The 288358-nt window shown below is 49.4% G+C and overlaps 1 protein-coding gene and 1 non-coding gene across 6 annotated transcripts; both read left to right on the top strand.

Annotated features, from left to right (window-relative positions):
- The first annotated feature begins 60452 nt into the window (after nucleotides 1-60452).
- TRNAK-CUU lies at nucleotides 60453-60525 on the top strand. Its single transcript has one exon. It is a non-coding gene; the product is annotated as a tRNA-Lys (tRNA).
- A 235-nt stretch (nucleotides 60526-60760) lies between these two features.
- On the top strand, nucleotides 60761-268554 carry NCOA2 (nuclear receptor coactivator 2). 5 transcript variants are annotated; one of them, XM_038766425.1, is made up of 23 exons: nucleotides 60761-60841; nucleotides 120764-120820; nucleotides 178457-178561; nucleotides 180169-180341; nucleotides 206981-207078; nucleotides 209611-209788; nucleotides 210796-210999; nucleotides 212783-212884; nucleotides 212978-213118; nucleotides 223569-223716; nucleotides 225660-226866; nucleotides 235677-235905; nucleotides 238073-238261; nucleotides 244269-244487; nucleotides 245275-245404; nucleotides 247649-247814; nucleotides 252389-252670; nucleotides 255744-255821; nucleotides 256776-257037; nucleotides 259924-260101; nucleotides 263235-263430; nucleotides 265393-265482; nucleotides 267322-268554. In XM_038766425.1, exons 3-23 carry the CDS (start codon nucleotides 178476-178478, stop codon nucleotides 267331-267333), a joined length of 4368 nt encoding a protein of 1455 aa, XP_038622353.1. In that variant the 5' UTR covers nucleotides 60761-60841; nucleotides 120764-120820; nucleotides 178457-178475; the 3' UTR covers nucleotides 267334-268554. The 5 variants fall into 5 exon arrangements, with proteins under 5 accessions (XP_038622353.1, XP_038622355.1, XP_038622354.1 ...); XM_038766427.1 differs by lacking the exon at nucleotides 60761-60841 and adding an exon at nucleotides 101230-101269; XM_038766426.1 differs by lacking the exon at nucleotides 60761-60841 and adding an exon at nucleotides 111868-111945.
- The last annotated feature ends 19804 nt before the right edge of the window (nucleotides 268555-288358 follow it).

The following is a 288358-nucleotide window of genomic DNA, read 5'->3' as shown; positions in this document are numbered from 1 at the left end:
GCTTACTATGTGCAGAGCACTGTACTAAGCGCTTAGAGCACTGTACTAAGCGCTTCACCTTGTAACCTCCCCAGCGCTCAGAACAGTGCTTTGCACATAGTAAGTGCTTAATAAATGCCATTATTATTATTATTACCTTGTATCTACCCCAGCGCTTAGAACAGTGCACATAGTAAGCGCTTAATAAATGCCGTCATTATTATTATTACTGAGCGCTTTCTGTTTTGTGCAGAGCCCGGGGCTAAGAGAAGAGGAAGGAGAAGAAAAAAACAGACAAATTCCCTGCCCGCAGCAAGTTTGCCATCTAGAAGGGGAATGTTGGTAAGTGGTTTTCTGAACCCCTCCCAACTTTGCCTGTCTGAGGAATGGGGGCGTCCCCCCCAAACCGCATCCCAAATCCACGTCCTTGGGGCTGTGACCTCCCCCCATCCCAAAGCCCCCTCCCTCTGGATGCTGACATCATCATCATCAATCGTATTTATTGAGCGCTTACTCCAGCCTGCCCTACGGGTTGGTGACACCCCCTCCTCTTCCACGATCACCTGGGTAAAAAATAATAATTTTCCTATTTGTAAAGCGCTCACTACGTGCCCAGAACCGGTGTGGATCCAAGCTAATCAGGCCGGACACAGTCCCCATCTCACGGTGGGGCTCACGGTCATAATCCCCGTTTTACAGATGAGGGAACTGAGGCACAGAGAAGTGACTTGCCCAAGGTCAATCAATCGATCAATCATATTTATTGAGCACTTACTATGCGCAGAGCACTGTACTAAGCGCTTGGGAAGTACAAATTGGCAACATAGAGAGACAGTCCCTACCCAACAGTGGGCTCACAGTCTAAAAGGGGGAGACAGAGAACAAAACCAAACATACTAACAAAATAAAATAAATAGAATAGATATGTACAAGTAAAATAAATAAATAAATAAATAGAGTAATAAATATGTACAAACATATATACATATATACAGGTCACACAGCAGACGCCGCTGGCTGGTCCAGCACTCCAGGCCAGGCTCCGGCCCTCTCCGGTCCTCAGTTTCCTCCCATGTGAAAGGGAGATAAAGACACCCTCCTCTACCTCACGGGGATGGGGCAGGGGAAAATGAGGTCGTTGCTACAAAGGCACTTGGGGATAATAAAAGCGCGGTACAAATGCGATGCGACGTCAATGTTAATAAGGAAAAACAGCAGCTAGAACAGGGAGGTGGGTGGGAGGACGGGAGAGACGAATTCAATGCCAGGAAACCGTTCCCCAAAAGGCACCATTCATTAATAAAAATAATAATAATAATAATAATAATAATGGCATTTATTACTCTATTCATTTATTTTACTTGTACATATCTGTTCTATTTATTTTATTTTGTTAATATGTTTTGTTCTCTGTCTCCCCCTTCTAGACTGTGAGCCCACTGTCGGGTAGGGACCGTCTCTATATGTTGCCAACTTGGACTTCCCAAGCGCTTAGTACAGTGCTCTGCACATAGTAAGTGCTCAATAAATACGATTGATGATGATGATGATTTATTAAGCGCTTACTATTCATTCAATCATTCATTCAGCCGTATTTATTGAGCGCTTACTCTGTGCAGAGCACTGGACTAAGCGCTTGGGAAGTCCAAGTTGGCAACATATAGATACTGTCCCTACCCAACAGTGGGCTCAGCGGAAAGAGCCCGGGCTTTGGAGTCGGAGGTCGTGGGTTCAAATTCCGGCTCCGCCACTTGTCAGCTCGGTGACGTTGGGCAAGTCACTTCACTTCTCTGGGCCTCAGTTCCCTCATCTGTAAAATGGGGATGAAGACTGTGAGCCCCTCGTGGGACAACCTGATTACCTTGTACCTACCCCAGCGCTTAGAACAGTGCTTTGCACATAGTAAGCGCTTAACAAATACCACCATTATTATTATTAGTACTTTGCCCATGGTTTAATTAAGTGTCTAGACCCCAAGGAAGGAGGCATCAATACATATTACAACTCTGAATCGTCTCTGCTTACTCTACTGGAGTTGTGTTATTTGTTATCAGTAATAATAATGGTATTTGTTAAGCGCTTACTACATACCAAGCACTGTTCCAGGTGCTGAGGGGGGATACTATGTGCAAAGCACTGTTCTAAGCACTGGGGAGGTTACGAGGTGATCAGGTTGTCCCACGGAGGGCTCGCACGCTTAATCCCTGTTTGACAGATGAAGTAACTGAGGCCCAGAGAAGTGAAGTGACTTGCCCAGAGTCACACAGCTGACAAGTGGCAGAGCAGGGATTTGAACCCACGACCTCTCACTCCAAAGCCCGGGCTCTTTCCACTGAGCCACGCTGCTTCTCTATTTATTCATTTATTTATTCAATCATATTTATTGAGCGCTTACTGTGTGCAGAGCACTGGACTAAGCACTTGGAAAGTACAAGTCGGCAACAGATAGAGACAATCCCTACCCAACAACGGGCTCACAGTCTAGAAGGGGGGAGGCAGACAATTAAATAAAACTAGTAGACAGGCATCAATAGCATCATTCATTCATTCATTCAGTCATTCATTCAATCCGAATTTATTGAGCGCTTACTGTGTGCAGAGCACTGGACTAAGCGCTTGGAAAGTACAAGTCGGCAACATCTAGAGACGGTCCCTACCCGAAAATGGGCTCACAGTCTAGAAGGGGGAGACAGACAATTAAACAAAACTAGTAGACAGGCATCAGTAGCATCATTCATTCATTCATTCATTCAATCGTATTTATTGAGCCCTTACTGTGTGCAGAGCACTGGACTAAGCGCTCGGCAAGTACAAGTTGGTAACATATAGAGACGGTCCCTACCCAATAGCGGGCTCACAGTCTAGAAGGGGGAGACAGACAACAAAACAACACATGTGAACGAAATAAAATAGACTAGTAAATATGTACAAGGAAAATAGAGTAAACAATATAAATCAATAAAATTGTAAATATATGCACATCATTAATAAAATAAAATCAAGCGCTTAGTACAGTGCTCTGCACACAGTAAGCGCTCAATAAATAATCAGTCAATCAGTCGTATTTATTGAGCGCTTACTGTGTGCAGAGCACTGTACTAAGCGCTTGGGCAACATATAGAGGCCCTACTGAGAGCTCACCTCCTCCAGGAGGCCTTCCCAGGCTGAGCCCCTTCCTTCCTCTCCCCCTCGTCCCCCTCTCCATCCCCCCCATCTTACCTCCTTCCCTTCCCCACAGCACCTGTATATATGTTTGCACATATTTATTACTCTATTTTACTTGTACCTATCCTATTTATTTTATTTTGTTAGTATTCTTGGCTTTGTTCTCCGTCTCCCCCTTTTAGACTGTGAGCCCGCTGTTGGGTAGGGACCGTCTCTAGATGTTGCCAACTTGTACTTCCCAAGCGCTTAGTCCAGCGCTCTGCACACAGTAAGCGCTCAATAAATACGATTGATGATGATGATATAGAGACAGTCCCTACCCAACTGTGGGCTACGATTGAATGAATGAATAAAATAGAGTAATAAATCTGTACAAACATATCTACAGGTGCTGTGGGGAGGGGATGGAGGTAGGGAGGAGGAGAGGAAGGAGGGGGCTCAGTGTGGGAAGGCCTCCTGGAGGAGGTGAGCGCTCAGTAGGGATTTGAAGGGCGGAAGTGGATGTGTGGATGTTGGGAGGGAGGGCATTCCAGGCCAGGGGGAGGACGGGGGAAAATGAGGCACAGAGAGGAGGTGAGCGGCGGCAGAGGAGCGGAGGGTGCGGGCTGGGGTGGAGAAGGAGAGAAGGGAGGTGAGGGAAGAGGGGGCCAGGGGATGGACAGCTTCTTTTAGACTGTGAGCCCACTGTTGGGTAGGGACCGTCTCTATATGTTGCCAACTTGTACTTCCCAAGCGCTCAGTCCAGTGCTCTGCACACAGTAAGCGCTCAATAAATACGATTGATTGATTGACTGAACCCAAAGCACCAGAAAGCAAAGGACTCTGGGGAAGAGCCAGGGAAAAGGCTTGGAGGCAAGTGTAAGAGCCCTGCCAGATCTACACAGTGCTCTGCACATACTAAGCGGTCAATAAATACGATTGATGATGATATTAATGTCTGCCTCCCCTCGCCCCTCTAATAATAACAGTGATGGAATTTGTTAAGCGCTTACTAGGTGCCAGGCACTCTCTGCTAAGCGCTGGGGTGGATACAAGGTGATCAGGTTGTCCCACGTGGGGCTCACAGCGTTGATTCCCGCTTAGAGAAGCAGCGTGGCTCAGTGGAAAGAGAACGGGCTTTGGAGTCGGAGGTCGTGGGTTCAAGTCCCGACTCCGCCACTTGTCAGCCGTGTGACTTTGGGCGAGTCACTTCACTTCTCTGGGCCTCAGTTCCCTCATCTGTAAAACGGGGATGAAGACTGTGAGCCCCACGTGGGGCCACCTGATCACCTTGTAAACTCCCATGCGCTTAGAACAGTGCTTTGCACATAGTAAGCGCTTAATAAATGCCATTATTATTATTATTATTTACAGATGAGGTGACTGAGGCCCAGAGAAGTTAAGTGACAAGCCCAAAGTCACACAGCTGACAAGTGGCGGAGCCGGGATTAGAACCCACAACCACTGACTCCCAAGCCCGGGCTCTTTCCACTGAGCCACGCGGCTTCTCTTCCCTCATGGGTTCTAATCCCGGCTCGGCCACATGTCTGTTGTGTGAGCTTGGGCATGTCACTTCACTTCTCTGGGCCTCAGTTATCTCATCTGGGAAATGGGGATGAAGAGTGTCAGCCCCGGGGTGGAACAGGGACTGTGTCCAACCTGACTAACTTGTATCCACCCCAGCGCTTAGAACAGTGCTTGGTACATAGCAATGTGACTTGGGGCAAGTCACTTATTCTCTGTGCCTCAGTTCCCTCATTTGGAAAATGGGGGTGAAGATTGAACCACGCTTGGGCCTCAGTTACCTCATCTGTAAAATGGGGATTAGGACTGTGAGCCCCACGTGGGACAACCTGATCACTCTGTATCCTCCCCAGCACTTAGAACAGTGCTTTGCACATAGTAAGCGCTTAACAAATGCCAATTATTATTATTAGTATTATTAAACTCTCAGGAGAGTAGCCTCCCCAGTGCTTAGAACAGTGCTTTGCACATAGTAAGTGCTTAATAAATGCCATCATCATTTATTTATTATTTATTACCAAATACCATCGTTATTAGCAGCGTGGCTCAGTGGAAAGAGCCCGGGCTTTGGAGTCAGAGGTCATGGGTTCAAATCCCAGCTCTGCCGATTGTCAGCTGTGTGACTTTGGGCAAGTCACTTCACTGCTCTGGGCCTCAGTTTCCTCATCTTTAAAATGGGGATGAAGACTGTGAGCCCCCCCGTGGGACAACCTGGTCGCCTTGTAACCTCCCCAGCGCTTAGAACAGTGCTTGGCACATAGTAAGTGCTTAATAAATGCCATCATCATTTATTTATTATTTATTACCAAATACCATCGTTATTAGCAGCGTGGCTCAGTGGAAAGAGCCTGGGCTTCGGAGTCAGAGGTCATGGGTTCAAATCCCAGTTCTGCCGATTGTCAGCTGTGTGACTTTGGGCGAGTCACTTCACTGCTCTGGGCCTCAGTTTCCTCATCTTTAAAATGGGGATGAAGACTGTGAGCCCCCCCGTGGGACAACCTGGTCGCCTTGTAACCTCCCCAGCGCTTAGAACAGTGCTTGGCACATAGTAAGCGCTTAATAAATGCTACTATTATTATTATTGTTGTTATTGGAAGCATGAGCCCAATGTTGGGTAGGGTCTGCCTCTATATGTTGCCAATTTGTACTTCCCAAGCGCTTAGTACAGTGCTCTGCACATAGTAAGCGCTCAATAAATACGATTGATGATGAGGATTTTCTTTTCCCAACGAGGAATGTTTGGAGGCCTCCAGTGCAGTGCAGCGCGGTGGCCAGCAGGGGGCGGAAACACCCAGCCTCAATGAATAATCCCGGTTCCCTCCCATGAAATTCCTGGTTGGATTTAGCTTTTTTCCCCCCAGCTTGGGCGTCCTAAATTTGGATTTGTCCCTGTCTCACCTTTAAGCCGAAAGGAAGATGTGAGACAAACCCATAGATTCCACCAGCAAAAGAGAAATTGGAACCAGGACTTATTTTATTAATAATAATAATGGCATTTATTAAGCGCTTACTGTGTGCAAAGCACTGTTCTAAGCGCTGGGGAGGTTACAAGGTGATCAGGGTGTCCCACCTGGGGCCCACAATCTTACTCCCCATTTTACAGATGAGGAAACTGAGGCACAGAGAAGTGAAGTTCTCTGTCTCTTCCTCTGGTTTTGTTCTCTGTCTCCCCCTTTTAGACTGTGAGCCCACTGTTGGGTAGGGACTGTCTCTATATGTTGCCAATTTGTACTTCCCAAGCGCTTAGTACAGTGCTCTGCACACAGTAAGCGCTCAATAAATACGATTGATGATGATGATGAAGTGACTTGCCCAAAGTCACACAGCTGACAAGTGGCGGGGCCGGGATTAGAACCCACGGCCTCTGACTCCCAAGCCCGGGCTCTTACCACTGAGCCAGGCTGCTTCTTCATTAATAATAATAATAGTATTTGTTAATAATAATGGCATGTGGTAAGCGCTATGTGCTAAGCACCGGTCGAAGCGCTGGGGAGGATACAAGGTGATCAGGTTGTCCCATGTGGGGCTCACAGTCTTCATCCCCATTTTACAGATGAGGGAACTGAGGCACAGAGAAGTGAAGTGACTTGCCCAAAGTCACAGCTGACAAGTGGCAGAGCCAGGATTTGCTGACTCCAAAGCCCGGGCTCTTTCCACTGAGCCACGCTACTTCTCTATGAAACATATATATATTTAATCTCTTTTTTTTAACCTTTTTTAATCTTCCCTTTTATGAAATATATACACACATAATTATATTATTATTATATATTTTATATGTGTAATATAATATACAATAATTATATATTATATATACACACACATATAATAATAATAATGGTATTTGCTAAGCATTTACTATGTGCCAAGCACTGTTCTAAGCACTAGAGTAGATACAAGGCAATCATGTTGTCCCAGTCTTAATCCCCATTTTACAGATGAGGTAACTGAGGCACAGAGAAGTTAAGTGACTTGCCCAAAGTCACACACCTGACAAGTGGTGGAGCCGGGATTTGAACCTATGACCTTTGACTCCCAAGCCCGGGCTCTTTCCACTAAGCCACGCTGCTTCCACATATATATATATATATATATATATATATATATATATATATATATATGTGGAATATATCTATATCTATATATATATATATTTAGGAACTGGACATATATTTGTCTCACTGTAAATTATTTACAGTATTTGCAATTATTGATTTCATTCATTCGTATTTATTGAGCTGGGTGAAAAGATATGTACAAGTAAAATAAATAAATAGAGTAATAACTACGTACAATTCATTCAATCGTATTTATTGAGCGCTAACTGTGTGCAGCACTGTACTAAGCGCTGCATTGTACAGCACTGCACTGTACTAAGCGCTTGACAAGTACAAATCGGCAACATAGAGAGACGGTCCCTACTCAACAATGGGCTCACAGTCTAGAAAGACAACAAAACAAAACATATGAAAATTGTGAGCCCTCCGTGGGACAACCTGATCACCATGTAACCTCCCCAGCTCTTAGAACAGTGCTTTGCACATAGTAAGTGCTTAATAAATGCCATCATTATTATTATTATTCATTCATTCATTCAATCGTATTTATTGAGTGCTTACTGTGTGCAGAGCAATCAATCAATCAATCAATCGTATTTATTGAGGGCTTACTGTGTGCAGAGCACTGTACTAAGCGCTTGGGAAGTACAAGTTGGCAACATATAGAGACGGCCCCTACCCAACAGTGGGCTCACAGTCTAGAAGGGGGAGACAGACAACAAAACAAAACATGTTAACAAAATAAATAGAATCGTAAATATGTACAAGTAAAATAGAGTAATAAATCTGTACAAACATATATACAGGTGCTGTGGGGAGGGGAAGGAGGTAGGGCGGAGGGGATGGGGGGCGAGAGGAAGGAGGGGGCTCGGTGTGGGAAGGCCTCCTGGAGGAGGTGAGCTCTCAGTAGGGCTTTGAAGGGAGGAAGAGAGCTAGCTTGGCGGATGTGTGGAGGGAACGGGGGCATTCCGGGCCATGGGGAGGACGGGGGCCGGGGGTCGAAGGCGGGATAGGCGAGAACGAGGCCCAGTGAGGAGGTGAGCAGCGGAGGGTGCAATGGGTGGGGTTCTCATTCCAGTTCCACCACATACCTGCTGTGTGACCCTGGTCGAGTCACTTCACTTCCCTATGCCTCAGTTCTCTCATCTGTAAAATAAGGATGAAGACTGTGAACCCCACGTGGACTGTGTCCAACCTGATGAGCTGGTATCTACCCCAGCGCTTAACAAATCACCATTATAAAAAACAAAACGAAACAGGAGAAGCATTAGCACTGGGTTGGAAAAAAGCCTTGCCATCGAGTCTCTTTGTTGCCACACATAGTCTTCTGTGGGACTGGAAATAAAATTTATTCTCCCCTCCCACCCCTCTATCTAGGAGAGCCATCCAGCTTCCTGATAAAACCATCTTGGCAGAAACCCTGAAACTCATCTCCGTCACCCGAATCAATTCTTTGTGGGCTGCGCTGAGTGGTTTTTTTTTTCCCCCTTTCTTCTCCTTTAAATTATTTTTTTCGCAAATTCAGCGGGAACAGGTTGTGCCGTTTTCCGAGTCTCAATCAATCGTATTTATTGAGCGCTTACTGTGCGCAGAGCACGGTACTAAGCGCTTGGGACGTACAAGTTGGCAACACATAGAGACGGTCCCTACCCAACAGTGGGCTCACAGTCTAGAAGGGGGAGACAGAGAACAAAACCAAACATAATAATATAATATAATATAATATAATAATATAATATATAATATAATATAATATAATATAATATAATAAAACGTTCTATACAGAGCAGCTGGACATCATTAATAATAATGATGGCATTTGTTAAGCGCTTACTATGTGCAAAGCACTCCAGAGACTAATTAGCCAAGTTCCTTCTGCCTCCTCAGCTACCCCACGTCGAGGGTTGGAGAAGGAGAGTTGGCAGTTCAGCAAGTGATGCCAACTCAGTCATTCGCCTGTCTGCCCATGACTCTCCGGTAAGACATTCATTCGTTCGTTTATTCATTCATTCAACCATATTTATGGAGCGCTTACTGTATGCAGAGCACTGGGCTAAGCGCTTCGGAGAGTCCCCTTCTAGACTGTGAGCCCACATATTTATTACTCTATTTATTTCATTTATACGTATTTATTCTATTAATTCTATTTTGCTAATATGTTTTGTTTTATTCTCTCTCTCCCCCTTCTAGACTGTGAGCCCACTGTTGGGTAGGGATCGTCTCTATATGTTCCCGACTTGGACTTCCCAAGCGCTTAGTACAGTGCTCTGCACACAGTAAGCGCTCAATCAATACGATTGAATGAATGAATGAATGAAAACTGGCCCTGCAAGGATCGATCCATCGATGATGTTTATTGACCGCTTACTGTGCGCAGAGCACTATACTAAGCGCTTGGAGTATGACATGATCTACAGACACCTTCCCAACAAGTTTACAGTCTAGAGGATGGTTATAGTCTAGAAGAAACCTGGACCTTTTCTTAACTCCAAGCTTATTTTTGGAGGGGTGGGTCGTAGTTGTTAAGCGCTTACTAGGTGCCAGACACTATACTAAGCGCTGGGATAGATTCCTTATTATTATTATTATTATTATTGTATTAAGTGCTTGCTGGGTGCTAAGCACTGTTCTAAGCTCTGAAGTAGATGTAAGGTTATCCGGTTGGACGCGGTCCCTGTCCCACATGGGGCTCCCAGTCTTAATCCCCACTTGACAGATCAATCAATCGTAATTATTGAGCACTTACTGTGTGCAGAGCACTGTACTAAGCGCTCGGGAAGTACAAGTTGGCAACATATAGAGACAGTCCCTACCCAACAGTGGGCTCACAGTCTAAAAGATGAGGGAACGGAGGCCCAGAGGAGTGAAGGGACTTGCCCAAGGTCACACAACAGACATGGCATTGTCTTGTGTCTCCGGGAGGCCAAAGGGAAGAGGATATTTTCCAAAGGAGTGGATGGAAGGGGAGGGAGAGAGGTGGGAATGAGTCAGGGGGCCGAAGCGGTTCAATTCCCAGCTCTGCCATTTCATTCATTCATTCAATCGTATTTATTGAGCGCTGACTATGTGCAGAGCACTGTACTAAGCCATTTGACTGCTGTGTGATCTTGGGCAAGTCACTTGACTTCTCTGGGCCTCAGTTACCTCAGCTGTCAAATGGGGATTAAGACTCTGAGCCCCACATGGGGCATGGACTGTGTCCATCCTGATTAGCTTCTACAGCGCTTAATACAGTGCCTGGAACATAGTAAGCACTTGGCAAACAGCGTTTAAAAAATAAAGCCGTCAGAGGAGTCAGGGGAATGGGGACTCCTTTTCTGGAGTCGGTCCCAACCAACCAACCACTGGTGTGTACTGAACGCCTACTGAGAGCAGAACAGTGAACTGAGCACTTGGGAGACTACAATTTAAGCAAAGCAGTCCCGGGAGGACTCCCTGGAGGAGTTTACCATTTAATTGCAGAGGGGGTGGGAGGAGACAGACAGACAGGCTAGCAGCAGGGAGAACAAGGAGCCAACAGTTTAGGCTGTCTACACCAGGGTGAAGTATCAGAACGGAGCGAAATAAATAGCTCAACAGTTCAGAATTCCCCTTGATCCCTTGCTGATTTCCAATTTTTAAACCTTTTCTGCATTAATGAACACCTTTCACATGAAAAGTATAAATAAATAATGAAACGCTTTATACCTCTCATAAGAACTTATCATTTGTTTAATAACAAATCCGGGTGTTCTTTCATTTTGCTCTAGGAATTTTTCGGCATTAGGTTTCGTAAAGAATTAATGCCTGCCGTTTTCTCTCACTGTGCGCTACTCAATTATACTATTAGATCTCTATTCAGCCCTGGATTAAAATAACCCAAAATGTATTACACTAGGACCCACTAAAGCTAGAGATGTGCATAATATTTGCTTAATTGAACCTTTCTGGATTGCCTCGTTCTAAATTTAACCCTCCATTATGCAATGTTATTTACTTGATTTATTTAGTTTGGTTAACATGTTTTATACATTTTCCCTGTTGGGAAGATGGAAAGAAGCTGGCTTTTGGCACGATTGAGGAATTGCACATTGAGGAGTCTATTTTCTTTGAGGTTTCACGGAAAAAAAAAAGGTTCCATCCATCCCTTTTGCAGAGGAGTATGGTCTCGGAGCAAATAAAAGAGGCTTCTTCTCCGGCAAGGGGAATTTGAGTTCCTTTCCTGGCTCTCCCTCTGACTGACTCCCTGAGAGTCTCCTTTGTCTCAGCCTCTCCACGTATGAAATGTAGAATAATAACAATAGCGGTATTTGTTAAGCGCTTTCCACGTGCTGTACTAAGCACTGAGGTGGGCTCAAGATCATCAGGTCCCACGTGGGGCTCACAGTCTAGGTAGGAGGGAGAACGGGTTTGAATCTCCTTTTTGCAGATGAGGCAACCGAGGCCCGGAGAAGGAAAGTGATTTGCCCAAGGTCACACAGCAGGTAAGCGGTGGGGCCGGGATTAGAACCCAGATCCTCCAACTCCCAGGCTCGTGCTCTTTTCACTAGGCCATGCTCCTTCTCCTTAGGAGGGTACTACACTACACTACACTACAAGGCCCTGCTGAGAGCTCACCTCCTCCAGGAGGCCTTCCCAGACTGAGCCCCTTCCTTCCTCTCCCCCTCGTCCCCCTCTCCATCCCCCCATCTTACCTCCTTCCCTTCCCCACAGCACCTGTATAGATGTATATATGGTTGTACATATTTATCACTCTATTTATTTATTTATTTATTTTACTTGTACATTTCTATCCTATTTATTTTATTTTGTTGGTATGTTTGGTTCTGTTCTCTGTCTCCCCCTTTTATACTGTGAGCCCACTGTTGGGTAGGGACTGTCTCTGTGTGTTGCCAATTTGTACTTCCCAAGCGCTTAGTACAGTGCTCTGCACATAGTAAGCGCTCAATAAATACGATTGATTGATTGATTGATTGATTGATTGATTGATACTACACCTATACCATCCTACGGATGCGACTCTGGGCTTTATTTCAAGGCTTCCGGAGAAGATTTGCCTAGGTTTCGATTCTAAAATGGTCAGTCGGGACAGACCACCCCAGTCGACTTCTGTTTCTTCCCAGTTGGCCCCGCTCCACGGTACTGAGCTTAAACTGGGCACCATTATGTCTTTCAGGTGTTTTTTCTGCTCTCCTTCTTTATAGTACCCAGCAGTTGCTTAGGTATTCTGTTGTTGTCCATTCACCTCACCTCCTCTCCTGCTTTGGTCAACAGAAGACGATCCATTCTTCTCAACTGCCTCAATCAAAGTAGGAGCAACGCCACAGATGTGACTTTGATCCTGGAGAAATGTCTGAGGTCTGTGACCCAGGAGCAGCGGTAATGTTATTCATTCATTCATTAAATCGCATTTATTGAGCGCTTACTGTGTGCAGAGCACTGTACTAAGCGCTTGGGAAGTACAAGTTGGCAACATATAGAGACGGTCCCTACCCAACAACGGGCTCACAGTCTAGAAGGGGGAGACAGAGAACAAAACAAAACATGTTAACAAAATAAAATAAATAGAATAAATGTGTACAAATAAAATAGAGTAATAAATCCGTACAAAGATATATACATATATACAGGTGCTGCGGGGAGGGGAAGGAGGTAAGGCGGGGGGGATGGGGAGGGGGAGGAGGGGGAGAGGAAGGAGGGGGCTCAGTCATGTTATGTATTGGGAAGAAATGTAGTCAAAAGAACCCAGGTCTTGGGTTCTAATCCCGGCTCTGCCGGTTGTTTCCTGTGTGACTTTAGACAAGTCACGTAACTTCTCTGGGCCTCAGTCCCTTCACCTGCAAAATGGGATTCAGTACCTGTTCCTCCTCACACTTTGTGAGCCCCACATGGGACCTGATTATCCTGTATCTACCCCAACGTTTAGTGCAGTGCTGGGCACATAGTAAGCAATTAACAAATACCATTGTCATTATTAGTAGCAGCCAATACCACAATTAGTATTATTTGCAGTTGGCATTGCCTGCTGTGTTTTCCTGCAGCTATATTGTGCCTTTTCTCCCCGCTTTCAAGCCCCAGCGCTTAGTACAGTGCTTGGCATGTAGCAAGCGCTTAACAAACACTGCAATTATTACAATCGAGCGTCCACTGTGTGCGGAGCTGTGGGAGGATACAGTAGAGTTAGTGGACCCGATTTCTGGCCTCAAGGAGCTTATCCTCTAGCAGGAGGAGAGAGAGGTGAAAAGAAATTGCAAACAGGAAGAAGGCGAAGGGGCAATTTATTTGGAGATAGTGATGATTATGAGTAATGCAGGGATTCCCAGCTAGTTCGGGATTCAGGATTTGGAGAGGATTAAATCAGCTGAAATCTCAAATGCTCAGATGCACTTGAGTCCCTTGAAAATAGATGCTCTTTGCAGGCAAGTTATTAGTGTTTTCATTATTGTTGTTCCTGACGAGGCCACTACCCCAGATTTTAACATCCGGGCCAATTAGGGCACCGACCTTATCCTTGTTTATGTGTTTTTGGGTTTTTTTTTCATCACTAACAGTTCAATATTTTGCTCTTGGCTTTCACGGACCAGTGTCCGCTCCTTTTTATGTTTTGCCCCTCATCGGCGACGCTGGGGTCTGAAAGGATCCGTGTCCACTCAGGAATATTTTGGATATGCTATAGAAACCGTGTTTAAAATTAGATGGCAAAGTCAGATGACATCCTGCCAACATTCCGCAGCAGTTTTTCCTTGCCTGTTTGTCTGTGCCGTGTTGTCCCCTGTAATGAGTGAGTTGCAGTAATTGTAGCTGGAAAAATCATCAGGCAAGCAAAAGAGCTCAGGACCTGCCTCAGTTTGCAATCTGTAAAGTTCCTGTCGTTTTTTTGGCTGGGTTTCAGCTTCAGAGGGAATCCGGCAGCATTTTGACGAACTGTATTTTATTTCCCCCCACCCCTAATAAAAATGTTTGGGTTTTCCAGAGCGAACTGTATCATCAGTTTGCTCCCTGCTGGCTTGCTAACTTGCTGTTGGCTTGGCTTCAATAATATCCGAATTCGAGCCAGGGGAGCCCGACGGGGAGGAGGGCCGGCCTGGCCGCGAAAGACCGGGATCCCTGGCTCAAATCTACATCTTTGGCCCCGCAGAACCGGCTGGTCCTTCGGCGATAAATCAATCAATCAATCAATCAATCGTATTTATTGAGCGCTTACTATGTGCAGAGCACTGGACTAAGCGCTTGGGAAGTACAAATTGGCAACACATAGAGACAGTCCCTACCCAACAGTGGGCTCACAGTCTAAAAGGGGGAGACAGAGAACAGAACCAAACATACCAACAAAATAAAATAAATAGGATAGAAATGTACAAGTAAGATAAATAAATAAATAGAGTAATAAACGGGCCAACTCCCAGAATCTTCCGCTCCCCACCCCCCTCCACTTTATTTTTTTAATGGTATTTGTTAAGCACTTATTATGTGCCGGGCATATTCTAAGTGCTGGGGTAGACACAAGGTAATCCTGTTGGACAGAGTCCCTGTCCCACACTGGGCTCACAGCCATTTTACAGATGAGGTAACTGAGGCCAAGAGAAGTGAGGTGACTAGCCTTAAGTCACCCAACAGACAAGTGGCGGAGCTGGGATTAGAACCCAGGTCCAAGGGCTGTGTTTTAGCCATGCTGCTCATCCCCTGACTGCCCGGTATTCTGGAATAGGGAGTGGCCAAGTGCCCGGGACAGAATCCGCATCTTTGGCCCTGTGAAACCGACCGGTCCGTTGGCATTTAAAGATGTCAAGTGGGCCTGTTCCCCTGACCGCCCAGCATTCTGGGATTCAGAGAGGCACGTTCTCCAAATTCCATTAATTATGTCCCACTCATTAGGTGACCACTTAAAATCCCTCTCAGCTTCTCATAGCCTGGGGCATCCTAGCCCTAAATCTTCCACTCAAGCCGGACTCCCCTGGACTGGACGCTCCAGCTAGAAAAAAGTCCTTCCAGAAAGGTTGTGCACTTGAGTAATAGAACACAATCTCATATCGGATTTTCCTGTTAAATCTTCAGTCACAGCTCTTTAATTGTAACATTATCCTACGTGGAGAAGCTACAGGAAAAAAAAAAAAGAAAAAAAAGCATACCTACTCTAACTGCTGATTTTATTTTTCCTGCCCGTCCCTTGACTAGAAATTATACCCTATAGTATGGTTTGTTCACTCTTACTTGTAATTCCACATTTTTTTCCAGCTCTCTGGATAGACAAGACCCAAGTTAAACACACAAAATAAACAAAGATTATCTTTAGTCACAGTATCACCAGACAAAGACTCTTCTGAAGGAGGCTGTCTCCTCACCCCGCCACTGCTATTTTTGTCCTCCTCCTCCACCTTCTCCTCCTCCACCCCCCCCTTCCGTGTTCTCCTCCTCCTCTTCCACCTCATTTTCCTCCATCTTCTCCTCTTCTTCTTTCTTCTCCTCTTCATCCTCCTCCTCCTCTTCCTCCTCTTCTTCCTCCGCCTCTTCCTCTTCCTTTTCCTCCTTCTCCTCCTCTTCCTCCTTCTCCTCCTCTTCCTCCTTCTCCTCCTCTTCTTCCTCCTCCTCCCACCTTCTCCTCCTCCACCCCATCCTCTTCCATGCTCTCCTCCTCCTCCTCTTCCACCTCATTTTCCTCCATCTTCTCCTCCTCCTCCTCCTCCTCCTCCTTCTCTTCCATCTTCTCCTCTTCTTCTTTCTTCTCCTCTTCATCCTCCTCCTCTTCCTCCTCCTCTTCCTCCTCCTCTTCCTCCTCCTCTTCCTCTTCCTCCTCCTCTTCCTCCTCCTTTTCCTCCTTCTCCTCCTCTTCCTCCTTCTCCTCCTCTTCTTCCTCCTCCTCCCATCTTCTCCTCCTCCATCCCATCCTCTTCCATGTTCTCCTCCTCCTCCTCTTCCACCTCGTTTTCCTCCATCTTCCATCTTCTCCTCTTCTTCTTTCTTCTCCTCTTCATCCTCCTCCTCTTCCTCCTCCTTTTCCTCCTTCTCCTCCTCTTCTTCCTCCTCCTCCCACCTTCTCCTCCTCCACCCCCTCCTCTTCCACCTCATTCTCCTCCATCTTCTCCTCCTCCTCCATCTTCTCTTCTTCCTCCTCCTTCTCCTCTTCTTCCTCCTCCTCTTCTTCCTTCTCCTCCTCTTCTTCTTCCTCCTCCTCCTCCTCCTCTTCCCCCACTTCCCAGAGCTCTCAGAGCTCTGCTCTAAACTCGGGTGTTATCCTGGGGTGGCCTTCCAGGGACCGGGCAGTGCCCAGCCCATTATATAGACAGTGGCCCCTTCTTGCCTGTGACTGCAGAGTTGGGTGACCACAAGTCCCATGTGTCCAACCTGATTAGCTTGTATTTATTGTATTTAACAAGCACTTACTATGTGTCAAGCGCTGTTCGAAGCGCTGGGAAAGATGCAGTTTAATCAGGTGGGACAGAGACCCTGTCCCCCATGGGGCTCCCAGCCTAGATAGTCTAGTCATTCATTCATTCAATCAATCATATTTATTGAGCGCATACTGCGTGCAGAGCATTGTACTAAGCGCTTAGGAAGTGCAAGCTGGCAACATATAGAGTCGGTCCCTACCCAACGGGCTCACAGTCTAGTCGTGCTCTGCATACGGGAAGCCCCTGATTAATAACATTGATTGGTCTATCTCTGTCAATCAATTTGTTAAGCGCTTACTATGTGTCGAGCACTGTCCTAAACGCCGGGCTAGATATAAGCTAATCAGATTGGACACCTGTATATATGTATATATGTTTGTACATATTTATTACTCTATTTATTTATTTATTTATTTTACTTGTATATATCTATTCTACTTATTTTATCTTGTTAGTATGTTTGGTTTTGTTCTCTGTCTCCCCCTTTTAGACTGTGAGCCCACTGTTGGGTAGGGACTGTCTCTATATGTTGCCAATTTGTACTTCCCAAGCGCTTAGTACAGTGCTCTGCAGATACTAAGCGCTCAATAAATATGATTGATGATGATGATGACCCAGCCCCTGTCCCAACATGGGGCTCACAGTTTTTAAACCCTATTTTCCGAATGAGGTAACTGAGGCATAGAGAAGTGAAGTGACTTGCCCAAGGTCACACAGCAGACAAGCGGTAGAGCTGGGATGAGAAGCCGGGTCTTTCTGACTCCCAGGGCCAAGCTCTAACCACTAGGCCATGCTCTCTCCCCCTCAGTGCCCCATAGTAAGCGCTCAATAACTGCTACTGATCGGTGAATTCTCTACTGGAAGTGGGGACAAACCTGGAAGGGAATCTGGGCTCCCTGAGGCATTGCCGTCGTCTCTATAGGAGTAATTAGGATTATTACAGTTGGCTTTAAAAATCCCACCTTAGACTCTAGACTGCAAGCTCGTTGTGGACAGGGAACGTGTCTGCTGAGTCTGCTATGTTGCACCCTCCCAGAGCTTAGTACAGTGCTCTGCACACAGTAAGTGCTCAATAAATACAACTGCCTTTGCTTTAATTCCTAATGATGAAATAGGATGTATCCTTCAAATCACGAAAGCAAGGATTCAGGCCACAGGATGGCTTACTTCATTTCAGTATTCATTCATTCAATCGTATTTATTAAGTGTTTACTGTGTGCAAAGCACTGTAATAATAATAATAATAATGGCATTTATTAAGCGCTTACTATGTGCAAAGCACTATTCTAAGCGCTGGGGAGGTTACAAGGTGATCAGGTTGTCCCACGTGGGGCTCACAGTCATCACCCCCATTTTACAGATGAGGCAACTGAGGCTCAGAGAAGTTAAGTGACTTGCCCAAGGTCACACAGCAGACCAGTGGTGTAGCTGGGATTCGAACCCATGACCTCTGACTCCAAAGCCCGTGCTCTTTCCGCTGAGCCACGCTGCTTCTAAGCCACTGTACTAAGCGCTTGGAAAGTACAATTCAGATTGATCTTCTTAGCAACTTGTAATAATTGATTTTGCTATTCCTCACTCTTCCTATATGTACTATTTTCCTTTTAAGCTTTTATTTCTGAAGTTTTCTTTGCTTTCATTGGTTTCTCTTTCTCTTGCTTGACCAAAATGGGTGTCCCTTAACTACTGCCTGTGATGGAAAATTGGGTTTTCCGGCTACACTTCCTGATTGTACAACCGACCTATTAGCGCTGGATGGCTTTTTCTCAGAAAACCTGAACATTCGCTACAATCCCCTAAATAAAATCATGTATTTTTGGTTGACCGGCTTATCTGTGGCCTCTCCCATGACGCTTCTGGGAGGGGTGTTTGCTCATCTGCAGACTCTCCCCTTATATCGCTGCTGCTGCTGCAGTGTGTTTATGCTTGTGTTTGGGTTAGCAGTGTGTTTCAATCAATCAATCAATCAATCGTATTTATTGAGCGCTTACTATGTGCAGAGCACTGTACTAAGCGCTTGGGAAGTACAAATTGGCAACACATAGAGACAGTCCCTACCCAACAGTGGGCTCACAGTCTAAAAGGGGGAGACAGAGAACAGAACCAAACATACCAACAAAATAAAATAAATAGGATAGAAGTGTACAAGTAAAATAAATAAATAAATAGAGTAATAAATATGTACAACCATATATACATATATACAGCACTGTGACTTATCCTCCGAATTTCCCATGTCAAGCGGGTGCCTTTGCTTTAATTCCTAATGATGAAACAGGGTGTATTCTTCAAATCACAAAAGCGATAATTCAGTCCACAGGATGGCTGACTTCATTACGGTATCAGATAACCATTTTTCATTTTCAGATTTATTAGAAGGAAATCGAAGAGAGCCCAAGACTGCGTAACATTTTTCTTTATTTTATTTTTTTCATCCCTCCCTGCCCTCTTCTTTTTGAAGGCTCCCTTCCCGAGTTCCAACAGTAGTCATTTGAAAGCCTTTCTAAGCAAGGATCTGTTAGTTTTGCCCTGCTTTGCCAAAGGGTTTTGCGTGTTCTTTTTGTTGAAAATGGGATTATGGAGTGAGTCTGCAGTATCCCTTATCCATATAATCTGATAGCAGGAAATACTAAAATAAACTAAAAACTCAATTTGTGAGCTGTCTTACAGAGGAAATTGAGATGTTACTAAGTAAAATACAGATCACAGGCTCACAATGGGAGACAGCAGCAGTAGAGAGAGCCTTTGTACAAATCTCTGTGACATTTTCCCCCAGTGATATTGAATGTAATTACCATAGTATGTATCTTAATATATGTAAATTGTTGAGATGGCAAGAAAACCCATATACACATTACAGTTTACCATTTCAACCATATGGACACACACACACACACACACACACACACACAGCTCCTAAAAGAAGCTTAAAATAAAATGAATTGCTGTTATTTTAAATTAGGTGTTTCAATCCAAAGGAAAAAAACCTATAATTTTCTGAATTTAAAAGTGTATGAGGTACGCTCTTCTAAAAATTTGCATTATAGTTTAAATTCTAATTTTTATTTTTATTTTTGCAGGGGTGGCGTTGGATTCAGACAGGACATTGTACCTTTAAAGGAGAAAGTTGCAGAGAGCGAGAGAGACCTAGAGGAGGAGAGGATGAGGGAGAGAAAAAGAGGGAGAGAGGGAAATGCTTCCAGATGACCGAAGAATAGAGCAGCGTGGCTTAGTGGAAAGAGCAAGAGGGCTTGGGAGTCAGAGGATGTGGGTTCTAATCCCGCCTCCACCACTTGTCTGCTGTGTGGCCTTGGGTAAGTCACTTCACTTCTCTGTGCCTCAGCTATCTCATCTGTAAAATGGGGATTAAAAGTGTGAGCCCCACATAGGACAACCTGATTACCCTGTATCTACCCCAGTGCTTAGAACAGTGCTTAGCACATAGTAAGCACTTAACAAATACCGTAATTATTATTATTATTGTGAAATCTTTTAAACAAACAGAATTATTAATGTCAAGCAGCTACAGCTAATTCATTTCATATACAATTGATGGGAAACAACAAATGACAGATGACACTTTTAGACTGTGAGCCCACTGTTGGGTAGGGACTGTCTCTATATGTTGCCAATTTGTACTTCCCAAGCGCTTAGTACAGTGCTCTGCACATAGTAAGCGCTCAATAAATACGATTGATGATGACACTTAGAACTTGTGTGAGGCAGATCAAATTAGAAAACCTGACAATCCAGTAGGAACAGAAATAGCCTCAAGTTGCAAAAATCGACCGAAGGGACAATCGACCACCAGTTGCCCTGCTTTGGGAAAAATATTACTGCTCCAAGATCTTTTACTGGGTGCTTCTTTTCGTTACAATAAAAGGCATCCAAGGAATTCCCGACCCCAACCTGGGCGAAAGCTCTGTGCGAAATCTCAGCACAACCTTGAACAACTTCAGACTGGACAGAAAAGAAGATGACGGCAGATTCGGTAAGATGGTCGCGCTAATAGGAAATAGAAAAACGAATAAAAACGGTCTATAGTGGAGCATAAAGTTAATACTAAACCACGGTAGAGTTTTTGCTGGACACATCTGCTCGAGTATCACAGATTTACAACAGGTTAAAAATTAAACCCACAGGGCAGGAATGTTCGGAGAAAATATTCAGATGATATTCTGCAAAAGGATATTCCACTCGTGGGCTCTTGTACTCCACTGAACAGTTTAAAGATAAGAAAATTGATCAGTTATTACTGTCAAGATAGAGTGTGGGGCTTACAAACCTGTTTAATTGTTTGGCTAATTAAAAGTGCTTCCAACTGCCCTCCAGAAGGTAGAATTCTTGTTGAACTCCAGAAGTATCTATAAAGGCACAGGGAAGTAACAGAACTGATAGAAAATTGAATTTAAGAAGGATAATATTTCAATAGCGCAGGGAAAATACCGTGAATTTTAAGACAAAAATTAAAAGAGGAACTCGTTAGATGAGCAGTGCAAGGAATAGGAGAACATTGATCGGACTGACCAGTGAAGAAGATAGGGAAGCTGTCCCAATGGATAAATTTGTTAAAAGTGCGGATCGCTGAAATTATATTTGGATCCCAAACATTTGTATATCCCAAATGCTTCATAGAGTGCACTACATTTAGAAGATTCTCAATAAATGCCACTACTACTACTATTCCTATTATTACCATTACTACTGAAATAAGTAAAGTACATTAAAGAGAACATCTTTGGGTTCCTAGAAGAGAAGTAAGTTTTGACTCAATATGCATTCTTCTCAGGTATATTTTCAGGGACCTACCAGAAAATACATTGGTGGGGCATTCATTTATAAGAGTGTCACTGAGCTGTGTTCAGCTCCTGAAATTACTATGGGCATGAAACTAGTCTGCCGACTCTTCTGTATTGTACTCTCCCCAGCGCTTAGTAGAGTACTGTGCACACAGTAAGTGCTGCTCAATAAATATGACTGATTGACTGACTGATTGATCGCTAACAGAGTTCAACCAATCCTGAAAGATGTGATAGCTATGAAGTGATGTATTGATCTGGACACGGCACTAGAGGAAAACAAAAAGAGATGGAGAGATTTAAATTCACGAATTAGGCATTAAATTGAATCAAAGCGAATGTAATTCTAGATTAAAGAAAGTTTCATATTTAGAGGGAAAAAAATGATCCGCAGATGGTGTAGAAATAGATCAAAACAGAATGCAGGCAGTTACAAACATGACTTTTTCATGAGGTTACAGAAGACATTGGGCATGTTCAATTTTGTTGGAATGTATGTTCCAAATCTGGCACAATTTAAGGACTAAAGGAAAAATATGCAGAGGGTTGGGAAGAATCACTTCAGAGAAGCAGTGTGCCCAGTGGAAAAGGCCCTGTCCTGGGCATCAGAGGACCTGGATTCTAATCCCTGTTCAGCCATTTACCTGCTGTGTAATTTTGGGCAAATCATTTACTTCTCTGTGCCTCAGTTCCCTCATCTCCAAAATGGGGGTTCAATCCCTGTCCTCCCTCCTACTTCATCTGTGAGCCCCATGTGGGATCTGATTAGCCAGCTCTGAGTACAGTGCTGGGAATATAGTAAGCACATAACAAACACCACACTCATTATTAGGAAGAATCTGTCAACACTGAAACTGTGGGCTAAAATTATCCCCACACTAAGATATTTTGATCCTACTATTGAAACCAAAGCCTCAAGCTAGTAATACAGCCAATTTGATGGCCTAAACATTTAGGCCTGGAACACTGACTGAGGAACATTGTATTCAAGTAGAATAGGGAAGCGGCGAGGCTTAGTGGCTTGAGTCCAGGCCTGGGAATCAGAAGGACCTGGGTTCTAATCCCGGCTCCGCCACTTGTCTGCCGTGTGACCTTCCTCAAGTCACTTCACTTCTCTGCGCCTCAGTTACCTCATGAGGATTGAGACTGTGAGCCCCACGTGGGACAGGGACTGTGTCCAACCTGATTTCCTTGTATCCACCCCAGCATTTAGTACAGTGCCTGGCACATAGTCAGCACTTAACAAATGCCATTATTATTATTATTCTCTGTGCCTCAGTTAGCTCACCTGTAAAATGGGGACTAAGACCACAAGCCCCAAGTGGGACATGGACTGTGTCCAACCTAATTAGCTTGTATTTATCCCCAGCCCTGGTTTCCAGTACTCTACCAGTCTCGGCTATGGGAGGGAGAGTCAAACAGAGGCAGATCCACTCCATTCCTAGCTTGGGCAGTGGATAGCGAGTGGCAAGCCATCTGCCAAAAGTCAAAACTCAACCATACTGGGCAGCAGGGGCAGGGAGAGAGTCGAGGGTGGAGACTCAAGTTTGCTGCACGGAAGGCGGCAATGGTAAACAGCTTCCATATTTTTACCAAAAAAACTCTATGGATGCACTGCCAGAACTATTCCGGATGGAGAGCGGAGCGTTCTGGGAGAGATGTGTCCGTGGTGTCACTTTGGGTCGGAAATGACTCGACGGCATAAGGCAAGGGGAATAAATTATAGGTAGGGGATAAATTCAGACACAGTAGAGGCACAAGGCACGTTTCCTGCCCTCAACAAGCTTAAACTCTAATGAGGGAAACAGACCTAGAAGTATCGGTAAACAATGGGATTATTGTCTGGGGCACAAGAGGGTCTTTCAGAAACAGGTCATAAACCACGCTCAACAGTTTTTAAAAAAGACTTGCATCCAAACGCGTCCACGACCACAGAAGCTGAGTATGTTTGGTTTTGTTCTCTGTCTCCCCCTTTTAGACTGTGAGCCCACTGTTGGGTAGGGACTGTCTCTATATGTTGCCAACTTGTACTTCCCAAGGGCTTAGTACAGTGCTGTGCACACAGTAAGCGCCCAATAAATACGATTGATGATGATGATGATGATTTTTCACCCTTAGTAATAAGATAGGAAGTTTCGTTCAGCTCCAGGGAGGTCATTAGTTATTGCAGACACACCCTATAAAACATTTAAGTGAAAACGTCGACTCGGAGTCCGGAGTGGATACTGAACCCTTAAAAGTGAAGGCCTCCCCTAGGTTCATGTCATTCAGTGGTATTTATTGAGCGCTTACTGTTGGCGGAGCACTATGCTAAGTGCTTGGGAGAGTGCGATACAACAATAAACAGATGCATTCCCTTCCCACAACAAGCTTACAGTCTGGGGGCGTGGGGAGGGGAGAAAGACATTAATATAAATAAATAAATTACAGATACATTCCATGTAAACACTCGGTTTGAAGAGATGTGGAGGAGGAAAATGTCTCCAGACAGACAGTATGACATCTACGTGGGTGAAAGAGGATGTTTTAGATAAAATGGGGTAGACCCTACCTTACCGGTTACTGATAACCATCAGGCTAACTTTTCTTCACCACTGCAGAAACACAAGTTTTGACCCAGTGGCGGAAACGGAGGTGAAATGAGACAGGGAGACAGTTTCCAAATCTATGTAGGGCAAGTCAATGGCCTCCTCCCTCCAACCACCAAAAGATCTTCAACCCACACCCATATAGGTGTGGCCATTTTCTGATCCTTTCTCATCTGAACAGAATGGGGAAGATTTTTGCTGTTGTATTCGGGGGCCAGGCTGAATAAATGGGAATGGTTGACTGTGTGGTTGGATTTTTTTTTAATGGTATTTGTTAAGTGTTTACTATGTGCCAGGCACTCTACTAAGCGCTGAGATAGATACACGCGAATCAGGCTGGACACGTTCCCTGTCTCACATGGGGCTCACGGTCTTAATCCTCCATTTTACAGATTCGGTAACTGAGGCATGGAGAAGTGAGGTGACTTGTCCAAGGTCACACAGCTGGCAAGGGGCAGAAGCAGGATTCTAACCCAGGTCCTCTGATTCCCAGGCCTGAGCTCTAGGCCTTACTGCTTCTAATTAATTAATGACAATTATCAGGTCTAAGCAGCAGTTTTGTGCCTTACTTATAGATATTACCCTGTTGAATCAGGGGACAGAACTCTGCTAAAGTCTTATTGAAGGCCACCTCCTTCAAGAGGCCTTCCCTGACTAAGCACTCATTTCCTCTTCTCCCACTCCCTTCTGCGTCACCCTGATTTGCTCCCTTTATTCTCCCCTCCCTCAGCCCCACAGCACTTACATCCATATCCATCATTTATTCATTTATATTCATGTCTGTCTCCCCCCCTAGACTGTAAGCTCATTATGGGCAGGGAATGTGTCCATTATATTGTTATACTCTCCCAAGTGTTTAGTACAGGGCTCTGCACTGTACTCAATAAATATGATTGATTTATAATCATAACAATAATAATGGTATTTGTTAAGTGCTTACCAAATGCTTACCTGTATATATGTATGTATGTTTGTAACATATTTATTACTCTATTTATTTATTTATTTTACTTGTACATATCTATTCTATTTATTTTATTTTGTCAGTATGTTTGGTTTTGTTCTCTGTCTCCCCCTTTTAGACTGTGAGCCCACTGTTGGGTAGGGACTGTCTCTATATGTTGCCAACTTGGACTTCCCAAGCGCTTAGTACAGTGCTCTGCACACAGTAAGCGCTCAATAAATACGATTGATTGATTGATTGATTGCCAAGTGCTTCTCTCAGTGCGGGGGTAGATACAAAGGTGATCAGGTTGTCCCATGTGGGGCTCAGACTCTCAATCCCCATTTTACAGATAAGGTCACTGAGGCACAGAGAAGTGAAGTGACTTGCCCAAGGTCATGCAGCAGACAAGCGGTAGAGCCGGGATTAGAACCCACAACTTCTGACTCCCAAGCCCAGGCTCTTGACACTAGGCCATGCTGCTTCCCTTATTGATCCGTTTCTAATTTAGGTTGCCTCGGTCCAGAGAATCAATAAAAGCTTATGACCATTAAGTGCAAAATGGAATCAGCACTCCATCATGAGCCCAGGTTTTCAGTTGGATTACAAAAAAAATCTTTAGCATGCCAAAAAATCCGAATTTAGTCTCTCCAGTGTGGGCTCTTTCTGCTGTTCTCCTGATTCATTTGTTTCAAGCTCCTTTGTCAGTGATAATGCATCCATTCCAAATTGTGATAATGCTGTAACTTCCTTTTCAACAAACCCTTTATTTCATCTTTTATGTAGACTGAGATTATTTGCACATTTATCAGGGAAGTCTACATTTTTGGTGAAGTGTCTCGCAAATTTGGTTTCTGCTGGAAATAAGCTTGACTGGGAGATAAGATAAAATAGAAATGGGCTCGCATGGGAGATAATAAAAAAATACCCTCGCTATCAACACATTGGCACTTTCACTTCATTTCCTGGATTCCCGAGCCTTTCAGTCAATTAGTAAGACGTTGTGGAATAAGAAATGCAAAGTGTTAAAGTATTAGTCTATTAAGAATTCTACCTTCCCAACAACCTGGATGTCTGTCTTTCCTGCTTCCGTCATCGTGTTAGCTTGTCTTCCGGCTTTTGGCAGGGGAGAGGAAACAAAGAGACTCTTCCGTCAAATGAATGAAATGACGTGCTGCTGATGGGGTTTAGTTTTTTTTATCTTTTAAGGATATTTGTTAAGCCCTTACTATGTGCCAGGCATAGTTCTGAGCTCTGGTGATACATACAAGATAATCCAGTTGGACAGAGTTCACGTCCCACGTGGGGCTCACAGTCTTCACCCCCATTTTAGAGATGAGGGAACTGAGACGCAGAGAAATGAAGTGACTCGCCCAAGGTCACCCAGCAGACAAGTGGAGGAGCCTGTGTAAGATCATTAGAAGGGGCTTTCAAAGTAAGTGTAGTTTGTGAAGGAGGAGTGTTTGTGGAGAAGTCATTAGGTTCTTGTGATTAAATTCTGCTTGGGAGGCTGGGGGAGCCTACAGGCTTTCTCCATTTCCTGTTCTGGGTCTTTGGTGAGTCCGAAAGGTTCCTTGACATTTTATTGTTTATGCTTTTTCTGGATGCTTAGTTTTGGCTGTTTTGCTCTGCTTTCCTTTTTCCCGTTTACTGCTCTGGATGGCAGGGAGATGATTCTCACCCAGTTACTGAGTGGAGAAGACCATCTCCCGCTAATATCTTTCTATTCAGAGGCCTTTATTGCTCTCTGTTCCTATTTGCTCACTAAAGCCGAACAGGCCCTTTCAGTCTGCCAGGTTTTGCCTACTTTGAATTCCCGATAAAATAAAGTAGGTTATAGTTGGACCTCCTTCACACTGTCAGGGACTTGCTTCTTTCATTTTAAGTCGGGGATTTGAAACTTAACCTCCACATAATTGGGGTTCATTTAACACAGTTCCCCCCTTGTCTCGGGACGCACCCTGCGTATAATGTCTGTCGCACGACTTGGGGCTGGCGTTGGATGAAGAAGATTCTCCCTTCTTCTTCACCCAACAGCGTGGATTTCTTCCCTTCACTCCACAGATGGTGGAGAGGGAGGGGAGCGGGAGAGAGTGTAGCGTGTCAGTCATCATCATCATCATCATCAATCGTATTTATTGAGCGCTTACTATGTGCAGAGCACTGTACTAAGCGCTTGGGAAGTACAAATTGGCGACAGTCCCTACCCAACAGTGGGCTCACAGTAGCACGACGCCGTTTGGTTGTGAAAGCAAATTGTAAGCTCCTTGAGGGCAGGGATGGTGTCCTCTTAACCTCTCGCCCACGTCCTGCCTGTGGCCTGGAATGCCCTCCCTCCTCTAGTAATGATAATAGTGGCATTTATTAAGCGCTTACTATGTGCAAAGCACTGCTCTAAGCGCTGGGGAGGTTACAAACTGATCCGGTTGTCCCACGGGGGGCTCACAGTCTTAATCCCCGTTTTACAGATGAGGGAACTGAGGCCCAGAGAAGTGAAGTGACCTGCCCAAAGTCACACAGCTGACAATTGGCGGAGCCGGGATTTGAACCCATGACCTCTGACTCCAAAGCCCGGGCTCTTTCCACTGAGCCACGCTGCTTCTCATCCAGCAGACGACCACTCTCCCCCGCTTCAAAGCCTTAATGAGGGTACATCTCCTCCAAGAGGCCTTCCCAGATCAAGCCCCGCTTTTCCTCAATTCCCATTCCCTTCCATGTCACCCTAACTCGCTCCCTTTGCTCTTCCCCTGTCCCAGCCCCACAGCATTTATGTTACCATCTGTCATTTTCTATATTTGTAACAACGTCTGTCTCTCCGACTCAGGACCCTGAGCTCGTTGTGGGCAGGAAATGTGTCAGTTTATTGTAGTATTGTACTTTCCCAAGCGCTTAGTCCAGTGCTCCGCGCTCAGTAAGCGCTCAATAAATACGATTGAATTAATGAATGAATGACTGCAAGGAAGAAGCAGCGTGGCTCAGTGGAAAGAGCCCGGGCTTTGGAGTCAGAGGTCATGGGTTCAAATCCCGGCTCCACCACTTGTCAGCTGTGTGACTTTGGGCAAATCACTTCACTTCTCTGGACCTCAGTTCCCTCATCTGTAAAATGGGGATTAAGACTGTGAACCCTCCGTGGGACAACCCTGATCACCTTGTAACCTCCCCAGCGCTTCGAACAGTGCTTTGCATATAGTAAGCGCTTAATAAATGCCATCATTATTATTATTATTATTATTATTATTATTATTATTATTAAAACCTGGCGGCTTTTCTGACTGCAGACACGTTGATGTTCTTCTGACCCTCTTCTAGGTCACAGCCCCTAAAACTGGAAAGGAGAAACAAAGATAGTTTCAAACACTCTGACACCCAACGATGTGTCTCTCTGTCCCCAGATGCCTGAGCACGTCGACGTGGTCTTTCAGCCGGGTTTTCGGTCGACAGGGCCGTGCGCTGAGCTAAGCCAATTCGAATCGATTTGGCCAGGAAAATCTCATGTAACTACCGAATGCTTTGCTAAAATCTGGATGCAGAAAATCTAATGCATCCTCCTCATCAGATAATCCTGTAGCTCTATCAAAAAGCAATCAATTCTTTTTGACGTGATTTTTTTTTAATGTATTACAAAGGCAGCTTATTGCCGAGTTCTGCAACCCTTTTGACATTTGGACTTTGGCTAGATCTTAAATCTTTATCTCATCTCTCGACTCATTGTGGGCAGGAAACGTGGCTACCAACTCTGTTGTGCAGTCATCATCATCATCATCAATCGTATTTATTTAGCGCTTACTATGTGCAGAGCACTGTACTAAGCGCTTGGGAAGTACAAATTGGCAACATATAGAGACAGTCCCTACCCAACAGTGGGCTCACAGTCTAAAAGGGGGTGACAGAGAACAAAACCAAACATACTAACAAAATAAAATAAATAGAACAGATATGTACAAGTAAAATAAATAAATAAATAGAGTAATAAATATCATCAAATAGTAAGTGCTCAATAAGTACCATTTATTGATTGAAGATAAACTTTTCAGGCATATTTCTTAGCTCTGGGGTTATGATATTAATTGTAAGTAGCCTCTCTCCAAAAGTCCTCCTCCCAAGCGCTTAGTACAGTGCTCTGCACACCGTGGGCACTCGATAAAAACCATGGATTGATTGATTGATTGCCCCCTCCTACCTCACCTTGCTGCTCTCCTAGTAAAACCCAGCCCAAACACTTTGATCCTCTAATGCCTATTTACTCACTGTTTTTCCATCTCATCTATCTCGTCGCCGACCTCTCGCCCATTTCCTCCCTGGAACGCCCTCCCTCTTCATATCCGACTCTTGATGACTCTTCCCCCCATTCGAAGCCTTAAAGAAGGCACATCTCCTCCGAGAGGCCTTCCCTGACTAAACCCTCTTTTCCTCTTCTCCCATTCCCTTCTGCATCACCCTTGCACTTGGATTTACTCCCTCAATTCACCCCTCCCTCGGTCCCACAGTACTTATGTCCATATCTGTAATTTATTTATTTCTATTCATCTCCATCCCCGCATCTAGATCAGTAAGCTCACTGTGGGCAGGAAACACGTCTACGAACTCTGTTATATTGTCCCTAGTGCAGTGCTCTACACACGGTAAGCGTTCAGTAAATGTGATTGATTTGATGGATTGGAGCGTGGCTTAGTGGAAAGAGCACGGGCTTGGGAGTCAAAGGTCGTGAGTTCTAATCCCGATACTGCTACTTGTCAGCTGTGTGACTTGGGCAAGTCATCATCATCATCATCAATCGTATTTATTGAGCGCTTACTATGTGCAGAGCACTGTACTAAGCGCTTGGGAAGTACAAATTGGCAACATATAGAGACAGTCCCTACCCAACAGTGGGCTCACAGTCTAAAAGAGGGAGACAAGGGGGTGAGTAAGTCACTTAACTTCTCTGTGCCTCAGTTACCTCATCTGTAAAATGGGAATCAAGACTGTGAGCCCCAAGTGGGACAACCTGATAACCTGTATCCCCCCACCAAGCACTTAGAACAGAGCTTGGCACATAGTAAGCGCTTAACAAGTGCCGTTATTATTATTATTATTATTATTCTTTGTTTTGAGTAGTGTTGGGGACAGCTTTCTGGTCGGGAAAGAGGACTCTGGGGAAACTCTTCATAGGGGGAGGAAAGGGGCAGGGGGCTGGGAAAAAGGATGTTTTGATCCCCCAGATCCTAAGGTAAAATTGGGTCGAGTGAATGGGTACCCATTTCTGCTACAGCACGGCAGTCGATCAATCGATTGAGAAATCTCATGGCCTAGTGGATAGAGTACGGGCCTGGGGGTCAGAAGGATCTGGGTTCTAATCCCGGCTCTGCCCAAAGTCTGCTGTGCGACCCTGGGTAAGCCACTTCACTTCTCTGAGCCTCAGTTACCTCATCTGTTAAAGTGGCAATTAAGACTGTGAGCCCCATGTGGGACAGGGACCGAGTCCAATCTGATCATCAATCGTATTTATTGAGCGCTTACTATGTGCAGAGCACTGTACTAAGCGCTTAATAATAATGGCATTTGTTAAGCGCTTACTACGTGCAAAGCACTGTTCTAAGTGCTGGGGGGGATACAATGTGATCAAGTTGTCCCACGTAGGGCTCACAGTCTTAATCCCCATTTTTACAGATGAGGTAACTGAGGCTCAGAGAAGTTAACTGACTTGCCCAAGGTCACACAGCAGACTTGTGGTGGAGCTGGGATTCTAACCCACAACCTCTGACTCCAAAGCCCGGGCTTTTTCCACTGAGCCATGATGACCTTCTCTCTACCCCAGAACTTAGTACAGCTCCTGGCACATCGTAGTCAGCGCTTAACAAATCACATAGAAATGGTATTTATTGAGCGCTTACTGTGTACAGAGCACTGCACTAAGCACACGGGAGAGTACAATACAGCAGAGTTGGTAGCCACATTCCCCGCCCACAAGAACATAGTAAGCGCTTGACAAATACCTTTAAAAAATAAAAAAACCCAAGCTACTCAGACTGTGAACCTCAGGTGGATGGACATGATTGATGTCTGATCTGATTAACTTACCCAGCATTTAGAACAGTGCTGGACACATAATAATAATAATAATAATAATGGCATTTATTAAGCACTTACTATGTGCAAAGCACTGTTTTAAGCGCTGAGGAGGTTACAAGGTGATCAGGTTGTCCCGTGGGGGGCTCACAGTCTTCATCCCCATTTTACAGATGAGGTCACTGAGGCACAGAGTAGTTAAGTGACTTGCCCAAAGTCACACAGCTGACAACTGGCAGAGCCAGGATTTGAACCCATGACCTCTGACTCCAAAACCCAGGCTCTTTCCACTGAGCCACGCTGCTTCTCAGTATAAGCACATAGTAAGTGCTTAACAAATATTAGCGTTGTGGATAAAGCACGGGCCTGGGCGTTAGAAGGTCATGGGTTCTAATCCCATCTCAGCCACTTGTCTTCACAAGTCCACTTCTCTGTACCTCAATTACCTCATCTGCAAAATGGGGATGAAGATTGTGAGCCCCGTGTGGAACGTGGACCGAATCCAACACGATTACCTTGCATCTACCCCAGTGCTTAGAACAGTGCTTGGCATATAGTAAGAGCTTCAAAAATACCATAAAAAAGCAAAGCACTCGATTTCCAAGAATCACCTTCAGTGAAGGGCAGCGGAGTTTATTTGCAGCACTTTCTAGGAGGTAATCGACTGCTGCGTGACCTTGGGCAAGTCACTTTGCTCCTCTGGGTCTCAGTTTCTTCATCTGTAAACTGGAGATTTGATACCTGTTCAGCGTCTTACTTAGACTGTGAACTCTAAGTGGGACGGGGGCTTTTTCTCAACTGTACACTTATTAAGTAGTTAGCAAATACCACCACTCTTCTTCTCCTCCTCCCTCTCCTCCTCCTCCTCTTCTCCTCCTCTTCCTCCTCCTTCCTTCTTCTCCTCCTCCTTCTCTTTAGCGTCATTAGAATCAGTTCCTCCATGCACGCTCTCAATTCAGTTTAGGGCTTACCTTCATTCCAACATAATAAATCACCACCATCATTATTACTAGTTACTCTGGGAATGTGTCTAATGCTGCATTGTCCTCTCCTAAGTGCTTAGTACAGTGCTCTGCACACAGAAATACAATCGACTGACCGACCGACTGATTTTTTTTGTACCTGTGTCCGTGTTTCTTGATTTATTTTTTAAAAGACGCCTTTTCTCCCTCTCCATTTGCCGGGATTTCTGGTTTGCCCCTTCTACGTCAGGGGTTCTCTCGTGTCCCTCGGTTTATCCGACATACTTTCCTCTTCTGAGCTTGCTTCCCTATAAATACTGCTTACTAAGCTCGGCCGACTGACGCCCTATAAAATATTTTGTGAGCTCATTCATGAAAGATGCTGAGTCCAAATGGATCCTTATGTAATTAGGTGTTATTCTAATAATGAATACCTCTGTCGTGTAACGATATTAGGGACGGGTTCTGGATTCATGTGAGTTATTTAATTGGGGGTCACGGAGCATAAGGCCGATGAAGAAACCTAGAAATGGTAATAATAATAGTAATAACAATAATAGTGGTATTTGGTATTTTACTTGTACATATCTATTTTACTTATACATATCTATTCTATTTATTTTATTTTGTTAATATGTTTGGTTTTGTTCTCTGTCTCCCCCTTCTAGACTGTGAGCCCACTGTTGGATAGGGACTGTCTTTATATGTTGCCAACTTGTACGTCCCAAGCGCTTAGTACAGTGCTCTGCACACAGTAAGCGCTCAATAAATACGATTGATTGATTGATTGACTGGTATTTAAGCGCTTACTATGGGCCCAGTACTATATTAAACCCTTGGGTAGATATATGACCATACAGTCCCACATGGGGCTTACCAGCCATCTACCCATCTGTGGTATTTATTGAGCACTTACTGTGTGCAGAGAACTGTACTAAGCGCTTGGGAGAGGACAATATAACAGAGATGGCAGATTCATTCCCTGCCCACAAGGAGCTTACAGTTTAGAGGATGTAAGAATGTATATTGCGGTGTCAGCTGAAAACGGTAATGGATTCAAGTCCATTATTAGTGGTAGAATTTGCACTATTAAGGGACGTGACTTTGCTTTCTCTATAAAATCCTACAGAATGACCCAGGAAATACTATTTTAGTCACCAATATTCAAAGCTTGAAGTGTATGACCTGCAAATGCAGGATACTCATTTTAGACCCTTTTAGACTGTGAGCCCAATGTTGGGTAGGGACTGTCTCTACATGTTGCCAATTTGTACTTCCCAAGCGCTTAGTACAGTGCTCTGCACATAGTAAGCACTCAATAAATATGATTGATTGATTGATACTCGTAACTACAAGGGAATCGTGGACCTAGGCTCTTCTCCCAAGCGCTTAGTACAGTGCTCTGCACACAGTAAGCGCTCAATAAATATGATTGAATGAATGAATTATTTTACACTCTACTCTCTCGAACGCTTAGTACAGTGCACTGCACATAGTGAGCACTTAATAAAACCAATCGATTGATTGCTTCCTGGTAGGAAGGCGCCGTGTTGGTGAAATACGGTATTTGTCACTGATATGAATGCCTGCACAATCCCAACAGATAAATCTGCAGCATGGAAACAGATACATGGAAGCAGCGTGGTATACTGGATAGAGCACGGGCCCGGGAGTAGGAGGTCATGGGTTCTAATCCCGGCTCCATCACTTGTCAGCCGTGAGGTCTTGGCAAATCACTTCACTTCTCTGGGCCTCAGTTTCCTCATCTGCAAAATGGGGATTGATAATGATAATAATAATAATGATGGCATTTGTTAAGCGCTTACTATGTGCGAAGCACTGTCCTAAGCACTGGGGGGATTAAGACGGTGAGCCCCATGAGGGACAGGGCCTGTGTCCAAACCGATTCGCTTGCATCCACCCCGGCGCTTAGTACAGCGCCTGGCACGTAGTAAACGCTTAACAAATACCACAGTTATTATTATTGTTATTATCTGCACATTTGTATTTCAAGAATGCTGATTAAAAATAATGAAATGGTTACCATTTAGAAGTGTACATGCCATGTCATGGAGGAGAGTGATATTGCCAATGGTATCCACTCTTTTTCACCAGACAGGCCAAGTACAGGTTATCCTCTTAGAAAGTGCTGCAAATAAACTCTGCTCTTCAGTGAAGATGATTCTCGGAAATTGAGTGTTTCACTGTTTTTGTGGGTTTTTTTAAGCGCTTACTGTGTGTCAAGCACTGTTCTAAACGCTGGGGTAGACATAATTTAATCAAGCTACATATAGCTCCTGTCCAACATGGGGTTTGGAGACTGGGTAGGTGGAAAAATGGGTATTTTTATTTTAATGGTATTTGTTAAGTGCTTACTATAGGCACTGGTCTAAGCGCTGGGGTAGATGCAAGCTAATCAGGTTGGACTCAGTCCACGTCCCATTTGGGGTTCACAGTCTTCACCCCCATTTTACTGTTGAGGTAGCAGAGGCACATAGAAGAGAAGTGACTTATAATAATAATAATGATGGCATTTATTAAGCGCTTACTATGTGCAAAGCACTGTTCTAAGCGCTGGGGGGATACAAGGTCATGAGGTTGTCCCACGTGGGGCTCACAGTCTTCATCCCCATTTTACAGATGAGGCAACTGAGGCCCAGAGAAGTGAAGTGACTTGCCCAAAGTCACACAGCCGACAAGTGGCGGAGCCGGGACTTGAACCCATGACCTCCGACTCCAAAGCCCGGGCTCTTTTCCACTGAGCCACGCTGCTTCTCAAGGTCACACAGCAAACAGATGGCGGAGTCGAGATTAGAATCCAGGTCCTTCTGACACTCAGGCCCGTGCGCGATCCACTACGCTACGCTGCTTTTGAATCCGCATTTTGCAGTTGAGGTATCTGAGGCCCAGAGAAGTGAAGCAGTTTGCCCAAGGTCACACAGCAGACATGTGTCAGAGCCAGGATTATGATGGCATTTGTTAAGAGTTTACTATGTGCCAAGGCACAGCATTCATTCATTCAATCATATTTATTGAGCGCTTACCGTGTGCAGAGCACTGTACTGATCAGCAGATAAGTGGGGGAGCCAGGATTAGAACCCAGGTCCTCTTTCCACTAGGCCACGCTGCTTTTACTTCTAAATATCTTGCTTTACAGAGGCTACACCTCCAAACGAAAAGATTTCTGGCTGTTTTAAGGGACAAGAAAACATTCCTAGAGAAGCGACGTGGCCTAGTGAATAAAGTCTGGGGTTCAGAAGGACCTGGGTTCTAATCCCTGGCTCCTGTGCTTGTCTGCTGTGGGACCTTGTGCAAGTGACTTTCCTTCTCTGTGCCTCAGGAATCTCATCTGTCAAATGAGGATTAAGACCGTGATTAACTTGAATCTCCCCTACAGCTTAGAACAGTGCTTGACACATAGTAAGTGCTTAGCAAATGTCATCTTTATTATCATCGTTATTAGTATTATTACTTCAGCACCACCATCACCTTGGGGTACAGCTGAAAAAAAAATCTCAGCAGTTTATCAGGGAAGTGGAAAACCGACGCTCAGACGCTCATAAGCACCCCGGTAATTAATGACGGGTGTTTGGCAAGCCCATAAAAGTTTTCAATAGAAAGGGGCACCTTCCCTTTCAAAGACCTAGAGATTCTACCGGCGCAAGAGCTCTGACCCGCAAGGAAATATTTATCAAGTGGTGTCTGTTTCCAAAGGCCTATTACGTTAACTTCATAAGGAGCAGAGGGCGTATTAATCTTCAGAAGCCTAATCTAGCACATCTCGGCAGCCGAATATTAGTTGTGAGGAGACAACTTTTACCTTCTGGCTTCCTTCAAATGTTAACATCCTCTTTCTAGGGATTTCTATCCCGCTTAGTCTCCTGACATTTAAAAAAAAAATCCTTTCCTTCTCAAGAGTTGTTCATTGCCTCCAGTTTTTCAAACACTGAGACAAGTAGCATTTTGCCTTTTTGGGAAACAGGGTCACCCTAGAGGTCTTTAAATTGGCCCGAAGTCTCTGGGAAACGGGGTGCAAATGACGCGCTTGACTTTGTTTGAACGCGTCCCCTAAATCAATCACCGGTTATTTATTGAGTGCTAGGCGCAGAGCGCTGTACTGAGCACTTGGGAGAGACACGTTCCCTGCCCGCGTCGAGCTTCCAAGGTCACACAGCAGACAAGCGGTGGAGCCGGGATGAGGACCCAGGTCCTTCTGGTTCCCAGGCCCGGGCTCTACCCACTAGGCCACGTTACTGCTTTGAGGGCTACTCGGTGACAATATGAGCTCCCAGTATTTGCAGGGAGAGGAGGCTAGTCTTTGCAAGGTCATCTGCTAAGTGGGGATTAAGACGTGAGCCCCACGTGGGACGTGGATTTGTGTCCAACCTGATTAGCTTCTGTCTACTCCGATGCTTAGTACATTGCCTGGCCCATAACAAGCGCCTAATGGATGCCATGAAAAAAAAAAAGCATTGATCGATTGATTGATCCATTGGTTGAAGATTGAAGCTAGGGACCAGAGAAGTGCCTCTGGGTTCAGGGGACTTTGGGGAGCTGAAGAGGAGGAGGAGGAGGAGGAGGATGAGAAGGAGGATGAAGAGGAGAAGGAGGAGGAGGAAGAGGAGGAGGAGGAGAAGGAGGAGGAGGAGAAGGAGGGGGAGGAGGAGGAGGAAGAGTAGGAGGAAGAGGAGATGGAGGACGAGGAGGAGAAGGAAGGGGAGGAGGAGGAAGAAGAGATGGAAGACAAGGAGGAGAAGGAGGAGGAGGAAAAGGAGGAGGAGATGGAGGGGGAGGAGGAAGAGGGAGAGGAAGAGAAGGAGGGGGAGGAGGAGGAGGAGGAAGATTAGGAGGAGGAGGAGAAGGAGGAGAAGGAGAGTGAGGAGAAGGAGGGGGAGGAGGAGGAGGAAGAGGAGGAGAAGGAGGAGGAGATGGAGGATGCGGAGGAGAAGGAGGGGGAGGAGGAGGAAGAGGCAGAAGACGAGGAGGAGAAGGAGGAAGAGGAGATGGAGGACGAGGAGGAGAAGGAAGGGGAGGAGGAGGAAGAAGAGGTGGAAGACAAGGAGGAGAAGGAGGAGGAGGAAAAGGAGGAGGAGATGGAGGGGGAGGAGGAAGAGGGAGAGGAAGAGAAGGAGGGGGAGGAGGAGGAGGAAGATTAGGAGGAGGAGGAGAAGGAGGAGAAGGAGAGTGAGGAGAAGGAGGGGGAGGAGGAGGAGGAAGAGGAGGAGAAGGAGGAGGAGATGGAGGATGCGGAGGAGAAGGAGGGGGAGGAGGAGGAAGAGGCAGAAGACGAGGAGGAGAAGGAGGATGAGGAGGAGAAGGAGGGGGAAGAGGAGGAGGAGGAAAAGGAGGAGGAGATGGAGGGCGAGGAGGAGGAGGAAGAAGCAGAAGATGAGAAGGAGAAGGAGGATGAGGAGGAGGATGTAGAGGAAGAGAGGGAGGGGGAGGAGGAGGAAAAGGAGGAAGAGGATGATGACATGGACCCAGAAATTGTGAGGGCAATTTTCCCACAGGCTGGACAGTTTAAAAAAACAAAAGAAAATTGGGTGTCTAATTAAATCTTCCACCCCATTCTGGGACTAAGCGACGCCCACGTGACCCTCTAATAATGTTGATGATGATGATGCTTCTTAAGTGCTTACTATGTGTGAAAGTTCTGTTCTAAGCGCTAGGGTAGCTAAAAGGTAAAGGCCACCTGCCTCGTCACGACCCAGGACACTGGGATGCCAGCAGGGTAAAAGTTCCTCTGACTCCCCTTTCAGGTTGCAACTGTGTGCGCTTCATTTTTGGAGTCAGAGGCCATGAGTTCAAATCCCGGCTCCGCCAATTGTCAGCTGTGTGACTTTGGGCAAGTCACTTAACTTCTCTGGGCCTCAGTTACCTCATCTGTAAAATGGGGATTAAGATTGTGAACCCCACATGGGACAACCACAGTCCTTCTAGACTGTGAGCCCACTGTTGGGTAGGGACCGTCTCTATATATTGCCAACTTGTACTTCCCAAGCGCTTAGTACAGTGCTCTGCACACAATAAGCGCTCAATAAATACGATTGAATGAATGAATGAATGAACATCCTGATCGCTTTGTAACCCCCCAGTGCTTAGAACAGTGCTTGGCACATAGTAAGCGCTTAATAAATATCATTATTATTATTTTTGGATTTTTCAGGTTCTTTTTTTTCGTTCAGCTCTGTTCCAAACTGGGACAAGGCGAGTGTGGCTTCCAAGTCCCCTGGAGCTCTCGCCCATGAAGCTGCTCATTTTGGGTGATGAATCCGGGGAGTTTTCGCCCGACCCTAATTTGGCGGGCTCGGATGGTTCGGTTGGAGGGTTTTGGGGGAGTTATCTTCTTTTCCCTCTGTGCCCTTGAACCCCCTCGACCCCCTATTCCAACCACGGGGTCTTTCGGTCCCGATTGCGGCAGGCAGAGGGGTCGGGGGTCCCAAGGCTTGGCAAACATCGTGGGGTAGGGCGGTGCTGGAAGTTGGGGTCACCTTTCTACAAAAATGTTCAGCACGTGCCACCCACCCCCGCAAGTCTCCAGCGGTTGCCCATCCACCTCGGTATCAAATAGAAACTCCTCACCATTGTCTTTAAAGAGAAGCAGAGTGGCTCAGTGGAAAGAGCCCGAGCTTTGGAGTCAGAGGTCATGGGTTCAAATCCCGGCTCCGCCAATTGTCAGCCGTGTGACTTTGGGCAAGTCACTTAACTTCTCTGGGCCTCAGTTACCTCATCTGGAAAATGGGGATTAAGACTGTGAGCCCCCCCGGGGGACAACCTGATCACCTTGTAACCACCCTAGCGCTTAGAACAGTGCTTTGCACATAGTAAGCACTTAATAAATGCCATTATTATTATTATTATTATTATTATTATTATTATTAAAGAGCCCGGGCTTTGGAGTCAGAGGTTCAAATCCCGGCTCCGCCAATTGTCAGCTGTGTGGCTTTGGGCAAGTCACTTAACTTCTCTGAGCCTCAGTTCCCTCATCTGTAAAATGGGGATGAAGACTGTGAGCTCCAAGTGGGACAGCCTGATCACCTTGTATTCCCCCCAGTGCTTAGAACAGTGCTTTGCACATAGTAAGCACTTAACAAATATCATTACTATTATTATTTAAAGCCTCAATCAGCTTGCCCCCTCCTTCCTCACCTTGCTTCTCTCCTATAAGTCAGCCCACGCACTTTGCTCCTCTAATGATGCCGTCCTTCTCACTGGGCCTCCATCTCTCCTGCCTCGCCTCCCAAATCCTGGCCCAGAACTCCCTCCCTCCCTCCTCAAATCCCCCAGACAACCGCCAACCTCCCGCTTCAAAGCCTTACTGAAGGCTCATCTCCTCCAAGAGGCCTTCCCAGACTAAGCCCCGCTTTTGCTCTCCCTCCCACCCCCAGAGCACTTATGTACAGATCCATCATTTTATTTCTTTGTATCGATGTCTGTCTGCCCCCGGCCCAGACCGTGAGCTGGTTGCGGGCAGGGACTGGTACCGTTTATCGTTGTATCGTGCTTTCCCAAGCGCTTAGTCGAGTGCTCTGCGCACGTAAGGGCTCGATAAATAGGATTGAATGAGTGAATGAGTGTGTGTCAGGAGCCCAGGAGTTCCCCACATTTGGCCCGAAGAACCCCTCTAGGCTGATCGGAGGCCCAGGCGAGGCCTGTCCCCTGCACGGGCAGGTGTGGGCTGCATTGGACGGTGCAGGCTGCACGTGTGGGCTGCATTGGACGGTGCAGGCTGCACGCGTGGGCTGGGTGGGACAGCTGGGAGGGAAATTTGGGGGGGGGAGTGTGAGGTTGGGCCGGGGACACAGACAGACAAGGTTGTGGCTCAGTGGAAAGAGCCCGGGCTTTGGAGTCAGAAGTCACGGGTCCGAATCCCGCTCTGCCACATGTCTGCTGTGGGACCTTGGGCAAATCACTTAATTTCTCTAAGCCTCAGTTATCTCATCTGTAAAATGGGGATTAAGACTGTGAGCCCCAAGTGGGACAACTTGATCACCTTGTATTCCCCCCCCCTGCCAGCGCTTAGAACAGTGCTCTGCACATAGTAAGTGCTTAAATGCCATCATTATTATTGTTAAGGTCCCTTGTGCCTTTCCCCCCCTGGTGATGGGCAGACTGCTGCAGGTGGGACGGGAGGAGCAGGGCCAGGAGCAGGAGGAGAAAGAGGATGAGGAAGATGAGAAAGAAGAGGAGAAAAAGGAGAGGAGGAGGAGAAAAGAGGAGGAGAAAGAAAGAGGAAGAGAAAGAAAGAGGAGGAGAAAAAAAGAAGAGGAGGAGGAGAAAGAGAAAGAAGAAGAGGAGGAGGAGAAAGGAGAAGGACGAGGAGGAGGAGAAAAAGAGGGAAGAGGAGAGAGAGGAGGAGAAGAGGAGGAGAAAGAGGAGGGGAAAGAAAGAAGAGGAGGAGAAAAAGAAAGGAGGAGAAAGAAGAGGAGGAAGACGAGAAGGAAGAAGAGGAGGAGAAAGAAGAGGAGGAGGAGGAGGAGAAAGAAGAGAAGGAGGAGGAGAAAGAAGAGGAGGAGGAGGAGAAAGAAGAGGAGGAGGACGAGGAAGAGAAAGAAGAGGAGGAGGAAGAGAAAGAAGAGGAGGAGGAAGAGAAAGAAGAGGAGGAGGAAGAGACAGAAGAGGAGAAGGAGAAAGAAGAGGAGGAGAAAGAAGAGGAGGAGAAGGAGAAAGAAGAGGAGGAGAAGGAGAAAGAAGAGGAGGAGAAGGAGAAAGAAGAGGAGGAGAAGGAGAAAGAAGAGGAGGAGAAGGAGAAAGAAGAGGAGGAGAAAGAGAAAGAAGAGGAGGAGAAAGAGAAAGAAGAGGAGGAGGAAGAGAAAGAAGAGGAGGAGGAAGAGAAAGAAGAGGAGAAGGAGAAAGAAGAGGAGGAGAAAGAAGAGGAGGAGAAGGAGAAAGAAGAGGAGGAGAAGGAGAAAGAAGAGGAGGAGAAGGAGAAAGAAGAGGAGGAGAAAGAGAAAGAAGAGGAGGAGAAAGAGAAAGAAGAGGAGGAGGAGGAGAGAGAGAAAGAAGAGGAGGAGAAAAAGGGAGACGAGAAGAAAGAAAAAGAGGAGGAGAAAGAGGAGAGGGAGGAGGAGGAGGAGAAAGAGGAGGGGAAAGAGAAAGAAGAGGAGGAGAAAGAGAGAGGAGGAGAAGAGAAAGAGGGAGTCTGTGGGTGTGTGAGCGTGTGTGTGAGGGTGGATGGCGGGGCGGCCGGCGGGGCGGGGCGGGGGCGGAGGCGGGGGCTGGGGCTGGGGCTGGGGCTAGGCCGGGAACATGGCGGTGGCGGAGGAGAAGGAGAAGGAGGAGAAGGAGCGGGAGAAGGCGAAAGAGGAGCGGGAGAAGGAGGAGGAGGAGGGCGGCCCCGGCACTGCCCCTGCCCCGGCCCGGGCCCCGCTCCGGGCCCCTGCCCCCGGCCCCGGCCCCAAGGTCAGCGCCAGCGCCAGCGCCAGCGCCGCCCGCCCCCAGCGCACCCCCACCGACGCCGCCGCCGGCCGCTGACCCACCCACCCACCCACCGATAGACAGACAGACAGACCCACAGACCGACCCCCCCCTCCCCCCCCGGACCCCGGACGGACGGTAAGTGCCCCCCGCTGCCCCGGGAGCTGGGGGGGCGGGGCGGGGGGATGGGGGCCGGGGGTGGGATGTCCCCTGGGACGGACAGGGGGCGGAGAAGGGGACACACAAGGTGGGGCCGGGCCGGGCCGGGGGCGGGCGCGGGGGCTCCCCCCAATGCCCGGGGGGGGGGGGGCCGGTTGGCCGGCCGGGGGGGGCCCCCCCCCTTGCCGGGGCCCGGGCCTCCCTCCCCGCCTCCCCACCCGGGGAAACTTTCCCCAGCGGGCCCCGCCCGCCCGCGCACGCGCGCGCGCTCCCTCCACCTCCTCCTGCCCTGACGCCCCGCCCCTCTCAGCCCCTCCCCGCGCCCCCGGGGCTGACGGACGGGCCTGCCGGCCAATGGGAGGCGGGGAGCCGGGCCGTCCGGCCAATGGCGCGGGCGCCGGGGGAAGGGGGCGGGGCTCCTCCCTCAGCCGTCAACGGGAGGCCGGGGGGGCGTCATGGAGACGCCTTCTGTCCCGTCCGCGGCTGAGGGGCCGCCCCGCCCCCCGCCCCCTCCTCCTCCTCCTCCTCCTCCTCCTCCTCCTCCTGCCGTGCGGGGGAGGGGAGGCTCCCGAGCCTGGGGCGCCCAAGCGGGTGGTGGGGGACACGCGCGGGGGCCCCGTGCCTCAGTTTCCCCGCCACCACCTCCCCTCCCTCAGAGAATCGCCGCGACCACCCCGTGCCTCAGTTTCCCCGCCACCACCTCCCCTCCCTCAGAGAATCGCCGCGACCACGTCCCCTCCCTCAGAGAATCGCCGCGACCACGTCCCCTCCCTCAGAGAATCGCCGCGACCACCCCGTGCCTCAGTTTCCCCCCACCACGTCCCCTCCCTCAGAGAATCGCTGCGACCTCTCCACACACCGCCCCGTGCCTCAGCTTCCCCCCACCTCCCTTCCCTCAGAGAATCGCTGCGACCACCCCGTGCCTCAGTTTCCCCCTACCACGTCCCTTCCCTCAGAGAATCGCTGCGACCACCCCGTGCCTCAGTTTCCCCCTACCACGTCCCCTCCCTCAGACAATCGCTGCGACCTCTCCACACACCGCCCCGTGCCTCAGTTTCCCCCACCACCACCTCCCTTCCCTCAGAATCACTGCGACCACCCCATGCCTCAGTTTCCCCCTACCACGTCACCTTCCTCAGAGAATCGCTGCGACCTCTCCACACACCGTTTCGTGCCTCAGTTTCCCCCCACCTCCCTTCCCTCAGAGAATCACTGCGACCACCCCGTGCCTCAGTTTCCCTGCCACCACATCCCCTCCCTCGGGGAATTGCTGTGACCTCCCCACACACCGCCCCGTGCCTCAGTTCCCCCCCACCTCCCCTCCTTCAGAGAATCGCTGCGACCACCCCGTGCCTCAGGTTCCCCTCTACCACGTCCCCTCCTTCAGAGAATCGCTGCGACGCCCCCCCACACCGCCCCGTGCCTCAGTTTCCCCACCACTACATCCCCTCCCTCAGAGAATCGCTGCGACCTCCCCCCCACACCACCCCGTGCCTCAGTTTCCCCCCCCACACCATGTAGGGGGCAGGGGGCCTTGCTACTAAAAGCGTCCAGACCGGCGTCAGATTTCAGCTGTTTTAGGCCCGTGAAGCACTAATACTATTATGGCCCTCCCTTGGTCTCCGTTTCAGTGAGACTCACAGTTTCCCAAACGGGCCCTCAAGTTGGACATTTGGGAAGGGTGCACATAATACACACACACACACAAATATATCTATATATCTCTCTCTATATATAGTATATGTGTCTGCAAAAAAAATAAAAAGTTGCGGTTTATGGTATGCATTTTTGTTGGCTCCTCCTTGGGTAAACAGAAAGTAGCTACGGAGCAAAGCATCCCTGTGTGAAACATAAAGCTTTGGTATTTAAGGGGCTGAGCTGGTCGAAGGATACTTGTCCAAAGAGGGGGAGGTGGTGGGTCCGAGCCCAAAGCAGCCAGCCCACCCCCCAAAAGATCCGGAAAACTCGAAGCCCTCGAGTGATTTCCTCCGCCGAGAGCGCCGCAGAAATGCCAAAAGGGCCTCCTCGGCGGACGGGAGGAGAAATCATCGTTTTTGAGGGCCGTGGCTTCGTTCGGCGACTTGGGGTGGCTTCGGTCGGCGACTTGGGGCGATTCCTCCCTCCCTTCAAGGCCCTACTGAGAGCTCACCTCCTCCAGGAGGCCTTCCCAGACTGAGCCCCTTCCTTCCTCTCCCCCTCGTCTCCATCCCCTCCATCTTACCTCCTTCCCTTCCCCGCAGCACCTGTCTATATGTTTGTACATATTTATTACTCTATTTATTTTACTTGTACATGTCTATTTATTTTGTTAGTATGTTTGGTTTTGTTCTCTGTCTCCCCCTTTTAGACTGTGAGCCCGCTGTTGGGTAGGGACTGTCTCTGTATGTTGCCAATTTGGACTTCCGAAGCGCTTAGTACAGTGCTCTGCACATAGTAAGCGCTCAATAAATACGATTGATGATGATTGATGATGATGAGCCCCTTCCTTCCTCTCCCCCTCGTCCCCCTCTCCGTCCCCTCCATCTTACCTCCTTCCCTTCCCCGCAGCACCTGTATATATGTATATATGTTTGTACATATTTATTACTCTATTTATTTTACTTGTACATGTCTGTTTATTTTGTTAGTATGTTTGGTTTTGTTCTCCGTCTCCCCCTTTTAGACTGTGAGCCCGCTGTTGGGTAGGGACTGTCTCTATATGTTGCCAATTTGGACTTCCCAAGCGCTTAGTCCAGTGCTCTGCACATCGTAAGCGCTCAATAAATACGATTGATGATGATGATGATGATGATTCCGGGCGTGGGTTTGGGCGAGAGGGCCTAGTCTCTGAGGGGAAGAGCCCGGGTTGGCCCGGCTCAGGGATAGCCGTCGGTCATCCGGAGAGGCGGGAATCAAGTCATCCTGCCCGGGAGATGGCCTCCCGGCCGTGGCCGTCGGCGACAGGAGCGTCCTTGGAGCCCGCATTCGGGCCGGCACCGGCCGGGGGTCCGGCGGGGAAGAGGGGCCCGTCGGTTTTGCGTTCGGTGGCCGGTACCTCCTTCCGAAACAGAGTTCTGGCTTTTCCTCCCGGGAACCCAGGCCCGCGCGACTCCCACCGCCCTTTGGGCCTTTGGATTTGGACTAGATTCAAACGAGGGCACGGTGAGATCGAAAGGCAACGCCGGCGAACGTCTGGAAGTTTCGGGCCGATTGGCGTTTTTGAATCCGGAGACCGGACTGATTTTTTCCCCCCCACCGGTGTTGTGTGGGCAGAGCCGGCTTTCGGTACGGTGAGAGTTGGCATCTCTGCCGATACGGCAGCGTGAAGCGGGGACAGGGAAGCCGAGAAGTTCAGACTACTTGGAAGTAGGGAAAGCCGTGTGTAGGGCACGGAGTCGAAACCCCTCACCGCCGCTATCGGCTGATTTACAGATGGCCGCTCTGACGCGTGCCCTCGTTCTCTTATTTATTTATTTTCCAAATACCTTCCAGAGCCGTGCGTTATCTCGCTCCGTTCTCTGCAACAATCCTTGAAAGTGTTCTCATTCCTGGTGGCAGATAGTGGCCGGTCCCTTAATGCGTGGCTGGCCCTGGGAGGCGGGAGAGAGGGGGTGGGGAAGAAAATCTGGAGCATATGGAGATGTCCGGAAAAAGATGTGCCTCATCAGCTGTCTCATCCCATTGTGCGCTCGGATAGGATCTCAGCCTTTATTCCTCCCGGGAATTTCAGCCTTCGCGGAGCACCTCTCGGACTTCGGTGTCGGGATCCCGGAGCCGGGGGTATCCGGCAGCTCGGGAATCAGGCGTTTTGTATTTTCCCCTCCTTCTCCATTTTGGAGCCGAAAAGTCCTTCCTGGAGTAGATTCCGTCCACAGGACTTTTCGCTTCGCCTTGGCGGAGCGTAGTCTCGGCAGACGTAAACATAAATGGTCAAATAATGACTTAGGCTCCGGCGGGAGAGGGGGAGGAAGGGATAATTCACATGTGTTTCATCCGTAGTTTGATTTTATTAAGGCCGTCCCCAAGCCTCGGCCAAGCGGGGGATTTTGTCAGCCGTGTTTCCATTACACACCCTGTATTTAAGGATTCAGTAGCTTCGCCGTTTCAAATCACATCAGGTCGAAATGTGACACCTAAATTGACAGCTTGGGCTCTTTATTGTTTTGGGGATGCCTTGGGTTTTCCCAAGTACAGTGCTCTGCACATAGTAAGCGCTCAATAAATACGATTGATTGATTAAACCACGCTCTTCGGTTAGAAGGTAGCAAAGGGCAAAGAAAATGAGTTTGAAGAAAGACAAAAAAAGACAAAAAAAGCCCAACCACCTCAAAAAGTGCCGTCTCTGTGTGGGGAGCTGTTGCGTTTAGACCAAGATTGGGAGGCGGCGGAAATTTATCGAAAATAACTATTGAGTTATTAATGTTGTCATAGTGATTTAGCCGCGCTCGCTGATTTCGTTAGGGTTTCCAGGCAGGTTTTGATGGGTGCTTTTGGGGCTGGTGATCGTAGCCGTCACCTGCTCTTTGTCATTCTAGAAAGCGGAGACTTGAAATTTTGGTGGTGTTTTGGCCGGGAAAACGGGTCTTGGGTTGGAATATTAGCTTTAAATTCAAGCAACTTTTATAGGCGTGTAACGTTTTGCAAAATCAACAGACGTTTCCTACTGATGTTACACCAGGGTCTTTTCCCCTAGTGGTGTAATGATAAGGCTGTATTTACATACCAATTATGGAAGCCATTTAAGGGAAAGGAGAAAAATCATGTTCTCCCCCCCATCCCGCCACCCCCCTCCCTCCCTCCTTCCCTCTAATCGCTGGCTCATCCGTTTCCCCCATTGCCCCGGTTTGGATTGTCCCGGATGACAGAAAACATCTTTCTGACTTTTCTCAGAATAGCAAGACAACCTTTTATTTGGAGGGATCGATTTAGGTTTCGTTTTCAAGGCTTTGGGAAAGACCTTTAAAGGGGCGGAGGCGGGATATTGAAAGGAACCTATTCTGGCAAAGCCATAAGATGATGACAGCGGGGTGACTAGTGTAAATGCCCAGTTTCCATAATGTGCAGGGTGGGGAAAACAATGTGATAAACACCGATTGCCCGCAGCAGTTAGGACGACACACCTCTCTTTTCGAGAAGCATCGTGGCCTAATGGTTAGAACCCGGGCCTGGGAGCCCAACGGACCTGGGTTCTCCTCCCCTGCTCATCTGCTGTGTGACCCTGGGCAAGTCACTTCACTGCCCTGGGCCTCAGTTCTCTCATCTGTAGAATGGGGATTAAGACTGGAAGAAGGACTGTGTCCAACCTCGTACCTACCCCAGCGCTTAGAACAGTGCCAGGTGCATAGTAGGGGCTTAACAAGTACCATTAAAAAACTAAACAAAAAAAATACAGTGCCATGGGTCCGACTTGGGACAGAGCCACAGGCAGTTTAAAAATCAATCAATCGATCGATCGTATTTACTGAGCATTTACTGGGTACAGACTGTGAGCCCACTGTGGGGTAGGGACTGTCTCTATATGTTGCCAACTTGTACTTCCCAAGCGCTTAGTACAGTGCTCTGCACACAGTAAGCGCTCAATAAATATGATTGATTGATTGATTATATGTATATATGTTTGTACATATTTGTTACTCTATTTATTTATTTATTTATTTATTTTACTTGTACATATCCCTTTTATACTGTGAGCCCACTGTTGGGTAGGGACTGTCTCTATGTGTTGCCAATTTGTATTTCCCAAGCGCTTAGTACAGTGCTCTGCACATAGTAAGCGCTCAATAAATACGATTGATGATGATGATGATGATGATTGATTGATTACAGAGCACTGTATTAAGTGCTCGGGAAAGTGGAGTAGAATTAGCAGATACAGTCGCTGCCCTCAAAGAGCTTAGAGTGTACTGTGTGCAGAGCGCTTGGAAGAGGACAAGAGAGGTAGTAATCAACCACTGGTATTCATTGAACGCTTGCCGTGTGCAGGGCACTGTACTAAGCTCTTGGGAGAGTCCGGCACTACAAAGTTGGTGGACACATTCCCTGCCCCTGACGAGTCTGGAGGGGCGGACACAGACATTAAAATAAAGATTGCGGGGCTGAGGGTGGGGTTGACAAAAGGGTGGAAGTCCGGGGGTGACGGAGAAGGGAGTACTAGTAGGGGAAATGAGGGATTAGTCAAGGAAGACCTCTCGGAGGAGGCGGGATTGGAGCAGAAACACCTGCTCCTGAAAGGCCGGAATCTCCGCGTTCTGGGTGACTGGCTGTTTCTTCTATTTTTTCATAGTTTATCCAGGCAGGGGCTGGAAGACGATCGATGATTGGTGCCAACCGGGCAGGCGTGGCACGGGGAGAATGCCAGGTGGATGGCTCCTGCCCCAGGAGGCGGGTGAGGGGGCCCCTGAGACCACCACCTCCTTTTACCCCTTCTCCCGCCCGCCGGGACTCTCAAAACGTCCCCTTGGCCTCCCGGAACCTGAAACGTTCCCCATCCGTCAGCCAGCTGTGTCCGCCCGTCAGTGGGGTTTATTTTGGGGGCAGCAGTGAGGCCTAGTGGCTAGAGCCCGGGGCTGGGAGTCGGAGGGCCTGGGTTCTAATCCCGGCCCCGCCCCTTGTCCGCTGAGGAATTTGGGGCAAGTCACGTCACTTCAATGTCCGTCTCCCGCCCCCCCACCAGACTGTAAGGTCGTTCCGTTCTGCTAATTCTGTCTTATCGTATTTACTGAGCGCTGACTGCGCACAGAACACGGTACCAGTTGCTTGGGAGAGAACAATATGCTTAAGCGCTTAGTACAGTGCTCTGCACACAGTAAGCGCTCAATAAATACGATTGATGATGAACAATAACGATAAACAGGCACAGACTCTCCCAAACACTCAGTACAGTGCCCTGCGCATGGTCCGCGCCGAAGAAACCCCAATCGATTGATTCTCCGGGGCTCAGTTCCCTCGCCTGCAAAATGGGGATTCACGACCTTGGGCTCCCTCCTGCCGAGACTGGGAATCCCACGTGGACCCGAGAATCTTCCATGTTATCCAGCGCTTAGTACAGCGGGTGGCACTTAGATACCCTCAAGCCGTTTCCGTTTCATAGCACTCCTTGGTCCTCTTTCCGTAGGGTTTTCTCGATAAAAAAATACAAAAGAGTTTACCGTTGCTTTCTTCGGCACAGTAAAGACCGAAATCCCTGCCGTTGTCCTCGATCGAGGTTTTGATCGCTTAATCGTCCGTCTTTGGCTCTCTTCCCCGCCGCCGCTGCCCGGCGTGGGTCAGACCTTTCCGTTACGGGTGACCCTGACGAGGGAGAGAATCTCTCACCGGCAGATCTCCTAAACTCCGTCGGCGATCATAAACTCTCCCGCCACGCTAAGGCGTTGATTCGTAAGCCCATCCTCTAGACTGTAAGCTCACCGTGGGCAGGGAACGTGTCCGTTTGTCGTTGCATTGTACTTTCCCAAGCGCCTCGTACGGTCCGCTGCGCGTAGTAAGCGCTCAGTAAATACGACTGGCAGAATGATTGAATTCATAGGAGAAATTCATTCATGCCATTCCTGATCACCTTGTATTCTCCCCAGTGGTGCTTTGCACGTAGTAAGCGCTTAACAAATGCCATCGTCGTTATTATTAAGTCCCACTGATGGATTTGAAGAGGGGAGGGAGGACCGAGCAGAACTGTTTATGTTGCATCGAAGTTCGGAGTGTGGCCTAGTGGGTAGAGCCTGGGCCTCGGAGTCAGAAGGAACTGGGTTCTAATCCCGGCTCCGCCACTTGTATGCTGTGTGACCTCCCTCACTTCTCCGGGCTTCAGTTTCCTCACCTGTAAAATGGGGATTAGGATTGTGAGCCCTATGTGGGACAGGGACTGTGTCCAACCTGACTAGCTTGTATCGACCGCAGCGCTTAGTACAGTCCCTGGCACTCAGTTAGTGCTGAACAAATACCGCGATTATTGTTATTAACGAGGAAGGCTCTACCCTGGTCCGAGGTCCTGTCTCGGGATGAGCCTCGCCTCCTCTCGCTTTCCTCCTCCCCAAGAGCATCCTCCGTCTTCTCTCCAGCCTTGGGCTTCTCCCCTTCGGCCGCTCTTCTCTCTGGGATGTAGTGAACCCCTCCCGCTCCGTGATCCCTCAGTTCTGTTACAGGCCTGGCAGAGACCTCGGAAAAGCTCTCTGATAATGATATCCGATATTTGCTGAGAAGCAGCACGGCATGGGGGATAGAGCCCAGGCCCAGGAGACAGAAGATCGCAGGTTCATTCATTCATTCAGTCGTACTTATTGAGCGCTTACTGTACTAGGCGCTTGGAAGGTACAGTTCGGCAACAGATAGAGACAGTCCCTACCCACCAACGGGCTCGCAGTCTAGAAGGGGGAGACAGACAACAAAACAATAACATCCATAACATCAAAACAGATAAAATAGAATTATAGATATATACACATCTGATCATAGAGACAAATGTATATACAGCTTGTACATAATAATAATGGCATTTATTAAGCGCTTACTATGTGCAAAGCACTGTTCTAAGCGCTGGGATACATATTTATTACTCTATTTTACTTGTACATATCTATTCTATTTATTTTATTTTGTTAGTATGTTTGGTTTTGTTCTCTGTCTCCCCCTTCTAGACTGTGAGCCCGTTGTTGGGTAGGGACTGTCTCTATATGTTGCCAACTTGGACTTCCCAAGCGCTTAGTACAGTGCTGTGCACACAGTAAGCGCTCAATAAATACGATTGAAGATGATGATGATCCCGGTTCTGTCCCTGCTCTGCTGTGTGACCTTGAGTAAGTCACGTCACTTCTCTGCCACTGTGGGCAGGGAGTGTGTCCGTCTTTTGTCTGAGGCCCGGAGAAGCAGCGTGGCTCAGTGGAAAGAGCCCGGGCTTTGGAGTCAGAGGTCATGGGTTCAAATCCCGGATCCACCACTTATCAGCTGTGTGACTTTGGGCAAGTCACTTAACTTCTCTGGGCCTCGGCTACCTCATCTGTAAAATGGGGATGAAGACTGTGAGCCCCCCTTGGGACAACCTGATCACCTTGTTAACCTCCCCAGTGCTTAGAACAGTGCTTTGCACATAGTAAGTGTTTAACAAATGCTATCATTATTGTTATTATTATTTTGTACTCCCCCAAGTGCTTAGTACAGCGCTCCGTGTACAGAAAGTGCTCAATAAATACAATTGAATGAATGACAGGGATGGCGTCCAACGCGATTGTCTTGTTTCTACCCCAGCGCTTAGTACAGTAAGTAAGCGCTTAACAAATACCGCAGTTATCATTATTAATCTCTTTACTAGTAGGGCCCAAGCACTGTGCTAGGCCCTGGGGGAAGAAGCAAGATAATCAGATTAGACCCTAGTCCCTGCTTGGGGCACTGCAAGAGGCACAGCAGGTATTTTAGCCCCATCTGACAGAGGGGGCAACTGAGGCCCAGAGAGTGGAAGTGACTTGCCCAAGGTCTCTCTCAGCAGGCCAGTGGCCGAGCTGGGGTTAAAACCTGGGACTTTTAACTGCCCAACCTGCGCTCTTTCCACTAGGCCCCACTGTCTCCCCTGGGTGTATTATTAATAATAATAATAATAATAATGGCATTTTTTAGGCGCTTACTATGTGCAAAGCACTGTTCTAAGCGCTGGGGAGGTTACAGGGTGATCAGGGTGTCCCACGTGGGGCTCACAGTCTTCATCCCCATTTTCCAGACGAGGTCACCGAGGCACAGAGAAGTGAAGTGACTTGCCCAAAGTCACCCAGCTGACAATTGGCGGAGCCGGGATTTGAACCCATGACCTCTGACTCCAAAGCCCGGGCTCTTTCCACTGAACCACGCTGCTTCTCCTAGGCATTACTACCTTCCGGTCTCCTCCGTCCACACCCTTAATGACCCCTTCCAAAACCTCAGGCCGATTATTGCGGGGCGATCACCCCGAACAGAAACCACCCGCTGCATCAGTCGTATTTATCGAGCGCTTACCGGGAGCAGAGCACTGTACTGAACGCTCGGGGAGAGTACAGGAGAACAGAGCGTGTAGACGCATTCCCTGCCCACAATCGAATGCTTTGCACATAGTACTTGTACATATTTATTCTATTTATTTTATTTTGTTAATATGTTTTGTTGTCTGTCTCCCCCTTCTAAACTATGAGCCCGCTGTTGGGTAGGGACCGTCTCTATATGTTGCCAACTTGTACTTCCCGAGCGCTTAGTACAGTGTTCTGCACACAGTAAGCGCTCAATAAATACGATTGAATGAATGAATGACTCAAGGGTCTGTGAATTTGCTGGGAACCAACTCTCTAATTCCCAGAGGCACCTCTGGAGTCCTTTTATTGGGAGGCTGGGGGCTGGGTGTAATAATAATAATAATAATAATAATAATAATAATAATAATAATAATAATAATGGCATTTATTAAGCGCTTACTATGTGCAAAGCACTGTTCTAAGCGCTGGGGAGGTTGCAAGGTGATCAGGGTGTCCCACGGGGGGCTCACAGTCTTCATCCCCATTTGACAGATGAGGTCACTGAGGCCCAGAGAAGTGAAGTGACTTGCCCAAAGTGGCGGAGCCGGGATTTGAACCCATGACCTCTGACTCCAAAGCCCGGGCTCTTTCCACCGAGCCACGCTGCTTCCGTGTTGCTCGTCCTCTGGTGCAATGGTCACCGGGGCAAGTTACACACTCCTCCCGTCTGTTCCGCAACTTCCCTTTCCTAGTTCCTTGGGCTGCCGCTGAAGGTAGCGGGGACGGAGCCAGTGAGAGATGTTGGGAGTGAGAATAATAATAATAATAATAATAATAATAATGATAATAACAATAATAATAATAATAATAATAATAATAATGGCATTTGTTAAGCACTTACAATGTGCAAAGCACTGTTCTAAGCGCTGCAGGGGGATACGAGGTGATCAGGTTGTCCCACGTGGGGCCCACAGTCGTAATCCCCATTTTACAGATGAGGGAACTGTGAGGCTCAGAGAAGTGAAGTGACTTGCCCAAGGTCACCCAGCAGACTTGTAGAGGAGCCGGGATTCGAACCCATGACCTCTGACTCCAAAGCCCGTGCTGTTTCCACTGAGCCATGTTGCTTCTGTGTAATTATAGTAATAGTAATAATAATTACATAATAAAAATATAATATAATAATAACAATAATAATAATAATAACGGCATTTGTTAAGCGCAGCATGGCTCAGCGGAAAGAGCCCGGGCTTTGGAGTCAGAGGTTGTCAGTTCGAATCCCGGCTCCGCCACAAGTCTGCTGTGTGACCTTGGGCAAGTCACTTCACTTCTCTGAGCCTCGCAGTTCCCTCATCTGTAAAAATGGGGATTAAGACTGTGAGCCCCCCTTGGGACAACTACTTTATCACATTGTGTCCGTCCACCACAGTCGGGGATCCTGAGGGTGAGGCTCCTGGTGGGGAAAAGTGAGATTCCGGGGTGCTGCTTTGGGGAGTTGCCCATTCATTTATTCATTTAGTCGTATTTATTGAGCTCTTACTGTGTGCAGAGCACTGGACTAAGCGCTTTGGAGAGAGGACGATACCACAACAGACAGATACATTCCCTGCCCACAACGAGCTTACAGTCTCCACTTTTGTAATATTAACGATTGTGGTATCCGTCAAGCGCTTACTGTGTGCAGAGCACTGTACTAAGCGCTTCGGAGAGGACGATACCACAACAGACAGATACATTCCCTGCCCACAACAAGCTTACGGTCTCCGTTTACGGAATATTAACGATTGTGGTGTCTGTCAAGCGCTTACTGGGTGCCAGGTGCTGTACTAAACACGATGATGGATACAAGCATTGTGGCTCAGAGGAAAGAGCCTGGGCTTGGGAGCCAGAGGTCGTGGGTTCTAATCCCGTCTCCACCACTTGTCAGCTGTGTGACTTTGGGCAAGTCACTTCACGTCTCTGGGCCTCAGTGACCTCATCTGTAAAATGGGGATTAAGACTGTGAGCCCCACCTGGGACAACCTGATAGCCTTGTTTCTCCCCCAGCTCTTAGAACAGTGCTTGGCACATAGTAGGCGCTTAACAAATACCAACATTTTCCAGCGCTTAGAACAGAGCTTGGCACATAGCGCTTAACAAATACCAAAATTATTACAAGCAGATCGGGTTGGACACGGTCCTGTCCCACATGGGGCTGACAGTCTCAATCCCCATTGTACAGATGAGGGAACTGAGGTGCAGAGAAGTGAAGTGACTTGCCCAAGGTCACACAGCAGACATGTAGCCGTGCCGGGATTAGAACCCACAACCTTCTGACACCCAGGTCTGGGCTCTATCAGCCGAGCGGTGCTGCTTCTCCAGTTCAACAGGGAGCCTGGATTACTGGAAAGAGCCCGGGCTTGGGAGTCAGAGGTCGTGGGTTCTAATCCCAGTTCCGCCCCTTGTCTGCTATGTGACTTTGGGCAAGTCATTTAACTTCTCTGTGCCTCAGTTGCCTCATCTGTAAAATGGGGATTACGACTGTGAGCCCCATGTGGGGCAACCTGATTACCTTGTATCTCCCCTAGTGCTTAGAACAGTGCTTGGCACATAGTAAGTAATAATAATAATAATGATGGCATTTGTTAAGCGCTTACTATGGGCAAAGCACTGTTCTAAGTGCTGGGGGGGGATACAGTGTGATAAAGTAGTTATCCCAAGGGGGGGCTCACAGTCTTAATCCCCATTTTTACAGATGAGGGAACTGTGCGGCTCAGAGAAGTGACGTGACTTGCCCAAGGTCACACAGCAGACTTGTGGCGGAGCCGGGATTCGAACTGACGACCTCTGACTCCAAAGCCCGGGCTCTTTCCGCTGAGCCACGCTGCGCTTAACAAATGCCGTCATTATTATTATAATTATTATAATAATAATAATTATTATTATTTTTATATTTATTCCCTGCCCTCAGCGAGCTTCCAGGCTGGAGGGGGTAGGGATTGACATCCGGGGAGAGGGAAGTCCAGGGAGAGGGAAGCCCGGCATTGAACGCTTGAAGCAAAGGGAGCTGGAAAAATGAGCCATGGAGTGTCCTTATCAGAAGGAAGATTAGATAAAGGGTAGGCGGATTCCTCGAATCCGTCCCTTCATTCCCATCTTCGGGAATGTGTCAAGGCAGTCCGTTGGATTTATTTATTTTTCTGGAACATTGTTCCAGAACCGCTTGGAAGGACAGTCCAGTTAATAGATGCGATCCTTGCCCTCGAGGGGCTTAGAGTCCAGTCGGAGACGGCAGGCACTGAAACATACTACAGGTAATAATTATAATAATAATAATGGTATTATGGAGAATAATAATGGTATAATGGAGAAGCAGCGTGGCTCACTGGAAAGAGCCCGGGCTTTGGAGTCACAGGTCATGGGTTCGAATCCCAGCTCCGCCAACTGTCAGCTGTGTGACTTCTCTGCGCCTCAGTTCCCTCATCTGTAAAATGGGGATTATGACTGTGAGCCCCCAGTGAGACAACCTGACCACCCTGTAACCTCCCCAGCGCTTAGAACAGTGCTTTGCACATAGTAAGCGCTTAATAAATGCTATCATTATTATCATCATCATCATCAATCGTATTTATTGAGCGCTTACTATGTGCAGAGCACTGGACTAAGCACTTGGGAAGTACAAATTGGCAACATCTAGAGACAGTCCCTACCCAACAGTGGGCTCACAGTCTAAAAGGGGGAGACAGAGAACAAAACCAAACATACTAACAAAATAAAATAAATAGAATAGATATGTACAAGTAAAATAAATAAATAAATAAATATTATTATTATTATTAGTTAAGCACATGCTATGTGTCAAACCCTGATCTAAGCACTGGGGTAGATACAAAGTAGTCAGGTTGGACAGAACAGAACTGGGCTTCGTGGGAAGAGTCAGTCGTATTTATTCATTCATTCATTGTCATATTTATTGAGTGCTTACCGTGTGCAGAGCACTGTACTAAGCGCTTGGGAAGTACAAGTCGGCAACGTTGAGCGTTTACTGTGTGCCGAGCACTGTACTAAGCCCTAGGGAGAGTACAATAGGACAATAAACAGGTATTCCCTGCCCACTGAGCTTGCAGCCCCGAGGGGGAGAAATTAATAGAAATAAATAAATATTTATAGATAAATATATATAATAGAAATATTAATAGAAATAGATGAATGACAGGTATGGACATAAAAGCCGTGGGGCTGGGGGGGTGAAAAATAATAATAATTATGGTATTTGTTAATAATAATGTTGGTATTTGTTAAGCCAAGCACTATGTGCCAAGCACTGTTCTCGCATGCTATGTGCCTGGCACTGTACTAAGTGCTGGGGGTGGACACGGTTCCTATCCCACATGGGGCTCACAGTCTCTCAATCCCCATTTTACAGATGAGGTAACTGAGGCCCAGAGAAGCAAAGCGACTTTCCCGAGGTTACGCAGCCGACAAGTGGCGGAGCCAGGATGAAAACTCACGACCTTCTGATTCCCCAACCCGCGCGCCATCCCCTAGGCCGTGCGGCTTCCCATGCTGGAAAAACGGGGATTGAGACCGTGAGCCCCACGTGGGGCAGGGACTGTGTCTAACCCGATTTACTTGTATCCACCCCAGCGCTTAGTACAGTACTTCTCACATAGTAAGCGCTTAATGCCGTAACTGTGAATAAAGGGAGCAAATCGTCATCATCAATCATATTTATTGAGCACTTACTGTGTGTGGAGCACTGTACTAAGCTCTTGGGAAGTACAAGTTGGCAACATATAGAGACAGTCCCTACCCAACAGTGGGCTCACAGTCTATTACTCTATTTATTTATTTATTTATTTATTTTACTTGTACATATCTATTCTATTTATTTTATTTTGTTAGTATGTTTGGTTTTGTTCTCTGTCTCCCCCTTTTAGACTGTGAGCCCACTGTTGGTTAGGGACTGTCTCTATATGTTGCCAACTTGTACTTCCCAAGCGCTTAGTACAGTGCTCTGCACATAGTAAGCGCTCAATAAATGCGATTGATGATGATGATGATAAAAAGAGGAGACAGAGAACAAAAACCAAACATACTAACAAAATAAAATAAATAGAATAGATATGTACAAGTAAAATAAATAGAGTAATAAATATGTACAAACATATATACATATATACAGGTGCAGTGGGGAAGGGAAGGAGGTAAGATGTGGGGGATGGAGAGGAGGACGAGGGGGAGAGGAAGGAAGGGGCTCAGTCTGGGAAGGCCTCCTGGAGGAGGTGAGCTCTCAGTAGGGCCTTGAAATCGGGGCGACGCAGAAGGGAGAGGGAGCGGGGGAAAAGAGGGCTTCATCGGGGAAGGCCTCTTGGAGGAGATGCAGTCAGTATAGTGCTTTGAAGGTGGAGAGGTGGTCGTCGGGATGGATTTTTAGAGAAAGGCGTAAGCAACTTGAGCATTCTCCCCCTTTGAGGTCAGGGGTTCAAATCCCGGCTCCGCCAATTGTCAGCTGTGTGACTTTGGGCGAGTCACTTCACTTCTCTGGGCCTCAGTTCCCTCATCGGTAAAATGGGGATGAAACCTGTGAGCCTCCCGTGGGACAACCTGATCACTCTGTAACCTCCCCAGCACTTCGAACAGTGCTTTGCGCATAGTAAGTGCCTAATAAATGCCATTATTATTATTAGCGTGGGCCTGTACTAATTTTCTCAGGGGTTTTAGGAAGTCTGGTTAGCGCTCCTTTTTGACTGGTTCAGGTTGCTCTGTAAATGCAGTCTTTTTCTGGGAAAAAAGGAAAACCAAAAAAGCCCCGCGGCTCAGCGAACGCACACCACTCTCGAGGGCGTCAAGGACTCCCTCCCTCCGAAATCAGGCCGGCCTAACCGGGAGTCGGAGCGCTTCCCTGGAGCTCTGTTGTTCCAGGTGGTCGTGTTTCCAAGAAGCAGCCCTCCGCTTCCTCTCCGAGAGAAGCCCTCGTTCCGTTTGATGGGGTGGGAGCGAAGCTGCGGGGCCTAGGGAATGGGGAACGGGGCCTGGGAAGACAGAAGGACGTGGGTTCTCATCCCGGCTCCGCCACTTGTCTGCTGGGTGGCCTTGGGCAAAACGCTTCACTTCTCTGTGCCTCAGTTACCTCATCTGTGAAACGAGGATTGAGACCGTCAGCCCCATGTGAAGCAGGGGCTACGTCCCACCCGATTTGCTTGTATCTATCCCAGTGCTTGCGTGGCTCAGTGGAAAGAGCCCGGGCTTGGGAGTCAGAGGTCACGGGTTCTAATGCCGGCTCTGTCGCGTGTCTGCCCTGTGACCTTGGGAGAGTCACTTCTCTGGGCCTCGGTTCCCTCATCTGTAAAATGGGGATTAAGACTGTGAGCCCCACGTGGGACAACCTGATCACCTTATATCCCTCCCAGCGCTTAGAACAGGGCTTTGCACATAGCTTAACAAATGCCATCATTACTACTATTATTGTTGTTACAGTGCCTGGCATATAGGAAGCGTTTAACAAATACCATTATTATTTATTATTAGTAGTAGTAGTAGTACTCCTCCCCCTCCCCATCCCCCCGCCTTACCTCCTTCCCCTCCCCACAGCACCTGTATAAATGTTTGTACGTATTTATTACTCTATTTTATTTGTACATAAATTTTATTTTGTTAATATGTTTTGTTTTGTTTTCTGTCTCCCCCTTCTAGACTGTGAGCCCGCTGTTGGGTAGGGACCGTCTCTATAATGTTGCCAACTTGTACTTCTCAAGCGCTTAGTACAGTGCTCTGCACACAGTTAGCGCTCAATAAATACGATTGAATGAATGAGTAGTAGTAGCAGTAGTATTATCATGGCGAGAGAGACGTCTGTATTTTCCAAAGTGTCACAGGGGTTTTCTGAATTTCCTAAGGCTCCAACTCGCCCTGCTTCCTGATCAGGGGAAGTCACCAATCAATCTGATTGATTCTCCTACTCCCTGTGGCCCAAGTGACTACAAAACACGACAGCAAGCTCCTTGTGGGCAGTCAATCAGTAGGATTTATTGAGCGCTTACTGTGTGCAGGACATTGCACCAAACGCTCCGGGAGAGTACACTAGAAAGGGCAGAAACGCAAGCTCCTTGTGGGCAGTCAATCAATAGTATTTATTGAGCACTTACTGTGTGCAGAACATTGCACCAAACGCTCCGGGAGAGTACACTAGAAAGGGCAGAAATGCAAGCTCTTTATGGGCAGTCAATCAATAGTATTTATTGAGCACTTATTGTGTGCAGACCACTGCTCTAAACGTTTGGGAGAGTTCGCTAGAAAAGGCAGAAACACGCCTGGCCCTCAGGCAGCTTTTAATCTGGAGACGGACACCGAAATAAATTGCCGGCCACCGGTAAAGATTCGGATGGAAGTGCTGTGGCAAGTTCTTGGGACGGTAGAGGGAAGCGGTGTGGCTGAGAAGCAGCATGGCTCAGTGGAAAGAGCCCGGGCTTTGGAGTCACGGGTCATGGGTTCGAGTCCTGGCTCTGCCAACTGTCAGCTGTGTGACTTTGGGCAAGTCACTTAAGTTCTCTGTGCCTCAGTTACCTCACCTGGAAAATGGGGATTGAAACTGTGAGCTCCCCTGTGGGACAACCTGATCACCTTGTAACCTCCCCAGTGCTTAGAATAGTGCCTTGCACATAGTAAGCGCTTAACAAATACCATTATTATTATTATTATTATTAAGCGAACATCAGGTGGAAAGTCCTTAATGAAAGGGGGTACAACCCTCTTGGCTGGGGGGAGAGGGGATGACTCTCTCTTGTTAACAGAGTAAACATTTCTGTCCAGAAAGTGAAGTGGGTAATTCCCGTCAGGGACGAGGGTTTGGGCAAGGGGAGACTGCCCCAAATGCTATCATTATTATTATTATTATTCTCTGGTCCTCAGTTCCCTCATCTGTAAAATGGGGATTAAGACTGGGAGCCCCACGTGGGACAACCTGATCACCTTGTATCCCCTCAGTGCTTAGAATAGTGCCTTGCACATAGTAAGCGCTTAATAAATGCTATCATTATTATTATTCTTCTGTGGGCCTCAGTTCCCTCATCTGTAAAATGGGGATTAAGACTGGGAGCCCCACGTGGGACGACCTGATCACCTTGTATCCTCCCCAGCGCTTAGAAGAGTGCCTTGCACATAGTAAGCGCTTAACAAATGCAATCATTATTATTATTATTCTCTGGGCCTCAGTTCCCTCGTCTGTAAAATGGGGATTAAGACTGGGAGCCCCACGTGGGACAACCTGATCACCTTGTATCCCCTCAGCGCTTAGAACAGTGCCTTGCACATAGTAAGTGCTTAATAAATGCTATCATTATTATTATTATTCTCTTGAGCCCCTTCCTTCCTCTCCCCCTCATCCCCCTCTCCATCCCCCTCATCTTACCTCCTTCCCTTCCCCACAGCACCTGTATAGATGTATCTATGTTTGTACATATTTATTACTCTATTTATTTTACTTGTACATATCTATTCTATTTATTTTATTTTGTTAGTATGTTTGGTTTTGTTCTCTGTCTCCCCCTTTTAGACTGTGAGCCCACTTCTGGGTAGGGACTGTCTCTATATGTTGCCAACTTGTACTTCCCAAGTGCTTAGTACAGTGCTCTGCACACAGTAAGCGCTCGATAAATACGATTTATTGATCGTGTTGTCTTCTGGAATTTCAGAAAATTGGGGTTTCAGGCGTCGGCTAATTCAGATGGAGGCTCCCTGCAGGCAGGGTGGTGACCTTTACTTTCATTGCGTTCTTCTCCCAAGTGACTAGAAACAGCACCCTGCCTGAGAAGCACCGTGGCCTAGTGGCTAGAGCCTGAGAGTCAGAAGGTCATGGATTCCAATCCCTGCCCCGCCACTTGTCTGCTGTGTGACCTTGGGCAAGTCGCTTCGCTTCTCTGGCCCTCAGTTCCCTCATCCGTCAAATGGGGATTAAGACCGGGAATGAGCTCAAATGGAAGAGCACTCGCTTGGCACGTGAGAGGTAGCGGGATCGATGCCCGCCTTCTCCAAGGTTTTTGCCCGGCTAGCTCAGTCGGTAGAGCATGAGACTCTTAATCTCAGGGTCGTGGGTTCGAGCCCCACGTTGGGCGCAAATTTTTAAGCGCTTAGTGCAGTGCTCTGCGCATAGTAAGCGCTCAATAAATACGATTGATGATGACAGAGGGCGTGTCCCACCCGATTTGCTTGTGTCCACCCCAGCTGTTAGCAAAGGGCCTGGCACGTAGGAAGCGCTTTAATGCCACCATTATTATTATTGTTATAGTAATGCCCGGCCCCGGTTTGCCAAAAAGGGCTCCTAACCGTCCCTCTGTGTGTGATTTTCCAGGAGGCCTGCGATGTATCTTGGTCCTGGGGCTCGCCCACTCCGGATCAGCAGGACTGATTGGGCTGCCTCGCTGAAGCTCGGTGAGTGACCGGTCCATCCGTCCGCGTGCCCGTCCCCTCCGCCCGCCGTGCTCCCGGCCCACCCCCTCACCCCTCCGCGGCGCGCCGTCTTACCCTCCAGCCATCCCAGGGAAGAACAGAAAGAGGAACATCCCAGGCGTAGACTATCTCGGGGCGCAATGAGTCGAGGGGACCCCCTGGTTGTTACTGTCTTGGATCCGGTGGTGTTGGGTGGGATTCAGCTTGGGGGTGAGGGTGGGGTAGAAGTATTTTCTCCCCCTCAGCGCCCGCTGGACCCGTCTACCTCCCGGAAAACCAGTCAGGAACCTTCCTCTTGACTGGAAACTACTTTTTTTTATTAATGGTATCTGTTAAGCGCTTACTATATGCCGGGCACCGTACTAAGTGCTGAGGTAGAGACAAGCTAAGCAGGTTGGACACAGTCCCTGTCCCGTGCGAGGCTCACAGTCTTAATTCCCATTTTACGGATGAGGAAACTGGGGCAGAACAAGTGACTTGTCCAAGGTCACACTGCAGATGTGCCGGAGGTCCTTCTGACGCCCGGGCCCGAGTTCTATCCCTTAGGCAACTCTGCTTCCCTTGTTGTCGGGGGACGTGTCTACCAACTCTGTTGCGTTGGTCTCCCAAGCACATAGTACAGTGCTCTGAACACAGGAAGTGCTCAATTAATAATATATCAATCAATCAATCAATCGTATTTATTGAGCACTTACTGTGTGCAGAGCACTGTACTAAGCGCTTGGGAAGTACAAGTTGGCAACATATAGAGACAGTCCCTACCCAACAGTGGGCTCACAGTCTAAAAGGGGGACTATATATAATATATAATATATATTAATATAATATATAATTCTATTTATTGTGACGGTATTGACACCTGTCTACTTGTTTTGTTTTGCCGTCTGTCTCCCCCTTCTAGACTGTGAGCCCGTTATTGGGTAGGGACGGTCTCTACGTGTTGCTGAATTGTACTTTTCAAGCGCTCAGTATAGTGCTCTGCACACAGTAAGTGCTCAATAAATACGATTGAATGAATGAATAAATGCCATGGTCTGATTGATCAGTTGGCCGACGGCCGACATCGAGCCGACGAGTTTGAGACGTTGACCTGAAGGTAGGAGTCGGCTGGGCGCCTGAGTGGTGTCTGACTCTCCCCTTCTCGAGGAAGGACTGGAACCCTTGTGGCTCTGGGGAAACTGGGAGAACTGGAAACACTGGTCGGTCCTGTCGAGAAGCAGCGTGGCCTGGTGGAAAGAGCCCGAGCCCCTGGGTTCTCAGCCCGGCTCCTCCACTTCCCTGCTGAGTGACCTTGGGCCTGTCACTTAACTTCTCTGGGCCTCAGCTCCCTCCTCTGCAATCAGTCAGTCAGTCAGTGGTATTTATTGAGTGCTTACTAGGTGCACAGCACTGTACTAAGCGCTTGGGAGGGGAAGCAGCATGGCGCAGTCAAAAGCGCTTACTGGATGCCAAGCACTGTGATAATAATAATGATAATAATAATGGCAGTATTTGTTAAAAACTGGGGTGGACATTAGCAAATCGGGTTGGACATGGTCCCTGTCCCCTATGGTGCTCACAGTCTCAACCCCCAGTTTACAGATGAGGTAACTGAGGCACGGAGAAGTAAGGTGCCTTGCCCTGACAGGGTCAGGATTAGAACCCGTGACCATGGGCTTGGGAGCCAGAGGTCGTGGGTTCTAATCCTGGCTCCACCACTTGTCAGCTGTGTGACTTTGAGCAAGTCACTTTACTTCTCTGGGCCTCAGTTACCTCCTCTGGAAAATGGGGATGAAGACTGTGAGCCCCACGTGGGACAACCTGGTCACCTGGTAAACTCCACAGCGCTTAGAACAGTACTTTGCACATAGTAAGCGCTTAATAAATGCCATCAGTATTATTATTATTACTACAGTGTAACAGGATTGGGGGTTCAATACCTATACTCCCTCCTATTTGGTCTGTGAGCCCTATGGGGGACCTGATTATCTTCTATCATCATCATCATCATCAATCTTACTTATTGAGCGCTTACTGTGTGCAGAGCACTGTACTAAGCGCTTGGGAAGTACAAGTTGGCAACATCTAGAGACAGTCCCTACCCAACAGTGGGCTCACAGTCTAAAAGGGGGAGACAGGGGTTCTATCTACCCCAGCGCTTAGTACAGGGAAGCAGCATAGCATAGTGGATAGAGCCCGGGCCTGGGAATCAGAAGGTCATAATAACGATGGCATTTGTTAAGCGCTTACTATGTGCCAAGCACTGTTCTAAGCGCTGGAGTAGATACAAGGTAACCAGGGTGTCCCACGTGAGGCTAACAGTCTTCATCCCCTTTTACAGATGAGGTAACTGAGGCAAAGAGAAGTTGTGACTCCCCCAGTCACACAGCTGGTAAGTGGTGGAGCTGGGATTAGAACCCACAACCTCTGGCTCCCAAGCCCACGGTCGTGGGTTCTAATCCTGGCCCCGTCAGGACAAGGCACCTTACTCCTCCGCGCCTCAGTTACCTCATCTGTAAACTGGGGATTGAGACTGTGAGCCCCATAGGGGACAGGGAGTACAAGTTGGAATGGAAGATGCGGGAATTGAGGCACAGACAAATGAAGTGATTTTCCCAGGATCATACAACAGATATGTGGCGGAGGTAGAATTAGAACCCATGTCCTCTGAACTCCCAGCCCCATGCTCTTTCCATTAGGTAAGTGCTTCGTACAGTGCTCTGCACACAGTAAGTGCTCAATAAATACGATTGAATGAATGAATGAATGCTGTTTCTTTGTTAAGTGCTGACAATTGTCAATCACTCTTCTAGACACTGGGTCTAGAAAACCAATTTGCTCATATTCACCCCAGTGCTTATTATTATCATCATTATTATTATTATCATCACATTGCTTGGCATCTAGTAAGCGCTTAAAAAATACCACATTTCTGATGACGGCGATTAGTTCGGTAAGATGGAGGCCACTGTTGGGTAGGGACTGTCTCTATATGTTGCCAACTTATACTTCCCAAGCGCTTAGTCCAGTGCTCTGCACACAGTAAGCGCTCAATAAATACGATTGATGATGATGATGGAGGCCCGTCTCTAGCAGAGGAAGAGGTCAGGAGTCTTGGGTTTCGTGTTGCTCAAATGAGGAGCTCCTCGCTGTCTCCGAAGGTATCCCTGTGCCCTAGAAAGTGGAATGTTCTTTTTTTATGCAGCTTAAGCTAAGAACCCCCGTTAATCTGGCGATGGCTGAAACGACGGCTTCGAAGGCACAGAGCGGTCCCGGTTTTTCAGCGGGGCTTCAAAGGCGGTGGAAATACGAGATCTAGAAGGTGGAAATGAACGTAGTCAGTGCGGAGAAGTGGGCTTGTGCTTTTGAAGCCGGGTACGGTCAATCGATCATCATCATCATCATCAATCGTATTTATTGAGCTCTTACTATGTGCAGAGCACTGTACTAAGCGCTTGGGAAGTACAAATTGGCAACATATAGAGACAGTCCCTACCCAACAGTGGGCTCACAGTCTAAAATGGGGAGACCTGCGGTATTTGTCGAACTCTTACTGCGCACAGAGCCCTTTTTTATAATATTAATAATGATGGCATTTATTAAGCGCTTACTATGTGCAAAGCACTGTTCTAAGCACTGGGGAATTTACAAGGTGACCAGGTTGTCCCACGTGGGGCTCACAGTCTTCATCCCCATTTTCCATCATCATCATCAATCATCAATAGTATTTATTGAGCGCTTACTATGTGCAGAGCACTGTACTAAGCGCTTGGGAAGTACAAATTGGCAACATATAGAGACAGTCCCTACCCAACAGCGGGCTCACAGTCTAAAAGGGGGAGACAGAGAACAAAACCAAACATACTAACATTCCAGAGGAGGTAACTGAGGCCCAGAAAAGTGAAGTGACTTACCCAAAGTCACACAGCTGACAAGTGGCTTAAGCGCTTAGTACAGTGCTCTGCGCACAGTAAGCGCTCAATAAATGCGATTGATTGAAGTGGCAGAGCCGGGATTTGAACCGACGACCTCTGTCTTCAAAGCCCGGGCTCTTTCCGCTGAGCCACGCTGCTTCCCTACTTCCCAAGCGCTTAGTACAGTTATGGTTTGTAAGCACTCATTATGTGCCAGGCACTGTACTGAGCGCTGGGGGAGAGCAAGCTACAGGTTGGACACTACCCCTGCCCCACATGGGGCTCACAGTCTTCACCCCCTGTTTTCCAGGTGAGGTAACTGAAGCCCAGATTAGTGAAGTGACTCTATTTATTTATTTATTTATTTTACTTGTACATATCGATTCTATTTATTTTATTTTGTTAATATGTTTGGTTTTGTTCTCTGTCTCCCCCTTCTAGACTGCGAGCCCACTGTTGGGTAGGGACTGTCTCTAGATGTTGCCAGCTTGTACTTCCCAAGCGCTTAGGACAGTGATCTGCACACAGTAAGCACTCAATAAATACAATTGATTGATTGATTAGTACTAAGTGCTTTGTACAGTGCTTAAGCGCTTAGTACAGTGCTCTGCACACAGTAAGCGCTCAATAAATACGATTGATGATGATGATTGATTGATTGATTCACCCAAGGTCACCCAGAAGCCAAGAGAAGCAGCGTGGCTCAGTGGAAAGAGCATGGGCTTTGTTGTCAGAGGTCATGGGTTCGAATCCCGGCTCCTCCACATGTCTGCTGTGTGACCCACTTGACTTCTCTTGAGCCTCAGTTACCTTATCTGTAAAATGGGGATTAAGACTGTGAGCCCCACGTGGGACAATCTGATCACCTTGTATCCCCCCAGCGCTTTGCACATAGTAAGCGCTTAACAAATGCCATCATCAATTAATTAATTAATTAAGTGGCGGAGTCATTCATTCATTCATTCAGTCATATTTATTGAGTGCTTACTGTGTGCAGCGCACTGTACTAAGCGCTTGGGAAGTACAAGTTGGCAACATATAGAGACGGTCCCTACCCAACAACGGGCTCACAGACTAGAAGGGGGAGACAGACAACAAAACAAAACATATTAACAAAATAAAATGTACACGTAAAATAAATAGAGTAATAAATCTGTACAAACATATATACAGGTCGGGATGAGAACCCTTGACCTTCTAACTCCCTGGCCTGGGCTCTATCTGCTAAGCCACACTGCCCCTCGGGGCTTGACAATAAGGTGGATATTTTGGATTGGGATTGGCGGAGTTTTATTTATCTCAGCCGTCTGGAACTCGAATTCCCCGGCCTCGTTTGGCCCGGAGATTTTGTGGCGCAGAAGACGCCTTGATCATCAATCGTATTTATTGAGTGCTTACTATGTGCAGAGCACTGTACTAAGCGCTTGATGGGGTTTGCCAGGCTGGGGGAGCGAACCGAGGTCGGACCCGTGGACGTGCGGATCCTCCTGCTGATCGCTTCCTCCCCTTCTGCTTTTCCAGCCTGAGGGCATCGAAGCCCCCCTGCCCTCAAGGAGCTGGGTTCTGATACGTGCTCCGCCACTTAATAATAATAATTATAGTCATCATCATCATTATGGTGCTTGTTAAGCGCTTACTATGTTCTAAGCGCGGGGGTATAATAATAATGATGATGTCATTTGTTCAGCGCTTACTATGTGCAAAGCACTGTTCTAAGCGCTGGGGGGGAATACAGTGGGATCAAGTTGTCCCACGTGGGGCTCACAGTCCTCATTTTACAGATGAGGTCACTGAGGCTCAGAGAAGTTAAGTGACTTGCCCAAGGTCACACAGCAGACATGTGGCGGAGCGGGATTCGAACCCATGACCTCTGACTCCAAAGCCCAGGCTCTTTAATCTGGCTGGACGCAGTCCGTGGCCCACATGGGGCTCGTAGTCGTAGCCCCATTTTACAGATGAAGGAACTGAGGCAAAGAGAAGTTCAGTGGTCTTTTGGACTGTGAGCCCACTGCTGGGTAGGGACTGTCTCTATATGTTACCAACTTGTACTTCCCAAGCGCTTAGTACAGTGCTCTGCACACGGTAAGTGCTCAATAAATACGATTGATGATGATGATGGCCAAGTGGTGGAGCTGGAATTAAAATCCAGGTCCTCTGTCCATTAGGGCCTGTGCTCTGCCCATTAGGCCACACTGCTTCTTTGTTGTACTCTCCCAAGCACTTAGTACAGTACAATAAATATCATCATCTGTATATATGTATATATATTTGTACATATTTATTACTCTATTTATTTATTTATTTATTTATTTTACTTGTACATAGCTATTCTATTTACTTTATTTTGTTAGTATGTTTGGTTTTGTTCTCTGTCTCCCCCTTTTAGACTGTGAGCCCACTGTTAGGTAGGGACTGTCTCTATATGTTGCCAATTTGTACTTCCCAAGCGCTTAGTACAGTGCTCTGCACATAGTAAGCGCTCAATAAATACGATTGATGATGATGATGATGATCATCCATTGGCTGATCAGGAGGGACGTTTGAAGGAAATCAAAGGACCCTTCGGCCCGTTGAGCCGCTTTCTAGTCCTCTGGCCGAAAACGAAAGCAAATTTCTTGGTTTTGGAGGAAACCGATTGACCTTGAAAGAGCTGGAAGAGGGGTCTTTTAGCATCTCATCGTCATCAATCGTATTTATTGAGCGCTTACTGTGTGCAGAGCACTCCCAAGCCTCACGCTCAGAATCTCTGCGCCCTAGTTAGGGAGAAGAAAAAAAGAAAAGAAAACAACTCTCTTCTCCCCCAGTAGGCTTTCATTGACGGTCTGGGTGGTAAAATCTTTTTTGTGTGCGTTCTCTAACCTCTTCATCAGAGCAGTGGGGAGTTCCATAAATCACCCTTTGTGGGGAAAAAAAATTCTCCTACCGTATAAATTAAATTCCCCATTGGCGCCGTCCATAAAAATCAAGGTGTATGGCCAGAAGAGAACGCTTAAACATTTAATGGGAACACTGAGCACTTACCAGGGAAGACCCAGACTTGTTGGCCTAACTTTGGCTCGGTCCTCTCGGCCAGTAATAATAATAATAATAATGGTGTTTGTTAAGCGCTTACTATGTGCACAGCACTGTTCTAAGCGCTGAGGGGATACAAGGCGATCAGGTTGTCCCACGGGGTGCTCACAGTCTTCATCCCCGTTTTCCAGATGAGGAAACTGAGGCACAGAGAAGTTAAGTGACTTGCCCAAAGTCACACAGCTGACAAGTGGACCCCAGCGTCCCCGGCCCCTTTGCACGGGGGCTCGGTGGGAGGGCGTTGATATGATTTTGATAGGAAAAGCAGCGTGGCTTAGTGGAAAGAGCCCGGGCTTGGGAGTCAGAGGTCGTGGGTTCTAATCCCGATACACCTGTGGCGTATCCCCATTTTACATTTTTCCTTTTTTCATTTGAATCAATCAATCGTATTTATTGAGCGCTTACTGTGTGCAAAGCACTGTACTGAGCGCTCATTTGAACCCATGAGGGTCTGTGATTCTCCCCCCTCCCCTCCAACAGCAGAATTCCCAGCGTGGCTCAGTGGAAAGAGCCTGGGCTTAGGAGTCAGAGGTCATGGGTTCAAATCCCGACTCCGCCACTTGTCAGCTGGGTGACTTTGGGCCGGTCACTTCACTTCTCCGTGCCGCAGTTCCCTCATCTGTAAAATGGGGATTAAGACTGCGAGCCCCACGTGGGACAACCTGATTACCTTGTTTCTACCCCAGCGCTTAGAAGAGAGCTTAGCAAATAGTAAGTGTTTAACAAATACCATTATTATTATTATTAGTAGTATCATTATTTTTATTTCTTTATTTTTCGTTTTTTCATTCGAACCCATGAGGATCTGTGATTCTCCCCCTCCCCTCCAACAGCAGAATTCCCAGCGTGGCTCAATGGAAAGAGCCTGAGCTTAAGAGTCAGAGGTCATGGGTTCAAATCCTGGCTTCGCCACTTGTCAGCTGTGTGACTTTGGGCAAGTCACTTCACTTTACTAAGCGCTTGGGAAGTGCAAATTGGCAACATATAGAGACAGTCCCTACCCAACAGTGGGCTCACAGTCTAAAAAGGTACAAGTCTGTGAGCCCCCCGTGGGACAACCTGATCACCTCATGGCTCAGTGGAAAGAGCCCGGGCTTTGGAGTCAGAGGTCATGGGTTCAAATCCCGGCTCCGCCACTTGTCAGCTGGGTGACTTTGGGCATGTCACTTCACTTCTCTGGGCCTCAGTTCCCTCATCTGTAAAATGGGGATTAAAACTGTGAGCCCCCCGTGGGACAACCTGATCACTTTGTAACCTCCCCAGCGCTTAGAACAGTGCTTTGCGCATAGTAAGTGCTTAATAAATGCCATTATTATTATTATTATTGTAACCTCACCAGCGCTTAGAACAGTGCTTTGCGCATAGTAAGCGCTTAATAAAATGCCATTATTATTATTATTATTGTAACCTCACCAGCGCTTAGAACAGTGCTTTGCGCATAGTAAGCGCTTAATAAAATGCCATTATTATTGTTATATAGAGACGACCCCTACCCAACAACGGGCTTACAGTCTAGAAGGGGAAGACAGACAACAGTACAAAACATGTAGTCTGGGAAAGCTTCGTTATCTGAGGAATTGAGAGAATATCTCTGTCTATCTTTCTCTCTCATCATCATCATCATCATCAATCATATTTATTGAGCGCTTACTGTGTGCAGAGCACTGTACTAAGCGCTTGGGAAGTACAAGTTGGCAACATATAGAGACAGTCCCTACCCAACAGTGGGCTCACAGTCCCTCTCTTTCCCTTCCTCCTGTTGATCCCGCCAAGAAGAGGTTTGGACCCTCTTTGAGAGGGCCGGTGTTTGCAGAAAGCCTGGTCTAGTCTAATTGGCCTTAGTCCAGTGCTCTGCACACAGTAAGCGCTCAATAAATACGATTGATTGATTAATTAGCCAACAGCTCCATGGCTCAATCTGTGAGTTCCAGCCACAGATTATCTCCTAATCTCAGCAGTCAGCAGCCCCCTCCCTCACAGGTGCTCTGTACTCTCAGAGCTGGCTGGGTATATCCAGGTTTTAAATTCTCAGGGACTGGATCCGACCTGATTATTATTACTGTGTTCGCAAATCACTCAATCAATCAATTAATCGTATTTATTGAGCGCTTACTGTGTGCAGAGCACTGTACGAAGCGCTTGGGAACTACAAACTGGCAACATAGAGAGACAGTCCCTACCCGACAGTGGGCTCACAGTCTAGAAGGGGGAGACAGAGAACAAAACCAAACATACTAACAAAATAAAATAAATAGAATAGATATGTACAAGTAAAATAAAATCAATAAATAGAGTAGTAAATATGTACAAACATATATACGTATATACAGGTGCCGTGGGGAAGGGAAGGAGGTAAGTTGCGGGGGATGGAGAGAGCAAAGCGCTCACTATGTGTCAAACACTGTTCTAAGCACTGGGGTAGCTACATGCAACGTGCTGTAGTGGACAGACCGCAGGCCTGGGGGGAGTCAGAAGGTCATGGGTTCTAATCCCGTCTCCCCCCCTTGTTTGCTGCACACAGTAAGCGCTCAATAAATAGCAGCGTGGCTCAGTGGAAAGAGCACGGGCTTTGGAGTCAGTGGTCATGGGTTCAGATCCCGACTCCGCCACTTGTCAGCTGTGTGACTTTGGGCGAGTCACTTCGCTTCTCTGGGCCTGAGTGACCTCATCTGTAAAATGGGGATGAAGACTGTGAGCCCCACGTGGGACAACCTGATTACCGTGTTTCCCCCTGGCGCTTAGAACAGTGCTTGGCACATAGTAAGCGCTTAACAAATGCCATTATTATTATTATTATTAAATACGAGTGAATGAGTGAATGGATGCTGTGTGACCTTGGGCAAGGTGCTTCACTTCTCTGGGCCTCAGTGATCTCATTTGGAAAATGGGGATTAAGATTGTGAGCCCCAAGGAGGACAGGGATCTTGTCTAACCCAATTTGCCTTTATTCACCCCAGCGCTTAGTATTCATTCATTCATTCATTCAATCGTATTTATTGAGCGCTGACTGTGTGCAGAGCACTGTACTAAGCGCTTGGGAAGTACAAGTTGGCAACATACAGAGACGGTCCCTACCCAACAGTGGGCTCACAGTCTAGAAGGGGGAGACAGAGAACAGCCGGGCACATAGTAAGCGCTTAACAAATACCACATTATTATTATTATTATTATTATTATTACAAATGAATCTGGTTGGACACAGTTCATGTCTCACACGGGGCTCACAGTCTAAATTGGAGGGAGAACAGGGGATGGATCCCTATTTTACGGATGAGGAAAATGAGCACCTCTTTCTACCCTAGATATAGAGAAGCAGCGTGGCTCAGTGGAAAGAGCATGGGCTTGGGACTCAGAGGTCGTGGGTTCAAATCCCGGCTCCGCCGCTTTTCAGCTGTGTGACTTTGGGCAAGTCACTTAACTTCCCTGTGCCTCAGCTACCTCATCTGTAAAATGGGGGTGAAGATTGTGAGCCCCACATGGGACAACCTGATCACTTTGTATCCTCCCCAGCGCTTAGAACAGTGCTTTGCACATAGTAAGCGTTTAACAAATGCCAAAACTATTATTATTATTGTTATATAGGAAATAAGGAACACTGGAGAGTCAGATTCTCTCCCCAGTCCTGTAGTGTCTCCCGGGAAGCAAATCAGGTGTTAATGGAGTGTCCTGATTCTCTTCGTCCAACTTTACAGCCAGCAGGACATGAGTACGTGAGTCGTTTGTGCAGTAGTGTGATGTTTGGCACCGCACAATCCACACTCTCTCAGTTCGCGATCACTGTGAAGGAGCTCCGAAATCTGTCTCATCAGTCAAAGTCTAAGCTATAAAGCTCCTTACGGCATTCAGTCGGTGATCTGTCTCCCCCTTTTAGACTGTGAGCCCACTGTTGGGTAGGGACTGTCTCTATATGTTGCCAATTTGTACTTCCCAAGCGCTTAGTACAGTGCTCTGCCCATAGTAAGTGCTAAATAAATGCAATTGATGATGATGATGATCTGCAGGCGGGAGGAGCCAGGGCCTCCATTAAACCCCCACTCTTTAATTTTTCTTTTACAGTCTTTGTTAGGCACCTATTACGTTCCAGGCACTGTACCAAGCGCTGGAATAGACCCGAGCTAATCAAGTTGGATACAGTCCCTGTCCCTCTTGGAGCTCGCGATCCTCAACCCCATTTCACAGATGAGGGAACCGAGGCCCAGAGAAATGAAGTGACTCGGCCCAAAGTCCCACGGTGGACAAGCGGCGGAGCCGGGATTAGAACCCAGGTCCTTCTGACTTCCGGGCTCTTTCCACTGGACCGCTCTGCTTCTCACGGGGTCCGATACGTTCTGCTAAGCCTTGGGGAAATCCAAAACAAAGGTCGAGCTCTAGACTGGAAGTTCGCTGTGGGCAGGGAACGTGTCCGCTAATTCCGTTGTAGTGGCCTCTCCCAAGCGCTTAGTACGGGGCTCCGCACGTAGTAAGCGCTCAATAAATGTCACTGAGTGATTGCTTTTACTTGGGTCCAGGAGTGTTAAGTGAAAGAACGCCAAGCCAAGTTTCGCTCTTTAAGGGAAATAACGGAAAGTACATTGATAGGTTTTTTTTTTTAAAAAAAAAAAGGGGACAGAAAGCCGCATTAAATAGAGCTCCAGGATCAAATGACAGTGTAAATATGTACCAGTAATAAAATATAGTGATTAGATGTGGGCTTAAGTACATATTTGATTTTTCAGTGTGTTATCTATCACATCCTATTCAGCGAAAAGACACCTAACGTTTTAAGCAGCTGGGCCTCTAATGAGGCCAGAGAGAGGGCAGTCGAGGCTTTGGGGGTGTTTATTGAGTATTTACAGTGCGCAGAGCACTGTATTAAGCGCCAAGGAGAGGACAGAGCTGTTGCGGAGGGGTTGAAATCTCTCAGTTCAGGTCAGTTTCGAGAGCAAGGCGGGGAGGAGACAAGGAGGCGTTGCAGCCCTGATAAACTCTGCCCGCAACGCAATCCATCAGGGGATTTATTGAGCGCTTTCTGTGGGCAGAGCACTGTACTGAGCGCTTGGGAGAGACCAATAGAACCAAGTTGGTAGACGTGTTCCCTGCCCACAAGGAGCTTCCAGTCTAGATCCCGCAGAACCTGGGCCGGATCCCGGTCGAAAGCCAGTGTCGGAATTCTCCTTCCCCAAGCATTGCGGAATCGATGTTTTCTGGGGCTTCCTATTAATATTAATAATTACTATTATTATTACAGTACTTGTTAAGCGCTTACTAGGTGCTGAGCACTGTTCTGAGTGCTGAGGTACATTCATAAACCCGGGAGTCAGAAGGTCATGGGTTCTAATCCCGGCTCCGCCACTTGTCTGCTGTGTGACCTTGGGCAAGTCACTTCACTTCTCTGGACCTCAGTTACCTCATCTGGAAAATGGGGATTGAGACTGTGAGCCCTGCGTGGGACAAAGGACTGTGTCCAACCCAATTTGCTTGTGTTCATGCATTCAGTTGTATTTATTGAGTGTTGACTGTGTGCAGGGCACTGTACTAAGCACTTGGAAAAAGTACTGTTCAGCAACAAAGAGAGGCAATCCCTGCCCACAGCGGGCTCACAGCTTGTATCCATCCCAGCCTTTAGGACAAATCCTGGCACATGGAGAAGCAGCGTGGCTCAGTGGAAAGAGCCCAGGCTTTGGAGTCAGAGATCATGGGTTCAAATCCCGGCTCGCCAATTGTCAGCTGTGTGACTTTGGGCAAGTCACTTAACCTCTCTGGGCCTCAGCGACCACATCTGTAAAATGGGGATGAAGACTGTGAGCCCCCGTGGGACAACCTGATCACCACGTAACCCCCCCCAGTGCTTAGAACAGTGCTTTGCACACAGTAAGCGCTTAATAAATGCCATTATTATTATTATTATTATTATTAAGCGCTTAACAGATGCCATCATTGTTATTATTATTACAAGTTAATCAGGTTGGACACAGTCCCTGCCCCACAGGGGGCTCATGCTCTTCATCCCCATTTTATAGATGAGGTAACTGAGGCCCAGGGAAGTGACAGAGAAGTAGGTATGAGATTTGTACGTTTGTACGTATTTATTACCCTATTTATTTATTACTTCTAGACTGTGAGCCCGCTCTTCTAGACTGTGAGCCCGCTGTCGGGTAGGGACCGTCTCTATATGTTGCCATCTTGGACTTCCCAAGCGCTTAGTACAGTGCTCTGCACGCAGTGAGCGCTCAATAAATACGATTGAATGAATGAATGAATTTATTTTATTTGTACATATTTATTCTATTTATTTTATTTTGTTAATATGTTTTGTTCTCTGTCTCCCCCTTCTAGCCTGTGAGCCCGCTGTTGGGTAGGGACCGTCTCTAGATGTTGCCGACTTGTACTTCCCAAGCGCTTAGTCCAGTGCTCTGCACGCAGTAAGCGCTCAATAAATACGATTGAATGAATGAATGACACAGCAGGACAAGTGGTGGAGCCGGGATGAGAACCCAGGTCTTTCCGACTCCCCGGGCCTCGGGAGTTGGGGGTGGGGTGACTATCACATGGCCAAGGGTCACAGAGCGAAGGGCAAAGACACTGAGAAGGGAGAGGGAGCTGGTGGGGAAAAGAGGATTTCATCGGGGAAGGCCTCGCGGAGAAGATGTGAACTTTTAGACTGCAAGCCCACTGTTGGGTAGGGACTGTCTCTATATCATCATCATCGATCATATTTATTGAGCGCTTACTGTGTGCAGAGCGCTGGACTAAGCGCTTGGGAAGTACAAGTTGGCAACATCTAGAGACAGTCCCTACCCAACAGTGGGCTCACAGTCTCTATATGTTGCCAACTTGTACTTCCCAAGCGCTTAGTCCAGTGCTCTGCACACAGGAAGCGCTCAATAAATACGATTGATTGATTGATTGATTAACCGGGCTTTAAAGGTGGAGAGAGTGGTGGTCTGGAGGCTACGGAGGGGGAGGGAGGTCCAGGCCGGGGGGAGGACGTGGGAGAGAGGTCGGCGGTGAGATAGACGAGATGGGACCCCCGGCGAGGAAACTGGCACCAGTGGAGCCGAGTGTGCCAACTGGGCTGGACTGGGAGATTAGGGAGGCGAGGGAGGGTGGGGAGAATCCGATTGAGGCCTTAAAAGACAAGGGTGAGGAGTTTCTGTTGGACGCGGAGGTGGACGGTCAGCCCCTGGAAGTCGGGAAACCCGGGCTGGGCGTTTTTGTCGGTAAACGATCCGTGCGGGAGAGCGAGGCACGGATTGGAGAAGCAGCGTGGCTCAGTGGAAAGAGCCTGGGCTTTGGAGTCAGAGGTCATAGGTTCAGCCGTGTGGCTTTGGGCAAGTCACTTCACTTCTCTGTGCCCCAGTTACCTCATCTGGAAAATGGGGATTAAGACTGTGAGCCCCGTGTGGGACAACCTGATTATCTTGTAACCTCCCCAGTGCTTAGAACAGTGCTTTGCACCTAGTAAGCACTTAATAAATGTCATTATCATCATCATCATCATTGGAGAAGCAGCGTGGCTCAGTGGAAAGAGCACGGGCTTTGGAGTCAGCTGTGTGACTTTGGGCAAGTCACTTAACGTCTCTGTACCTCTGTTCCCTCATCTGTAAAATGGGGATTAAGACTGTGAGCCCCCCGTGGGACAACCTGATCTCCTTGTAGCCTCCCCAGTGCTTAGAACAGTGCTTTGCACATAGTAAGTGCTTAATAAATGCCATTATTGTTATCATTATTATTATTGGAGTGCCGAGAGACAGGAGGCAGGGAGGTCAGCCAGGAGGCTGATGATATAGTAATCAAAGCCAGTTAGAAGTGCTTGGATTAACGTCGTTGCAGTTTGGATGGAAAGGAGAGGGCGGATTTTTCGCGATGTTGCGAAGGCAGAAGCGACAGGATTTGGCGACACACTGTGTCCCAGATCCCAAGCCCGGACTCTTCCTTCTCCGATCCGCTGCTTCTCGGTTGGAGAATTCGATCCCGGGCCCAGGAGCAGACTCTTCCTTCCAGCTCCCTGGGAAAAAAAATGCCACTTTCCCCTTTCTCCCTGGAGTTTCCTCCTGTTGGGTGTTCTGCCTTCCCTGCTCCTTTCCTCGTTGATTTTCTGATCAGGGCTTGTTAGTATATTCAATTTCTAACCCCTAAAAATCAAGATTGTCACATGGATTTTTTTTAACTGACTTTGAAAGAGTGCAGCTGCACGGGGGAAATGAATCCTGTTCTGTGTCAAAGCCGTAAGAGAGAGCGCTTGTTTTCACGGCTCCTGAAGATGGAAGTGTTTATGCCGTGACTATATAAGCTGTCAAAACGGCCAATATTTTCCCGTATTAAAAATATTTGGGGTTTCCTTCAAGTTACCATTTCCTCCCTGTCCTTCCGAAACCCGGGTTTGGTTTCTCGTTGCCGTTAACCCTTCGACGGATCGGAGCCTGCCGTAGAATCCCGGCTAGGGAGGCCGAAGGGAAATTGCATTCATTCGTTCGTTCGGCGGTATTTATGGAGCGCTTACTCTGTGCAAAACACTGTACTGAGCGCTTGGGAGAGGACTATAGGACTAGAGATACTTTCCCCACCCTCAGTGATCTTACAGAGTAGAGGGATCGTCTCACGGCTTCACGACAAGCGGCGTGGCCTAGTGGGAAGAACCCGGGCCTGGGAGTAAGAAGGACCTGGGTTCTAATCCTGGCTTCTCCACTTTCATTCATTCATTCATTCAATTGTATTTATTGAGCGCTTACTGTGTGCAGAGCACTGGACTAAGCGCTTGGGAAGTACAAGTTGGTAACATATAGAGACGTTCCCTACCCAATAACGGGCTCACAGTCTAGAAGGGGGAGATAGACAACAAAACAACACGTATTAACAAAATAAAATAGAATAGTAAATATGTGCAAGTAAAATAAATAGAGTAATAAATCTGTACAAACATATATACAGGTGCTGTGGGGAGGGGAAGGAGGTAGGGCGAGGGGGGTGGGGGGGGAACGGGAGAAAAAACCTCACTGCAGACCTCACGTACAAAGAACTCACGGCAAACGATCCCTGAGTACAAATCAGGAGTTTCCCTAATGTGTTTTAGCTACTTTTCACTAGGCTGACATTTACTTGTCTGCTGTGGGACCTTGTGCAAGTCACTCCTCTTCTCTGACCCTCAGTTTCCCCATCTGGCAAATGGGGAGTCAATCCTACTCCCGCCTACTTAGACTCCGAGGCCCGCGTGGGACTGGGACTGTGTCCAACCCGATTAACCGATTAACTCGTATCTACCCCAGTGCTTAATTCAGTGGCCGGCACATAGTAAGAGCTTAACAAATACCATAAAACCACAATAAAAAAAGCCAGCAGCACAAGAATCAACTCCTTTGCATCAGGTTTTGGCGTGAAATCTTCGTGGCGGATACGAGGCTCCGACTCTGTGGTATTGGACTCTCTCAGGTGCTTATAGTTCAGTGCTCTGCACACAGTAAGCGCTCAGTAAATACCACCGATGGAGCGAGACTCAACTGACGTTGGAATGTCCCGGCGTCATCATCACGCTGCTGCCCGGATCATCTTTGTGCAGAAATGCTCTGGGCATGTTACTCCCCTCCTCAAAAATCTCCAGTGGCTGCCAGTCAACCTACGCATCAAGCAGAAACTCCTCACTCTCGGCTTCAAGGCTGTCCATCACCTTGCCCCCTCCTGCCTCACCTCCCTTCTCACTGTACCTCGTTCTCTCCCATCCCGCCGTCGACCCCCGGACCACGTCCTCCCCCTGGCCCGGAATGCCGTCCCTCCCGCACATCTGCCAAGCTAGGTCTCTTCCTCCCTTCAAAGCCCTACTGAGAGCTCACCTCCTCCAGGAGGCCTTCCCACACTCTCCTCCTCCCCATCCCCCCCGCCCTACCTCCTTCCGCTCCCCACAGCACCTGTATATATGTTTGTACAGATTTATTACTCTATTTATTTTACTTGTACATATTTACTATTTTATTTATTTTGTTAATGATGTACATCTAGCTTTATCTCTGTTTATTCTGATGACTTGACACCTGTCTACATGTTTTGTTTTGTTGTCTGTCTCCCCCTTCTAGACTGTGAGCTGTTGTTGGGTAGGGACCGTTACTTTATGTTGCCAACTTGTACTTCCCAAGTGCTAAGTACAGCGCTCTGCACACAGTAAGTGCTTAATAAATATGATTGATTGAATGAATGTATGAATCGCCCTCATGATGACGACGGGGTCGTGACGTCTGTGACAGTTCCCCCGTTCCACCTGCCCGTGATCTTGACGTTGTTCGAAAGGCCCCACGTTGAGATTTGAGAGATGGCTCCCCGTCGGTTTCCTGCTTTTCCCCTGCCTCCCTACTTGGAGAGGAAGTCAAACCCCGGGAACAGTCGGAGTTCAGAAGGGAGAACCTTAAAGATAAGGTCAGGGATAAGAGAAGCAGCGTGGCCTAGTGGAAAATGCACAGGCCTGGGCGTACAGAGGACTTGGATTCTCGGCCGCTTGCCTGCTGTGTGCCATTGGGCAAGCCCTTCCCAGACTAAGCACCCCCCTTTCCTCTTCTCCCACTCCCTTCTGCGTCACCCTGACTCTCTCCCTTTGTTCATTCATTCATTCATTCTTTCAGTCGTATTTATTGAGTGCTTACTGTGTGCCGAGCACTGTACTAAGCGCTTGGAAAGTACAATTCGGCAACAGAGACAATCCCTGCCCAACGACGGGCTCACAGTCTTCCTCCTCTCCCAGCCCCACGGCACTTGTGTCCATATCTGTCATTTATTTATTTCTATTTATTTCCGTGTCCCTCCCTCTAGCCTGTAAGCTTGTTGTGGGCAGAAAATATGTGTGTTTATTATTGTATTGTACTCTCCTAATAATAATAATAGTTTTTATTGAGCGCTTACTATGTACCAAGTACATAGTACTTCCTTCCTCTCCCCCTTGTCCCCCTCTCCATCCCCCCATCTTACCTCCTTCCCTTCCCCACTGCACCTGTATATATGTATATATGTTTGTACATATTTGTTACTCTATTTATTTATTTATTTTACTTGTACATATCTATTCTATTTATTTTATTTTGTTAGTATGTTTGGTTTTGTTCTCTGTCTCCCCCTTTTAGACTGTGAGCCCACTGTTGGGTAGGGACTGTCTCTATATGTTGCCAACTTGTACTTCCCAAGCGCTTAGTCCAGTGCTCTGCACACAGTAAGCGCTCAATAAATACGATTGATGATGATGATGATGATACCAAGCACTGTTCTAAGCACTGGGGTAGATAGAAGGTAATGAGGTTGTCCCAAGTGAGGCTCACAGGCTTAATCCCTATTTTACAGATGAGGTAACTGAGACCCAGAGAAGTTAAATGGCTTGCCCAAGGTTACACAGCAGACGTGTGGTGGAGCCGGGATTAGAACCCACAGCCTTTGACTCACAAGCCCTTGCTCTTTCCACTAAGCCACGCTGCTTCTCACTAAGCCACGCGGCTTCTCAATAATAATTATGGTACTTAAGTGCTTACCGTGGGCCAAGCACTGTTGTAAGCACCGGGGTAGATTCAAGTTAGTGTGGTTGTCTACAGTCCCTGTCCCCCGTAGGGCTCACAGTCTTAATCCTCATTTCACAGATGAGGTAACTGAGGCCCAGAGAATTGAAGCGACTCATCCAAGGTCACACAGCAGACATGTGGGGGAGCTGGGATTAGAACCCATCACCTTAATAATGATAGCATTTATTAAGCGCTTACTATGTGCAAAGCACTGTTCTAAGCGCTGGGGAGGTTGCATGGTGATCAGGTTGTCCCATGGGGGGCTCACAGGCTTCATCCCCATTTTACAGATGAGGTCATTGAGGCACAGAGAAGTGAAGTGAGATGCCCAAAGTCACACAGCTGGCAATTGGCGGAGCCGGGATTTGAACCCATGACCTCTGACTCCAAAGCCCGGGCTCTTTTCACTAAGCCACACTGCTTCACCTTCTGTCTCCCAGACCAGTGCTCTATCCACTAACCCATCCTGCCCTTCCACGTGCTTAGTACAGTGCTCTGCACACAGTAAGTGCTCAATAAATACAATGGGATGAACGAATAAAGTGACACCACTTCTCTGGGCCTCAGTTCCCTCATCTGGAAAATGGGGATGAAGACTATTGAGCCCCACTTAGAACAGGGACTGCGCCAACTCGATTAGCTTGGATCTACCCCAGTGCTTAGTGCAGTGCCTGGCACATAGTAAGCGCTTAGCAAATGCCCTAAATAAAAAGGAAGAAGCCAGGAGATTGCAAGAGGTGAGCTGGGGGTGGGGGCAAGAAAGAGCGGGGTGGAGGAGGGAGGGCCTAATTATCCTGAAATAGATCATTATTCAGTATCAAACGTGGTTCAAAATAACACCCGGGAACACGGTATCTTAGCACTCGTATTTGTTGAGCGCTTGCCGTGTGCAGTGTGCTGTACAAAGTACTTTCATTCATTCATTCAATCGGATTTATTGAGCGCTTACTGTGTGAAGAGCACTGTGCTAAGCGCTTGGGAAGTACAAGTTGGCAACACATAGAGACAGTCCCTACCCAGCAACGGGCTTACAGTCTAGAAGCAGCGTGGCTCAGTGGAAAGAGCCCGGGCTTTGGAGTCAGAGGTCACGGGTTCAAATCCCGGCTCCGCCAACTGTCAGCTGGGTGACTTTGGGCAAGTCACTTCACTTCTCTGGGCCTCAGTCGCCTCATCTGTAAAATGGGGTTAAAACTGTGAGCCCCACATGGGGCAACCTGATCACCTTGTAAGCTCCCCAGCGCTTAGAACAGTGCTTTGCACATCGCGCTTAACAAATACCATTATTATTATTATTATTATTATTATTATTATTATAGAAGGGAGAGTCTTTACAACAATGCCCTGCCCACAGTGAATTTTCAGTCTAGAGGGGGAGACAGACACTAATATAAATTAATAGACGACAAGTTTCTCAAGTACAGGGGTCCGACAGATGAAAGGGAAAGAGACACCAGAGAGACTGAACATCTTCTCCTGTTCATGATGTTGTTCTTGGCCCATCTCTCTCCCTCCCCCTTCTCTCCATCTCTCTCTGTCTCTCTCTCAGTCTCCCCCCCCCCCATTTTCCTCTCTCCCTCCTTTTCTCTCACCCCTTCTCTCTTTCTCCCACCGTTTAGGAGCCTGCTCGAATCCCGACTTTCCCGAGAAACAGGGATCGTTCTGACAGGAAATTTGTAATTGTAATGAAAACAAACGGCAGACGAGCTTCTGGTTAACAGACACCGAGAGTACAGCCTTCCTTTTAAACAAATGGACGGTTGGGAAAGAAATTTGGTCTGTGGGATGATTATATGTTGATCAAGAAATCCATTTGTGGCTCTTCTGCATTAACCCTTCCTATTATCGGCCTCTGAGTCTCCAGGAGACAATTATTGCGTGGCAGATTACGTTTTGTAACGTGATCGCGGTCTGTTTTCCTCTCTGTTACTGGTGCTGGTTGCTAAGGCATTATTCAGCTCAGTTCTCCCTGACTTGTTCTTGTTGCTAAGGCGTAATTCAGCTCAATTCTCCCTCGCTTCTGCTTGTTACTAAGGCATTCTTTTCTTTTTTTCTTTTTTAATAGTACTTGTTAAGCGCTTACTAAGTACCGGGCCCCGAACGTACTAAGCCTTCGAGTAGATACGAGATAGTGAAGTTGGACGCAATTCTTGTCCCACACGGGCCTCACAGTCTTCACCCCCGTTTTACAGAAGAGGCACAGAGAAGTGAAGTGACTTGCCCGAGATCACACAGCAGACCAGGGGTAGGGCCGGGATTAGAACCGAGGTCCCTCTGGTTCCCAGGCCCGTGTTTTATCCACTGCTTCTCCCTGACTTGTTCTTGGCGCTGGGCATCATTCAGCTCAATTCCCCTTTCTTTGTGCTTGTTGCTAAGGCGTTGTTTGGCTCAATTCTCCCTTACCTCTGCTTGTTGCTAAGACATCATTCAGCTGAATTCTCCCTTGTGCTTATTTCTAAGGCATTAATCAGCTCATCTCCCTTGTGCTTGTGGCTAGGCATCATTCAGCTCAAATCGCCTTCACTTGCGCCGGTTTTGAAGTCGTCGTTCAGCTCAGTTCTCCCTGACTCGTGCCTGTTGTTAAGACAGCATCGAACTCAGATCGCCCTGAGCTTGTTGCTGAGGCATGATCCAGCCCAATTCTCCCTCGTGTCTGTTGCTGAAGCGTCGTTCGGCTCAATTCTCCCGGACCTGCGCCGGTGAGCGGGAAGACACTGATTCGAATTCGTGCCCGACCCGAGAAGGAGGGTCGGATTGTCCCAAGACAGGTTTCTCACCTTTCCCGGGACAATCGGGATGATTCTGGCGGCTGTTCAGAGGCGAACACGGCAGGGTCCCCCTCCCTTCCCGGCCCCGGGGGATCACCGGACCCTCCCCCCGGCTCCCCCAAACCGGAGCAGGTTGAGAGACGACGACGTGTCAAGAAGGGCCGGCCTGTGTTGAGCGGGAGGACTGCTTGTTCGTCTCTTTTGCAGGGCGAGAAATCAGTTGGTCAGTGAGTGGTACTTACCGAGTGCAGGACACTGTACTGAGCGCTTGGGAAAGTACGCTACGATAGAGCCGGCAGATGCGTTCCCCGTCCGTCAGGAGCTTACAGGCGACGGGGGGAGACTGACTTCAAAACAGATGACGGGGTGGAGATGTGTGGGACGGTTGTGGGGTGAGTATCTAAATGTTTTAGGGGTTCAAGCAGCAGCGTGGCTCAGTGGAAAGAGCATGGGCTTTGGAGTCAGAGGTCAAACCCCGGCCCCGCCAATTGTCAGCTGTGTGATGACTTTGGGCAAGTCACTTAACTTCTCTGTGCCTCAGTTCTCTCATCTGTAAAATTGGGGATGAAGACCGTGAGCCCCCAGCGGGACAAGTTGATCACCTTGTAACCTCCTCAGCACTTAGAACAGTGCTTTGCACATAGTAAGCGCTTAGTAAATGCCACCATTATTATTATTCAAGGCCCAGTGTGTAGGTGAGGAGGAGGGGAGGCAGAATGAGTTAGGGAAGACCCGTGAGGGGCGAGGGCCGGAGTTTCGCCCAAGACTCCTTCGTCGCGGGTCGGGAGCGGGGACATTCGTTAGGGGCGTCCCTGGCCGCGGGGCCGACTCCCCGCACTCAGAGGTGAACGGAGGACGTAGTGAGCGCACATATGAAACGCGAAACCCCAGACCACCTGCGCCTCATCTCCCCCCGTTCAACACCTGCTCCTCTTCCCCTTCCCGGCGGACACTCCGACCGATAAACCAGACCGGCGTATCCCTGGCTCGCGGTTGGAGGAAGGTAGTTGTCGGAGGCCCTTTCCTTTCTTTTCTTGTCTGTTAATGGGATTTGTCGAGTGCTGATTATCTTCCGGGGACTGTACTAAGCACTGGGGAAGCGACAAGATAATCAGTTTGGATTCATTGCCTGTCCCACGTGGGGCTCGCGGTTTTAATCCCCATTTTACAGATGAGGGAACTGAGGCCCGGAAAAGTGAAGTGACGTGAGAGGCTCAATCCGAGTGGCTAGACCACGGGATTGGAAGTCGGAAGGACCCGCGTTCTAATTCCGGCTCCTCCACTGGTCTTTTCTGTAATCTTGGACATTTTTACTGTTTTAATGGTATTTGTTAAGTGCTTACTATGTGACAGGCACTGTGCTAAGTGCTGGGGTAGATACAAGCAGATCAGGTTGGATACAGTCCCTGTCCCACGGGGAGCTCACGGTTTTAATCCCCATTTTACAAGTGAGGGAACTGAGGCCCAGAAAAGTGAAGTGACTTGAGAAGCAGCATGGCCTGTCGCATAGAGCCCCAGCTTGGGAGTCAGAAGGACCTGGGTTCTAATCCTGGCTCCACCACTTGTCTGCTCTGTGACCATGTGCACTTTTTCTTTAAAATGATATTGAAGCACTTACTATGTGCCAGGAACTGTACTAAGCGCTGGGGTGGATACAAGCAAATCTGGTTGGATAAAATCCATGTCCCACATGGGGCTCGCAGTCTTAATCCTCATTTTATAGAGGAGGGAACAGAGACACAGAGAAGTGAAGTGACTTGTTCAAGGTCACCCAGCAGACAAGTGACAGAGCCAGGATTATTATTATTATTAACAATAATAATTTTTAATGGCATTTGTTAAGTGCTTACTGTGTGACAGGCACTGTGCAAAGTGCTGGGGTAGATTCATTCATTCATTCAATTGTATTTATTGAGCGCTTACTGTGTGCAGAGCACTGTACTAAGTGCTTGGGAAGTACAAGTTAGCAACATAACAAGCAAATTAGATACAAGCAAATCAGTTTGGCTACAGTCCCTGTATTATAACAATAATAATAATAATAATAATAATAATAATAATAATGGTATTTGTTAAGTGCTTACTTTGTGCCAGGCACTGTAAAAAGCGCTGGGGTGGATACAAGGAAATCTGGTTGGACAAAGTTCATGTCCCACATGGGCTTCATAGTCTTAATCCTCATTTTATAGAGGAGAGAACAGATGTGAAGTGATTTGCCCAAGGTCACCCAGCAGACAAATGACAGAGCCGGGATAATTATTATTAACAATAGTAATTTTTAATGGCATTTGTTAAGTGCTTACTATGTGACAGGCACCGTGCTAAGTGCTGGGGTAGATACAAGCAAATCAGGTTAGGTACAGTCCCTGTATTATTAACAATAATAATAATAATAATAATGGTATTTGTTAAGCGCTTACTATGTGCCAGGCACTGTAAAAAGCGCTGGGGTGGATACAAGGAAATCTGGTTGGACAAAGTTTATGTCCCACATGGGGTTCATAGTCTTAATCCTCATTTTATAGAGGAGGGAACAGACATGAAGTGATTTGCCCAAGGTCACCCAGCAGACAAATGACAGGGCCGGGATAATTATTAATAACAATAATAATTTTTAATGGCATTTGTTAAGTGCTTACTATGTGACAGGCACCATGCTACGTGCTGGGGTAGATACAAGCAAATCAGGTTGGGTACAGTCCCTGTATTATTAACAACAACAATAGTAATAATAATGGTATTTGTTAAGCGCTTACTATGTGCCAGGCACTGTAAAAAGCGCTGGGGTGGATACAAGGAAATCTGGTTGGACAAAGTTTATGTCCCACATGGGGTTCATAGTCTTAATCCTCATTTTATAGAGGAGGGAACAGACATGAAGTGATTTGCCCAAGGTCACCCAGCAGACAAATGACAGGGCTGGGATAATTATTATTAACAATAATAATTTTAAATGGCATTTGTTAAGTGCTTACTATATGACAGGCACTGTGCTTAATGCTGGGGAAGATACAAGCAGATCAGGTTGGGGACAGTCCCTGTATTATTAACAACAATAATAATAATAGTAATAATGGTATTTGCTAATAATAATAATAATAATAATAATGGTGTTTGTTAAGCACTTACTATGTGCAAAGCACTGTTCTAAGCACTGGGGAGGTTACAAGGTGATCAGGGTGTCCCATGGGGGGCTCACAGTCTTAATCTTTTAGACTGTGAGCCCACTGTTGGGTAGGGACTGTCTCTATATGTTGCCAACTTGTACTTCCCAAGCGCTTAGTACAGTGCTCTGCACACAGTAAGCGTTCAGTAAATACAATTGATTGATTAATTGATTGATTAATCCCCATTTTACAGATGAGGTAACAGGCACAGAGAAGTGAAGTGACTTGCCCAGAGTCACCCAGCTGACAATTGGCGGAGCCGGGATTTGAACCCGTGACCTCTGACTCCAAAGCCCGCGCTTTGTTAAGCGCTTACTATGTGCCAGGCACTGTAAAAAGCGCTGGGGTGGATACAAGCAAATGAGGTTGGACACAGTCCATGTTCCACATGGGGCTCACGGTCTTAATCCTTATTTTATAGAGGAGGGAAGAGAGACTCAGAGAACCGAAGCAACTTGCCCAAAGTCACCCAGCAGACCAGCGGTGGAGCCAGGATTAGAACCCAGGTCTTTCTGATTCCCAGGCCCGGACTGTAGCCACTAGGCCTCAGGGCTGACTGTGAGCCCACTGTTGGGTAGGGACCGTCTCTATATGTTGCCAACTTGTACTTCCCAAGCGCTTAGTGCAGTCCTCTGCACACAGTAAGCGCTCAATAAATACGATTGATTGATTGATTGTCGGCTCAGTTCAGTATTTAAGCACCAAGCTCCAAGCCGCCGCTGCCTTCGGCATGATTTCCTCGAACGCATCGAAACCGTGGGGCGCGGTCCTCCGGGCGCCCGCCTTGCCAACCCCGGCGCCAGGCAGCCAGGCGGTGAGTCACGAGTGTCCGATTGGAGGCCCGGCTCTGCCGGTGACTGCTCTCTGCCTCAGTTTCCCGATCCATAAAACCGGGATAATGACACCCGCTCCCTGCCCACCTCCCGGGAATGCCATGAGGATAGAGGAGGCGAAGGGGGAAGCTCTCCGGATGAAAGGCGGCCCGAAAGCGGAGGCTGTCATTAGTCAGCCGACGGGAGGCACGTTTTCCGGGCTGGGCCTTCCGCCTTTTGATGAACCCGAGCGAGCCGAAAGCTCCCGGGGCCAAGTCCTGCTCCACCACATGTCTGCTGTGTGACCTTGGGCAAGTCATTTAACGTCTCTGAGCCTCAGTTACCTCATCTGTAAAATGGGGATTAAGACTGTGAGCCCCATGTGGGACAACTTAATCACCTTGTATCCCCCCCCCCCAGCACTTAGAACAGTGCTTTGCACATAGTAAGCGCTTAACAAATGCCATCATCATCATCAAGTCCGTCTAGACTCCGGCGGAGACGCCGTCCTACCTCCGCCCGGACCCCCCCAGCCTCTGGGCTCTCCGTTCCTGACCTGGCAGACTGGGGTCACTCAGCCGGATTTTTTTTTTTATTGGCATTTATTAAGTGCTTACTATGTGCAATCAATCAATCAGTCAATCGTATTTATTGAGCACTTACTGTGTGCAGAGCACTGGACTAAGCGCTTGGGAAGTCCAAATTGGTAACATATAGAGACAGTCCCTACCCAACAGTGGGTTCACAGTCTAAAAGGGGGAGACAGAGAACAAAACCAAGCATACTAACAAAATAAAATAAAATGGAGTAGTAAGTAGGTAGAAGTAAAATGGTGATAAATCTGTACAAACATTCATTCATTCAATCGTATTTTTTGAGCGCTTCCTGTGTGCAGAGCACTGTACTAAGCGCTTGGGATGGGCAAAGACTGTGCACGTATGTGCAAAGACTCTTCTAGACTGTGAGCTTCTAGACTGTGAGCCCACTATTGGGTAGGGACCGTCTCTATATGTTGCCAACTTGTACTTCCCAAGCGCTTAGTACAGTGCTCTGCACACAGTAAGCACTCAATAAATACTATTGATTGATGGATTGCAAAGCACCGTTCTAAGCGCTGGAGAGGTTACAAGGTGATCAGGTTGTCCCACGGGGGGCTCACAGTCTTCATCCCCATTTTCCAGATGATGGAACCGAGGCCCAGAGAAGCAAAGTGACTTGCCCAAAGTCACACAGCTGACGGTTGGCAGAGCCGGGATTTGAACCCATGACCTCTGACTCCAAAGCCTGGGCTCTTTCCACTGAGCCACGCTGCCTCTCGATGTGTTGAGTGCTTAGAGAAGCTGCGTGGCCTAGTGGCCAGAGGCCGGGCCTGGGAATCATAAGGTCATGGGTTCTAATCCACGTGTCTGCTGGGTGACCTTGGGTGGGTCACTTCATTCGTTCATTCGTATTTATTGAGCCCTTACTGTGTGCAGGGCACTATACTAAGTGCTTGAGCACTGTACTAAACTCTGGGCCTCAGTTACTGCATCTGGAAAATGGGGGTTGGAACTGGGAGCCCCACATGGGACAGAGACTGCGTCCAGCCAGATTTGCTTGTATCCACCCCAGCGCTTAGTACAGTGCTCGGCACATAATAAGTGCTTAGCAAATACCACAAATATTATTATTATTCCCCAGTGCGGCGTGCGGGACTGGGCACTTGGGGAAGTTCGGTACAGTAGAGTCGGCTGTCATGGTCCCTGCCCTGGTCATGAGTTCTAATCCCACTCTGCCACTCGTCTGCTGCGTGACCTTGGGGAAGTCACTTCACTTCCCTGTGCCTCAGTTCCCTCATCTGTAAAATGGAGATTGAGACCGTGAGCCCAGTGTGGGACAAGGGACTGCGTCCAACCCTATTTTCTTGTACCCACCCCAGTGCTCAGTACAGTGCCTGGCACCTAGTAAGCGCTTACCAAATACCATAATAATAATTATTATTATTATTACCGGGCGCACAATGCTGTACTAAGCACTTGGGAGAGGGAGGTGGAGTAGCAAGACGCGGTTCCTGCCCTCAAGGTGCTTATGGTCTATGGGCGCGCAACACTGTGCTAAACACTTGGGAGAGGACGAAGGAGCTTTCAGTCTACTGGACGCATAATGGTGGGAGACCATGGGTTCATCTGTAGGCTGTAAGCTGGTCATGGGCAGGGAATCATCATCATCAGTCGTATTTATTGAGCGCTTACTGTGTGCAGAGCACTGTACTAAGCACTTGGGAAGTACAAATTGGCAACATATAGAGACAGTTCCTACCCAGCAGTGGGCTCACAGTCTAAAAATGGGAATGTGTCTGCCCACTTAGGTTGTACCCTCTCAAGCCCTTAGTACAGTGCTCTGCACAGAGTAAGCGCTCAGTAAATAGCAACGATTGACAGGCAAGCCTCAAGTTGAAGCCGGGACCTTAGGAGAGCTTCGACTTGGAAGCTTGTCTCAGAACCGTGGTGAAAGTCGCCTCCGTTGGCTTCGATCCCTTGTGCTGGGGAAAGAGGTTGGGGAATCCGTGGCAGGAAGCCCGGGTGCTGGCTCATCTGGACTCCGGGCGAGCCGGTTAACAAGCGGGAAAACCCTGCCCGCCCCAGTATGACCTGGAAATCAGGGTTGGAATCTTGGCTTCCTGCTTTTGGGATCAGTGTGGCCCGGCTAAGTCCCTAAAGTGCTGCCCACCTTGGTCCGATAGGGCCTCAGGGGGGGAAGAAAAAAAATCCATCAATAAATTGCATTCACTGAGCGCTTACTGCGTGCAGAGCACTGTACTAAGCGCTTGGGAGAGGGCCGTCTAACAGAGTTGGCCATCACATCCCCATCCCCAACAAAACAACAGTCTCTTCACCAGGCTGCTCTCTCATCAATCATATTTATTGAGCGCTTACTATGTGCAGAGCACTGTACTAAGCGCTTGGGAAGTACAAATTGGCAACATACAGAGACAGACCCTACCCAACAGTGGGCCCACAGTCTAAAAGGGGGAGACAGAGAACAAAACCAAACATACTAACAAAATAAAAGAAATAGAATAGATATGTACAAGTAAAATAAATTAATAAATAAATAAATAGAGTAATAAATATGTACAAACATATATACAGGTGACATATATACAGGTGATATATACTCTCTGTTCTATATACTCTCTGTTCAGTCAGTCAACCAGTGAATGAAGCATCCACTGTGTGCAGGGCACCGTATTCATTCATATTTATTGAGCGTTTATTGTGTGCCGAGCACTGTACTGAGCGCTTGGGAAAGTACAGTGCGACAGAGTTGGCGGACAAGCTCCCCGATCACAACGAGCTGACAGTTTAGAGGGGGAGATGGGCATCAGGGAAGCAGCGTGACTCAGTGGAAAAGAGCCCGGGCTTTGGAGTCAGAGGTTATGGGTTCAAATCCTGGATCTGCCAATTGTCAGCTGTGTGACGTTGGGCAAGTCACTTAACTTCTCTGGGCCTCAGTTACCTCATCTGTAAAATGGGGATGAAAACTGTGAGCACCCCCGTGGGACAACCTGATCACCTTGTAATCTCCCCAGCGCTTAGAACAGTACTTTGCACATAGTAAGCTCTTAATAAATGCCATCATCATCATCATCATTAATATAAATAAAAAAGTTGTAATATTCAATTTCATCATCATCATCATTAATATAAATAAAAAAGTTGTAATATTCAATTTAAAGATATTCACTCATTCATTCAAATCGTATTTATTGAGGGCTTACTATCAATCAATCAGTCAATCAATCGTATTTATTGAGTGCTTACTGTGTGCAGAGCACTGTACTAAACGCTTGGGAAGTACAAGTTGGCAACATATCGAGACAGTCCCTACCCAACAGTGGGCTCACAATCTAAAAGGGGGAGACAGAGAACAAAACCAAACATATTAACAAAATAAAATAAATAGAATAGATATGTACAAGTAAAGTAATAAATAAATAGAGTAATAAATATGTACAAACATATATACAGGTGCTGTGGGGAAGGGAAGGAGGTAAGATGGGGGGGATGGAGAGGGGGATGATTTTCACTTGAGGACCATCACAGTTGGGGGAGGCGGTACGAAGGTGAGTTATTACTCTCCTCTTCCAGCGTGACCCCTTCTCTATCCTCTTCCCTATCTGCAGAGCACTGTACTAAGCGCTTGGGAAGTCCAAGTCGGCAACATATAGAGACGGTCCCTACCCAACAACGGGCTCGCGGTCTAGAAGGGATCACATTCATAGAGTGGGGTTATGACACTGAGTATAGGGCGAACATCAGACACCCAAAGGTTCCAGATCCAAATGCGTAGATGATGTGGAAGGGAGAGAAAGCCGGGGAAAAGAGGGCTTCACTGGGGGAAGCCTCTTGGAGAAGATGTAACAATAATCAACTTGTACTTCCCAAGCGCTTAGTACAGTGCTCTGCACACAGTAAGCGCTCAATAAATACGATTGATGATGATGAAAAATAATAATACTTGTGGTATTTGTTAAGCACTTACTCTGTGCCAAGCACTGTACTAAGTGCTGGGATAGATACAAGATAATCAGGTGGGACACAGCCCCTGCCCCTCACAGGGCTCACAGCCTTAATCCCTATTTTAATAATAATAATACTTGTGGTCTTTGTTAAGCGTTTCTTATTGTTCAAAGCACTGTTCTAAGCGCTGTGGAGGTTACAAAGTGATCAGGTTGTCCCACGGGGGGCTCCCAGTCTTAATCCCCATTTTACAGATGAGGTCAGTGAGGCCCAGAGAAGTGAAGTGACTCGCCCAAAGTCACCCAGCTGACAATTGGCGGAGCCGGGATTTGAACCCGTGACCGCCGACTCCAAAGCCCCGGCTCTTTCCACTGGGCCAAAGCGTTTCTTATGTGCCAGGCGCTGTACTAGGCGCTGAGGTGGACGCAAGTAAATCGGGCTGGACACAGTCCTTGTCCCACATGGGGCTCGCAGTCTCAATCCGCGTTTTCCAGACGAGGAAACCGGGGCCCAGAGAAGTGAAGTGACTTTCCTCAGGTCACCCAGCAGGCACGCGGCGGAGCCGGAATTAGAACCCAGGTCCTTCTGACCCCAGGCCCGAGCACCGTAATAATGTTTTGCTACCCGGCTTCTTAAAAACCCGCATGGCTAGCCTGCCCTCGGATGATGATGATGATGGTATTTGTTAAGCGCTTACTACGTGCCAAGCATTGGGGGATTTTAATTAATCGAGAGGACTTTGGGTCAAAGGATCGCTTTGGCCCTACATATTTCTTACTCTATTTTACTTGTACATGTCTATTCTATTTATTTTATTTTGTTAGTATGTTTGGTTTTGTTCTCTGTCTCCCCCTTTTAGACTGTGAGCCCACTGTTGGGTAGGGACTGTCTCTATATGTTGCCAACTTGGACTTCCCAAGCGCTTAGTACAGTGCTCTGCACACAGGAAGAGCTCAATAAATACGATTGATTGATTGACTCTGGCTTGGGCGAGAATTCAGTGCAGGGAGAATCACAAAGACCCCTGCCCTGTAATGGCCGGGATCACGTCCCCTTTCGTTTCAAAAGATGTTGGACAAGTTTTGCAGGGGGGGACGCTTTGAGAGAGCGATGTTGACCCCCGGTTTCTCATCTCTTGTGTCTCCGTTTCCTCACCGGCAAATTGGGATTATAATACTTATCTCACCGGGATGTTGGGAGGGGTAATTAATGCTTATCGAACAGCCCCGAGATTTGGGCCTGAAGAGCGTAAACAGTTATTAAGGCATCATCTCATCCTTCCCTGTGACCGGCTGAGACACCCCGGGCGGGGCTCAGACCAGAAAATCAGGACTGGGAGGAGGAAAAGGAGGAGGAAGAGATGAGCAGGAGGAGGAGGAGGAGGAGGAGGAGGAGGAGGAAGATTCAAAGAGGATAAGGTGATCATGATGAGCAGGGACCGTGCCTGCTATTTCTGTTAGAGAAGCAGCGTGGCTTAATGGAAAGAGCAGAGGGGTCTAGGACTCAAAAGAACTTGGGTTATTATTATTATTAATTATTATTAATAATTAATTGGGGTGTTCGTTAAGCACTTACTGTGTGCCAAGTACTGTTGTAAGCACCAGGGTTGATACAAGGTAATCAGGTTGGACACAGTCCTTGTCCCTCATGGGGCACACAGTCTTGATCCCCATTTTACAGATTAGGTAACCGAGGCACAGAGAACCGAAGCGACTTGCCCAGGGTCACACAGCAGACATGTGGCAGAGCTGGAATTGGAACCCATGACCTCTGTTTCCCTGGACCATGCTCTTTCCATGCTCTTCTCGGGTTCTAACCCTGGTTCCGCCACATGATGATGATGATGATGATGATGATGGCATTTATTAAGAGCTTACTATGTGCAAAGCACTGTTCTAAGCTCTGGGGGAGATATAAGGTGATTAGATTGTCCCGCGGGGGGCTCACAGTCTTCATCCCCATTTTACAGATGAGGGAACTGAGCAACTGTATATATGTATATATGTTTGTACATATTTATTACTCTATTTATTTATTTATTTTACATGTACCTATCTATTCTATTTATTTTATTTTGTTAGTATGTTTGGTTTTGTTCTCTGTCTTCCCCTTCTAGACTGTGAGCCCACTGTTGTGTAGGGACTGTCTCTATATGTTGCCAGCTTGTACTTCCCAAGCGCTTAGTACAGTGCTCTGCACACAGTAAGCGCTCAATAAATACGATTGATTGATTGATTGATTGAAGTGACTTGCCCAAAGTCACCCAGCTGACAAGTGGCGGAGCCGGGATTTGAACCCATGACCTCTGACCCCAAAGCCCAGGCTCTTCCTATTGAGCCACGCTGCTTCTCACAGGTGTGCTGTGTGACCTCGGGCAAGTCACTTAACGTCTCTGGGGCTCGGTTCCCTCATCTGTAAAATGGGGATTAAGACTGAGAGCCCCATGTGGGACGGGGACTGTGTCCAACCTGATTGCCTTTGTATCCTTCTTTCTGAGGCCGCGTCACTCTCCAACGCTTCATCTCTCAGCCCTGATCTCTCTTCTTCCCTGCAGTCTCGCATTTCCTCTTGCCTTCAGGATATCTCTCCCTGGATGTCCCGCCGACACCTCAAACTTAAAACATCCCAAGCAGAACTCCTCATTTTCCCACCCAAACCCTGTCCTCCCCCTGACTTTCCCATCACTGTAGACGGCCCCGCCGTCCTTCCCGTCTCACAAGCCCATAACCTGGGCGTCATCTTCGACTCATCTTCCCCATTCAACCCATTATTATTATTATTATTATTATTATTATTATTATTATTAGAACATTGCTTGGTACATAGCACTTAACAAATACCATTATAGTTTATATTATTATTATTATTACCCCCGCTCCGCCATCTGTCTGCTGGGAGACCTTGGGCTAGACCTGGGTGCCAGGCAGTGTACTAAGTACTGGGGTGGAGAAGCAGCGTGGCTCAGTGGAAAGAGCCCGGGCTTTGGAGTCAGAGATCACGGGTTCAAATCCCGGCTCCGCCAATTGTCAGCTGGGTGACTTTGGGCGGGTCGCTTCACTTCTCTATGCCTCAGTGACCTCATCTGTAAAGTGGGCATGAAGACCGTGAGCCCCCCGAGGGACAACCTGATCACCTTGTAACCTCCCCAGCTCTTAGAACAGTGCTTGGACAACCTGATCACCTTGTAACCTCCCCAGCTCTTAGAACAGTGCTTTGCACATAGTAAGCGCTTAATAAGTACCATTATTATTATTATATTCAATATGTCACCGCTCCTGTCAGTTTCCCACATCATTTATTTATTCCGGCCTCAGGGGGTCTGAATGGTGAATCACCTCCCCCTAATGCTCCAACTGGGCATTTTAACTGCCCACCCCAACTGCATTTTAACTCGGGAAGCAGCGTGGCTCAGTGGGAAGAGGATGGGCTTTGGAGTCAGAGGTCATGGGTTCAAATCCTGGCTCCACCAATTGTCAGCTGTGTGACTTTGGACAAGTCACTTCACTTCTCTGGGCCTCAGTTACCTCATCTGGAAAGTGGGGATTAAGACTGTGAGCCCCCCATGGGACAACCTGATCACCCTGTAACCTCCCCAGTGCTTAGAACAGTGCTTTACACATAGTAAGTGCTTAATAAATGCCATTATTATTATTATTATTATTCAAATGCATCAACTGCATTTTAACTGCACTCTAATTTCCCACCTCTAACTGGGCATTTTAGGGCAAGCCAAGAAAATCTGGTTCAGCTTCATGGAGAATTAGGAGCCCAAACTGGAATTTCCCATCTCAGGCTAATCTCACCCCCGTAATGTAATTGACAGGGAGAAAATACCATCTTTCAAAATATCACATTTTCATACTTATATAACTATTTTAATAAATGCAACCAAGGGTAGTCACCTACTTGCAGATAACTTAGTGATTTTTTTTTTCCTCTGAAGCCCAGGTTAAGTTAGGGAAGTAGCAAGGCCTAGTGAATAAAGCTCGGGCCTCGCAGCTAAAGGATCTGGGTTGGAATCCCAACTTCACTATTCATTCATTCATTCATGCATTCATTCAGTGGTATTTATTGGGCGCTTAACTTGGGTACAAAGCACTGCACTAAGTGATGATGATGATGGTATTTGATTTGATTTGATGATGATGATGATGATGATGATGGGAAGCACCGTGGCTCAGTGGAAAGAGCCTGGGCTTTGGAGTCAGAGGGCATGGGTTCGAATCCCGGCTCCACCACAAGTCTGCTGTGTGACCTTGGGCAAGTCACTTAACTTCTCTGAGCCTCAGTTACCTCATCTGTAAAAATGGGGATTAAGACTGTGAGCCCCATGTAGGACAACTTGATCACATTGTATCCCCCCCAGCGCTTAGAACAGTGCTTTGCACACAGTAAGCGCTTAACAAATGCCATTATTATTATTATTATGGTATTTGTCAAGCGCTTATTATGTGCCAAGCACCGTTCTAAGCGCTGGGGTAGATACAAGGTAATCAGGTTGTCCCAAGTGGGGTTCACAGTCTTAATCCCCATTTCACAGATTGTTCTCTGTTCGGTTGTGAAAAGAGTTACTCAGTTCTCTGTGTGTAACTGAGGCACAGAGAAGTTAAGTGACTTGCCCAAGGTCACACAGCTGATAAATGGCTGAGCCCAGGCTCTTTCCACTAAGCCACGGTGGAATATCACAATGGACACATTTCCTGCCCACAACAAGCTTAGAGGCTAGAGGAGGAGACAGACATTAATATAGTATTTGTGTGACCTTGGGCAAATCACTTCGCTTCTCTTTGCCTCAGTTTCCTCAGCTGCAGAATGGCAATTCAACACCCAGTCTCCCTCCTACTGAAACTGCGAGCCCCGCGTGGAACAGGGACTGTATCCAGTCTAATTAACGCACATCCACCCCAGTGCTTAGAACAGTGTTTGTCCTAGAGTAAGCACTCAACAAACACCATCCAAAAAAAAGCATCAAGCCCCAGGAACGCCCAAGGGCCCCTGGCAAAGCAAAATGAAAACAATTCTGGAATCAGAGGCAGGAGGAATCTCTGGATTCACTGTGCCGGCGCGGACTCGACGACTCCCATTCCTTTCTCCTTCGGAAAGTCCCCCGCGTGTTTCCCTGGACCGTGGCTTTGGGAAGTCTGAACCGAAAGAATAAAACTGGTTCTGACGGTGCCAGAGAAGGAAGGACAACCGCATGTTGAGCTTGCCACGCAAGAAAAACAAAACTTTATAAAGTGATTTTTTTTATACTTTAAAGCTGTAACCTAACTGAATTGTAGAATTATTCTCTGAGCCTGTTTTTGAAATTCATTCATTCAGCCGTATTTATTGAGCACTTACTGCGTGCAGAGCGCTGCACCAAGCGCTTGGGAGAGTGCAATGCAACCATACTGTATTATTATTACATTATTGAATAGTATTTATTTGTATTGATGTCTGTCTCCCCCCGCCTATCATCATCAATCGTATTTATTGAGCGCTTACTATGTGCAGAGCACTGTACTAAGCGCTTGGGAAGTACAAATTGGCAACATATAGAGACAGTCCCTACCCAACAGTGGGCTCACAGTCTGAAAGGGGGAGACAGAGAACAAAACCAAACATACTAACAAAATAAAATAAATAGAATAGATATGTACAAGTAAAATAAATAAATAAATAAATAGAGTAATAAATATGTACAAACATATATACATATATACAGGTGCTGTGGGGAAGGGAAGGAGGTAAGATGGGGGGATGGAGAGACTATAAGCTCGTTGTGGGTGGGGAATGAGTCCTTTTATTGTTGTATCGTACTCTCCCAAGCGCTTAGTACAGTGCTCTGCACACAGTAAGCGCTCCATAAATGTGACTGAATAAATGAATGAATGAACAATAAACAGACACCTTCCCTGCCCACCACAAACTTACAGTATAAAGGGCATGGGGAATCTAACTATACAGTGTAAACTTTGATGAAGGATTATTTTTAGAAACCAAACTCGCAACTCCACAAAGACAACTGACCAAATTTTCTCCCGTGTTCTAGCAACACAGTCTGCTCGACAGATTCCATCTAAGATGCCGGCAAATGCAAAGATGAATTTTCCGACAGTCAGGAGCACTTGAAATGACTCCAACAACCATCTTGTCGTCTTACAATATTTTAGGAGCACAGCTTATATTTTCGGGTGGATGATATTCCGCTCGTTAATAAGCATGTGGCAAATAGGACCTGTTTACCGTCAGTATTGTTAAGCGGGAATAGCATTGTTTTTGATACGACGACGTGAGGTTTTTTTTGTTTTTTGTTTTTTAATGGTGTTTGTTAAGCGCTTACTGAGTTCCAAGCACTGTTCTTAGCACTGGGGTTGATACAATAAAGGAATTGGAAACAGTCTGTGTCCCACATGGGACTCACGGTCTTAATCCCCATTTTACAGATGAAGTAACTGAGGCCCAGAGAAGCGAAGTGACTTGCCCAAGGTCACACAGCAGACAGTGGCAGAGGTGGGATTAGAACCCGGGTCCTTCTGACTCTAAGCTCATGCTCTATCCACTAGGCCACACTGCTTCTAATGTATGTATACCTTAAGTATATAATAATAATAATAATGATAATGGCATTTATTAAGCGCTTACTAATGGCATTTATTAAGGCTTGTCACTTAACTTCTCTGGGCCTCAGTTACCTCATCTGTAAATAATAATAATAATAATAATAATGGCATTTATTAAGTGCTTACTATGTGCAAAGCACTGTTCTAAGTTCTGGGGAGGTTACGAGGTGATCAGGTTGTCCCACGCGGAGCTCACAGGCCTCATCCCCATTTTACAGATGAGGGAACGGAGGCCCAGAGAAGTTGTGACTTGCCCAAGGTCACACAGCAGACATGTGGGGGAGCTGGGATTTGAACCCATGACCTCTGACTCCAAAGCCCGTGCTCTTTCCACTGAGCCAAGCTGTATATGTAAATGCTGTCATTGTACATTCCTCTGTGCTGAATCTATTGCATTATACCAGATCACCCTTTTTTGTTTGTTTTTTCCCCTTCTCTCCAATGAAAATGTGTGTGTGTGTGTGTGTGTGTGTGTGTGTGTGTGTGTGTGTGTGTGTGTGTTTGTTTGTTTTAAGATGGAGCAAGAATCCGGGACTTCGCATTCCAGAATATTCCTCATCGGTACTCAAGTCACCGCCTTTCAAAATGTAATTTCAGTTGCTATGTAGGGCATTCATTCATTCATTCAATCGTATTTATTGAGCGCTTACTGTGTGCAGAGCACTAGACTAAGCGCTTGGGAGGTACAAGTCGGCAACATCTAGAGGCGGTCCCTACCCAACAGTGGGCTCACAGTCTAGAACGGGGAGACAGAGAACAAAACAAAGCATATTAATAAAATAAAATAAAATAAAATAAAATAAAATAAAATGAAATGAAATAAAATAAAAATAAAATAAAATAAAATAAAATAAAATAAATAATAAAATAAATAATAAAAAATAAAATAAAATAATAAAATAAAATAAAATAAAATAAAATAAAAATAAAATAGGTGCAAACATATAGACATATAGAGAGGGCCCCACATTTGGGGCCTAGGGGTCCGGTACGTGGGCCCTGGAGCGCACCTGTCCAGTCCCCCCTGGGGAGGGATTGGGGTGGGATGGGTTCCCCTCGAGTCCCCCCAGTTCCCTGCTTCCAATCCTGATTCCCCCCCACCCTGTTCCCGCATTCCAAGCAGGGCGGCCCCCCACCTTTCCCTGGCATCCAGAGTGAGGTGGGGGCTTCCCACGGTGGCCCGGCCCCCCTCCAGAGGATGCACACGCGTGCACACACATGTAGACCGACAGACACACACGGGGCCGCCCCATCCCCCTTTCCAGGATGGATGTGAAGATCGGGGGGCTCACTCATTCATTCATTCAATCGTATTTATTAATAATAATAATGATGGCATTTATTAAACTCTCACCATGTGCAAAGCACTGTTCTAAGCGCTGGAGAGGTTACAGGGTGATCAGGTTGTCCCACGGGGGGCTCACAGTCTTAATCCCCATTTTACAGATGAGGTAACTGAGGCACAGAGAAGTGAAGTGACTTGCCCGAAGTCACACAGCTGACAAGTGGCAGAGCCGGGATTTGAACCCATGACCTCTGACTCCAAAGCCCGGGCTCTTTCCACTGAACCACTCTGCTTCTCGCTTACTGTGTGCAGAGCACTGTACTAAGCGCTTGGGAAGTACAAGTTGGCAACATATAGAGACGGTCCCTACCAACAATGGGCTCACAGGCTAGAACGGGCTCACAGTCTAGAATAACAATAAACGGACACATTCCCTGCCCGCAGTGAGCTTATTTAATCAGTCAGTCAATCAGTCGTATTTATTGAGCACTTACTGTGTGCAGAGCCAATTGTCGGCTGTGTGACTTTGGGCAAGTCACTTAACTTCTCTGGGCCTCAGTTACCTCATCTGTCAAATGGGGATTAAGACTGTGAGCCCCCCGTGGGACAACCTAATTACCTAATTAACTTGTATCTATCTCCGCACTTAGAACAGCGCCTGGCACATAGTAAGCACTTAACAAATAGCAATAAAAAAAAGCGGTCATTTCCAGCTCGGTTCCGCTGATTAAGAGCCGTCGAATAACGCGATCGCTGGTTCGGCTGGAGTCCCGAGCCGATTATGTTGCCAACTTGTACTTCCCAAGCGCTTAGTACAGTGCTCTGCGCACAGTAAGCGCTCAATAAATACGATTGATTGATTGATTGATTTTAAGCGGGGCTTTTGCAGTCCCCAGCAGACAGATGGAAGAGTTAGTGATAGAGAGGTAGGGTGGTCTAGTGGATAGAGCCCGGGCCTTGGAGTCAGGTGGATCTGGATTCTAATCCTGCCTCTGCCACTTGTCTGTTGTATGATCTCGGGCAAGTGACCTCACTTCCCTGGTCCTCAGTTTCCTTAGCTGTCACGGGGTTAAGACTTTGAGCCCCGTGTGGGATAGGGACTGTGTCATCATCATCAATCGTATTTATTGAGCACTTACTGTGTGCAGAGCACTGTACTAAGCGCTTGGGAAGTACAAGTTGGCAACATATAGAGACAGTCCCTACCCAACCCGATTATCTTGTAATAAGACTAAATAATAATCATTGTGGTATTCGTGAAGTGCTTACTATGTGCCAGGGTGGATACAAGCAAATGGGGTTGGACACGGTCCCTGCCCCATGTGTGGCTCACAGTCTTAGTATCTTGTACCCACCCCGGTGCTTAGTACAGTGCCTGGCATGAGGTAAGCGCCTAACAAATACCATAAAACAAAAAAAGCTCGGAGAAATCCAGACCCGTCGTCTTTGTAGACCATAAGCCCGTTGTGGGCTGGGGTCATAGCTTCCAATGCCGTTTTCATAATAATTATGAAATTATTCCCTCCTTCCCTTCCTCACAGCACCTGTATATATGTTTGTACATATTTATTACTCTATTTATTTTACTTGTTCATATCTATTCTATTTTATTTTCTTAGTACGTTTGGTTTTGTTCTCTGTCTCCCCCTTTTAGACTGTGAGCCCACTGTTGGGTAGGGACTGTCTCTATATGTTGCCAACTTGTACTTCCCAAGCGCTTAGTACAGTGCTCGGCACACAGTAAGCGCTCGATAAATACGATTGATTGATTGATTAATTAGTAATAACAGAATTTGTTATGCACCTACTGTGTGCCAGGCACTGTTCTAAGAGCTGGGGTGGATTGGGTTGGACACAGTCCCTGTCCATTTGGGGCTCACAGTCTCAATCCCCATTTTCCAGGTGGGGGAACTGAGGCCCAGAGAAGTGAAGTGACTTGCCCAGGGTCTCCCAGCATCATCATCATCATCAATCGTATTTATTGAGCGCTTACTATGTGCAGAGCACTGTACTAAGCGCTTGGGAAGTAGAAATTGGCAACCTATAGAGACAGTCCCTACCCAACAGTGGGCTCACAGTCTAAAAGGGTGGAGAAGAGGCAGAGCCCATGACCTTCTAATTCCCAGACCCGGGCTCTCACCCCTACGCCGGCGCTCAGCACAGTGTCAAGAGCACAGCGGTCGCTTAGTACGTAACGGCGGTTGGCCGAACGTCCGAGAAACCAACCCACCCGACGGGTATCGTGGTCCCGGGGAGACCGAGGTTCCCCCCTCCTCCTCGGCCGCCCGGAACTGGGCGTCCCGTGGAAGGCCTGATCCGGGTCCCGGGCCTGCCGATTAGTCAGGCCCCGCTGGAGAAAGAGGAGAGCGGCCGCACCTGCTCTACCAGTTTCTCCGTATTGTTGTTTTGCCCCAGTAGATGAAAGGTGGATTGAAGTGTGGCCACGCTGGGGCCGCATTCCTCCCGACGGGCTGCCTTAATGACAGTCCCCGCGCCACAAATCAGGAAATATGGGCTGAGAGCCGAGGCGCAGATCCGGGGGCCCGTCACCATGCCTCCGAGCCGAGGCCGGCTGGACATCACCGCGTTCGGTAAGGAGGACGGATTCCCAGATTCCCGGCCCGGGGTCGGGGCGATTTCCAAGCACTTGGCCCTCTCCGGGGGAAGGGACGGGGTTGTCGTCGCCTGCCCCAGGAGCAGGCCTTGGCTAGAATGTGTGAACGGCCGGGGCAGGCCGGGGGCGGTTGAGGGGGCCCGTCACCATGCCTCCGAGCCGAGGCCGGCTGGACATCACCGCGTTCGGTAAGGAGGACGGATTCCCAGATTCCGTGCCCGGGGTCGGGGCGATTTCCAAGCCCTTGGCCCTCTCCGGGGGAAGGGACGGGGTCGTCGTCGCCTGCCCCAGGAGCAGGCCTCGGCTAGAATGTGTGAACGGCCGGGGGCAGTTGAGCTGATATTCTCGGTTTACGCAGCGGGCGAAAAAGCCGACGGGAAGAGAAACCAACTTGGAAATGGTCGCGGAGCCAAGTTTTCCCGGCGAGTCTGGCGTGCGGTAAAGCTCCCGGGGAGACGGGTCTCGATCGATCAGTCCATCCTGTTTATAGAGCGCTCGCCGCATGCCGAGCACTGGACTGAACACCCGGGAGGGGACAATAGAACAGACACATTCCCTGCCCACAGCGAACTTTCAGTCTAGATGGGATTTACTGAGCACTTACTGTGTGCAGAGCCCTGTACTAAGCGCTTGGGAGAATCCAGGAAGGCCGTAGAACAGAAACATTTCCTACCGACAACGGGCTTTACAGTCGAGAGGTGACAGACGAGCAGCGTGGCTCAGTGGAAAGAGCCCAGTCTTTGGAGTCAGAGGTCATGGGTTCAAATCCCAGCTCTGCCAATTGTCAGCTGTGGGACTTCGGGCAAGTCACTTAACTTCTCTGGGCCTCAGTTACCTCATCTGTAAAATGGGGAATAAGACTGTAAGCCCCCTGTGGGACAACCTGATCACCCTGTAACCTCCCCAGTGCTTAGAACAGTGCTTTGCACATAGTAAGCGCTTAATAAATGCCATTATTATTATTATTATTATTATTATATAGAGCCCCACGGCTTTTGGAGGGGGACTGTTTGTGGGAGAGGGAAGTGAACTCTAGGATCAGGTTTGCATGTGTGTGCGCGCGCGCGCGTGCGTCTTTTCTAATAATAATAATTGTCGTTTTTGTAAAATATTTATTGTAAGCAGAACATGCTGCTAAAACTGGGGTAGATATATGACAATCAGGTTCCACATGGGACTCACAGTCCAAGTAGGAGGGAGAAGAGGTTTTGAAGCCCCATTTTGCAAATGAGGGAACTGAGGCTGAGAGAAGTGAAGTGATTTGCCCAAGGTCACACAGCAGACAGGTGGCAGAGCTGGGATTAGAACCCAGAGCTGGGATTAGAACCCGGGTCCTCTGATTCCCAGGCCCGGGCACTTTCCATTCAGACAGGCTGCCTCCCGTCTCACAGAGAGAAGCAGCGTGGCTCAGTGGAAAGAGCCCGGGCTTTGGAGTCAGAGGTCATGGATTCGAATCCTGGCTCCGCCAATTGTCAGCCGTGGGACTTTGGGCAAGTCACTTCACTTCTCTGGGCCTCAGTTCCCTCATCTGGAAAATGGGGATTAAGACTGTGAGCCCCCCATGGGACAACCTGATCACCTTGTAACCTCCCCAGTGCTTAGAACAGTGCTTTGCAGATATTAAGTGCTTAATAAATGCCATTATTATTATTATTATAAACGTAGAGACGCAGCGTGACAGTGCATAGGCCTGAGAATCAGAAGGTCATCGGTTCTAATCCTCCCCTGTGGACTGTAAACCCGGTGTGGGCAGGGATTGTCTCTCTTTGTTGCTGAATTGTACTTTTCAAGCACTTAGTACAGTGTTCTGCACGCAGTAAGTGCTCAATCAGTACAGTTGAATGAATGAATGAATGAATAACCCCAGCTTCGCCACTTGTCTGATGTGTGACCTTGAGCAAGTCATTTCAGTTCTCTGTGCCTCAGTTCCCTCATCTGTAAAATGGGGATTAAGATTGTGAGCTCCAAGTGGGACAGGGACTGTGTCCAACTTGATTATCTTGTATCTACTCCAGAGTTTTGTGCAATGCCTGGCACATAGTAAGCGCTTAACAAATGTCATAATTATTATTAATTGTTACTATTATACTCATATTTTCATGGAGTTTCAGCATTTCGTGCGGTGCCTGGTGCATAGTAAACGCTTAACAAATACCATAATTATTATTAATTGTTACTATTATACTCATATTTTCACGGAGTTTCAGCGTTTCGTGCAGTGCCTGGCACTAGTAAATGCTTAACAAATACCATAATTATTATTAATTGTTACTATTATACTCACATATTCATGGAGTTTCAGCGTTTTGTGCAGTGCCTGGCACATAGTAAGCACTTAACAAATACCATAATTATTATTAATTGTTACTATTATACTCATATTTTCATGGAGTTTCAGCGTTTCGTGCAGTGCCTGGCACATAGTAAACGCTTAACAAATACCATAACTGTTATTAATTATTACTATTATACTTATATTTTCACGGAGTAACTTGCTAAACTTCGGTTTTGAGCCCCTTTATAAGGCAATGTCCCTATCCTGATGGTCTCGTACTTAACCCAGCGCTTAGCACAGAGGTTGGTAATTAGTAATCCTTTAATAAATAGCATCATTATCATCATTTTGGCAAGGCCGTGGGCAGGTGATGATCTCCCTGCCAATGTTCCAGGAAACAAGCCACGCTTCGGCTTCCAGGGAGAAAAGGGGCTCAGACCTCTCTCCCTCTTCCCCGCCCCCCAGGGAAGGCTCCTCCTTCCAGGAAGGAGACGGGGTTTATGGGATCGGAAAGCGGGGTGAGGGAAAGCCGAGGAATCCAACCCCAATCCCAGAGAAGCAGCGTGGCCAAGTAAATAGGGCACGGGCCTGGGAGGACCTGGATTCTAATCCTGGTTCTTCCACTTGTCCGCACGGTGACCTTGGGCAAATCACTTGCTTCCCTTCTCTGTGTCTCAGTTTCCTCATTTGTAAAATGGGGATGAAGACTGTGAGCCCCCTGTGGGACGTGGATTACGTCCAACCTGTTTACCTGCTAGAATAATAATAATAATAATAATGATGGCATTTATTAAGCACTTACTATGTGCAAAGCACTGTTCTAAGCACTGGGGAGGTTACAAGGAGATCAGGTTGTCCCACGGGGGGGCTCACAGTCTTAATCCCCATTTTACAGATGAGGGAACTGAGGCCCAGAGAAGTGAAGTGACTTGCCCAAAATCACACAGCTGACAGTTGGCAGAGCTGGGATTCGAACCCATGACCCCTGACTCCAAAGCCTGGGCTCTTTCCACTGAGCCGGAAGCACTTAACAAATACCATTATTATTATTATTATTATTATTATCATCAACCCTAGCATTTAGTGTAGTGCCTGGCACGTAGTAACCAGTTACCATATACCATAAAAACCTCCCCAAACCCAACACTACATTACAGACAGGAGGACCAAGTCAAATCTATAAGTTAGGGACAGAAATGCTCCCAATGATTGTGAAAATATAAAAGATTGGGATCGCAGGACGGCTGACGGGAGAGAAGCAGCCTGTCCCAGTGGATAATTCATTCAATCTTATTATTATTATTCAATCGTATTTATTAGTCAAGTCACTTCTCTCCTCTGTGCCTCAGTTCCCTCATCTGTAAAATGGGGATCAAGACTGTGAACCCCATGTGGGATAGGGACTGTGTCCAACTCCATTTGTTTACATCCACCCCAGCGCTTTGTATAGTGCCCGGCACATAGTAAGTGCTTAACAGATACCATAATTATTAGTTATTATAATTATTATTACTTTATTAACAATAATATCATTATTATCACGAAGAAGAAGAGGTCAATCAGTGGCATTCCACTGCCCCTTAAAGTCCCCCCAGCGAATTACAGAATCCACACAAGGTCTCCTTCACTGAACACCAACCCCAGGAAACATCGACTTTCTAGGAATTGGTTATTCTGGTCCGTAAAAAAAATAAATAAATAGCACAGGGTCAGTCAGGCTGTGAGCTCACTGTGTTCTGGACAAGGTAGCGGAGAGGAATGCGGTCACACTTCCTCTTCAGTGGGCCACCAGGGCAGTGGCCACAGGGCTTTCTACTGCTTTCTAGTGCAAATGAGGCTCAGGGGGCGGCAACCAAAGTCACTCCGGGCCGTCACTCCTCACTGATCTGGACCAAAACCTCTCACGACCCTTCCTCTTGGAAACCATCCCCAATAATAATTATGATGGTATTGTTTAAGCGCTGACTATGGGTCAGGCACTGTACTAAGCGCTGGGATGGATACAAGCAGTGGCCACAGACCCTGTCCCATGTGGGACTCCCAGTCTGAAGGCCTCATTTTACTCACTGAGGCCCAGAGAATAATAATAATAATGATGATGGCATTTGTTAAGCGTTTACTATCATCATCATCAATCGTATTTATTGAGCGCTTACTATGTGCAGAGCACTGTACTAAGCGCTTGGGAAGTACAAATTGGCAACATATAGAGACAGTCCCTACCCAACAGTGGGCTCACAGTCTAAAAGTTTACTGTGTGAAAAGCACTGTTTTAAGTGATGGAGGGGGATACGAGGTGATCAGGTTGTCCCACGAATGGCTCACAGTCTTAATCCCCATATTACAGATGAGGTAATTGAGGCCTAGGGAAGTAAAGTGGCTTGCCCAAGGGCACACAACAGACAAATGGCGGAGCTGGGTTTAGAAGCCTTGACCTTCTGACGGCCAGCCCAGGCTCTATCCATTAGGCCGCACTCCCTGTGCAACTCCCCCCGGGTCCCTGCACCCGGGATTCAATTCAGTGGCCACCAGTAGCACATTGGTATTTTTGCCCACCATCACCCCATAAATATCTCGGCCCATTCAGCCGGTTTGCCCTGACACTGTCATGATTCTACAGTAATGCTAAAAATAATAATAATTGTGGTACTTGTTAAGTGCCTACTTTGTGCCAGGGGCTGTTTTAAGCACTGGAGCAGATACAAGCTAATCAGGTTGGACACAGTCCCTGTCCCTCATGGGGCTCACACTCTTAATCCCCGTTTTCCAGATGAGGGATCCGAGGCCCAGAGAAGTGAAATGACTGGCCCACGGTGACACAGCAGACATGCGGCGGAGCCAGGATTAGAACCCAGGTCCTTGAGACTCCCAGGTGTGGGCTCGATCCACTAAGCCACGCTGCTTCTCGTGTGGCCCGGCGGGAAGAGCGTGGGACCGGGCGGGGGTCAGAATCCGGGTTCCAGCCCTGCCACCACCCTCTGTGTGACCTCGGGGACGTCGCTTAACCTCTCTCATCATCATCATCAATTGTATTTATTGAGCGCTTACTATGTGCAGAGCACTGTACTAAGCGCTTGGGAAGTACAAATTGGCAACATATAGAGACAGTCTCTACCCAACAGTGGGCTCACAGTCTAAAAGGGGAGACAGAGAACAAAACCAAACATACTAACAAAATAAAATAAATAGGATAGATATGTACAAGTAAAATAAATAAATAAATAGAGTAATAAATATGTACAAACATATATCCATATATATAGGTGCTGTGGGGAAGGGAAGGAGGTAAGATGGGGGGGATGGAGAGGGGGACGAGGGGGAGAGGAAGGAAGGGGCCCGGTTTCCCCACTGGTAAACTGGAGTGGATGATCTCCGCTTCTCCTTATGGCACAGGGATGTGGGGAGGAAAAAATGAAATAAATGATGGGAACTCTTGAAGGAACTTTAAAAGCACTACGTACAAAATGATGGATCAATTATATTCATGGTGGGCTTATTTTGTACGGAGCTGTGTACTGAGTGCTTCGGATAGTATTTATTGAGCGGTTACTGTTTGCACAGCACTGTACTAAGCGTTTGGGAGAGTACAACGCAACAATAACCGGACACATTCCCTGCCCACAAGGAGCTCCCAATCGAGCTCACCCCCCTCCTACCTTGTCGTCGTTGTCTTGTGCTGTCCAGTCATCTCCGACCCTTAGCGACGGCGTGGGTCCATCTCTGGGAGAGTACAACGCAACAATAACCGGACACATTCCCTGCCCACAAGGAGCTCCCAGTCTAGCTCACCCCCCTCCTACCTTGTCGTGGTTGTCTTGTGCTGTCCAGTCATCTCCGACCCTTAGCGCCGGCGTGGATCCATCTCTCCCAGAATGCCCCAACTCCGTCTGCCATCGTTCCGGTAGTGGATCCGTAGAGTTTTCTCGGGAGAAGTCCAGAAGCGGTTGACCATTACCTCCTTCCGTGCATTAAACCCGAGTCTCCACCCTCGACTCTCTCCCGGGCCGCTGCTGCCCAGCACGGGTGAGTTTTGACTTGTGGAGTAGATTGTCCTCCACTCGCTAGCCACTGCCCAAGCTAGGAGTGGGATGGACAGGCCTCTGCTTGATTCTCCCTCCCGTAGCTGAGACTGGTAGACGACTGGAAACTCTCCAAGTGTGACCCTGCCAACTTGTACTTGTGTCTCAAGGCCCTGCTGAGAGCTCACCTCCTCCAGGAGGCCTTCCCAGACTGAGCCCCTTCCTTCCTCTCCCCCTCGTCCCCCTCTCCATCCCCCCATCTTACCTCCTTCCCTTCCCCACAGCACCTGTATATATGTATATATGGTTGTACATATTTATTACTCTATTTATTTATTTATTTATTTATCTTACTTGTACATTTCTATCCTATTTATTTTATTTTATTGGTATGTTTGGTTCTGTTCTCTGTCTCCCCCTTTTAGACTGTGAGCCCACTGTTGGGTAGGGACTGTCTCTATGTGTTGCCAATTTGTACTTCCCAAGCACTTAGTACAGTGCTCTGCACATAGTAAGCGCTCAATAAATACGATTGATTGATTGATTGATTGTACTTCCCAAGTGCTTAGTACAGTGCTCTGCACACAGTAAGCGTTCAATAAATACGATTGAATGAATGAATGACCCTGAGAGACCTCCTATCTTAGTCACTTAACTTCTCTGTGCCTCAGTTCCCTCATCTGTAAAATGGGGATTAAGACAGTGAGCCCCATGGGGGACAACCTGATCACCTTGTATCCCCCCAGCACTTAGAACAGTGCTTTGCACATAGTAAGCGCTTAACAAATACCATCATTATTATTATTATCTCTGATTTTCTACTACAACGTCTCACCACACCGTGATCTCTTCTGTCTCACCACGGACCCCTCACCCGCCACAGTCAGTCAATCAGTCACCGTATTTATGGAGCACTCACTGTGTGCAGAGCACTGTACTAAGCACTTGGGAGAGTACTATAGATCACTAGAGGAGCAGCGTGGCTCAGTGAGAAGAGCACGGGCTTGGGAGTCAGAGGCCGTGGATTCTAATCCCGGCTCCGCCACTTGTCAACTGTGTGACTTTGGGCAAGTCACTTCACTTCTCAGGGCCTCAGTTCCCTCATCTGGAAAATGGGGATTAAAAGTGTGAGCCCCACATGGGACAACCTGACTGCCTTGTCCCCCCGTCAGCGCTTAGAACAGTGCTTGGTACATAGTAAGCCCTTATCAAATGCATTATTATTATTATTATTATTAGAACAGACACATTCCTTGCCCACGACAAATTTAACAGTAAAAATAAGGGAGGTATTTGTTAAGCACTTACTATGTGCCAGGCACCGTACTAAGCGCTGGGGTAGATACAAACAAATCCAGTTGGACATGGTCCCTGTCCCATGTGAGGCTCACAGTCTCAATCCCCATTTTACAGGCGAGGTCACTGAGGCCCAGAGAAGTGAAGTGACTTGCCCAAGGTCACACAGCAGACAAATGGCAGAGCCGGGATTAGAACCCATGGCCTTCTGACTCCTAGGACCGGGTTCTACTCACTTCGCCAGTCTAGAGGAGGCCCGTATCGTACCTCTGGCCTGGAATGCCCTCCCTCTTCTTATCCGATAGATTCCCTCCCTCTTCATACCCAATAGATGCCCTCCCTCTTCATATCTGATAGACCACCTCTCTCCGCCTCTTCAAAGCCTTTTTTTAAAATGGTATTTATTAAGTGCTTACTATGTGCAAAGCATTGTTCTAAGCACTGGGGAGGTTACAAGGTGATCAGGTTGTCCCGCGATAGACCACCTCTCTCCGCCTCTTCAAAGCCTTTTTTTTTAATGGTATTTATTAAGCACTCACTATGTGCAAAGCACTGTTCTAAGCTCTGGGGACGTTACAAGGTGATCAAGTTGTCCTGCGATAGACCACCTCTCTCCGCCTCTTCAAAGCCTTTTTTTTTAATGGTATTTATTTAGCACTCACTATGTGCAAAGCACTGTTCTAAGCGCTGGGGAGGTTACAAGGTGATCAGGTTGTCCCGTGATAGACCACCTCTCTCCGCCTCTTCAAAGCCTTTTTTTTTAATGGTATTTATTAAGCACTTACTATGTGCAAAGCACTGTTCTAAGCCCTGGGGAGGTTACAAGGTGATCAGGTTGTCCCGCGATAGACCGCCTCTCTCTGCCTCTTCAAAGCCTTTTTTTTTAATGGTATTTATTAAGCACTTACTATGTGCAAAGCACTGTTCTAAGCGCTGGGGAGGTTACAAGGTGATCATGTTGTCCCATGGGGGGGGCCCACAATCTTAATCCCCATTTTACAGATGAGGGAACTGAGGCCCAGAGGAGTGAAGTGACTTGCCCAAAGTCACACAGCTGACAATTGGCGGTGCCGGGATTTGAACCCATGACCTCTGTCTCCAAAGCCCAGGCTCTTTCCACTGAGCCACGCTGCTTCTCTAAAGCCTTACTGAAAGCCCATCTCCCCCAAGAGGCCTTCCCTCAGCCCCCCAGGACTCGTGTCCCTATCAGTCATTCATTTTCACATCTGTTTCCCCCACTAAATAATAATAATAATGATGGCATTTGTTAAGCGCTTACTATGTGCAAAGCACTGTTCTAAGCGCTGGGGGGATACAAGATGATCAGGTTGGCCCACGCGGGGTTCACAGTCTTCATCCCCATTATACAGATGAGGGAACTGAGGCTCAGAGAAGTGAAGTGACTTGCCCAAGGTCACATAGCAGACATGTGACGGAGTCGGGATTCGAACCCGTGACCTCTGACTCCAAAGCCCATGCTCTTTTCACTAAGCCACGCTCCTTCTCTAATAATAATAATGGCATTTGTTAACCGCTTACTATGTGCAAAGCACTGTTCTAAGCGCTCGGGGGGGGAAACAAGGTAATGAGGTTGTCCCATGTGGGGCTCACAGTCTTAATCCCCATTTTACAGATGAGGTAACTGAGGCTCAGAGAAGTTAAGTGACTTACCCAAGGTCACACAGCAAACGTGGCGGAGCCGGGATTCGAACCTATGATCTCTGACTCCAAAGCCCGGGCTCTTTCCACTGAGCCGCGCTGCTTCTCCGAAGTCGCGAAATCTCATTGCGGGAAGGGAACACGTCTACTGACTCTATTGTATCATACTCTCCCAAGCGCTTAGTGCAGTGCTCTGCTCACAGCAAGGGCTCAATAAATAGGATTCGGTTTTTTTTTTTGGTGTTTGTTAAGTCCTGCTGGAATTATTAGGTCCGTCATTCCCGCCCTCTCCCTATATTGCTGCGGTTGTCCTCTTCCAGAAGCAACGTGGCCTAGCGGATAGAGCCCGGGCCTGGGAATCAGAGCGACCTGCGTTCTAATCCCGACTCCGCCACTTGTCTGCTGTGCGACCTTGGGCAACTCACTTCCCTTCTCTGGGCCTCAGTTACCTCATCTGTAAAGTGGGGATGAAGACCGTGAGTCTCATGTGGGACAGGGATTGTGTCCAATCCAATTAACTTGTATTCACCCCAGTGCTTAGAACAGTGCCTGGCACATGGTAAATGCTTAACGAATACCATCATTATTAAGTAGACTTCTAGACTGTGAGCCCACTGTTGGGTAGAGACCGTCTCTATATGTTGCCAACTTGGACTTCCCAAGCGCTTAGTACAGTGCTCTGCATACAATAAGTGCTCAATAAATACGATTGAATGAATGAGTGAATGAGAGTACCATTGAAAAATGAACGTTTGCATTTCCCCTAGGGCTGTTTGGGTGACAGAGTATTCATTCATTGTCGTATTTATTGAGCGCTTACTGCGTGCAGATTACTGTACTAAGCGCTTGGAAAGTACAATTCAGCAACAGAGACAATCCCTACTCAACAATGGGCTCATATACTTTGCCTTCAAGCTGCCGATGTGTGTTTTTTTAGAACAGTGCTTGGCACATAGTAAGCGCTGTAATTGTTATTATTATCATGATGATTCTTGCCAGCCGTGAGAATTGCACTTTTCTGGCCCGGGCAGAGCCTATGCGCTGGGCACTGGGGGCTGTGCGTTCTTCCCTCCCCTTCAGAGAGGGACGAGTCGACCGGGAAAGTCTGCTCAGTGATAGGCGTGCATTGTTTTACTGGGAAACAAAAAAAGAGACCTCGATTCAGAACACGGAAAGAAACAAAAAAGGCGTTGGGAAGCGGGGGCGGCCGCAGCGGATGGTGTCTCTCCCCTGCCCGCGTGGCCTTCCTACTGATCAAACCGGCGATACTAGAAGGAAACGTCCCGTGGGAAGCTTTGATAACGGGCCCGGCCCGAGGGATGGGGGGGCGGCCCTCCTAGGCCGGAGCCACGGCCGGGAAGATTCTCGAGCGTCCGTTCTCCTCCGATGTCCAGCCCACACGTGACGGGAGCCGGGGGGTGATCCGGCCCCCACCCGATCCTTTCCCATCAGAGCACATCCCCGGGTCGTCCTTGGGACGGAGGACTCCCGAGTTGGGCCCTTCCTTGGCAGAAGGGCCGTCCTGGCTCGGCTTCGGGGCGCAAGAGCCTGTGGATCCTGCCTCTTCCGCAACGCTTCTTGGACGCGGCTTTCCTCGAAAGGTGGGGGGAAAAAGGTAAATTAATACCGGGTTGTGTCGCAGAGGGGAACACAAGATGCCTGCCTTCGGTTCCGACCCAAGAGCGCGAGAACGTAATGGAGAAGCAGCATGGCATAGCATGGAAAGTCAGAAGGTTGTGGGTTCTAGTCCCGGCCCCACCACCTGTCTGCTGGGTGACCTTGGGAAAGTCACTTCAATTCCCTGGGCCTCGGTTCCCTCATCCTTAAAATGGGGATTGAGACTGTGAGCCCCACATGGGACAGAGACTGTGTCCAACACAGTTTGCTTGTAGTACAGTGCCTGGCACATGCTAAGCGCTCAGCAAATACCATCATTGTTATTATTTTATTATTTTTACTACTACAGATAATAATAAAGCCTGACGTTGTTGGCCCTTTGGCGTTTAGGTGGCAATCTTTTGCCCTTCTGTGGGATGAGCGTGTCTGTTTATTGTTGTAGTGACTTCTCCCAAGTGCTTAGTACAGTGCTCTGCGCACCAAAAGTACTCAATAAATATGATTGAATAATAATAATAATAATAATAATAATGGCATTTATTAAGCACTTACTATGTGCAAAGCACTGTTCTAAGCGCTGGAGAAGTTACAAGGTGATCAGATTGTCCCACGGGGTGCTCACAGTCTTAATCCCCATTTTACAGATGAGGAAACTGAGGCACAGAGAAGTGAAGTGACTTGCCCAGAGTCACACAGCTGACAATTGGCGGAGCTGGGGTTTGGACCCATGACCTCTGACTCCAAAGCCTAGGCTCCTTCCACTGAGCCACGCTGAATGAATGAATGAATGAATGAATGAATGAATGAATGAATTTTAGACTGTGAGCCCACTGTTGGGTAGGGACTGTCTCTATATGTTGCCAATTTGTACTTCCCAAGCGCTTAGTACAGTGCTCTGCACATAGTAAGCGCTCAGTAAATACGATTGATGATGATGATGATGAATGTGTTAGGATTTTGATCTTTCAGAACGATCACCTGGGCTGTCAGGCGAAAAGGAAATTTATGGAAAGACTCTGTTTGTGTGTGTGTGTGTGATGTGTGTGTGGTGTGTGTGTGTTTTATATGTGAATGTATTTCTACATTGGAGAGGGAGAGAAGGAAAAAGGAAGAGTCACAGTTCAAGAGAATGATTGAATGAGTGTGTCTGTTTGCGCTACTGTCCATTTAATTGTCTTCATTTCTTTGCTTTGAGTTTATCTCAGGCAACTGAGAAACAATCCACCTGGCTGGACTGCTTAAGAGTTTATACTGTGAATCCTTTTTTGTTATCTGAAGGACCCGCTTAGCAATAGGATTTAATGAACACATATTGTGTGCAAAGCACTATGATAAATGCTGGAAAGAATACCAGGCGGAAAGAGTCCTGGCTCACCTTCAGAAAATAAAAGGGTTCAGTGCACAGTAAGCGCTCAATAAATACGATCGATTGATGGATTCATTAGGGGTGAAAAAAGGGTAACGATGGCATTTATTAAGCGCTCAGTATGTGCAAAGGACTGTTCTAAGCGCTGGGGGATACAAGGTGATCAGGTTGTCCCACGTGGGGCTCACAGTCTTAACCCCCATTTTACAGATGAGGGAACTGAGGCCCAGAGAAGTTAAGTGACTTGCCCAAAGTCACACAGCTGACAAGTGGCGGAGCCGGAATTTGAACCCGTGACCCCGGGCTCTTTCCACTGAGTCACGAATAGGCCAGAAAGCTCCCCTTTTGGCAGGGGGGTGGGGGTGGTTGGGGGGGGTGGTTTCCGTAAAGTTTCATGTCAATGAGTCGTGTTTATTGAGCGCTTACTGTAAGCAGAGCCCTCTACTAAGCACTTGGGAGAGGACAGTGTACTGAACCTGTCCACAGTGAGCTTACGGTCTAGAGGTGAAGACAGACGTGAATAAAAATAAATAAATGACAGATATAGACATAAGTGCTGTGGGGCTGGGGGCCGGAGAGTGAATGAAGGGAGCTAAGTCAGGATGACGCAGAAGGACGTGGGAGAAAAGGAAATGAAGGCGTAGTCAGGGAAGGCTTCTTGGAGGAGTTGTGCCTTCGATAAGGCTTTGAGGCGGGAGGGAGAGTCATCATCTGTCGGATATGAAGAGGGAGGGCATTCCGGGCCAGAGGTGGGACATGGGCGAGAGGTCGGCGGCGAGATAGAGGAGATGGAGTGCGGGCTGGGTTGGAGTAGGAGAGTAGTGGAGATGAGGTAGGAGGGGGCAAGGGGATTGATGACTTTAAAGCCGACGGTGAGGAGTCTCTGTTGGATGCGGAGGTGGGTGGGCAACCACTGGAGTTTCTTGGGGAGTGGGGAGGCACGGACGGAGCATGATGTAGGAAAGTGGTGTGGTCAGAGGCCTGGAATGAGCGAGGCCAAGAGTCCAGTGAACACAGCTACGGGGAGCCAGCCCCCGGGACTTTTCACACTCCCCTGAATTCGGGATCGTAAGGGTTGTGTCCGTTTTGCCAGGAAAAAGGTTTTGCGTACATGTCGTAAGAGCCGTGGTAATAGTATACGTTGAGCGCTTCCTGCGTGCAGAGCACTGGATTAAGTGCCGAGAGCGGCTACGCAGGTGGGAATTAGACACGTGCCTGTCCCTGTGCTGGAGGGGGCTCACGATCGAAGAGATTGTGTCGGTGAGTGTGTATACAGCGGATTACCATGGGATTTGTGACATCGGGTTGCCCCGTGAAAGTGTGTGTGTCTACGTGTGTGTGTCTGTGAGGGCAAACCCGACAAGTTGAGAGAAGCAGCGTGGCCTGGTGAAGACCCCGGGTCTGGAGTCAGAGGACCTGGCTTCTGATCCCAGCTCCACCACTTGTCTGCGATGTGACCTCGGGCAAGTCACTTCACTTCTCTGGGCCTCAGTTCCCTCATCTGCGAAATGGGGATTAAAAGGGCGAGCCCCATGTGGGACAAGGACTGTGCCCAACTTGATCATCTTGTATCTACTCCAGCGCTTTGTACAGTGCCTGGCACTGATCCCCGGTCCGCCACTTGTCTGCTGTGTGACCTCGGGCAAGTCACTTCACTTTATTATTACTACGATGCCATTTGTTAAGGGCCTACTATGTGCAAAGCACTGTTCTAAGCACTGGGGAGGATACAAGCTGATCAGGTTGTCCCACGTGGGGCTCACAGTCTTACTCCCCTTTTTACAGGTGAGGTAACTGAGGCACAGAGAAGTTAAGTGACTTGCCCAAACTCATAAAGCTGACAATTGGAGGAGTCGGGATTAGAACCCATGACCCCTAAATCCCAAGCCCGTGCTCTTTCCACTGAGCCACGCTGCTTCTGTAGGCCTCAGTTCCCTCATCTATAAAACGGGGATTAAGACCGTGAGCCCTATGCGGGACAGGGGCTGGGTCCAACCCATTAGTTTATATCCACCCCAGTGCTTAGAACAGTGCCTGGCACATAGTAAATGCTTAACAAATATCACTGTTATTAAATATCATTAAAAAAAAAAGGTTTGCATTTCCTTAAGGGCCGTTTGGGTGACCGATTATATACCGTGCCTTCAAGATGCCCGTGACTGATGTGTGGTTCTGAAATGGGTTCTGAATATTTTTGAATTTATTTTTTCACTCTGCAGATTTGTATGCGGGCACCAGCCCCTCCCTGCGGTATTTTAATCTTCCTGTGAAAAGAGAATTCTAAGCGGGATAGGACCGTGGTCTTACTGAAAGGCAGGAAAACGGGAATTTCGCTCGCTGGTCCCCGGGAAGGAACAGCCGCGGGAAGGGCCCCCCGACATTGTGGGGGAACCCAGACGGGCGGACTCTGTCGCGGCCACAGCTGCTGTTCCGCCTCGGGGCGGAGGGAAAAGGAACGTGATTTTTCGGTTGGGTTTCGCTGCCGTCCACACTTGGCAATGTCATGTGGTCGGAGAAAGGGAACACGAGACAAATCGGGGGGAGGGGGAGGAAGGCGGAAGGGATTTGAATGTGTTTGTGCACGCTTACTACTTTCATTTCCCCTTCACCCCACTCCATTTCTTGGTTTCCGTCAAACCAAGATGACAAGGGACGGAGGAGCAGTGCGGCCTGGTGGAAAGAGCCCGGGAGCCAGAGGACCCAGATTCCATTCCCAGCTCAGCCACTCCTCTGCCGTGTGATCTTGGACAAGTCACTTCACATCTCCGGGCCTCAGTTTCCTCATCCGGAAAATGGGGATGCGATACCTTTCCTCCCTCGTACTTAATAGTAATGATGGTATTTGTTAAGCGCTTACTATGTGCCAAGCACTCTTCTAAGCTCTGGACTGGGAGCCCCATGTGGGACAGGGACCGTGCCCGACCTGATGAACTTGTATCTACCCCAGTGCTCAGAATCAATCAATCAATCGTATTTATTGAGCGCTTTACTGTGTGCAGAGCACAGAACAGCGCATGGCACATAGTAAAGGCTTAACAAATACCATAATAAATACAAATATTAAGAGCCAAGACTGCCACCTCCCTGCCATGTTATAACAGTAATAATGATGACATTTGTTAAGCGCTTACTAAGTGCAAAGCACTGTTCTAAGCGCTGAACAATCCAGGCCACCACATCATAGCGCTCCTCATGAATACTTCCATTTCGGTCTTCCTTCTTAGAGTGTAAGCTCCTTGTAGGTAGGGCACTTCCCAAATACTTAGTACAGTGTATTTCCTCCTCCTCATCATCCATGGCATTTATTGAGTACTTTCTGTGTGTGGAGCACTGTACTTAGAATTGAAAGAGCCTGTGAGCCCGTGGTGGTCAGGGATTTTCCCTATTTGTTGCTGAATTGTACTTTCCGAGCGCTTAGTCCAGTGCTCTGCCCACAGTAAGCGCTCAGTAAATATGATTGAATTGAATGAATGAATAGGCATGACCCCAGTTCTTACTCTGAGAGCCCCAGGTGGGACAAGGGACTGTGCTTGGTAATAATAATAATCATAATGATGGCATTTGTTAAGTGCTTACTATGTGCCGAACACTGTTGTAAGCGCTGGGGGAGATACAAAGTAATCAGGTTGTCCCACGTGGGGCTCACAGTCTTCATCCCCATTTTCCAGATGAGGGGACTGAGGCCCAGAGAAGTCAAGTGACTTCCCCAAAGTCACACAGCCAACAAGTGGCGGAGCCGGGATTAGAACCCACAACCTCTGACTCCCAAGCCCGGGCTCTTTCCACTGAGCCACGCTGCTTCATCGATCATTGATCTGATTGTATTGTATCTACCCCAATGCTTAGCGTAGTGCTTGGCACGTAGTAAGCGCATAATAAATATTATAATAATAATTAATCATAATATGGACTCTTCATTCATTCCTTCATGTTTATGGAGCGCTTACTGTGTGCAGAGCACTGGACTAAGAGCTTGTGAATGAACAATATAGCAATAAACAATGACAATCCCTGCCCACAACGAGCTTACAGTCTAGACTCCACCACTCATCTGCAGTTTGACCACGGGCAAGTCACTTCGCTTCTCTGGGCCTCAGTTCCCTCATCTGTAAAATGAGGATGGAGACCATGAGCCTCATGTGGGAGAGGGACTGTGTCCAACCCGAATTGCTCTAGCGCTTAGTACAGTGCCTGGAGCAGAGTAAGCGCTTAACAAATACCATAATTATTATTATAATAATAATTATTATTAGATGGACTTTACGATGTGGCAGAGTTGGCCCTCAGTAAGCACCGGTAATGCTGCCACTTACTGTTGTCACTTTGAGCAGCTCAGGCCGTCTGACTCTCCTCTGTAGCTCATCCTCCGGCCCCCTCCCCTTATTTTTTTTCTTTAATTTATTTATCGACTCTCCTCTGTAGCTCATCCTCCGGCCCCTTCCCCTTATTTTTTTTCTTTAATTTATTTATCGAGCGCTTACTGTGTGCAAAGCGCTTGGGAGAGTACAGTTTAGCATCAGCCACATTCCCTGCCCACAGAGAGCTCTCAGAGAAGCAGCGTGGCTCAGTGGAAAGAGCCCGGGCTTGGGAGTCAAAGGTCATGGGTTCCAATCCCGGCTCCGCTTCTTGTCAGCTGTGTGACTTTGGGCAAGTCACTTAACTTCTCTGTGCCTCAGTTACCTCATCTGTAAAATGGGGATTAAGACTGTGAGCCTCCCGTGGGACAACCTGATCACCTTGTAACCTCCTCAGCACTTAGAACAGTTCTTTGCACATAGTAAGCACTTAATAAATGCCATTATTATTATTATGGGTTCAAATCCCGGCTCCGCTGCTTGTCAGCTGTGTGACTTTGGGCAAGTCACTTAACTTCTCTGTGCCTCAGTGACCTCATCTGGAAAATGGGGATTAAGACTGTGAGTCCCACGTGGGGCAACCTGATCACCTTGGATCCCCCCCAGCGCTTAGAACAGTGCTTTGCACATAGTAAGCGCTTAACAACTGCCGTCATTCTTGTTATTATTATTGCTAATCTAGAGTGTAGAGTGGTGAGAGGCATCATGACATTAAAAATGGGAAAGTTCCTCACCTTCTGCTTTTTCCATTCACGTCCTCCGAGAGTTCCAGGAGTTCCAGGGCAGGACAGACTGCCGGAGGTGGATCTATCGGTAGTATTTAATGGGCGCTTACCATGTGCCCATACAGCACTGGACTGAGCGCTTGCGATTCAATTCTATTCAGTCCCTCTGTCTCTCTCTGCCTCTCTTAGTCTCTTTCTGTCCCTCTGTGTCTCTGTTTCTGTCCCTGTTTTTTTCTCTCTTTGTCTCTCCCTGTCTCTCTCAGTCTCTTTTTCTGTATTTAGCGGGCGCTTAGCAAATGCCTGCAGAGCACTGGACTGGTCGCTTTCGATTCGGGCGTACTTATTGAGCGCCGACTGGGTGCAGAGCCTCAGACTAAGAGTTTGGGAGACGACAATAGAAGAATAAACAGATACATTCCCTGCCCCGTCGATCAGTTTGTCTGTTGTATTTATTGAGTGCCGACTGTGCAGAGCACTGGACTAAGCGCTTGGGAAAGTACAGTGTGTGTGTGTCCGTCTCCCCCAGATTGTAAGCTCATCGTGGGCAGAGAATAATAATAACCATTATTATAGCATTTATTAAGCACTTACTATGTGCAAAGCACTGTTCTAAGCGCTGGGGAGGTTACAAGGTAATCAGGTTGTCCCACAGAGGGCTCACAGTCTTAATCCCCATTTTACAGAGGAGGTAACTGAGGCCCAGAGAAGTTAAGTGACTTGCCCAAAGTCACACAGCTGACAATTGGCAGAGCTGGAATTCGAACCCATGACCTCTGACTCCAAAACCCGGGCTCTTTCCACTAAGCCACGCTCCTTCTCTGGAGCGTGTCACCGCTAGTGTCATATTGTCCTCTCCCAAGCGCTCAGTCCAGTGCTCCGCACACAGTAAGCGCTCAATAAATTCGAGTGAATGAATGAACACTATAAAAGATACATTCCCTGCCCACAGTGAGATTACAGTCTAGAGGGGGAGAGGAAGACACGTTCCCTGCCCACGAGGAGTTCACGGTCCAGGGAGAGTCCGGAGATGGGCCACCCGACATGGTGGCTCCGTCCTCTCCTCATCCCACCCGGGCAGCCGGCGGTTGCATTTGCGTGCAGATTTCCTTTTTTTTGTTGTTTGTTTGGTTTTTTTGTTGTTGTTTTTTTCATGAATCAGCTCTGAGTAATCCCGGCCTGCATTTCATTAAGCAGGACCGCCTCCCAGATTGCTCGCCCTGGGAAGGAATGAAAGAAAACTTTCGGGTCCGCTCTTCTGTCCGCAGCCCTCCCTGCCCCTGTGCCACAGACCCAAAGCATAGAAGGGTTTTTCTGTTTCGATCGTCCAGCTGTCTGGAGGGGACAGTACGATGGGATGGGTGCTTCGTAGAAATTGCCTCCGGAGTGTTGTGGTGATGTTGAAACTCTGACTCCCCCCACCTTCTCTTCCCTCCCTTTCTGTCTCTCCTCCCTCTATCTCTCTGTCTCGTGCTCTCAATTAGTCTCTGTCTCTCAGGCTCTCTCTGTGCCTCTCTTGGTCTCTCTCTGACTGTCTCTCGGTTTCTCTGTCTCTCTGTGTGCCTTTCTCAGTCTCTGTCTTTCTGCCTATCTGTCTCTGTGCCTCTTTCAGTCTCTCTGTCTCTCTTTGTCTCTCTGTGCCTCTCTGTCCCTCTGTCTCTGTGTCTCTCTGCCTCTCTGTCTCTCTCTGTCCCTCTGTCTCTCTCAGTCTCTTCCTGTCTTTTTCTCTGTTTCTCTCTTTCAGTGGCTCTCTCAATCTCTCTCTGTCTCAGTCTCTTTCTGTCTCTCTATGTCTCCCTCTGTTTCTCTCTGTCCCTCTCTGTGCCCCTCTCAGTCTCTCTCTCTGTCTCAGTCTCTCTTTCTCGGTCTCTTTCTGTCCATCTCTCAGTCTCTCCCCGTCTCTGCTTCTCACCCATGATGATCATTTCCTGGCCTCTCGGCTCTCCACGCAGCTAGCCGGGAGAGGGGCAGAGGCGAGATTGGTCTTGAGCCAGAGCTGGAGAAGAGATGAGCAACAGAGGGAAGCTTCTGAAAATCCAGGGACAAATACATGTACATCCCCTTCCTCATCCACGGCCTTTTCATCGGAACGCGTTAGAGGACTCCCTCACAAATCCAGCCTCAACAAATTCTGTTCTAAATCAGAACTGTCCGACTCTCTGGGCGGAGGAGACGGACTTTCCTCCTTCCTCCTCCACAGCCAGACCCGTGTCCTGCTGCAAATAGAGTCAGCCCCTCCCCGATTTATGATTCTCACAGCCCAGAGAGGAGGAGAGGGTTATTTATGTGCTGGTGGTAAAAATCACACCTACACTCAGGAACTCTGGCGCAGATTTGATTAAGTTTTCTCCTCCCCCTTCTTTTTTGTTCCAGATTTCCTCCGGGCCCGGCCACAGATTTATAGACCTTTCACACTGGAAACAAACACAGGTGAGTAGGCGCGAGAGCCGTGGGAAGCTTGGCTCTGAAACGAAGTTCAGGCTCTTTGGAGCCGGCCGTCGGAAGGATCGGTGCGAATCAGTACAATGCGCCGCGCAAAGTGTCGTGAACGGCGTCCAGCCCCCGGGACCAGATTCATGGTTCTTTGCATCGTGGCAGCAACGGATTTTGCTCCCGGACTCTCTCCTCTTCCCCCTGAAGTTTCGGTCGGAGCGGTTCGGAGGAGGAAGAGCGGGCAGGCCTCCGGTCCGGTCGGGAGAGATTTTTCCAGGGAGAGCGCCTGGCCATTGAAAGGAGCTAGGACCATAATCGGGTTTGGTTCAGGCCCTGACGGAGCCAGGCGGGGAGGGGAGATCTTTTTGTTTGAATATCGAATCCAAGGAAGTTGTCCTCGAGGCAGCAACGGAGGAGGCCGTCGGGCCCCCTCACCCGTTTCAAGAGGTGATCCCACAGTGGCATCCCCCTCTTCCATTTTTCCTTCGGCGCAGAGCTGACGGAAGGCATTCTTTCATTTGTAAAAGGGAGGAAGAAAGGAGGCGTGTTGAATAGATGGGACGGTGGAAGGAAAAGGTCCGCGGTCTTTTGAGTCATTCTCTCGTTGGGGATCTCGGATGTGCTTTGGTTAGATTTCGCTAGACGATAGATGTGATTTGTTGGACGTGATTCTGTTAGAAAATAATGATAATGTTGGTATTTGTTGAGTGCTTACTGTGTGCCAAGCACCGTTCTAAGTGCTGGGGTAGATACAAGGTAATCAAGTTGTCCCATGTGGGGCTCACAGTTTCAATCCACATTTTACAGATGAGGGAACTGAGGCACAGAGGAGTTAAGTGACATTCCCAAGGTCACACGGCAGACGATTACTGGAGCCGGGATGAGAACCCAGGTCCTTCTGACTCCCGGGCCCGGGCTCTAGCCACTAGGCTATACTGCTTCTCTAGCACTTGGTATGTAGTAGACACTGTACTGAGCATTTGGAAGAGTACGGTACTGGAGATTACGGCGTCCAGCCCCCGGGACCAGGTTCATGGTTCTTTGCATCGTGGCAGCAATGGATTTTGCTCCCGGACCCTCTCCTCTTCCCCCTGAAGTTTCGGTCGGAGCTGGGAGTCAGAGGTCATGGTTTCTAATCCCGGCTCCGCCACATGCCTGCTGTGTGACCTTGGGCAAGTCATTTAACTTCTCTGAGCCTCAGTGACCTCATCTGTAAAATGGGGATTAAGACTGTGAGCCCCAAGTGGGACAACCTGATCACCTTGTATCCCCCCAGCGCTTAGAACAATGCTTCACACATATTAAGCGCTTAACAAATGCCATCATTATTATTATCAAACGTGGACTATTGAGCGTTGTTTTTCAGCTTTCGCAAAGATCTCAAGGGAACCGCTTTTCAATTTCCTAAGTGCCCCCCAAAAGGGCGTTGAATTCTCAGAATTAACTGTTGTCACTTTGCAGAGTTGGGATGGTTTCGGCTCTTTTTCTTTCATATTCGCTTTCTGCGGAGATGGTGCCAGTCCGGTTTGGTTGCTGGGTTTTTTTTTCCCCCCCCACTTCAGACTCGGCGTGCTATGAATCAGCTCTGTTTTTACCCCTCCCGACATTAGAGGCTTTTAATTAGCAGGTGGAATCTGTGAGGCGGAGGCAGAAAAATCCCAGCGTATGCATGTGACACAGGTTGGGGTTGAGAGAAAAGTTTATAAACCCTGTTCCCCGTTCTGGGGAAGGGTGATTTAAGTCTGCTTCTCTGTGGGATGTGGGATTTTTTTTTTTTTGAGCTATTCTAACCGAAAGAGAATCTGTTTGCGGGCTCCTGAGCAGAAGTGAGAGGAAATTACCTCAGCTCGGTTTCCTGAAGTTCCAAATCTCGGCAAATGGATCTAAAACTGGCTTTGGATGTCTCCAACCTCCCTCCTTCCCCAAATCGAAATGCCCTAAAAGATGTTAACAGCGCCTGATGTGTTTTGAAGGGCATCGCCGGGCACCAGGGTTTATAAAGTACTTGATTCTTAGGGCAGAGAGTGTGTCTACTGATTCGGTTGTATTGTCCTCTCTCCAGCGCTTAGTACGGTGCTTTGCGCATTAGTAAGAGCTCAGTAAATATCACTGATGGATTAGGGAAAGAACTTTGTTAAATAAGTTGTGTCTTTTGAGTTTGAACAGTGCTCCAATCAATCAATCAATCAATCGTATTTATTGAGCGCTTACTGTGTGCAAAGCACTGTACTAAGCGCTTGGGAAGTACAAGTTGGCAACATATAGAGACAGTCCCTACCCAACAGCGGGTTCACAGTCTAAAAGGGGGAGACAGAGAACAAAACCAAGCATACTAACAAAATAAAATAAATAGAATAGATATGTCCAAGTAAAATAAATAAATAAATAGAGTAATAAATATGTACAAACATATATACATATATACAGGCTTAGAACAGTGTTTTGCACATAATAAGCACTTAATAAATGCCATTATTATTATTATTATTGTTATTATTATTAAGATGCAGAAATAATTGACCCTAAGGGTATTGGGGGCGGGGGCTGTGGGGTGTGTGTGTGTGTTTGTGTGTTTAAGTTCAGATTACAGATTGGCGTGAGAGCGCTTCATGGTTTGAGGTAAATGGGCACGAATCTGTTTCTCAGACGATTCTTCTTCGGTTTATAACATCAGTCGCCTTTCTCGCTAAGGTTTACATGTAGGTTAGAGAGTTTACCAGTCGGACAACATCATTTCGCCTTTCGGCTAATGCTCAAAGATAGAACAGGGTCTTGGCTGTTTTATCGGGTCATCTTTTGTGTTTAAAGGTCCGGCAACAGGAGCGAATGGCAGAATCTTAGTGAATATTTTGGAGTTAGAAGATAGAACTAATCCAAGTGACTGGTTTACTTCAAGGACTCAATCAGTAATAAAATAATAGTAACTGTGATATTTTCTAAGCGCTTATTATATGCCAGGCACTGCACTAAGTGCCGGGGTGAACACAAGCAAATCGGCTTGGATGCAGTCCCCATCCCACGTGGGACTCACAGTCACATTCTCCATTTTGCAGACGAGGGAACTGAGGCCTGGAGAAGTGAAGTGATTTGCCCAAGGTCACATGGCAGACAAGCGACAGAGTCTAGGCACGTAGGAGAGAGTACAAGACGACAGAGTTGGTAGACACGTTCCCTGCCCACAACAGATTTACGGGCTAGAGAGCTTTAGGAAGCCCACCCCCAAAGAGTAAAGCGGCCAATGTTATTGGAAGGGAAGTTGGCCCAGAGAAGCAGTGTGGCCTAATGGCTAGAGCGCAGGCCTGGAAATCCCAACCTGGGTTCTAATCCCAGCTCTGCCACTTGTCTGCTGTGTGACCTTGGGCCAGTCACTGAATGTGTCCGTTTTATTGTTCTATTGTCCTCTCCCAAGCAGTTACTCCAGTGCTCTGCACACAGTAAGCGCTCAATAAATATTATTGACTGTCCGACTGACTTCTCTGAGCCTAAGCTACCTCATCTGTAAAAGGGGGGTTAAGACTGTGAGTTTGTACGGACAAACTCCCTTTTAGACTGTGAGCCCACTGTTGGGTAGGGACTGTCTCTATATGTTGCCAACTTGTACTTCCCAAGCGCTTAGTACAGTGCTCTGCACACAGTAAGCACTCAATAAATACGATTGATTGATCGATTGATTGACAGGTGGACCGTGGCCCACCTGATGAGTTTGTATGTCCCCCAGCCCTTAATACAGTGCCTGGCACATAATAAACGCTTAACACATACCATTTAAAAATTAAAATTAAAATTAAAAGCTTCTGGATTTGGGAATGGACTTACTTAAGACCACGCAGTGCCTTAGCGAAGCCTGGAAGGCCACTAGGCATTTCCCACGACCACCGTAGCAATTTATTTCTTTCTCTTAATGTCTGTCTCCCCATCTAATATTAGTAATAATAATGGTGGTATTTGTTAAGTGCTTAATCTGTGCCAAGCACTGTTCTAAGCCCTGAGGTTGATACAAAGTAATAAGGTTGACCCTCGTGGGGCTCACAGTCTTAATCCCCATTTCCCAGATGAGGTAACTGAGGCCCAGAGAAGTGAAGTGACTTGCCAAAGTCACACAGCAGACAAGCGAAGGAACTGGGGTTAGAACCCACGACCTCTGACTCCCAAGCCCGGGCTCTTTCCACTGAGCCACGCTGCGTCTAGACCGTAAGCTCGTCATGGGCTGGGAATGTGTCCGTTTATTGTTTTCTTGTCCTCTCCCAAGCGCTTCGTCCAGCGCTGTGCACACAGGAAGTGCACCAGGAATATAATGGAACAAGCAAATGACGCAGTAGTGGCAGACTGGCACGGGGAATGGTCCCAGAGTATGCGGTGAGCGAGTTCGGGCCACTGAATGAAAACACGAAAAGGCCCCGGGTGCGGACACGGGCCCCTGCTGTCCCAGAGCGAGGTCATAAAGGTGTGAGAAAAGAAAAGCGTCTGTGATCAGCCCTGGGCTGACGTCGTGGCAGCGGGGGACCGCCGTGCCCGCCTCCCACCCAGGCCCATCCAGCTCACGGCTGACCGACTCCGGCCACCTCCGACTCGGCCGCTGACCAGAAACAACCCCCTTCTACCCGCCCCCCGGGGCTCGTGGGACGATGGGGGTCCCAGGGGTGATGGGGGAGCTTCTCCCAACCCTGTTGTCCCATCCCTGCCGCCACGTGGGAAAGCAGTTCAGTCAGTCACATTTATCGTTCGCTTACTGTGTGCAGAGCACTGGACTAAGCGTTTGGGAGAGGACCATCTCTCCCCCCCCCCCTTCTAGACCGTAAGCCCATTGTGGGCAAGGAATGGGTCTGTTTATCATTGGATTGGACTCTCCCAAACGTTTAGTTCAGTGCTCTGCACACAATACAAGCTCAATAATAATAGTAATAATTATGGCATTTATTAAGGGCTTACTATGTGCAAAGCACTTGAATGAATGAATGAGCGAATACAATCTAACAGACACATTCACTGAAGCAGTGTGGCCTAATGGATAGAGCCCGGACCCGGGAGTAAGCTTGTTGTGGACAGGGAATGTGTCTGTTTATTGTATCGTACTCTCCCAAGGGCTTAGGACAGTGCTCTGCACGCAGTAAGCACTCTATAAATACCATTGAATGAATGAATGAACGAATGAATGAATGAGTCCGAAGGACCTATGTTCATTGCTGGCCCTGCCACTTGCCTGCTGGGTGACCTTGGGCAAGTCAGTCCACTTCTCTGGGCCTCACTTACCTCAGCTGTAAAATGGGGATGAAGACTGTGAGCCCCATGTGGGACAGGGACTGTGTCCAACCTGATTATGTTGTATCTACCCCAGCACTTGGTACAGTGCTCTGCTTATAGTAAGCGCTCGATTAATACCATTAATTAATTGATTAACTTGCCCCAGGTCACACAGCAGGTGAGTGACAAGGCGGCTGGGATTAGAACCCAGTTGCTCAGGCTCTCAGGCCCGGGCTCTTTCTACTACACCACATTCCTCCTTTTTCCGTAGGCCTTTCGCTTTCATGCGCCCCTTTATATTAAAAAAAAAAAGCCTCCAGGGCAGGGGAGCATTTACTGGAAGAAGAAATCGTCCCGTGGAATTGAGCGCCAGCAACCCGGGGTTGAAAGGTTGAGACGAGGATTCGGATATCCAGAATTAAGTGCCACATTGTCTGAGCCCGGATTTCCATTTCTTCTGGGAAGGATTGAAGTCGCAACTGGAGGATTGAGTAATGATTCGGCGGGAAAAAAGTGTGTAACTTCGTCAACCCAACGTTTTGGGGGCTTGAGACCGTTTTCCAACTTGGTCACAGTCACCGGAAAGCTCTTTTCTGCCCCTACCCAAAAAAAAAAAAAAAAAAAACAGACTAGACCCCCTCTTTTTTATGATATTGTTAAGCACTTACTATGTGCCAGGCACTGTTCGAAGCTTGGGGTAAATACAAGGTAATCAGCTTGGACACGGTTCCTGTTCCCATGGGGCTCACAGTGTTCATCCCCATTTTACAGAAGAGGGAACTGAGGCCCAGTGAAGTGACTTGCCTAAGGTCACATAGCCGACAATTGGCAGAGCCCGAATTAGAACCCAGGTCCCTCTGACTACCAAGCCTGTGTTCTCTCCAATAGGCCACGTTGCCCCCTGATTGATCAATCAATCAACGAATGATATTTATTGAGTGCTTACTGTGTGCAGAGCACTGTGCTAATTGCTGCTCTTTCGTTCCCCATGGCTAGTTCCTAGCAAGTCAGAGAGGTCCTCACCAGTACTGGGTTCAGTTTTCTCGGTCACTCAGAGGGTTTTAGATCTATAAAATCTCCATTAATTTAAAAGGCCAAACAAGATTTTAATTCCGTCGCACCTACAAATTTATCTTCTTCACACCTAACTGCTTTTTCCGGTTTCGTTCCTCTCTCAAAGCATCATTCTTTAAGTTAAGCAGTTATCTAAGCCAGTGGAAACCGCATTAATCCTTGGTGCAGTGGCCAGAGCCCAGGCCTGGGAATCAGAAGGTCATGGGTTCTAATCCCGGCTCTGCCACTTGTCTGCTGTGTGACCTTGGGTAAGTCACTTCACTTCTCTGTGGCTCAGTTACCTCATCTGGAAAATCGGGATCGAGCCTGTGAGCCCCACATGGGACAGGGACCGTGTCCAATCCTATTTGCTTGAATCCGCTCCAGCGCTTTGTACAGTGCTTGGCACAAAGTAAGCGCTTCATACATACCATTAAAAAGTCACGTCACTTCTCTGGGCCTCAGTTTCCTCAACTGCAAAGTGGGGATTCGATTCCCATTCCCCCTCTTCCTTGACTGTGAACTCCGTGTGGGACAGGGACTGTATCTGGCCTGATGAACTCGTATCCACCCCGGCGCTTAAAACAGTGCCCGGTACATAATGAGCGCTTAACGAGAAGCAGCGTGGTTCAGTGGAAAGAGCCAGGGCTTTGGAGTCAGAGGTCATGGGTTCGAATCCCAGCTCCGCCACATGTCTGCTGTGTGACCTTAGGCAAGTCACTTTGCTTCTCGGAGCCTCAGTTACCTCATCTGTAAAATGGGGATGGAGACTGTGAGCCCCACATGGGACAACCTGATCAGCTTGTATACCCCCCAGCGCTTAGAACAGTGCTTTGCACACAGTAAGCGCTTAATCAATCAATCAATCAATCGTATTTATTGAGCGCTTACTGTGTGCAGAGCACTGTACTAAGCGCTTGGGAAGTACAAGCTGGCAACATATAGAGACAGTCCCTACCAAACAGTGGGCTCACAGTCTAGAAGGGGGAGACAGAGAACAAAACCAAACATACTAACAAAATAAAATAAATAGAATAGATAGGTACAAGTAAAATAAATAAATAAATAGAGTAAGAAATATGTACAAACACATATACATATATACAGGTGCTGTGGGGAAGAGAAGGAGGTAAAATGCGGGGGATGGAGAGAGGGACGAGGGGGAGAGGAAGGAAGGGGCTCAGTCTGGGAAGGCCTCCTGGAGGAGATGAGCTCTCAGTAGGGCCTTGAAGGGGGGAAAAGAGCTAGCTTGGCGGATGGGCAGAGGGAGGGCATTCCTGCCATCATCATTATTATTATTATTAACCCACACTGTAAAAACCAAACCAAACAAAAATGAGCAGCGATATTCCGAGTGATGTCTTTATCAGTCATATCCAACGGGCCATAGGGTGGGGGCCGCATGATTGATCCTTCTCTTTTCTGCCCCCGGGGAGGCCGGCCAGCTGGAAGGACGGACGGAAAGGGGAGAAGTTTCCTTCCCCCCTTCCTCCTGGATTCCTGGGGGATCCTTCCCCACCTCCGCCCCTTTCTGCGCTCCACTAGTCTGGGGTTTCCCCTTCTTCCCCCTCCCACCTCCTCCCTGCCCCTCTTCCCCTGTCTCCTCCACCCCAATCAGTGGTATTTATTGAGCGCTTTACTATGTGCAGAGTACTGCACTAAGTGCTCGGGAGAGAACAGTACAACAGAGTTAGCAGACCCGTTCCCTGCCCTTAATAATAATTGTAATAGTAATGATGGTATTTGTTAAATGCTTACTATGTGCCAAGCACTGTTCTAATAATAATAATGATGGCATTTACTATGTGCAAAGCTTTGTTCTAAGTGCTGGGCACTGTTCTAAGCGCTGGGAATTAAGACTGTGAAACCCCCTTGAGACAACCTGATCAGCTTGTAATCTCCAGTAGATACAAGGTAATCGGGTTGTCCCACGTGGGGTTCGCAGTCTTAATCTCCGTTTTACAGAAGGGGTAACTGAGGCCCAGAGAAGTTCATTCATTCATCCAATTGTATCTATTGAGCGCTTACGGTGTGCAGAGCACTGGACTAAGCGCTTGGGAAGTACAAGTCAGCAGCAGAGAGAGACGGTCCCTACCCAACAACGGGCTCACAGTCTAGAAGCAGACTGTGGCAGTCTGAAGAAGCAGTCTTAGAGAAGCAGCGTGGCTCAGTGGAAAGAGCCCAGGCTTAGGAGTCAGAGGTCATGGGTTCAAATCACAGCGCTGCCAATTGTCACCTGTGTGACTTTGGGCAAGTCACTTACCTTCTCTGGGCCTCAGTTACCTTCTCTGTAAAATGGGGATGAAGACTGTGAGCCCCACATGAGACAATCTGATCACCTTGTATCCTCCCCAGTGCTTAGAACAGTGCTTTGCATATAGTAAGCGCTTAAGAAATGCCATTATTATTATTACTATTATTATTATTAGAAGGGGGAGACAGACAACAAAAGTGCCTTGCTCAGGGTCACACAGCAGACAAGGGGCGGAGCCGGGATTAGAACCCAGGTCTTCTCCCAAGCCCGTGCTCTTTCATTATCTGCTGTCATTATTATTATCATCATTATTGTTCTTATTAGCCAAGCACTGTACTAAGCGCCAGGGTAGATTACTTCCCAAGCGCTTAGTACAGTGCTCTGCACACAGTAAGCGCTCAATAAATGCAATTGAATGAATGAATGAAATTCAAGCTTATCAGGTTAGACACAGTCCCTGTCCCACAGGGGCTCACGGTCTTCATCCCCATTTGACAGATGAGGGACCGGAGGCCCAGAGACGTGAAGTGACTCGTCCAAGGTCACACCGCAGGCAAGCGGCGGAGCTGGGATGAGAACCCAGGTGCTTTGGACTCTAGCTACCAGGCTGTGCCGCTTCTCACCGTTCTTCACCCACGTGTAAAACGGGGGCTTTCTTTTTTCTTCTTTTCCCTTCTGGACCGTCATATGACTGGTCGTTCGGAAACTGCTCAGAGGATGGTTCAGAAATTACCCTCAACCAGGAGTTTTGCGAGGGCCTGGTTAGGGCGAAGGAAAATACAGTAAACTTTTGACCCTGCACTATGCAAACGCCTTGAAAAGCACCTACAGATGATGAAATTTTTCTCATTCATTCATTCAGTCGTATTTATTGAACGCTTACTGTGTGCAGAGCGCTTGGGAAGTACAAGTTGGCAACATATAGAGATGGTCCCTACCCAACAGCGGGCTTATAGTCTAGAAGGGGGAGACAGACAACAAAACAAAACATGTGGACGGGTGTCAGGTCATCAGAATAAATAGAAATAGAGCTAAATGAACATCATTAACAAAATAAATAGAATAGTAAATATGTACAAGAGAATAGTAAATATGTACAAGAGTATCACCGACTCTATTTTTTATGGTATTTGTTAAGCATTTTCTACATGCCAGGCACTATACTAAGCGCTGGGGTAGATACAAGCTAAGCAGGTTCGACTCAGTCCCTGTCCCACATGGGGCTCGCAGTCTTAACCCCCATTTTACAGATGAGGGAACGGAGGCACAGAGAAGTGAAGCCACTCGCCGAAGGTCACACAGCGGATGAGCGGCAGAGCCGGGATGAGAAGCCAGATCCTTTTCCCTGCCTCGCCCGGGAACGCTTGAGGGGAGACAGTCTTTGGAAAAATCCCTGATCCACGTTCAGTTTTCTGGAAGGGGGTTAGGAACTGGGGAAGACGGGGATGGGGGAACACGATGAGCAAACCCTGGGGCAGTTTATTTCCGAATTCTCGGCTCTTTGGTTGACGTTTGCTGTAAGCGATTTCCTAACCAGATCCCCAAAGTTGATCAGTGAATCAATCAACGAGTGATATTTATTGAGCGCTTACTGTGTGCTTGGGAGACTACAATATAACAGGGTTTGTAGACACATTCCCTGCTCACAGCGGGTGAACTGAGGTGTGAAGACCAGAAAGGAAAGTCACCCAAAGTTTTCAGGATTGCTGGTTTTTTTAAGTGCGTACTAATAGTCCCCTGTCTCGTCCTGAGTGAGATGTAAATACCGAGAATCAGGCAGTCAGTCGGATTTGTTGAGCTCTTACTGCGCGTACAGCACTGTGCTGAGCGCTTGGGAGAGTCCACTATTACAGTCGGTAGATGCGCTCCCTGCCCGCAACGAGCTGACCGTCTAGAGTGTAGAGCCTCCTGTGATCTAGACTCCATTCTAGAGAATGCACTGAGCCAGTGACGCTAGAAAAACCCATAGAGGCATCAGCAAGCCTTTGAAGGGTCGTTTTTGGTTTGCGTGGTCAGAAAAATGTTTATTTTTAAATGTTTTAATTAATTTTTAAATTTAAATTTTTAAATAAATTAAATTTTATTTAAAATTTTTTAAACGACCCCGGATGGTATCTGGTGGGGGAAGCTTACTGTCTCTCATAAGTATGACGACGACGGTCATCTGAGATTTATTTTAGTGTCCCTGCAGTCCGTAAGCTCCTTATTTTTATTATGGTATTTGTTAAGCACGTACTATGTGGCAAGAACCCCAGACCCACGAGAAGCAGCGTGGCTAAGTAGAAAGAGCATGGGCTTGGGAGTCAGAGGATATGGGTTCTAATCCTGGCTCCGCCACTTGTCTGCTCTGTGGTTTTGGGCAAGCCACTTCACTTCCCTGTGCCTTCCCTTAATAATATTTGTTAAGCACTTACTATGTGCTGAGCACATAGAGAAGCAGCGTGGCTCAATGGAAAAGAGCCCGGACTTTAGAGTCAGAGGTCATGGGTTCAAATCCCGGCTCTGCCAATTGTCAGCTGGGTGACTTTGGGCAAGCCACTTCACTTCCCTGTGCCTCAGTTACCTCATCTGTAAAATGGGGATTAAGACTGTGAGCCCCCCGTGGGACAACCTGATCACCTTGTATCTACCCCGGTGCTAAGAACAGTGCTTAATGATGGCATTTATTAAGCGCTTACTATGTGCAAAGCACTGTTCTAAGCACTGGGGAGGTTACAGTTGATCAGGTTGTCCCATGGGGGGCTCACAGTCTTAATCCCCATTTTACAGATGAGGTAACTGAGGCACAGAGAAGTTAAGTGACTTGCCCAAAGTCACCCAGCTGACAATTGGCAGAGCCGGGATTTGAACCCATGACCTCTGACTCCAAAGCCCGGGCTCTTTTCCATTGAGCCACGCTGCTTCTCTATGTGCTTAGCACATAGAAAGTGCTTAGAACAGTGCTGAGCATATAGTAAGCACTTAACAAATACCATCAATATTATTATTATTACCCCAGTGCTTAGAACAGTGCTCGGCACATAGTAAGCACTTAACAAATACTGTAATTATTATTAATTGTTATTATTAAGCCCTGTTCTAAGCACTAGGGTAATCAGGTCGGACGCAGTCCCTGTCCCACAAGGTGCTCACAGTCTAAGCAGGAGGAGGAACAGGTATTTGTACCCTGTCGTGCAAGTTGAGGAAACTGAGACCCAGAAAAGTGAAGGGACTTGCCCGAGGTCACACAGCAGGCAAGTGGTGGAGCCGGGATTCGAACCCATGACCTTCTGACTCCCCGGCCGAAGCTCTTTCCGCTCTACCCTGTTGGTTCTCCATGTGGGCAAGGGTGGCATCTGTTGACCCCTGTTCTAGGACAGGTGGGGCTTAAAGACACTACGGAAGAAAATCCCGGGGGCAAAAAAGGAGTACAGTGCTCTGCACACAGTAAGCGCTCAATAAATACGATTGATGATGATTGATGAAGGGGAAAAAGAAGGACATTTCATGCCTCCCGCTGGGAGGGAATTGGGTGTAATTCCTCTAAATGTCCCTCCTCTCTCAAGACGAATCGATCCACATCAGCCTCGTCCATTGCTGTGGGCTCTAGACTGTGAGCCCACTGTTGGGTAGGGACCGTCTCTATATGTTGCCAACTTGTACTTCCCAAGCGCTTAGTACAGTGCCATGCACACAGTAAGTGCTCAATAAATACGATTGAATGAGTGAATGAATGCTGTAGCCGAGAGGGGCTGAGCGAACGTTCCTCCGGCCTGGCCCAGGAGCAGAGGGAAAAGCGGGAGAAAGCCCGATCATTCCAGCCCCCAGCTTAGGTCGCCAGGATTCCTCCTCTGTCCAACCTGATTTGTTCGTCTCCTCCCCGGTGCTCAGAACAGTGCCTGACACATGTTAAGCCCTTAACAAATGGCATGATTATTATTACCATTGGTATCATTATTATTCTTATTATCCTTTTGTGCGGAACAGGGTCTCGGGTGAACCGGTCCAGATGGTTGGAAGAGAGGTTATTTTCTTTTCCGCGGGAAGATGCGCTCCAAGAGTCCCATTCATAAATCCGTCCGTTCCTCCTCCAGAATTTCCTTTCACCTTAATAATTATGCTATTTGTTAAGCGCTTACTATGTGCTAAGCGCTGTTCAAAGCTCTGGGGTAGATGTAAGGTAACCAAGTAACCCGATGTACAGGAGTTCTCTGACTCCCAAACCCATCTTCTTTCCATAGGCCAACCTACTGCTTACGGTACTTGTTAAGTACACCTGTATATATGTATATATGTTTGTACATATTTATTACTCTATTTATTTATTTATTTTACTTGTACATACCTATTCTATTTATTTTATTTTGTTAGTATGTTTGGTTTTGTTCTCTGTCTCCCCCTTTTAGACTGTGAGCCCACTGTTGGGTAGGACTGTCTCTATATGTTGCCAACTTGTACTTCCTAAGTGCTTAGTACAGTGCTCTGCACACAGTAAGCGCTCAATAAATACGATTGATTGATTTATCGATCCAAAATGATAGGATTGGGACTGACTGAGTTCAAAGAGTTATATGCCACTACTGTTACTACTAGTAATGGTGGTATTTGTTCAGCGCTTACTACTGGGGAAGCGCTTACGCTGGGGAAGCAGCGTGGCTCAGTGGAAAGAGCCCGGGCTTTGGAGTCCGAGGTCATCGGTTCAAATCCCAGCTCCGCCACTTATCAGCCGTGTGACTTTGGGCAAGTCACTTAACTTCTCTGTGCCTCAGTTACCTCATCTGGAAAATGGGGATTAAAACTGTGAGCCCCACGTGGGACAGCCTGATCACCTTGTAAACTCCCCAGTGCTTAGAACAGTGCTTGCCACATAGTAAGCACTTAATAAATGCCATTATTATTATTATTACTATGTGCCAAGCACTGTTCTAAGCACTGAACAGCTACTGCTGCTCCTACTACTCCTACGACTTGACACCTGGGGCTATTTGCGGGGGTTGAAAGGGCTACAATGGAAACTTTGAAAAACACATATTCATTTCAATTTTTCTCTTCACGGTATTTGCTAAGTGCTTACTGTGTGCCAGGCACTGCAGTAAGCACTGCTTAGGTACAAGCTCATCAGGTCGGACACAGTCCCTGTCCCCCTTCACTTCTCTGGGCCTCAGTTCCCTCATCTGTAAAATGGGGATTAAAACTGTGAGCCCCATGGGGGACAACCCGATTGCCATGTATCCCCCCGGCGCTTAGAACGGTGCTTGCCACGTAGTAAGTGCTTAACAAATGTCATTATTATTATTATCCGGGAAGTGACTGGCCCAAGGTCACACACACGGCAGACCCAGGGCGGAGCCCAGGATTAGAACCCAGGGCCTTCTGCTTCCCAGAGCCTTGCTCCCATCCGCTAGGCCCCCGCTGCTTCTCCGGGCCACCGATGCCAACCGCTTCTTGCCGAGTTCTCCTCTCCCGCAGAAGAGAAGTGCCCTCCCGGAGAGACGGGCCGGCAAACGTATTAAAAGCCGGCGAGACCCAAAGCCATTTGTCGACGGAAAGTGTTATCACAGCGTTTCCTGTTGTTTAGAGAAACTGAAAAGGGACCGCGGTCTCCGTGGGGAAGAACACAGGGGCAGGAGCTGGCCAAAATGAAAGAGAAAATTGCCAGGCGTCATTTACCCTGCGGGTTCGTCGCTTGCCCCACGCCGGCCTACGTGACAGGTTGTGTGTGGTCAGGGGAAGCCACGATTTTGAGAGGGGAGGAGGAACTTTAAGTTAGTGGGTTGTCCGTCATTCATTCGGTCGTACTTATTGAGCGCTTACCGTGTGCAGAGCACTGACCTTAGCGTTTGGGAAGTACAATTCAGCAACAGACAGAGACAGTCTCTACCCAGAAACGGACTCACGGTCTAAAAGGGGGGAGGCAGACATCAAAACAAATAAACAGGCATCGGTAATCGGTCTGCCCCCCCACCCTCCCTTTTTCCCTCTTTAAACACAGTGGTTTAGTTTTGGGTTTCTCCCCCAGTTCCGGGGACGGCAGCGGTGACACATGGGTATATAATGATGGCATTTATCAAGCGCTTACTATGTGCAAAAGCACTGTTCTAAGCGCTGACTGCAGTTTCATCAGCATCGTCACTGTCAGTGGTATTTATTGAGCGCTCACTGTGTCCTAAGTGCTCACTGAACAAGTGCTTGGGAGCGTACAATGTAACACACGTGTTAAACGGACATAGTTAGCGTGGCTTAGTGGATAGCGTGCGGGCCTGGGAATCAGAAGGACCTGGGTTCTCATGCCGGCTCCACCACCTGTCTGCTGTGTGACCTTGGCTAAGTCACTTCACTTCTCTGGGCCTCAGTTACCTCAGCTGGAAAATGGGGATTAAGAGCGGGAGCCCCATGTGGGACAGGCACTGTGTCCAACCCGATTAACTTGTAACGACCCGAGTGTTTAGAACAGTGCTTGACATATAGTGAGTGCCTAACAAGTACCATAATTATTATTATTATTACTACACACCCCCTCCCATGGCTCAGCTGATTCCTGGGGAGGGTGATCATTCATCTGTTTTCAGTCCATCAGTCAATCAATCAGTGGTATTTATTAATAATAATAATGATGGCAATTATTAAGCGCTTACTACGTGCAAAGCACTGTTCTAAGTGCTGGGGAGGTGACAAGGTGATCAGGTTGTCCCACAGGGGGCTCATGGAGAAGCAGCGTGGCTCAGTGGAAAGAGCCCGGGCTTTGGAGTCAGAGGTCATGGGTTCAAATCCCAGCTCTGCCAATTGTCAGCTGTGTGACTTTGGGCAAGTCACTTAACTTCTCTGTGCCTCAGTTACCTCATCTGAAAAATGGGGATTAAGACTGTGAGCCCCCCGTGGGACAACCTGATCACCTTGTAACCTCCTCAGCACTTAGAACAGTGCCTTGAACATAGTAAGCGCTTAATAAATGCCATCATTGTTATTATTATTCAGCGCTTAGAACAGTGCATTGCACATAGTAAGCGCTTAAGAAATGCCATTTAAAAAAAATCCCCATTTTACAGATGAGGTAACTGAGGCACAGAGAAGTGAAGTGACTTGCCCAAAGTCCCACAGCTGACAATTGGTGGAGCCGGGATTTGAACCCATGACCACTGACTCCAAAGCCCGGGCTCCTTCCACTGAGCCACGCTGCTCCCGCGTTCACAGCACTTTGGGAGAGGACCAGAGATTGCAAAGCATGTTCCCTGCCCCCGCAGTGCGCTTTCAAGTCTAGAGGGTCGAGTTTTTTAGCAGACTGTCTGGTTTTCAGCTGGCCTGGGGCCCTTCTGGTAAAGCCCTTTGAGAAGCAGGGTCTGGGAATCGGAAGGTCATGGATTCTAATCCCGGCACCACCACTTATCCGCTGTGTGACCTGGGGTAAGTCGCTTCACTTCTCTGGGCCTCAGTTCCCTCATTTGGAAAATAGAGATCAAGACCGTGAGCCCCACGGGGGACAGGGACTGTGCCCAACCCGGTTTGCTTGGATCCACCCCAGGTTGGTGGATCCAAGGTGATCCCCAGGTGATCAGGTTGTCCCACGGGGGCTCACAGTGTTCATCCCCATTTTACAGATGAGGTAACTGAGGCCCAGAGAAGTGAAGTGGCTTGCCCAAAGTCACACAGCTGACAAGTGGCGGAGCCGGGATTCGAACCCATGATCTCTGACTCCAAAGCCCGGGCTTTTCCCCCTGAGCCACGCCGCTTCTATAATTAGTCAGTCAATCGTATTTATTGAGCGCTTACTGTGTGCAGAGCACTGTACTAAGCGCTTGGGAAGTACAAGATGGCAACATATAGGGACAGTCCCTACCCAGCAGTGGGCTCACAGTCTAAAAGGGGGAGACAGAGAACAAAACCAAACGTACTAACAAAATAAAATAAATAGAATAGATATGTACAAGTTATTAATTAATTAATCACTCAGTGGTATTTATCGAGCACTTACTGGGTGCAGGGCGCTGAATTAAGCGCCCGGAAAGGTACAGTAGAACAGAGTTGGTCAACGAGATTCCTGCCCGATGCGAGCTTACAGTTTAGAAGCCGAGCTGCCAGTGTGTAGCAGAATGACTCAGTTCAGTTGAGGTTTTCGGGTAGCACGTCATTTAGAAACCGGGCAAACACCCGTTCTCTGGCCCTGTTCGTGGTAATTGGTGAGCCCGGGGTCGAAAATGGTAGTAGTCTGAAGGGGACTCCCCTAATTAGTGCTGGCAATTGGTCCGTGAACGTGGTAAGTGAATTAAATAATAATAATAATAATAATAATAATGATAGCATTTATTAAGCACTTACTATATGCAAAGCACTGTTCTAAGCGCTGGGGAGGTACAAGGTGATCAGGTTGTCCCACAGGGGGCTCACAGTCTTAATCCCCATTTTACAGATGAGGGAACTGAGGCCCAGAGAAGTTCAGCGTGGCTCAGGGGAAAGAGCCCGGGCTTTGGAGTCAGAGGTCAGGGGTTCAAATCCCGGCTCCACCAGTTCATCATCAATCGTGTTTATTGAGCGCTTACTATGTGCAGAGCACTGTACTAAGCGCTTGGGAAGTACAAATTGGCAACATATTGCCAATATGTTGTCACCAGTCGCCACCAGTATTGCCACCAGTTGTCAGCTGTGTGACTTTGGGCAAGTCACTTCACTTCTCTGGGCCTCAGTTCCCTCATCTGGAAAATGGGGATGAAGACTGTGAGCCCCCCCGTGGGACAACCCGATCACCTTGTAACCTCTCCAGCGCTTAGAACAGTGCTTTGCACATAGTAAGCGCTTAATAAATGCCATCATCATTATTATTATTAAGTGACCTGCCCAAAGTCACACAGCTGACAGTTGGCGGATCTGGGATTTGAACCCGTGACCCCTGACTCTAAAGCCCGTTGAAAGCGTGCAGTTAGAGTTGCTCTCTTTTTCTTTTTTAAATGTGTCTGTTAAGCACTTCCTATGTTTCAAACATCATCATCATCATCAATCGTATTTATTGAGCGCTTACTATGTGCAGAGCACTGTACTAAGCGCTTGGGAAGTACAAATTGGCAACATATAGAGACAGTCCCTACCCAACAGTGGGCTCACAGTCTAAAAGGGGGAGACAGAGAACAAAACCAAACATACTAACAAAGTAAAATAAATAGAATAGATATGTACAAATAAAATAAATAAATAAATAGAGTAAAAAAATATGTACAAACATATATACATCTATACAGGTGCTGTGGGGAAGGGAAGGAGGTAAGATGGGGGGGATGGAGAGGGGGACGAGAGGGAGAGGAAGGAAGGGGCTCAGTCTGGGAAGGCCTCCTGGAGGAGGTGAGCTCTCAGCAGGGCCTTGAAGGGAGGAAGAGAGCTAGTGTCCTAAACGCCGGATTACCGGTAAAGCAGGGCAGCCACGGTCTGGGTCCCAGGCGGAGCTCGCGGTCTAAGGAGAAGGACAGTTGGACACCCCCTGGAATACTTTGAGAATACTTAGAGAAGCAGCGTGGCTTAGTGGAAAGAGACTGGGCTTGGGAGCCAGAGGACGTGGGTTCTAATCCCGGCTCTGCTACTTGTCCGCTGTGTGACTTTGGAAAGCCACTTAACTTCTCTGTGCCTCAGGTCTCTCATCTGTCAAATGGGGATTAAGACTGTGAGCCCCACGTGGGACAACCTGATTACCTTGTATCTGCCCCAGCGTTTAGAACAGGGCTTGACACATAGGAAGCGTTTAATAAATACCATTATTATTATTATTATTATTACTTTGGACGGCTTTGTGTCAGCCTGCTGTGGAAATATTGATGGCTCCGCTGCTGCTTATTTTATTTATTCCAACTCCCTGGAGAACCCTCCTTGTGTAAAGAATTCAGCACCCTGGTGTTCAAATCGGCAAGGGCGTGTTTTTACGCACATGTGTGTTGCGTCTTCTGTTAATCCATCGGTGGTATTTATCATCATCATCATCATCAATCGTATTTATTGAGCGCTTACTATGTGCGGAATTCTAGGAAGGGGGAAGGTTAGCCAAGCGATGTTCTGCTGATGAGCGCTGTCAGAGCATGCTGTGTGGTTAGGCTTGTGGCTCCCAGGCCAGAGCTCTGGCCTGTAGGCCATGGTGAGGGAATTGATTAGGATAATTAAAAAACATTCCTACTTCCCATTAGAGCTTGGCGGACCTAGTTAGCATAGATAATGCTAATCTCATTCATTCATTCAATCGTATTTATTGAGCGCTTACTGTGTGCAGAGCACTGTACTAAGCACTTGGGAAGTACAAGTTGGCAACATATAGAGACGGTCCCTACCCAACAGTGGGCTCACAGTCTGGAAGAATCTCTAATCTGTTAACCCAAGATGCCTTTTTGCTGAATGGAATTTAAAAGGTTTGATGTGTTTAGGTAGGAAAGAAAAGCACTATAATCTGCATGCCAAGCACTGTTCTAAGCACTGGGGGAAATGCAAGGTAATCAGGTTGTCCCATGTGGGGCTCACAGTCCTAATCCCCATTTTCCAGATGAGGTAACTGAGACACAGAGAAGTGAAATGACTGGCCCAAAGTCACACAGCTGACAAATGGCGGAGCTGGGATTAGAACCCACGACCTCCGACTCCCAAACCCTGGCTCTTTCCACTAAGCCACGCTACTTTTCTAAGCTAGATCCCTCTAGACTGTAAACTCCTGGGGGTCAGGGAACGTGTCTACTGACTCTGTTGTTCCCTCCCACGGGTTTAGTACAGTGCTCTACTCATAGCGAGTGTTCAGTATAATAATTATTATTATTGTGGTATTCGTTAAGCACGTACTATGTGCCTAGCACTGTTCTAAGCACTGAGGTAGATGCAAGGTAATCAGGTTGTCCCACGTGGGGCTCACAGTCTTAACCCCCATTTTACAGATGAGGTAACTGAGGTACAGCAAAGTTAAGTGACATGCCCAAGGTCACGCAGCAGACAAGTGGCGGAGCCGGGATTAGAACCCACAACTTCTGACTCCCAAGCTCAGGCTCTTGCCACTAAGCTAAATAATGGTGGTATCTGATAAGTGCTTACCATGTGTCAGGGGCCGTTCTAAGCCATGGGGTAGATTCATTCATTCAGTCGTATTGAGCGCTTACTGTGTGCAGAGCACTGTACTAAGCGCTTTAGGAAGTACAAGTCGGCAACATATAGAGACGGTCCCTACCCAACAACGGGCTCACAGTCTGCTGATCGGGTTGGACACGGTCCCTATCCCACGGGGCTCAAAGTCTCAACCCCCATTTTACAGATGAGGTAACTAAGGTAAAGAGAAGTAAAGTGACTAGCCCAAAGTCACATAGCAGACACGTGGTGGAGACGGGATCAGAACGCAGGGCCTGATCAATCAATCAATCGTATTTATTGAGCGCTTACTATGTGCAAAGCACTGCACTAAGTGCTTGGGAAGTACAAGTTGGCAACATATAGAGATGGTCCCTACCCAACAGTGGGCTCACAGTCTAGAAGGGGGAGACAGAGAACACAACAAAACATATTAACAAAATAAAGTAAATAGAATAGACATGTACAAGTAAAGAAAATAGAGTAATAAATACGTACAAACATGTATACATATATACAGGTGCTGTGGGGAAGGGAAGGAGGTAAGGCAGGAGGCGGATGGAGAGGGGGAGCAGGGGAACTGTGAGCCCACTGTTGGGTAGGGACTGTCTCTATATGTTGCCAACTTGTACTTCCCAAGCACTTAGTACAGTGCTCTGCACACAGTAAGCACTCAATAAATACGATTGATTGATTAATTGATTGAGGGGGCTGAGTGTGGGAAGGCCTCCTGGAGAAGGTGAGCTCTCAGTAGGGCCTTGAAGGGAGGAAGAGAGCTAGCTTGGCGGATGGGCAGAGGGAGGGCATTCCAAGACGGGGGGATGATGTGGGCCTGATCTGATCTTATCCACTATGCCGTGCTGCTTGGATGCCCAGCGTAGTGCCCACGTACACCGTTTAAACAGGGACCGCACCGCGTTTCACCTCGGCTTCCCGGAATCTCCCCTTGCCATCTCCGCGTCGGCCGGCTCACGCTCTCCGTGCGAGGAAACAGGAAACGAAGGGGCCCCACTCTCTCCCTCACCCCTGGGCTCCGGCCCACCCACGGTCCCACACCCCCAGGGTGGAAGGAACAGCCCCCCAGCCCCTCGCCCCAACCAGTCGAGGGGAGGGGGCTCCGGCCCCCCGGAGATAGGGCCACCCCCGACCGGTCTCTCTGCTCTCCGGAGACATCTGGGAGGTGACGAGGAGGGTCTCCTTTTTCCCCCGCAGGGACCGTTGGGTAGGGACTGTCTCTATATGTTGCCAACTTGTACTTCCCAAGCGCTTAGTACAGTGCTCTGCACACAGTAAGCGCTCAATAAATACGATTGATTGATTGATCGGGGATTGGTGGCTCCTATGCCATTTCCCACCCCCCGTGCTCCTCACCGCCCATCCAGCGGCCCTGGCTACAGAAACAGCCCGGTGGCAGCCGGGGTTCACCCACCTCGGGGATTACCGTTCCTATCGACCAACCGATCGATGGTACTTTTGGAGCACTTACTGTGTGCAGAACACTACACTGGACACTCGGGAGAGGGCAGTGGGACTGAGTTGGTAGACACGTTCCCTAATAATAATAATTATTGTGGTATTATGCGCTTACCACATGCCAGACACTGTACTAAGCGCTAGGGTGGACGCAATCAAATCAGGTCGGATCGGGTCACACGGGGTTCACATTCTTACTCCCCATTTTCCAGATGAAGTAACTGAGGCCCAGAGAAGTGAAGTGACTTGCTCAAGGTCACCCAGCGGGCGAGTGGCGGAGCAGGCATTCGAACCCAGGTCCTCTAACTCCCAGGCCCGGGCGCTTTCCACTGAGCCACACTGCCACCCTTCCCGCCCCTGGTTTTTTCCCTTTCCTCTTCAAAGCTAGCACACTGGCATCAGATCCACCCTCTCCCTCCAGCCTGTTTGGTTTTTTTTTTTCCAGCCCACACGTTATTAAGACAAACAACTCCCCGTCGACATTGCGTTAGGCCGGTTGACCTGATAATAGAAGCCAATTACCGACTATCGACCTCGTATTAAGATGGTAGAACCTCGGGCTGGGTTCTGTGGGACTTTCCGATTAAATTCTGGGAGTCTGGCCGAAGCGGGCTAAGCGGGTTCACTTTTTCTGAAATCATCCCCCTTCCTCCTCTGCCCCTCCGTGTTTGTAGAGAAGCAGCGTGGCTCAGTGGAAAGAGCCCTGGCTTTGGAGTCAGAGGTCATGAGTTCTAATCCCGGCTCCCCCGCACGTCTGCTGTGTGACCTCGGGCAAGTCACTTAACTTCTCTGAGCCTCAGTTACCTCATCTGTAAAATGGGGGTGAAGACTGCGAGCCCCACGTGGGACGACATGATCACCTTGTATTCCCCCCGGCACTTAGAACAGTGCTTTGCACATAGTCTTTTAGACTGTGAGCCCACTGTTGGGTAGGGACTGTCTCTATATGTTGCCAACTTGTACTTCCCAAGCGCTTAGTACAGTGCTCTGCACACAGTAAGCGCTCAATAAATACAATTGATGATAGTAAGCGCTTAACAAATGCCATCATTATTCTCTGTGACTTTGGGGAAGTCACTTAACTTCTCTGGGCCTCAGTTAACCTCATCTGTAAAATGGGGATTAAGACTTTGAGCCCCCTGTGGGACAACCTGATCACCTTGTAACCTCCTCGGCGCTTTGCACATAGTAAGAGCTTAATAAATGTCATTATTGTGATTTCTAGGAGCCCTTTGGAGGCCAAGCGTTTCCCTTTTCTTAGTTCAGGGATAGACACGGGAGCCAAATCCTGCTCCCGGGAATGATGGGTGGGAGCCCAGCCCGAGAGAGCCCTACCTGCTCACCGGCTAGCCGGGCTGTGTGGGAGGAGTAGAGGGCTCTGGGAGATGGGCAGGGAGCCAAAGCTAAGTCCATCCTATACCACCCGGTCCCCCTAAAACACCCCTCCAGAAATGGGTCATCATCATCATCAATCGTATTTATTGAGCGCTTACTGTGTGCAGAGCACTGTACTGAGCTCTTGGGAAGTACAAGTTGGCAACATACAGAGACAGTCCCTACCCAACAGTGGGCTCACAGTCTAAAAGACTAAAATGGGTCGGCTGGCTTTTCTCTTGCCCGTTTGTTGGGAATATTTGTTGGACACTTGCCGTGTGCGGGTGTTCCCTGCCTAGAGTCTAGAAGGGGAGGCAGAACTGTGTGGATTCCCAACTAACTCCTCATTTCCTCGACTGCTCCTCCCTTATTACCTGTGCACTTGGATCTGACGCCATTTCCAACATGACTTAGTGGGTAGAGCCCAGGCCTTGAAGTCCGAAGGAACTGGGTTCTAATCCCTGCCGCACCACTTGTCTGCTGTGTGAACTTGGGCAAGTCATTTCACTTCTCTGGGCCTCAGTGGCCTCATCTGGAAAATGGGGATGAAGACTGTGAGCCCCACGCGGACAGGTACTGTGTCCCACCACTCATTTATTCATTCAATCGTATTTATTGAGCGCTTACTGTGTGCAGAGCACTGTACTAAGTGCTTGGGAAGTACAGGTTGACAACATATGGAGACAGTCCCTACCCAGAAACGGGCTCACAGTCTAGAAGGGGGAGACAGACAACAAAACAAAACAAGTGGGCAGGTGTCAACGCCGTCAGAATAAGTAGGATTATCGCTATATGTGCATCATTAATACAAAAAATAGAGTAGTAAATATGTACAAAATATAGAGAGTAATATATATGTACAAATATATATATATATATATGTATATATATATGTATACTTCTGCAGTGGGGAGGGGAAGGGGAGTGGTTATGGGGAGGGGAGGAGAGGAAAAAAGGGCTCAGTCAGGAAAGGCCTCCTGGAGGAGGTGAGCTCTCAGGGCTTTTTGAGGAGGGGAGTGACATGCCCAGAGCGTTTCTGCAGAAACATAATCCGGGCAGCAGAGTGAAGTGTAGACTGAACTGGGGAGAGACAGGAGGATGGGAGATCAGAAAGGAGGCCGATGCAGTAAGAAAGGAGGCCGATGCAATAAGAAAGGAGGCCGATGCAGTAAGCGCTTACTATGGAGGCCCATAGTAAGCGTTTGACAAGTACTATTGTCATAATAACAGTCAGGGGTCTGTCCTGTTTCCTTGGGATTCTTCCTCAGAGCACCCCTAATTAACCACCAGCTTCTGCCTTCTGGCCTCCAGAAAGAGGCTCAAAGCCGTTTGGTAAGAAATACAATCTAACAAACCCGGCCCCTTTTCTCCCTTCCCTGGGTCTTCGACCACTTGGACGTGGCTACGTAGTTTCTTCTTTATTCTAGACTTTCCAGAGACACTACATCCTCTTGCTCAGCACCGTTTTGCCCCACATCCCAACTTTGTTTTTCCGAAATACCCTCTTCCTCTGTAGCCCACACCTCAGGCGTTGGCGGTCCGAGGGTCACTCGTGCCGCCCTCAGACCCGAAAATGTACAGTTTTTTGCGGGAGCAGAAGTGGGGCACTCCCCTCTCTAGGGATGGGTATCACCCTGTCAGAGTGGAAGCTCTTTGTGGGCGGGCGGGTCATCTGCTTACTTTCTCTGTGCCTCAGTTACCTCATCTGCAAAATGGGGATCGAGACTGTGAGCCCCAAGGAGGGCAGGGACTGCGTCCAACCTGATTTGCTTGTATCCACCCTTGTGCTCAGTACAGTACCCGCAGAAAGTAAGCACTTAACAAATACCACAATCATTATTATTATTGTGGTATTTGCTATGGGGATCGAGACTGTGAGCCCCAGGGAGGGCAGGGACTGTGTCCAACCCGATTTGCTTGTATCCACCCTTGTGCTTAATACAGAACCTGCACAAAATAAGCACTTAACAAATACCACAATTATTATTATTATTATGGTATTTGCTATGGGGATCGAGACTGTGAGCCCCAGGGAGGGCAGGGACTGTGTCCAACCCGATTTGCTCGTATCCACCCTTGTGCTTAATACAGTACCCGCACAAAGTACAAATATCACAATTATTATTATCATTATGGTATTTGCTAAGTGCTTACTATGGGTCAAGCATTCATTCAGTTGTATTTATTGAGCACTTACTATGTGGGGGGCACTGAACTAAGCAGTTGGGAGAGGACAGTCCAACAGTAAACAGACACATTCCTTGCCCACAACGAGCCTGCAACTGTTCTAAGCGCTGGGGTAGATACAAGGTTAATCGGGTTGGACGCAGTCCCTGTCCCACATGGGGCTCACCCTCTTCATCCCCATTTTACAGCTGAGGTAACTGAGGCACAGAGAAGTGGAAGTCATCTCTCAGTTTGGCACTTCTCAAGCGCTCTGATCCGGTGTCCTGACTTCCATTCCGGACCACCCAAGTGTGAGGAGAAGGAAGAGGTGATCAATACCATGCTGTTTTGGCACCCGCTGTGAGGGTCATGGTCTCCGGGTGACATCCATCTTTCCCTCCCAAGTTTTTCTGGGAAAGGTAGCCCAAAACAAAGCTGGCTACTAAAAAACGCAACTGGGGGCAAGAGCCTTTGCAAAACATGAGCCCCCCGTTACCCTAAGCAACAACTTGGGGTCAAGGGGCAGTTCAGTATAGAAGAGCAGAAGCTGGGAATCTCTGTGGATAATCAATCAATCAATCGTATTTATTGAGCGCTTACCGTGTGCAGAGCACTGTACTAAGCGCTTGGGAAGTACAAGTTGGCAACATATAGAGACAGTCCCTACCCAACAGTGGGCTCACAGTCTAAAAGATAAGAGGGTGTTATTTTTTTTAAAGGTGCTTTGTAAGCGCTTACTTTGTGTCAAACACTGTTCTAAATGCTGGGAGAGATACAAGATACAAGATATAATTATAGCTATAATTCTGTTTGTTCTGACGATTTGACACCTGTCTACATGTTTTGTTGTCTAGACTGTGAGCCCGTTGTTGGGTAGGGACCGTCTGTCTCCATATGTCACCGACTTGTACTTCCCAAATGCTTAGTACAGTGCTCTGCACACAGTAAGCACTCAATAAATATGATTGAATGAATGGATGAATGAAAAGTGAATTAGGTTGGATACAGTCCCCATCCCACACAGTAATAATAATAATAATAATGATAATGACGGTATTTGTTAAGCGCTTACTATGTGCCAAGTAGTGTTCTAAGCACTGGGGTAGATACAAGGTAATCAAGTTGTCCCACGTGGGGATCACAGTCCTAATCCCCATTTTACAAATGAGGTAACTGCGGCACAGAGAAGTGAAGTGGCTTGCCTAAGGTCACACAGCAGACAAGTGGCGGAGCCAGGATTAGAACCCAGGTCCTCTGACTCCCAAACCCGTGGTCTTTCCACTGAGCCACGTTGCTTCTGCGCAGTAGATACATTCTCAATAGTAGCTGCTCAGTAGATATGACTGACCGACTGACCGAGTGACTTAGGTCTCACAGTCTAAGTAAGAGGGAGAACGGGAGGACTGAGGGACAGGGTAGTGAAATGACTTGCCCAGGGTCACACAGCAAGGATTTTAGGTCCTCTCACTCCCAAGCCTGTACTCTTTCCCCCAGTTCTCACCATCTATTCTCCATGGCACTGAGTTTACGTGGCACTAATGACAGTAACGATGGGGGGTTCCCGGTCTTAATCCCCCTTCCACAGATGAGGGAACTGAGGCCCAGAGAAGTGACTGGCCCAAGGTCACACACGGCAGACCAGAGGAAGAACCAGGATTAGAATCCAGTCCCTCCAGACCGTAAACTCGTTGCAGGCAGGGAACGTGTTTATTGTTCTGTTGTACTCTTCCGAGCATCTTCCAAGTGTTCTGCACACAGTAAGAGCTCAACAAATACAGTTAAATGAATGAATGGTATTTGTTAAGCATTCGCTATGTGTCGAGCACTGTTCTAAGCGCCGCGAGCCACCGTGGTGACTAAGATGCCCCAGAATGCGGTGGTATTTTGTGCTCAATTGCCGCATCGCCGGCTGGGAATGGGCAGGTGTCCGCTTGGCTGCAGCGGTAGTGACCTTGAAACCCGCCAGCAGAGAGACATCTGGATGGTTTCTAAAGAGCAGTCACCTGCTGTTTTCCTCCTCCCTTCCCAGAACCAAATTTCCATGGGAGTCCCTCTCTCTCTCTTTTTTTTAATGGTATTTGTTAAGCGCTGACTGTGTGCCAGACACTGTACTAAGCTCAGGGGTAGATGCAAGCTAATCAGGTTGGACTCAGTCCCTGCCCCACATAGGGCTCACAGTCTTACAGATGACGTATGTAACTGAGGCCCAGAGAAGTGAAGTGACTCGCCCAAGGTCACACAGCAGACAAGTGACGGAACCAGGATGAGAACCCGGATCCTTCTAGCTCCCAGGCCCGGGCTCTATCCATCCATCTATTCATTCAGTAAGTCATATTTATTAAACGCTTATTGTGTGCACAGCACTGTTCCAAGCACTTGGAAAAGGACAGTGCAATGAACAGTGACATTCCCTGCCCACAGTGAGCTCAAGTCCAGGGGTCTGGAATCTGGTTCCTATCCTGGGATGAAGGGCACAGGAGCGATGGTGGCTGATCCCTTAGTACAGTGCTGTGCACACAGTAAGCGCTCAAAAAATAGGATTGAATGAATGAATGAATGAATCTCTTGGGAATGTTTAGGGAAGCCGGAAGGACAGTGGAATTAAGTAGGCACAATCCATGCCTTTAGGAAGCTTCCAGCCTCCGCGCAGAGCTCTGAACGAAGTAAGCTCTTGAGAGAGGATAGCAGTATTAGTAAGCACAATCTCTGCCTGTCAGTGATGATGATGATGGCATTTATTAAGCGTGTACTGTGTGCACAGCATCATCATCATCATCAATTGTATTTATTGAGCGCTTACTGTGTGCAGAGCACTGTACTAAGCGCTTGGGGAGGTTACAAGGTGATCGCATTATCCCCCAGGGGCCTCACAGTCTTAATCCCCATTTCACAAATGAGGTAACTGAGGCCCAGAGAAGTGAAGTGACTTGCCCAAAGTCTCACAGCTGACAATTGGCAGAGCTGGGATTTGAACCCATGACCTCTGACTCCAAAGCCCGGGCTCTTTCCACTGAGCCACGCTGCTTCAATCAGTATTTATTGAGCGCTTACTGTGTTCAGGGCACTGTACTAAGCGCTTGGGAGAGTGCAGCCCAGCAATTTAGCAGGGACATTCCCTGCCCACAGTGAGCTTACAATCTAGAGGGGGAGCCTAACATTAATTGGAGAAGCAGCGTGGCTCACTGGAAAGAGCCCGGGCTTTGGAGTCAGAGGTCGTGGGTTCAAATCCCGGCTCCGCCAACTGTCAGTATGTGACTTTGGGCAAGTCACTTCACTTCTCTGTGCCTCAGTTACCTCATCTGTAAAATGGGGATTAAAACTGTGAGCCCCCGTGGGATAGCCTAATCAACTTGTGACCTCCCCAGCGCTTAGAACAGTGCTTTGCATATAGTAAGCGCTTAACAAATGCCATTATTATTATTATTAATAGAAATAAGTGAATTAGAGATATGGACGTAGTGCTGTGGGGGGGATGAATAAAGGGAGCAAGGCAAGGTGACGACAAAGGAAAGAGGAATGAGGACTTGGGGAAGACCTCTTGGAGGTGATGTGCTTTCATTAAGGCTTTGAAGGCCGTCGGATATGAAGAGGGAGGACGTGGACAAGCGGTTTGGCGGTGAGGTAGGAGAGATCCAAGTACAGCGAGAAAGTTGGCGTTAGAAGAGCAAAGTGTGTGGGCTGGATTGTAACAGGAGAGTAGCGTGGTGAGGTAGGAGGGGGCGAGGGGATTAAGGGCTTTAAAGCTGACGGTAAGAAGGTTCTGTTTGTTGCGGAGGTGGATAGCCAACCACTGGAGGTTCTTGAGGAGCGGGGAAAGGTGGACGGAACGTTGTTGTGGAAAAATGATCCGGACAACGGAGCGAAATATGGACCGGAGTGGAGAGAGACAGGAGGCTGGGAGGTCAGCAAGGAGGCTGATTCAGTAATCAAGGCAGGAGAGGATAAGTGCTTGGATTAATGTGGTAGCAGTTTGGCTGGAGAAGAAAAGACAGATTTTAGCGATCTTACAAAGGGTCGATCGGCAGGATTTGGTGGTCCAATTGAATATTCATTCATTCATTCAATCGTATTTATTGAGTGCTTACTGTGTGCAGGGCGCTGTACTAAGTGCTTGGAAAGAACAATTCAGCATCAAAAAGGGACAATCCCTGCCCAAAACGGGCTCACAGCCCAGAAGGGGGGAGACAGACATCAAAACGAATAAACAGGCATCAATAGCATCACTATAAATAAATAGAATTATAGATGTATATACACATCAAAACAAGTAAATGGGCATTGATAGAAATAAATGTTGGGTAGGGACTGTCTCTATATGTTGCCAACTTGTACTTCCCAAGCGCTTAGTACAGTGCTCTGCACACAGGAAGCGCTCAATAAATACGATTGATGATGATGATGTTATGTACATATATACATAGTATGTGTGTTGAATGAGAGAGAGGTGTCAAGAATAATTCCCAGGTTACAGGCTCGGGAGGCAGGAAGGATGGGGGTGCTGTCTCCGGTAATGGGGACGACGGGGTTGGGGTGGGAAGATAAGGAGTTTTGTTTCGGACGTGTTAAGTTTGAGGCGTTGGCAGGATCTCCAAGTCGAGATGTCTTGAAGGCAGAAGGAGATGCGAGACTGCAGAGAGGGAGAGGGATAAGAGCCGGAGATGGAGATTTGGGAATCATCCGCAGAGAGGTGGGAGTCGGCCGTGGGAGCGAATGAGTTCTCCAAGGGAGCGGGTGTAGATGGAGGCTGGAAGGGGACCCAGGGCTGATCCTGGAGGGACAACTTCAAGAAGCTTCCAATCTGCGTGCAGAGCAATGAACTAAGGAAGGGCTTGAGAAAGCACGGTAGAGTTCATAGGCACGATCCCTACCCTAAAGAAGCTTCCATTCTCCTCTATGCAGAGCACTGTGCTAAACGCTTGGATAAGCAGCGTGGCGAAGTGGAAAGAGCCCAGGCTTGGGAGTCGGAAGTCGTGGGTTCTAATCCCAGTTCCACCACTTACCAGCTGTGGGACTTTGGGCAAGTCACTTAACTTTTCTGTGCCTCAGTTCCCTCATCTGTAAAATGGGGATTAATCAATCAATCAATCAATCGTATTTATTGAGCGCTTACTGTGTGCAGAGCACTGTACTAAGCGCTTGGGAAGAACAAGTTGGCAACATAAGACTGTGAGCCCCCCCTTGGGACTACCTGATCACCTTGTAACCTCCCCAGTGCTTAGAACAGTGCTTTGCACATAGTAAGCGCTTAATAAATGCCATCATTATTATTATTGTATCTACCCCAGTGTTTAGAACAGTGCTTGGCACATAGTAAACACTTAAACAAATACCATCATTATTATTATTATAAAGACACTAGAATCAGAAAACATGGGGTTTTTTTGCCCTGAGAAGTTTATAATCCACCCTTTCAAGACTGCCTATAGTTCTCACATTTCCTTCCAATTTAGACTGGGGGTCCCATGTGGGACAGGAACCATGTTCAAACTGATTAATTTATATCCGTCCCAGCACTTAGAGCAGTGCTTGACACGTAATAAATGCTTAATAAATACCCTAATAGAGCACAGGCCTGGGAGTCAGAAGGACCTGAGTTCTAATCCTCGCTCCGCCACGTGTCCGCATGTGACCTTGAGCAAGTCAGTTCATTCCTCTGGGCCTCTGTTTCCTCATCTGTGGAATGGGGATTCAATACCTGTTCTCCTTTCCACTTAGCCTTGCGAGCCCCATATGGGACAGAGACTGTTTCCGGCGTGATTGTTTTGGATCTATCCCAGTGCTTGGCACATAGTCAATGCTATTATCATTATTATTATTATCATTATTAGTATTATTCAGAGATGGGGAAGCTGAAATACAAAAGCATGACCTAAGGAAAAGGAAAGAAAGGCGATAGGTGACAACCAATTTTGTTTCCTTCGACTAGATCACATTCCCTCAGGCAAGTCCCGTACATCCTGTAGTGTTTATTTACGAGATGAAAGTCGAAAATTAGCTTTTCAGGGTCTTGGGCGGGAGCCTGGGGTGGGATGGAAGGATGGAGGACAAAGTTTGGTTGCCAAAAGTGATGGTGTCTTTCTCTGAAAGGATATTTGCAGTGCCTCCTTGAGAGAATATCCCTGGTATGTTTTTCTCAATCCATCAATCGGTAGTGTTTCTTAAGTCCTTACAGTGTGCCGTGTGACATGTACTAAGGGCTTGGGAGAGGACAATTTCTTCCCCATCGTCATCATCAGTGGTACTTATTGAGCGCATACTTTGTGCAGAGGACTGTACTAAGTGCTTAAGAGAGTACAAGAATAATAATAATAATGGCATTTGTTAAGCGCTTACTATGTGCCAAGCACTGTTCTAAGCACTGGGGGGATACAAGGTAATCAGGTTGTCCCAGGTGGGGCTCCCAGTCTTAATCTCCATTTTCCAGATGAGGTAACTGAGGCACAGAGAAGTTAAGTGACTTGTCCAAAGTCACACAGCTGACAAGTGGCGGAGCTGGGATTAGAACCCACGACCTCTGACTCCCAAGCCCGGGCTCTTTCCGCTGAGCCACGCTGCTTCTCTCTTCTACCAATAAGAAGAGTTGGTAGATGTGGGCCAGTCAGTTGTATTTATTGAGTGCTTAGTACTAAGTGCTTGGAAGAGTACGTGTAACAGACACATTCCCTGCCCACACTGGGCTTAATAATAATAATGATGATGGCATTTATTAAGCGCTTACTATGTGCAAAGCACTGTTCTAAACACTGGGGAGGTTACACGGCGATCAGGTTGTCCCACGGGGGGCTCACAGTCTTAATCCCCGTTTTCCAGAGGAGGTAGCTGAGGCGCAGAAAAGTGAAGTGACTTGCCCAGCGGCACACAGCTGACAAGTGGGGGAGCCGGGATTTGAACCCATGACCTCTGACTCCAAAGCCCGGGCTCTTTCCACTGAGCCACACTGCTTACAACCGAGATGACCGGTGTGTCTGAAGACGTGAGTCTGACACACACAGAACTCTTTCTGTCTCTCTTTCTCGCTCTGTCTCTGTTTACGTCCCTCTCTCCATCTCTGTCTCTCCCCTTCCCTGCCTCTCTGACTTTCTCTCTCCATCCCTCTCTGTCTTCCCCCCCGCCCTTCTCTCTCCCTCTCCATCTCTCTCCTTCTCCCTCCCTCCCAGCCAACCAGCCAGAAAGAAAGCCTCCCGCTTCCCATCGCCCTTAATGTACTACCGTGACGTTTCAAAGAGGAGAGTTGGCGGCCGGTGGAGCGTCCCCTCCTGAAAAGCAAGGCAGCAGAGGCGAGTGTTTGTTTTGGAGTTATTTTTAGCCGCAGATCCACAAACTGTTTACCTTGTCAGCCTAGGATACAGTTTAATTTTGCAGGGGAGAGCCAAAAAAGAGAGAGAGAGAGAGAGGGAGGGAGGGATAGGGAAATGGCTCTGCGTGTGTTTGTGTGTGTCTGCGTAGGCATTCCCTTGGCCACGGGAGGTGGTAGAGATTCTTCAGGCTATTATCACGAAGCTCCGCTAATATAGCGCCGGACTCACGTGACTGCAGAAAAGGCCATTCTCTCGACGAGAAGAAAACCGCTTCTTCCAGCCAGCGGCCCAGGCCCAAGGCCTCCGCAGGGATCGTGGCCGGCCCCGCCGGGCCGGAGGGGCCAAGGAACACATGGCCGGCCGGTCGCCACCACGGAAGGATCGCTCGGCCGCCCCTGGAAGCGGGTGACAGGGAAGATAAGCTCCGGTCACCCCCAGGCCCGCCTTCTTCCTCCCCCTCTTCCTTCTCCTCCTCCCCCGCACACGGCATGTGCCTCGCTGGACGTGGAGGGCCGACTCCGGTTGGGCCGCCGGGCGCCGGTCATCTCCGCGCCAAGGAATCCAATGGTCACCGGGCGTTGGGGTTCAGGGGGCGGGAGGGGGTGCCTTCGGGAATCTCTCCTCGACCTCGCCTCCCGGAGATCTGGAGGAAGCCCGTGGGTCCTGGCCTGATCCGGCAAGGTGTGTTGATGGCGCGCTGGCACTTTCTACTCACTGAGGTTTTCAGTGGGAGGAGGCGATCCGCTCCCGTGTGTGTTTGTGTGTGTGCATAATAATAATGATGATGGTATTTGTTAAAGCGCTTACTGTGTGCAAAGCACTGTCCCAAGCGCTGGGGGGATACAAGGTGATCAGGTTGTCAGGCTCACAGTCTTAATCCCCGTTTTTACAGATGAGGGAACTGAGGCCCAGAGAAGTGAAGTGACTTGCCCACAGTCCCACAGCTGACAAGTGTGCGGAGCCGGGATTAGAACCCACGACCTCTGACTCCCAAGCCCGGGCTCTTTCCACTGAGCCACGCTATGTTTCGGAAGCTGAGAGGGACAGCCAAGCCGTCAAAATAGTCCGACTAGCCCATCGAGGCACGTGACCCAAGCTGACTCTTATGTGGTCTGGCTCAGAAGCAGCAGGGCGTGGTGTCAAGAGCTCAGGCTCCGGAGCCAGAGGATATGGGTTCTAATCCTGGCTCTGCCACTTGTCTCTCCCCCGCTTGACTGCGAGCTCATCGTGGGCAGGAATGGCTGCGTGTTGCTATGCTGTACTCTTCCAAATGCGGCTCGGGAGTCAGAGGATATGGGTTCTAATCCTGGCTCCGCCACTTGTCTCTCCCCCGCTTGACTGCAAGCTCATTGTGGGCAGGAATGGCTGCGTGTTGCTATGCTGTACTCTTCCAAATGCGGCTCGGGAGTCAGAGGATATGGGTTCTAATCCTCGCTCTACCACTTGTCTCTCCCCCACTTGACTGCGAGCTCATCGTGGGCAGGAATGGCTGTGTGTTGCTATGCTGTACTCTTCCAAATGCGGCTCGGGAGTCAGAGGATATGGGTTCTAATCCTGGCTCTGCCACTTGTCTCTCCCCCGCTTGACTGCGAGCTCATCGTGGGCAGGAATGGCTGCGTGTTGCTATGCTGTACTCTTCCAAATGCGGCTCGGGAGTCAGAGGATATGGGTTCTAATCCTGGCTCTGCCACTTGTCTCTCCCCCGCTTGACTGCAAGCTCATCGTGGGCAGGAATGGCTATATGTTGTTATGCTGTATTCTTCCAAGTGCTGCTCGGAAGCCAGAGGATATGGGTTCTAATCCTGGCTCCGCCACTTGTCTCTCCCCCGCTTGACTGCAAGCTCATCGTTGGCAGGAATGGCTGTGTGTTGTTACGCTGTACTGTTTCAAATGCAGCTCGGGAGTCAGAGGATGTGGGTTCTAATCCTGGCTCTGCCACTTGTCTCTCCCCCGCTTGACTGCGAGCTCATCGTGGGCAGGAATGGCTGCGTGTTGCTATCCTGTACTCTTCCAAATGCAGCTCGGGAGCCAGAGGATATGGGTTCTAATCCTAGCTCCGCCACTTGTCTCTCCCCCGCTTGACTGCAAGCTCATCGTGGGCAGGAATGCCTGTATGTTGTTATGCTGTACTCTTCCAAGTGCTGCTTGGGAGCCAGAGGATATGGGTTCTAATCCTGGCTCCGCCACTTGTCTCTCCCCCGCTTGACTGCAAGCTCATCGTGGGCAGGAATGGCTGTGTGTTGCTATGCTGTACTCTTTCAAATGCGGCTCGGGAGTCAGAGGATATGGGTTCTAATCCTGGCTCTACCACTTGTCTCTCCCCTGCTTGACTGCAAGCTCATCGTGAGCAGGAATGGCTGTATGTTGTTATGCTGTACTCTTTCAAATGTGGCTCGGGAGTCAGAGGATATGGGTTCTAATCCTGACTCCGCCACTTGACTCTCCCCCGCTTGACTTCGAGCTCATCGTGGGCAGGAATGGCTGTGTGTTGCTATGCTGTACTCTTTCAAATGCGGCTCGGGAGTCAGAGGATATGGGTTCTAATCCTGGCTCCGCCACTTGTCTCTCCCCCGCTTGACTGCAAGCTCATGGTGGGCAAGAATGTCTGTGTGTTATGCTGTCCTCTTCCAAATGTGTAGTACAGGTTTTGCATACCCCGTAAGCGCTCAGTAAATCCGACTGAATGAATGAATGAATGAATTGTCGGCCGTGTGCCCTTGAGCAAAGTCACTTCATTTCTCTGGGTTTCTGTTCCCTCAGCTGTAAAATGGGGTGAAGATTGTAAGCCTCATGTGGGACAGGGACTGTGTCCAACCTGATTACCTTGAATCTACCCCAGCCCTTAGAACAGTGCTTGGCACTTAGTAAGTGCTTAACTAAGAGAAGCAGCGTGGCTCAGTGGAAAGAGCCCGGGCTTTGGAGTCAGAGGTCATGGGTTCAAATTCCGGCTCCGCCACTTGTCAGCTGTGTGACTTTGGGCAAGTCACTTAATAATAATAATAATAATAATGGCATTTGTTAAGCGCTTACTATGTGCAAAGCACTGTTCTAAGCACTGGGGGGGGGATACAAGGTGATCACGTTGTCCCACGTGGGGCTCACAGTCTTAATCCCCATTTTACAGATGAGGGAACTGAGGCTCCGAGAAGTTACGTGACTTGCCCAAGGTCACACAGCAGACATGTGAGAGAGCTGGGATTCGAACCCATGACTTCTGGCTCCGAAGCCCATGCTCTTTTCCACTGCGCCACGACTTAACTTCTCTGGGACTCAGTTCCCTCATCTGTAAAATGGGGATTAAGACTGTGAGACCCCCGTGGGACCACCTGATCACCTTGTAACCTCCCCAGCGCTTAGAACAGTGCTTTGCACATAGTAAGTGCTTAATAAATGCCATCATTATTATTAACAAATACCATAATTATTATATATATTTGTGTATATATATGTATATGCACTTATGTTTATGCTCTCTTTAGTAACCTAATCAGTGGTATTAATTGAGCGCTGACCATTTGCAGAGCACTGGGCTTGGCGCTTGGGAGAGGGCAATAGAACATAGATGGTATCCACGTTTCCCACCCACAGGGGGCTTGCAGTCTAAGGGACTCCAGGTGCCCTGGCCATTGTCATATGACAGGAGCCTGTGGCTATGGGGTTGGCTAATCTTCCGTATCCACCCAGGAATTCGAGCCTGGGAGTCAGAAGGACAAGCAAATTGAGGCGGACACAGTCCCTGTCCCACGTGGGGCTCCCAGTCTTAATCTCCATTTTACAGAGGCGGCACAGTGAAGTGACTTATCCCAGGCCACACAGCAGACAAGTGGCAGAGCCGGGATTAGAACCCAGGTCCTTCTGACGCCCAGGCTCTAGCCACTAGGCTACACTGCTTCTCCAAAGCTTTACACAACTTTATAGATCTCTGGGAAGCAGAACTGCCCAGTGGAAAGACCCCAGGCCTGGAAGTCCCTGCTTCACCACTTTCCTGCTCTGTGATCTTGGGCAAGTTCCTTACTTTCTCTTAGACTCAGTTTCCTCATCTGTAAAATGGAAATTCAGTGCCATCTCTCCATCCACCTTGGACCGTGAGTCTTTACGTGAGGCAGGAACTCGTAACTACCCGAGACCTCAGTACAGTTCTTGCATTTAGAAAGAGCTTATCAAATGCTTTCATGAAGAAGAAGAAGAAGAAGAAGAAATGATCGTGCCTCAGTTCACTCATCTGTAAAATGGGGATGGAGACTTTGAGCCCCATGTGCGACAGGGATTGTGTCCAACCCGATTTGCTTGTATCCTCCCCAGCACTTAGTACAGCGCCTAGCACGTAGTAAGCGCTTAACAAATACCGCAGTTATCATTATGAGGCTGAGGGCTTCCCAAGTCACCCATTTGGGCTGCTCTTTTCGCCCTTCAAAAATCAAAGTCAGGATTTCCCCCCGTGCTGCCTGTTTCTCGTAAAGCACTTTCCCAATTCCCTTTCAGTCACGGTTGGGCCGCTCTGCAATCTGCGTATTCTCAGGGCGTGGAGGGGACCGCTGATTTTACCTTCCCACCGTGTTCACCAAATGGCTCCAGTCTTTGTTTTTACCTCCGCATTTTCCGGCCTCAAAACCCAGGTCCTCTCCGGACGTCGGCCGGATCCTTTTCGTCTCCGAACCAATCTGGCTGTCGTTCATTCGTTCATTCGGTCGTATTTATTGAGCGCTTACCGGGTGCAGAGCAGTGTACTAAGAAGTTGGGAGAGGACAATAGAACATTGAAGGGACGCATCCCCTGCCCACAGCGAGCTGACGGTCTAGAGATGAATTTATAGTCCGGAATCGAGCTTGCAGTTGTATTAAGGGGGAGGTCAATCTCTTCCTTTTGTTCTTTTCAAAGACTTCCTCGGGTCCTTCTGTTTCATCGACTCCTCTGACTTGCAGATCGAACTTCCCTGTCTTGGGATGGGTTTGGTTGTGAGGATAATAATAATAATAATGGCATTTATTAAGCGCTTACTATGTGCAAAGCACTGTTCTAAGTGCTGGGGAGGTTACAAGGTGATCAGGTTGTCCCACGTGGGGCTCCCAGTCTTAATCCCCATTTTCCAGATGAGGTAACTGAGGCACAGAGAAGTGAAGTGACTTGCCCATAGTCACACGGCCGACAGTTGGTGGAGCCGGGATTTGAACCCATGACCTCTGACTCCAAAGCCCGGGCTCTTTCCACTGAGCCACACTGCTTCTGGGGTGGGTCGTGACAGCGGGAACACAGACAGCGTGAATTCTCCTTTCCTGCAAACGTCTCTGCCTTCTCCTCCCTCTCAATCCATCATCATCATCATCAATCGTATTTATTGAGCGCTTACTATGTGCAGAGCACTGTACTAAGCGCTTGGGAAGTACAAATTGGCAACATATAGAGACGGCCCCTACCCAACAGTGGGCTCACAGTCCTTACTGAGCACTTACTGTGTGCAGAACCCTGTCCTAATCTGGCAGAAGCAGATTAGTATAGAAGCAGCGTGGCTTGATGGCTAGAGCCCAGGTCTTGGAGTCATGAGGACCTGGGTTCTAATCCTAGCTCCGCCACCTGTCTGCTCTGTGACCTTGGATAAATCACTTCACTTCGCCGGGCCTCAGTCACCTCATCTGTAAAGTGGTGGGGATGAAGACTGGGAGCCCCAACGTGGGGCAGGGACTGTGTCCAAACCCGATTAGCTTGTAATAATAATAGTAATGATGGCATTTATTAAGCACGTACTACGTGCAAAGCACTGTTCTAAGCGCTGGGGAGGTTACAAGCTGATCAGGTTGTCCCACGGGGGGCTCACAGTCTTCCCATTTTACAGCTGAGGGAACTGAGGCCCAGAGAAGTGAAGTGACTAGCCCAAAGTCACACGGCTGACAATTGGCAGAGCTGGGATTTGAACCCATGACCTCTGACTCCAAAACCCGGGCTCTTCTCCACTGAGCCACGCTGCTTCTCTACTCCTGTATCTCCTCCAGCGCTTAGTACAGTGCCTGGCATGTAATAAGAGCTTAACAAATGCCACAATTATTATTAATATTGCAGACGACTACTCTCCCCACCTTCAAAGCCCTGTTCAGAGCACATCTTCCCCTTTTAGACTGTGAGCCCACTGTTGGGTAGGGACTGTCTCTATATGTTGCCAATTTGTACTTCCCAAGTGCTTAGTACAGTGCTCTGCACATAGTAAGCGCTCAATAAATACGATTGATGATGATGATGATCTCCTCCAAGAGGCCTTCCGTGACTAAGCCCCCATTTTTCCTTCCGCGTCGCCCTCGCGCTTGGCGCTGTCCTCTTTGAGCACTTGTTATTCCCCCCTCCACCACTTATGTAATAATAATAATATAATAATAATAATAATAATATTTGTTAAGAGTTTACTGTGTATCAACTGCTGTTCTACGCGCTGAGGTAGATACAAGCTAATCAGGATGGACACCATCCTTGTCCCACAGATGAGGTGACCGAGGCCCAGAGAAGTGAAGTGACTTGCCCAAGGTCACCTAGCAGACAAGTGGAGGAGCAGGATTAGAACCCACGTCCTTCCCACTCCAGCCCAGGCTGTATCCACCAGGCCAGGCTGCTTATGGTAATGAATGCTAATTGTCTGTCTCCCTCTCTGAACCATAAAGTCTTTGTGGGCTGGGAATGTGTCTCTCAACTCTGTCGTACTGTGCTCTCCCAGGTGCTTAGTACAGTGCCCTGTGTACGATAAAGCGCTCTGTAAATACCACTGATTTTTTGATAGGCCGTATCCTCCTGCAGATTGAGGTTTCAAAGCCCAGCTCCACCTAGGGCAGAATGGAGCGAGGGCTTTCGGCTCTGACTTTCTGGGAGAGGGGAAGCGAGCGTGATGATGATAATGGTATTTGTTAAGCGCTTACTATGTGCCAAACACTGTTGTTAAGTGCTGGGGTAGGTACAAGGTAATCAGGTTGTCCCACCTGAGGCTCGTAGTCTTAATACCCGTTTTACAGATGAGGTAACTGAGGCACAGGGAAGTTAAGTGACTTGCCCGAAGTCACACAGCTAAGGGTGGAGCTGGAATTAGAACCCCCGACCTCTGACTCTTTCCACTCAGCCACGCTGAGTGTGGTGGGAGTCGGGAGAAACGGGATGTGTTGTCCTTGCCTGCGTAGGAATGGATTTTCCAAGCCCATGAGTTCCTGGTCACTGCAGCCCATCACTTCTTCCGGGAATAAAAGTCATCCCCTTGTGCCCGTATGGAAGGGTGATGTGGAAATCTCCGTCCGTGGCTCGATGGGTAGAGCCCGGGCTTGGGAGTCTGAAGGCCCTGGCTTCTAATCCCGGCTCTGCCACGCGTCCATGGTGTGACCTTGGGCAAGTCACTCCACTTCCCTGGACCTTGGTTCCCTCATCTGTAAAATGGGGATTAAGAGCGTGAGCCCCACGTGGGACAGGGACTGTGTCCAACGTGTCTACCCCAGTGCTTAGAACAGTGCTTAGCACATAGCGCTTAATAAGTACCATAATTAGTACCATTATTATTATGTTCTAGACTGTGAGCCCGCTGTTGGGTAGGGACCGTCTCTATATGTTGCGGACTTGTACTTCCCAAGCGCATAGTACAGTGCTCTGCACACAGTGAGCGCTCAATAAATACGATTGAATGAATGAATTAGATTGTGAGCTCCCTATTCATTCATTCATTCAATCGTATTTACTGAGCGCTCACTGTGTGCAGAGCACTGTACTAAGCGCTTGGAAAGTACAAATTGAATGTGTCTCAGTTGTAGCATACACTCCCAAGCACTTAACACAGTGCTCTGCACTCACAGGAAGCACTCAATAAACGATAGTGGGTGTCTCTACAGTAACCCCCCCCCCCCAAAAAAAAAAAACCCACCAGAAGGAGCGTGGCTGTAGGAGTCACTGGCCTACTGTGTAACTTTGGGCAAGTCACGTCACTTCTCTGGGCCTCAGTTTCCCCATCTGTCAAAAGAGAAAACAATCCCTGTTCTCCTACTGAGATCGCGAGCGGCCCCCGGGGGACAGGGACTGTGTCCGACCCCGTCATCTCAGATGTAATAATAATAATAATAATAATAATAATAATAATGGCATTTGTTAAGCGCTTACTATGTGCAGAGCACTGTTCTAAGCGCCGGAGGGGGATGCAAGGTGATCAGGTTGTCCCACGTGGGGCTCACAGTCTTAATCTTACCCCCTTCCCTTCCCCACAGCACCTGTATATATGTATATATGTTTGTACATATTTATTACTCTATTTATTTATTTATTTATTTTACCTGTACATATCTGTTCTATTTATTTTATTTTGTTAGTATGTTTGATTTTGTTCTCTGTCTCCCCCTTTTAGACTGTGAGCCCACTGTTGGGTAGGGACCGTCTCTATAGGTTGCCAACTTGTACTTCCCAAGCGCTTAGTCCAGTGCTCTGCACACAGTAAGCGCTCAATAAATACGATTGATTGATTGATTGATTAATCCCCATTTTACAGATGAGGTGACTGAGGCTCAGAGAAGTTAAGTGTATCGTCATCATCAATCATATTTATTGAGCGCCTACTGTGTGCAGAGCACTGTACTAAGCGCTTGGGAAGTACAAATTGGCAACATATAGAGACAGTCCCTACCCAACAGTGGGCTCACGGTCTAAAAGGGGGAGACAGAGAACAAAACCAAACATACTAACAAAAGAAAATAAATAGAATAGATATGTACAAGTAAAATAAATAGAGTAATAAATATGTACAAACATATATACATATATACAGGTGCTGTGGGGAAGGGAAGGAGGTAAGATGGGGGGATGGAGAGGGGGAGGAGGGGGAGAGGAAGGAAGGGGCTCAGTCTGGGAAGGCCTCCTGGAGGAGGGGAGCTCTCAGCAGGTCCTTGAAGGGAGGAAGAGAGCTAGCTTGGCGGATGGGCAGAGCTTGGGGGATGACGTGGGCCGGGGGTCGATGGCGGGACAGGCGAGAACGAGGTACGGTGAGTGTATCCCGGCGTTTAGAACAGTGCGTGACCCAAAGTAAGCGCTTCACAAATGCCATCATTATTATTATTATTATTGCAAGCTAATCAGCGCTTCGCCGCTATTTTCATTATCATGTGCCTGCGCAATGTGCTTTACAAAGGCCCCGAGAGGAGGGCGAGAGTTTCGACACTCCCGGGCACGAGGCCTACCGGGATGGGCAGAGTTCAGGGCCATCTGTCCTCGGGAGGACAAGGCTCAATCCATCCTTCGGTGGTATTTATTGAGCGCTTTCCGGGGGCAGAGCACCGTACTCCGCTCTTGGGAGAGGAGGTGGCCTCCTTCTCCTCCTCCTGTCCTTCCTCCTCCTCTTCCTCCAACCCCCCTCCGCACCCCAAAACTGACCCCCTTTGGCGGGGCTCCACCTGGGCCACTGAGCCTGTGACCCCTGTGTGTCAGTAGCAAACAAGGAGATAAGACATCAAACAGACTCAAACAAACAAAAGAGAGAAGCCAAAGGCCGGTGGTGGCCACAGTCCATCCTACCCTCTGAAGAGCTCAGTCAACATTTGTGGATAAGAATGCCATCCAGGTGAAGATTCCTGCATTCATTCATTCTTTCATTCATTCATTCATCCAATCGTATTTATTGAGCGCCGACTGCGTGCCGAGCACTGGACGAAGCGCTTGGGAAGTCCAAGTCGGCAGCACGTCGAGACGGTCCCTGTCCAACAACGGGCTCACAGTCTAGAAGATCGTCATCATCATCGATCGTATTTATTGAGCGCTTACTATATGCAGAGCACTGGACTGAGCGCTTGGGAAGTACAAATTGGCAACATATGGAGACAGTCCCTACCCAACAGTGGGCTCGCAGTCTAAAAGGGGGAGACAGGGAACAAAGATCCAAACGTCAAAACAGATAAATGGAATTATAGATATGTGCACATCACACAGAGGCCCAGAGAGGTTCAGTGAGTTGTCCCGGGTCACGCAGCAGGGCAGAGCAGGAACATCAGATCCGCCCACCAATCAATCAATCGTATTTATTGAGCGCTTACTGTGTGCAGAGCACTGTACTAAGCGCTTGGGAAGTACAACTTGCACCAGGCCGCACCGCCTCCCTCCTTGGGTCGCCGGGTCACCGGGTCTCATGCTGTTTCGTGGCTCAGTGGAAAGAGCCCGGGCTTTGGAGTCAGAGGTCATGGGTTCAAATCCCGGCTCCGCCACTTGTCAGCTGGGTGACTGTGGGCAAGTCACTTCTCTGTGCCTCAGTTCCCTCATCTGTAAAATGGGGATGAAGACTGTGAGCCCCCTGTGGGACAATCTGATCAGCTTGTAACCTCCCCAGCGCTTAGAACAGTGCTTTGCACATAGTAAGCGCTTAATAAATGCCATTATTATTATTCATTCATTCATTCAGTCCTATTTATTAAGCACTTACTTTGTGCTGAGCACTATACTAGGCACGTGGGAAAGTACAGTGCAACAATAAACAGTGACAATCCCAAGATTCTGGGGGCAGTCCGGACTGTCCCTCCCCCGAGGTCCCTGGGAGTCTGGGGTCCTGGGTTCTATTCCCGGCTCCTCCACGTTTATTCATTCATACCTTCATTTATGGCATTCGCGAAGCGCTTACTACATGCCTGGCGCTGTAGTAAACGCTGGGATAGATACAAGCAGCGTGGCTCGGTGGAAAGAGCACGGGCTTGGGAGTCGGAGGTCATGGGTTCAAATTCCGGCTCCACTGCTCGTCAGCTGTGTGACTTTGGGCAAGTCACTTCACTTCTCTATGCCTCAGTTACCTCATCTGTAAAATGGGGATGAAGACTGTGAGCCCCACGTGGGCCAACCTGAACAACTTGTATCCTCCCCAGCACTTAGAACAGTGCTTTTTGCACATAGTAAGCGCTTAATCATCATCATCAATCGTATTTATTGAGCGCTTACTGTGTGCAGAGCACTGTGCTAAGCGCTTGGGAAGTACAAATTGGCAACATACAGAGACAGTCCCTACCCAACAGTGGGCTCACAGTCTAAAAGCTTAATAAATGCCATGTGCCTGGCGCTGTAGTAAGCACTGGGGTAGATACAAGCAGCGTGGCTCAGTGGATAGAGCCCGGGCTTTGGAGTCAGAGGTCATGGGTTCAAATCCCTGCTCCGCCAATTGTCAGCTGTGTGACTTTGGGCAAGTCACCTCACTTCTCTGGGCCTCAGTTACCTCATCTGGAAAATGGGGATGAAGACTGTGAGCCCACCGTGGGACAACCTGATTACCTTCTAACCTCTCCAGCGCTTAGAACAGTGCTTTGCACATAGTAAGCGCTTAATAAATGCCATAAAAAAACAGGTGCTATTATTATTATTATTACAAGCGAATCAGGTTGGGCACAGTCCACATCCCCCGTGGGCTCACGGTCTTCATCCCCATTTTCCAGATGAGGGAACTGAGCCCCAGAGAAGTGAAGGGACTTGGCCAAGGTCACACAGCAGACAAGTAGCGGAGCCAGGATGGGAATCCAGGTCCCGATTTCCAAGGCCGGGCTTTGTCTACTAGGCCATGCTGCCAGCCTCTTGTTTGCTTTGTGACCTTGGGCAAGTCACTTGGCCTCACTAGCCTCCGTTTCTGCGGTGGAGATTCAGTATCCATCGATCAGTCATATTTCTTGAGCGCTTACTGTGTACAGAAGGCTGTGTTAAGCGCTTGAGGAGAGTACACCAAACTATGGAGAAGCAGCGTGGCTCAGTGGAAGGAGCACGGGTTTTGGAGTCAGAGGTCATGGGTTCAAATCCCGGCTCTGCCAATTGTCAGCTGTGTGACTTTGGGCAAGTCACTTTACTTCTCTGTGCCTCAGTTACCTCATCTGTAAAATCGGGATTAAGACTGTGAGCCCCCCGCGGGACAACCTGATCACCTTGTAACCTCCCCAGCGCTTAGAACAGTGCTTTGCACATAGTAAGTGCTTAATTAATGCCATTATTATTATTATTACTGTGATGGTAGATAGATTCCCTCTAGACAGTGAGCTCCTCGTGGGCAGGGAATGTGTCTGTTTATTGTTGTATAGTCCTCTCCTAAGCACTTAGTTCAGTGCTCTGCACACACTAAGCACTCAAGAAATACGACCGATCGAAAGAATGAATGAGTTGTAATCCCGACTCCGCCACCTGTCCGCTGTGTGACCTTGCTCAAATCACTTCACTTCTCTGGGCCTCAGTTCCCTCATCTGTGAAAATAATAATAATAATGATCATCATCATCAATCGTATTTATTGAGCGCTTACTGTGTGCAGAGCACTGTACTAAGCGCTTGGGAAGTACAAGTTGGCAACATATATGATGGTATTTGTTAAGCGCTTACTATGTGCAAAGCACTGTTCTAAGCGCCGGGGGGATGCAAGGTGATCAGGCTGTCCCACGGGGGGCTCACGGTTTTATTAATTATCATTTTACAGTTGAGGGAACTGAGGCACAGAGAAGTGAAGTGACTTGACCAAAGTCACCCAGCCGACAATTGGCGGAGCCGAGATTTGAACCCATGACCTCTGCCTCCAAAGCCCGGGCTCTTTCCACTGAGCCACGCTGCTTCTCGTGCTGAAAAGAGGATTGAGACTGTGAGCCCCACATGGGATGGGGACTGTGTCCAACCCGATCTGCTTGTATCAACTTGAAGTACAAGTTGATTAACTTGTGGCTCAGTGGAAAGAGCCCGGGCTTTGGAGTCGGAGGTCGTGGGTTCAAATCCCTGCTCCGCCCCTTGTCAGCTGGGTGACTTTGGGCGAGTCACTTCACTTCTTCAGTTCCCTCATCTGGAAAATGGGGATTAAGTCTGTGAGCCCCACGTGGGACAACTTGATTGCCTTGTATCTACCCCAGCGCTTTGAACAATGCTTTGCACATAGTAAGCGCTTAATAAATGCCATTATTATTATTATTATTATTAGGAGAAGCAGCGTGGCTCAGTGGAAAGAGCCCGGGCTTGGGAGTCAGAGGTCATGGGTTCAAATCCCGGCTCCGCCACTTGTCAGCTGGGTGACTGTGGGCAAGTCACTTCTCTGTGCCTCAGTTCCCTCATCTGTAAAATGGGGATGAAGACTGTGAGCCCCCCGTGGGACAACCTGATCACCTTGTAACCTCCCCAGCGCTTAGAACAGTGCTTTGCACATAGTAAGCGCTTAATAAATGTCATTATTATTATTATTATTATTACCCCAGCGCTTAGTACAGTGCCTGGCCCGTGGTAAGAGCTTAAAAATTGCCATCACTATTATTATTAATGTCCTCTCCCAAGCGGTTAGCGCGGAGGAAATGCTCAACAAATACGATTGACTGGCTGACCCAGGGACCGTCTTTTACTGTGCAACAAGCAAAAATGCCTCCTCGGTGGAAAGTCTGGAAATCAAGGGGATCCTTTGTTAGCATGATTAGGTTACGTAATTATGTAAAGTGGACTAAGGGGAAAGGGAAGCAGAACTCTGGGCTTGCGACCATGGTACCTAAAGGCAGTTCTAGGGCCAAACTGTTCTCTTTTGATAATAATAGTAATCGGGCTATTTGTTAAGCGCTTACTATGCGCCAGGACTGTGAGCCCACTGTTGGGTAGGGACTGTCTCTATATGTTGCCAACTTGGACTTCCCAAGCGCTTAGTACAGTGCTCTGCATACAGTAAGCGCTCAATAAATACGGTTGATTGATTGATTGATTGCACTGAGCACTGTGGTGGATGCAAGCAAATCAGGTTGGACACGGCTCCTGTCCCGCATGGGGTTCACAGTCTCAGTCCCCATTTTACAGGTGAGAGCCGGGTTCAAATCCCGGCTGTGCTAGTGTGACTTTGGGCAAGTCACTTAACTTCCCTGTGCCTCAGTTGCCTCATCTGTAAAATGGGGGTTAAGACCGTGAGCCCCCCCATGGGACAACCTGAACACCTTGTATCTACCCCGGCGCTTAGAACAGTGCTTGGCACATAGTAAGCGCTTAATAAATGCCCTTATCATTATTATTATGAGAGAACTGAGGCCCAAGAGCATTCATTCAATCGTATTTATTGAGCGCTTACTGTGTGCAGAGCACTGTACTAAGCGCTTGGGAAGTACAAGTTGGCAACATAACTAGCAGGACAGTGACGTGTCCAAGACCAAAGCGTGTACTTGCCAAGTGCTTAGTATAGTGCTCTGCACACAGTCAGCGCTCAATAAATACGATTGAATGAATGAATGAAGTGGCAGAGCCGGGATTAGAACCCATGACCTGCTTACTCCCAGGCCCAGGTTCTAGCCACTATGCCATGTTGCTGCTTCCCCTGTCAAATTTCCACATCAAATCCCTCATCCACGGGGGCGGGCCTGATAAAGCACAGCCTGCTGGTCTACCATTCATTCATTCATTCAGTCGTATTTATTGAGCGCTTACTGTGTGCAAAGCACTGTACCGCGGGCTTGTGGACCCCATAGCAGAACCAGGAAGACCCTGGGTCTTATACACCCAGCCATCTGGTTGGTTTGGTTGTTTCTCAAACTGTGAGCCCACTGTTGGGTAGGAACTGTCTCTATATGTTGCCAACTTGTACTTCCCAAGCGCTTAGTACAGTGCTGTGCACACAGTAAGCGCTCAATAAATATGATTGATTGATTGATTGATTAAAGATACTTGTTAAGTGCTCACTCTGTGCTGGGCACTGTGCTAAGCTCTGGAGTAGATATGGGCTAATCACGTTGGCCATAGTCCCTGCCTCACAGAGGGCTCATAGTCTTCACCCCCATTTTCCCGATGAGGGAACCGAGGCCCAGAGAGGTGAATCAATCAATCAATCAATCAATCGTATTTATTGAGCGCTTACTATGTGCAGAGCACTGTACTAAGCGCTTGGGAAGTACAAATTGGCAACACATAGAGACAGTCCCTACCCAACAGTGGGCTCACAGTCTAAAAGGGGGAGACAGAGAACAGAACCAAACATACCAACAAAATAAAATAAATAGGAAAGAAATGTACAAGTAAAATAAATAAATAAATAAATAAATAGAGTAATAAATATGTACAACCATATGTACATATATACAGGTGAAGTGACTTGCCCAGGGTCACCCAGCAGACAGGTGGCGGTTCATGACTAGAACCCAGCTCCTCCTGATTTCCAGACCTGTACTCTATTCCGAGGCCAGGCTGCTTCTCTAATTAATAATAATAATAACGGTGCTTATTAAGCACTTAGCTATGCGCCAGCACTGTACTAAGCACTGTGGTGGATACAAGCAAATGGGGTTGGACACAATCCCTGTCTCCTGTGGGGCTCACAGTCATCATCATCATCATCATCATCAATTGTATTTATTGAGCGCTTACTGCGTGCAGAGCACTGTACTAAGCGCTTGGGAAGTACAAATTGGCAACATATAGAGACAGTCCCTACCCAACAGTGGGCTCACAGTCTAAAAGGGGGAGACAGAGAACAAAAGCAAACATACTAACAAAATAAAATAAATAGAATAGATATGTACAAGTAAAATAAATAAATAAATAAATAGAGTGATAAATATGTACAAACATATATACATATATACAGGTGCTGTGGGGAAGGGAAGGAGGTAAGATGGGGGGGATGGAGAGGGGGATGAGGGGGAGAGGAAGGAAGGGGCTCAGTCTGGGAAGGCCTCCTGGAGGAGGTGAGCTAGCTTGGCGGATGGGCAGAGGGATTGGGGGCATTCCAGGCCCGGGGGAGGACGTGGGCCGGGGGTCGATGGCGGGACAAGCGAGAACGAGGGGAACTGAGGCCCAGAGAAATGAAGTGGCTTGCCCAAGGCCACACAGCAGACAAGGGGGCGTTGGCAGGATTAGAACCCACACCCTTCCGACTCCCAAGCCCGGGCGCGAGCCACTACACCGTGCTGCTTCTCACTAGGCCATGCTTCTCAATTAACTTCTCTGATGAACTTGTATCTACCCCAGGGCTTAGCACAGGGCTTGACACAAATACCGTAAAGAAATAAAAAGGAGAGATGGGGGGCTGGGGAGCAGATGGGGGGGAGCACCTCCTAGAGCCCCATGTGGGACGACCTGATCACCTTGTATCCCCCCAGCGCTTCGAACAGCGCTTGGCACATAGTAAGCGCTTAACAAATGCCATCATCATCATCATTATTATTGTCAGCGGTGTGACTTGGGGCAAGTCACTTAACTTCTCTGGGCCTCAGTTACCTCATCTGGAAAATGGGAATCAGGAGAATCAGCGTGGCTCGGTGGAAAGAGCGCGGGCTTTGGAGTCAGAGGTCATGGGTTCGAGTCCCAGCTCCGCCTCTTGTCAGCTGTGTGACTTTGGGCGAGTCACTTCACTTCTCTGGGCCCCAGTTCCCTCATCTGGAAAATGGGGATTAAGATTGTGAGCCCGCCGTGGGACAACCCGATCACCTTGTAACTTCCCCAGCGCTTAAAACAGTGCTTTGCACATAGTAAGCGCTGAATAAATGCCATTATTATACAGTGCTTTGCACATAGTAAGCGCTTAATAAATGCCATTATTATTATTATTATTATTATTATTATTATTATTATTATTATTATTGGTGCCAGTGAGGGAAATCAGCCCAGGATATTTTCCATGTAGTTAGCTCCCCTCTCCCCGGGCCTGGATCCCTCTGGGAGCAGGGGTCATCCGAGATTTTAAAATAGCTCGGGAAATGACCGCCGACACAAAACAGGCTCTCTATTAAAGGCCGATCGGGCGGTTGCTTTCTGCGTCGCGTTCTGCATTCCAGAAAAGAGGCTGGTAGTAATTACGGACGAAACACGTGTCAAACTGTATCATTTCAGGCAACAGCCCTGCTTTAACCGGACGGAACCAGTGGTGTTCTGTGTTTGGGAAGTATGTGTGTCTGTGTGTCTGTGTCTGTGTGTGTACACGCGCTTGTGTATTTTTAAGGAAATGCAAATGATTATGTGGAATTGTACAGCAAAGCGCTTACTATGCGCCATGCACTGTGCTAAATCTACTTAGACCGTGAGCCCTATAATAATAATAATAATGGCATTTATTAAGCGCTTACTATGTGCAAAGCACTGTTCTAAGCGCTGTCCCTATGTGGCACAGGGACTGTCCAGCCGGATTATTATTATTATTGTATTTTTTAAGCACTTTAGTTGGGTCAAATACTGTTCTAAGCCCCGGGGTAGGTACAAATTAATTAGGTCAGACACAATCCTTAGTGGCTTAGTGGAAAGAGCCCGGGCTTGGGAGTCAGGGGACATGGGTTCTAATCCCGGCTCCATCACTTAATAATAATAATAATGGCATTTATTAAGTGCTTACTATGTGCAAAGCACTGTTCTAAGCACTGGGGAGGTTACAAGCTGATCGGGTTGTCCCATGGGGGGCTCACAGTTTTCATCCCCATTTTACAGAGGAGGTAACTGAGGCACAGAGAAGTTAAGTGGCTTGCCCAACGTCACACAGCTGACAGTGTGCGGAGCTGGGATTTGAACCCATGACCTCCGTCTCCAAAGCCCGGGCTCCTTCCACTGAGCCACGCTGCTTCTCACTTGTCTGCCGTGTGAACTTGGGCAAGCCACTTCACTTCTCTGGGCCTCCGTTCCCTCATCTGGAAAATGGGGTTTAAGACTGTGAGCCCCACGTGGGACACCCTGATTACCTTGTATTGGGAAGTAATTTGTACTTCCCAAGCGCTTAGTACAGTGCTCTGCACATAGTAAGCGCTCAATAAATACGATTGAATGATTGATTGATTGTATCTACCTCAGTGCTTAGAACGGTGCTCGGCACATAGTAAGCGCTTAACAAATGCCATAATCATTATTATTACGTTAAAATCAGGAAGCATCCATTCCCCATGTGCTCCAAATGGAGGTGATCAATACCACTATTAGTGCTAATAATAATAATATTAATAGTACATATCAAGTGCTTACTATGTGTCAAGCACTGTTCTAATCACTGGAGTGGATTCACGATAATCCGGGAGGATACAGTCCCTGCCCTACATGGGATTCACAGTCCAAGTAGAGGGGAGAGCAGGCGTTGGATCCCCATTTTACAGAGCGGGGAACTGAGGCCCAGAGAAGTGAAGTGACTTGCCCGTGGTCGCCCAGCGGCTAAGCGGCGGAGCTCAGATTAGAACAGAGGAGCAGTGAGGCCTAGTGGAGCGAGCGCCTGGGAGTCAGAAGGTCATGGGTTCCAACCCTGGCTCCACCCCTTGTCTGCTGTGTGGCCTTGGGCAAGCCACTTCAATTCTCTGGGCCTCAGTTCCCTCATCTGTAAAATGGGTGTGAAGACTGTGAGCCCCGTGTGGTACAGGGACTGTGTCCAACCTGATTAATTTGTACCTCCCTCAATGCTCAGAACAGTGCTTGGCTCATAATAAGCGTGGCTCAGTGGAAAGAGCCTGGGCTTGGGAGACAGAGGTCATGGGTTCTAATTCCGACCCCGCCGCTTGTCAGCTGTGTGAGTTTGGGCAAGTCACTTAACTTCTCTGTGCCTCAGTGACCTCATCTGGAAAATGGGGGTGAAAAGAGGCACAATCTGATTACCTTGTATCCCCCCAGTGCTTAGAACAGTGCTTGGCACATAGTAAGCACTTAACAAATGCCATCATCATCATCAATAAGCGCTTAACAAGTATTATTATTATTATTATTATTATTATTATTATTATTATTATATGCCGGGGTTTTTACCCTCCTTGCAGTCGGGGTTTCAAGCCACTCCAGTGGGTGGTCCCACCTGCCCTGACCCCCACCTGCGTGAGACTGGCCAGAAGCCTGGCTTCTACCCCCCCCGAAATTCCTGGGAAAAGGGTGGGTGAAGTGGGTGGGACCACTAAATTTCCACCATTCCAGGAAATCGCTGCAGCCTAGGCCAAAGTCAGTCCGTCGTATTTATTGAGCGATTCCTGGGTGCAGAGCACTGGACTAAGCACTCGGGAGAGGACAATCTAATAGTAATAGCAGTGGTATTTAAGTGCTTACTCTGGGCCCCGCACTGTACTAAGCGCTGGTGTGGATACAAGCAAATCACATTGGACACAGTCCCTGCCCCCGCGGGGCTCCCTGTCTCAATCCCCATTTTCCAGATGAGGGAACCGAGGCCCAGAGAAGTGAAGTAACTGGCCCAAGATCACACAGCAGACAAGCGGCATGTCCGGGATTAGAACCCATGACCTTCCGACTCCCAGACTTGGGGTATATCCATTTCACCATGTTGCTTCTCAATATGTACCAATATCACAGACAGATTCCCTGCCCACCGTGAGTTTACAGTCCAGAGGGGGAGAGAGACATTCATAGAAATGAAGACAATTACAGGTACCAGTCAGTCGATTTTATTTATAGGCAGGCACTGTACTAAGCGCTGGACTGGAAACGCTAGTTTCTAGGTGATTTCAGGACACTGGCATATCGAGACGGAGCCATCGGGCCCGGGGCGTGCTTTCTCCGATTTTGGGAGACGGTCCACCCCACCCCCTCAAGATGGAAGGGCTAAATGGAATTGGGTGGGCGCAATCCAACTCCTTTTTGGATCGAAACGGCCGGATTTAGATTTCACCAGGAAACCCATCTCCATTCCGAGGCTTAGAAAGCGAGCCCCAGAAAACCTCCCCACTCAACTCCAGCGAGCATATACGTTGGCGTGTGTATATTTAGAACCTCTCCATGTACACACAGCCTATAAAAAGCCGGGGCGCTTACAGCGTTACTGGGTGAAAAATGAGAAAAACTTCGGCGTTTGTAAAAACGAGGTTAAGATGTCCTTTGCCGTGGAAGTGTCAGGGAAAAAAAAACGATTAATACTCGGTTTCTTTGATTTTATTTTTTTTCTAAGTGACATTTCCAGAAGGATATGTAGGAAAGGCCCGGGTGTGGCTGGGTGTTTGGCTTGTTTTGGGTCGATTGGAGTTTATTTTGGGGTGAGTCTGCGCTGGCTCTATTTTCAGAGGTGACTGAGGTGGGACGTGCGGGGATGTTCCTTCCCCTGGGATCCGGAGTCTGATGTCCGGGCTCACCTGGTCTCTGGGGAGAGCAGTTCACAAACTCCGGGAAGACGGTTCCGCGTCCAGCTCCGGGAGGGGACGTCGGCTCCGGGCGACTGAGCCAGTGGACGGCTGTTGGCCTGGGTTTTGTTGAGCGAATTCCTCTTTCAGGCCGTCTCGCCATCCTGTTGAGCGCTCGCTACGTGCCACCGACTCTATTAAGCACGGGGGTGGATCCAAGCTCAACAGGTTGGATACAGTCCATGTCAGGCTCATGACCTTCATCCCCATTTGGCAGATGAGGTGACTGAGGCACAGGGATGGGAAGTGACTCTTCCAAGATCACACGGCAGGCGCGGGGTGGAGCCAGGATTAGAACCCAGGTCCTTTTGACTCCATGAGGCTGTGCTGCTTCCAGTCTGTCCGGTTCTTGATCATTATCCCACCCATCGGAGGCCGGGGTACGGGGTGGGCAGGGGGTGGTCTGAGCCCTCTGAGAACCCCCCTGGCCTTTATTAGCTGCGTTAAACCCCTCCAACGAGAGACCCAGCCCAGCCATGGGCTGGGACCCCCTGCTAGAAGCATTGTACTAAACACTTGGGAAAATAATAATAATAATAATTATTATTATTATGGTATTTGTTAAGTGCTACTATGTGCTGAGCACTGTACTAAGTGCTGGGATAGATGAAAAGTAATCAGGTTGTCCTACGTGGGGCTCACGGTTTTAATCCCCATTTTACAAATGAGGTCACTGAGGTCCAGAGAAGTGAAGTGTCTTGCCCAAGGTCACACAGCAGACATGGGGCAGAGGTGGGATTAGAACCCACATCCTCTGACTCCTAAGCCTGGGCTCTTTTCCACTAAGCCACGCTGCTTCTACAATAATAATGATGGCATTTATTAAGCACTTACTATGTGCAAAGCACTGTTCTAAGCGCTGGGGAGGTTACAAGGTGATCAGGTTGTCCCACGGGGGGGACCCTCAGTCTTCATCCCCATTTTACAGATGAGGTAACTGAGGCACAGAGAAGTTAAGTAACTTGCCCAGAGTCACATAGCTGACATTTGGCGGAGCCAGGATTTGAACCCATGACTTCTGACTCCAAAGCCCAGGCTCTTTCCACTGAGCCACGCTGCTTCGCATTGTACTTACAATACAAGTACAAGTACAATGCAACAGAGCAGGTAGACACAATCCCTGCTCACAAGGAGCTTACGGTCTGGAGGGGGAGGGAGACAGTAAAATAAATTCCAAATAGAGGAAATGTCGGAGCATCAGAATATAGTTGTAAGCGCCACGAGACTGGGGTTGGGCTGAATATGAAGTGATTAAGAAAAACCGATCCGAGGGCAAGGGCGACGCAGAAGGAAGTGGGCAAAGTGGAAATGAGGGCTTAGTCGGGGAAGGCCTCTCGGAGGTGATGTGATTTTAGATTTTAGATGTGATTTTAGATGTGATTTGTAGGCGGAGAGCATGGTGCTCTCTTTGGTTAGGGATTTTGACACCTGTCTACATGTTTTGTTTTGTTGCCTGTCTTTCTAGACTGTGAGCCCACTGTTGGGTAGGGACCGTCTCTATATGTTGCCGATGTGTACTTCCCAAGCGCTTAGTCCAGTGCTCTGCACACAGTAAGCGCTCAATAAATACAACTGAATGAATGAACGAAAAGTGGGAGGGCTTCCAGGCCAGGGGGAGGACGTGGGATAGATCATCATCATCATCATCAATCGTATTTATTGAGCGCTTACTGTGGGCAGAGCACTGTACTAAGCGCTTGGGAAGTACAAGTTGGCAACATATACAGTCCCTACCCAATCATCATTATCATCATCAATCGTATTTATTGAGCGCTTACTGTGTGCAGAGCACTGTACTAAGCGCTTGGAAAGTACAAGTTGGCAACATATAGAGACAGTCCCTACCCAACAGTGGGCTCACAGTCTAAAAGGGGGATAGATGAGCTGGAGATACAGGGATAGCGTCTGACCCGATTAACTTGTGTCGACCCCAGTGCTTAGAACGGTGCTGGACACGTACCCTTAATGAATACCATGATAAAAACATGGCACGAGAGGAGCAAAGCGTTTGGACCTCGGTAGGAAATCAACGAGGTGAAGTAGGAGCAGGAGAGCTGATCGAGCCCCTTAAAACCGATGGTGATGAGTTTCTCTCTGATGCGGAGGTGGATGGGCGACATTTATATTGACCACTATCTATCTGTTTCCTGAAAACAAACGTGGGTGCTTTTGGGTCATGTACAGATTCCCTATCAGCCTATGTGATAACAATCCTGATTTGTTTTTTTTAAGCAACACTCCCCGTCACCATCTTTCTCATGTTAAAGTTAAAAAGCCACCCAGCTCACCGTGGCTGGTGGCAGAAAGATTCTGAAAGAAGGAGTATCAATACTATGAAAGCAGAAAGCCGCATTGTGAGGCTATCTATAATGAGGAAGGATGAATTTATAGCCTTTCCCCGATCTCCTCCTTTCAGGCCCTCCTCTCTCCCTCCCCTCTCCTTGGCCTCCTCTCTCCCGCCTTCTGAGCATTCTGTCTCCCTCCTCGGCCTTCTCTCTTCCCTCTCCGAGACCTTCTCTCTCCCATCTCCTCATCCTTCTTGTTCCCCTTCCCCTCTCCTCGGCCTTCTCTCTCCCCGCTCCTTGACCTTCTCTTCCCCTCTCCTCAGCCTTTCCCTCCCCTTGGCCTCCTCTCTCCCTTCTCCTCAGCCTCCTCTCTCCCCTCCCTTCAGCCTTTCTGTCCCACCTTCTTGGCCTTCTCTCCCCTTTCCTCAGCCTTCTCTCTCCCTTCTCGTTGGCCTCCTCTCTCCCTTCTCTTTGGCCTCCTCTCTCCCTTCTCTTTGGCCTCCTCTCTCCCCTCTCTTCAGCCTCCTCTCTCCCCTCTCCTCAGCCTTCTCCCACCCCTCTCAACCTCCTCTCCCCTCCTTTCAGTCTCCTCTCTCCCCTTTTGTCAGCCTTCTCTCTCCCCACCCCTCAGCCTCCTCCTTCCCTGTCTCTCTCGGCCTCCCTTCCCTTTGGCCTCTTTCCCCCTCCTCCCTTGGCCTCCCTTCCCCTCAGCCTCCTTCCTCCTCCTTCCTCCCTTCCCCTTTCCTCGACCTCCTCTCTCATCCTCCCTTCCCACCCTCGGCTTCCTCCCTCCTCATCTCCTCCGCTTTCCCTCCCCCATCCCTCGCCCAATTCCCACCGAACATCTGGTAGAAACTGGATATGGCTCTCAATGACTGTAATTACGTGCACATGCCGGCTCTGGGTTTACTCGGTCATTTTCAGTTTCTGTGATTTTCGTCGGGCAGTCACCGAGACCGAAAGTCTCGGGAATTTTAACATTCCTATTGCGGGGGTGAAAGTGATGAAAATCTCTATATGTTGCCAACTTGTACTTCCCAAACGCTTAGTACAGTGCTCTGCACACAGTAAGCACCCAATAAATATGATTGAATGAATGACTGAAAGAATGAAAAAAGCTAATTTCCAGGGCCTTTGAGAAGCAGCATCCACTCACGAGTTGCCCTTTCTGTAGGACCTCCCCGCCCACCATTTGAGCGGGAAATTTTTTTCTGGATGGTATTTGTTACGCCCTTACACTGTGACAAGCGCTGTTCTAAGTGCTGGGGTAGATACATGTTAATTAGATCAGACCCGATCCCAATCACTCATAGGGCTCACAAGTCTAAGTAGGAGGGAGAACAGGTATTTAATTGCATTTTAGAGTTGAGGAAACTGAAGCCCAGAGAAATGAAGTGACTGCCCATGGTCAAGACCCAGGCAAGTGTCAGGGCCGGGATTAGAAGCCCGGTCCTCCTCACTCCCAGGCCCGGGCTCTACCCACTGTACCACGTTGCTTCTCATTTTACTTTGAGTTCAAACGGTCAAGTGCATTTATTGAGCGCTTACTATGTGCAGAGCACTGCACCAAGCGCCTGGGAGAGTCCAGTATAGCCAAGTTGGTAGTCACAGTCCCTGCCCACAGGAAACTTAGAGTCTAACGTTCTCCACCCCTCTTCCATTCTTGGGGCTCCACTTTTCTTCTCCTCTATCTAAATCACTTATTCCTCTGTCTGTTTTCTTCTCTCCTTTTTTTTAAATGTTTTTTTCCTAAGTGCTTACTCTGTGCCAGGCACTGTGCAGTGCTAGGATAGATCCAAGCTAATCAGGTTGGACACAGTCCCTGTCCCACACGGGGCTCCCGGTCTTAATCCCCGTTTTACGGGCGAGGTAACTAAGGTGCAGAGAAGTGAAGTGACTTGTCCAAGGTCACCCAGCAAACAAGGGGTGGAAATGGGATTAGAACTCAGGTCCTTTGACTCTCAGGCCCGGACTCTTTTTACTAGGCCTCACTGGCTTCTTCTCTTCTTCTTTTCTTTGTCTTCCAGTGCAAAACCTAGCCATTGGAGAAAGAGAGAGAGAGAGAGAGCAGAAGAGGTCCTGAGTGTATTCGTGTGGGTGTTTGTGAGTGTACACAAGAAATGCCACATTGTAGGGTGGAAGAAACTTTAAGGCCCCATCACCGCCATTTCCTTGTCTCTGGGCACCTTCACCCGGGAGTGGTCTCTGAAAGTGTGTCCCCTCTTATGTAATAACAATAATTATAATTATAATAATTGTACTTAAGTGCTTACTGTGTGTCAAGCAAGGTTCTAAGCGCTGGGGTAGATTCAAGGTAGTCAGATTGGACACAATCCCTGTCCCACATAGGGCTCACATTCTTAATCCCCATTTTACAGAGGAGATAACTGAGGCCCAGAGAAGTGAAGTGACTTGCCCACGGTCACACAGCAGACATTTGTACATATCTATTCTATTTACTTTATTTTGTTAGTATGTTTGGTTTTGTTCTCTGTCTCCCCCTTTTAGACTGTGAGCCCACTGTTGGGTAGGGACTGTCTCTATATGTTGCCAATTTGTACTTCCCAAGCGCTTAGTACAGTGCTCTGCACATAGTAAGCGCTCAATAAATACGATTGATGATGATGATGATGATGGTGATGCGGTGGAGCCAGGATTAGAACCCATGACCTTCTGACACCCAGGCTTGGGCTCTAGCCACTAGGCCATGCTGCTCCGCTACGAACCGCGGCGCGCAGAGAAGGGACCTCTGGCGTTTCAGGCGGTCACGAGTCGCGGGTCGAAGGTCAGCAGGCCAGGGTCCCGGCTCTCCCACGGGAAATGGGCTTGGGGCAGAGGAGGGAAGGAGAAACCCCGGGTCGCGTGCCCGGTGCCGCTCAGACGACGGCGGCGGCGGTGGCGGAGGGGCCCGAGCCGCCACAGAAAGTCTGGGGGCGGCAGGATGTGACAGAGGAAGCAGCGGTGCAGTGTGGCAGCCAGGGAGAGAGCGGCCGTGGAAAGTAGCACGATGTGAGGGGCAGGCGGCAGGGCCGGGGAAGGGGCGGCCTGTCCCTCCACGGAGAGCGGGAGACGGTGGCACGTGGCCCCGGCTCGCCCGGTGGGCACCTCGGGCCCGCTGGCGGGGCGGGGGCGGGCCAAGCCCTCTCGGGTCCGGGCCTCGGTGGGGCTGTCGAGGGTGGTGTGGGGAGGGAGGGGGAGCGTTCTGAAAGCCATCCGGTCCACCCCCGGCCGAGCCGGCCCAGAAACCCGGAGCCTCACCCGCCTCCGCCCACCACGGTGCCAGCGCGGTTCTCGAAGCCGGGCCCGGCGGGCCGGGAGAGGTCGAGGGGTTCGACCGGGATGCGCTTGCCGTTGCCTGACGGATGTCTCTCGTGCCCCCTTGCCGCCCCCCTCTCCCCCTCCTTCCAGCGGCTGATATGTGGTCACGATGAGTGGGATGGGAGAAAACGCCTCTGACCCGACCCGGGCAGAGCCCAGAAAGCGCAAAGAATGTCCGGACCAGCTGGGACCCAGGTGAGAGATCCGGATTCGCCGCTCCCGGGGCTGGATGGGGAGGGTCAAGGGGGAGCACCCGGTGGGAGCGGGAGGCGGGAACCAAACTCAGGGGAAAGAGAGAGAGTCTGTGCACGCGCGTCTGTGTGTGTGCGTGTGCAAGCGTGTCCCACCTAAGGTCACCGGCGAGGCTACTGGGTCAGCTGGGGCCTGGGCCACTGACATCCCCTTTCGCAGGTGTGCTCTTCTCCCTCTTTGGGCCCGGAGAAGTTTTTAATCAATCAGGTCTTGGCCCAGGGCAGGGGTGCCAGAGCGGCCGTCTATGAGGCGTGGGACACGGAGACACAACCTGCCTCCCCCAGCCCCGTCCTGGGCTGAGACTCGACTCCCTTCCCTCCATCCCACCCCCCAACCCGGTTTCTTTCTTCCTCCCCGGGGCGGGTGGCAAGAGGCATGATGTCAGAGGAAGCCCCGGCCAACAGTCAGGCTAACTCACCCAGAGGCCCAGCACAGCCCCAGAGTTGGCCAGACTTAAAGAGACTCGGCGGCCACGCAGAAAGCGACAGTGGAGGTGAAAGCGGCTCCGTGAAACCGTTCTCTTCACGGGGCGGGCCATCGGACCCGGGCGAGGGGACGGAAGATGGCCCAGGGTCGGATCGGCGGGCGGGAACGTCCCGTCCGTTGCCGTCCGTCTGCCAGCGCCCGCCATATCCCGGAGTCGATCGCTTGCCCTCTCTAGAGGCTTAGGCCAGCAGATGACTGCTCCTCCAGAGCCGGGTCTCTGCAAAGTGGAGGAAGTTTAAAAATAGAGCCTGCCCTCTCTGTTTACCTCCTGCCTTCGGCTCGGCCGACTCAGCCTTCCGGGCCGGTTTCACTTTTGTTTCTGGCTGTGGTCGCTTTTTCTGTGGCTCCCGGCCCCGTTGGAGTAGCCAAAGCCACAGGACCACGGGGAAAAGCCGCAGCCCTGGTCTGGTCTGCCTTGGCTGTCCTCTCGAGGGTGGAGATGAGGGGGTCGTCCACACCGCTTCTGGGAAGACACACAAAATCAACCAGTCAATCAATCAATCAATCAATCGTATTTATTGAGCGCTTACTATGTGCAGAGCACTGTACTAAGCGCTTGGGAAGTACAAATTGGCAACACATAGAGACAGTCCCTACCCAACAGTGGGCTCACAGTCTAAAAGGGGGAGACAGAGAACAGAACCAAACATACCAACAGAATAAAATAAATAGGATAGAAATGTACAAGTAAAATAAATAAATAAATAAATAAATAGAGTAATAAATATGTACAACCATATATACATATACATAAAATCGCCTCCACCTCCCCGCCGGACACCTACCGTAGCGGGGAGCGGTCCGGCCCCAAAGCATTCTTGGTACCAGGGACCGGCCCACACTGCTTTTCATTCGGTCATATTTATTAAGCACTTACTGTGTGCAAAACACTCTACCAAGCGCTTGGGAGAATACACTAGAACAACTGACACATTCCCCGCCCACAATGGGCTTCCAGTCTAGCCTTGCTCGGAGCTTGCATCCGTTCAGCCGCCTTCACTAAATACCCCCGACTCACAATTTATTTTATTTTTCTATGCCCCCCGCCAATGACCCCTCGCCAGCCCGAAGAGGAACGCCGAGAAACGCAACCGCGAGCAGGAGAATAAATACATCGAAGAGCTGGCGGAGCTGATTTTTGCGAACTTCAACGACATCGACAACTTCAACTTCAAACCCGACAAATGTGCAATCCTGAAAGAGACTGTGAAGCGGATCCGTCAGATCAAAGAGCAAGGTAGGGAGGGGGCGGCCTCCCACGCCGCCCGAAATTCAGTCACCCCCACCCACTCCGATTCACGCCTCGGGGTTTAAATCCTTAATGAGGCGGTGAGGTACCGGCACAAGAATGGTGGTGGGTGTGGGGACCGGCGGGCGACGCGTAGCCTTGGCGGTGGTTTATAAAAAAGCTCTTCAGAAACTCCTGCTCAGAGGGAGGAGAGGCAGAGCTGAGGTCTAGTGATGCCACTGACCTCCTCCCGACAGGAGAGCACGAAGCCCGGGGCAGGGAGGGAAAGCAGCTTCTGGTTCGGTCGGTCTGGGACGAGGAGATAGTCATCTCCCTGGAATCTGTTTTCCAGAAGTCTTGGATCTCGCACTCTTTCCACCGAACCTTTCGATCGATCGGCGTTTTGGGTTCTTTTCAACCAGTGGTGTTCGTCTAGCGCTCATTGCACGCAGGGCGTTGTTCTAAGCGCGTCGCTGGGCCTCCGTCCCATCTGTCTCGCCGCCGACCCCTCGCCTCTGGCCTTGAATGCCCTCCTTCCTCAAATCCGACAAGCAGTGACTCTTTCCCCCAGCTTCAAAACCTCACTGAAGGCCCATCTCCTCCAAGAGGTCTTCCCTGACTAAGCCCCCCACCTCTTTCCTCTTCTTCACTCCCTCCTTCATCGCCCTGACTTGCTTCTTTTGTTCTCCCCCCGCCCCAGCCCCCCAGCACTTAAGTACATATCTATCATTTGTTTATTTCTATTCATGTCTGTCTCCCCTCTAGACTGCCAACTCGTGTCTGTTTATTGTTCTGTTGTCCTCTCCCAAGCGTTTAGTACAGTGCTCTGCAAACAAAGTGCTCGATAAATACGATTGAGTGAAAACTGGGCAGGCTTTTGAGGTTCTTGCAGAGCGGGGAGACAAGCGCTGTCTCTCCCTGTCCACGGGTCAGGCCTTCGATCTCTTTGGCGTGGAGCGGTCCGCTGGAGTCTAAGCTCCCTGAAGGTAGGGATCGCGGCTACCAGTTCTAAGGGATTCTCCCAGTAAGAGCTCTCAGCAGTGTGGTCTAATGGCCAGAACCCGGCCCTGGGGGTCAGAAGGTCTTGGGTTCCCATCCCGGCTCCGCCACTCTTCCGCTGCGTGACCTGGGGCAAGTCACTTCACTTCTCTGAGCCTCAGGTCCCTCATCTGGAAAATGGGCATGAAAACCGTGAGCCCAGTGTTGGACTGGGACTGGGTCCAACCCAATTACCTTGAATAATAATAATGATGGCATTTATTAAGCGCTTACTATGTGCAAAGCACTGTTCTAAGCGCTGGGGAGGTTACAAGGTGATCAGGTTGTCCCACGGGGGGCTCACAGTCTCAATCCCCATTTTACAGATGAGGGAACTGAGGCCCAGAGAATTTAAGTGACTTGCCCAAAGTCACACAACTGACAATTGGCGGAGCCAGGGTTTGAACCCACGACCTCTGACTCCAAAGCCCATGCTCTTCTCCACTGAGCCACGCTGCTTCTCTGAATCTGCTCCAGCGCTTAGTACAGCGCTCAGTACAGTGCCTGGCACATAGTAAGCAACATAGAAACGTAGCAACGTAGTAAGTAACAAGTACTGCAATCATAAGTATCATAACCCCTCGTCCCCCTCTCCATCCCCCCCGCCTTACCTCCTTCCCTTCCCCACAGCACCTGTATATATGTATAAATGTTTGTACGTATTTATTACTCTATTTATTTATTTTACTTGTACATATTCTATTTATTTTACTTTGTTAATATGTTTTGTTTTGTTCTCTGTCTCCCCCTTCTAGACTGTGAGCCCACTGTTGGGTAGGGACCGTCTCTAGACGTTGCCAACTTGGACTTCCCAAGCACTTAGTACAGTGCTCTGCACACAGTAAGCGCTCAATAAATATGATTGAATGAATGAATGAATAAGTATTATTATTGCTATAAGTATTATAGCAATAAGAATAAGTATTATTGCTATAATTAAAATTAATTAATTTAATTTAATTAAAATTAAATACCACTGATTTATTTGGCGCTCCAACTGCCTTCCATCTGGGCATGTGGGCCGAGCCTGGAGTGAGCATTCATTCACTTAATCGTATTTATTGAGCACCCACTGTGTGCAGAGCACTGTGCAGAGTAGAGAAGCAGCGTGGCTCGGTGGAAAGAGCCCGGCCTTTGGAGTCAGAGGTCATGGGTTCAAATGCCGGCTCTGCCAATCGTCAGCTGTGTGACTTTGGGCAAGTCGCTTCACTTCTCTGGGCCTCAGTTACCTCATCTGTAAGATGGGGATTAAAACTGTGAGCCCCATGTGGGACAACCTGATTACCTTGTAACCTCCCAGCGCTTAGGACGGTGCTTTGCACATAGTAAGCGCTTAATAAATGCCATTATTATTATTATTATTATCATTATTGCTGAGTGCTTGGGAGAGTAGGATACAGCGATACATTCCCTGCTGCTCTGCTGAGAGCTCACCTCCTCCAGGAGGCCTTCCCAGACTGAGCCCCTTCCTTCCTCTCCCCCTCGTCCCCCTCTCCATCCCCCCCATCTTACCTCCTTCCCTTCCCCACAGCACCTGTATATATGTATATATGGTTGTACATATTTATTACTCTATTTATTTTATTTGTACATATCTATTCTATTTATTTTATTTTGTTAGTATGTTTGGTTTTGTTCTCTGTCTCCCCCTTTTAGACTGTGAGCCCACTGTTGGGTAGGGACTGTCTCTATAGGTTGCCAATTTGTACTTCCCAAGCGCTTAGTACAGTGCTCTGCACATAGTAAGCGCTCAATAAATACGATTGATTGATTGATTGATTGATTGATTCCCTGCCCACAACAAGCAGGATTCCCCCCCAACCCCGGCCAGCCAGACTGAGCCCTGACCTCCGCTAGCTGTTGACCTCTGCCCTCTCCGGCCTGTCTCCCCGGGACCCATTCTGTAGGTCAAGGTGTCCTCAGGTGTCCTGTCCTCCCCCGCCCGGCGGTCACGTCTCCTCCGGGAGGGCCACCGGGAATAAGGGGCCCTACTTCGGGCTTGGATTTGTCCCAGCTGGCCGTTCTTCACCCGAGAAGAATCACCCCAAATCTGCGGCCGTTTTCAGCCCGGACATAAAGCGCACTGCCCGAGAAGCAGAGCAGTGAAGTGACTTGACCAAGGTCACCCGGCAGACAAATGAGAAGCACGGTGGGCAAGCAGAAGGATCGCAGCCTGGGAGTCAAAAGGAGCCGGGTTCTAGTCTTCCTCCCCACCTCCTCAACTGTCAGCTTGTTGTGGGCGGGGAACGGGACTCCTGATTCTGTTGTATTGTCATCATCATCATCATCAATCACGTTTATTGAGCGCTTACTATGTGCAGAGCACTGCACTAAGCGCTTGGGAAGCACAAATTGGCAACATATAGAGACGGTCCCTACCCAACAGTGGGCTCACAGTCTAAAAGGGGGAGACAGAGAACAAAACCAAACATGCTAACAAAATAAAATAAATAGAATAGATGTGTACAAGTAAAATAAATAAATAAATAAATAGAGTAAGTGTCCTCTCCCAGGCGCTTAGTACAGTGCTGTGCAAGCAGCAAGCGCTCAGTAAATACGCCCAACTGACCGACTCATTGAGTTGGCCTCCCGGACGGCCCTCAGGGAACCAGGTTGGCCGGCGAACCGCCACGGGAGATTTTGTCACGAATGATGATAGCGTTTATTAAGCGCTTACTATGTGCAAAGCACTGTTCTAAGCGCTGGGGAGGTTACAGGGTGATCAGGTTGTCCCCTGGGGGGCTCACAGTCTTAATCCCCATTTTACAGATGAGGTAACTGAGGCGCAGAGAAGTGAAGTGACTTGCCCAAAGTCACACAGCTGACAAGTGGCAGAGCCAGGATTCGAACCCATGACCTCTGACTCCAAAGCCCGGGCTCTTTCCACTGAGCCACGCTGCTTCTCAACGAATGAACTCCGGCCTGATTATCTCCATTTGCTACAGGGTTTGGCGTGCAGGAAATGCTTAACAAAGGTTGTCATCCTATCGTCATTGTTATTATCATCATTATTAATAATAATAATAATCATTATTATCATTATCATTAGTTTGGGAGCCCCTTTTCCACATTAACTGAAAGTGGTTTGAGACCAGGTAGATGTAGATCTTTGGCTTTGGGGAGTTTTTTTTTGGGGGGGAGGGGTGTGTGTGTGTGTGTGTGTGTGTGTGTGCGTGTGCGTGTGTGTGTGTGTGTGTGTGTCCTGGCTGTCAGAAAGTCATGGGTTCTAATCCCGGCTTTGCCATTGGTCTGCTCTGTGACCTTGGGCAAGCCACTTCACTTCTCTAGCCCTCAGTTCCCTCATTTGTAGAACGGGGATTGAGACCGCGAGCCCTACGTGGAACAGGGACTGAGTCCAACCTGATTTGTTTGTATCCACCCCAACGCTTAGTACAGTGTCTGGCACGTAGTAAGCACTTAGCAGATGCCACAACAATAATAAGAAGTGATGCCTGTCTACTTGTTTTGTTTTGTTGTCCGTCTCCCCCTTCTAGACTGTGAGCCCGTTGTTGGGTAGGGATTGTCTCTGTCTATTGCCGAATTGTACTTTCCAAGTGCTCAGTACAGTGCTCTGCACACAGTAAGCGCTCAAGAAATACGATTGAATGAATGAAAGTGGACACCCTTCTGACACTTCCTCTTCATTTGATCCCTCAAAAGCTTCAACTGCGCACCCTCTCTCTGGGCGTCTGCCCGGGGCCAAGCGTGATAGCGCTTTCTAGATGGAGAGCGCTTTACGGAGCACCTGCTGGGTGCAGAGCACTGTACTGGGCGCTTAGGAAAAGTCAGTAAAGGCCCTATGATCCCTGCTTATGGTGGGTGATGTGGAGTGCGGGGGCCACTCCTCTCAAAGCGACTTCTTCAGGCTGTGAGCTCGTCATGGGCAGCGAATATGTCTGTTTGTTGTTGTATTGTACTCTCCCAAGAGCTTAGTAAAGTGCTTTGCACACGGTAAGCGCCCAATAAGTAAGATTAAATGATTGCGTCCCGTCAGAAGCAGTCGGCCCCCTCACCTAGAGGCCGAGCCTTGCCCCTTCAGAATCCACCTCCACCGTCCAGCAGAAACCGTTCCGGGAGGAGATTGCGTGGGGCAGGGCACTGTACTAAGCGCTGGGGTGGTTACAAGCAAATCGGGCTGGGCACAGTCCATATCCCAGCTGGGGCTCACAGTCTCAATCCCCATTTTACAGATGAGGGAACTGATACCCCAAGAATTGAAGTGACTTGCCCACGGTCACGCAGCAGGCAAGTGGCAGAAGCAGAATTAGAACCCGTGACCTTCTGACTCTCAGGCCCGAGCTCTATCCACAAAGCCATGCTGCCTTTCAGTTATCAGTCAGTCATTAAGCGCTTAGTACAGTGTTCTGAACACAGTAAGCGCTCAATAAATACGATTGAATGTATGAAGTCACTTCATTTCTCCAGGCCTCAGTTACCTCATTTGTAAAATGGGGATTGAGTCTGTGAGCCCCATGTGGGACAGGGACAGGGTCCAACCTGATTTGCTTGTATCCACCCCAGCGCTTAGTACAGTGCCTGGCACATAGTAAGTGCTTAACAAATGCCATAATTATGATTATTATTATTTGTATACATTGAGAAGAGAAGCAGTGTGGCTCAGTGGAAAGAGCCCGAGCTTTGGAGTCAGAAGTCAAGGGTTCAAATCCCGGCTCTGCCAATTGTCAGCTGTGTGACTTTGGGCAAGTCACTTCACTTCTCTGTGCCTCAGTTCTCTCATCTGTAAAATGGGGACAAGGACGGTGAGCCCCACGTGGGACAACCTGATCACCTTGTATCCCCCCAGCGCTTAGAACAGTGCTTTGCACATAGGAAGTGCTTAACAAATACCATCATCATTATTATTACTATTACTGAGCGCACATTGTGTGCCGAGCACTGTGCTAAGCGATTGGGAGAGGGCAGTATCGTAATGTAGCAGTCACATATCCTGCCCCCAAGGAGCTGGCAGTCTGGAACATTCCTGCTCTCCCCGTCCTGCGGAGGAACCCGGGGCTCTCCCTCCGTAGAAGCAGCGTGGCTCAGTGGAAAGAGCCCGGGCTTTGGAATCAGAGGTCAGGGGTTCGATTCCCGGCTCCACCACGTCTGCTGTGTGACCTTGGGCAAGTCCCTTAACTTCTCCGAGCCTCAGTTACCTCATCTGTAAAATGGGGATTAAGACTGTGAGCCCCATGGGGGACAACTTGATCACCTTGTATTCCCCCCAGCGCTTAGAACAGTGCTCTGCACATAGTAAGCGCTTAACAAATGCCATCATTATTATTATTATTATTATTATTATTATTCCGTGTGGCCTGGGCTGCCGTTTCCCCGCCGGATCGAGATGCGTCCAGGCCGCCAGGCGGACGTGCTGTCCTCCCCCTATGTCCCCCACCCGTTCCCAAGCCTCACATTCCTTGGATGGATTCCCGATCGCCTAAGCGTGTCAGATGGAATCGGGTTTCCGCACCGCCCCCCGGGCATCGGACAAGTGACACAGTTATGGGCTGGCGCCGGGGTGACGTTTTCCCGCATCTACGCAGTTTCTGAAGGCTGAACCTTCCCAGAGCCTACAGGGTCCTCCTTCTCACCGAGCGATTTTCCATTTCGGCTTTGGCTCTTGGCCTCGGGTAAATAAATGGGCTCTCTGCGACATGCTTGCTACATACCAGACGCTGTACTAAGCGCTGGGGTGGGTACAGGGTGGTCAGGGTTGGGCACGGTCCCCAACCCACACAGGGCTCGCGGTCTCCTTGGGAGTATCGGCTGCATCTCGCTGGCCCGTGTTTTCGACAGTGGGGTGGAGGGGGGTACAGCGTGTCCGACTTGGATGGTAATAATAGTAATAATAATAATAATAGTTGTGTTTGTTAAGCGCTTACTATGGGCCAGGCACTTTACTAAGTGTTGCAGGGATGCAACAGTCCCTGCCCCGTGTGGGAATCACAGTCTCAATCCCCATTTTCCAGTTGAGGGACCGAGGCCCAGAGAAGTGAAGCGACTCGCCCAAAGTCACACGACAGACTTGTGTCGGAGCCGGGATTAGAACCCACGGCCTTCTGACTCCTCGTCCTGGGCTCTATAGAATAATAATATTCTATAATTGTGATATTATAATTATATATATAACATATAGATAATAATAATTCCCCATCTAGACTGTGAGCCAGTTGTTGGGTAGGGACCGTCTCTATATGTTGCCAACTTGTACTTCCCAGGTGCTTAGTACAGTGCTGCACACACAGTAAGCGCTCAATAAATATGATTGAATGAATGAATGAATAATAATAATCATGGCATTTGTTAAAGCGCTTATTATGTGCCACGTATTGTACTAAGCACTGGGGTGGATACGAGCCAAACTGGTTGTACACAGTCCCTGTCCCCTATGGGGCTCACAGTCTCAATCCCCATTTTCCAAATGAGGGAACTGAGGCCCAGAGAAGTGAAGTGACTTGTCCAAGGTCACAGCGCTATTACGTCATGCTGCTTCTCTATCCGCTGGACCATATAGAAGATGCCCCCCTGCCCCTCCAATCCTCAGTGGGATATTCTGATCTCAGGAGGCTCCGGGCCGATACCGTCCCCAGGCCGGTGTCACGGGGTGGTGGCTCAGCACTGAAAGGAGATTGAGACTGGGAGGTGGGGTGGGATTCATCCATTCATTCAATCAATCAATCAATCAATCGTATTTATTGAGCGCTTACTGTGTGCAGAGCACTGTACTAAGCGCTTGGGAAGTACAAGTTGGCAACATATAGAGACAGTCCCTACCCAACAGTGGGCTCACAGTCTAGAAGGGGGAGACAGAGAACAAAACCAAACATATTAACAAAATGCAATAAATAGAATAGATATGTACAAGTAAAATAAATAAATAGAGTAATAAATATGTACAAACATATATACATATATATGTAAATGTACAAGTGTACAAATCAGTACAAACATATATACAGGTGCTGTGGGGAGGGGAAGGACTGAGCTCCTTGTCTTCCCTCCCAAACCTTGTCCTCTCCCTGACTTTCCCATCTCTGTTGACGGCACTACCATCCTTCCCGTCTCACAAGCCCGCAACCTTGGTGTCATCCTCGACTCCGCTCTCTCATTCACCCCTCACATCCAAGCCGTCACCAAAACCTGCCGGTCTCAGCTCCGCAACATTGCCAAGATCCGCCCTTTCCTCTCCATCCAAACCGCTACCCTGCTAATTCAAGCTCTCATCCTATCCCGTCTGGACTACTGCACTAGCCTTCTCTCTGATCTCCCATCCTCGTGTCTCTCTCCACTTCAATCCATACTTCATGCTGCTGCCCGGATTATCTTTGTCCAGAAACGCTCTGGACATATCACTCCCCTCCTCAAAAACCTCCAATGGCTACCGATCAATCTGCGCATCAGGCAGAAACTCCTCACCCTGGGCTTCAAGGCTCTCCATCACCTCGCCCCCTCCTACCTCACCTCCCTTCTCTCCTTCTACTGCCCAGCCCGCACCCTCCGCTCCTCCACCACTAATCTCCTCACTGTACCTCGCTCTCGCCTGTCCCGCCATCGACCCCCCGGCCCATGTCATCCCCCGGGCCTGGAATGCCCTCCCTCTGCCCATCCGCCAAGCTAGCTCTCTTCCTCCCTTCAAGGCCCTGCTGAGAGCTCACCTCCTCCAGGAGGCCTTCCCAGATTGAGCCCCTTCTTTCCTCTCCCCCTCGTCCCCCTCTCCATCCCCCCGCCTTACCGCCTTCCCCTCCCCACAGCACCTGTATATATGTATATATGGTTGTACATATTTATTACTCTGTTTATTTATTTATTTATTTATTTTACTTGTACATTTCTATCCTACTTATTTTATTTTGTTGGTATGTTTGGTTCTGTTCTCTGTCTCCCCCTTTTAGACTGTGAGCCCACTATCGGGTAGGGACTGTCTCTATGTGATGCCAATTTGTACTTCCCAAGCGCTTAGTACAGTGCTCTGCACATAGTAAGCGCTCAATAAATACGATTGATTGATTGATTGATTGATTGAAGGAGGTAGGGCAGGGGGGATGGCTACTCACTGCTCCTGCACGTATATCTTTATTTTTTGAAGGGTGCTAATCAATCAATCAGTCAATGGTATTTATTGAGCGCTTACTGTGTGCAGAGCACTGTACTAAGCGCTTGGGAAGTACAAGTCGGCAACATCTAGAGACGGTCCCTACCCAACAGTGGGCTCACAGTCTAGAAGGGGGAGACAGACAACAAAACCAAACATACTAACAAAATGAAATAAATAGAATAGATATGTACAAGTAAAATAAATAAATAAATAGAGTAATAAATATGTACAAACATATATACATGTATATGTAAATGTACAAATGTACAAATCTGTACAAACATATATACAGGTGCTGTGGGGAGGGGAAGGAGGTAGGGCAGGGGGGATGGCTACTCACTGCTCCTCCTGCACGTACATCTTTATTTTTTGAAGGGTGCTAAGCGTCTACTACGGGTCCATTCAATGTCCAGCACTGTACTGGGCGCTTGGGAGAGGCGTGATAAAAACGGTAGGACCAGACGAGCTGACAGTGAAGAGGCACATTTATTGAGCACTTAATGTGTGCAGAGCACTGTACTAAGCGCTTGGGAGAGGAGAGCAGAACAATAAACAGACACATTCCCTGCCCACAGCGAGCTGACAGTCTAGAGGGACAGACAGGAATAGAAATAAGTAGAAAGATATGGACAGAATTGCTGTGGGACTGGGCGGGGGGGTGAATAATTTAACTCTGGCCCCTTGTTTTTCCATTTCAAAACCTCTGCTGCCTTTAAAAAGCCCTTGAAATGTTCCGAGATTTCATTATTCAAGCCTCCGTGCCTTGGATTTGGTTTTCTCTACCGCAATCAAGGTTAATAATAGTAATAATAATAATGATGATGGCATTTATTAAGCGCGTACTATGTGCAAAGCACTGTTCTATCATCATCATCAATTGTATTTATTGAGCGCTTACTATGTGCAGAGCACTGTGCTAAGCGCTTGGGAAGTACAAATTGGCAACATGTAGAGACAGTCCCTACCCAACAGTGGGCTCACAGTCTAAAAGGGGGAGACAGAGAACAAAACCAAGCATACCAACAAAATAAAATAAATAGAATAGATATGTACAAGTCACTAAGTTCTAAGCACTGGGGAGGTTACAAGGTGATCAGGTTGTCCCTTGGGAGGCTCACAGTCTTAATCCCCATTTTACAGATGAGGTAACTGAGGCACAGAGAAGTTAAGCGACTCGACCTGGAAATTAGCAGAGCTGGGATTCGAACCCGTGATCTCTGACTCCAAAGCCCGGGCTCTTTCCACTGAGCCACGCTGCTTATTTGCTCACACGCTGCCCCGTCGGGTGTAGAGGGTGGTCTTTTCTGCAGATTTGTTTCCTCCGTCCTTTTCTTGCTTTTTGTTCCACGCCGGTCTCTGCTCTGTCTCGTACGTGAAGTCCCCTTTCTTCCCACGTTCCCCGAGACACAGGACGTTTCTGTCCCTGTCAGTGTAATTCCTTGCCGCACTATTGATTCCAGGACTTCCCTCTTCCCGGTTTCTCTCTCTAATCGACGAGTTTTGTTCCTTGAAGCTCAGAGCACTTTCCAGGTATTAATGCGTCAAGCCCCATAATGGCCCGGTGAAATACAAGCCCACGTGTACGCGTGATTTTGAGTTAACACCGTCGTTGGCCGACGATCCGGTCTCCGACGTTGCCGCCTCTCAGCCGAGCACCAACATTCGTAAAGCCCGGGCTCTGGAGTCAGAGGTCGTGGGTTCTAATCCCGGCTCCACCACTTGTCCGCTGTGTGACTTTGGGCAAGTCGGTTAACTTCTCTGGGCCTCAGTTACCTCATCTGGAAAATGGGGGTGAAGGCTGTGAGCCCCAAGTGGGACAACCTGGTAACCTTATATCTACCCCAGTGCTTAGAACGGTGCTTGGCGCATAGTGAGCGCTTAAATACCAACGTTATTGTTAGAGAAGCAGCGTGGCTCAGCGGAAAGAGCACGGGCTTGGGAGTCAGAGGTCGTGGGTTCTAATCCCGGCTCCGCCACTTATCAGCTGTGTGACTTTGGGCGAGTCACTTAACCTCTCTGTGCCTCAGTTACCGCATCTGGAAAATGGGGATTAAGACTGTGAGCCTCAGGTGGGACAACCTGATTACCTTGTATCTACCCAGTGCTTGGAACAGTGCTTAGCACGTAGTAAGCGCTTAACAAATACCAAAATTATTATTATTATCACTGTGATTATTATTATTATTGTTTTTGTTCGTTTGCCACAGAGAGACTGTGTGACTTTGGGCAAGTCACTTAACTTCTCTGTACCTCAGTTACCGCATCTGGATAATGGGGATTAAGACTGTGAGCCCCATGTGGGACAACCTGATTACCTTGTATCTACCCAGTGCTTGGAACAGTGCTTAGCACGTAGTAAGCGCTTAACAAATACCAAAATTGTTATTATTATCACTATGATTATTATTGCTATTATTGTTTTTGTTCGTTTGCCACAGAGAGACTGTGTGACTTTGGGCAAGTCACTTAACTTCTCTGTGCCTCAGTTACTGCATCTGGAAAATGGGGATTAAGACTGTGAGCCTCAGGTGGGACAACCTGATTCCCTTGTATCTACCCAGTGCTTGGAACAGTGCTTAGCACGTAGTAAGCGCTTAACAAATACCAAAATTATTATTATTATCACTGTGATTATTATTATTATTATTGTTGTTTTTGTTCGTTTGCCACAGAGAGACTGTGTGACTTTGGGCAAGTCACTTAACTTCTCTGTACCTCAGTTACCGCATCTGGATAATGGGGATTAAGACTGTGAGCCCCATGTGGGACAACCTGATTACCTTGTATCTACCCAGTGCTTGGAACAGTGCTTAGCACGTAGTAAGCGCTTAACAAATACCAAAATTGTTATTATTATCACTGTGATTATTATTGCTATTATTGTTTTTGTTCGTTTGCCACAGAGAGACTGTGTGACTTTGGGCAAGTCACTTAACTTCTCTGTGCCTCAGTTACTGCATCTGGAAAATGGGGATTAAGACTGTGAGCCTCAGGTGGGACAACCTGATTCCCTTGTATCTACCCAGTGCTTGGAACAGTGCTTAGCACGTAGTAAGCGCTTAACAAATACCAAAATTATTATTATTATCACTGTGATTATTATTATTATTATTGTTTTTGTTCGTTTGCCACAGAGAGACTGTGTGACTTTGGGCAAGTCACTTAACTTCTCTGTACCTCAGTTATCGCATCTGGATAATGGGGATTAAGACTGTGAGCCCCATGTGGGACAACCTGATTACCTTGTATCTACCCAGTGCTTGGAACAGTGCTTAGCACGTAGTAAGCGCTTAACAAATACCAAAATTGTTATTATTATCACTATGATTATTATTGCTATTATTGTTTTTGTTCGTTTGCCACAGAGAGACTGTGTGACTTTGGGCAAGTCACTTAACTTCTCTGTGCCTCAGTTACTGCATCTGGAAAATGGGGATTAAGACTGTGAGCCTCAGGTGGGACAACCTGATTCCCTTGTATCTACCCAGTGCTTGGAACAGTGCATTGCACATAGTAAGCGCTTAACAAATACCACAATTTTATTTTTATCACTGTTATTATTACCATTCGTTTGCCACAGAGAGACTGGCATGGCGCTCCGTGACCCGGAAAGGAGTGGCTCTTTTCCGGGCAGGATCCAATCAGTCGATCGATCAATCAATCAGTGGTACTGATTGAGAGCTTACTGTGTGCAGAGCACCGTACTACTAAGAGCTCTGCATCAAACAAAAACACCTCACCGTTGGCTTTACCTCCTTCCATCTTACCCATCTTACCTCCTTCCCTTCCCCACAGCACCTGTATCTATGTATATATGTGTTTGTACATATTTATTACTCTATTTATTTATTTTACTTGTACATATCTATTCTATTTATTTTATTTTGTTAGTATGTTTGGTTTTGTTCTCTGTCTCCCCCTTTTAGACTGTGAGCCCACTGTTGGGTAGGGACTGTCTCTATATGTGGCCAACTTGTACTTCCCAAGCGCTTAGTACAGTGCTCTGCACACAGTAAGCGCTCAGTAAATACGATTGATTGATTGATTGATTTAAAGTCCTCAATCGTTTCGCCCCCTCCTCATATCCAACAGTGACTCTCCCCCCTTTCAAAGCCTTCTTAAATCCCATCTCCTCCAAGAGGCCTTCCCCAACTAAAGCTCCCCTCTTCCCTTCTCCCACTCCCTTCTGCGTCTACCTGACTTGCTCCCTTTATTCATCCCCCGCCTCCCAATTCCACCCCCTGTAGCCTGTAAGCTTGCTGTGGGCAGGGAATGTGTCTGTTTATCGTCGTATAGTATGCTCCCAATTGCTTCGTAAAGTGCTTTGCACACAGTAAGTGTTTAATCGATACGATTGAGTGAAGGAACAACAGAATTAGCAGACGTGTTCCCTGCCCCATCGCTAACGGACAGAACGAGGGGCGCGGGCGAAAGTGGCACCGAGCAATGAACTCGTCAGCGTCACAAAAAGAGCAGCCCGGGTGAGGGTATACAAGTGTGGTTGTGGCTGAGGTACACTCCGTTCACTTTTTTAGCCACTCACTCCCCCACCTGTGAATTTTGGGGCCGGGGGTGTCATCTCTGAGGAAGGACAGTCCCCTTTTAGACTGTGAGCCCACTGTTGGGTAGGGACTGTCTCTGTATATTGCCAATTTGTACTTCCCAAGCGCTTAGTACAGTGCTCTGCACATAGTAGGCGCTCAATAAATACGATTGATGATGATGATGATGATGATGACGACAACTCAGTGGAGAGATAGATGGTTAGTTGGTGGGTTTTTTTATGGTATTTGTTAAGCGCATTCTATGTTCCGGGCAAATGTTGTAAGCCCTGAGGTAGAACTAATACCGTAATTGCTATCCAAGCTAATCACTTGTCCGACATGGGGCTCATAGTCTTAATCCCCATTTTCAGTCGAGGTAACTAAGGCCCAGAGAAGTGACTCACCCAAGGTCACACGGCCGACAAGTGGCAGAGTCGGGATTAGAACCCAGGTCCTTTTGATGCCCAGGCTCTAGCCACTAGGCCACGCCGCCCCTCAGGAGGGCTGAGGTCGAAGCAGGCTGCGTCAGGGGAAGGGATAAGAAGCCAGGGATTATCCTTTGCGGAGTCGGCATGGAATTCTGCTACCCGGGAAGCAGGGCGCCCAAACGATGCCCTGGCACACATCCGCGGGGAGACCGAACCGGGATGCGGCCCAGGCCGGCTGCCCGATGGGGCCGGGATCCTGTCCCGATCCTCGACCATGTTCCTCGACCTCACCCACGAGTCCCTGAGGGACAGAACCGGATTGGCGCGGTGGCAGCCGGGCGGAGCGGGGCATGGGTGTGTGGCGGGTGGAAGGGGTGACGTCGGCTCAGTTTCTGTTCGGAGGCGAGTTAACGAGCCGGGTGGCCCAAGGCCTCTGATAAAATCACCCGGCTGAGCCACGCGACTCAGCCGGTGGAGCCGGGAGAGCCTCCTTGACTCCAGAGAGTCCGGCTCCCAGTTGACATTTGTGTGGGCGTCCGGTAATTATATCGGGGCAACAAGAGGCTTGGCTTCTGGGTGAGGCTGGCGACACGGGTGGGGAGGCGAGCAGGATGTGCCGTCTGCCACAATTTAGGGTCGCCCCGCCCCATTGAGAGAGACCTGAGGTCAAGTCGGTCAGTCAGTGGTGTTTATTGAGCGCTTACTGTGTGCAGAGCACTCTACTAAGCGCTTGGGAGAGGACAATAAAACAGACGCATTCCCTGCCCACAACGAGTAGCAGATCAGTGAGATCAGGGCAAAGAGGAGGCCAGGAATTTACGGAGAGTCACTCTCGTGACAGGTCCAGTAATTAACAGACCGCAAAACATTTTCCCAGAGCACTGCCACGTTCTGACTCCATTATGTTGTTTTTTTTTAATGGCATTTCTTAAGCACTTACGTAATCATAATAAAAGCTGTGGTATGTGTTAAGCGCTTACTGTGGGCTAAGCACTGGAGTCGATACGAAGTAATTGGGTTGGACACAGTCCCTGTCCCTCATAGGGCTCACAGTCTTCATCCCCATGTCACAGTTGAGAAGCAGCGTGGCTCAGTGGAAAGAGCCCGGGCTTTGGAGTCAGAGATCAATCAATCAATCAATCAATCATATTTATTGAGTGCTTACTATGTGCAGAGCACTGTACTAAGCGCTTGGGAAGTACAAATTAGCAACATATAGAGATAGTCCCTACCCAACATTGGGCTCACAGTCTAAAAAGATCAAGGGTTCAAATCCCGGCCCCGCCACTTGTCAGCTGTGTGACTTTGGGCAAGTCACTTCACTTCTCTGGTCCTCAGTTACCTCATCTGTAAAATGGGGATTAAAACTGTGAGCCCCACATGGGACAACCTGATCTCCTTGTAATCTCCCCAGCGCTTAGAACCGTGCTTCGCACATAGTAAGCACTTAATAAATGACATCTTTATTATTATTATTAAAATGGGGATTAAAACTGTGAGCCCCCCGTGGGGCAACCTGATCAATCACCTTGTTACCTCCCCAGCGCTTAGAACAGTGCTTTGCATATAGTAAGTGCTTAATAAATGCCATCATTATTATTATTGAGGCCCAGAGAAGTGACGCCCAGGGTCACACAGCAGACACACGGCAGAGCCGGGATTAGAACCCAGGTCCTCTGGGCTCTCTCCATTGGGCCACTCTACTGATTGATTGCCCTCTCCCAAGCGGTCAGCAGAGCTGTCTGCTCCCAGTAAGCGCTCAACAAATGCGATGGACAGATTGATTGTTCGACAGGGGGTCGGGGGGATGGCAGCCGATGTGCCTGACCGGTGGACCAGAAGACCCTGGGGTGGGGGCGGGAGGGTCGCAGAAGCGGGAAGGGGTAATGAGGACACTGTCCCGGGAAGCCCCTCTTCTGGGAAGAAGCACAGCTGGCCCGCTTGAATATGCAGTGCTAGAGATTTCAGGAGCTTGGGGAGAGATGCGTGCATTAATAGTGGTGAGATAAGCGCTTTTGGAGAGAGGGAGAGGGCGGGTGGACAGATAGGCAAGTAGGCAGCGCAAGCAGGGCCCGCTGTTTGCAGAACGCTTCCTAATGAATAAGAACGCCCCACCAACTCCCCGGCCCATATGGCAGCTTGTCTAATTTTAGCTCCGGCCAGAATTCTCTCCCGCTTCACCTCCAAAAACCTCGCAGATGCCACCGAGATTTCCCGGAATACCGGGCCCGTGGGGCCTGACCCGAAACGGCCCCCCGGAGCCACCGGGAATCTCCCCCTTTCCCCCCACAAGGGTATCCCCGTCCCGAAGGGCGAGGGATTGGGGATTGGAGTCCTGCCTCCCAAGATTTCTGAGGGAGCTTCGTCAGTCAGAGCGGAGCGGGGGGAATTAGTCGCCCCCGAGACTCCGACTTGGACCCCCCCTTGGGGCTGGCAGGTTTTGGAAAAGGCTCTAGACTGAAAGCTTGTTGTGGACAGGGAATGTGTCTGTTTAATGTTTTATTGGACTTTTCCAAGCAAGTAGTACCTCGTTCCCTCACTGTACCTCATTCTCACCTGCCCCACCGTCGACCCCTGGCCTGGAATGCTCTCCCTCCACACATCCACCAAGCTAGCTCTCTTCCTCCCTTCAAAGCCCTACTGAGAGCTCACCTCCCCCAGGAGGCCTTCCCACACTGAGCCCCCTTTTCCTCTCCTCCTCCCCATCCCCCCCCGCCCTACCTCCTTCCCCTCCCCACAGCACCTGTATATATGTTTGTACAGATTTATTACTCCATTTATTTTACTTGTACGTATTTACTATTTTATTTATTTTGTTAATGATGTGCATCTAGCTTGATCTCTATTTATTCTGATGACACCTGTCCACATGTTTTGTTTTGTTGTCTGTCTCCCCCTTCTAGACCGTGAGCCCGTTGTTGGGTAGGGACCATCTCTATATGTTGCCAACTTGTACTTCCCAAGTGCTTAGTACAGTTTTCTGCACACAGTAAGCTCTCAATAAATATGATTGAATGAATGAATGAATTAGTACGATGCTCTGCAGACAGGAAGCGCTCAATAAATACGACTGAATGAACAAATAAGTAAGGCACCACTGGAGAACACGGCTTCCCCCGTGGACGAAGGTGGAGATGAGGTGGTTGCCCTCCACATAGTGGTGACGGAGGCACTTATTGAGCGTCCCCTGGATGCAGGGCACTGAACTGAGCGCTTGGGAAAGGAACAGTGGATGCAGTGCACTGAGCTGAGCCCTTGGGAAAGGACCACAGAGCTCACCTACCTGCTGGCAGCACCTGTTCAGTGGTATTTATGGAGCGCTTACTGTGTGCAGAGCACTGCACTGAGCGCTTGGAAGAGTACGGTAGGATGGGTGGATCTGGTACGATCGCTGGCAACTCACAATCTCGTGGCAGAGACACATGTCAAAAAAATTTCAATACGCTTTTTCAACGACAATAACGTAGGTTAGAGATAGCATTTGTGGCATAGTTGGCTAGAGCCCGGTCCTGGGGGTCAGAAGGTCATGGATTCTAATCCCGGCTTCGCCAAGTGTCTGCTTGGTGACCTTGGGCAAGTTACTTTGCTTCTCCGGGCCTCAGTTCCCTCATCTGGAAAAAATGGGGATTGAGACTGTGAGCCCCACCCACGGGGGACAGGAAATGCATCCAACCCGATTTGCTTGTATGCACCCTAGCACTTTGTATGGTGCCTGGCACATAGTAAGGGCTGACTAAATACCATTATTCTTAGTATTATTATTATTATTTTTCTAAGCAGCACCATGAAGAAAAGCCTGGGGAGCCCCCAGAAGGCCATCCTTCCTGTCTGCCAATCCTTGTGGACCATCCCAGGAGAAGCAGTGTGGCTCAGTGGAAAGAGCCCAGGCTTTGGAGTCAGAGGTCAGGGGTTCAAATCCTGGCTCTGCCAATTGTCAGCTGTGTGACTTTGGGCAAGTCACTTAACTTCTCTGGGCCTCAGTTCCCTCATCTGTGGAATGGGGAGTAAGAGTGTGAGCCCTTTGTGGGGCAAGGACTGTGTCCCACCCTATTATCTCGTATCTGCCCCAGTGCTTTGAACCACGCCTGGCGCATGGTAAGCGCTTAACAAATACCATAATTATTGTTAGTAGTATTATTAGTACGCCTCTCAGGGTCGCACCTGGAGAGTTTCCAGGATTCTACCAGTCTCGAATTTGGCAGGGAGAATCAAGTGGAGGCGTAGAGAGAAGCAGCGTGGCTCAGTGGAAAGAGCCCGGGCTTTGGAGTCAGAGGTCAGGGGTTCAAATCCCAGCTCCGCCAATTGTCAGCCGTGTCACTTTGGGCAAGTCACTTCACTTCTCTGGGCCTCTGTAAAATGGGGATTAAGACTGTGAGCCCCCCGTGGGACAACCTGATCACCTTGTAAGCTCCCCAGCGCTTAAAACAGTGCTTTGCACATAGTAAGCGCTTGATAAATGCCAACATTGTTGTAGCCATTCCGTTCCAAGCTTGGACAGTGGCTAGCGAGCGGAAGGCAATCTGCTGCAAGTCAAAACTCACCTGTGCTGGGCAGCTGTGACATGGGAGAGAGATTTGGCAGTGGGGACGGGGTGGCTCAAGTTTACCATGTGGTGGAGGCATTGGTAAACCACTTCTGTATTTTTTTACCAAGAAAACGTTAGGGATACACCACCAGAACGATTGCAGATGGAGGTGGGGCGTTCTGGGAGAGACGTGTCCATGGTGTCGCTAAAGGTCGGGGATGACTCAACAACATAAGACGAGATTATTAGTATTTTTATTAAGATGTTCTCGGAGCTGAGCGGTTCGTCCCCCGGAGAGACGGGCTCCCCTTCTCGTCTTCTTGCCAAGGAAAGTCTCTGGGGTAACTTTCTCCATCGCCCGTTACTAGAGAACGTAAAACTTGGGAGGTTTGGGCCTTCAGAAACAGCTTCCAAAAATCTGCGTCTCTCGGGAGACAAACACACGGGGAGTGGCAAGAGAAAAGTTTTTTCTCCATCACCCAACAGCCCTGGAGAAAAAAGAAAAGAAAAACCCAAAGCGTCTTTCTGTCAGCTGCCGTTTAGCTCTGGGGAGGTTTCCTTCCCAATGGCCCCTTTCCGTACACTGCAGAAAAGAAGCTGAATAATAATAATAACAGTTGTGGTATTTGTTAAATGCTAACTCTGTGCCAGGCACTGTACAAGTGCTGGGGGGGATACAAGCAAATCGGGCTGGACACAGTCCCTATCCCACGAGGGGCTGACAGTCTTATCCCCATTTTCCAGACGAGGGAACCGAGGCACAGAGAAGTGAAGTGACTCGCCAAGGTCACACAGCAGACAGGTGGCGGAGCCGGGATTAGAACCCAGGTCCTTCTGCCGCCCTGTATCGCGACGCTGCTTCTCTCGGCAGTCTTCCATGTAAGCATAGGCCCAGTGTCACCAGAAAGCAACTCCACCCAGGCACTTTGGCAAAAGAGCCTTGTCTTTTCCCCAATCTTTCCAGTCACCGGGCCCAGCGGCTGCCTGGTGCCGCCTCTCTCCCCTTCCCTTTTCTTCCGGGAGGAAAGGACGATGGGGGAATCGCAGCGAGTTGGAAGAAATAAACAGGCGGCGTGTAGCGTGCACGTTTTGGCTTCCCCTTTTGTGGTGCGGGTGAGTCATCTGGACGGGAGCCCTCAGTGGGCCGAGTTTGGATCTCCGAAACCTAATGACTTTGGCTCATGCTCCGGGATCGCGGAGGGAGGGATGGAGGAGCCCGCTCGAAGAAACCGCTTCACTTAGGCCCGGTGGGGAGGAGACGGGCCATCTCTCCCGGCCGTCCCACCGGGGAAGAACTGTGCTGAGGCAGCTCTGAAGCTGCGCTCAATAAATACGATTGAATGAATGAATGCATTCATTTTACGTGTACATATTTATTCTATTTATTTTATTTGGTTTATATGTTTTGTTGTCTGTCTCCCCCTTCTAGACTGTGAGCCCGCTGTTGAGTAGGGACCGTCTCTATATGTTGCCAACTTGTACTTCCCAAGTGCTTAGTACAGTGCTCTGCACACAGGAAGCGCTCAATAAATACGATTGAATGAATGAATGAATGAATGATCTCAGCCTAGGCTGGGAGGTCCCACTTGGTGATCTTGGTGGGGAGGACGGGGGTCCTCGAGTCCTTTTTCCCCTCTCCATCGCCCCGACTCCCTCCCTCTGCTCTACCCACAGCACTTGTGTATATATGTACATATTATTTTATTTACTTTATTAATGATGTGTATATATATATCTATGATTCTATTTTTTTTTATGCTATTGATGCCTCTTTGCTTGTTTTGTTTTGTTGTTTGTCTCCCCCCTCCTAGACTGTGAGCCTGTTGTTGGGTAGGGATGTCCCTCTCTGTTGCCAAATTGTACTTTCCAAGCATTTAGTACAGTGCTGTGCACACAGTAAGCGCTCAATAAATACGATTGAATGAAGGAAAGAAAGAAACAGTGGATTCAGAAACGTAAGATAAATAGGCATGAAAGCTCTGAGCCCCTGGAAGTGTCATCTGAAGGCCCGTTTTTATTTCCGTTTGAGGATTTCCATCCGGAACTGACCCGATAGGATGTGATTGGGAGCCCTCATTCCCAAGAAACAATCCTGCGGCAGAAAATGGGGGGTTATTTTTATCACCTGCCGGGGAGCGGAGGGGTGAGGCAAAATAAAGCTAAGTCAAGGTGACTGGTGGCCCTGGGAGAAACGCTTCTTTTAAAATATTAAAAAGCATGCTCTGATCGAGTGCCCCCTCCAGAAGTGTAAACATAGCTAAGCATATTTATATCTGGAAAGTGGAAAGAACGTACGGATCATTAAAGTGCCCCCACGGTCAGCGTAACGGTATCGCTCAAAGGAGCCCTTTCCTCGCTTTTAGTCTCCAAGCTAGCTTGGCGGTGCACAGAGATGGTTGAACACATCCTATAAAGTATCCAAATACCATAAATTCGAGGCCTGTTTAAACCAATTACACTGTGAATCTCCATCGATGAGAAACCATCCACCGACCGGGGGCCAGATCAGATTGAGAGAATATCGACCTCCCCGGCGGACGTCTGTCGGGGAGCGGCGAGAGCCGAGGGCTAGCCGCTGGGATCCCCGTAATAATAATAATAATGGCATTTATTAAGCGCTTACTATGTGCAAAGCACTGTCCGTAGTCATCGGCGGGCCACCGAGGCACCCCTCGGCCTCAGCTAATGATGGTATCTGTTAAGCGCTTGCTCTGCGGACTAAACGCCGGGGTGGATGCGAGTGAATGGAGTTGGACACAGTCCCCGTCCCACGTGGGGCTCACAGTCTCAATCCCCATTTTCCAGCTGAGGGAACTGAGGCCCAGAGAAGTGAAGTGACTTGCCCGAGGTCACACAGCACCTTGGAGCTGTGGCGGAGCCGGGATTAGAACCTGTGACTTTCTGATTCCCAGTCCCGCGCTCTGTCTGCTGTGCCATGCTGCTTCCTCCTTCATTGTGAGCAGGGACTGTATCTACCAACTCTACTATATGGTCCTCTCCCAAGCGCTTAGTACAGTGCTGTGCACACAGAAACCACTCAATGAAGAAGCAGCGTGGCTTAGTAGATAGAGCCCAGCCTGGGAGTCTGAAGGACATGGGTTCTAATCCTGCCTCTGCGACTTATAATGATAATAATAATAATAGCAGTGAGCTCACAGACTAGAGCTCAATACAAATAAATAAACATCAATATAAATAAATAAAATTACAGATATATACATACTAATAGCTTGGGAAAGGACAATACAGAAGAGTTGGTAGACCAGTAGTTTATCTAGAGGGAGAGAGAGATATTGAAATAAATTAAAGATGTATACATAAGTGCTGAGGATGGGACAAATAAGTGCTTAAAGTGAAGCCAGAGTTGGCTGAAAATACAAATAAATGTACCTCAGTAGCATGACCTAGTGGAATGACTATGGGCCTGGGAGTCGGAGGACCTGAGTTCTAATCCTGCTCTGCCACTTGCCTGCTCTGTAACCTTGGGTAAATCACGTAACTTCTCTTGTGCCTCAATTACCATGTCCTGTGGGATGTTGATCGGGTCCAAACTGATTAGCTTGTGAGTGATACATATGTGAGTACACATATGTACATACTCTTGAACATGTTTACTATCCTATTTTATTTTGTTAATATGTTTTGTTTTGTTGTCTGTCTCCCCCTTCTAGGCTGTAAGCCCACTGTTGGGTAGGGACCATCTCTATATGTTGCCGATTTGTACTTCCCAAGCACTTAGTACAGTGCTCTGCACACAGTAAGCACTCAATAAATGCGATTGAATGAATGAATGACTGAATAATAATAATAATAATAATAATGGTATTAATTAAGCGCTTACTATGTGCCAAGCACTGTTCTAAGCGCTGGGGAGGTTACCAGGTGATCAGGTTGTCCCACGGGGGGCTCACAGTCTTAATCCCCATTTTTACAGATGAGGTCACTGAGGCCCAGAGAAGAACTGAGGCCCAGAGAAGAGAAGCTTATCTGCTCTGTGACCTTGGGCAAATCACTTCACTTCTCTGGGCCTCAGTTCCTTCATCAGGTAAATGGGGGTGAAGACCGTGAGCCCCATGAGGGCAGGGACTGTGTCCAACCCAATTAGCTTGTATCTCCCCCAGCACTTAGAACAGTGCTTGACACGTGGTAAGCGCTTAATAAATAGCATCATTATTATTAAAATCACACCTCCTCTAAGAGACCATCCTGACTAGGTCCTAATTTCCTCTCTTAGCCTTCCTCTATATGTCACCTATGCACTTGGCTCTGTAACCCCTAAAATATTTCCACGGGAAACAGCGTGGCTCAGTGGCGAGAGCCCAGGCTTGGGAGTCAGAGGTCGTGGGTTCAAATCCCAGCTCTGTCACTTGTCAGCTGTGTGACTTGGGGCATGTCACTTCACTTCTCTGGGCCTCAGTTCCCTCATCTGTAAAACGGGGATGAAGACTGTGTGTCCCACGTGGGGCAACCTGATTACCTTGCATCTACCCCAGCACTTCGAACAGTGCTTGGCACGTAGTAAGCGCTTAACTGATACCTTTTAGAAAAAAAAAAATACAAGTGATGGATTCGATTGTAATCCTGTTGTTCTCTCCCAAGCGTTCAGTACAGTGCTCCGTACAGTAGGCGTCCAATACCCAGGATTAGTTTTGTCCTCCCTGGGCCTCCTTAAACAGGTAGATCGTTTGACATCTCATGGCTCTGGGGCTGAGGAGACCGATCTTTCTCTGTTGCTTTTTTTAGAAATCTCGGTTCCTCTTCTTAGTGACTTAGCAACCAACAGAGAGAGAGAAGCAGCGTGGCCTAATGGAAAGAGCATGAGCTGAGAGTCAGAGGACCCGGGTTCTAATCCCGGCTCTGCCACTCGTCTGCCCTGTGTGACCCTGGGCAAGTCACTTGACTTCTCCAGGCCTCAGTTACCTCATCTGGAAAATGGGAAGTAAATCCTCCTCCCTCTGACTTAGACTGAGAGCCCCATGTGAGGTAGGGATCTTGTCTCTACCCCAGCGCTTAGAACGGTGCCTGACATGTGGTAAACACTCAAATACCATAGAAGAAAGGGAGACAGAGAGAGGCAAAGAAATGACTGTCATTGTTCCAGAAGGATCGATTCAGGCTTCTCATTTTGCTCAGACTGTGTCATGGAACTGCCTTAGGATTGATTTCCCTTGCCTGCTCAAATCTCAACCCTTCCACCGGTTTTCAACTCCGTGGGATAATAATAATAATGATGATGATAATAATAATGGTATTTGTTAAGCACTTACTATGTGCCAGTCACTGTACGAAGCGCTGGGGCGGATTCAAGCAAATTGGGTTGGACACGGTCCGTGTCCCGCATGGGGCTCAGAGTCTCCATCCCCATTTTACGGGTGAGGTAACCGAGGCCCAGAGAAGTGAAGTGACTCGCCCAAGGTCACGGCAGACAAGTGGCGGAGCCGGGATTGGAGCCCCTGACCTTCTGATTCCTAAGCCCTGGCTCTATCCACTACACCGTGCTGCTTGTAATAATCCCCCCGCCCGGTGCCTTGTACCTGAAGGGCGCTGCAAGGAAAGGTAGTTATTTCCGGTGGAGGAAACTGAGGCTCAGAGATGCCCACTGATTTGCCCAACGTCACACAGCAGGCTAGGGGCAGAGCCGGAGTTAGAACCCGGGTCTCCCAACTCCCCAGCCCGTGTATCTTCTCTAGACTAGAAGCTGCATGTAGGCAGGGGATGTTTCGACCGACTCTGCTGTACCATCCTCCCCCAAGCGCTTAGCACAGTGCTGTGCACACAGTGAGCGCTCAATAGATACCACTAGTGGATTGATCGATCGATTGCATCCATCTGCAGGTAGGTGGTTTCTGGTGCCACTCAATCTGTTACTTGATGACTCTCATTCTTATAATTCTTATTATAATAAACACTTACTAAATGTCAAGCACTGTTCTAGGCACTGGGGAGGTAATAATAATAATAATAACGGTACTTTTTAAGCACTTACTATGTGCTAAACACTGTTGTAAGCTCTGGGGTAGATACAAGTTAGTCTGGTTTGACATGGTCCCTGAACCACATGGGGCTCACCGTGGGAAGCAGCGTGTCTCACTGGAAAGAGCCCGGGTTTTGGTCGTCATCATCATCATCATCAATCGTATTTACTGAGCGCTTACTATGTGCAGAGCACTGTACTAAGCGCTTGGGAAGTACAAATCGGCAACATATAGAGACAGTCCCTACCCAACAGTGGGCTCACAGTCTAAAAATATAAAATATACATATGGAACTTTTAAAATAGAGGACTTTAACAACCCTTACTTAATTGGACACATTTTTTCTTCAAAAATAAGCACTTCCTAGTTATCTACCCCCAAACAGAGTTCATGGGTTCAAATCCCAGCTCCACTAGCTGTCATCTGTGTGACTTTGGCAAGTCACTTCAATCAATCAATCAATCAATCGTATTTATTGAGCGCTTACTGTGTGCAGAGCACTGTACTAAGCGCTTGGGAAGTACAAGCTGACAACATATAAAGACAGTCCCAACCCAACAGCGGGCTCACAGTCTAGAAGGGGGAGACAGAGAACAAAACCAAACATACTAACAAAATAAAATAAATAGAATAGATAGGTACAAGTAAAATAAATAAATAAATAGAGTAATAAATATGTACAAACATATATACATATATACAAGTGCTGTGGGGAAGGGAAGGAGGTAAGATGCGGGGGATGGAGAGGGTGCCTCAGTTACCTCATCTGTAAAATGGGGGTTAAGACTGTGAGCCCCACGTGGGACAACCTGATCACCTTGTAACCTCCCCAGCGCTTAGAACAGTGCTTTGCACATAGTAAGCGCTTAATAAATGCCATCATTGTTGTTATTATTACTAATCCCCATTTTACAGACGGGCACTGAAGGCACAGAGAATAATAATAACAGTATAAAGTGCTTACTATGTGCCAAGCACTGTTCTAAGCACTGGGGGCGATACAAGGTAATCAGGTTGTCCCACTTGGGGCTCACCATCTTAATCCCCATTTTACAGATGAGGTAACTGAGGCCCAGAGAGTGATGATGTTGATGATGATGATGATGATGGCATTTACCGGCTCTGCCACTTGTCAGCTGTGCAACTTTGGGCAAGTCACTTAACTTCTCTGTGCCTCGGTGACCTCATCTGTAAAATGGGGATTAAGACTGTGAGCCCCACGTGGGACAATCTGATAACCTGGTATCTATCCCAGCGCTTAGAACACTGCTTGGCACATAGTAAGCGCTTAACAAATACCATTATAAGCGCTTAGAACAGTGTTTGGCACATAGTAAGTGCTTAACAAATACCTTTATGAGTGCTTAGAACAGTGCTTTGCACGTAGTAAGCGCTTAATAAATGCCATCATTATTATTATTATTAAGCGCTTACTATGTGCAAAGCACTGTTCTAAGCGCTGGGGAGGTTACAAGGTGATCAAGTTGTCCCATGTGGGGCTCACCATCTTAATCCCCATTTTACAGATGAGGTAACTGAGGCCGAGAGAAGTGAAGTGGCTTGACCAAAGTCCCACAGCAAAGTGGCGGAGCCAGGATTAGAACCCATGCCCTCCCAGCCTCAGCCCCTTTTCATTAGACCATGCTACTTCCAGCGCTTGACACGTAATAAGCGCTTAACAAATGCCATCCCCTTCATCATCGTTAGTATTAAAGATGCTTAGGGAAGCAGCGTGGCTCAGTGGAAAGAGCCCGGGCTTTGGAGTCAGAGGTCATGGGTTCGAATCCCGGCTGCACCCTATGTCTGCTGTGTGACCTTGGGCAAGTCACTTAACTTCTCGGAGCCTCACCTGTAAAATGGGGATGATGACCGTGAGCCCCACGTGGGACAACCTGATCACCTTGTATCCCCCCAGCGCTTAGAACAGTGCTTTGCACATAGTAAGCACTTAATAAATGCCATTATTATTATTATTATTATTATTATTATTATTATTATTAGCAGTAGTATTATCGGTCTAATGGGCACGTCTGTCTGTTCCACCAGAGAAAGCCGCCAGCGTGGACGAAGTTCAGAAGTCAGACGTGTCCTCTACGGGGCAGAGCGTCATCGACAAGGACGCCCTGGGACCGATGATGCTGGAGGTATATATACCTGTATATATGTATATATGTTTGTACATATTTATTACTCTATTTATTTATTTATTTTACTTGTACATATCTATTCCACTTATTTTATTTTGTTAGTATGTTTGGTTTTGTTCTCTGTCTCCCCCTTTTAGACTGTGAGCCCACTGTTAGGTAGGGACCGTCTCTCTATGTTGCCAACTTGGACTTCCCAAGCGCTTAGTCCAGTGCTCTGCACACAGTAAGCGCTCAATAAATACGATAGATTGATTGATTGATTGAGGTGACCATGCCCTTCTCTCGGGGGTTGGGGCGCGCACACGCCAGAAACTTTCGGTTTTGGGGGGCTTCCACACGCCGATGCTGGGGGTCGGGGGAGAGGTGGTTCTCCCTCAGCCCCGGGAGAAGGCAGCTCCCCGCCCTCCGGGAGCATCGGGATCATGACAACCCCCAGAATTCCCGGTGCTCGTCTGTCTCCCCGAGCGCCGTCTCCCCCGTGATCTCATTTTCCCCGCTTAGTATCCTTCTGAGGGAAGAAATGATAATAATAAGAAGAAGAAGAACGGTATTTGTTAGGCGCTTACTCTGTGCCGGTCACTGGGGTGGATACAAGGAAATCGAGTCGGACGCAGTCCCTGTCTCCCTTGGGGCTCACAGTCTCATTTTCCGGCTGAGGCAACTGAGGCCCATCATCATCAATCGTATTTATTGAGTGCTTACTGTGTGCAGAGCACTGGACTAAGCGCTTGGGAAGTACAAGTTGGCAACATATAGAGACAGTCCCTACCCAACAGTGGGCTCACAGTCTAAAAGAGTGGGCTCACAGTCTAAAAGTCTTAATTCCCGTTTTACAGATGAGGGAACTGAGGCCCAGAGAAGTGAAGTGACTTGCCCAGGGTCACGTAGCTGACAAGTGCTAGAGAAGCAGCATGGCTCAGGGGAAAGAGCCCAGGCTTGGGAGTCAGAGGTCGTGGGTTCAAATTCCGGCTCCACCACTTGTCAGCTGGGTGACTTTGGGCAAGTCACTTAACTTCTCTGTGCCTCAGTTCCCTCATCTGTAAAACGGGGATTAAGACTGTGAGCCCCACATGGGACAACCTAATCACCTTGTATCCTCCCCCGCGCTTAGGACGGTGCTTTGCACATAGTAAGCGCTTAACAAATACCACAATTTTTATTATTTATTATTATTATTGTTGAGTGGAGGAGCTGGGATTGGAACCCATGACCTTCTGATTCCCAGACCCGGGCTCTATCCCCTCTACCGTGCTGCTTCTTGGGACGAGGCGGGCGCTATTATCCCCACTTTACAGATGAGAAGATCGAGGCCCTGAAAAGTGAAACAGCTTTTGCCCTGGGTCACTGAGCAGGCCACAGGCCCGTAGCATTCATTCATTCATTCATTCAGTCATTCAATCGTATTTATTGAGTGCTTACTGTGTGCAGAGCACTGTACTAAGCGCTTGGGAAGTACAAGTTGGCAACATATAGAGACGGTCCCTACCCAACAGCGGGCTCACAGTCTTGAAGGGGGAGACAGACAACAAAACAAAACATATTAACAAAATAAAATAAATAGAATAAATATGTACAAATAAAATAAATAAATAGAGTAATAAATACGTACATTCGCTCAGAGATTTGGGGGAAAGTGCTCCAGGAGACCCCCACACCAATAGCGTAAGCTCGTGGTGGGTAAGGAATGTGTCCATTAATGGTTCTATTGTCCTCCCCCAAGCGCTCAGTACAGTGCTCTGCTCACAGTAAGCACTTAGTAAATACAATCGAACAGAGTGGTGAGTTCTAAGCAGGGAACGTGTCCACTAATTCTGTTGTATTGAGCTCTCCCAAGCACGTAGTACAGTGCTGTGCACATAGTATGCACTCTGTAACTACCATTGATTAATTGATTCCTAAGAATCCTCCAAATATTTCCCTAATAGTAATAATAATGATGGTATTTGTTAAGCGCTTACTATGCGTCAAGCACCATACTAAGCACTGGAGTAGACACAAGATCATTAGGATCCGCGTGGGGCTCACGGCCTATTCATTCATTCAGTCGTATTTGTTGAGCGCTTACTGTGTGCAGAGCACTGTACTAAGCGCCTGGGAAGTACAGGTCGGCAACGTATAGAGACGGTCCCTACCCAACAACAGGCTCACGGCCTCTGCAGGTATTGAATCCCCATTTTACAGATGAGGGAACCGAGGCCCAGAGAAGCCAAGTGACCTGCCCGAGGTCGCACGGGAGACAAGCGGCGGAGCCGGGATTAGGACCCACGTCCCTCTGTCCCCCAGGCCTGGGCTTTTTCCGCTAGGCAATGATGCTCCTTCTCTCCAGGACATCGGCCCGCCCTGCCCCTCGACAGGTCTCCCTCTTCTTGGGGGGTCTTCGGGATCCCCCCGCCCTGCCAAGCTCCGGCCTCGAACCCTGGGCCCGACGTCGGTAGCTCAGGGTCCTCGCCGCGGCCCCCGCCACGCACCCTCCGGGGAGTCTGGCTCCGCCCCGGCTCACCCTCTTCCTTTTCCCGCCGCGGCTGCCAGGCCCTCGACGGATTCTTCTTCGTGGTGAACCCGGAGGGCAACGTGGTGTTCGTCTCGGAGAACGTGACGCAGTACCTGCGCTACAACCAGGAGGAGTTGATGAACACCAGCGTCTACAGCATCCTGCACGTGGGAGACCACAACGAATTGGTCCGAAACCTGCTGCCAAAGTCCATAGGTGAAGGGGGCGGGGTGTCCGCGGGGAGCGGGCGGGACGCTGATCCGCCCCAAACCATCCGCAGTCTCCAATGGCTCCGTTACAAAGTGGTGCTCGGGAAGCGCCGTCTAGGTGCCAAGCCCTGTACGAAGCGCTGGGGTCGAGACCGGATCATCAGGCGGCAGGCGGGGCTCACGATCTAAGGGGGAGGGAGACCGGGGAGCGGATCTCCGGTGTGCAGAAGGGGGAACTGAGTCCCAGAGAAATGAAGTGACGGGCCCGAGGTCACGCAGGAGACAAGTGGCGGAGCCGGGATTAAAAAAAAAAAATGATGGTATTTGTTAAGTGCTTACTAGGTGCCAGGCACTGTACTAGGCGCTGGGGTGGATACAAGCAAATCAGGTTGGACGCAGTCCCTGTCCCACATGGGGCTGGCAGTTCAGATTAGAACCCAGGCCCTCGAACTCCCAGGCCTCAGGCTATTTCCACTCGGCCACACTGCTTCTGTTCTGAAATGGAGAGTCTGTCTGGCTTTAGCAATCCTTAAATGCTCGCGCTGCGTTGATCGGTCCACGCCGTGGCTTTCCTCTCCTCCGGTCCACGGCAACGATCTTAGATCTAGGACCGCCGCCTCGTCCCATGACCCCCTCTGGTTTGGCAGTGGCCAAACTCGTTGTGGGCGGGGAGTGTGTCTATTTGTTGTTATAGTGTACTCTTCCAAGCGCTAAGGGCAGTGCTTTGCACACAGTAAGCTCTCAATAAATATGGTCAAATCTCCCGGGCCCCTCCTCTCCCAAGGAAGCCTTTTCCAAGGTGTCACCTCCTGTGTCCATCGGGAGTAACTTGGGCACCAATCTCCAAGTGCCGATTGGCCCATGTTATCTCCCTCTGTCTTCCCCGGGCTCCCAGGCTCCCTTCCCCAATTATCTGGGGGATTCCTGAGGCGGGGAGCTTTCCAGATTGCCCTCCGCCCAGCGGGCACGGACCCTCTCACCCCGCCGACGCCTTCTTTCCTCCCCCGGCCCCAGCCCCGTCCCCCACAGTGAACGGAGTCCTGTGGTCCGGCGAGACGCCGCGGCGGAACAGCCATACCTTCAACTGTCGGATGTTAGTCAAGCCGCTCACCGAGTCGGAGGAGGAAGGCCAGGATAACCAGGAAGCACATCAGAAATATGAAACTATGCAGTGCTTTGCCGTTTCCCAACCAAAGTCCATCAAGGAAGAAGGAGAAGGTGAGAGGGGAGAGGGACCGACTAGAAGTTGTGGCTTGACCCCCTGGCTTGCGTCAACCGTAGAAGGGATTTTTTCTCTCCCCCGGCTTCCCCGACTTTTCAGGCTAGCGTTTGCGAGAGTCCGATTTTCTGGCTTTCCGAGCCCCCGCGAAGGCCTTGTTTTTTCACTTCGGTCCTGCCGGAGGCGCGGCATTTGAAATGCCCGGTAACACAGTGTCAGGAATAAAACTGGAAAATGGCATCCTAAGTGCAGAGCAGGCCACTCATTTTCTTCCATGTTCAACCCCAAAGTGGAAAGCTAGGTCTGTTTGGGCTATTTTTAATGCCTGGGGTGAACACCCCCCGATTCCCTCCTGGTTAATTTTTTGTTTTCGAAAAAGAATGCAAAAGCCCCAAAAGGCGTATTGAATCCATTTCTGACCGAAGTTCCAAAGGCAAGGATTTCTGAAATCCAGTGACCCAATTTCAGATCTCTGGGCACACATGATGTGCATACCCAGTGGAGACGCGTGGAAGTTTTGGGGCGGCTCTTTTGACGTCCCGATTTCTTCACTTTTTCCAACGTCGTCCCGAAATCCCCGCCCACTGTGTCTCTGGGGCCAAGTTTTGTGCTCCTCTTCGGGTACCCCCGAAGCCAAAGGCGGCCACAGCTGATGAATCCATACCAGATGTTTTCCGAGAGGGCAGGGAAGGGACCGAGGCGTCGAGGGGTCGATCTCCCGAGCTGCCAGGAGGCTCGGACTCTAGGGATGAAAGGTGGTCTTGTTAGGCTTCTAATGGACACAGTGCCTTCCATGGACCCTGGCGTGGGCCGTGGAGGGATTCCTGGCAAGGGCTACTGATTGCTGGCAGTCCTCAAAACTCCCAAGAAAAGAAGGGCCCTTGGCAGAATGCCAAATCAGCTTCCAGTCGGCAATAAATTTGGGAGCAGATGAAGAGGGACATGGAAAACCCAGCAGTGGGGGGAGTGGGAAGGCCGCCCGGTCCTCAGGGTGAAACCGGCTAACTCCTGGTGCGTCCTTGTCCTCTTTGTCCCCCGCCTCCAATTCTCCCCCTGCTCCTCCTCTTCCTCCTCATAATAATAATAATGATGGCATTTGTTAAGCGCTTACTATGTGCCAGGCACCATACTAAGCACCGGGGTGGAGACAAGCAAATGGGGTCGGACCCAATCCCTGTCCCACGTGGGGCTCTTGGTCTCCATCCCCAGTTTCCAGATGAGGTCACTGAGGCCCAGAGCAGTGAAGTGACTTGCCTGAGGTCACGCAGCAGACCAGTGGTGGAGCCGGGATTAGAACCCATGACCTTCTGATACCCAGGCCCGGGCTCCATCCACCGTACCATGCATCTATGGCCCCCAAAGCCGCTTTCCGCCGCAGGGGGAGGGGGAACAAGCCAGCCCTGAGGACCCCTATCCGCCCCTCCCACACCGATGAAGGTGTTGGTGGTGGTGATTTAATAATAGTAATAATAATGATGGTATTTGTTAAGCGCTTACCATGTGCCAAGCACTGTTCTAAGCGCTGGGGGGGATACAAGGTGATCAGGTTGTCCCATGGGGGGCTCACAGTCTTCCTCCCCATTTTCCAGATGAGGGAACTGAGGCCCAGAGAAGTGAAGTGACTTTCCCAAAGTCACACAGCTGAGTCGGGATTTGAACCCGTGACCTCTGACTCCAAAGCCCGGGCTCTCTCCACTGAGCCACGCTGCTTCTCAGCGTGGTGATGGTGGTGTGATGTACCCGCGGCGGGTGCGAGTCGAGCGTGAACCCGTTCCCTTTCAGACCTGCAGTCCTGCCTGATTTGCGTGGCCAGAAGAGTCCCCATGAAGGAGAGGCCACTTCTTCCCTCCTCCGAAAGCTTCACCACACGCCAGGATCTCCAAGGTACGGGGGGGGGCGCGGGGGAGGGACGGAGGGGGAGGGTGCCAGCCCGGAAGCCCGAGGGCGGGGGTGACCCCCGCTGTCGCGACCCCCCAGGCAAGATCACCTCCCTGGACACCAGCACGATGCGGACGGCCATGAAGTCGGGGTGGGAGGATCTGGTGAGACGTTGCATCCAGAGGTTCCACGCCCAACACGAGGGCGACATCTCATTCTCCAAGAGGCATCACCAGGAAGGTACGGCCCATTCCCGGCACCCCCCCGCCCCCCAAAAACCGTGTTCTCGGGTGGGGGCGGGGGGTCTTAGTACATTGCTCTAGATCGCTCTTCTAGACTGTGAGCCCACTGTTGGGTAGGGACCGTCTCTATATGTTGCCAACTTGGACTTCCCAAGCGCCGAGTACAGTGCTCTGCACACGGTAAGCGCTCAATAAATACGATTGAATGAACTGCTCATTTAATAATAATAATAATATAATAATAATGATGGCATTTATTAGGCGCTTACTATGTGCAAAGCACTGTTCTAAGCGCTGGGGAGGTTACAAGGTGATCAGGTGGTCCCACGGGGGGCTCACAGTCTTGGGGTCACCCCCAAAGCAAGGCAGGCTCGACTTGAGGGTGTTGGAGGCGGGGAGCTATCGACACCCGGGGACAGGGAATGTGCCTGTTTATTGTTCTACTGTCATCATCAGTCGTATTTATTGAGCGCTTACTATGTGCAGAGCACTGTACTAAGCGCTTGGGAAGTACAAATTGGCAACATATAGAGACAGTCCCTACTCAACAGTGGGCTCACAGTCTACTGTCCTCTCCCAAGCGCTCAATAAATACGACTGAATGAATAAATGGGAGGCTGCCTGAGGAGGGTGACGGACTGAGCGCCTTAAAGCTCAGAGCACTGTAGGGAGCGTTGAGGGGAGGCTACAGCCGGGTCGGTCGGCCCCCGCACTCGGAGACCTGGCAGTCGGCCGTGTGCGGAACATTGTGCTGAGCGCTTGGGAGAGAGCAGTAGAGCTGGTTGACATGCAACTTCTGCCCTCAGGGATTTTTCAGTCTAATAGGTGCAGAGCACTGTATGCAGTGCCTGGAGGAGTAATCGGAAGACCCGATCTCTGATCAGGATTTTACAGCCTGTTGGGTGGAGGAGAATCAATCAATCAATCGTATTTATTGAGCACTTACTGTGTGCAGAGCACTGTACTAAGAGCTTGGGAAGTACAAGTTGTCAACATATAGAGACAGTCCCTACCCAACAGTGGGCTCACAGTCTAAAAGAGAAATGTACTGAGTGCTTAGGAGAGGACTTGCACCTGGATCTAGGACCTTGGGGCATTTAATAATAATTATAATATATAATAATAATTATAATAATAATGGTGGCATTTGTTAAGCGCTTACTATGTGCAAAGCACTGTTCTAAGCGCTGGGGGGGGATACAAGGTGATCAGCTTGTCCCACGGGGGGCTCACAGTCTTAACCCCCATTTTACAGATGAGGTCACTGAGGCTCAGAGAAGCTAAGTGACTTGCCCAAGGTCACGCAGCAGACTTGCGGTGGAGCCGGGATTAGAACCCATGACCTCGGACTCCCAAGCCCGGGCTCTTTCCACTGAGCCACGCTGCATTTAATATTCTCCCCACCCCAACCCCTTAACATAAATTTATGATTTATAGATTACAAATTGTTTATAGTAACATCCGTCTCCCCCTCTAGACTCTAAGCTGTTGGTGGGCTGGCAGTGTGTCTGCCTACCCTGTTGAATCCTCATTCCTTCATTCAGTCCTATTTATTAAGCACTTACTTTGTGCAGAACACTGTACTAAGCCCTTGGGAAAGTACAATACAATAAACGGTGACATTCCCTACCCTCAACGAGCTGACTAGTCTAGAGTCCCAAGCTCTTAGAACAGTGCTCTGCATACAGTTAACGCTCAATAAATAAGCTCGATCGTTTGACTGTAGATCTGACACCTACCCTCAAGAAGTTGACTGTCTACCTGCCGGGTACAGAGCACTGTACTAAACACTCGGCAGGGTACAATAGAGGTGCCATATCCCGTCTAGACCGTGAGCCCGTTGTTGGGTAGGGATTGTCTCCATTTGTTGCTGAATTGTACTTCCCAAGCGCTTAGTACAGTGCTCTGCACACAGTAAGTGCTCCATAAATACAATTCAATGAGTGCATGAAAGAAGCTTACAGTCTCCCTGCCGTGTTCAGAGCACTGTACTGAGCTCTTGGGAGAGTACAGTTGAGTGGATAGACATCATCCCTGCCCTCAAGGAGTTTACGAGTCTAGCCGGGGAGACAGACACTAATATCGATTGCAGTTAAGAGGAGGTAATGGAGTATAAAGATTTGTACAAGTTGTTGCCGACTTGTACTTCCCAAGCGCTCAGTACAGTGCTCTGCACACAGTAAGCGCTCAATAAATACGATTGATTGATTGTACCTAAGTGGTCCGGGTGGCCAAGTTGTGTTTCGGCAAGGCAGAAGTGCTGAAGGGACTGTCAAGAGGGAACTAGGTTGTGAAGAGAGAAGACTAGTCCGGGAAGACCTCCTGGGGGAGGTGTGATTTCACAAGAACTTTGAAAAGAAGCAGCGTGGCTCAGTGGAAAGAGCCCGGGCTTCGGAGTCCGAGGTCATGGGTTCAAATCCCGGCTCCTCCAGTTGTCAGCTGGGTGACTTTGGGCAAGTAACTTCACTTCTCTGGGCCTCAGTGACCTCATCTGTGAAATGGGGATGAAGACCGTGAGCCCCCCGTGGGACCACCTGATCACCTTGTAACCTCCCCAGCGCTTTGAACAGTGCTTTGCACATAGTAAGCGCTTAATAAATGCCATTAATGATAATAAAAGATGGGGAGAGCGGTGGTCTCCGCAGCATTGGCTTTAAAGCAGTCCGCCTCCTTGCCCCCCTCCTACCACCCAGCCCGCACACTCAGCTCCTCTGGTGCCACTAACCTTCTCACTGGGCCTCCTCCCGGAGGCCTTCCCAGACTGAGCCCCTTCCTTCCCCTCCCCCCTCGTCCCCCTCTCCATCCCCCCATCTTACCTCCTTCCCTTCCCCACAGCACCTGTATATATGTATATATGTTTGTACATATTTATTACTCTATTTATTTATTTATTTTACTCGTACATATCTATTCTATTTATTTTATTTTGCTAGTATGTTTGGTTTTGTTCTCTGTCTCCCCCTTTTAGACTGTGAGCCCACTGTTGGGTAGGGACCGTCTCTATATGTTGCCAACTTGTACTTCCCAAGTGCTTAGTACAGTGCTCTGCACACAGTAAGTGCTCAATAGATACGATTTATGATGATGATGATGGGCCCCCACCTCGCCTGTCTTTCCTCCCGACCCCTGGCCCACATCCTGCCTCTGGCCCAGAACGCCCTCCCTCATCAAATCTCCCAGAAAATCACTGACCCCTGCTTCAAAGCCTTACTGAAGGCCCGTCTCCTCCAAGAGGCCTGCCCAGACTAAGCCCCGCTTTTCCTCATCTCCCAGTCCCTTCCGCATCGCCCTGACTCACTCCCTTGCTCTTCCCCCTTCCCAGCCCCACAGCATTTCTGTCCGTATCTTTTTATTTATTAATTTTTATTTATGTCATTTTATTCATTTATATTGATGTCCGCCTCCCCCTCTCTAGACCGTAAGCTTGTCTGGGGCAGGGAATGTAATTGTTTATTGCTATATAGTACTCTCCCAAGGGCTTAGTTCAGTGCTCTGCACACAGTAAGCGCTCAGTAAATATGATTGAATTGAATGAGGTGGGAGAGTGTTCCAGGAAGCATGTGAACAAGAGGTCAGTAGCAGGGGACAAATGGAGGAGTAGCTCTGCCACATGCCTGCTGGGTGATTTTGGACAAGTCACTTAACGTCTCCTTGCCTCAGTCTCCTCAACTGTTTAGACTGTGAGCCCACTGTTGGGTAGGGACTGTCTCTATATGTTGCCAATTTGTACTTCCCAAGCGCTTAGTACAGTGCTCTGCACATAGTAAGCGCTCAATAAATACGATTGATGATGATGATGATGGGCTCAAGATGCCCATTTTCCCTCCTCCCTGGACTGGAAGCCCCACGTGGGACAGGGACTGTGTCCGACCTGAACACCCTGTATCTACCCCAGTACTTGGCACAGAGTAAGTGCCTAACAAATGCCATCGTTATCATCATTATTGTTATTACTAATAATGACAATAATGATGATCGTTATAAGGGTAATTAATAACAATAATAATAGCAGTCGTCTCGGTTCCATCGCTTGCCCGCTGCGTAACCTTGGGCAAGTCACTTAACTTTTTTGCACCCCGTCTCCTCATCTGGAAAAGTTTGAAAGTATGTTCCTTCTCCCTTAGATCTGTGTGACCTTGGGCAGGTCATTTCACTTCTCTGGGCCTCAGTTCCCTCATCTGTAAAATGGAGATTGAGACTGTGAGCCTCACGTGGGACAGGGACTGTGTCCAACCCAATTTGCTTGTATCCACCCCAGCACTTAGTAAAGTACTTGGCACATAGTAGGCGCTTAGCAAATACCATTATTATTATTATTATTATTATTATTATTATTATTATTATTATTATTTTGAGTCCTGTGTGGGGCGGAGACTGCACCTGATCCGATTGAGTCGTACCAGCCCCAAAGCTGAGCACACTGCTTATCACACAGTACAAATACCACGATTATAACTACTAATAGAGGGAGTTTCCGCTTAGCATGGAGAGGATCGGAGGAATTCGGATGGGTCCAAGGATCGGAGAGATGTGCCCAAGATGATGATCTAGAAAACGTTCCGGGGAGCAGAGTCAAGTCCGGACTGTTCCCTGTGGGGAGGGAATGTGTCTATCAACTCTCTTTGTGTCTCCCAAGCGCTCTGCACACCGTAAGCGCTTGCCGTAAGCCAGAGCCAAATCTGGAGACGTTGTGGAGGAAGGAATGCCTGGAATTTAGTGACCAGCTGGACAGAGAAGCAGCTTGGCTCTGTGGAAAGAGCCCGGGCTTTGGAGTCAGAGGTCATGGGTTCAAATCCTGGCTCCTTCAATTGTCAGCTGGGTGACTTTGGGCAAGTCACTTAACTTCTCTGGGCCTCAGTTCCCTCATCTGTCAAATGGGGATTAAGACCCCTGTGGGACAACCTGATCACCTTGTAACCTCCCCATTGCTTAGAACAGTGCTTTGCACGTAGTAAGCGCTTAATAAATGCCATCATTATTATTATTATTATAGGGGCTGAAAGAGAGGGAGGAGTCCAGGTTAATGCCGCGTGTGCTTCATTCTCTGCACATGGTAAACACTCAATAAATACGATTGAATGAATTCAGAGCCCAGCTGGGTTGTCTCGGCGGGGCCGATTCATTCAGTTTGTATTTGTCATTCGTTCAGTCGTATTTATTGAGAGCTTACTGTGTGCAGAGCACTGTACTAAGAGCTTGGGAGAGGACAATAGAACAATAAGCAGACACTTTCCCTTCCCACCACTAACCGACAGTCTAGAGGGGGAGGTCAGACCACCCGCTTAAGGCTGAAACCTCTTTGACAGAGTTGAGCAAAATCGTCGTGGCCAAGGAATGTGTCTGTTTATTGCTGTATCGACCTCTCCCAAGAGTTTAGTACAGTGCTCTGCACACAGCAAGTGCTCAGTAAATACAATTGAATGAATGAATGCTCTGAAAATCCCAGAGGGGGACTATCAGGAGGCGAAAACAGCAAACCAAGAATTAGAATGGCATCTTGGGGTAAGAAAAAAGCCCCTCGCTTGCCCTCCCAAAGCCGCCTTCCTTACCCGGAGCAAGCCGGACTACTGGATTGTGGGGAAACGGTTATCTGGGTATGGGTAGGGCGTTACCTTGGTTACCGCTAGGGTGGTTACCTGGGTTACCGGTGAGCCGGTTGCCTTGGTTACCGGGAGGCGGCCAGGGACAGGGTGCCTCAAGGAGTTACCAAACTGCTCGAGTGTCCTTTATTCGTGTAGCTCAGGGCGCCGCGGCTTCCCAACCCTGGCCGCGGGGTCGGAATAGAAATACAAATATTCAGATATTGGTTTTTTTTTTTATTACTGCGTAATATATAAATCGTAGCCATGGTAACCGTTGAGCGTTTTGATTTATCCCTCGGGGTTCTCGGGCCCACTGCTTCTTCTCTTAGAATTTTCCTTCGTCGGATATGAGCCCTTCCAACCTCCCCGGACACTTTGCTTCCCAGGCAGCGTCCCGGAATCGAGCGATGGTATTTGTCGTGCGCTTATCGCGTGCAGAGCCCCGTACCAAGAGAAGCAGCCTGGCTCAGTGGAAAGAGCACAGGCTTTGGAGTCAGCGGTCATGGGTTCAAATCCCGGCTCTGCCAATTGTCAGTTGTGTGACTTTGGGCAAATCACTTCACTTCTCTGTGCCTCAGTTACCTCATCTGTAAAATGGGGATTAAAACTGTGAGCCCCCTGTGGGACAACCTGATCACCTTGTTACCTCCTCAGTGCTTAGAACAGTGCTTTGCACATAGTAAGCGCTTAACAAATACCATTATTATTATTATTATTATTACTGTATGTACGGCACTGTTCTAAGCGATGGGAGAGTACAGCAGTTGGTAATGATGGTAATGACTGTGGTATTTGTTAAGCGCTTACTAGATATCAGGTATTGTATTAAGCGCCAGGATAGATACAAGATCATCAGGACCCACATGGGGCTCACTGTCTAAATAGGAGGGAGAAAGGGTATTGAATCCCCATTTTGCAGATTCGGGAACTGGAACCCAGAGAGATTAAGTGACTTGCCCAAGGTTGCCAGCGGGGAAGAGGCGGAGCCGGAATAAGAACCCAGGACCTCCGGCTCCCAGATCTAACCCCAAGGAACTCACAGTCTAGTTGGGGAAGACAGACGTGAATGTGAATTTCAGGTAGGGGAATGGCAGAGTCTGAGGATGGAGACGTGAAGTGCCGAGAAGCTGGGGTGACTATGAAAGTGCTTGGGGCTCGCAAGCGCATAGGAGATTGAGAAGAGGGGGAGCTTAGGGTGGGGAGATGAGATGTTCTCCAGGGAAGTCTTCCTGGAGGAGGCAAGATTTGAGTAGGGCTCTGCAGATGAGGAGAGCGGTGGTCTGTCAGACATGAAGGCGGAGGGAGTTCCAGACAGGAGGGAGGGTCTGAGCAAGGCCCTGACAATGAGACGGGAGCAGGGTGCAGTCCTTACCCGGGCACTCCCAAGCGCTTAGTACAGTGCTCTGCACTTAGTAAGTGCTCAATAAATGCCATCGACCTCCTGATTGATTAGAAGAGCGAAGTGCTGAGTCGTGGGGAACAGCGTGTTCACAGATGGCAATGATGGTATTCGTTAAGCGCTTACTACGTGCCAGGCACTGTACTAACCCCTGCGGTGGATGCAAGCAAATCGAGTTGGGCACAGTCCCTGTCCCACGTGGGGCTCACGGTCTCAATCCCCATTTTACAGGTGAGGGAACTGAGGCCCAGAGAAGTGAAGTGACTTGGCCAAGGTGACCCAGCGGACAAGGGGCGGAGCCGGGATTAGCACCCACGATCTTCTACTTTCCAGGCCCGTGCTCTAGCCATTACATAATCCCACACACTACATGCACTGGCCCAGCTGGGCCAATCCCAGTGCCCCTCACGCCATTCCATCTGGCTGGCACGCTCCAAGATGCCAAGGGGAATTGGCACCCCTGTGGAAGAATTAAGCGGGTCCGCCCCGCGTTTCCTGGAAACCCATCAGAGGCCAAGAGATCGCCCTCTCCGTAACATGTCACATCCAGGTCGGGAAGCGCGGGTCATGATGAGGGTGATCCAGGCATCCTCGGCAGTGGGTAACCAGGCCCGCCACTCGATCCTGCAGTCGTGGGGAGGGGGCCTCCTGGGGCCGAACTGAAACAGTCTCCCTCCCTGGAAATCATCCGTGTTGGGAAAAGCATCCCGCCGGGGACTCGGGCGGCCCGGCTACCACTGGCGCTCCAATAGGGGTGGGGATGGGCAGAGTTGCCCCCCAGACAGGCCAGGGAGTCTGACCCCACCCTCGAATCACCCCCAGGCAGGGCTACCCACCTCGTGCTGGCCAGCTTGTCATCCGGGCCAAAGTGAGTCCACTTGGCTCCTTACTGAACCCCCTCTCCCGGGGCGCGGGGCGACGTGTGCAGGGGGGATGCTGCCAAGGAGGTAACTCGGGGCGAGGGATAAGCCTGTTCTGCAGCGGATCCAGAATCCTCTTGGCACTGGGGGTGATGACCATCGTAGGTAAAGGCTGACGGCTCGAGTCCGAAAGTTATTTTAACGAAGGCTGACTTTGATCCCTCCCGATCCAGGTCAGAGGGTTTTCCTGCTGGCCTGCGACACTCTGGATCCAAGTCATGTGGACTGGTGTTGTCTCGTGGCTTTTTTGTTTTTTTATGGTATTTGTTAAGCTCCTACCGTGTGCCGGGCACTGTACTGAGCGCTGGGGGAGATAGAAGCTGATCAGCTTGGACACAGTCCCCGTCCCACATGGGGTTCACAGTCTTAATCCGCAATTGACAGATGAGGTAACCGAGGTGCGGAGAATCGAAGCGACTTGCCCAAGATCTAGATTAGAACCCAGGGCCCCTGACTCTGGGCCCGAGCTCAATCCATTAGAACACGCTGCTTGTCAGGATGGGCTCTTCCTAGTTTTTTGCTTTTCTTCTTCTTTTTTAAACCCTGAAAACGGTCTTAAAGTGATTTTACCTTGACTTGTTGGTCTCTAGATCACCCTGGGGCCTGGCCTCGTAAGGCAGCATTGGGGACGGGCAGGCTGCTGGAGTTGCACGTGACCTAATACTATGAATCCTAATCGTCATCACCCTGAGAGTTGTGACGTTTGCTGAGCGCTCACTATGTGCCAAGCGCTGTGTGCCAGATGGAAAATAATCGGGCCAGCGACAGGCCCCATCCCTCACGGGGCTCGCGGTCCAATGAAGAGGGACAACAGATATTTCATCCCCCTTTTACACATGAGGAAACTGAGGCACAGCGAAGCGATTTGGCCGAAGTCACAGAGAGGGCAGTTGTCGAAGCTGGGGACAGAACCTAGGTCCTCTGACACTCTCAGGCCCGCTGGGCCTCTGGCGGGCGGGGAACGTGCCTACCAACTCTGTGGTATTGTCCTCTCCCAAACGCTTAGTACAGTGCTCTGCACGCAGCAAGCACTCAATAAATACCATTGACCGATCGATTGATTCGGGAGAAGCAGCACGGCCCAGTGTAAAGAGAACAGGCCTTGGAATCATCCCCAGCTCCGCCAGTTTGCTTGCTGTGTGACCTTGGGCAAATAATAATAATAATAATTTTGGTATTTGTTAAGCGCTTACTATGTGCCAAGCACTGTTCTAAGCGCTGGGGAAGATACATGGTAATCAGGTTGTCCCACATGGGGCTCACAGTCTTAATCCCCATTTTCCAGATGAGGGAACTGAGGCCCAGAGAAGTTAAGTGACTTGCCCAAGTTCACACAGCTGACAAGTGGCAGAGCCGGGATTGGAACCCATGACCTCTGACTCCAAAGCCCGGGCTCTTTCCACTGAGCCACGCTGCTTCTCTCAAATCGCTTGACTGCTCTGTGCCTCAGTTGCCTCAAGTGACAGATGGAGATTCGCTGCCTGTTCTCCCTCCTGATGAGTCCGTGAGCCCCACGCGGGGCAGGAACTGTCTGACCCAATCGACCCGTACCTAATAATAATAATAATTACTGTGGTTTTCGTTAAGCACTTACCACGTGCCAGGCACTGTACAAAGCGCTGGGGTGGATACAGGCAAATCAGGTTGGACTCAGCCCTGTCCCACATGGGGCGCTTACTATGTGCCAAGCGCTGTGGTAGATTCAAGGCAATCAGGTCGGACACGGCCCCCATCCCAGATGGGGCCCCCACTCTCATCCGCCTTTTACCGATGATAGACCTGAGTGACTTGCCCAAGGTCACACAGCAGATTCATTCATTCATTCAGTCGTATTCATTGAACGCTTACTGTGTGCAGGGCACTGTACTAAGCGCTTGGGAAGTACAAGTCGGGAACATATAGAGACGGTCCCCACCCAACAACGGGCTCACAGTCTGGAAGGGGGAGACAGACAGCAAAACAAAACATGTGGACAGCTGTCAAGCCATCAGAATAAATAGAAATAAAGCTAGTTGCATATCATTAACAAAATAAATAGAATAGTTAATATGTACAAGTAAAATAGAGTAATAGCAGCACTTAGAACAGTGCTTTGCACATAGTAAGCGCTTAATAAATGCCATTATTATTATTATTATACAAGTGCTGTGGGGAGGGGAAGGAGGTAGGGCTGGGGGGATCATCATCATCATCATCAATCGTATTTATTGAGATATTTATTGGGGATGGGGAGGAGGAGAGGGAAAAGGGGGCTCAGTCTGGGATGAGTGGCGGAGCCCACGTCCTCCGATTCCCAGGCCCGGGCTCTCGCCACTGGGCCGTGCTGCTTCCCAGACCTCTCCCGACGCTTAGAACAGTGTTTGGCACGTGGTAGATGCCTAACAGATACCGCAGAGAAAACCGGATACCCATCGCAGCCCACTCGGCCCCTCTGGGAGCTCGAAGCAGACGGGCAGAAGCGGGGTTGGGGGTGGCAGGTGGAGGGGTCCCGATCCGGGTCTCCGTCTCCTAAGACGTCCCCCACCCCGTGTGTTCGCTCCCCCACAGTGCTGCGGCAGGGCCTGGCCTTCAGCCCCATCTACCGCTTCTCCCTGTCGGACGGCACCATCGTGGCCGCCCAGACCAAGAGCAAGCTCATCCGCTCTCAGACTACTAACGAACCTCAGCTCGTCATATCGCTGCACACGCTGCACAGGTAACCCTTGGCCGTTCCCAGAACCGCCGCCGCCGCCTTCCGAGGAGACGAGGCCCGGCTCTCCCCGGCCCGGGGCCGGGTCCTTGGGCGTCTCCGGCCAGCGGCCGTGGGCCAATCAATCAATCAGTCGTATTTATTGAGCGGTTACTGTGTGCAGAGCACTGTACTAAGTGCTTGGGAAGTCCAAGTTGGCAACATATAGAGACAGTCCCTACCCAACAGTGGGCTCACAGTCTAAAAAAGTCCGCCACTCAGCCGACAGGGTGACTTCCCCTCTCAGGACCGAGTTCCAAGTTTCCGTTGCCCCTGCATCGTCCCGATTTGGGACCCTGGTGTGTTCCCGGGGCAGGGCCCAGCCCCTGGACTGACCTCAATCAATCAATCAATCAATCAATCATATTTATTGAGCACTTACTGTGTGCAGAGCACTGGACTAAGCGCTTGGGAAGTCCAAGTTGGCAACATATAGAGATGGTCCCTACCCAACAGCGGGCTCACAGTCTAGAAGGTCTGGTCAGGCAGGCGATCGTATTTATCGGGCGCTTACTGTGTGCAGAGCACTGGACTAAGCGCTTGGGAGAGGACGATAGGAAAATATAACGGTCGTTCGGTCCAGCCGTCCGTTGGTGGTATTTATTGAGTGCTTACCATGTGCAGAGCACTGTACTAAGCACTTGAGAGAGTAAAATAGAACAGTATAACAGTGAGTCAGTCATTCGTATTTACTGAGAGCTTACTGTGCAGAGCGCTGGACTAAGCACTTGGAAACGTAAAATAGAACAATTTAACAGTGAGTCAGTCATTTGTATTTATTGATTGCTTACCGTGTGCAGAGCACTGGACTAAGCGCTTGGGAGAGGAGAATAGAGTAATATAATCATCAGTCTGCCAGTCCGTCGTATTTATTAAGCGCTTACCGTGTTAAGCGCTTACCGTGTGCAGAGCACTGGACTAAGCACTTGGGAGAGGACGATAGAAAAATATAACGGTCAGTCTGTCTATCCGTTGGTTTTATCTACTGAGAGCTTACCGTATGCAGAGCACTGGACTAAGCACTTGAGAGAGTAAAATAGAACAATATAACAGTGAGTCAGTCATTTGTATTTATTGATTGCTTACCGTGTGCAGAGCACTGGACTAAGCGCTTGGGAGAGGGGAATAGAGTAATATAATCATCAGTTGGTCAGTCAGTCGTATTTATTGAGCGCTTACCGTGTGCAGAGCACTGGACTAGGCACTTGGGAGAGGTTGATAGAAAAATATAATGGTCGGTCGGTCCATCCATCCGTCGGTGGTATTTATTGAGTGTTTACTGTGTGCAGAGCACTGGATTAAGCACTTGGGAGAGGATGATAGAACAATAAAACAGACACATTCCCCTCCCACATTGAGCTACCAGTCTAGAGGGGTCCGGTGGGCGTGGGAAATCCCGGCCGGGGGGCCACGTGGTGGGCACAAAATGGCTCGGCCCCTTACTGCCATTGGGGTTGGCGTTGCTTCAGAAACTGCCCATTTTGACTGTTTTCTTCCCTCCTCAACTGGACTGTTGATTCATTCATTCGTATTTATTGAGCGTCTACTGTGTGCAGAGCACTGGACTGAGCACTTGGGAGAGGACAACAGAATAATGAGCGGACACGTTCCCTGCCCACAGCGAGCGGACAGTGTAGGGGACTAGCTTACTTTTCCCTCCCGCTTTTACACCCTGGGATTAGAACTGAGGTTTTTGGGGGGCAGGGGGAGAGCCCCAAGTGGTCTTTGCCCCCCACCCCAGCTCTGCTCCAGGCTCCCGACGCTCCAGCTGGGCGGTGGGAGGAGAGAGGCAGCAGTGTCGTCCCGAGCCGGGCCTCGGGAAGCATCCGTGGGGGCGGGTTCGGGAGACCGCGTGTCCGTCCGGCGGGTCTGCCCGCGCTAACGCCCCGCTGTCCTCGTCGGCCTCGCAGAGAGCAGAACGTGTGCATGATGAGCGCGCAGCAGGAGCTGAGCGGCCCGGCACCGGGTAAGGCGCTGAGCGCCGTGAGCGGTGGCGTTCCCGCCCACCAGGCCCCAGGCCCGGATGCGCCCAACGGCGGCGGCTTCGCCCTCAACGGCCCCAAGGAGCCGGCGGGCCTGGCCGGGGCCCGGTTCGCCGGCGTGGCGGCGGGGGGCCTGAGCCACGGGGCGCCCACTCCTCAGGGTACAAACTACGCACTCAAGACAAACAGCCCCTCGCACGGCAGCCCCGGCCTGCCTCCCGGGGGCGGCGGGGGTCCGGCGGCGGGCTCCATGCTGTCCCCGCGGCACCGGGTCAGCCCCGGCGTGGCCGGGAGCCCCCGGATCCCCCCCGGCCAGTTCTCCCCCGCCGCCGGGAGCCTGCACTCCCCCGTGGGCGTGTGCGGCGCCACAGGAAATAGCCATAGCTACGCCAACAGCTCCCTGAACGCCCTGCAGGCCCTGAGCGAGGGGCACGGGGTGGCCCTGGGCCCACCCCTGGCCTCGCCCGAACTCAAGCTGGTCCACCTGCAGAACTCCCCGGGCCACCTGAACCCTCCCCCGCTGGCCAAGATGGGCGGCCCGGACTCGAAAGACTGCTTCGGCCCGTACGCCGAGGCCCCGGAGGGCAGCCCCGGGCCGGCCGAGGGCGGGGAGCGGGCCGAGGCCCCGGGCCGCCCGCACGACTCCAAGGGCCAGACCAAGCTCCTGCAGCTGCTGACCACCAAATCGGACCAGACGGAGCCCTCCCCGCTGCCCGGCTCGCTGGGCGAGGCGGCCAAGGAGCCCGGGCCGGGCCCCGGCGGGCCGGCCGGCTCCACCCACGGGATCTCGCTCAAGGAGAAGCATAAGATTTTGCACAGGCTCCTGCAGGACAGCAGCTCCCCCGTGGACCTGGCCAAGCTGACGGCCGAGGCCACGGGCAAGGAGCCCGGCCAGGAGCCGGCCGGCCCGCCCTCGGCCGAGGTGACCGTCAAGCAGGAGCCCGTCAGCCCCAAGAAGAAGGAGAACGCGTTACTGCGCTACTTGCTGGACAAGGACGACAGCAAGGACGTGGGCCTGCCCGACGTGGGCCCCAAGCCGGAGCGCCTGGACGGGAAGGCCGACCCCGCCGGCCCCCCGAAGCTGCTGGCTTTGAAGGTGGAGAAGGAGGAGGTGGGCTACGAGCCCGGAGACCAGGTGAGGGGGCGGGGGCCGGGGGGCTCTCCCGGGGGCGGGCTGGGAGGCCGGACTCGGCCGGGTGGGCCCACGGTTTTCGAGCGGGGCACCTCCTCCCCGGCCCCGAGACGCCGGACCTTTCGGCTGGACTCCGGGAGGACTTTCGCACCCGGTCGTGGAACCCAAGATCTGCGGCCGTCCCCGCCTCGCTCGATCCGGCGAGAGCCTTTACTGAGCGCCCGCCCCCGGGTAGTGGATGCCAGCCCCGCCCTGGAGAACCTTCCCTTCCGCCGAGCGCAGAGCTCAGTACCCGGCACTCGGGACAGGACGATAGAGTCGGTAGATGTGACCCCTGCCCTCGGGGAGCTTACGGTCAGCGTACTCCATGCGGAGCACCGTATTGAATGCCTGGGAGTGTGGGGGAGGACCATACGGTCAGTAGACACGACCCCTGCCCGTGAAGAGTTTACGTTCATCCGTTCGTTCAGTCATATTTATTGAGCGCTCGCTATGTGCGAAGCACCGTACTAAGCACTTATGGTCAGCGCGGTACATGCAGAGCGCTGTACTGAACGCCCGGGAGCGTGGGAGAGGACATCGTGTTAGTGTGATCCCTGCCCTCGAGGAGCGTACAATTACTGTACTATGTGTGGAGTGCTGTACCAAATGCCTGGGAGCGTGGGAGAGGACCATATGGTCAGTAGACACGACCCCCGCCAGTGAAGAGTTTACGTTCATCCGTTCGTTCAGTCATATTTATTGAGCGCTCACTATGTGCGAAGCACCGTACTAAGCACTTATGGTCAGCGCGGTACATGCAGAGCATTGTACTGAACGCCCGGGAGCGTGGGAGAGGACATCGTGATAAGTGTGATCCCTGTCCTCAAGGAGCGTACAATTAGTGTACTATGTGTGGAGTGCTGTACCAAATGCCTGGGAGCATGGGAGAGGACCATATGGTCAGTAGACACGACCCCCGCCAGTGAAGAGTTTACGTTCATCCGTTCGTTCAGTAATATTTATTGAGCGCTCACTATGTGCGAAGCACTGTACTAAGCACTTACGGTCAGCACGCTACGTGCGGAGTGCTGTAGTGAACACCCAGGAGCGTGGGAGAGGATGTCATGATAAGTACGATCCCTGTCCTCGAGGAGCGTACAATTAGTGTACTATGTCTGGAGCGCTGTACCAAATGCCTGGGAGCGCGGGAGAGGACAGTAGAGTTAGTGGACACAATCTCTGCCTGCGAAGAGTTTACGGTCATTAGACTATGTGCAAAGCACTGTACTGAGCACATGGGAAAGGACACTAGTGTTAGGAGACACGATCTCTGCCTGTGAAGAGTTGACAGTCATTCATTCAGTCGTATTTACTGAGGGCTTACTGTGTGCAGAGCGCTTGGGAGAGTACGATACAACGATAGACACATTCCCTGCCCGCAATGAGCTTACAGTCTACAGGGAGTGTGCTATGGGCGGAGCACTGTACTGAGCGCGTGGGAGAGGACGGGAGGGCCTTGCCAGCCGGCTCCCGGCCCGGCGAGGCGGTTGGGTAAAAAGCAGCAGGCGGCAGGCGTCTCCCCGAGCTAAGCCCTGCGGCCCGTCTCCCCCGTCCTCTCCTCCCAAATCCACCGGAACCACCGTCCGGGACCCATTTCCACCTTCAGATAGGTCGAAAGATGAAAAGCAGGCCTGGACCAAAAATTTAGATCCGAGTCGGGACTCCTTCCCGGAAAGCGGCGACGGTCCTTCCTTTCCCCCCCTCCGGGCCGCCCGCCCCGGCCCTCGGCCGTGTCCGCCACCCCCGCCGCACGATCCAGGGCTCCGTCCCTTTGAGGGAGAAGAGGAAGGAAGCGGGCTCCCCAGAGAGGCCCGTCGGGTTGGCGCGAGAGCCACGACCTCCACCAGCCGCGCCCGGATATGGGCTCGTCGATACCTCCTCCGAACGGGAAGCGTCGCGACGTGGGGCGAGAGGCTAAAGGTGGGACCCCGCTTCTGGGTAAGAGGCTTCAAACGACAGGTGCTCGCACAGTCTGGCGACCGACGGGAAATGCTTCTTCCGGGGCAAGGCCCGTTTCTGGCGCGGCCTCCAACCCCTTCGCGAGTGATCCGTCCGTGAGTGGCGTCGGGGCCCGGCCGGTGCCTGGAGGGCGGGAGGGACAGCAGACGTGAGCCATCAGCCCCAAGGATGCAGACAGCGGACGTCTTCATCTATAAGAACCCCAAGCGGCTGTCCGGCGACGCTCTTCTCTCGGATCATCTGGACAGATGGACGTCCTTCCTCCCCAGAATGTGAGTCCACTTGACAGGGGAAATCTCACCCGGACACCACAAGGGAAAGACGGATGGACTGAGGCGGGGCTTTCTTCGGCGGGAGAATCTCACAATCTCGAGCCCGAGGGGTCGAGGGCTGATGAGGCCCCGGGAGAATGGAGACCGCCGGCTGTGAAGATGGTCTTCGGACTGGCCGACCCCGGTGAGCTATCACTCGGTCTGGGAAGGGATCCGCCCAGAAGCAACCGTACAAGTCAGCTGAAGCGGCAGAAACAACATCATCGTCGTCATCGCCACACACTCTGCTAAGCCCTGGGGATGGAGACAAGAACAGCAGCGTGGCTTAGGGGAGAGCACGGGCCTGGGTGGTAGAGGACTTGGATTCTAATCTGGGCTGTGCCGCTTGTCGGCTCTGCGACCCTCGGTAAGTCACTTGTAGACATAAGATCGTCAGGTCCCGCACTGTGGATCGTCATCGTCATCATCAATCGTATTTATTGAGCGCTTACTATGTGCAGAGCACTGTACTAAGCGCTTGGGAAGTACAAATTGGCAACATATAGAGACAGTTCCTACCCAACAGTGGGCTCACAGTCTAAAAGGGGGAGACAGAGAACAAAACCAAACATGCTAACAAAATAAAATAAATAGAATAGATATGTACAAATAAATTAAATAAATAAATAAATAAATAGAGTAAAAATAGAGTAAATAGAGTAAATAAATAGAGTAAAAAGAGGATCACAGTTAAGGTAGGAGGGAGAAGAGTTATTGAATCCTCACTTGGCCGGTGAGGGAACTGAGGCCCGGAGAAGTGAAGTGCCTTGCCCAAGGCCACACAGCAGACATGTGGCGGAGCCGGGATTAGAACCCAGAGTCCCCTGACTTCTAGGGCCTGGGCTGTTTCCACTAGTCCACGTCCGAGGTCAGGGATTCTGCACACAGTAAATGCTCAATAAATACGATTGAATAAATGAATAGGTTCAAATCCTGGCTCTGCCAATTGCCAGCTGTGTGACTTTGGGCAAGCCACTTCACTTCCCTGGGCCTCAGTTCCCTCATCTGTTAAATGGGGATGAAGACTGTAAGCCCCCCGTGGGACAACCTGATCACCTGGTAACCTCCCCAGCGCTTAGAACAGTGCTTTGCACACAGTAAGCACTTAGTAAATGCTATCATTATTATTATTATTATTATTCTCCACCCATCTTCTCTGCAGAAGCCCTCTCCCCGCCCCCTGACTAGCATCCCATAATCATCTGAAATCAATGGCGAGGTTTCTTTCCTGAAACAATTAACGAGCCATTTGTGGGAAGGCCCGCTGCAAATCTGAACACTTGCCAACCGCTCAACGCTTCCACAGCTCCGGAAGCCAGACCGGACCTGTTGGTTCCTGTGGGTTGGAGGGAGGAAAACGTGAATGAATTCCTTTGGCTGGAAAGATCGCAGCACAAGAGGAGCGCTTATTGGGCCCCCAATATAATAATAATAATAATAACATCATTATTATTATGGTATTAGTTAAATGCGTTCTATGTGCCAAGCACCAAACTAAGCACTGAGGTGGATATAAGCAAGTTGGGTTAAGCACGGACCCTGCCCCCCATGGGGCTCACAGTCTCAATCCCCATTTTATAGATGAGGGAACTGAGGCCCAGAGAATTCATTCATTCTTTCGGTCATATTTATTGAGCGCTTACTGTGTGCATACCGTACCAAGCACTTGGAAAGTACAGTTTGGCAATAATAATAATAATAATGGCATTTGTTAAGGGCTTACTATGTGCAAAGCACTGTTCTAAGTGCTGGGGAGGATACAAGGTCATCAGGTTGTCCCACGGGGGGCTCACAGTCTTAATCCCCATTTTTCAGATGAGGTAACTGAGTCACAGAGAAGTGAAGTGACTTGCCCAAGGCCATACAGCTGACAATTGGCAGAGCCAAGATTTGAACCTGTGACCTCTGACTCCCAAGCCCAGGCGCTTTCCACTGAGCCACGCTGCTTCTCGTATAGAGAGGCAACAAATAGAGACAATCCCTACCCAACAATGGGCCCACAGTCTAGAAGGGGGGCGGCAGACAACAACACAAAACAAGTAGATAGGCATCAATAGTATCAATATAAGTAAATAGAATTTTAGATATATGCACACCGTTAATGAAATAAATAGAATAATAAATACGTACATATAACCACAAGTGCTGTGGGACGGGGAGGGGGGTTCTACCAGAGAAAAGAAGTGAAGTGACTCACCCAAGGTCACCCAGCAGACAAGTGGAGGATCCAGGATGAGAACCCGCGACCTTCCGACTCCTAAGCCTGGGCTCTGTCCTCTACAGCATGCTGCAGAAGTCAAGTATCTCTCAGTTGGGACTCTCAACACTCCGAAATTCCAGTGGCCGTCGTCCACCCTCGCGGCTGCCGGTCACACCGAGGCACGTGCCGTCATGTGTGACGTGGGCGCAGATGGAACGGAGATAACGTCGCATGCCACGGTTTTACAGAAACGTGTCTGAGGCCCCCCAAACCTTAGAGCCTTTCACCGGCCCCGAGGGGAGACGCGTCCCGGAGCTGTGGCGGCCCCATCAATCCGAGCACCGCTTCCAAGGCGGGGCCGCGGCCGAAAAGGAAGATGCCATCCTTAAAGGTGCCCGGGGCGATGCCACCACCATTTCGTCCAGGGCGCCGGCAGTCCCAAAGTGGGCACGCACGTGTGGAAAGAGGAGGCAAACCACACAGAGGGCGTTAGAAGTCCGCTTCTCAACATACCGGCCTTGAGCCGTTTCCTGCTTTCCCCAGACGGCCAGGCACACGGCACCAGTCCCCAACGGCGACGCTTCCCGGCTTCCAGTTTCCAGCCGACGGGATCGCAGGCCGTGACTGAGGCGAGCGAGGGCCGCGGTGTAAAGCTTCCCGACCCGATCCGGGTGAAGAAAAGGCAAGGGGAACACCCGTCAACAGGCCGTCGACTGCAGTTTGCTGCTGTCTTGCACCGGGCTTCCGGACCCCTGCTTCATTCAATCGTATTTATTGAGCGCTTACTGTGTGCAGAGCACTGTGCTTCTCTGATAACCCCGGGCCGAGTCCTCGCCCATCCCCGCGGGCGGGAAATCCCGTGCCGTGGCGCACGCCTGACCTCGCCTCTTCCAAACAGACTCGTGTCATCGGGCAAACGCCCCTCAATCCTCCAGCGACGCTCCGGACAGCACGTGGTGGGGAAGACGGCATTTTGGCGGAACTGAGAAGCACCGTGGCCTCGCGGCGGGAGCCTGGGCCCGAAATCCAAAGAACCTGGGCTCTCATCCCGGCTCCGCCACTTGTCTGCCGTGTGACCTTGGAAAAGTCACTTCACTTGTCCGTGCCTCAGTGACCTCATCTGTAGAACGAGGATGAAGGCTGTGAGCCCCACGTGCGATTTGCTTGTGTCCATCCCATTGCTTAGTACAGTGCCTGGCATATAGTAAGCGCTTAACAACTACCACAATCACTATTACTAGTGATTGTGTAGAAGCAAGCTGCTTCTGTGGAGAAGCAGCGTGGCTCAGTGGAAAGAGCCCGGGCTTTGGAGTCAGAGGTCGTGGGTTCAAATCCCGGATCCGCCAACTTTCAGCTGTGTGACTTTGGGCGAGTCACTTAACTTCTCTGTGCTTCAGTTACCTCATCTGTAAAGTGGGGATTTAAACTCTGAGCCCCCCACGGGACAACCTGATCACCTTGTAACCTCCCCAGTGCTTAGAACAGTGCTTTGCACATAGTAAGCACTTAACAAATACCGTCATCATTATTATTATTATTACTATTATTTTTATTGTTATTAGCTGAGTGTTTGTGGGAGTTTTGAGTTAGCAGCAGTGAAAGTCACCTTCCACCCGAGCATTCCCTCCCCGCTCTCCTAGTGAAGAAGCGGCAATCAATCAATCAATCAATCAATGGTATTTATTGAGCGCTTACTGTGTGCAGAGCACTGGACTAAGCGCTTGGGAAGTACAAGTTGGCAACATATAGAGACAGTCCCTACCCAACAGTGGGCTCGCAGTCTGAAAGAGTGGGCTCACAGTCTAAAAGACTGCAGCAATCAGTCAAACAGTGGTATTTATTGAGCACTTATTGTGTGCAGAACACTATACTAAGAGCTTGGGAGAACAATAAACAGACATATTCCCTGCCCACAAGGAGCTCAATGATTAGAAAATGAACTGGTAATCTAGAAATTTAAATAATAATGACTAATAATGGTACTTATTAAGCACTTCCTATGTGCCAAGTGCTCTTCTAAGCGCTGGGCTAGATACACGTTAATCAGGTCGGGCACAATCCCTGTCCCACATGGGGCTCACCCTCTTAATCCCCATTTTCCAGATGAGGGAACTGAGACCCCGAGACTTGAGGTGACTTGCCCAAGGTCACGCAGCAGACGGGAGGCAGAGCCGGGATTAGAACCCGGGTCCTTCTGTCGCCCGAGGCTCAGGCTGTAGCCACTAAGCCACGCTGCTCCACACGCAGAGGTTGCCTAGCACAGTGGCCTGAGCTCAGGAAATCTCGAACGAATGGAGAAACGTCACCGGAGATTCCCCGGCTCTGCCCCAAAGGCCCGTCTGTGCGGCCCACCCAAAGTGAGAGGAAGGGGGCCGGGCGGGATCTCTGGAAGGCCAAAACTGACGTCCATCCCCTCCCTCCCAAACCCTCAAGACTGTCAGCTCGTTGTGGGCCACCGCTTTATTGTTCTGTTGTCATCATCATCATCATCAATCGTATTTATTGAGCGCTTACTATATGCAGAGCACTGTACTAAGCGCTTGGGAAGTACAAATTGGCAACATACAGAGACAGGCCCTACCCAACAGTGGGCTCACAGTCTAAAAGGGGGAGACAGAGAACAAAACCAAACATACTAACAAAATAAAATAAATAGGATAGATATGTACAAGTAAAATAAATAAATAAATAAATAAATTGTCCCTTCCCCAAGCGCTTAGTACAGTTCTCTGCCCACAGTAAGCGCTCAGTATGAATGAATGAATGAATGAATGTGAGCCCGTTGTGGGCAGTGAGTGTGTCTGTTTATTGTCTGTTGCCCTCTCCCTGAGTGCTTAGTACAGTGTTCTGCCCACAGCAAGCGCTCAGTAAATAGCACCGACTGACCGCGGCTTCCGGAAGGGGCCAGCGGGGAGACCGACGTGGGGCTGGAGGCCGATTTACTGCAGCCTCGTTCGCGTGGCCCCGCGATGCCCCGGCCGAAACGACTCCGGTGCCCGCTTGGATCTGCCAGCGCAGACCTGGGGAACCTAGCCCCTCTCTGAGCCGGACGCTCGCCCTGGAGGGTGATTTGGAGATTAGAAATAGTTTTTTTTTTTTATCTAGCGATTACAGCACTTACGTACATATCTGTATTTTTATTTATTTGTATTGCTGTCTGTCTCCCCCCGCCCCTCCCGAGACTGCGAGCTCGCTGTGGTCAGGGATTGTCACTATTTCTTATTGTATTGTTCTTTCCTAAGGGCATAGTATAGTGCTCTGCACATAGCAAGCACTTAATAAATAATAATGATAATGATAGCATTTGTTAAGCGCTTGCTATGTGCAAAGCACTGTTCTATGCGCTGGGGAGGTTACAAGGTGATCAGGTTGTCCCACGGGGGGCTCACAGTTTTAATCATCATTTTCCAGATGAGATAACTGGGGCACAGAGAAGTTAAGTGTCTTGCCCAAAGTCCCACAGCTGACAATTGGCGGAGCCGGGATTTGAACCCATTACCTGTGACTCCAAAGCCTGTGCTCTTTCCACTGAGCCACGCTGCTTCTCTACGATCGAATGAATGAATAAGTACTACAAGCTATTCATTTATACCACTGTCGGTCTCCCCCCTACACTGTAAGGTCGTTGTGGACAGGGATTGTATCCGCCAACTCTGCCTTATTGTCCTCTCCCAAGTGCTTAGTACAGTGCTCTGCACATAGTAAGCGCTCCATGCTTTTTATGATATCAATAATTATAATAATAATAATTAATTATGGTATTGGTTAAGTGCTTACTATGTGCCAGGCGCTGGCCTAAGCGCTGGGGTAGATCCAAGATATTTAATAATAATAATAATGATAGCATTTATTAAGCGCTTACTATGTGCAAAGCACTGTTCTAAGCGCTGGGGAGGTTAACAAGGTGATCAGGTTGCCCCACGGGGGGCTCCCAGTCTTCATCCCCATTTCCCAGATGAGGTAACTGAGGCCCAGAGGAGCGAAGTGACTTGCCCAAAGTCACGCAGCTGATAAGTGGTGGAGCCGGGGTTTGAACCCATGACCTCTGACTCCAAAGCCCGGGCTCTTTCCCCCGAGCCACGCTGCTTATCTGGGTCCCTCTCGCACATCTTCACCCCCACTTTTACAGATGAGGGAACTGAGGCAAAGGGAAGCGATGTGACTTGGCCAAGGTCACACAGCAGACAAGCGCTTGCTATGTTCCAGGCAGTGGACGGAGCTCGGGGGCGGATGGTCAGTAACCCTGTGTGTGTGTGTGTGTGTGTGTTTGTGTGTGCGTGCGCACTGCTTGTGAACCCCAGCCCGGCAGCGACCTGGACAACCTGGACGAAATCCTGGATGACCTGCAGAACAGCCAGCTGCCGCAGCTCTTCCCGGACACCCGGCCGGGCCCCCCGGCCCCCTCAGCCCCGGCCGCCGCCTCGGTCGACAAGCGAGCCATCTTCAACGACCTCATGCAGTTCACGGCCGACAACATTCCCATGGGCCCCGCCGGGGCCACCAAGGCGGCGCTCAGGATTGCCCAAACCAGTGAGTCCGGGTCGGGATGATGGGATGGGAGTGGGATGGTGGCGGTCGGGGGGCGACTGGGAAGCGGCCGGGGCTCAGTCCCCTCCTGTCACCCAACAGCGCCGACCCTCTCGGGAACGGCCCCCCGCCCCCGGAAATCTAATAATGCTAATAATCATAATTACAGTATTTGTGAAGCGCTTACCAGGCGCCGGGGTGGATACGGGCGAAGCGCGTTGGACACGGGAGGCTCCCGCTCTCCATTGTACAGATGAGAGGCAGCTTGCCTCAGGGAGAGGCAGCGTGGCTCAGGGGACAGAGCCCGGGCTTCGGAGTCAGAGGTCATGGGTTCAAATCCCGGCTCCACCACTTATCGGCTGCGTGACTTTGGGCAAGTCACTTCACTTCTCTGGGCCTCAGTTCCCTCATCTGGAAAATGGGGATGAAGACTGTGAGCCCCCCATGGGGGGGCTGATCACCTTGTAACCTCCCCAGCACTTAGAACAGTGCTTTGCACATAGTAAGCGCTTAATAAATGCCTTTATTATTATTATTCATTCATTCAGTCAGTCAGTCGTATTTATTGAGCGCTTACTGTGTGCAGAGCACTGTACTAAGCGCTTGGGAAGTACAAGTTGGCAACATATAGAGACGGTCCCAACCCAACAGTGGGCTATTATTATTATTATGAGGGAACTGAGGCCCGGAGAAGTCAAGTGACTTGCCCAAGGTCACGCAGCAGACAAGTGGCAGGGCCGGGATTAGAACACATGACCTTCTGACTCCCGGGCCCAGGCTCTAGCCATTACGCCGTAACACTGGGGCAGATACAAGATAATCGTGTTGGCCACGGTCCACGGCCCACGTGGGGCCCAGAGAAGTGAAGTGACTTGCCCAGGGTCACACAGCAGACGACGAGTGGCAGAGCCGGGATTAGAACCCAGAGGGAGCAGAGCAGAACAATTAGTAATAATTTCGGTGTTTGTCTCAGCCCCGAGGTAGATTCCCCGTCTCGCAGTCCCTGCCCCACACGGAGCTCACGCCATAAGTACTAGGGAGGAGAGGAATTTAACCCCCATTTTACAGATGAGAGAAGTGAGGCCCAGAGAAGCGAGGTGACGTCCTCACTGTCGCACAGCAAGCAAGTGGCAGAGCTGGGAGTAGAACCCAGTTCCCCTGGCTCCCAGGCCCTGCAAGGCAGACTGGGGACAAATGAAGAGCCGTGCCTGTGGTCGCGGGGTCGATTTTTCATTCAGTCAGTCGTATTTATTGAGCGCTTACTGTGTGCAGAGCACTGTACTCAGCGCTTGGGAAAGTACAGTACAACGATAAACAGTGAGATTCCCTGCCCACAACGAGCTCACAGTCTACGGGGGGAATCTTCTGTCCTCTGGGCCTCCCTCCCGGAGATAGACAGCTGAAAAGCAGCATGGCCTAGTGGATAGAGCACGGGCTTGGGAGTCAGAAGACCTGGGTTCTAATCCCAGCTCCGCCACTGCTCTGCTGTGTGACTTTGGACAAGACACCTCACTTCTCTGGGCCTCTGTTACCTCAACCGGCGGATGGAGACCGTGACCGTGAGACCCTTGTGGGACAGGGATTGTGTCCGACCCGATTTGCTTGAATCCGCCCAGCGCTTAGAACCGTTCCTGACCCCTAGTAAGCGCTCAGCAAATACCAAAATTCTTACTGTCCTCTGGGAAACTGAACCGAGCCCCTTACCTTCATTTGGCCAGTCGAAGTTGCCCCAGCTCCCCGCCCGAGGAAGCCGGGTGGGAGCGATCGTAGTCGAGGCGTGGCTTCCGATGCATGACAGGCACGTTGTTCGTCTGTGACACGTGGGCGAGGAACGCCCTGAGACCCAAATTAGGCGTGCCAAGGCCTCTCGCAAATTGGCACTCGCTAAAACCTACTAATTCGTGGAAGGTTTTGCCACCGGTGAAGGTGGCCTTCCCCGAGTGGAGGCTGTTGGGGGGAGGGAGAGCCACATCAGAGTGGCCAGCGTGGTCGCAGTCTGGCTGGGCATCGCAATATGGGCACGGGAACGTGCCCCCCACCCTCCCCGGGGGCATCCGGCCGCATTGCTCGGACCCCTCCCGGTTCGCGGCGGTCACTCCCCCCACTGATGCCACCCATGCGGGGCATCATCCAACCCCACCTGCCGTCCGTCCGTCCGCTCTCTCCGTAGCTTTTACCAACCCCCGACCGGGCCAGCTGGGCAGGTTACTGCCCAACCAGAACCTGCCGCTGGACATCGCGTTGCAGAGTCCGACCGGAGCCGGACCATTCCCCCCTCTGAGAAACAGCAGCCCCTATCCAACGATACCTCAGCCCGGCACCGTGGCGACCCAAGGGAACCTGGGAAGCGGCACCGCAGGTACCGGTCTCCGTGCCCCGCTCCCGCCCCGTCTGTGGGGCCGGACAGTCCCGCGAGGGCCAACCCGGGGGTCCCCCGTGGCCACCGCCCTCTCCCGATAACCATAGTCGGGGTATTCGTCAAGCACTTCCCGGCTGCGTCGGACTACTGGGGTCCCCGTCCCACGTGCGGCTCACGGTCTCAGTGGGAGGGAGAGCGGATGTTTCGTCCCCGTATGACCGAGGAGGAAACCGAGGCCTGGAGACGTAAAGCAATCGTCCCCCCCATTGCGCGGCCTGCGAGCGGCAGAGTCCGGATTAGAACCCACATCCTCGGACCACCCCCACCCCCAGGCCCGCGTTGCTTTTTTTTTTTTTTGATGGCATTTGTTAAGCGCTTACTACGTGCAAAGCACTGTTCTAAGCGCTGGGGAGGATACCAGGTGATCAGGTTGTCCCACGTGGGGCTCACAGTCTTCATCCCCAGATGAGGTAACTGAGGCACAGAGAAGTGAAGTGGCTTGCCCAAAGTCACACAGCTGACAAGTGGCGGAGCCGGTATTTGAACCCATGACCTCTGACTCCAAAGCCTGTGCTCTTTCCACTGAGCCACGCTGCTTTCTAAGCACACGGTACAGTGTTCTGTAACCAGTAGCCCTCCATCAATCAGTTGAACGATCATATTTATCGAGAGCTGACCGTGTGCGGAGCGCTGTACTTAAGCGCTTAATCGCTCGACGCCGACGATTATGATGAACCCGATGGCCAGGGCAGGAGGTTTCTTGCCAGCGGATCGCGAAAGGCCTCCCGCTGCTGCAGTTTAGAGCGGAGTCGCCATGGGTTTGGCGTTTTTCCGAGCCCCAGGGGAGACCGCGTCCAAGTCATTTACCCCCGGTGGACTCCCTGCACTTAAGCAAAGCCTCTTTTGGAGCCAATGCACCGTGAGGATTGTGAGACGAGGTGAAAGCAAAAACGGCACCAGATGCTGGCACAACAGCAAACACAACAGTGCCCCAAAGACAAGTCTAGGGGTGCCTACTTTGCAGTCGGCACGGTGGGTCCTATGCAGTCAGAAGCACCCACAGATAAACATCACCACCCGCAGTGCCTTCTCCGAGTGAGGAGGATGAGTTCTCCCCCCTTTTAGACTGTGAGCCCGCTGTTGGGTAGGGACTGTCTGTATATGTTGCCAATTTGTACTTCCCAAGTGCTTAGTACAGTGCTCTGCACATAGTAAGCGCTCAATATATACGATTGATGATGATGATGATGATGATGATGCCTACATACCTTTCCCCAGCACTCATTTCGGTTTATTCCTTTCAGAGGGCTCTCATTAAATATCATTAATAATAATAATAATAATTATGGTGTTTGTTAAGCGCTTAGTATGTGCCAGGCACCATACTAAGCTCTGGGGTGGATACAAGAAAATCGGGTTGGACGCAGTCCCTGTCACACGCAGGACTCACAGTCTCAATCCCCATTTTACAGATGAGGTAACAGAGGCCCAGAGAAGTGAAGTGACTCGCTTGGGGTTGTACAGCAGACAGGTGCGGCGTGGCTCAGTGGAAAGAGCCCGGGCTTTGGAGTCAGATGTCACAGGTTCAAATCCCGGCTCTGCCAATTGTCAGCTGTGTGACTTTGGGCAAGTCACTCCACTTCTCTGTGCCTCAGTTACCTCATCTGTGAAACGGGGATTAAGACTGTGAGCCCCCCATGGGACAACCTGATCACCTGTAGCCTCCCCAGCACTTAGAACGGTGCTTTGCACATAGTAAGCGCTTAATAAATGCCATTATTATTATTACTAAGTGGCAGAGCTGGAATTAGAACCCGTGACCTTCTGACTCCAAAGCCCATGCTCTGCCCCCTACGCCATGCTGCTTACCACTGCTACTAAGAAAATAATTAGAGCCTTCATCGGAGGCAATTTTTTAGTGGCATTTGTTAATAATAATTATAAGAACAATTTTGATATTTGTTAAGCGCTTACTAGGTACCGGGACTGGGGTAGATATGAGATAATCAAGTGGGACATAGACGGTGTCCCACTTGGAGCTCACAGTCTTAATCCCCATTTTGCAGATGAGGGAACAGAGGTCCGGATGAAGTGAGTGACTTGCCCAAGGTCATACGGCACACAAGTGACGGAGCCTGGATTAGAACCCAGGTCCTCTGACTCCTTCCCCTAGGCCACCCCGCTTCTCAATTTTCACCCTAAAATGGGAGGTTGAAAAAAGGGCAAATGGACATTACTGCCATACCATCTCTTTTCGTCACGCGTGTGGGTGGAACACATTAGACGAATTTGGAACCGTTCTTCCCACAACACGAGGCTGTTCTGACAGAACACAACCCGTCCTCAGCCCGGTCACCCTGTGCCGGACGGGATGGCGTGTCTCTCTGGTCTCTGCGACTCTGCGGCCTTTAGTGCCGTGAAATAGCGATGGACGGCCAGAATCAAGCCTTCCGCTAGCGTTGGGTAGAACGGTAATCAATCAATCAATCAATCGTATTTATTGAGCGCTTACTGTGTGCAGAGCACTGTACTAGGCGCTTGGGAAGTACAAATTGGCAACATATAGAGACAGTCCCTACCCAACAGTGGGGTAATCTTGCAATTTGTATCAAATGGTATGAATGGACTTTTCAAACCAACTCTCCGCTATCCTGTTCAGCAATCTATCGCTGGTATTTCCTCAGCACTTACTGTGTGCAGAGCACTGTACTAAGCGCTTGGGAAGTGCAAGTTGGCAACATATAGAGACAGTCCCTACCCAACAGTGGGGTAATCTTGCAATTTGTATCAAATGGTATGAATGGACTCTTCAAACGAACTCCCCGCTATCCCGTTCATCAATCTATCGCTGACATTTCCTGAGCACTTACTGTGTGCAGAGCACTGTACTAAGCACCGTGAAAGCAGTCATTCCCACTGAATCAACGGCTGCAGCACGTGAATTTCTCTGAACGTGAGAACGCGGGCGTTCTGGGCAAATTGACGGCAGCGATTGCTTTCTGAAGGGCTGGGTCTTGAAGCAGTTGCCCCCTCCTGCCCCAGACATCAAATACGATTGATGATGATGATGATGACACTGGCTGGAATTCAAGATGAAGGAACCAGGTGACGGGGGCCGCTTTCAGGACCACTGCCGTGGGGGCAGAGCCCCTGGTTTCCCTGCCCAGAAGGATGGAGAAAGGAAGAGAGCGAGAGAAACACAGAAAGAGACGACCACTCCTGCTCCCTTTCCCACCTGCCGCCCCTCCAGGCTGGATCAATCAATCAATCGTATTTATTGAGTGCTTACTGTGTGCAGAGCACTGTACTAAGCACTTGGGAAGTACAAGTTGGCAACATATAGAGACGGTCCCTACCCAACAGTGGGCTCACAGTCTTGCCCCCAAGGCCCAGAGACCCCCAGCCCCGACCCCTCGGGACGAGAGGAGCGGGAGCTGTTCCGGCGGTTCCGTCGATAGCCGCCTAGGTGCTCGGCGCAAGTAGAGTGCTCCATAATGGATAGAGCCCAGCCCTGGGAAGCAGAAGGTCATGGGTTCTATTCCCTGTGCCTCCACTTGTCTGCTGTGTGACCTTGGGCAAGTCACATCACTAGGCCTCGGTGACTGCATCTGTAAAATGGGGATTGAGACTGTAAGCCCCACCTGGGACAGGGACTGTCCCCCTCAATTTGTTTTTTATCCATCCCAACGCTTAGTGGAGCACCTGGCACATAATATGTGCTTAACAAATACCGTAATTATCACTATTATTATTATTATTGAGAAGGAACAGACCGGGCCCCAGCAGGCTCCCAGCAGCCCCCCGCGGCTGTGTGACACATTCACCGTTCCAATGCTCCAGAGACGGAAAGAAGAATCGTAAGGCGTGCTTGGGGATTACAGAAAGATGCGATTCAAACGATCTCTTTTCTTTAAAAGTGCACCCCAGAGGGCTGCATTTGGTGCCAATTTGTACTTCCCAAGCGCTTAGTACAGTGCTCTGCACATAGTGAGCGCTCAATAAATACGATTGATGATGATGATGATGATGCAGGAGGCCGTGTGCAGATGTGTGGCAGCGGTAGTGTACATACAAACAATTTCATCAACGAGAACTCGCTTATAAATCGCAAAATGAAACCCTGGCATTAGTGCGCTCTGGGCAGCCAAGAGCGTCCGATCGCCAACCGGATGCCTGCGGCCGCGAAGGTAACATTCCCGAAACCCCCGACGCCAAGCCGTTTTAGCCCAACGCTGATTTCATCGCATCTGGACGGTGGCGGAGTCCTCCCGTCCCAAACAACGGCTGAGCCTCGATCCTCTCCAGGAACAGTGAACCCTCATGCGATCTCCAGGAACGGAATCAAAGGGATGGGACCCATGGGGTCAGTAGGGGACCCATTAGCCAACAGGCTGGGCCACGCCGAGAAGGATCCAGTGGGCGTCCAGTCAATCCCTCAATCGATCGAGGGTGTTTATTGAGTGCTTACTGGGTGCCAAGCACCGTGTGGAGCCCCCAAGAAAGGACGGTTCAGTAGAATCGGTAGAGACGATCCCTGCCCTCAAGGAGAGCTTACAGTCCAGCGGGAGGCCCGGTTGGTGCTGAGGACACGAGCCGGATCCCTGCAGGAATCACCGCTCCCTTTGGGAGTCAGAAGGACCTGAGTTCTAATCCCGGCTCCTCCACTCATCTGCCACGTGACCTTGGGCAAATCACTTCCTTGGGCCTCAGTTCCCGCATCTGGAAAATGGGGATTAAGAGTGTGAGCCCCATATGAGACAGGGAGTGGATCTAACCCGATTTGCTTGTATCCACCACGCCGGCGCTTTGAACAGTGCCTGGCACATAGGAAGCGCTTGACAAATACCACAATTATTATTATTATCATAACAACCCCAACACCTTGGACCTTCCTCCTTCTGTCTTCCCCTCCCACTCCGCCTCCCTCTCCACGAGAGCAAGTATTTGACCAGAAACAGAATCCGGGGGGCCAGGCAAGACAAGAAGGTTTGATCCCATCCAACACACCCTGGGTTCTAGCACGTATCACCTGGAAAGAGGAGCAGAATTATCCCAGATGCCCACCCACTTTGACCGTGAGATCCTGCTGTGGGCCAGGGATTTTGTCCAACTGGATTAATTTGTATCTACCCCAGTGCTTAGTGCAGCGCTTGACACTTAGTAAACTCTTAACAAATACCACAACCATAAAATTACTAATCAGTTGCCAATTATTCTTTCTCGGAGTCACTAAGCTAGCCTGTAGAAGCATGATGTAGCACCTAGAGCCGGGGCCTGGAGGTCAGAAGGTCACGGGTTCTAATCCCAGCTCCACCACTTGTCTGCTGTGTGGTCTTGGGCAAGTCACTTCACTTCCCTGGGCCTCAGTTCCCTCATCGGTAAAATGGGGATTGAGACTGAACCCCAGGCGGGACAGGGACTGTGTCCCACCCAGTTTGCTTGTGTCCACCCCAGCGCTTAGTACAGTGCCTGGAACATACATAGTAAGTGCTTAACAAATACCCCAATTATTATTATTATCAGGGGCAGGAAGAGGAGGAGGAAAAGGCGGGAGGAGGAAAAGGAGGAGGCCCACTGGCCTCCAGTAACAGAAAGTTCCCGTGAGTGGTAGTCTCCCGTTTCCAAGGAGGAAGCGGCCACCCGGCGTTCCAAAGCCCAGCAGAGAGCCCTTCTCAGCTATCTGTAGCCTCCCGATCGATTACTAATTATCACCTCGATCGCCTCAGACACCCCGCCCCCGTTTGATAAAGCAAAGCATCGACGTGGAAGCCAGGAAATGTGATTCATTTTCTGAGGAAGGAAGTCGAGGTTACCCCTCATCCCCCATTCTGTCATCCCCCCCCCCGTCACCCGCCCACCCTCAGCCCCTGTAGCCCGCCCTCCGCCCCCTCCACTCAAGGGCCCGGCCCCAGGGTCTGCCCGGGGGAGGCGGCCGGCCAGAGGCCCCCTGGGTCTGTTGGCTGGCGGGGGGTGGGACGAGGCTCATCTCCTTCTGGTTTCCACGCAGGGATGATGGGGGGCGGCACCTCCCGCGCCCCCATGCCATCCGGGGAGTGGGGGGCCCCGGCCTCCTCGGTGAGGGTCACCTGTGCAGCCCCCAACAGCGCTCTGAGTCGGCCGATTCAAGGAGGGCTGATCCGCAATCCCACCGGTGGCCTCGCCATGCGTCCCGGGGCCCAGGCCAGCGGCCAGAGGACCATGCTCCAGTCTCAGGTCATGAATATCGGTAAGGTCCGGCAGATTCTCCAGTCCGGGATGTGAAAGGGGATCAGGGCTGCCGGGGCTCGGCCTTCCTCTCTTCCAGGGTCAATCAATCAGTCCTGTTTATTGAGGGCACAGCACTGTACTAGGCGCTTGAGAGAGGACAACACAATGGAGTGGGTAGATGTGTTCCCTGCCCACAGTGAGCTTCCAGTCTAGAGGGGGAGACAGACATGAATAGGAATACGTTAAGGATACGGACATAAGTGCCGTGGGGCTGAAGGGCGTGGAGAGTAAAGGGAGTGAGTCAGGTGGACGCAGAAGGGAGAGGGAGAAGAGGAAAAGAGGATCTAATCAGGGAAGGCCTCTTGGAGGAGACGTGCCTACAGTAAAGGCTTTGAAGGGGAGGAGAGTGATGGTCTTTCAGATATGAAGAGGGAGGGCATTCCGTGGCAGAGACGGGACACGGGGAAGGGGTCAGCGGCGATATAGATGAGATGGAGGGACAGTGAATAGGGTCAAAATTGTCCACTTGCCTGAGTCTTAGCTGACCCCCACCAAGAATTGGGGGTGGGGGGGATGACTCGATTTCAGTTCAACCTGCTCTCCCTCCCCCGGCCCTCTCCACCAGCAGGATGGTGGGGAGGGGGCAGAGCAAAGAAATGAAGACAGAGAGACACCTCAGAGACCCAGGAGACCTGAAGCCCCACTCTCCAGCCCCTGGCGAGGTGGGCCGAGGGGAAACCCGTTCCTTCTCCTCCTAGGATTGGCTCCTCGCTTCTGGGTAACCCGGATTTCTGCTCCCCTTTCAGGGCCGTCCGAGTTGGAGATGAATATGGGGGGGCCACAGTACAGCCAGCAGCAGGCCCCTCCCAACCAGACGGCACCCTGGCCAGAAAGCATCCTCCCGATCGACCAGACCTCTTTCGGCGGTCAGAGCAGGTGAGCGGTGGTGGTGGGGGCGGCAGGCGGACGGAGGTGTAGACCGTTCGGCATGTCCGGCCGTGGAAGTCAGGATGAGAGCCCCTTTTCAGGGGCCGGGGGCTCAGATGGGCAGGTGCCTAGGGAGGGGGCTCTTCTAGGGACAGACATTCATTCATTCAATTGTATTTATTGAGCGCTTACTGTGTGCAGAGCACTGTACTAAGCGCTTGGGAAGTACAAGTCGGCAACATATAGAGACGTTCCCTCCCCAACAACGGGCTCACAGTCTAGAAGGGGGAGACAGACAAGAAAACAAAACATGTGGACAGGTGTCAAGTCATCAGAACAAATAGAGTTAAAGCTAAAAGCACATCGTTAACAAAATAAATGGAATAGTAAATATGTACAAGTACAATAGAGTAATAAATCTATAGAAACATATATACAGGTGCTGTGGGGAGGGGAAGGAGGTAGGGCGGGGGGGATGGGGAGGAGGAGAGGGAAAAGGGGGCTCAGTCTGGGAAGGCCTCTTGGAGGAAGTGAACTCTCAGACATACCTGGGGATTAAGATTGTGAGCCCCACGTGGGACATCCTGATTGCCTTGTATCCTCCTGGCGCTTAGAACAGTGCTTTGCACACAGTAAGCACTTAACAAATACCATCATTATTATACCTGGGGCCCGGGTCAGTTCATGGGCCAGGCCTGCTTCTGAACTACTGGCATGTGTGAGAACGAGCCCCGTGGATCCCTCTCCCCGCTTCGGGAATCCCAACACCCTCAGACCTAGCGACTGTGGGATGGGGGCTTCAGAAAGGTTGGGGGTCGGCAGTGTTGCCCTGAAACCCGGGGTAGCCCCGCTCCCTCCCAGAGCCTGGCGACCAAGGCGGGAAATGAGTAGGCAGAAGCGGAGGCAGAAATGACTTGGGCAGCGGTCAAGGGCGTTGCTATGAGTCAGCTGAGTCGGGGGCGCTTCTGCGGCCCCTCAGTTCCCTCATCTGTAAAATGTGGTTTAAACCTGTGAGCCCTGTGTGGGTGCGGGGACTGTAGCCAACCCGATTAGCTTGTAACTACCCGCAGCACTTCTTAAAGTGAGTGGCACATAGCGCTGCACGAATTTTTATAATCAAATGCCGTCAAGTTGTTTCCGACTCACAGCGACTCTGTGGATGTATTTTCTCCAGAACGTCCTGTCTTGCTCCGTAATCCTTAATCTTGCTGACGGTTCTTCCGTTCTCGTTTTGACGGTTTCTGTCCATTTAGCTGCCGGTGTGCCTCTTCCACATTTTCCCTGACTCTTCCTAGCAATATTGTCTGCTCCAGAGAATCAGTCCTTCTGATGATGTGTCCAAAATACACTAATCTAAGTGGAGTCATTTGGCCTTCCAAAGACCACTTTGGCTTAATATGTTCCAAAACCCATTGGTTTGTTTTTCGGGCAGTCCGTGGTATTCGCAAAAGCCTTCTCCAGTCCCACATTTCAAAAGAATCAATGCTGTTTTTATCCTGTTTTTTCACTGTCTGGCTTTCGGACAGTTTAATATCATGGAGAAAAAGAGAGGTGAGAACTCAGGAAGGAAAGATTTAGGCAACGTAATAATGACAGTTGATGGTATTTGTTAAGTGCCTACTCCTTGCCAAGCACTGTACTAAGCACTGGGGTAGATAGAAGATAACGAGCTTGGAAATCAAATCCCACGTGATGCTTACAGGCTAGGGAGGAGAACTGGGAGTGAATCCCTATTTTGCAGATGAGGGAACTGAGGCCCAGAGAATAATAATAATAATAATAATAATGGTGGTGGTATTTGTTAAGCTCTTACTATGTGCAAAGCACTGTTCTAAGCACTGGGGAGGTTACAAGGTGATTAGGTTGTCCCAAGTGAGGCTCACAGTCTCAATCCCCATTTTACAGATGAGGGAACTGAGGCACAGAGAAGTTAAGTGAGTTGCCCGAAGTCACACAGCTGACAAGCGGCCGAGTCGGGATTTGAACCCCTGACCTCTAACTCCAAAGCCCGTGCTCTTACCCACTGAGCCACGCTGCTTCGTAAGAGAAGTGAAGTGAAATACCCAAGGTCTCACAGCAGACAAGTTGGGGAGCCGGGATCAGTACCCGTGACTTTCTGACTCCAAGACCAAAGCTGTATCCACTAAGCCATGCTGCTTCTCATTCTGGGCGGAGTAGTCGCAGGCCTGCCCAGAGGCGGGGGGGGGACTGTCCGGCCACCTCTCTGAGCCGGTTCTGTCCGTGTCTCCGCAGGCAACCGTTCGGGAGCTCCTCTGACGAGCTGCTGTGCCCGCATCCCGCCTCCGAGTCTCCGAGCGACGAGGGCTCCCTCCTGGACCAGCTCTATCTGGCCTTGCGGAATTTCGACGGCCTGGAGGAGATCGACCGGGCCCTGGGCATCCCCGAGCTGGTCAGCCAGGTACGCCCGGCCGCCGCTCGCCGGTCCCCGGGGCCCGTGGGCGTCGGGCGCGGCCGGCTGAGCTCTCCAACTCTCGGGGCCGAAGGCTGGGGGGGCCGGGGGGCGGCTCGCCTGGCGATCCTCTACCTCTAGAACTTTCTACGTTTCACCTCAAGCAAGCCACTTTTTGGTCATCATCATCATCAATCGTATTTATTGAGCGCTTACTATGTGCAGAGCACTGTACTAAGCGCTTGGGAAGTACAAATTGGCAACATATAGAGACAGTCCCTACCCAGCAGTGGGCTCACAGTCTAAAAGACTGTATACTTATTGGTATTCAATAAGCACTTACTGTGTGCCAAGCACTGTACTAAGCGCCGGGCTAGATAACAATCAATTAATCAATCATATTTATTGAGCGCTTACTATGTGCAGAGCACCGTACTAAGCGCTTGGGAAGTACAATAATGATGGCATTTATTAAGCACTTACTATGTGCAAAGCACTATTCTAAGCACTGGGGAGGTTACAAGGTGATCAGGTTGTCCCACAGGGGGGCTCACAGTCTTAATCCCCATTTTACAGATGAGGGAACTGAGGCCCAGAGAAGTGAAGTGACTTGCCCAAAGTCACACAGCTGACAGTTGGCGGAGCCGGGATTTGAACCCATGACCTCCGACTCCAAAGCCCGGGCTCTTTTCACTGAGCCACGACAGTAATTGTGGTGCTTGTTAAGTGCTTACTGTGTGTCAAGCACTGTTCTAGGCGGTGGGAGGAGATACAAGTTAATCAGGTTGGACCCAATCCCTGTCCCACATGGAGCTCACAGTCTTCATCCCCATTTGACAGATGAGGAAACTGAGGCCCAGAGAGGTGAAGTGACTCGCCCAAGGTCCCACAGCAGACAGTGGCAGAGCCAGGATTAGAACCCAGGTCCTTCTGACTCCCAGGCTTTGGTAGCCAGGCTGAGGTAAAAGCAGAATTCCCCCCAGGTCCGGAGCTTCTTCTGGGGGAGGCAGTGGCAGGAGAGGCTCGGCGGAAACACAGAACAAACGGCTCCTCACATCTTCTCTAGATTGTGAGCCTCGCTCCAGGCAGGGAATGTGTCTGTTTGTTGTCTTATTGTGCTGTCCCAGGCGCTTAGTACAGCGCTTCACACACGATCAGTGCTCAATAAATACGATGGAATCAATCTTCGAAGCTCAGCAGAAAGCCACATACGGCATCTGCTAGGCCAGTTCTTAGCGAGGGAGCCTCGGGGATTGGGATGATCATGGGTGAGTGAGCGGCAACCAAAATAAGCCAAGTGGGGAAGCAGAGAAGCAGCGTAGCCGAATGGTTAGACCGGGCACGGGCCTGGGTTCTAATCCCGGCCCCGTCACTTGACTGCTGGGTCACTTCTCTTCTCTGGGCCTCCGTTACCTCATCTGTAAAATGGGGATTGAGACTGTGAGCCCCAAGTGGAACAAGACCCGAGTCCAACCTGATTATCTGGCATCTCCTCCCTGCACTCAGTACAGAGCCCTGGCACATAGTAAGCGCTTAACAGATAGCATTAAAAAAAAGTCGATACGGACGGAAGTGCTGCAGGTGGGGGTGAACCTGAAAGTGGATAGCGGACCCAGGAGGGCGGAGGCGGTGGTTGAGGAGAATCTTTCTCAGCGGTCATCATTCGTTCATTCATTCGATCATATTTATTGAGCGCTTGCTGAGTGCAAAGCACCGAGCCTCCGTGTCACGTGGCGTAGGAGCCGATCAGAGCCCTCGTGGTGACCCCCTCTCGGCACTGTCCGCTCTGAGCGGGTTGGATCCCGACAGACCCCAGGAGTTAGTTCAGACGGCCACGCTTGGTGTGTCGGTTGCCCAGCCCGTCGAGATAACGGTGCTTTCTTCAGGGAAGGCTTCCTTGACTGAGCTCTGTCCACGTGTCACGTTTCAGCACACGCGTGTGCTCCCAGCCGGACCACGTGGCTCAGGGCAGGCCGGTCGTTAGCGTGGCCCAGCAGGAAGGACCCTAACCCGGGAGTCGGACAGTCGGGGGCCTAGTCCTCCAGCAAGTCCCCGCCCTCTCTGGGCCTCGGTTTGCCCATCCGTCAGATGCGGAAACTCCGAAGCCACTGTGGGTGATGATGTGTCCGTTTATTGTTGTATCGGACTCTCCCAAGCGCTTAGTACAGCGCTCTGCACACAGCAAGCGCTCAATAGATATGATTGGTTGAACGAATAATCGGGCCCTTCCTGGAGGCGAGCCTGTCCTGGCTTCAGGAGGTACCAGGTCTGGGGAAGGGGTCTGACCTAGATGGCTGTGACCTGGGCCCCCCGGAGCCACCCGGGGAGTCAGGATGCGGAAGTCATTCCCGGCCGTCTTGGCCGCCCCCACCCCCAATCCCGCAAGCTGCCTTGGCACGTCCTGTCGGGACACCCGGGCTCGCGGACCCGCTGGTTCAGACTGGGGGCAGGCCGGTCGGCGCCCCAGATCCCATGTGTTGGCGGGATTCCCCCCCTGTTTCTCCCTGCCCCTGGGGGAGGGGGAAAAAACATCCAGAACCAACGCGGTGACACGTTCAGAAAAGAGCTCACCTGTTTCGACCAGAAAACGCGCAGTTGTCATTGGGGGGCGGGGGCCGGTCAGGCAGTCATAAAACATCGCCTTCGAGAGGTTTAAAGCAATGCTGTGGATGTGTGAAGAATTCCCTCTGTCTGGTAGAGCAGGTGACTCCATCTCTCTTTTCTGTTTCATCTCTCTCTCTCTCTCCCCTTTGTCTCTCTCCATCTCTCTGCTCACTATCTTTCATCTCTCTCTCTCTCTCCATCTCTCTTCTCTCTGTTTCATCTCTCTCTCCCCTTTGTCTCTCTTCATCTCTCTGCTTGCCATCTCTCATCTCTTCTCTCATCTTTCACCTCTCTCTCACCTCTTCCCCCTCCATCTTTCCTCTCTCTGTCTCTCTTCTCTCTTCTGTTTCATCCCTCTCTTCCCTCTTTGTCTCTCTCCATCTCTCTGCTCTCTATCTCTCATCTCTCTCATCTTTCACCTCTCTCTCACCTCTTTATCCCAGACTGAGCCCCCTTCTTCCTCTCCCCCCCTCCCCATCCCCCCTGCCTTACCTCCTTCCCCTCCCCACCACACCTGTATATATGTATATATGTTTGTACATATTTATTACTCTATTTTACTTGTACATATTTATTCTATTTATTTTATCAATCAATCAATCGTATTTATTGAGCGCTTACTATGTGCAGAGCACTGTACTAAGCGCTTGGGAAGTACAAATTGGCAACACATAGAGACAGTCCCTACCCAACAGTGGGCTCACAGTCTAAAAGTATTTTATTGAATGAATGAATGAATGAATGAATTCATTGGGAGCTTATTGTGCGCAGAGCAACGTACTAAGCGCTTGGGAGAGGACAATACTCCAATAAAGAGACGCGTTCCCTGCTCACAACGAGCTTCCGGTCTAGCGGTGGAGACAGACACGAATAGAAATAAATGAATTAGAGATATGGACAGTCATTCAATCGTATTTATTGAGCACTTACTGTGTGCAGAGCACTGTACTAAGCGCTTGGGAAGTACAAGTTGGCAACATATAGAGACGGTCCCTACCCAACAACAGGCTCCCAGTCTAGAAGGGGGAGACAGAGAACAAAACAAAACATATTAACAAAACAAAATAAATAGAATAAATATGTACAAATAAAATTAATAGAGTATAATAAATAGAGTAATAAATAGGGGATATGGGAGACAGGAGGGGAAATAGGGGACAGAGAGAGGGATGGGGGACAGTGGGGAATGGGGGATGGGGGACAGAGAGGGGGACGGGGGACAGGGGACAGAGGGGATATGGGGGACGGAGAGAGGGATGGGGGATAGTGGGGAACAGGGGATGGGGGACAGTGGGGGACAGAGGGGGATGGGGGACAGAGGGGATATGGGGGACAGGAGGGGATATGGGGGACAGGAGGGGAAATGGGGGACAGAGAGAGGGACATAAGTGCTGTGGGGCTGGGAAGGGGATGAATAAAAGGGGCAGGTCAGGGCGATGCAGAAGAGAGTGGAAGGGGGTGGTCCCCTGCCCGGGGAAGGGGGAGACAGAGAAAAAACAAAACATATTAACAAAACAAAATAAATAGAATAAATATGTACAAATAAAATAAATAAATAAATAGAGTATAATAAATAGAGTAATAAATAGGAGATATGGGGGACAGGAGGGGAAATAAGGGACAGAAAGAGGGATGGGGGACAGTGAGGAACGGGGGATGGGGGACAGAGAGGGGGATGGGGGACGGGGGGGCGGGGGACAGGGGATATGGGGGATGGAGAGAAGGATGGGGGACAGTGGGGAACAGGGGATGGGGGACAGAGGGGGATGGGGGACAGAGGGGATATGGGGGACAGGAGGGGAAATGGGGGACAGAGAGAGGGACATAAGTGCTGTGGGGCTGGGAAGGGGATGAATAAAAGGGGCAGGTCAGGGCGATGCAGAAGAGAGTGGAAGGGGTTGGTCCCCTGCCCGGGGTGAGTGGGCGAGCGGCTCGGGGGTCCCGGCCGGACTTGAGCGGGCAGGTGCGTGTCTCCCCAGAGCCAGGCCGTGGACCCCGAGTCGTTCGCGGGCCAGGAGGCCGGGCTTCTCCTGGACCAGAAGGGGCCAGTGTTCCCTCAGCAGTACGCCAACCAGGCGCAGATGGCCCAGGGCGCCTACGGTGCCACCCTGCAGGACCCCAGCTTCCACGCCCTCGGCCAGAGGCCCGGGTACGCCGCCCTCCGGATGCAGCCCCGGCCCGGCCTCCGGCCCGCGGGGCTCGTGCCCAGCCAGCCCAACCAACTGCGGCTTCAGCTCCAGCATCGGCTCCAGGCCCAACAGGTAGGCCGCCGGGCACCGGGGCAGGGGGTGCTGCGTGCGTTCGACGTTGCGGGCTGGGGGGCCGAGGGGACGGGGGAGTTTGCTCAGCAATCAGCCAGTCATTCGGGGGTATTTACAGAGCGCTTCCTGAGTTTGGGATAGCGGTTAGAGCGATGCTATTTATTCAGCGCTTCCTGGGGGCAGAGCACTTTGCTAAGCATCGGGAAAGAACATGTGGCTGAGAAGTAGCACTGTACTGAGCTCTTGCGAGTGGGAGCGATAATATTTATTCAATGGGCAGAGCACTTTGCTAAGCATCGGGAAAGAACATGTGGCTGAGAAGTAGCACTGTACTGAGCTCTTGCGAGTGGGAGCGATAATATTTATTCAGTGGGCAGAGCACTTTGCTAAGCATCGGGAAAGAACATGTGGCTGAGAAGTAGCACTGTACTGAGCTCTTGCGAGTGGGAGCGATAATATTTATTCAGTGGGCAGAGCACTTTGCTAAGCATCAGGAAAGAACATGTGGCTGAGAAGTAGCACTATACTGAGCTCTTGCGAGTGGGAGCGATAATATTTATTCAGCGCTCCCCTGTGGGCAGAGCACTTTGCTAAGCATCGGGAAAGAACATGTGGCTGAGAAGTAGCACTATACTGAGCTGTTGCGAGTGGGAGCGATAATATTTATTCAGTGCTCCCCTGTGGGCACAGCACTTTGCTAAGCATTGGGAAGGAACATGTGGCTGAGAAGTAGCACTGTACTGAGCGCTTGGGAGGGGGAGTGATAATATTTATTCAGCACTCCCCTGTGGGCAGAGCACTTGGCTAAACATCAGGAAAGAACACGTGGCTGAGAAGTAGCACTGTACTGAGCTCTTGCGAGTGGGAGCGATAATATTTATTCAGTGGGCAGAGCACTTTGCTAAGCATTGGGAAGGAACACGTGGCTGAGAAGTGGCACTGTACTGAGCGCTTGGGAGGGGGAGCGATAATATTTATTCAGTACTCCCCTGTGGTCAGAGCCGTATTCTAAGCACAGGGAAAGAATACATGGCCAAGAATTAGCACTGCACTGAGCACCTCGTAGCAATATTTATTAATAATAATAAAAATAATGGTATTTGTTAAGCACTTACTATGTGCCAAGTACTGTCCTAAGCACTGGGGTAGATACAAGGTAATCAGGTTGTCCCATGTGGGGCTCACAGTCCTCATCCCCGTTTTACAGATGAGGGAACTGAGGCCCAGAGAGGTGAAGTGACTTGCCCAGTGTCACAAGAGGTGAAGTGACTTGCCCAAGGTCACACAGCTGATAAGGGGCGGAGTCAGGATTAGAACCCACGACCTCTGGGGACTCTCAAGCCCGGGCTCTTTCCACTGAGCCAGGCTGCTTCTAACTAAGCCACGCTGCTTTTTTAGTGCACCCTGTGGGCAAAGCACTCTCTTAAGCACCAAGAAAAAAATACGTGGCTGAGAGAAGTAGCACCGTACCGAGCGCTCAGTAGCAATTATATTTATTCAGCATTCCCTGTGGGCAGAACGGTATACTAGGCACCAGGAAAGAATACGTGGCTGGGAATCAGACAAGGTCCCAGCCCTCGGCTCTTGTCGGGAGAGGTGGATGCCTGGTGGTTCGGACTATCTGGGGGTTTTATCGTCCTCTCTCTGGAGAATCCTCCTTGGGGGGCATTTCACCCGACACCCACTATGGGCCGAGAGCTTGGAAGGAAGGTGCCACTGAGGCAGACATGGCCCCTGCCCTCCAGGCGCTCACCGTTCGGCTGGAGAGACAGGCCGGCGCAAAATCGTGACAGGCGAGCGAGAGGAAAAAGAGAGGTGTGAGGTGAGCGGTCAGGAGAAGAGAACAGAAAGCTGGATGAGGGAGCCGATCTCTGGCTGTCCCTCTCCCCATCCCGGCCCCGGTCCCATCCCCACCCTCCATCAGCTAGTTTTCCTTCCCAGCGGGAGCGATGATTACCAAAAGTCCATTCTGCCATTGGCGGGGGCAGTCCGGCAGCTCACCAGGAAGCTGCCCCTGGAGGGACTTGAGAGGGGAGGCAGCCTGGACTAGTGGATAATAATAATAATAATGGCATTTATTAAGCGCTTACTGTGTGCAAAGCACTGTTCTAAGTGCTGGAGAGGTTACACGGTGATCAGGTTGCCCCACGGGGGGCTCACAGTCTTCATCCCCATTTTTACAGATGAGGGAACTGAGGCCCAGAGAAGTGAAGTGACTCACCCAAAGTCCCGCAGCTGACAAGTGGCGGAGCCGGGATTTGAACCCATGACCTCTGACTCCAAAGCCCGGGCTCTTTCCACTGAGCCATGCTGCTTCTCTGATAGGGCCCGAGCTCTTTTCACTGAGCCATGCTGCTTCTCTGATAGGGCCCGGGCCTGAGAGTCAAAGGACCTGGGTTCCAATCCCGGCTCCGCACTTGCCTGCTGTGTGACCTTGGGGCACGTCATTTGTCTTTTCTGGGCCTCAGTTCCCTCATCCGTAAAAAGGGGTTTCAATTCCTGTCCTCCCAACTTAGACCATGGTCCCGTGTGGGACAGGGAGTGTCCAGTCTGCCTAGGTTGGATCATTATTATCATTATTATCATTTATTAAGTTCTAACTATGTACTGAGCACTATTTTAAGCACTAGGGTATATACAAGTGAATTAGGTTGGACACAATCCCTGCCCCACAAGGGGCTCCCATTCTAAGTGGGAGAAATAGGATTTAATCCCCATTTTGCAGATGGGTTAACTGGGGCACAGAAAAGCAAAGTGACTTGCCCAAGGTCCCAGAGCAGCCAGCGGTGGCCCAGCAGGGCGTAGTGCAGTGTTTCATTCATTCATTCATGCAATCGTATTTATTGAGCGCTTAGTGTGTGCAGAGCACTGTACTAAGCGCTTGGGAAGTTCAAGTTGGCAACGTATAGAGACGGTCCCTACCCAACAGTGGGCCCACTGTTAGCGCTTAGCAAATAGCGCCGCCGCTACCGTAATTAGGCCTGTTGTCGTCATCTTCAGGCCCAGCCGTGCTCACGCCCACTCCCTCTCCTTTCTCTCCCCGCGCCCCCTTGTCCGCCCGGAACGTGCTCAGAACCGCCAGCCCCTGCTCAACCAGATGGGCAGCGTGCCCGGCATGAGCCTGCCGCTGCGGGCCGGCCTGCCCGCCCAGGTGAGTGGCAGCCCCCCGCCCACCTCTCACCGCCCCATCGGGGCTCATTTCCAGTCTCCGCCCGCCTCCTCTGCCCTCACCGCGGTGGTGGTCCCTATAAACCCCTTCTACCCCTTCGTCGCAGTCACCTCCCTCCTCCACCCCGGCGGCCAGCCCAGCCCCACCTCCGGGAGGGCACCCTGCGTCCAAGAAGGGGGTCCGTGGGGCTCAACTCATCTCTCTCCAGGCCCCCCTGCACCCAGCCCAGCCTGCGGGGACCCGGGCTGTGAAAACCGCCTCACCCGGGGTCTCATGGTCGGGGTGGTTGGCCGGCCTCCCTCTGGGCCTCCGGGACTTTTCGGACTCTCCGGGCTGGTTGCCCGGGACCTTAGCTGGCCAGGGTGAAACTCACCCGTGTGGATGTCTTCCAGGCCTGTGCAGACATGAAAATGCACACACTCACATCATCATCAATCGTATTTATTGAGCACTTACTGTGTGCAGAGCACTGTACTAAGCGCTTGGGAAGTACAAGTTGGCAACATATAGAGACAGTCCCTACCCAACAGTGGGCTCACAGTCTAAAAGGGGATGTACGCACAGACCAGTAGGCAGGCATTACACCGGCCCGAGGGGCGGTGGGTCTCCTAGAAACCGGGGGTTCATTCATTCATTCATTCAATCGTATTTATTGAGCGCTTACTGTGTGCAGAGCACCGTACTGAGCGCTTACTGTGTGCAGAGCACCGTACTAAGCGCTTGGGAAGTACAGTCCCTACCCAGCAGCGGGCTCACGGGTTCACCGTGGGGGGAGCCCCATTTTTGTTTGGCGTCCCAAGGAGCCTCCCCGAGGACACGGCAGGGGCAGGCCCGGTGCCAGCAGGACGTCTCGCCCAAGCGAGGGCCCGATGCCCGCCCGTGGGTCCCGGGGGAGTGGGCGACGACCTTCGCCTCCCCTCCTCCGCCTCCCCCCAGGGCCCGATCAACGCCCAGATGCTGGCCCAGAGGCAGAGGGAGATCCTCAACCAGCACCTGCGGCAGAGGCAGTTGCAACAACAACAACAACAACAACAACAGCAGCAGCAGCAGCAGCAGCAGCAGCGCACACTGATGATGCGCGGCCAGGGGCTGAGCCTGACGCCCAGTATGGTGGCTTCCGGGGGCATCACCGCCACGATGAGCAGCCCCAGGATCCCCCAATCCAGCGCCCAGCAGTTCCCGTTTCCGCCCAATTACGGTACCGGACGCCCCGGGTGATCCCGGGAAGCGGCGGGAACAGCGCCGAGGGTCGCCAGGGCATCCTAGTGATGCTCAGAGTGGGCAGGGAGATTTTGTTGGGCGCCTCGTCCACACCTGGATGCGTGCAGTAGGGTCGGGTCTTCATCCTGAGCAGGAGGGAGAGTGAGGGGGTGGAAATGGAGGCCCAGAAAAGTCCCACGGCGGGCAAGTGGCAGATCTGGGATTAGAGGCCCGGTCTCCTGACTCCTGATCCCGGACTGTGTCCGCTGTGCTTCCCCCGCGGAGCCGTCAGCCTTGAAGTACGGATGGCGGGAGCGCGCGTTCCAGGTGGTTGCACATTCGGGGGAGTGTAGGTATCTCGAGACCCCGGTCACAAGAGTTCATTTGACTCAAAAGACAAAATACAGAGCCACAAAAGAGACAAAATGTTCTACAGGTGGCTCTTCCCTGAACTCCAGATGACTAGCGTGGCCCGTTATCCTTCGTTGCTATGCAAACCCAGAGTCGTAATGACACCTCGAATGCTTCCGGCGCTTTTATTTCCCAAAGCGCGTTTACAGGACCTCGTTTTGTCCTCCATTCTGGCGAGGGAGGGAGAGAGAGAGAGGCACATATTAATCCCCCCTCTACAGATAAAGAAACAGACCCAGAGAAATTAAGAGACTTACTTACAGTTGCCCAACGGGCTGGGACTAATCAGGCAGTCGATCAACTGTATTTATTGAGCACTTACAGTGTGCAGCCATTCATTCATTCAGTCGTATTTAATGAGCACTTATTGTGTGCAGAGCACTGTACTAAGTGCTTGGGAAGTACAAGTTGGCAACATATAGAGATAGTCCCTACCCAACAACGGGCTCACAGTCTAGAAGGGGGAGACAGACAACAAAACAAAACATGTGGACAGGTACTAAGTGTTCAGGAGAGTACACTACAACAGAGTCGGTGGACACAACCTCTGGCCACAACGACGAGAGCCCAGATCTTTTGACTCCCAAACCTGGGCCTTTCCGGCATAAATAATCGAATGCAGACATACAAGGTGGGGTGGGTTTTTTTGGTGTCTGTTAAGTGCATACTATGTTCCAGGCACTGTACTAAGTGCTGGGGTAGATACAAGGTAATTAGGTTACACACAGTCCTTGTCCCACATGGGGCTCACGGTCTTAATCCCCATTTTACAGATGAGGGAATTGAGTCACAGAGAAGTTAAATGACTTAGAGTCCCACAGCAGACAAGTGACATAACCAGGAATAGAACTCGGGTCCTTCTGACTTATCAAGGTATCGGGTTGATAAGGGGTTAATAAGAGTAGTTCTGGTATTTTCTAAGCACTTAATATGTCCCAAATGTTGTACCAAACACCAGGGTGGATATGAGATTATGTAATCAGGTTGTACACAGTCCCTGTCCCTCGGGAGATTCATTACATAAAAGGGAAGGGAGAACAGCTGTTTCATCCCCATTTTAGAGATGAGGCAGCTGAGGCCAGGAGATGTTCCTTGCCTAAGGTCACCCAGCAGGCAAGTAACGGAGTCAGGATTCGAACCCTAGTTTCTTGACTCCCAGGACCGGGCAATTTCCACTAGGCCACACTGCTTTACGGGCTGATACAATCTGAGGATACAGAGTGTTTTCTCTGCCACCACCCCCTCCGCCACCACTAATAATAATTGTAGTATTTGTTAAGCTCTTACTGTGTGCCAGGCACTGTACTAAGTGCTGGGGTGGATACAAGCAAATCGGGATGGACACGGTCCTTGTCCCATGTGGGACTCACTGTCTCAATCCCCATTTTCCAGATGAGGGAACTGAGGCCCAGAGAAGTGAAGCGACTTGCCCGAGGTCACCCAGCAGACAAGTGGTGGAGGCGGGATTAGAACCCATGGCCTTCCGACTCCCTGGCGGGGGCTCCGTCCTTTACGCCGTGCTGTTTGCGGCTGCAAGGACGAGAGTCCAGAGCCTGAAAGAGACCATCCCTGGTCCTCCCCGGAAAGGTTCACGGAGTAGGAACAGCATTCCCGTTGGCCAGGGCAGGCCGAGTCTCCGTCTCTGAACATTTTGTTTCTCTCCCTTCCCGGTCTTTGGTTTCCCACGAGCTGCCGGGCGCGTCCATCCTCCGTCCGAGGCTCCGTCGCCCTGCGTCCGTACTTTATCCGTCTCCTGCCGGGGGAACAGTTGGACCCTAAAGTCAATCGATCGGTCGATGGTAGTTATTGAGCACTTACTATGGGCAGAGCACTGTACTAAGCACTTGGGAGAGAAAAGTACGATGGAATTAGCAGACACATTCCCTGCCAGTAACGAGATTACAGTCTAGAGGGGGATATGGAGAGGGGAGAAAGGAGGGCAGACCGAGGAGGCTTCCTGGAGGAGGTGTGATTTGAAGATGGGGGAGCCGGACTGGGCAGGGCCAGAGAGGCCTGGACTGAACCCGGCAGGCCCCGGCACGGATTAAACCCTCCTTCTGTCGGGATTTTACTGCAAACGACGGGCCGAGACATGGTGTCTCAGACCGAGGGTCTCGGGTTTGGACGGGTTGGCGTCTTCTGGGGTCACCACATGGCCTAGTGAAAGAGCACGGGGCTGGGCGTCCGGAGATCCCCCCCCACTGCCGCTGGCCTGCCAGGTGACCTTGGTCGATCCCTTCCACCTCTCCGGGCCTCAGTTTCCTCCTCGGCGGAGCGGGGATCCTTTCCCCGCTCTCCGGAACGCTTGGATCGGTAGCGCCGTGTCCGAAGTGACGATCTTGTATCTCGCCCGGCGCTGAGCGCGGAATCGATTCCCCCACCCCGGCCGAGCGGGAACCGTGAGCGGGAAGCGAAGACGGTGTCGCTTCGGGCCCGCCCGAGAACAACTCCCCGGCCGGTCTCTCTTCTCTAGGGTTGAGTCAGCAACCTGACCCCAGCTTCACGGGGGTGACGGCGCCCCAGAGCCCCCTGATGTCCCCCAGAATGGCGCACACCCAGAGTCCCTTGATGCAACAGTCTCAGGCGAATCCGACCTACCAGTCCTCTTCCGAGATGAACGGGTGGGCCCAGGGGAACATGGGTGGAAACAGGTAAGAAAGAGCCCCGGGGGCTTCGGTTGGGCCGTCGTAACCGCCGGCATTGTCCGCCTTCTAGCCGTTTTCCGGTCGGTGACCCTCCCGGCGGGTCAGTGGTCTGGGAACGCCTGAGCCCTGCTAAATGCCAACGGCCACGCTCGGCGCCTTCTCGGTACCGGGCACCTATTTGCACGCAGGGTGTCTGGACTGGAGATTTTCTGCGTGCAGAGCGCTGTATTCATTCATTCAGTCATATTTATTGAGCTCTTACTGTGTGCAGAACACTGTACTAAGCGCTTGGGAAGCACAAGTTGGCAACATATAGAGACGGTCCCTACCCAACAACAGTCTGTATTGGGCATCTGCTGTGTGCAGAGCGTTATAATAATAATAATAATAATACTAATATTGATGGCATTTGTTAAGCGCTTATTATGTGCCAAGCACTGTTCTAAGCTCCGGGGGGATACAAGGTAATCGGGTTGTCCCACGTGGGGTTCACAGTCTTAATCCCCATTTTACAGATGAGGGAACTGAGGAACAGAGAAGTTAAGTGACTTGCCCACAGTCACACAGCTGACAAGTGGAGGAGCCGGGATTAGAACCCATGACCCCTGACTCCCAAGCCCTGGATCTTTCCACTGAGCTACATCTGGCACCTACTGTGTGTAGAGCACTGTACTGATCACCGACGGCGTGCGGAACACTGTACTGGGTGCCTACTGTGTGCAGAGCCTTATAATCATAATAATAATAATAATATTGATGGCATTTGTTAAGCGCTTATTATGTGCCAAGCACTGTTCTAAGCACTGGGGGGATACAAGGTAATCGGGTTGTCCCACGTGGGGCTCACAGTCCTAATCCCCATTTTACAGATGAGGTAACTGAGGCACAGAGAAGTGAAGTGACTTGCCCACAGTCACACAGCTGACAAGTGGCGGAGCCGGGATTAGAACCCATGACCCCTGACTCCCAAGCCCTGGCTCTTTCCACTGAGTTACGACTGGGCACCTACTGTGTGCAGAGCACTGTACTGATCACCGACGGCGTGCGGAACACTGTACTGGGTGCCTACTGTGTGCAGAGCCTTATAATAATAATAATAATAATATTGATGGCATTTGTTAAGCACTTATTATGTGCCAAGCACTGTTCTAAGCTCCGGGGGGATACAAGGTAATCGAGTTGTCCCACGTGGGGCTCACAGTCTTAATCCCCATTTTACAGATGAAGTAACTGAGGCACAGAGAAGTTAAGTGACTTGCCCACAGTCACACAGCTGACAAGTGGCAGAGCCGGGATTAGAACCCATGGTCCCTGACTCCCAAGCCCTGGCTCTTTCCACTGAGCCACGACTGGGCACCTACTGTGTGCAGAGCACTGTACTGATCACCGACAGCGTGCGGAACACTGTACTGGGTGCCTACTGTGTGCAGAGCATTATAATAATAATAATAATATTGATGGCATTTGTTAAGTGCTTATTATGTGCCAAGCACTGTTCTAAGCTCCGGGGGGATACAAGGTAATCGGGTTGTCCCACGTGGGGCTCGCAGTCTTAATCCCCATTTTACAGATGAGGGAACTGAGGCACAGAGAAGTTAAATGACTTGCCCACAGTCACACAGCTAAGTGGTGGAGCCGGAATTAGAACCATGATCCCTGACTCCCAAGCCCTGGCTCTTTCCACTGAGCCACGACTGGGCACCTACTGCGTGCAGAGCACTGTGCTGATCACCGACGGCATGCGGAATACTGTACTGGGCGCCTACTTTGTGCAGAGCACTGTACTGAGTGTTTGGTGAAGACACAGTACAGTCGGTAGACGGGATCCCCGACTCAGTAACCATAAATTGGCACCTAGGCTTATTTTACCATCCTTATAATAGTGAAGAGTGCAGAGAGATTGTAAAGACTAGACGTAAGAGAACGGTAGTGGTAATAAGTGTGTTTAAGGCAGCTGCTCCGTGCAGAACACTGTACTGAGCGCTGGGAAAATCTTCACCGCCGGGACATCGACAGGGTCCCTGACCCCCAAGGGGCTCGTGGTGTAAGAGTGACGAGGGGAGGAGGCGGGCCATGGCAGGAAGGAGAGGTGAACCCGAGAGAGAGCGGTTTTTAAACAGGAATGCTGCGGAGAGAAAGGGAAGGGGCAGCCCTGGAAAGCCCCCCGGAGGAGGTGTCTTGCCCACAGGCTCATTCAGTCATCATAATAATAATAATAATGATGGTATTTGTTAAGTGCTTACTATGTGCAAAGCACTTTTCTGAGCCCTGAGGGGATACAAGGTGATCAGGTTGTCCCACGTGGGGCTCACAGTCTTAATCCCCATTTTACAGATGAGGGAACTGAGGCCCAGAAAAGTTAAGTGACTTGCCCAAAGTCACACAGCTGACAATGGGTAGAGCTGGGATTTGAACCCGTGACGTCTGACTCCAAAGCCCGGGCTCTTTCCACTGAGCCACGCTGATTCGTTCATTCAGTCGTATTTATTGAGCGCTTACTGTGGGCAGAGCACTGGACTAAGCGCTTGGGAGAGCCAAGTGGGCAACATCTAGAGACGGTCCCTACCCAACAACGGGCTCCCAGTCTAGAAGGGGGAGACAGACAACATTCATTCAGGCTCATTCATTCAGTCGTATTTATTGAGCGCTTACTGTGGGCAGGGCACTGGACTAAGCGCTTGGGAAGTACAAGTCGGCGACATATAGAGACGGTCCCTACCCAACAACGGGCTCCCAGTCTAGAAGGGGGACGTTCATTCAGGCTCATTCATTCAGTTGTATTTATTGAGCGCTGACTGTGGGCCGAGCACTGGACTAAGAGCTTGGGAAGTACAATTTGGCAGCAAATAGAGACAATCCCTTTTAGACTGTGAGCCCACTCTTTTAGACTGTGAGCCCACCGTTGGGTAGGGACTGTCTCTATATGTTGCCAACTTGTACTTCCCAAGCGCTTAGTACAGTGCTCTGCACACAGTAAGCGCTCAGTAAATACGATTGATGATGAATCCCTGCCCATCAAGGGGCTCGCGGTCTAGAAGGGGCACGCTGAGACGGGGCAGCGGCGGGGGCGAGAGAAAGGCGGCCGGCGGGCCCCGGGGCCGCCCGCTAACCGCTCCCGTTCCCACCCTGTGCCACGCAGCATGTTTCCGCAACAGTCCCCGCCGCACTTCGGGCAGCAGGCCGGGGCCAGCATGTACAACAGCGTGAACATCAGCGTCTCCATGGCGACCAACTCCGGCGGCATCAACAGCATGAGCCAGCTGACGGGCCAGATCGGCATGAACTCAGTGACCTCCGTGCCTCCCACGGGATTGTCCTCCATGGGTCCCGAGCAGGTGAGCTGCCTCAATCAATCATCAATCAATCGTATTTATTGAGCACTTACTGTGTGCAGAGCACTGTACGAAGAGCTTGGGAAGTACAAATTGGCAACATATAGAGACAGTCCCTACCCAACAGTGGGCTCACAGTCTAAAAGGGGGCTCACAGTCTAAAGAGCTCCTCCTCTTCAATCAATCAATCGTATTTATTGGCAACATAACAACATAATAACATATAACATATAATTACTCTCCCTACGCACACACGTGCGTGGGGGCGGGGGACGGGAGTCGTGGGGTTCACTGCGGGAGGATGAGCCCGGGGGCCGCGGTTTTCACCACATGGGAAGTGTCTCTGCCCTGGGGTCAGTACATCTATTATTATTCTTATTATTATTCAGTCATTCATTCAATCGTATTCCTCTTCCCCATCCCTCCCGCCCTCCCTCCTTCCCCTCCCCACGGCACCTGTGTATATTTGTACAGATTTATTACTCTATTTTACTTGTACGTATTTACCATTTATTTTGTTAGTGATGTGCATCTAGCATGTGCATCTAGAATTAAAATTCTATTTGTTCCGACGATTTTGACACCTGGCTACGTGTTTTGTTTCATTACCTGTCTCCCCCCTCTAGACTGTGAGCCCGTTGTTGGGTAGGGACCGTCTCTCTGTGTTGCCGACTTGTCCTTCCCAAGCTCTTAGTCCAGTGCTCTGCACACAGTAAGCACTCAATAAATACGATTGAATGAATTAATTAATTAATTGAGCGCTTACTGTGTGCAGAGCACTGGACTAAGCACTTGAGAAGCACAAGTCGGCAACATATAGAGACGGTCCCTACCCAACAATGGGCTCGCAGTCTAGAAAGGGGAGACAGACAACAAGACAGAGCATGTAGACAGGTGTCAAAACTGTCAGAATAAATAGAATTACAGCTATATGCACATCATTAACAAAATAAATAGAGTAGTATATATCATCATTATCATCATCAATCGTATTTATTGAGCGCTTACTATGTGCAGAGCACTGTACTAAGTGCTTGGGAAGTACAAATTAGCAACATATAGAGACAGTCCCTACCCAACAGTGGGCTCACAGTCTAAAAGGGGGAGACAGAGAACAAAACCAGACATACTAACAAAATAAAATAAATAGAATAGATATGTACAAGTAAAATAAATATATATGTACAAATAAAATGAATAGAGTAATAAATCTGTACAAAAATATACAAGTGCTGTGGGGAAGGAGGTGGGGTGGGGGAGATGGGGAGGAGGAGAGGAAAAAGGGGGACAAAAGGGGGGAAAAATAGTATTATTGAGGGCGAGTCCTCAGGGAACCAGAACCCACCCCCTTCTGGAGGGGAGATAATAATAATAATAATAATAATTGTGGTATTTGTTAAGTGCTTACTATGTGCCAAGCACTGTTCAAAGTGCTGGTAATAATCAGGTTGTCCCACGTGGGGCTCACACTTTTAATCCCCATTTTACAGATGAGGGAACTGAGGCACAGAGAAGTTAGACTGTGAGCCCGTTGCTGGGTAGGGACCGTCTCTATACGTCGCCGACTTGTACTTCCCAAGCGCTTAGTACAGTGCAGTGAGCGCTCAACAAATACGATTGAATTAAGCGACTTGCCCGAGGTCGCAAAGCAGAGACGAGGCGGGGCCGGGATTAGAACCCGCGTCCTCTGACTCCCAAGCCCGGGCTCTTTCCACTGAGCCACGCTGCTTTTCTGGGTGAGACGTGGGACCCTTCCCCCAAGGAATTCTGAATTCTGAAGTTCCCCTTTTAGACTGGGAGCCCACTGTTGGGTAGGGACCGTCTCTGTATGTTGCCAACTTGGACTTCCCAAGCGCTTAGTACAGTGCTCTGCACACAGTAAGCGCTCAATAAATACGATCGATGATGATGATGATGAAGTTCTCTGACTCAGTGGTCTAACTCCGCCCGCCTTTTCCCGGCCAGGTGAACGATCCTGCGATGAGAGGAGGCAACCTGTTTCCCAGCCAGCTGCCTGGGATGGACGTGGTCAAGCAGGAGGGAGACGCATCCAGGGTGAGAGAGGCAGAGAAACGAGGACGGGGCGGGAAGGGTCGCGGGCCAGCGGAGGGACATCATCATCATCAATCGTATTTATTGAGCGCTTACTATGTGCAGAGCACTGGACTAAGTGCTTGGGAAGTACAAATTGGCAACACATAGAGACGGTCCCTACCCAACAGTGGGCTCACAGTCTGAAAGGGGGAGACACCCCTCCGTGTGGCTTCTCTGTAATCAATCAATCGTATTTATTGAGCGCTTACTATGTGCAGAGCACTGTACTAAGCGCTTGGGAAGTACAAATTGGCAACATATACTGTACTCCTCTGTACTCCCGAGGGCGACCAGAATAATAATAATGATGGTATTTGTTAAGCGCTGACTATATGCGAAGCACTGTTCTAAGCGCTGGGGAGGTTACAAGGCGATCAGGTTGTCCCACGGGGGGCTCACAGTCTTAATCCCCACTTTACAGGTGAGGGAACTGAGGCCCAGAGAAGTGAAGTGACTTGGCCAAGGTCACACAGCTGACAAGTGGCGGAGTCCGGATTTGAACCCAGGACCTCTGACCCCCAAGCCCAGGCTCTTTCCACTGAGCCACGCTGCTTCTCAGAACAAAGGGAGCTTTTCAGCTGCCACACTTTTAGGGAATGAGCAAATAAAATGGGGGTGGACGCTCACCGGGGGCAGGGCATGCTGTATTCGCCTCTCCTAATTATAATTATGGCACTTGGTAAGCGCTCACTGTGTGCCAAGCGCTCTTCTACACACTGGGGTAACTACGATTTAATCAGGTTGGACACAGTCCCTGTCCCATACAGGGCTCACGGACCTAATTCCCGTTTTGCAGATGAGGGAATTGAGGCCCAGAGAAGTCAAGTGACTTTCATCCGTTCGTTCAGTCGTATTTATTGAGTGCTTACTGGGTGCAGAGCGCTGTACTAAGCGCTTGGGAGATTACAGCGAGAAGCAGCGTGGCTCAGTGGAAAGAGCACGGGCTTTGGAGTCACAGGTCATGGGTTCAAATGCCGCTCCGCCAATTGTCAGCTGCGTGACTTTGGACAAGTCACTTAACTTCTCTGGGCCTCAGTTACCTCGTCTGTAAAATGGGGATTAAGACGGTGAGCCCCCCGTGAGACAACCTGATCACTTTGTAACCTCCCCAGCACATAGAACAGTGCTTTGCACATAGTAAGAGCTTAATAAATGCCATCATTATTATTATTATAATTATTATTATTACAGTACCAAAATAAACAGACACAGTCCCTGCCCACAACGAGCTTACAGTCTAGAGCGGGAGAGACAGACATCAATACCAATAAATCAATTATTTAATCATGACTTGCCGGAGATGACACAACAGACACATGGCGCGGCCGGGATTAGAACCCAGATCCTTCCGACTCCCGGGCCCGGGCTCTTTCCACTAAGCCACGCTGCTTCCCAGGCGCTTAGTACAGTGCTGTGTACGAAGTAAGCACTCGATAAATCTTATGGGGAAGCAGCGTGGCTCAGCGGAAAGGGCCCGGGCTCTGGAGTCAGAGGTCAGGGGTTCAAATCCCAGCTCAGCCAATTGTCAGCTGTGTGACTTTGGGCGACTCACTTAACTGCTCTGTGCCTCAGTTACCTCATCTGTAAGATGGGGATTAAGACTGTGAGCCCCCGGGGGGGACAATCTGATCACCTTGTAACCTCTCCAGTGCTTAGGCCAGTGCTTTGCACATAGTAAGTGCTTAATAAATGCCATTATTATTATTATTATTAAATCCCGTCGATGCCATTCCGATTTCCGTTTCTTGCCGGACGTCCCGCGGCCGCCGCGCCTCACGCCCGTCTCTCTCCTCTCTGCAGAAATACTGCTGACCCTGATGGCCGCCGGCCGCTCTGTCCCCGAGTGGGCCCGGGGGCCCGGGACCCCAGCCGTTCCGACGCGCAGGCCGGCGAGGACCGCCAGCGAGACCCCCCCCGGCCAGACGCCTCGACAATTGCTCCCGGGGCGGCGTCTCCATGTGCCGTCCCCTCCCGTCGCCGCCGGACGGGCCGGAGCTCGCGTCCAAAGGGACGGACGGACAGGGTGACGGGAGGACGGGCGGTCTGCCCACAGCATTCACCTTAGTGCAACTTAGATCTCTCCTGCGAAGTTAACGCTGACTGGCACTTTTCAGAGACTGTGTCAGATTGAATGTATTTCAGTGTCTGTATTTAAGGACCCTTCATCCCGCACCTCTCCCGCCCCCCAGCTCCAGGCCGCGACCGGGCCGCCCGGACATCCCCTCGCCCCGGAAGACGGCACGCCCCGGGAAGGGGATGCCCTCGGATGGCTTCGGAGCGAGCCCGGCGCCCCGGCGTTCAAGAGCAGATCACGCGATGGGGAGGTTTCTCTTTTTTCGTTCTCTTTCAGACAGCCCGGAGGCCGGCTTGACTTTGGGTCCCCCGATCCGCGGCGGGCTCTGCCCTCCGCCCACCCCAAAACCCCCAGCCCGCTTCTGTTGGACAGAGAAGCAGGCCCGCCGCCCGCCTCCGCGTCCCCTCACCCTGTCTCGGCGGAGACGGGGAGAGAGGTTCGGTGAGAAGAGTCGCCCACCCCGCCGCCGTCGGCTCCCCCAACTTCACGGCCGGCCGGGGGAGGAAGTGAGGATGAGGCAGACCGGGCCCCGCAGCCCCCTCCGGGGACGGGACCGCCCGATGCCGTCGTCGCCGACCTCCTCTGCCACCTCCGCCACCTTCATCCGCGTCGCCGTCCTCGCCGCCTTCCCCTGTACCTCCGTGTCACGCCCTCTCCGCGGGCTCCCTCACGCTTCGGTTTCCTAACCATGCCGACCGAGCCCAAGTTGTGTAAGGTACGCGCCCTCCCGTTTTTAGGCCGAACGAGCAATAATTGTCAGTCGAGGACGGAAACGTTGCAGCCGTGGCGTGTTGGCGAGGGCTCCCTGTAGCCGGGTGGAGTCCAAACGGGCTACTTCTGGGTTCAGTTAGGCACACGCACACATTCCCCTCCCCACCCCCGGCAGCGGGTCATCCCAGAAGCGTTTCTGTTAAAGATCGCCCCCGTCCCCCAGCCTCGACTAGACCGAATCCTTAGGCTTTCGTCTTTGTTTCCTCGGCCTCGGGCCCGGCTGAAGAGGCCTTTCCCCTCACGGTGCGCCAGGCGGCCCCCGTACGATCCCACTTCTCAAGTTTCCCACGTTGGTTTTCCTCCGTCACGGGTGACTCCCGGGAAGGCCTCTCCCACACCCGCTCTCCGCGGCTGGAGGAGCGGCTCCCGTCCGGCCGGGCCTTGACCCCCAGCGAGTCCCCGGCCCGTGCCCTCCCCGGTGGGACCCCCTCGCCCCCTGACTCTCAGGCGGAGGTCGGAAGCGGGCTCCAGGGGTGTAGTAGGACATCCCATTTCGCGCTGAAGAAATCGTCCGGGCTGCCGAGGGTCTGCCTTTCCATCCGCCGGGGCCCCAAAGAGGGAGATGGGTTCGACCCGGGGCGGGGACGGGGGCAGCCCGGCTTCTCTCTCTCCGGGACCGGACCTCGCTGGGGGCCAGTTCCTCACCCCCGGTTGAGAATTTATTTCCACCCAAACGACCCCAAGTCAGAGGACTCTGAACTTCACACAGCACAAAAGGGAAACGGGGAGGAGACGGATTTAGTTTTCCCCATCCCAAAGCTCGCTAACGGACTCCCCCCGCTTCGGCCTCGGCAGCCGGGCCGCTCGGGAGCGAGGGGGTTGTCGTCCCCCCGCCAGCCCCCCATCCCCACCCCTTCCCCCACCGAGAAACGGACCTCAAAACCCAGCCGGGCCCTCCCCCGCCCTCCGCCCGCGGACCCCCACACCCGGTTTTCGTTTCATGGAGCAGAGGATCAGCGTTCTCCTTATATTCCTTAATGTGAAGAAGGCACATAATGTGAAAACTATACATACATAAAAACCTGGCTGTATAACCCATATACGTGTTCATGTAATGTGGTAAGGTTACAAAGTGAAGTGAGCTGTTTGACTACAATGAATCTGTTTGTATTCAAAGTTTAACCTATCAACCACCGCCCCCCCCAATTCCTGCCACCCTCTCTACCACCATCCCCGTCCCGATCCGTCCCCCACCCCGGCCCCAACCTCCACAGAGAGCTGTCTCGGCCCTGTATTAGTCGGAAGCGATGTTTTTGCAGTTTGTATAACGCGATTTTTAACCTGTTGAAAAAAAAAAATGGAGTTCCAATGGGCTTAAACACACGAGGTGGGGTGGGGGGGGTGGGAGGGGCGCAGAGACCCTCTTGGCAAGAACCCAAAGATACACAATCAGTTTTGAAATGCAACTTAAGCCATTAAGTGTTTGTGTGAGTTTAAAGTTTTCTAGCATTTGTACGGTATTAGGCCTGCGGCCGGAGAGCCACAGCCTTCTCTGCACAAAAGAAAAATGACTGTAGTGGCTTGGATTTGGATTAGAATTTTCTCCCTGGCATTTCTTTATAGACTAAAACGAAGTCTTTTCAGTTTCTTACTACAGATAAAAAAAAAAAAGCTATGTGCCACCTCAAAATGCTACAATCTAGCATAATGCCTTAGATCTGTTTTTAAGTGTTGTATATTCCTACCTAGCTGTCTGATGTATAATATTTGTATAGTGAATTGTGTACAATTTTGGAATAAGTGTGTCATCACTTTTATGTTGTCGAAGAGTGATGACGACATATTTCTTCAAACATATAACTGTCGCGCCCTCCCCTCCCGCCGTCCCCGGCCCATGTCAGTGTGGATTTTATTTGTACAATTCCTCATGGAGTTTGCATCGGAGATGTGTGTATATGAAAAGATTATACAAGGATAAAATTAAGCAATATATTAACTATGGTTCTTCAGGAGAAAGCTTACAGTGTTTCAGGTTGTGATTTATTTTCCAAACGGAGTTGACTCTGAATAGCCCTTTGGTCACCCGCGTCAATGTCTGTCTGAGTGGGAGCGGTTTCCGCCAAGGTAGATCTATTCAGAGAAATTTTAAAGACATTTATGCAAGTTAATATTGCTTTGCTGATATGCTGTTGGCTTATTTGATGTTAAATAATGCTATTGTAAATAAAGAATCCTGTTGTTATTGCATCATTTAATAAATTTAATGCCTCCGGGTTTTACACGGCTTTCGAGATTTCCGTCCGCCGACGGCGGTGTCTTCATTTCCCGAAGCGCGGCGGCAGTGGAGTCCGGCGGCCGGCCCGTAATCGGACTCCACTTCGGCCTCTATGTGGATTGGTCGGTCAGCGGGATTTACTGAGCGATTACTATGTGCAGAGCGCTGCACTGAGCGCTTCCCCCTCAAGACTGGAAGCTCCTTGTGGGCAGGGAATGTGTCTGTTTATTGTTGTTTTTTATCGTCCTCTCCCAAGCGCTCAGTACAGCGCTCTGCACACAGTAAGCGCTCAATAAGTCATTAATCGTATTTATTGAGCGCTTACTATGTGCAGAGCACTGTACTAAGCACTTAGCACTGTACTAAGTACGACTGAACTGCAGCGTGGCTCAATGGAAAGAGAATGGGCTTTGGAGTCGGAGGTCAGGGGTTCAAATCCCGGCTCCGCCAATTGTCAGCTGTGTGACTTTGGGCAAGTCACTTAACTTCTCTGTGCCTCAGTTCCCTCATCTGTAAAATGGGGATTAAGACTGTGAGCCCCCTGTGGGACAAACTGATCACCTTGTAACCTCCCCAGCGCTTAGAACAGTGCTCTCCCCTTTCTAGACTGTGAGCCCGCTGTTGGGTAGGGACCGTCTCTATATGTTGCTAACTTGGACTTCCCAAGCGCTTAGTACAGTGCTCTGCGCACAGTAAGCACTCAATAAATATGATTGAATGAATGAATGAATGCTTTGCACATAGTAAGCGCTTAATAAATGGCATCATTATTATTATTATTATTATTAATGACCGAGAGTCATTAGTCACTTACCTAAGTCACTTACCTTACTCACATAAGTGAGTCACCTTACCTCCTTCCCTTCCCCCCAGCACCTGTATATATGTATATATGTTTGTACATATTTATTACTCTATTTATTTATTTATTTTACTTGTACATATCTATTCTATTTTTTTTATTTTGTTAGTATGTTTGGTTTTGTTCTCTGTCTCCCCCTTTTAGACTGTGAGCCCCCTGTTGGGTAGGGACTGTCTCTAGATGTTGCCAACTTGTACTTCCCAAGCGCTTAGTACAGTGCTCTGCACACAGTAAGCGCTCAATAAATACGATTGATTGATTGATTGAGTGAGTGAATGGGAGAGGAAAGCGTAACCGAGATGGTGGACACATTCCAGGCCCATTCATGGCTTCCTGGATGAAGGGCCTTGCGGGAGAGGGGCCGGGGGCCGAGGCCACCCCTCCATCATCATCAGTCGTATTTATGGAGCGCTTACTGTGTGCAGAGCACTGTACTAAGCGCTTGGGAAGTACAAGTTGGCAACATATACTCCAGGCCCGGACTCGGCGATGGAGTGGAAACGAAGCCCCCCGCCCGCCCCCGAGGGCTTCAGCAGGTGAGTGATGGAGCAACTCGGCCTGGCTAGGGGAGCCCGGCCCTGGGAGTCGACGGCCCCACGTTCTCGGCCCGCCCGCCCGCCCGCCGCGTCTCCGTGAAGAGTGGTTTCACTTCTCGGAACCTCGGTTTCCTCCTCTATAATAATAATAATGTTGGTATTTGTTAAGCGCTTACTATGTGCAAAGCACTGTTCTAAGCGCTGGGGGAACACAAAGAGATGAGGTTGTCCCATGTGGGGCTCACAGTCTTAATCCCCATTTTACAGATGAGGGAACTGAGGCACAGAGAAGTGAAGTGACTTGCCCAAGGTCACACAGCAGACATGTGGGGGCGGTGGGATTCGAACCCATGACCTCCGACTCCCAAGCCCGCGCTTTTTCCACTGAGCCACGCTGCTTCTCTATGCCCTCTGTGCAGTGGGTGTTAGAACCCCTTAGGCTGTGAGCTCCGAAGGGGCTGGGACTTGGGTCTGATCCGGTTACATTGTACAATAATAATGATGGTATTTGTTAAGGCCCTACTGAGAGCTCACCTCCTCCAGGAGGCCTTCCCACACTGAGCCCCTTCCTTCCTCTCCCCCTCTTCCCTCTCCATCCCCCCATCTTACCTCCTTCCCCACAGCACCTGTATATATGTATATATGGTTGTACATATTTATTACTCTATTTATTTATTTATTTATTTTACTTGTACATTTCTATCCTATTTATTTTATTTTGTTGGTATGTTTGGTTCTGTTCTCTGTCTCCCCCTTTTAGACTGTGAGCCCACTGTTGGGTAGGGACTGTCTCTATGTGTTGCCAATTTGTACTTCCCAAGCGCTCAGTACAGTGCTCTGCACATAGTAAGCGCTCAATAAATACGATTGATTGATTGATTGATTGATTGATTCAGGCCCGTGCTCTATCCGCAGCTCCATGCTGCTTCTGGTTTTGCAGATTTTGTTGGTACCCAGCCAGAGAGCGTGGGGTGGAACGGGTGCCCGAACCGATCCCTCTCGGAAACGTCGGCCCAGCCGGCGGTCTTCCGTTTGGAGCGGTGAATCGCGGGGACGGGCAGGGATTCTCCATCCTGACGTCGTTGTGGACTGAATGGGGGGGTGGGTGCGTGCTTGGGAAGACCCTGTTGACTCGGGTCAGCCTCAGGTTGGGGGGACAGGTAAGGCGAGCGCCTGTCAAGTTTCCAGAATTCCACCGGGAAACCATCATCAAGGCGCGGCAATGTGGCTCATTCCATTTCGAATTCAATAAATTGATTGGCTCTGTGGATCGGCAAAAATTCAACCGAGCAAAGCGTTAGGTTGGAGTTTCTCTTCTACCCTAGAAAATGCGGTTGAGCAAAGCTATTATTTGGGGTTCTTTGGAGTAGCAAGGGAAGCGTGTGCTGAGGAAAAAAAATGAGAGGGTCAACGTGAAAGCCCCCTCTAGACTCTAAGCTCACTGTGGACAGGGAACATGTCGACTCCCCCAAGTGCTTAGTACAGTGTTCTGAGTATGTTTTATTTTGTTAGGATGTTTGGTTTAGTTCTCTGTCTCCCCCTTTTAGACTGTGAGCCCACTGTTGGGTAGGGACTGTCTCTATATGTTGCCAATTTGTACTTCCCAAGCGCTTAGTACAGTGCTCTGCACATAGTAAGCGCTCAATAAATACGATTGATGATGATGATGATGAGTAAGCGGCGTGACAGTGGAAAGAGCACGGGCTTTGGAGTCAGAGGTCATGGGTTCAAATTCCAACTCTGCCAGCTGTCAGCTATGTGACCTTGGGCAAGTCACTTAACTTTTCTTTGCCTCAGTTACCTCCTCTGTAAAATGGGGATTAAAACTGTGAGCCCCCCGTGGGGCAACCTGATCACCTTGTAACCTCCCCAGCGCTTAGAATGGTGCTTTGCACACAGTAAGCACTTAACAAATACCATTATTAGTAGTAGTAATAGAGAAGCGGCGTGGCTCAGTGGAAAGAGCAGGGGCTTTGGAGTCTGAGGTCATGGGTTCGAATCCCAACTCCACCACATGTCTGCTGTGTGACCTTGGGCAAGTCACTTAACTTCTCTGGACCTCAGTTACCTCATCTGTAAAATGGGGATTAAGACTGTGAACCCCACATGGGACAACCTGATCACCCTGTATCCTCCCCAGCACTTAGAACAGTGCTTTGCACATAGTAAGTGCTTAACAAATGCCAATTAGTAGTAGTAGTAGTAGTAGTAGTAGTAAGCACTCAATAAATGATGATGATGGTGCTATTTGCTATCATCATCATCAATCGTATTTATTGAGCGCTTACTGTGTGCAGAGCACTGTACTAAGCACTTGGGAAGTACAAATTGGCAACATATAGAGACAGTCCCTACCCAACAGTGGGCTCACAGTCTAAAAGGGGGAGACAAAACCAAACATACTAACAAAATAACTAACATTTGCTATGTGCTTACTATGTGGCAAGCACTGTTCTAAGCACTGGGGTTGATAGGTGATCAGGTTGTCCCACATAGGGCTCACAGTCTTAATCCCCATTTTCCAGATGAGGGAACTGAGGCCCAGAGAAGTGAAGTGACTTGCCCGGAGTCCCACAGCTAACAAGTAGCAGGGCCGGAATTAGAACCCACGACCTCTGACTCCCAAGCCCGGGCTCTTTCCACTAAGCCATGCTGCTTCTGTGGATAATCAATGGATAAATCCCATCGATTGATTGGTGGAACAAAAACGATTGATTGAAAGGGCTTTGGAAAAATCAGAACGCTCTTCAGGAAACGAGGTTGGTTTCTAGACTGTGAGCCCATTGTTGGGTAGGGACCGTCTCTATCTGTTGCCGACTTGTGCTTCCCAAGCGCTTAGTCCAGTGCTCTGCACACAGTAAGCGCTCAATAAATACGACTGAATGAACGAATGAATGAATTGATGTCTGTTCACTTGTTTTGATGCCTGTCTCCCCCCTTCTAGACTGTGAGCCCAGTGTGGGCAGGGATTGTCTCTCTTTCTTGCTAAATTGTACTTCCCAAGCAGCGTGGCTCAGTGGAAAGAGCCCGGGCTTTGGAGTCAGAGGTCATGGATTCAAATCCCGGCTCCACCAATTGTCAGCTGTGTGACTCTGGGCAAGTCACTTCACTTCTCTGGGCCTCAGTTACCTCATCTGGAAAATGGGGATTAAGACTGTGAGCCCCATGTGGGACAACCTGATTACCTTGTATTCCCCCCACCCACTTAGAACAGTGCGTGGCACATAGTAAGTACTTAAAAAAAAGCCATCATTATTATTATTATTATTACTAAGTGCTTGGAAAGTACAATTCAGCAACAAAGAGAGACAATCCCTCTCTATGCTACAGAGAAGCAGCATGGCTCAGTGGAATGAGCCTGGGCTTGGGAGTCAGAGGTCGTGGGTTCTAATCCTGTCCCCGCCACTTGTCAGCTGTGTGACTCTGGGCAAGTCACTTCACTTCTCTGTGCCTCAGTTACCTCATCTGTAATGAAGACTGTGAGCCGCACGTGGACAACCTGATTCATTCATTCATTCACTCAATCGTACTTATTGAGCACTTACTGTGTGCAGAGCACTGTACTAAGCGCTTGGGAAGTACAAGTTTGCAACATATAGAGATGGTCCCTACCCAACAGCGGGCTCACAGTCTAGAAGGTCACCTTGAAACCTCCCCAGCGCTTAGAACAGCGCTTGGCACATAGTAAGCGCTTAGTAAATGCCATCGTTATGATTCCCAAGCCCTTAGTCCAGTGCTCTGCACACAGTAAGCGCTTAATAAATATGATTGTATGAATAAATATTGTTGGGTAGGGACCGTCTCTATATGTTGCCCACTTGTACTTCCCAAGCGCTTAGTACAGTGCTCTGCACACAGTAAGTGCTCAATAAATACGATTGAATGAGTGAATGAATGAATGAATGAATGATGTGGAATTTTTCCCCCCACCCCGACCCCAAGATCATTACCCCTCCCCATCCCCCCCGCCTTATCTCCTTCCCCTCCCCACAGCACCTGTATATATGTATATATGTTTGTACGGATTTATTACTCTATTTATTTTATTTGTACACATTTATTCTATTTATTTTATTGTGTTAATATGTTTTGTTTTGTTGTCTGTCTCCCCCTTCTAGACTGTGAGCCCGCTGTTGGGTAGGGACCATTTCTAGATGTTGCCAACTTGGACTTCCCAAGCGCTTAGTACAGTGCTCTGCACACAGTAAGCGCTCAATCAATACGATGGAATGAATGAAAGCTCACCGGACTGCGTGCATTGCCGCGAACGGCCACAAGAGGGGGCGCAAGGTTTGAGGAATTCCGACCATTCATTCATTCATTCATTCATTCATTCCATCGTATTTATTGAGCACTTACTGTGTGCAGAGCACTGGACTAAGCGCTTGGGAAGTACAAGTCGGCAACATCTAGAGACTGTAAAATGAGGGCTGAGACTGTGAACACCATGTGGGACACCTGATTAGCGTGTAACTAGCCCTGTGCTTAGAACAGTGTTTAACACATAGTAAGCACTTAACAAATACCATCATCATCATCAGTAGTAGTAGTAGTAGTGGTAGTACTATGTGTTGCCAATTTGTACTTCCCAAGCGCTTAGTACAGTGCTCTGCACATAGTAAGCGCTCAATAAATACGATTGATTGATTGATTGATAGTAGTAGTAGTAGTAGTAGTTGTTGTTGTAGTAGTAGTAGTGAGTGAGGATCCCTACCCAACAACGGGCTCACAGTCTAGAAGGGGGAGGCAGACAACAAAACAAAACAGGTGGACAGGTGTCAGAGCTGGTCTGCGGAACTTTGAGTTCCAGAGTTAGGTGTTCATTCATTCATTCATTCATTCATTCCATCAGATTTATTGAGCGCTTACTGTGTGCAGAGCACTGTACTAAGCGCTTGGGAAGTACAAATCGGCGACAGAGACGGTCCCTATCCAACAACGGGCTCACACTCTAGAAGGAGGAGACAGACTACAAAACAAAACATGTAGACAGGTGTCAGAGCTGGTCTGCGGAACTTTGAGTCCCAGAGTTAGGTGTTCATTCATTCCTTCATTCATTCAATCGGATTTATTGAGCGCTTACTGTGTGCAGAGCACTGTACTAAGTGCTTGGGAAGTACAAGTCGGCAACGAGACTGTAAAATGAGGACTGAGACTGTGAACACCATGTGGGACACCTGATTAGTGTGTAACTACCCCTGTGCTTAGAACAGTGTTTAACACATAGTAAGCACTTAACAAATACCATCATCATCATCATCATCAGTAGTAGTAGTAGTAGTAGTAGTAGTAGTAGTAGTAGTTGTAGTAGTAGTAGTAGTAGTAGTGAGTGAGGGTCCCTACCCAACAACGGGCTCACAGTCTAGAAGGGGGAGGCAGACAACAAAACAAAACAGGTGGACAGGTGTCAGAGCTGGTCTGCGGAACTTTGAGTTCCAGAGTTAGGTGTTCATTCATTCATTCATTCATTCATTCCATCAGATTTATTGAGCGCTTACTGTGTGCAGAGCACTGTACTAAGCGCTTGGGAAGTACAAATCGGCGACAGAGACGGTCCCTATCCAACAACGGGCTCACACTCTAGAAGGGGGAGACAGACAACCAAACAAAACATGTAGACAGGTGTCAGAGCTGGTCTGCAGAACTTTGAGTCCCAGAGTTAGGTGTTCATTCATTCATTCATTCATTCAATCTGATTTATTGAGCGCTTACTATTTGCAGAGCACTGTACTAAGCCCTTGGGAAGTACAAATCGGCGACAGAGAGGACGGTCCCTATTCAACAATGGGCTCACACTCTAGAAGGGGGAGACAGACAACCAAACAAAACATGTAGACAGGTGTCAGAGCTGGTCTGCGGAACTTTGAGTCCCAGAGTTAGGTGTTCATTCATTCCTTCATTCATTCAATCAGATTTATTGAGCGCTTACTGTGTGCAGAGCACTGTACTAAGCGCTTGGGAAGTACAAATCGGCGACAGAGAGAGACGGTCCCTATCCAACAATGGGCTCACACTCTAGAAGGGGGAGACAGACAACCAAACAAAAAAATGTGAGCCCACTTTTGGGTAGGGACTGTCTCTAGATGTTGCCAACTTGTACTTCCCAAGCGCTTAGTACAGTGCTCTGCACACAGTGAGCGCTCAATAAATGCGATTGATTGATGTAGACGGGTGTCAGAGCTGGTCTGCGGAACGCTGCGTTCCAGAGCTTGGTGTTCATTCATTCGGTCGTATTTATTGAGTGCTTACTGTGCGCAGAGCACTGGACTAAGCGCTTGGGAAGTACAAATCGGCGACAGATAGAGACGGTCCCTATCCAACAACGGACTCACAGTCTAGAAGGGGGAGACGGACAACAACACAAAACATGTAGACCGGTGTCAAAGTCATCAGAATAAATAAATGTTTTCACAGAAACGCACGTCACTGTGCCTGTGTGAAAACAGCATCGGGGCTCTGGTAATAATTAGGGTATTTATTCAGTGCTTACTAGGGACTAACATAGTTCATTCATTCAATGGTATTTATTGACTGCTTAATGTGTCCAGAGCACTGGACTAATAATGATGATGGCATTTATTAAGCGCTTACTATGTGCAAAGCACTGTTCTAAGCTCTGGGGAGGTTACAAGGTGATCAGCTTGTCCCACGGGGGTGGTCTCACAGTCATTCATTCATTCAATCATATTTATTAAGCACTTACTGTGTGCAGAGCACTGTACTAAGTAAGCGCTTGGGAAGTACAGTCTTCACCCCCATTTTACAGATGAGGGAACTGAGGCCCAGAGAAGTGAAGTGGCTTGCCCAAAGTCACACAGCTGACAATTGGTGGAGCTGGGATTTGAACCCATAACCTCTGACCCCAAAACCCGGGCTCTTTCCACCGAGCCACGCTGCTTCTCTAAGCACTTAGAAAGCACAATTTGGCAACATATAGAATTGGTCCCTACCCAATAACAGGCTCACGGTCTAGAAGGAGGAAGACAGACAATGAAAAAAACCAAGTAGACAGGTGTCAAAACCCTCAGAATAAATAGAATTATAGCTATATACACATCATTAATAAAATAAATAGAGCAATAAATATGTACAAATATACACAAATGCTGTGGGAAGGGGGAGAGGGGAGGGCAGAGGGAGGGAGTGGGGGTGATGGAGGCGAGGAGGAGCAGAGAAAAAGCAGGGGCTCAATCTGGGAAGGCCTCATATTTATATTGTTATAAATAATGATAATAATAATGATGGCATTTGTTAAGCACTTACTATGTGCAAAGCACTGTTCTACGCGCTGGGGGGATGCAAGGTGATCAGGTTGTCCCACGTGGGGCTCACAGTCTTAATCCCCATTTTACAGATGAGGGAACTGAGGCACAGAGAAGTTAAGTGACTTGCCCAAGGTCACACAGCAGACACGTGGAGGAGCTGGGATGGTATTTGTTAGGCACTAACTATGTACCAGGCACTGTACTAAGCACTGGAGTGGACAATAATAATAATAATAATAATAACAATGATATTTGTTAAGTGCTTACTGGGTGTTAGGCAGTGTACTAAGTGCTGGAGTGGATAATAATGGTAATGGTATTTATTATTATTAATGATAATGATGGTATTTGTTACACACTTACTATATGCCAAGCACTTTTCTAAGCGCTGGGGTAGAAACAAGGTAATCAAGTTGTCCCACGTGGGGGTTCACAGTCTTAATCTCCATTTTACAGACGAGGTAACTGAGGCAGAGCTTCTCTCTGATCTCCCGTCCCCATGTCTCTCCCCACTTCAATCCATTCCTCACGCTGCTGCCCGGATTGTCTTTGTCCAGAAACGCTCTGGGCATGTTACTCCCCTCCTCAAGAATCTCCAGTGGCTACCAATCAATCTGCGTATCAGGCAGAAACTCCTCACCCTGGGCTTCAAGGCTGTCCATCCCCTCGCCCCCTCCTACCTCACCTCCCTTCTCTCCTTGTCCAGCCCAGCCTGCCCCCTCCACTCCTCTGCCACTAACCTACTCATTGTACCTCGTTCTCGCCTGTCCCGCCATCGACCCCCGGCCCACGTCCTCCCCCGAGCCTGGAATGCCCCCAATCCCTCTGCCCATCCTCCAAGCTAGCTCTCTTCCTCCTTTCAAGGCCCTACTGAGATCTCACCTCCTCCAGGAGCCTTCCCAGACTGAGCCCCTTCCTTCCTCTCCCCCTCGTTCCCCTCTCCATCCCCCCATCTTACCTCCTTCCCTTCCCCACAGCACCTGTATATATGTATATTTGTTGGTACATATTTATTACTCTATTTATTTATTTATTTATTTATTTATTTATTTTGCTTGTACATATCTATTCTATTTATTTCATTTTGTTAGTATGTTTGGTTTTGTTCTCTGTCTCCCCCTTTTAGACTGTGAGCCCACTGTTGGGTAGGGACCATCTCTATATGTTGCCAACTTGTACTTCCCAAGCACTTAGTACAGTGCTCTGCACAGAGTAAGTGCTCAATAAATATGATTGATTGATTGACTGATTGGGGAGGTTACAAGGTGATCAGGTTGTCCCACGGGGGGCTCACAGTCTTAATCCCCATTTTACAGATGAGGTAACTGAGGCACAGAGAAGTTAAGTGACTTGCCCAAAGTCACACAGCTGACAATTGGCAGAGTCGGGATTTGAACCCATGACCTCTGACTCCAAAACCCATGCTCTTTCCACTGAGCCACGCTCCTGCTTCTAGACTGTGAACCCGTTGTTGAGTAGGGACCGTCTCTATATGTTGCCAACTTGTACTTCCCAAGTGCTTAGTACAGTGCTCTGCACACAGTAAGCACTCAATAAATATGATTGAACGAATGAATAGTAAGTGCTTAACAAATGCCATTATTATTATTATTTTATTATTATTAATTGGTGGAGCCGGGATTTGAACCCATAACCTCTGACTCCCAAGCCCGTGCTCTTTCCATTGAGCCACGCTGCTTCTCTTAGTATGGTGTTCTGCACATAGTAAGCGCTTAATAAATAAGATTGACTAAAGGAATGCTGCAGTTGCGCATTGGCGAGTGAGGATTCATTCATTCAATCGTATTTATTGAGCACTTACTGTGTACAGAGCACTGTACTAAGCACTTGGGAAGTACAAGTTGGCAACATATAGAGACGGTCCCTACCCAACAGCGGGCTCACAGTCTAGAAAATAATAATTCATTCATTCATTCATTCATTCAATCATATTTATTGAGCGCTTACTGTGTGCAGAGCACTGGACTAAGCGCTTGGGAAGTACAAGTCGGCAACATATAATCAATCAATCAATCGTATTTATTGAGTGCTTACTGTGTGCAGAGCACTGGACTAAGCGCTTGGAAAGTGCAAGTTGGCAACATATAGAGACAGTCCCTACCCAACAGTGGGCTCACAGTCTAGAGACAGTCCCTACCCAACAAGGGGTAATTAATTCATTCATTCCATCGTATTTACTGAGTGCTTACTGTGTGCAGAGCACTGTACTAAGCGCTTGGGAAGTACAAATCGGCGACAGAGACGGTTCCTACCCAACAATGGGCTCACAGTCTAGAAGGGGGAGACAGATAATAAAACAAAACATGTAGACAGGTTTCAAAATCATCCGAACAAATGGAATTATAGCTATAGACACATCATTAACAAAATAAATAGAATAGTAAATGTGTACAAGTAAAATAGAGAAATAAATCTGTACAAATATATATACAAGTGCTGTGGGGAGGGGAAGGAGGTAGGGCGGGGTGATGGGGAGGAAGAGAAGGAAAAGGGGCTCATCATTCATTCAATCGTACTTATTGAGCGCTTACTGTGTGCAGAGCACTAGAATAAGTGCTTGGGAAGTACAAGTCGGCAACATATGGAGACGGTCCCTACCCAACAACGGGTAAGTCATTCATTCATTCATTCATTCATTCATTCATTCATTCCATCGTATTTATTGAGCACTTACTGTGTGCAGAGCACTGGACTAAGCGCTTGGGAAGTACAATTCGGCGACAGAGAGAGACGGTCCCTACCCAACAACAGGCTCACAGTCTAGAAGAGGGAGACAGACAACAAAATAAAACACGTAGACAGGTGTCAAAATCATCAGAACAAATGGAATTATAGCTAAATACACATCATTAACAAAATAAATAGAATAGTAAATATGTACAAGTAAAATAAATAGAGTAATAAATCTGTACAAGTATATACAAGTGCTGTGGGCTACTCTGCAAGGAAGGCACGCTCCCCACCAGGGAAAATTGGGGAAAGTGTCACGGACTGGCCTCAGGCCTCCCAGGCAGAGAGTCCAAAACACAGTCGGTGCCATCAATCAATCGATCAATCAATCAATCGAATTGAATGAACGCCTAGCGTGTGTCCAGCTGAGTACAATAGGCGTGACGGACCACTCTCCAGGAGCCTTCAATCTGAGACCTTTATACCCCTCTCCACCACCTAAACACACGTTCGTTCATTCAATCGTATTTATTGAGCGCTTACTGTGTGCAGAGCACTGGACTAAGCGCTTGGGAAGTACAAATCGGCAACGTAGAGAGACGGTCCCTACCCAAAAACGGGGTCGCAGTCTAGAAGGGGGAGGCGGACAACAGAACAAAGGAAGTAGACGGGTGTCAATGCCGTCAGAATAAATAGAATTATAGCTATATACACATCATTAATAAAAATAAATATGGGAAATATGTACAAATAAAATAAATAGAGTAATAAATACGTGGAAATATATACGTGTTGTGGGATGGGGTAGGGCAGAGGGAAGGAGGGGGGCGATGGGGAGGGGAGGAAAAAGGGGGGCTCACACACACACACACACTCTTACACATACACACACACTCACACTCTCTCTCTCACACACACACACACATTTTGTCAGGTCCCTACACAAGAGCAAAACAGCCGCACATTGAGTTGATCGTATTCTTTGAGCGCTGCCTCTCTGTGCAGAGCACTGTACTAAGCGCTTTTAGGAGAGTACACTATAATAGAACAGACACATTCCCTGCCCACGAGTAGCTTACGGTCTAGAGGGGGAGACAGACACTAATAGAAATAAATAAAATTTACAGATGATGGACTGGGGTGCTGAGGGGCTTGGGAGGTGGGGGTTGAATAAAGGTAAGCGCTCCATAAATACGACTGAATGAATGAATAAAGGGGACAAGCGTAGGCGACCCAGAAGGGAGTGGGAGAAGGGGAAAGGAGGGTTTAGTCAGGGAAGGCCTCTGGGAGGAGACGGGCCTTCATTGAGGCTTTGAAGGGTGGGGAGTAATTGTCCAACCAGGCATACAATAATAATAATAATGATCGCATTTATTAAGCGCTTAATATGTGCAAAGCGTTGTTCTAAGCGCTGCGGAGGTTACAAGGTGATCAGGTTGTCCCACGGTGTTCTCACAGTCTTAATCCCCATTTTACAGATGAGGTAACTGAGGCCCAGAGAAGTTAAGTGACTCGCCCAGAGTCACACAGCTGACGATTGGCAGAGCCAGGATTTAAAACCATGCCCTCTGACTCCAAAGCCCGGGCTCTTTCGACTGAGCCACGTTGCTTCTCAATCCACCTTTAAACCATCCACTGCCTCTAAAACTTAAGCCGTTTTTTCCTGGTGTTTGTTAAGCATTCATTCATCCAGTCGTATTTATTGACCGCTTACTGTGTGCAGAGCACTGTACTAAGCGCTTGGGAAGTACAAGTAGGCAACATAGAGAGACGGTCCCTACCCAACAATGGGCTCACAGCCTAGAAGGGGGAGACAGACAACAAAAGAAAACATGTAGACAGGTGACAAAACATGCAGACAGGTGAGAGAACATGTAGACAGGTGTACTTACTATGCGTCAAACACTATTCTAAGCACTGGGGTATGTACAAGTTAATTAGGTTGGATACTAACCCCTCTCCCACATGGGGCTCAACATCTAAGTAGGCCTTCCCAGACTAAGCCTCCTCCCTATCCCCCCGCCTTACCTCCTTCCCCTCCCCACAGCACCTGTATATATGTATATATGTTTGTGTACTCTATTTATTTATTTTATTTGTACCTATTTATTCTATTTATTTTATTTTGTTAACTTGTTTTATTTTGTTGTCTGTCTCCCCCTTCTAGACTGTGAGCCCGCTGTTGGGTAGGGACCGTCTCTAGATGTTGCCAACTTGGACTTCCCAAGCGCTTAGTCCAGTGCTCTGCACACAGTAAGCGCTCAATAAATACGATTGAATGAATGAATGAATGAATAAGCAGGAGGGAGAACAGGAAAACTGAGGTATGGAGAAGGGATGAGTACTTGAGAATTTGAATTTATCACTCCTTTTCCAGCCCAGCCCACACACTTTGGTCCTCTAATGATGCCACCCTGGGCCTCCATCTCTCCTGTCTAGCCCCCCCGACCCCTGGCCCATGTCCTGCCTCTGGCCCTGAATCCCTCCCTCCCCAAATCCCCCAGACAACCACTAACCCCTGCTTCAAAGCCTTACTAAAGCCCACCTCCTCCAAGAGGCCTTCCCTCACTAAGCCCCCCTTTTCCTCATCTCCCCCTCCCATCCGCATCACTCCAACTGGCTCCCTTTGCTCTTTCCCCCTTTCCCCCTCCCCACAACCCATATAATAATAATAATGACATTTATTAAGCGCTTACTATGCGCAAAACACTGTTCTAAGCGCTGGGGAGGTTACAAGGTCATCAGGTTGTCCCACGGGGGGCTCCAGTCTCAATCCCCATTTTACAGATGAGGTTAACTGAGGCCCAGAGAAGTGAAGTGACTTGCCCAGAGTCACACAGCTGACAATTGGGGGAGCCGGAATTTGAACCTGTGACCTGTGACTCCAAAGCCCATGCTCGTTCCACTGAGCCACACTTATGCCCACATCTATCATTGTATTTATTTATACGGATGCCTGTTGACTTCTAGTGATGCCTGTCTCCCCTGCTCAGACTGTTAACTTGTTGTGGGCAGGGGTTGTCTCTCTTTATTGTTACGTTGCACTTTCCCAAGCGCTTAGTCCAGTGCTCTGCACACAGTAGGCGCTCAGTGATTGAATGAATGAATACTCCCTCCCCCCAAAACACAGACCCACACAAACACACTGAGCCACACTTATCAATCAATCAATCAATCAATCAATCAATCATATTTATTGAGCACTTACTGTGTGCAGAGCACTGTACTAAGCGCTTGGGAAGTAAAAGTTGGCAACATATAGAGACAGTCCCTACCCAACAGTGGGCTCACAGTCTGAAAAGGGGGAGACAGAGAACAAAACCAAACATACTAACAAAATAAAATAAATAGAATAGATATGTACAAGTAAAATAAATAAATAAATAAATAGAGTAATAAATATGTACAAACATATATACATATATACAGGTGCTGTGGGGAAGGGATACAGGTACTGTGGGGAAGGGCACTTATGCCCACATCTAACGTATTTATTTATACTGATGCCTGTTGACTTCTAGTGATGCCTGTCTCCCCCGCTTCCCCGCTCAGACTGTTAACTTGTTGTGGGCAGGGGTTTTCTCTCTTTATTGCTACGTTGTACTTTCCCAAGCGCTTAGTCCAGTGCTCTGCACACAGGAAGCGCTCAGTGATTGAATGAATGAATACTCCCTCCCCCCAAAACACAGACCCACACAAACAAACTGAGCCACATTTATGCCCACATCTAACATTGTATTTATTTATACTGATGCCTGTTGACTTCTACTGATGCCTGTCTCCCCCGCTCAGACTGTTAACTTATTGTGGGCAGGGGTTGTCTCTCTTTATTGCTATGTTGCACTTTCCCAAGCGCTTAGTCCAGTGCTCTGCACACAGGAAGCGCTCAGTGATTGAATGAATGAATACTCCCTCCCCCCAAAACACAGACCCACACAAACACACACACACACTCACACACACACCTCTCCAGAGCTGATCAGACCAGCACGTGGAAGGGGGCGGGGGGCTGCCTGGGTCCTCATCTGCTCTCCCCTCCTCCCACCCACCCACCCTTCAGCCCCTCCCCTCGGATCCCTCCTTGCCCCCGGACGCAGACATACACACAGACACACAAACATACACACCCACCCGGACAGCCACAGGGACCTCTGCGCACTCCCAAGAGAGAGACAGTCAGAGACAGGAGAGACAGACACAAGAGACAGCCCTCTGGTCCTTCCTGGGAGCTGCCAATTCGAGGTAAGTGCGGGGGGCGTGTGTTTGTGAGGCCTGGGGATCCCTGGAGGGATGGAGGGATGGATGGATGGATCAATCAATCAATCAATCGTATTTATTGAGCGCTTACTGTGTGCAGAGCCCTGTACTAAGCGCTTGGGAAGTACAAACTGGCAACATATAGAGACAGTCCCTTCCCAACAGTGGGCTCACAGTCTAGAAGGGGGAGACAGAGAACGAAACCAAACATACTAACAAAATAAAATAAATAGGTGGATGGATGGATGGATGGATGGATGTTTTTTTTTATTACTCTATTTATTTATTTATTTATTTTACTTGTACATTTCTATCCTATTTTATTTTGTTGGTATGTTTGGTTCTGTTCTCTGTCTCCCCCTTTTAGACTGTGAGCCCACTGTTGGGTAGGGACTGTCTCTATGTGTTGCCAATTTGTACTTCCCAAGCGCTTAGTACAGTGCTCTGCACATAGTAAGCGCTCAATAAATACGATTGATTGATTGATTGATTGGATGGACCGATAGATGCCTTGGGATGCTCATTCAATCATTCAATCGTATTTATTGAGCGCTGACGGTGCAGAGCACTGTACTAAGCGCTTGGGAAGGACAAGTCGGCAACTTATAGAGACGGTCCCTACCCAACAACGGGCTCACAGTCTAGAAGGGGGAGACAGACAACAAAACAAAGCATGTAGACAGGTGTCAAAATCGTCAGAACAAATAGAATTAAAGCTGGACGCACGTCATTAAGAAAATAAATAGTAAATATGTACAAGTAAAATAAATAGAGTAATAAATCTGTGCAAATAGATATACAGGTGCTGTGGGGAGGGGAAGGAGGGAGGGCGGGGGGATGGGGAAGGGGAGAGGAAGGAGGGGGCTCAGTGTGGGAAGGCCTCCTGGAGGAGGTGAGCTCTCAGTAGGGATTTGAAGGGACGAAGTGGATGTGTGGATGTGTGGAGGGAGAGCATTCCAGGCCAGGGGGAGGACGGGGAAGAACAAGGCCCGGTGAGGAGGTGAGCGGCGGCAGAGGAGTGGAGGATGCGGGCTGGGATGGAGAAGGGAGGTGAGGGAGGAGGGGGCCAGGGGATGGACAGCCTTGAAGCCGACAGTGAGAGTGAGGAGTTTTACGGCTCACCTTTCTGCATTTCTTATCTTGGGCATCTCGTGGTCGCTCGTAATATTCGTTTTTTAATTGGCAACTTTCCCCGTGTGCGAATTTTCTAATGTGGCACCTTGCGTGCCCGCGGCTCCTGTGTTTTCTCTGCATGCGTGTGGCTAGTCTGGCCGTTTGGATTATAATGATAACGATGGGGGTATTTGTTAAGCGCTTATTGTGTGTCGGGCACTGTACTAAGCGCTGGGGCGGGTACAAGCAAATCGGGTATGGTTTGGGGGTTTGCCTTTTGTGCGTTGGAATAGTTTGGGGAATTGCCTTGGGTGCGTTTGTATAGTTTGGGGGATTGCCTTGGGTGCGTTTGTATAATTTGGGGAATGGCCTTGGGTGTGCGTTTGTATAATTTGGGGGTTGCCATGTGTGCGCTTGTATAGTTTGGGGGATTGCCTTGTGAGCGTTTGTATACTTCGGGGGTTTGCCTTGGGTGTGCTGGTATTGATTGGGTTTTGCCTTGTGTGCGTTTGTATAGTTTGGGGTTTGCCCTGTGTGAGGTTGTATAGTTTGGGGGGTTTGCCTTGGGTGCGTTGGTATTGATTGGGGTTTGCCTTGTGTCCGTTTATATAGTTTGGGGTTTGCCCTTATGTGCGTTTTGATAGATTGGGGTTTGCCCTTTTGTGCGTTTGTATAGATTGGGGTTTGTCTTGCGTGCGTTGGTAAAATTTTGGGGATTACCTTGGGTGCGTTTGTATAGTTTGGGGTTTGCCTTGTGTGCGTTTGTATAGATGAGGTTTGCCTTGCGTGCCTTTGTACAGATTGGGGTTTGCCTTGTGTGCATTTGTATAGTTTGGGGGATTGCCTTGGGTGCGTTTGTATAGATTGGGGTTTGCCTTGTTTGCGTTTGTATAGATGAGGTTTGCCTTGTGTGACTTTGTACAGATTGGGGTTTGCCTTGTGTGCATTTGTATAGTTGGGGGGATTGCCTTGGGTGCGTTTATATAGTTTGGGGGTTTGCCTTGGGTGCGTTTGTATAATTTGGGGTTTGCTTTGTGTGTGTTGGTATAGTTT

The sequence above is a fragment of the Tachyglossus aculeatus genome, chromosome 25, assembly GCF_015852505.1.
Source record: "Tachyglossus aculeatus isolate mTacAcu1 chromosome 25, mTacAcu1.pri, whole genome shotgun sequence".
In the NCBI taxonomy this organism is placed as follows: domain Eukaryota; kingdom Metazoa; phylum Chordata; class Mammalia; order Monotremata; family Tachyglossidae; genus Tachyglossus; species Tachyglossus aculeatus.
The sequence above is the reverse complement of the archived record's forward strand: the minus strand, read 5'-3'. Positions and strand labels throughout refer to the sequence as shown.

Coding starts and splice junctions, on each gene's coding strand:
- NCOA2 (XM_038766425.1), top strand. CDS start 178,476: ATGAGTGGGATGGGAGAAAACGCCTCTGACCCGACCCGGGCAGAGCCC. Junction 238,262..244,268: donor CCTGGGAAGCGGCACCGCAG/GTACCGGTCTCC, acceptor GTTTCCACGCAG/GGATGATGGGGGGCGGCACC. Junction 252,671..255,743: donor ATCGGCTCCAGGCCCAACAG/GTAGGCCGCCGG, acceptor GAACGTGCTCAG/AACCGCCAGCCCCTGCTCAA.